At 37.8% G+C, this 288358-nt stretch overlaps 11 protein-coding genes across 20 annotated transcripts; 6 read left to right on the top strand and 5 right to left on the bottom strand.

The window, feature by feature from the left end:
* Window positions 1–3176: 3176 nt before the first annotated feature.
* Window positions 3177–35434, bottom strand: galnt11 (UDP-N-acetyl-alpha-D-galactosamine:polypeptide N-acetylgalactosaminyltransferase 11 (GalNAc-T11)). 3 transcript variants are annotated; one of them, XM_067377381.1, is made up of 13 exons: window positions 35362–35376; window positions 33485–33813; window positions 31500–31790; window positions 25221–25344; window positions 23437–23603; window positions 22599–22724; window positions 22175–22415; window positions 21231–21348; window positions 20143–20295; window positions 17063–17278; window positions 15134–15238; window positions 4418–4555; window positions 3177–4230 (listed from the first exon to the last, which is right to left on the bottom strand). In XM_067377381.1, exons 3-13 carry the CDS (start codon window positions 31750–31752, stop codon window positions 4099–4101), a joined length of 1773 nt encoding a protein of 590 aa, XP_067233482.1. In that variant the 5' UTR covers window positions 31753–31790; window positions 33485–33813; window positions 35362–35376; the 3' UTR covers window positions 3177–4098. The 3 variants fall into 3 exon arrangements, with proteins under 3 accessions (XP_067233482.1, XP_067233481.1, XP_067233483.1); XM_067377380.1 differs by lacking the exon at window positions 33485–33813 and having other exon boundaries at window positions 35362–35434; XM_067377382.1 differs by lacking the exon at window positions 33485–33813 and having other exon boundaries at window positions 31694–31790; window positions 35362–35387.
* LOC137014114 (E3 SUMO-protein ligase ZBED1-like) lies at window positions 6437–15006 on the top strand. The gene is made up of 2 exons (XM_067378261.1): window positions 6437–7516; window positions 13042–15006. The coding sequence occupies exons 1-2, from the start codon at window positions 6447–6449 to the stop codon at window positions 13712–13714; spliced, it is 1743 nt and encodes a 580-aa protein (XP_067234362.1). The 5' UTR covers window positions 6437–6446; the 3' UTR covers window positions 13715–15006.
* A 9025-nt stretch (window positions 35435–44459) lies between the features above and the next one.
* Window positions 44460–77391, bottom strand: atp6v0a1b (ATPase H+ transporting V0 subunit a1b). Its single transcript, XM_067377237.1, has 22 exons — window positions 77345–77391; window positions 76009–76188; window positions 75825–75903; window positions 73318–73415; window positions 71786–71914; window positions 71526–71608; window positions 70610–70736; window positions 70440–70522; window positions 70263–70356; window positions 69887–70099; window positions 69552–69702; window positions 69269–69408; window positions 68724–68884; window positions 68508–68598; window positions 67657–67775; window positions 67350–67566; window positions 66094–66201; window positions 60871–61065; window positions 55000–55017; window positions 51505–51622; window positions 51247–51418; window positions 44460–45599 (listed from the first exon to the last, which is right to left on the bottom strand). The coding sequence occupies exons 2-22, from the start codon at window positions 76123–76125 to the stop codon at window positions 45506–45508; spliced, it is 2607 nt and encodes an 868-aa protein (XP_067233338.1). The 5' UTR covers window positions 76126–76188; window positions 77345–77391; the 3' UTR covers window positions 44460–45505.
* Window positions 77392–82931: 5540 nt separating this feature from the next.
* Window positions 82932–105480, top strand: cavin1b (caveolae associated protein 1b). Its single transcript, XM_067377461.1, has 2 exons — window positions 82932–83752; window positions 102988–105480. The coding sequence occupies exons 1-2, from the start codon at window positions 83243–83245 to the stop codon at window positions 103843–103845; spliced, it is 1368 nt and encodes a 455-aa protein (XP_067233562.1). The 5' UTR covers window positions 82932–83242; the 3' UTR covers window positions 103846–105480.
* On the bottom strand, window positions 103956–122089 carry syt5b (synaptotagmin Vb). 2 transcript variants are annotated; one of them, XM_067377462.1, is made up of 8 exons: window positions 121915–122089; window positions 119443–119624; window positions 113725–113820; window positions 113461–113628; window positions 112430–112597; window positions 112174–112288; window positions 106541–106674; window positions 103956–106411 (listed from the first exon to the last, which is right to left on the bottom strand). In XM_067377462.1, the coding sequence occupies exons 1-8, from the start codon at window positions 122087–122089 to the stop codon at window positions 106202–106204; spliced, it is 1248 nt and encodes a 415-aa protein (XP_067233563.1). In that variant the 3' UTR covers window positions 103956–106201. The 2 variants fall into 2 exon arrangements, with proteins under 2 accessions (XP_067233563.1, XP_067233564.1); XM_067377463.1 differs by having other exon boundaries at window positions 113725–113823; window positions 121915–122084.
* Window positions 122090–126539: 4450 nt separating this feature from the next.
* On the top strand, window positions 126540–144320 carry btr33 (bloodthirsty-related gene family, member 33). Its single transcript, XM_067378557.1, has 7 exons — window positions 126540–126668; window positions 131718–132292; window positions 134775–134870; window positions 141046–141279; window positions 141490–141637; window positions 141768–141794; window positions 143621–144320. The coding sequence occupies exons 2-7, from the start codon at window positions 131720–131722 to the stop codon at window positions 144184–144186; spliced, it is 1644 nt and encodes a 547-aa protein (XP_067234658.1). The 5' UTR covers window positions 126540–126668; window positions 131718–131719; the 3' UTR covers window positions 144187–144320.
* A 4280-nt stretch (window positions 144321–148600) lies between these two features.
* On the top strand, window positions 148601–170189 carry rpgrip1 (RPGR interacting protein 1). Of its 3 annotated transcripts, XM_067378555.1 has the most exons (26): window positions 148601–148705; window positions 148821–148877; window positions 149357–149474; window positions 150534–150733; window positions 150960–151065; window positions 152643–152789; window positions 152916–153021; window positions 154096–154119; window positions 154329–154475; window positions 154553–154626; window positions 156528–156739; window positions 156971–157077; window positions 157180–157230; window positions 157360–157539; window positions 157670–157787; window positions 159099–159599; window positions 159730–159878; window positions 163309–163657; window positions 164414–164589; window positions 164674–165030; window positions 165130–165193; window positions 165280–165377; window positions 167620–167809; window positions 168809–168893; window positions 169015–169142; window positions 169234–170189. In XM_067378555.1, the coding sequence occupies exons 1-26, from the start codon at window positions 148621–148623 to the stop codon at window positions 169464–169466; spliced, it is 4062 nt and encodes a 1353-aa protein (XP_067234656.1). In that variant the 5' UTR covers window positions 148601–148620; the 3' UTR covers window positions 169467–170189. The 3 variants fall into 3 exon arrangements, with proteins under 3 accessions (XP_067234656.1, XP_067234655.1, XP_067234657.1); XM_067378554.1 differs by having other exon boundaries at window positions 156971–157230; XM_067378556.1 differs by lacking the exons at window positions 168809–168893; window positions 169015–169142; window positions 169234–170189 and adding an exon at window positions 167446–167535 and having other exon boundaries at window positions 156971–157230; window positions 167620–167658.
* Window positions 170190–173216: 3027 nt separating this feature from the next.
* zgc:56095 (Ferritin, lower subunit-like) lies at window positions 173217–179531 on the bottom strand. Of its 2 annotated transcripts, none has more exons than XM_067377949.1 (5): window positions 179403–179531; window positions 177365–177465; window positions 175900–176046; window positions 175525–175650; window positions 173217–173785 (listed from the first exon to the last, which is right to left on the bottom strand). In XM_067377949.1, exons 2-5 carry the CDS (start codon window positions 177461–177463, stop codon window positions 173636–173638), a joined length of 522 nt encoding a protein of 173 aa, XP_067234050.1. In that variant the 5' UTR covers window positions 177464–177465; window positions 179403–179531; the 3' UTR covers window positions 173217–173635. The 2 variants fall into 2 exon arrangements, with proteins under 2 accessions (XP_067234050.1, XP_067234051.1); XM_067377950.1 differs by lacking the exon at window positions 179403–179531 and adding an exon at window positions 177689–177875.
* Window positions 179532–195638: 16107 nt separating this feature from the next.
* Window positions 195639–244995, top strand: ptprh (protein tyrosine phosphatase receptor type H). The gene is made up of 18 exons (XM_067377161.1): window positions 195639–195902; window positions 213936–214212; window positions 214432–214686; window positions 216948–217208; window positions 222568–222822; window positions 223291–223554; window positions 228435–228668; window positions 228767–229030; window positions 236291–236387; window positions 236490–236534; window positions 236893–236974; window positions 237328–237418; window positions 238071–238144; window positions 238221–238358; window positions 238679–238801; window positions 241758–241918; window positions 242073–242208; window positions 244827–244995. Exons 1-18 carry the CDS (start codon window positions 195855–195857, stop codon window positions 244971–244973), a joined length of 2952 nt encoding a protein of 983 aa, XP_067233262.1. The 5' UTR covers window positions 195639–195854; the 3' UTR covers window positions 244974–244995.
* Window positions 244996–245144: 149 nt separating this feature from the next.
* Window positions 245145–253637, bottom strand: si:dkey-197c15.6 (putative nuclease HARBI1). Its single transcript, XM_067377162.1, has 2 exons — window positions 252884–253637; window positions 245145–248475 (listed from the first exon to the last, which is right to left on the bottom strand). Exons 1-2 carry the CDS (start codon window positions 253635–253637, stop codon window positions 248099–248101), a joined length of 1131 nt encoding a protein of 376 aa, XP_067233263.1. The 3' UTR covers window positions 245145–248098.
* Window positions 253630–283523, top strand: zgc:101569 (uncharacterized protein LOC449822 homolog). Of its 4 annotated transcripts, none has more exons than XM_067377167.1 (6): window positions 253630–253861; window positions 259625–259795; window positions 264002–264096; window positions 265935–266079; window positions 278234–278383; window positions 282935–283523. In XM_067377167.1, exons 1-6 carry the CDS (start codon window positions 253774–253776, stop codon window positions 283168–283170), a joined length of 885 nt encoding a protein of 294 aa, XP_067233268.1. In that variant the 5' UTR covers window positions 253630–253773; the 3' UTR covers window positions 283171–283523. The 4 variants fall into 4 exon arrangements, with proteins under 4 accessions (XP_067233268.1, XP_067233265.1, XP_067233266.1 ...); XM_067377164.1 differs by lacking the exon at window positions 253630–253861 and adding an exon at window positions 256373–256605; XM_067377165.1 differs by lacking the exon at window positions 253630–253861 and adding an exon at window positions 256373–256554.
* Window positions 283524–288358: the final 4835 nt, after the last annotated feature.

Consider the following 288358-nt stretch of genomic DNA (forward strand, 5'->3'; position numbering starts at 1 on the left):
AAAAGGCCACTAATATGTCATAAATATAACCATTACAGAATAACTCAAAATACCTTGCTGTGTGTATAATTTCAGGCCTCCCAAGACACAATGTTGTCTTTCAAAGACAGTCTAAGCAGTGGATTGCCAGACCCATCTATACGAAGACAACACAAACATTCAAATATGATCTCATGGAAGGAGTGATTGAAAGACGATTGGATCCCACAGTCAAATTCAAAGATTCGTCATCCCATGTCAGAAGACCTCATCTGGCAGCTAACATCACCTTACAGCCAAAACCCAACAAGGAAGATGTCCTTACAGCCTACACATCAAGGTTCAAAGGTCCATCAGAGCAGCTGTGATTGTCATCTGTATCTTAGAATGAACACAAACACGCTAATTCCCCCAAGACCTTGTATCTTTTAGAATATACTGGGACTTCCCATCACGTGTGTGTTTATTTATATGTATATATAGTTTAGTTTTATTGTACAGTTAAATAATTTCATTCTCAATTTGTGATTGACCTTATTTTTGTAAACATCAGCAAGGTTTATGTATTTTACAAGTAAAAACTGTTTGATCTCATGTTGTACATATATCACAACAAAACTAACCAAACCCAATATACATAGTTCCCTACTGTATTTCTATAAGTTGATAGATCATGTAAATAAAACAAGGCTCTACAGATTTTCTAGGTACATGAAGTCAAAGCTTTATTTAGACAAATTAAATGACACCTCACATGTAATTACTGATAACGTTACTCTCACAAGCACAAGAAGACAAATGTTTTACACTCACAGCTTGTGCAATATAGAACAGAATATAATCTTTATAGTCCACCACAATGCAAAATGTCTTTGGACAGTAAGAAGCCATAAAACCGGAGCACTTGGAATGCAGGCCTTCAAAACGCTCACAGTACCTACAGTATATTTATTGCGTCTTCTGCTTCTTGAAATCCTATATAAACTCCTGACTCTGATGGATATCTTCGGCGAATGGCACCAACCACACACGATGGCAATGGTTTTCGGTTGCCTCTTCCCAAAGTCTCTCCCTTCAGGGCCCACTCCATAATAATGCGGTACGACACCAACCTGTAATGACTAAGAAGATAGCATGCATTTTCATGCTAATATTTATGATGTGCTGACAGTATGCATTCTAAATCTTTGAGTCATGCATTGTAATAATTGCAGAAATCAGTTTCTAGCGATAGCTGGCCGTCAGGTCCACTCGGCATGGGACGTTTTTTCCAGTTTATTTTGTCAAACCGAAAAAAAAATTCGACCACTGCAGGATGCAGCATTACTAAGAAGTCCTCGGATGTTGTGACACATGTCACTTCCTCATCAGGTAGATCGACCCTTGCCATCGATGGCAAGACCTGGTCCCACTCGCTACAACACAGGCTTTCACTTTCGGTCGGCATGGGTTGGCAAGTCCCACACTTGCACCACCAGTTCGATTCTGCTCTCATCCTCCCTTCTGCCCCAGTCTGTTCAGCCACACTTTCTTGCCTTTCACGTTCCAAAAGTTCATCTTCAGTGTATTCCGGTTCAAACAGATACGGTTCAGGATCTGCACCAAAGTAAATAGCTTCTGAATCGTCTCCCACAAATGTCTCCATGGTTGCAAGGCACACTCCCTGTGCAAGCAGGTTGTCACGTTGGTTATGTTGACGGAAGTTAGCCTATTTTCAGGCGCTGCGTCATATCATTGCGCCTGCTGCACCCATGGTACGGCAGCAAAGTTCCTTGATTATTACGCGGGAATGAGAGTATAGTTCCTAGCCATATCGGCCTAGAAAATCACAGCTTTTCATTTTCTGTCGGTCTTAGTACACGATGTAACTATAGAAGAGTCAAGTTTTAAATAGGAAAAATATAGAAAATCTTTGGTCATTTTTGAGCCTGATGCTAATGGTCTAATCAGAATCAATGAACTATGCTAAGCTATGCTAAAAGTGGTACCGCCAGAACCGGAGATCGGCTGAATGGATTCGAAAACGGTAAAACTCAACTGATTAACTCTAGGGGAGCTGGAAAATGAGCATATTTTCAAAAAAAGTGGAGTGTTCCTTTAAATCGGCCTCCGATGGCTTAGACCTTTTGCCTTACCATAATTTAGCGTTGATTTAGAACCCGCTGTTCCTACAGACGTCACCTCATCCCTTCTTCTCGTATACTTTCGAGTGAGTTGTCTTCTCCGGGCACACACTCCGAGTCCCTCCCGACCAAGTTACCCACCGAGTGGTGACGTTGCGTGCAAATGTAAAAACCCGATCGCGCATTTGTTTGTTTTTTCTTGCGCGGATGCCCCGTGCCGCCCTGGGCCATCCAGGCCTAAATCCGTCACTGAATGGATTTTAGGAAAAAGTTAGGCTACCCAGCTTAGTACATTTGGCCACGTCCACAGTTTCTAGAGCATCCATATTTCAACCCAGTGCCATGACAACACCTGCCCTCGCTGCCAATTAAACAGACCGGCCCACCGGGAATTCTCCTGGTGCTCCCGTCTCGATTAGCCATTATCCAACTCTGAAACCATCACTTACCAAATTCAGTCAGGTAAATCGCCGAGGCCAGGCATGCTTTCAACTTCTGATGGTGGTCTGCACTGGTGATGCAAGGCCCTTCGCGTTAATATTTCCATGCACTCGCGCTCCCTTCTGCCACGCGCACCTGTTCGCAGTTCACTGAATATGAATACCCCCCACCCCAATTTCTCATCGAATCTACACGATTCACGTAGGTCACCTATTTTGGTTTCAAAACGGCGAATTTCGCCGAAAGGTGAGGGATTTTGATGCCTGATTTGTTTATTGTTTATCTTTTAACCTCATTTATTCAAAATATGTTTCATTTATATTGTTAACTACATTCTGAATAAACTACCAAAAAAAAAAAAAAAACTTTGTAATTTGATTCTTCAGTTGTCTGCTGGTAACGCGACGATAATTGCGTTTTGTCTAATTTTTGCAGTTGAAATCAGAAAACAGCAATATGACGATAGTGCATCTACGGAGCCTGCAGTCAAAGAGCGGGAAGATTCTCTGCGACGTTTAGAGAAAGACCGTGGGTCACGTGATTTTTAAACATACAGGTAATTAAAAAAGTTTGTTATAGAAAACTTATGTTCAGTCTTCATCTCATATGAGTGTAAACCATTCAGATGACGCTTCACAAAAACACATTTTATTTTCTAATGTGTAATCAAATGAACTATTGAATGCATCGTTTCATGTCTTTGTATTTACAATTCTGTGTACAAAATGACAGGAAGAGCAGTTTACATTCACATTGGACTTTCAAATATTAGTACCATGAAATGACAGTTCACATGAAAAAGTACTACATTTGAAGCTCCAGTCCAAAATAATTGAGATTAAGAATACTGTCCATATAATTTTCCAAACCACTTGTCCTAATACTAACTGTAGTAAAGTAGCTTACCAATACTAATGGATTACTATTAAGCCGTTTTACTGAACTTTTCTATATCTGAATGCCAGCAATCATAAATACTAACCCATAACAGAATGACTCAATTAATTTACAGTTTAAGGTCAAGGTAAATCCAGTGATCATAAAATCAAATAAAATTACAAAAAGGAAATCAATATGACAGGCTTATGTTAATTAGACCGGGGGAAAAACAGACAAATACAAGTTTATTTCTAAGAAATGCTGCATTCATAGGTAAAAATGATGATTACAGACTGGTTATATTTAACACATCTAACATCTTTAATAAAATGAAAATAGAATTTCTCTGTGCAAATTGTTTACATTTTAAAGAGCAAATTAAAATTATTAAAACATACAAATACTTGAATAAACACAATTTTTTAAAATACTCTCTAAAAATAGTTTGTTTCTGAGAAAAGTATACGGGTTGAGAAAGCTTCAGACCAAGGCTGAAACTCAAAGTTGAGCTTAAATTGTCGTCCTCACTGCAGGCCCTCACAATTTTGTGTTACAGCGGCCTGGACCAGCAAGGGTCTGTTGACCATTTCTGAGCTGATGGCACTGTGGCGGTGCAGTTCAATGCCCAGCCAGAGGGGGCGCTCTATACTAGCTGTTCCTCACGCTACCAGCCTCTTCAACCCTCCAACTGCCACTGCTGGGACCTGGAATCTTCACAGATTGCCATGGCAACATATCCTTTGATGCTGAGAGGGTCGGCAACAGCCAAACACTGGCCCACTGACACCTGGTACAGCCAGTTATTCTTCTGAAAAGACAAAACAACAACAAAAACTTATTTTAAACATTATAATAATTATTACTTCATGCACGGCATATATGAAACAAAGCATGACGGGGCAGCTAGATAGGTCTGAACAATAAAGGCATATACAAACTTGGTGTACAGAAATCAACTGAGTGTAATCAAAGAGTGTAATGGTATGATTTCTCACCCCCAGTGTCCACTGTTGAGATCCACCTGAGCCGTGACACTTCATGAGGCGTGGCGGGTCCGAGGAACGAATTTCAGACATGTCCAAACACAGCAGCCCAGCTAAAATTAACTCATGTTCCTCATCATAAGCCCATTCCTGCAAAACATCACACACACACAAAAAAAAAAAAAAAACACAGGTTAATATTACAAAACATCTACACAACAAAAACGACACCAATCATAAAACTTAAAATATGTTCTTCATATATGAAACAGCCCATTTCTTTTCAGAACTTGTTGGGCAGGTTTGGGGCAGACAGTAATCTAACTGTGGCAAAAAACGATAGTAAACAGTTTGTTACCCAAGAAAAAAAACTTTTAAACTACAGCAACCAAAAAAAAAAAAAAAATCTGCACCATTTACACTACCATTCAAAAGTGTAGGGTCAGTAAAAATAAATATTGGTGATAATTTAAAATAACTGATTTCTATTTGAATACAATTTAAAGATACACATTTAAAATATATTTTCTGTAATTTAATTCTGTGATGGCAAAGCTGAATTTTCAACATATTACTTGAGTCTTCAGTGTCACATGATCCTTCATAAATAATTTAAATATGATTTTGTGCTTAAACATTTATTGTCATCATTGTGGAAAACAGTTGTGTTGCTTAATTCTGTGGACAAGGGGGGAAAAAAGTATACTTTAAAGCTGCAGTCTGCAAGTTGCCTCTTTGTCACTATCTCTATTTGAAACCTGCAATTGCAGTTATTTGCGGAATTATCATTTACAATGCCCAGTGTAAATGAGTACACCCCCTTTGAAAAGCAACACAAAAATTTCCAAAAATGTTGACAAGACTAAGTTTAATATAACATCTGTTTATCTTATAACATGAAAGGTTAATAATATAACTTAGATTACACATTTTTCAGTTTTACTCAAATTAGGGTGATGCAAAATTGAGTACACCCCACAACAAAAACTACTACATCAGTACTTTGTATGGCCTCCATGATTTTTAATGACAGCACCAAGTCTTCTAGGCATGGAATGAACAAGTTGGCGACATTTTTGTCAATCTTTTTCCATTCTTCAAGAATGACCTCTTTTAGAGACTGGATGCTGAAACACTTTCACCCTGTTCTTCAGAAATCCAACAGTGCCTTAGATATGTGTTAGGATCATTGTCATGTTTGGAAAGTGCACAACGACCAAGGGCACAGAGTGATGGTAGCATCTTCTCTTTCAGTATAGAGCAGTACATCTGTGAATTCATGATGCCATCAATGAAATGCAGCTCCCTGACACCAGCAGCACTCATGCAGTCACCCCAGTTTGGCTTTCTACTTCTTTAGATAACTGCAGTGAACTTGCATGCCAATTTTCTTCAACCCTTCTCATCAGAAGATGCTCCTGTCGAAGTGTTAACTTCCGTGGATGACCTGGACGTCTCTGTGAGATGGTTGCAGTTCCATCTTTTTTACATTTTTGTACCACTTTTGCTACAGTATTCTGACTGATAAGTAAAACTTTGCTGATCTTCTTGTAGCCTTCACCTTTCTGTGTAAAGAAATTATTTTTCTTTCAAGAAGTCATTTCTCTTCCATGTGGTGCCATTGCTGACAGCATGAAATGGGAAGGTGTTTTAACACCTTTTTATAGTCAACTGTCTGCTGGACACCTGTGTAATGAATAATTAGACTCACCTGTGGTTGAATTGTTGTTAAATTAGACATTTGTAGTCTAAAATTTAGTTTAGTTTTGCTCCAGAGACTTTCAGTGGGGTGTACTCATTTTTGCATCACCCTAATTTGAGTAAAACTGAAAAAACTTCTCTAAGTTATATTAACTTTCATGTTATAAGTTAAACAGATGTTATCTTAAACTTAGTCTTGTCAACATTTTGGAAATTGTTTTTGTGTTCATTGTAGTGCTGTCAAAATTAGCGCGTTAACGCATGCGATTAATTTGACTGCGGTTGCAGTTTTTTTTTTATTTCCGGTTGTGGCCCATGTGTGTTCAACGTGCAAAGAAATATGGATAAGACCAAGGAAGGACTTTTAGACGGAAAGTTTCAGTATAAAACTCTGCCGGATGGTTCTGTGGATAAAACAAAAGTAATCTGTGCATTTTGCAAAGCCGAATTTAATTACCACAGAAGTAATTCATCTTTGGCATATCACTTAAAAGCAAAACACCCCACCGAAACCATCTCTACGGGGCCTCGCCAATGTAAATTGCAGGAGTGCGTTCGTGGTAAAATGACAAGATCTGTAAGTGATAAGGTAATGAATGCTTTGGTTATTTGGATAGCTAAAAACTGCCGACCCATTAACATAGTAGATGACGATGGACTGCGGGACATCATTAGAACTGCATCCGGAGACGCCTCATACAATATGCCCTCAAGAGGAACCATCATGTCAAAAATACACACTTTGTATGACGATGAGAAGGCACGGAGGATGAACACGTTACAGCAAGCGACACACATCGCACTGACAGGGGACCACTGGACTTCTGTGAGCAATGACAACTACTTAGGCATCACAGTGCACTTCGTTGATAAAGAATGGAAATTGCATTCATTCGCACTAACCGTGTCTAAAACTGAGGAACGACAGTACGCTGAGGCATGTGCGGATCATTTTCTCGATGTGGCAAGAGAATGGAAAATCGAGGACAAGTTAAGCACACTTGGCACTGACAGTGCTCGTAATATGGTTGCTGCCGCGAGACTACTTCCATTTGAACACCTGCCCTGCACGGCCCACATTTTGCAACGAACTGTCACAGTTTCCATTCACGGCAGTGGATTTGAAAGTGTCCTAGCTAAATGTCGCAAGATTGTTGGGCACTTTAAGCATAGTCCATCCAACGCTCACGAACTAATGGAACAGCAAGTTGCATGTGGACAGAAACAAGAATCTCTCGTTCAGGACGTTACGACTAGATGGAATTCTACCCTAGAGATGGTCAAGCGAATTCAGCGAAACAAATCTCCACTGACCACTACCCTGGCTCAGCAAAAGAGCAATGTTGCCATGTTGACTACACAGGAGCTCGCCAAACTGCAAAAGCTGGAGGAACTACTTGAACCTTGCAGGTAACGTTAGATTAATATTATTTTCTCCGTCTCTTGTCTGTTTTCACTATCCCCCAATCTGTGTGTGCGTGTGTGCCCGCTGCCAAGGCATGCTGCGTAAAACAAAAATAAAAATAAGTTAAGATTAGTGTAAAACATTATTAAAAAGGTGAAAAAGAAATAAATATGGTGTTGAACAATGTAATGTAAATAAAATACAATTGTGTGTGTGTGTGTTTGTGTGAGAGAGAGAGAGAGGCTTAACCCATATTTATTTGATCATTCATCATATTTCATTCCAATATTCCATTAAAAAAAAAAAAATCTACAAAACTGTAAATAATTTAAAAATAAAATAAAAATGTAATCAATACAGAATACAGCCCTTTCATTACATCTTTAAAACCAACATTTCATCCACCCCGACCTCACACAAAAAACTCCCCACTGACCACATTGCAGAAAAATCTATAATATTATTAACTAATTTGAAATAAGCAAACTCAATTTTAATTCGAGCAGCCACCATCCCGTTCAGAACTCTCTCTGCATCAATTGAACCAGTTCCCAAGATTTTATTTTTCCGTGTCCTCCAAATTGCCATCTTGGCTGTTTCCAAAAAGTAATTTAACAAAACCACTTTTCTTCGATCACTGACTTTATACTTTGGACCACTAATAAAAACTTTATAGGAAAATTCCTCACCCATACACCCATAAAGTAAATTCATTATCCGGACTTTCCTGTGCAGCAGAGACCCGAATTGCTGGAAAACTATAGCTCCATCCCTGCGAAAGCATTCCCAGTGCTTCTCTCCAGGCTCCAGGCAGTGCTGAGCGTACTTCCTCCAACATCTGATCCAAGAGACGTAAAGAACGTATTCCTGTCTTGTGCTGAATTGAATCTACCGTCCTCCACCCACTGTCATCCCTTAGATGTTCAATCTTTGTACATCCTGCTTTAACCAAACAGTTCCTCACACTGCTTAAAGACAAAATGTTCGTTTGTATCAAAGAATTATGAAACAGTGGTTCTCCCATAATCCAGTCCTGTGGTCGCAAAATCTCTCTACTCACAGAAAAAGTCATACTCAACACTTTAAGCATGGATTGGTAGAAAGAAGTCAAATGATTCAAATCCAGCTCATTAACTTTCAGTAAAAATAGCTGCTTGTCATATCCCAGATTCGATGTTCTTCTCAACAGAGCGCATGCCACATTTATCCACCCCACGTCCTCCTCATACAACAGTCTCTTCACTGCCCGTAATCGAAAGGTGTGGATCCTGCTCCTTATGTCAATCAGACTTTGTCCCCCCTCATGAGTTGGAAGATACAGAGCTGGCGCAGGAATCCAATGCTGTCCTGACCAAAAGAACTCCACCAATTTTCTCTGGATTTCTCTGAACAATATCATCTGGTGGCTCTAAAACGTTGAATCTGTGCCATAACATGGAGGCGGCCAGGTTATTCGTAACCAAAACTCTACCCCTGTAGGATAGCTCTGGCAATAGCCATTTCCATTTAGACAACTTAGCAGACACCTTCTCCAGCAAACCCTCCCAGTTCTTCTTTCTATAGTTTTCTACTCCTAAAAACACTCCAAGAATTTTTATACCTTCCCTGCCCCAATGCAATCCCCCAGGAAGTAACGGTAACCCACCATTTTCCCACTGGCCCACAATAAAACCATAACTTTTTTCCCAATTAACTTTGGCCGAAGATGCTTTTTTCATAAATATCCAAACTCCCACGTAATGTTTGCATATCCCCTTGCCCAGTAACAAAAATAGTTACAACATATCTCAGCTCCCTTGGATCACCTGGAACCATGAAACCCTTTAATCCAGTTCTTAATTTGCATAACAGGGGCTCAATTGCTAGGCTGTAAAGTTGCCCTGAGAGAGGGCACCCCTGTCGAATACCTCTTTTCACCGGCAAAGGATAAGTCAAACCATTCCCCATTTTAAGCATAATTGAAGCCCCTTTGTACAACAATTGGATCCATGAAATAAATCAATTCCCAAACCCAAATGATTCCAAGACTCTAAAAATATACTCATGGCCCACCCGGTCAAAAGCTTTCTCCTGATCAATAGACAAAAATCCAACGTCACAATTTTCATTACAAGACACATCAATAACATCTCTTATTAAAAACAGATTGTCCATAATTGAGCGACCCGGAATACAATATGTTTGCTCTCCTTTGACCACAATATGTAAATATTTTTTTAACCTATTGGCTAAAACTTTATCCAATATTTTATAGTCCGAGCACATCAAAGAAATAGGGCGCCATTTTTTTAAAAAACCTAAGTCTCCATTTTTGGGTAAAAGGGAGATCACCGCCCTTTGACAGCTAGTTGGCAACATTCCCTTTTCAAAACATTCGCAACACACTTCATAAAAATCTTCACCTAAAACAGCCCAAAAAGTCTTATAAAATTCAGCAGGTAAACCATCTATTCCTGGCGCACGCCCTGTGGAGAGTTGCTGAACTGCTTCTGAAAGTTCATTAAAGTTGATCATGGTGTCAAGCATTTTCTTATCCCCAGGTTGCAACTTTGGAAGTCCTTGTAATAATTTTGTCATATTCTCAGAGTCACAGTCAGTATTACCATACAAATCAGCATAAAAGTCCATTGCTATTTTCCTCATTTCTGTTGGGTTCGAAGTTAATGTTCCATTTTCCTTACGCAGATGAAGAATACGCTTTTGTTGTGCAGCTTTCCGCTCCAGGTTAAAAAAGTAAGAAGTGGGAGAGTCCATGTCTTTAATAGAAGAAATTCTTGCTCTAATCAAAGCGCCCTTTGCTCTTTCCTCTAAAATAGATCTTAATTCAAATTTTTCTTATTCCTTAAATCATTGGATACACCCAAAACATTTACATCCATCACATTTTCCATACCAATAATTTCTTTCTCCAACTGCTCAATTTTCTTTTTAACACACACAGTAGTATTGTAGGAAAAATTTTGACAAAAGACCTTTATCTGTGTTTTCCCCACCTCCCACCATTGTGTCATTTTTTCAAAATTACCTTTATTCAACTTCCACAATTTCCAAAAATCACCAAATTTTTCACAAAAAGACCTATCCTGCAGCAATTTTATATTAAAATGCCAATAAAACCTGGGGCGGTCTAAAGCAGTAATGTTAAAATCAATGGTTGCAGTATGATGATCCGAAAAACCATTAGGGAAAATATTAGCATTAGAAACTCTATTCATACTTGTTTTACTTATATATATTCTATCTAATCTTGCTCCAGTTACATTAGAGTCTAGTATTTTAACCCATGTATACTGTCTAATTCTCTTATTCATATTCCTCCACACATCCATTAACTTGAACTCTTTAATAATATTCTGAAGAGCATTACTAGACAGTAGATGTGGCTCTTCTCTGTTCCTGTCTAAAAGAAAATTTGTGGTGCAATTCCAATCCCCACCCATAATTATGCAAGAATTATTATCACATTTTCTTAATGCACTCTGCAACTTCCTAAACAATTCCACACGATCTGATCCATTGTTCGGAGCATAAACATTTATGAAACAACATTTTAAATAAACCCTTTTCTATTTCTTCAGTTAACAAAATTTTAAAGTTCAAATTCTTTGAAAAAAGAATGGCTACTCCAGCACTCAAATTTGACCCGTGACTGAAGACGCTCTCCCCCTCCCACCATCTACACCACTCTACTTCATTTTTACAATCTGTATGTGTTTCTTGCAAAAAAGAAACATTTACATTCTTAATATTTATTAATTCAGCTACCAAAGCTCTCTTGCTCTTGTCTCTCCCTCCGTTAATATTTAAAGTGACTACCCTTATCATCTCCATAGAAAATATAAAGAGATAGAAAAGAGAAACAGAAAGAAATAAAGAGTGTAGTAAAGTCATCCAGTGTGATGTATAAACCATTGATTCAATTATTTAAATTTACGTTTTATAGGTGTTTTATCCCTTCGCAATTTTGCAAGAAACTTTTTTAAACGAAATCTCTTTCTCTGACTGAGTTAGTCTTCTCCAACCTTCCTCTGCCAATGACGAACAGAAGTCTCAAACCTCTTCAGATCAGAAAAGTAATTCCGCACATCAACAGATTTTCCAAAGGTTTCATCCAAGAATTTATTTATTTCATCTAGTGAGTAAACCTGCTCACAACTTTTTTGCGAAACATCTGACATGTCTGAAAAATCAGACAACCCACCACCATTATCATCATCATCGTCATCATCATCATCCACTTCCTCATCAACCATTACTGATTGCACCTTCTTAATCAAAGACACTATCCTTCCTCTTTCCAAAACTTCACCTTTCAAACCGATTGGGTCATCATCCGTCTGGCCTGTATTCACTGAGTCTGAACTCTCCACAGTATCACTCTGCTCAGACCCCTGTACCACACTACTTCTCTCAACAGTCGCATCAGTTACAACATTAACTTTCTTCATTTTTCCCCGTTTTGTCTTACTACCAGAAGCTTCCTCTGTATCTTTTCCATTATTAGGGAACGAATCTTTTATTATCATTCCTTCCTTCAAATTTGAATCCACATTCTGATCATCATTATTCACTGCTACTACTTCAGTTGGTACATTACTCTTTTGCACTTCATTTTCCTTCGTTTTGTCTAAAGTATTACTAGGGCCTGCTTCGTTCTCAGATTCAACTCTATGAGGACAAGACAGCCGTACATGTCCAATACTCCCGCAATCATAACACCTCATCTCTCCCGTGCCTGCGTACATCATGTACGACTTGCCCTCAAAAACACAACGAAAGGAAATATTCAGCGTTGGTTCATTTAAAAACATGTAAACCTGTCGCCTAAACGACAACACATGTTTTAAAGCGGCATTTTTACAACCAAGTGAAATCGTTCTAATTCCACTGGCAAGTTTTCCAAATCGAGAAAGCTCTCGCTCAATGTCGGCGTCCGGAATAAAAGTCGGAATGTTAGAAACAGTCACCTTCGTCGTGACTGAAACTAAAGGTTGAACAGGAACAAATGAGCCACTTACCGAAATCCCACTCTCGATCAAACCATGGACCAGATTTTCTTCTTTCAAAAATATCACTACTGCCTTGTTCATCCTAGACGCCGAGACGATATTCTCATGGCCCACACGTTCTGCCACGTCCAGTAACACATCTTCTACAGGCACACCTGCCTGAGTCACACACCTAATCCCATGCCGGAGCGACAGGCCTGACGCCTGCACACTCATGTGAGTGTGAGACGCCATCCCTACCTCTGACACGCCACAACTCTCATGGAAAACAAACTCAGTTTTTTTTTTTTTTTTTTTTTTCTCCGTTTAAATAATTGAATAAATTAAAACAAAAAGCAAGAAACGGTGAAAGTTTAAGAAAAATTCCTCTCACCTAGATCACCCTCCCATGCATTCCCTTCCCAATTCCCAGCATGCACCAGAGAGAGAGAGAGAGAGAGAGTGTAAGTGTACATGTTACATACTGGCACAAAATTATTTTGTTTGCATTTAATAGCAACATCTTGTGCTTTCCATTGCAGATATGTAACTGAACTGCTGGGAGGAGAGCATTACATCTCCTGCTCAGTGGTATTGCCAGCCTTGTGCCACTTGTTCAAAATTATGGAGTCCACAGAGGATGATCCAGCCTATGTAGTTAAATTCAAAAATGATTTTGCTTCAGACCTATCTAAAAGGAAGGACAGCACTAATCTCACATGGCTGAAGATCGCTACTGCAATTGACCCAAGGTTTAAAGACCTAAAGTGTCTTCCCAAAGATGGAAGGAATGAGGTGTGGGCTTCACTAAGCAAGCTGTTAATGGCACAGAGTCCTGGAAAACAAGAGTCTAAAGAGACAACAGACCAACAGCCACCAAAGAAGAGAAGGATCACCGTCTTGCTGGTTTCTTCTGATTCAGAGTCAGATGAAGAGGAAGAGTCCATAGAACAGTGTCTTAACCGCTACAAAGCAGAGCCCAAATTGCACATGGAGGGTTGTCCACTACAGTGGTGGAAAAAGAGAGAAGCAACACATGCAAGGCTGGCACCAATAGCATGCAAGTATCTGTCAACCCCTGCTACAACGGTGCCTTGTGAGAGACTGTTCTCACTCTCAGGTCACATCATTCAAAAGAAAAGGGCCACATTGTCCCCTGATAATGTCAACAGACTGGTCTGTCTCAGCAACTGGCTGAATGTAAAGGAGGACTAAGCAAAATAGTTTCTACTTTATAATTAATGTTCTCAACTCTCAGCAATACAACGTTACAATGAGTACAATTGTTTGTATTCATTCCTTTATTATTATTATTTTTCAATTTCCATATTTGCAATGATTATACTTTGGAATTTTTTTGCATTCCACTTAGAATTCAACATGGAAATCATTTTTGTGTTTTTATTGGCATTGATTGTTTTGAAATTCAAATGGCACTTACATGCCTGTGTTTTTATTTCTGTAATAAATATGGCTTTCAAGCCAACAGTTAATTTGGAGGATATTGATGGTTTATTGCAGGTATGTTGTTTACATGAGAAAATCTGTGTTACAAGTTAAACAAAAATTCCAATAAACAATCATATTTTGAATTTAAATAGTTTCTTTGTCTTGAGTTTACATTAATTATTTACATTTTACATTTACATATCCAAAAAGTTTCAGTCTTTTAATTGCGATTAATCGCGATTAATTTAAAAAAATTGTGCGATTAATTTAGTTAATTTTTTTAATCGATTGACAGCACTAGTTCATTGAGATATTGTTTAAAATGTTAGGGTGAGTACTCATTCACGCTGAGCACTGTATCATTCGTCATCGCCGATGTAATTTTTTGAGGAGAATGTGTGGCTGACCAAAATAAGAATTTTCACCAGAAAATGTCATCTGAACAAGCAAGTAACTATCTGCCACTTTTGTTCTGACCAACTGAGGGGAAAAAAAGCATTACAATAAATCGCGCTAGCATTGTGATTAGTTCTAATGATCGCTTAGCTAATGTCACATCAAACTGTGCAAATTATTATCGTTATACTTTGTTCTCAAATTGTTAACAACATCAGCATTGCGTGACTATTAGTGTGTATTAGCATTATCTGTAGATTTCAATTTCTGTACAGTCTAATCTAATCTATAAAGTTAATCTGTCATACCATACAATCCGCAATCAAAATTATAAGTTTAATTATTCCAGCTGCTGTGAGAAAAGGCAATAAATGATCCGCCACATGCAGCATCCTCACATGCCATATAGCCTACTCACAGGGACTCGTTCTTTGTGTAAACAGACGTGACGTAACAACGCGAAGACAAACAGCAACATGCTTAGAAAACATTATTACAAGCTTACCTTTGTGAATCAGGCTAAGGTAAGGAGATAGTTTTAAACACTGGCTGGTTATGTACTTGAATAATTTTTCAACAAAAAAAAAAGTGGACTGCAGCTAAAAAAAAAATAAAAAATCTACATTTTTGAACAGCAGTGTAAGTATGAGTCAAAAATGAATACTGATATAGGACATAAATGAGCAGCCCAAAGAGCTCAAAAAAAAAAAAAAAAAAAAAGCAGCAAGCAAAATTTACTTCATAGCTGCTAATAATTATCACAGAATGACAGCAGTTTGATGACCTGACCTGCTCCGGGTCCTGTGGATCACAGTCTCTCACCACCACAGCGCCCCCCTTCTGACTGGGACGTCCCTGTGCCACCAGACACTTGTCAGCCAGCAGATTACGCAGCTGAGGCAGAACATGAAAAAAAAAATTTATCTTTAAAGAAATACATTAAAAACCATTCATGGTGATAACTAAGCAACCTTAAGCTTAGAAAAATACAAAAATCAGATCATATTCTATAACATAATACTAACGTACTGCAAAATTAATGTAAAACATCAGTGTCAAGAGCTGCTCTGCTGCCCTCTGCTGTTTATACAGAGAGCTGTCATTTCATATGGCTCTTCATTCACTTAAAATACAGTAGGTAATGTAATGAACAGATTAAAATGACAATAGAAAAATAATGTAGAGATTGTGAGAACCAAACCTAAAAACAGACACATATTCATGCAGTCATTTATTGACCGAGATACAAGATACAGTAAATAATTTGTGAAATAATATTACATTTTAAAATAACTTTTCTATTTGAATATAATTCAAAGATATACACCAATGATCCAAAACATTATGACCACTGCTGAAAGATGTCACTGCCATCAGGGAATACCATACTGCAATGAAGGGGTGTAGCTGGTTTACAACAACATTTAGATAGTTTGCACATTTCAAATGGTACACATGAATGGCCGGACCCAGATTTCCAGCAGAACATTGCCCAGAGCATCACACTCCCTCCACCAGCTGATGCTGTCCCACAGTGCATCCCGGTGCCATACTACTCTAGGTAAATGGAGCACATGTACGCAGCTGTCCACATGAGGTAAAGGAAAACAGGACTAATTGGACCAGATGACCTTCTTCCACTGTTCCAAGGTCTAGTTTTGATGCTTGCGTTCCCATTGTAGGTGCATTCGACGGTGGACAGAGATCAGGCATCATGGGCACTCTGGCCAGTCTGTGGCTACACAGCCCCATATGCAGCAGGATGCAATGTGGTTACACTTTCTTCCCATAAATTTCATTAAAATTTCCATGTGACTTGTGCCATAATAGACTTTCTAGTGATCAGACCCAAGTGTGACACAAGTCCTGATAAGTGAAGCCAAACCGTTTCAAATTAAACTATCAAATTACACTTCAAATACATTTGAAGTGTACGTTTGGTTTTAGTTAGTTATTTGATGCCATAAAAATGGGGGTGTGACATCATGATTGACAGCTTCTCTGAGGCACAAACAGACTTTTTTTCCCCGAGATCTTCAGGAGGAGATTGGAGCTTTAACATTAATTTCCATAACTGTTTATTTCACAACGACATAAGTTGATCTGCAGTAAACTGTACTGTGAGTTGGGTATACCTTGGCTCCACCAAGGCTCGGATTCCGAGATGTCAGTGCCATATTAGGACGTTGGCTGCTTCACTTTTCTACAATGAAAGAGAGTGAAGGTGCGCTGTCCATCTTTTTTTATAGTCAAAGTGCGGACCAGACGGGATAGCCTTTGTTGCCCTTGTGCATCAATGAGCCTTAGATGCACAAACCCCTGTCACCAATTGGTTTGTCTTTCCTCAGACCACTGTCCATTGGTTCTCACCAGTGCTGACCAGAAGCATCCCACAAGGCTTGCCCTTTTAGAGATGATCTGACCCAGTCACCTTGTCATAACAATTTGGCCCTTGCCAAAGTGTCTCAGGTCTTTACTCTTGCCCATTTCAGCTGCATCCAACACACTGACTAAATGAACTGACTGTTCACTAATCAACTGGTCAGAATGTTTTGGCTCATCAGTGTACATTTAAATAATTTATTTCATGTAATAAAATTACACAAAAAATAGAGTGTGTTATGTGAGTCAAACCTAAAAACAACAGACACATTTATGCAGTCATTTATTGACCATCAGCGATACAAGATAAGCATAAGGGTCAACATGAGGTCTTACCCGACCCCGCTGCAGGACTTTGGGTCTCTTCAAACCCTTGTTGATGAAGACAGGCTGCTGGGGCTTGTGTGGGGAGGAAACCTGCATTTCAGGGTAGATATTGTCTAGGTACCATTTAAAGGATTGACACTGTAGCCGCTTCCGAATAGCGACCCGCTCGCTGATGTCCCCATAGTTACGGTTCCTCAGCTCAGGGCGCAAGGCAAAGTACTGCTCCTGATGAACACACATATGCAATACAAATATTCAATTATCAAATTTACTGAAAAAGCATATGCAAGGCAAAACATTCCTGAAAAGGAGAATTACTACCTTTACCTACTACCTCCTTACTACCCCTATAATAGGTCCCCTTTAATATTTCAGTAATTTAATAACATTGTCACAAGTTCATGGTTCATGCAGGTTAACAAATAATATTTTATCTTTTTTTTTAATTATTTAGTAATAAAATTTAATTGTGCATTTTTGTGATTAAATTATTGTTTTTCCATTTGTGAAACCCTGTTCTAAATCACTGTTGTCTTTCTCTCCATCACCTGAATACAAATTCACGGGCAAATTCGAAGTCATCACAAATCCTAAGTACAGTAATCCTAGAATATAATGCGATGATCTAAGTGAAAAACCGACACAGTCTAACTGTTAAAAAAAAAGTTTTTACAATGTATTACTCTTGAGAACTTAATCGTTAAATAATGCATTTGTTTCCTGATGTTATAATCAAGTACCCATCAACCACCTATGAAAAGGACATCAAAACATCATAAAATAAAAAAAATCCCACATTAGCTGGAAAATAATTCAACACTTTTTTACACATCACTGAAGCAATAAATAAAAATAGCAAAAAGACTAAACAAATATTGCTGAGAATGTATCTGACATTGTTAAGCAGGATCTTGAGAATAACTGGTTGAAGCAGAGCTTTAATGTGTCTGACACAGGTAATTACATTCTCCTCTAACTGGGTCAATTATCTCTTAGACGAGGAGCCAATTATGATGAGCCTTTGAAGTTCTGCGCAACGAACACAGCTGTACAATTCAAACACACATGAAGAATTTCACACATCTACAACATGTACTGCAGGGCAAAAAAAAAAAAACAGCTAAGCCCAAAATGGCTAAACACAAAGCTTTTAATTGTCTTAACCACAAATTACCGGTCAGAAAATTAGCAAAATTAAAACATATGCACTACTCTCTCAGAAAAACAAGTTTTTGGCAGAATATGGGAAGTTGTGTGGAATGATGTATCATAACGAAACACGAGTTGCATTGTGATGTTCCAGAGCGTTGTTGAAAATCTGCTGAGAAATATAATAATAAATGCATCTCTACCACAGTGAATCATGGAGGAAGAGGAGTCATTGTGTGGGGAGCCTTTTTAGCTGCTCATGTGTGACCGGTCATAAATCACATGGGTATATTTGTAGCAACAGCCAACAATACATTATATGGGTCAAAATTATTGATTTTTCTTTAAGCCAAAAATCATTAGGATATTAAGTAAAGATCATGTTCCATGAAGATATTTTGTAAATTTCCTACCGTAAATATATCAAAAAATTATTTTGTGAGTGGATATGCATTGCTAAGGACTTATTTGGACAACTTTAAATGCGATTTTCTCAATATTTTTATTTTTTTTTTTGCACCCTCAGCTTCCAGATTTTCACATAGTTTTATCTCGAACAAATATTGTCCTATCCTAACAAACCATACATCAATGGAAAGCTTATTTTTTTAGCTTTCAAATTATGTATAAATCTCAATTAAAAAAAAAAAAAAATGAAACTTATGACTGGTTTTGTGGTCCAGGGTCACATATTGGTAAGCTACTTCACTGTGAAAAGTCATTTAATGTTTTGTAGTACAGGAGTATATTGGAGAATGGCTTGCTTCCCACAAATGAAAAGTTGTTATCTAAAGAGGAATAAATGGATGTTATTTTTCAGCAAGACAATGCTCATGCCCAAATTGCAAAGACAACCAAGAAGTGGCTTTAGGAACAAGACCATCAGGCTCATGTTTTGGTCAGATTCCAGATTTGAACCCTATTGAACCCTATTTGGTCTCAGCTTAAACTCAATTGAAATGGGAGACATTTTTCAACTTCTCATGAACTCTTTGAAGCTAGCAACATAGAGTGGAACAACACTGACTCTTCTTCCTGTAAAAAGCTGTCTGCAAGTTTACCTAAATGGCATAAACATTTAAAGAAAGCAACGGGGAAGGCTATTCTTTGCTAAATTACATGATCTACAGTAATTTTTGCAATTCTTGCTAATTTCCAGACAAGTGATTTGTGATTAAAATGGTTAAGACCATTAAAAGACCACTAAGTATTTTGCTATTTTTGGCTTGGCCCATTTTTTTGGGTTGGCCCAGGAGTGTAATGAAGCACACTGCACGTGTGGTATGGGTTGCCAACAGCGATGTCAATGTCCAACCCGACAAAAAACAGTCAATTTATTGAGTGACCTTAAAGAATCAGGGTCAGGGTGGACATACTGATTTTTTTTTTTTTTTTTTTTGTGAAGCAAAAAGCTATGTAATATCTGGCTCAAAATATCCAAAGTGTTTGATTTTCTCTATGTAAAATGTTATAGGTTATATAATACATATATTATTTCATGCTTTGAAACTCTCTCTAGAAAAGAGACCTGGAATGCCTAAAAAAATAAAAAAATAAAAACTACAGTATTGACAAGAAAAGAGATTGAATAATTTTTGTTGAAGGGTCTTAATAAACCCTCTGCAAATACACAAACATTACAAAAAACAACAACACTTTACTACTAACTTTATCACATGGTTCTCTGAAACACTGGATTCTGATTAGTTAATCACAGCATTCAGTGGTCATATATTTCTGAATAATGACCACTTATTCAGGCAATGCTGCTCATCAAGGAAACTAATATCCTACATACTGGTGCTACTTTCATGTTTGTCATATCACAACACAATCTCTCTATATAAATGCTTGAGTAGCGAAAAGATAGAATAGTTTAAAGTATTATTCACAGAGCATCAGACAGAGCATTATTAGAGTGTTATGCTATTGATCTCCACCTTATAGTCATCCATCCAAACATGGGCCAGACGCAGGGAATTGTGGGCCATTGTATCCTGACCTCCAGGTGACCCATAGGGCCGGCGCTTGCGGAAGATATGCCCCACCCTGGAGCAGGGAACAATTAGTAACTGGCCTCCACACATCCAAATCTGATGAGGAAAAATAATTTAAACCAAGTTAGTATGTTTTTGTTCCCCAAGATTAAATAAAAATGTCTGAACCAAAGGGTCCGAACCTTTTTACAAACAAAACGCACATTCAAAGTGGATGCGTAAGCGGATGTCGTGGTAACAAACAATACCTGCTTGTAAAAGCGAATGAACATATCCTGTATGTGAGGCCAAATCTCTAAATACTGAGAATGCAAGCCCCTTAAAAACACAATAAATAGACATGGCAAAAACTGTACCAGGGGAACAAATTTAAAAACAATATAACTAGTATTACCAATATCCTAAAAAAAATTAAAAGGCAGGAAATGTCATTTATTATGAATAAAATAGTTCAATATAAAATATTTAGATATTATAAAGTTGATTGATGAAGTAAAACTATAACATGTGATTGAAAAATAATAATTCAACAAAACCTATAAGTTGTATTTAATATCAATCCATTTGGGGGCACAGGGATTCACGGAAAATAAATTAAAATTCCAAAGTAAGTTTAGAATCAAATCTAAAATCAAATCTATGCATATATCGAATTGAAATTAAATTCAAAATCGAGAATTGTTTTTTAATCGAATCGTGACCCCAAGAATCGATTTTAATTGAATCGTGAGATTCCAAAAGATTCCTACCCCTACTATATACAGTACTTCCTTAATTAAATTGCAGCCTTTGATTTGATAAATCACACTTTTATAAAATACAGTATATATCGCTATTTCAGTTTTCTTTTCAGTTAATTGTGCAGTCTAATTTGTTTGTTACATTACATTGAATTTTTAGCTACTTATCAACTCTTGCTGTTCCGTCATGAACCCCCACAGGTTTGTAAACCACAGTTTGGAAAACACTGGTCTAAACTAAAAATACAAAAAAATTCTTTAAAAAAATTAAAGCATACACAAACCATTTACCCGAAAAGAGATTTCCAAGTTCTCTCCACCCCATATGTCCATGCCACGGTCATACTGGCCAAGCTCATAAAAATAATTCCTGTCCATGGCGAACAGTCCACCTGCCATCGTGGGAGACCTGCAGAGAAACATGACTGGAGTCATATTGTACCACAGTAGGCTTGTGTGCACTACCAGCAAATGTGTGGACAGGATTTGTTTCACATGACTCTAGAACCCCTTTTGATCTAAAGACATATGCTAGACAAATATAAATTGTGCTTATGCACAAGTTTCTTTTACAAAACTAAACTTTTTTTGTAAAATTAAAGAGTTGGAGTTTTAATTTATACTTTGGTCACTACATAATTCCCATACTTTCATTCGACTTCTCTATTATTCTAAAATTCACAAAAAAAGTAATAAAATAAAAGAATGAATAGATGTTTCCAAACATTTGACTTGTAATGTGAATGTGGCAAAAGGGTTTAGTTGTAACACAGACAACACGATGGTTCAAATTCTGTGCCAAGAACCCATCTGGAGAGATGGATTTTAAACAGGACAGTCTATGACCCCAGGGTTAAAAGTGTTGGCCCTCATCCCCATCAATGACTGCAGCTTCAGGGACAGGATATGCAGTATTACACAAGGATACTCAGTGCGACCACAATAACATCACATTTTGAAGTATTTTATGTCTCAAAAGGTGACCACAATAACATCCCGTTTTAAAGTATTTTACGTCACAAAACGTTATCACAATATTACAAATAATACTAATAAATCTACTAATACAATTCATACAAATAAAACTATTTTATTATTACTTCATCTCATTCGGCTATGTTCTCTTTTTATTTGGTACTCAATGAAAACAAACCAAAATATTATAACATATGCTTTCGAAATGGTAAGTTGTGGCAGTTTGCATCCCAGCATAATGGAACACACACTGGTAATACCTGATGGCTCCATCGGGGCTGTTGAGTTCAGACATGGGCACTGGGTCCCATTTAAAGTGCAAGCCCCAGTTGAATCCCCCCCGCACGATAGGAGAGGGGCTGTATACTAGTGTGTCTGCGCTGATGATGTCGATGACAGGACACACCACGGTTTTTCTGTTCTCTTTAATGGGTGTGAGCAGAGGCTGGAGCCATGCCTCATTCACCTCACAGTGACTGTCCAGAAACACCAACACCTCACCTGAAAGAGACAGATGAAGACAGCCTTAAAAGAGGATTGAAAAGATAACTACAGCTCTGAGTTAAACTGAACCTCCGAGCAGGATTGGCCACCCCTGTTGTAGTGTGTGAACAGCCTACAATGCAAAAAAAAATAGTTTAAGGACTAAAGCAAGGGTGAAAGAGTAGGGATTTAGAGTCAAACCTGTAGCGTGAGATGCCCCAATCATCCTCCCACGGATCAGGCCCTCCCTCCGCTCATTACGAACCAGCTTCACTTTCTTCTGCAGGTGCTGCTGAATGTAAGAATCCAAGTCTTCCTTCAGATCATCTGTCAGACATACAGAGTGACATTTGATAGGTAAGGCAGCCAGCTCATCAGAGTTACTCCATTTCTTACCCTTCGCTCATACACGTTCTTCTATAGAATATTTTAATGGCTAAACCAAGAGATCTGAAAGCTTGTCTCATAGACTTCAACTTGTCTTCAGACTAATTATAGAAATATGACAGGAATTTTAGACATAGTATAACATGTTTAGAAGATGATTTGTTGACCAAATGATTCAGTTCACATGCACACAGACCTATTATCTGTGTCATCATATGACAATATTGTGATTTGTTATGTTTAGCGCATTCAAACAGTGATATATTTAAGTCATTTCACGTCAGTGCTATATTTTTTTCTTAGACAGTTGAGTACTGGGCTGGCCCACTGCTAAAGTACATTTTGTCTCTTCCCACACTTCCTCCGAATAGTAGCTAATCTATTTTTTTTTTTCTGAAAAATATATATTCATATGAAAAATCTAACTATAATATTGATTCTAAGAACGAGAATATCAATCTATTTCCCCCCACTTCTAATGTTGTGTTATTCATACCTATTAGCAAATCAAGTCTTTAGCTTTGCAACATTTAAACGTCAACGTGTCAAAGTCTTGTGTGAGGAGATCTCGAGTGCTAGTTGAGTCTCTTGACAGCAGGGTAGCTCACTATGGTTTAGGACAGAATACATTTAGAGAAGTAAAGCAGCTTGCCCAGTTCACTGTGGTCATCTACCAGTATGATCTCATGGAGAAGGTAGTTTGGTGTGCGATCCAGCACACTGTGAACAGTCCTCAGGAGGGCAGAGAATGCCTCATTGAAGAAACAGATCACTATGCTGGCCGTGGGCAAAGCCACAGGATAGGTCCTGTCTCTGCACCTGTTGGGAACAGTGATCATGTGATGATTTACAGCAATATTATGCCAAACATCAGATTCCTTAACCTCCATTTAAACATGACATGTTTTTACAAACCATATGTGCACCTTGACCACATAAAATGTTCTCTAGGTCATAAACAATGGTTAACCCAAAAATTTAAATTTTGTAATTATTTACTCACTATCGTTCCAGACCTGTGTTTTTTTTTTTCTTTTCTATGAAACACAAATGGATTATTTCTGAAGTATCTTTACACAACTTTTTCATACAATGACAGATCAAAGTGACTGCATCTGACTGAAGTAATTTACTGAAAACTGTGCTCTCTGCTACAGAACTGAAATCTCATTCTCCATTCTGTGTATTTAAACAGCTGTGAATAGCAATGCCCATTGGCATTTCATAGATAAATATTTTCAGTGAATAACTTACATTTTGGTCTGTTTCTCTCACAAAGCAATCATATGATTTGGATAATAATTTGTTGGTGTTTTTTGTTGGTGGTGGTGTTCACATGGTCAATACATATGTTGTATAAAAAGTTGAATGAATATTCTTTTAAAAATATCCATTTTTGTTAACAGGGTTCCCACTCTAAGCCAAATGTCAAAGTCCCTGACTTATCTCTGACTAAAAAGCTGAATTTCCATGACCTATAATGAACGGAAAAACAGGCCGCTGTTGTGCTGAGCACTGACCAGACAAAAATCAGCCACACAGTATTTTAAATCCATCAATTTGCAAGCTTTATTATTATTTTTAGTACAAAACTAAGTTAAACACTCATACACACTACTTTTTTTGCGCTTTTACCCATTAAATGCACTTTTTTCTGTACTATTTTTACAGAAATTAATTTATAGTTCTTATGCTTTCAGGGGTTAAACGCTTTAAAAGGATTTTCTGTTTCTCATCAAGTTCATCATTCAGTCTTTTGATTTCTTCACATTTAGTTTTTGCAGACCGTCTTAGACTGTTTGACACTAGGCTATTTCTGTAAATGGTTATGATTAAAATAAATAAATTAATAATTATTAAATAATTAAGTCTCATAATATTTTTCCTTCAGAATTAATGTTGGTAGTTTATCCAATGTGCATTTATTAATTTATTCATTATTAATTAGTTTGAAAAGAAATAAAAGGGAACATGAATGTTCAAACTGTAAGTAATAAATACTTTTCTTTGCGCATTTATGTCCTTGTTCCGTCTCTATGACCTGAACCATTAGCTGCAAAATCCCATAAATATAGAAACCATTTCAAAAATAGAATCCTTTGTCGTATCGCGGCTGGTTAGGACAGTCTTTGAATTGGTCATTTTGTAGCCAAAGCTCTTGAAATTTACATTTTCCTGGCATGTTTGCCTTAGTTAACAGGTATAGGTGACTGCATTTGACTTAAGTTGACGAGTGGGAAAGGAATAAAATGCCGCTGAAAAATAGCCTAATCATAAAAATACACAAAACACGCAAGATAAATAATTTATAATAAACACTACAATATGCTATACAAATAAGAAAGGTCAGTTCTGATTTAATGGTGATTTCTAGCAAATGATTCAAAAGAGATATTGATTTCAGCAAGTGGTGAGTACACAGATAGATCCTCGTACTTGTCATTCCTGGTGTCGGGGACGTTTCTGTGGTAGCCGAGACGGTTACTGATGAGTACGTTGAAGGCGTGCTTATGATAGCCCATATCTCGTACCTCTTGATCCTGCTTGTTAAAAATCATTCCTGAAATCAGAGATCAGAACACATGTAGATTGGACATTTTGATTGGATGGTGAACTAGCACAAACAATTGTACAACAACCATCAGATAAAGATGCTATGACAACTGGCAAGACACCTCTTAGAGGAGCAAGATGATGACCTCTAGTACCAAGCCCAGCAAGAACAGGACTTCTCATTGGTCTACAAGCACTTTTCTGACTTTCACCCATTTTGAGACTAAATCCTAAAGGCTTAATCCTGAAGCGGCATAAAAAAATTCCAATTTGGATGCAGAAGTGGCTGAAACAAAGAGAGGCGACAAGAATCCATCCAAATCCATTCATAACTATGTTTGGAAACCTTAAAATTGGTGTAAACTACAACACAACAATTTTATACTTATTCAGAGGAATAAGTATTCTCAGTGATAGCTATTTTTAGTACAACATCTTAGCTGTTACAATACAAATGATGCATGCATGACAGTTCAATATTTTTAATCATGTTTGAACTCTATGGCATGGTTTCACAGACGAGCAATAATTAGGTCTTAGTTCAATTAAGACATTTAACCATCTTTTATAAACATGCCTTAGAAGTTAGAGATACGACCACAGTCTGTGAGGAAAGAGACATTAATAACAGGCACACTACGTTCAGAATCTTCGTCCTGCGAGACAATAATCGACTCATCCTGAGTCTCCATGCCAGAGAGATAAAAGCGGACTGACCAAGTTCTGAGTTTCTGGCACTTAGGCAAAAGATATACAGGCACTTTGCAACACGGTTAAGCTCTGGCGAGCAAATCTTTACTTCAAGGTACCTTCGTCTGCATGTTCCAGATTGTTAAAGGGTTAGTTTACCCAAAAAGGAAAATTCGATCATCATTTACTCACCCTCATGTCATTCCAAATTGTTCGATGAACAAATCTTGAAGATTTCTGTCCCACCATTGACAGCTACGCAACTACCACAGTTCAAAAAGTTAATAAAAAGATCGTATAATTCATCCATAAAAATCAAGCAGTTTAGTCCAAATTTTCTGAAGAGACACGATCGCTTTATATGATGAACAGATCTAATTTAGTCTTTTATTCACATTCCTCAATGCACACATCAGTTATGATAAAAGGAATGTTTGCTTGACGTGCGAGAACCAATGTGGTTCATTCTCATGTGTTATGCAGCACATTTGAGCTTTCGCAAAAACAACCAATGAGGTTCTTGTGCATCAAGCATGTTCGTTTGAGCTTCTGTTTGTTCAATGATCAATGTTTATATGTGAAAAAAAGCCTAAATTCAATCTGTTCATCATATAAAGCAATCGAGTCTCTTCAGAAAATATTTACTAAACCGCTCAATTCATATGGATTAGTTTTACGATTTCTATATGAACGTTTTGAAGTGTCAAAGTGGTAGTTGCGTAGCTGTCAATGAAGAGTACAGAACTGGCTCAGATTTTATCAAAAATATCTTCATTTGTCATCCGAAGATGAATGAAAGTTTCACGGGTTTGGAACAACAAGAGGGTGAGTAAATAATGACAGAATTTTCATTTTTGGGTGAACTAACCCTTTAAGGACCTTCTGCACCTACTTCAGGGCCTCATCTGCATGTTTCGGATTTTAGGACCCTTTTGGTGCCCCAGCTCCTTTCCCCACTGCATTGTTACCCAGCACAACCAGTGGAAGAAGTCACCGCGACCAGACTGTTCACTCGACCACTTACGACTTGTACGAACGTAAATACCATTTAACCAACCTTCTTTCCAGAGAACTTGGCATTGTTGTACATTATCAGTACACGATTTTCTAATTCACATTAGATGTTATGTAGCTAATGACAATTAATAAACAGGTAACCTTTCATTTATATGTTTGATGTATAATGAGGTTCTTCACCTTCAGCGAATTTCAGCGAAACAATTCATCTTTCCATAAGATAACGTAACTCTGCCATAGCAACACCCAACTTAATCACTTATATTTTATGCATCTTATGCACTTTATTCCTTTATCATTTATTATTTTATCATTTATCAATCCTTCAGATTGGTCAGATGACAAACTCCCTTCAATTTACATAATTTTATATTTGTTCAACAATGTTTGATTGCGCTTTACTGTCAAGTGCTGCGTCCCAATTCCCCTACTTATGCTATGTCCTAAAAGTATGTACTGTTTTTGTAAAGAAAAAGTACATGCTTTTGAGTGTGTAGCAGAAGAGTATACAAGCTTTGGGACATACTACCTCGTCATAATTGTGTCTTTAACAGACATTCTGTCATTTAGTTACACAATCTGTAACTGTTTAAACTACCATGTCAATCATCTTGTCACAGTTAAAATTCTCCACATTCAATTAAATTTAATTGTAGTTTATAGTTTCATCGTAGTAGAAATGTAGTCGCACATTTATCTGCCAGTCATGGGTCTTTCATGCAGAGAACTCTCCTCATTTTTGCATAATGATGCATTTAAAAAGTTAATGTTATAAAAGTTCACAATGCTGTTGCAGATTAAATATAATGTGGATAACATTTAATAAATATCTTTTCGTCAGGTTAGATACTGATTATTAATCACTCAAGCCCCTTTATGTATACCACCTGCTTAACCGTCAGTCTTGCACATCCGTTATGTTTGTAGTTTTTTGACACTTTTTATTCATATTTGTAGTTCTAATCGAATCCTCATCCACAGCGCATGGGCAATATTAGCTGTTAGAAGTGTGCACGGATCTGCACTTTGAATTCTAACCGGAAAAAGTAGACCATCTGGGTATTTTTGGAATACTCATTTCAACATACTACGATTTGGGACATACTAATTCTTATTTCAAATACTATTTAGGACGGATAGTATCCGAATTGGGACGCAGTTAAGGTGAAATTCCTGGCTGGTGCCCCGTAATAAGAAAAGAAATGAGTAATCTGAGCAAAACGCAAAACATATTTTGGTCCCACGTGTTTGAACCCCTACACACTAATAAAAAACATTAACTTAATACTCAGAGGCTGCTCATTAAGAGAAAACTGTTTTCTCAGAGGATTTAATGAAGTCCAGAGTGGTGGATCAAATCAATTTCATAACAGTAGAAAATTGGTTGTCATGGCAACAAAAGCAGTTCCAAAACCTCCCTCACTGGCTAATAGCTACATAGGTTAACCATTTATCTGGCAGTAAAATTTCACCCAGTGACTTCTGCAGAGAATAGCCAGTTGTATTCAATTCACTAAAAACAAAAGTAATAAGTGTCAAATTTTCATTCCTGTGATTAAAGAAACCTTTTCCAAGCCATTCAATCTTTTATGATTAGGCTTTTCTAATTAACTGAGATAAACTGTCAAAACACAATATATTCTAGAAAGTACATGTTAAGACGTCAGCTTAACACTCTGGTAGAGCTCATTACTGTAAATGAGCAGTACTGGCTCTCTTTCTCACTCACTGACAGTAATGCTGGCAGCTTTAGACCAGTGCGTCTTAACTGCTGGGTCGCAACTAGTGACTTAACTTTGTCAGCATTTTTTTAATTTAGTCAGTCTTAGACCTGTGTCAAATGTACTTTTTAGTTATCATCATATTTAGTCAGCCTTGTCCTGTTTTTGTTTTGTAAAGTTTTAGTCAACTAAATGATTGACTGAATGACACTTTCATTTAAGCAGAATATCTCAAATGGAGATTGCTAAACTCTATCTTACTTGTTTGTGTTTTCAGATTATCTGTGCTTCTTCTGCAGAGTAGAGGGAGAGCATGCTTGCCAGATTAAGGAAAACTGGGTAGAAAATGTATTATTTTATCAGAAAAGCTCTGATTGGGGGGTTTAAACTCTTGACATCTAGCAACCACAAAACATAATCGCTCATAGTAGAGGCTTGTACAGCAGTGTGTAATATTTTGTCTCCTCTTTTTTTCCAACAAGAAGAGAGATTTTGGTAAAGTTTTTATTTTTTAATTACATTTAGTCTTGTTTTTTTTGTTTTTTTTGTCAACGATACTGCATGTTGATATAGTCACAGTTATCCTTTAATGACATTGGTCTCATCTTATCTTCGTCTCTTCTTAGTCATGGAAAAAAAGCTTGTTGACGAACATTTTTCACCATAGTTTGAGATAACAAAATTAACACTAGTTGTACCCTAAAAAACGTGTAAGAATAATATAAAACTTAAATAACCATAAAAATAACTTAAAAATAACCATATTTATCTAGGATAGCTACAAACAGCTCATAAAGAAGAAGAAAACTCTTTCCACATCTATTGTTGTTGACGTTAAAACTATGCAGCCGATCAAACTCTATTATACTTGTCGATTAATTAGTTATTGTCAATTAAGCGTTATTGCTGCTGCTAGTCGACTTGGAAATACTTGTCGTTTACATTTTATTTTTGCACATTTATTGGTTTGCTTTATATTTTTACTAGGGCTGCCCCCTAATAGTAAACTAAACGTTAGCCAACTAGAAGAGGCTTAGTCAACCACTAATTTATTAGTCAATTAGTTGCAGAAAGAAAAAGAAAAAAACTCCACAAGAAGTGGCAAAGTCACGTAGGAACAGATCGTTAACAGTGGGTCCTTGTAGTAATTACAAATTGTTAGGCAGGAAATCCAAACGTCCGCCTATCATCCATCGACCTCAAATATGGCTTACAATTTGAAATACAAGTAGTAGCAACTTTACATGGCCACTCACTCTAACGTTAACCTAGATAAATGCGCGCCATTATATATCCAAGTGTTTGTGTGGAGTGTGGAAGGCAGCTAAAGAATAATGCGCTTTACTGCACAACATGGAGGCACCAGCGTGATCACTTGCATTTTTCAACTTAAAATACTCTATTTGTTCACACTCACAATAACAATAAAACATTGTGCTTTTGTAAAATAAAGATGGATGCACTTTCTGCCATCTCGGTCTCCCTGAACTGCAGCGTGTCACATAAATTAATCGAAACTCAGCGTATAGGCTACTTTCCTCACAGACAATGGGATATCAAGCGTATAGCGTTAGTTCTGGCAGGTCACGTTAATCAAACTCGCATCAGCTGACACAGCTGATTCACATTGACCTATAGGAATACGACGCCTATCACCACATTTGTATATATATGGCACATTCAGCATTATCAGTAGCTTTATCGCATTGCTCAGGAGCTAATTACCCTTCTCCGTCCCCAGCTCCTCCTTCATCCAGTCAGGACTTGACCTTCTGATTTTTCTTTTGATCAAACTCATTTCTTCAATTATGTTACATTAATTATTGTCATTAAGAAAATTAATGATATTGCAGTATTTGGTTCTGTTCCGTTTACCCTAAAGGGAGTTCTCGCTGCTCTCCCTGATCTTATCCATGCTAGGCTGCATGGATGGGCAGAGAGTTTTTGACCAGAACAGAACCATACTGCCAATCCAAACTGTATACTAACTGCCAGTCATCTTTGACAATAGTGATCCTGACAGAAATATATCTATAGAAAGCTTGAAATATCTACTTTTAAACAAACCAATTTGAATGGAAAAAACAAATACTCTGATTACGTAATCCATATAAAATGTGCATTTCTCTCTTCATCTTTGCAGCTGACACTGACTCAGATAACACTAGTTTATTAATAAACAATTAGAATGTTATGTTATAAAAAATAAACGTATATAAACTTGCTATTTTTCCCCGACATTCATAATCATTACTTATATATATATATATATATATATATATATAAGTAAATATGTATAAGTAATTTTAATTTAATTTAATTTAATTATTATTTTGAAAAGTGTATATCTAGAGCGGAAAACAAAATCATTTAATTTTACCTCAGATTTTGCATGTGGCACTCGCAATGGATTCAGAGAAATGTCCACTCATTATGAGCAAGGTGATCTCATGATTTGAAAGCCTACACAAAATGTTTCCATCTTCTTCCATGTTATTTGAAACTAGTATAACAATTAAGCTTGCTTAAAGGCTTGTTATACTACCGGTTATGAGGGACAATACAGTATGAAATTTTATATTGGATTAAAGGAGAAACATTATGCCTTCATCCTTGACCAGGCGGAAAACCGTGACCAAAACTACAGGTAAAATAAAATATTACCCAGACTTCAATAAATCCATGTTCGCAGTGGCTATTGTAGATTGTATTTATACTTGAAACATCCACTAACCCAGCTCCGGAGAGAGGTCTGGTTTGAAAGCCTCCACTGCATGGCCTTTGTGCACATGACTGCCATCTCTATGCTGGACCACTGGGCCACGGGTGAAACGAGGCTGAAAACGGCGCTGCCCCTGGATGGGCACATTTCTGAAGGACAAACGGCTTTCCTGGCTAAGGTTGAAATACAGGAAGAGAAGTACCGACCAGGTCACGGAGGTGAAGAGGCAACCATAGCAAAAGTAGCGCAGTGTGACGCTGCCCATGGTAACGCTAGCCTCCTCGGTTGGCCATTATCAGGCCCCTGAAAGACAAACATTAGTAGTTAAGAATTCAGTAAGGGTTAAAGATATGAAATCCTGTTTGAACATTAGATGGTTTGGACAGATGTGGTGTCAAAATGTCCTGTGCTGTACACTGTGCAGCTAACTGGCAGGACTGATTTAGCCATGTTATTTACACTACCGTAAAAAGATTGGGGTCAATAAGATTTTTTTTTTTTTAATGTTTTTGAAAGAATGCTCACCAAGGCTGCATTTTTTTTTTTAATCAACAATAAAGTAATATTGTAAAAAAAAAAAAATATTTCTACAAAAAAATATTAATTTAAATATCAACTTAACATTAAAATGCAAGTAAAACTTAAAATGTAAGTTCCAGTGTTATTATCAGAGTTGAAAGCAGGGTTTTGTCAGGATTCTTTGTTGATTATAAAGTTTGACAGAACAGCACTTATTTAAAAAACAGAAATCTTTTGAAACACTATAAATGTCTTCACATTTGATCAATATAATGTGTCCTTGATGAATTGTTTGAATGAAAAGTATGAAATGGAGAGAAAAAAAAACCCTTTTGACCCCAAACTGTAATGTATATGTGAGAGTAATGTTGAAACATGCAGTAATGCGAACAAGCCGCCGGACATTTCCTACATTTTCCAAGCCAGACATTTCCTAAAACTGGTGTGTGGTGGGCATTTTGGCGCACTATGGCAGCTGTCGCATCATCCAGGTGGATGCAGCACATTAGTGGTGATTGAGGAGATTCCCCCATCCATGTAAAGCGTTTTGAATGCCAAGAAAAGTGCTATATATTGTTAATATTAGTATTATTAGTATTATTATAAACATCAAGTAAAGCTTAAGCTATAAGCCATTTTGCAATGACTTTAAGTCTTTAGTCTTTAGACATGTTTTAGACTCAGTTTTGCCGTCTTGAGTCTTTGTAATTGAAGCTGTTTTTTGCAGTAATGGAAGATTCATCATTGATTTATAAATAATCTGGTTATGAACATTTGGTTTTCAACTACCATGGTTAAAGGTGCAATATATAAGAATTTTGCAGGAAAATATCCAAAAACCACTAGGCCAGTGTTATATATTTTGTTCACTTGAGTACTTACAACATCCCAAATGTTTCCAACTATTTGTAAATCGTAAGAAAACTGCCATTTTAACCAAGGCTCCGGGACGTATGAGTCGCCGCCTGTCAATTGCGTCATACCCGCGTTACCCTCGGTTTCCAGTTTTATTTTGTAGAAACCATGGAAACACCAAAGATGCTTTAATATTTACATGTTTTAATAGACAAGGGAACAACTGTTTTGATATATTTATAGACAGAAATCTAATTGTTGTTATATAGCTCAACATATTAAGTCATTGTTTAAATTTAATTTTCTGGATTTTTTTTGCGAGAACCATGCTTCACCATGCCTCAGAGAAAAACACTATTTTGTGAAGTAGCTAACATAGCATAATCAGATGCAGCTTTATTTTTAGTAACAGAAATCCAGAATTTTCTCCATTATACAATACGTTTTAAAATGAATTGCATGCCATTTATCAACACAAGCCATCCAGCATTTAATATATTCTAAAATCGATCTATCTTACAGTGTGTCTCACAGCAGCCACCGAGCGAACGCACAGAGTAACGTTATAGCATAATTTTCAACACACTTAATTGTATCAAATATGATAAACAGAGCTGTGTTACCTCATACTCATGACCGGAAGCGGCGCCGGCGACTGCGGCATAATAAAAGTTCCGCTGCTCATGAGGCGTGTGTTGCTCAATCGCTCCAGCGGCCTCGTTCAGCTCCCACAACACTCGGTCCTGCTCTGCTTCATACTACAGTAATGTTAATAATCGCATCCATGAACATGATTTCTTCCCGAGTCCTATCCCGATTATTTCCACCGGCTGTGATGTGAAGACCACATGTCCCAAGATTCCGCGTTCAAACTTGGCGTCATCAAACTACGCCTTTGTTTTGAATAGGCCTCTAGCGACCTCTAGCAGACAGAAAATATTACATATTGCACCTTTAAGTAAAATGAGAAAGTAATGAAATGAGATTAAGTAACTTTCTTTTGTAAAACAAAACATTTAATTCACTGCCTAGATTATCCGATATTACCTCATGGTTATTTAATATAGTTATTTAAAATCATTTTTAGAGATCCCACTAGCAAGCAACACAAATCAGAATCCCAGAATAGTAACACTGATATCCTTAGTAACTAAGAAAAAAAAGAAGAAGAAAAAAAGCTGAGATAATGCTAATGAAAACTCAAAACTGTTATATGGCATACATAAGCCTGCATGGAAAACAGGGTACTAACCTTGGTATTTCAAAAGAATTTAGTCAATCATTAACATGCACTTTGTACAACATTTTAAAACGTAATATGGACAAAACATCTGAATAAAAATAAATCAATTTATAGTTTTGTTTAGTCTCATTGTATTGCATCACAGGAAAGCAATGACACGTCATTCTTTAAACCCATCCAGCAGCCAAAGTAACATGAGAACCCATCCAAAATGTAAAACCAGTTGATGCAATCATATGGAATTACAGCAGGTCTCTTGTGAATGTTTAATTCATGTTTGAGTCCTGAAGGCCAATGCACTATATTAAATAATAATCTTGCTGTGTCATACACCTGTCAATAAAAGGGCTGCAGTATTTTTCTTTAGCTAGTTTAATTTAGGCTAACTAATGATCAGAGTGATTTGCTGGCCAGGCCAATTAATCAGACAATATCTAGCCATTTTCAGAATTATCTGAAAAAAAGTGCAGTTGACCAAATAAGATTACCATAGAGCCCTGAAAGTTGAAGATGACCCTTATGTCAGTTCCAAATCTAATTGTATAATGCACTTGTTTTCCTATTCACAATTAAAGTTAATATTTGTGTAAAATAAAGTGTAATATTTGACAACCAGATGCAGTTTAATAATCTTCCCAAAAGAGGACTAAGTCAGGACTGAAAACTAATCAGCAACAGCTCGGAGGTGATTAATAAAGCTCCAGTAAAGGACTATTTTAGGTAATTTAGCTGGTGTATATACTAAAGACATGTAACGTCAGTTTATATTCAAGAAAACACATCAAGTCAGTTCTGTAAGCAGTTATGACAGAGAAATGAAATGAAAGAATTTACCCACAAGCTTATCTTTAAACATCACACACGCAAGAGTGAATAGTTTTTGAGGCTTTGACTCAAAAAAAAAAGTGAGCTACCTATAAAGACAACATATCTCTGTAAGAAATTACCTTTAATTATCACACAACATGCGAGATTGTGTCGAGTTCTCTAAATAGCACCTATAATGCCCCAAAATACTGCGGATTCGGAACACACCAAAATGCCTGCGGATTTGTACAGCTCCTCTGACGCCCAAACATGCTGTCTGTGTAGGCAGCTCACTGGGTTTTCAGACACAGGCATTATGAGCTACGAGCTAACTCGCTAGCTGCACCGAATAAACAATTAAAATTTCTGTATTGCAACCTGGCACTCATCTAAACCTATCTAAAACGTTTAATGTTTTGGTAATAATGTCAGTGAGGTGCAGTGACTCACTCGCTGATGAAGTGGTCTTTCACAGATCCATTCCTCTCCTGCGATGAGCGATACTGTTACTCGCTGGTCATGAGATACACAGCGCAGCTGCGCCTGACTGAGTCTGTTGCCTCCTGCTGGCCGAGATTTAATATGGCACCACCTGCACAACGTAGACTGCTCTCTCCACATTGACGGTATGCTGCATAAGATAGATTTGAGTTTCAATATTAAGTCCTGGAGCTTAAATTAATAATATGATAATACAAAAATACAAATTTATTATAAAAGGAGGATAAGTATTTATATATATATATATATATATATATATATATATATATATATATATATATATATATATATATATATATATATATATATATATATATATTATGCATTTATTCACAATGTCCTTGAATAAATGTAAATGAACAGTTGTAAAAAAAGAACATTAAATTAAATTAACTAGCAATATAACAAAGCAAAACTTGCATCATACTTTCTTTTAAGGGTTGGGGGGGGGGGGTGTTCACAAAATATAAGCATAATTTCTGTGTTTACCACATTATTACTATGATTGCAATAGAATACTCTGATTGAAATACATGGATTATACATTTTTGCAGATGCTTTTATCCATAGCGACTTACCGTGCGTTCACACCGCCGCCGGCGAGAGCGTCAACATTCGCCTTGGCTGCCCTGCCAACAACGCTGTACTGTTTGTTCAAACGGCGGGAGGGTCAAAGTAAATGACAAGTTGTGGCAACCAATCGGAATCCTCTGAAGCGAGGACCTGTAAATTCCGACTGGTTGCCGCCGAACTGCGTCATAGCTCATTACCATAAAGTTGACCTGACTTCAACTCTCCTCGACGCTCTTACCGTTCAAGAGCCGCTCTTGCCAGAGCTTGCCGCCGGCTCTCATGAGCTGCGTTTCCACTGCCGGGCCAAAGGCGGGCATACTAGTGCGTGCCAGGGCCGGTCGCGTTTCCACTGTCACTTCCGGGGCTTGATCGTGCCTCTTTGGTGCTTCCTCGGTGCCAAAGGCACGGGTTTTTCAGCCCGCTGAAAACCTTGTTCCAAAACGGGCCAGCTGGGGCTTGAGGCGCGGTTAGAGGTGAAAGGTGGAGCTAATCGTAGTCAGGTGATGGTCTACACGCTGAAATGGGTTGGGTTGTGTGACGTTTGATCAATGGAGGTGTGTTTAAGGGCGGTTTTTAGATCAGCGCTGCGGAGCTAACAGACTGACAGTGGAAACGCAACTTGATTTTGGCCTCTGTGGCTAAGGTCTTTGGCCATAGGCCCAGCCCGGCATGCTGTTAGCCCTGGCTCGCACTGGCTCGACAGTGGAAAGGCGGCTATTGAAAAGGAATGACTTCCTGTCACTTTGATGCTCTCTCCGCTGGCGGTGTGAAGTGAGGAATACAGCAAATCATCGTGAATAGGAAATAGAAACAAGAAGCGCTCACAATACAAGTTTCAGACATTGCTTAGATAAGCATAAACTAGAATAATAGAGGAAGTGAAAGCTTTTTTTCTTTTCTTTTCTTTTTTTTTAAGTTGAGGTTAAGTGCTCATGAAAGAGATGAGTTTTCAGCTGTTCTTTTTTAATATTACCAGGAATTCTGCATTCCAGATGAAGGCGGGGAGATCATTCCACCAGCAAGGAACAGTGAATGAAAATGTTCTGGAGAGTGAACTTGTGCCTCTCTGTGATGGTGCCATGAGCTTTCTCTCATTTAGTGATCACAGGTTTCTGGTAGTGATGTAGATTTGTAAGAGTGAGTGGAAGCAGGAGGGTTAGTTAGGAAGGTTAGTTGGTCATTACAAAGATTTCTGGCCGACCTTGATGCGATAATTGATTACGTACCTAGCTGGATGGTGAAATCATGCTGTGGAGTCGGACTGGCAAGAGCCAGAGAAGTCAAGAAGCCCAGTCTTTGCAGGTTAAGCTGCAGGTGATGTTCTTTCATCCATTCCAAGATGGCCGCCAGACAGCTTGAGATTCGTGCAGCTACTGTGGGATCATCTGGATGGAATGAAAGGAAGAGCTGCATGTCATCAGCAAAGCAATGGTATGAGATGAATAATAGAGGATTATTATTCAGGATGTGCCTGTATGATGGAACCCAGTTATATAGTGTATATGGAGAAGAGGAGGAGTCCAAGCACTGAACCCTGAGGAACCCCCATGATCAGTTTGATGTAGTTTGGATACCTCCCCTGTCCAGGCACCCCTGAAAGACCTACCTTGGAATCAGCCTTCACAATCCGCAAGGATTCAGTGACCGACAGTATTGATTGATGCTCTTGAGCTGGGCTGGTTATTCTGTGAGATGAAAGATGATACCTGATTGAAAATAACCCATTCAAGTGTTTTTGCTATGAATGGTAGGAGAGAGCCAGGTCTGGAATTGTCTACAAGTGATGTGTTTAATGTGGGTTTTTTAAGCAGAGACCAAGATCGAATGAGGCAAGAAGAGAGAGTAAGTCTAAAGCATAAGGCTTGTTAATTGTGGTAAAAAATAATGTTATGATCATAAATCCTGGACAGAGCACCAAGATGAACTTCATCATCTACCCTGGTCAGTGTCATGGTGTGGCTGTAATGAGCGCTCGACGATGGAGTAGCAAACAAAATATTTGTGGTTACTCATGTAACCCTGGTTCCCGGGAACGCACATTGTGTCAATTTTGCTGACGTTTCTGGGAAAACTCATGTTTTTTCCAAATCCTGAAGCCTGATTAGTTCACGTCTGTGCAACTGCACAGACAAATGGTAATTCAATCAGCCAGAAGGTTTGACTGCCTATATAATCATGGAGAAATGCCATCTAGTCAGAATCTTTCAACTGACGAGTGGCTAGCATGACTCACTGTGCAGCATAGTAGCATGACAAGCTACTCAATGCTTGTTCTTGTTATCTCAGGGAACCAGGGTTACGTGAGTAACCATAATCGTTCCCTTTCGTTACGGTTCACTTGCATTGCGCCAGTTTTGCTGACTCTTATGGGGACCTAATCCAATAGCACCATTCTACAAACACAGAATGGAAGCCACTCTGCAATCCGACAGCTTGGGGGCCCCTTGATCAGCTGTATAAAGAGAGGATCAGAATGCGGTTGGAGCCTACTACATAGCACATAAGTATTTCAGACTGACAACACCCATGCTTGAAGAACAGGGATGTCCGGGTTGTAAAATGTGATGAAAGGGGATGGTGAGGACCAGTTGGCCACCGCACAGATATCTGTGATAGAGACTCCACTGGACCACGCCCAAGAGGAAGCCATACCTCATACCTGCTTAGGATCACAAAAAGCCACAATCCATCTGGAAAGTCTTCGCTTCTAAACCGGAAGAGTGCATGGAGGATTCAACCTTCTAGCCCCTTAGAGAATCTATGGTGGTATATGAAGGCAACCACCATTCTGTTGTCTGAGCGGACCAGGACATGATGAGATCTGAGTTCCATCTGGAACTCCTTGAAGGCCAGAATTACCGCCATCATGTCTAGATGGTTGATGTGCCACTTCATCAAAGGTGTCACCCAGGAGCCAAAGGCTATTCTGCCATCACACAGTGTGCCTCAGACTTGGATGTGTCTATCAGGACCACTTTCCTCCTGGAAACAGAGCCCAGCATTATCCCGTTCCGATAAGAGTGGGATGATTGCCAAGGGACCAAGGCTCTGACACAGCCATGGGTCACCCTGTTGGCCCGTGCACCACACATGAGGTGGGACAAGGCCTTTTAACCAAAGCTGGAGTGGTTACATATTGAGCAGGCCCTAGGAAACTACTAGGAAAGCTGCTGCTATTAGGCCCAGTAGCTTTTGAAACCTCTTAAGGGGGAAAAAAGGCAGCACCTTGAATGAGGCCACCATGCTCGTGATTTTCAGGGCACGCTCTAGTGAGAGCCAAGCTTGCATTTTAGCTGAGTTGAAGACTGCGCCCAGGAACGAAAGTGACTCTAAACTCCAGGTTCTCCAGATGACTGAGGAGCAGGGATCTGTGGGCACATAGCTTTAGCTAGTTTTAACTGGGCTAAAAGCAGCCAATCGTCAAGGTAGTTGAGCATGCAGATTCCCGTATGTCTCAGAGGGGAAAGAGCCATGTCTACGCACTTTGTACAAGTAGGTGGAGCTAGAGAGTGTCCAAATGGAAGGACTGTATATTGGTATGCCACCCCCTCGAATTTCAAGAACGGTCAGTGATGGGGGGCTATCTGGATATGAAAGTAAGTGTCTTTCAGATCCACTGATATAAACCAAAACCCTGGGACAAAGTTGCGCAAGGATTTATTTCAAAGTTAACATTCTGAACGGCCATGTCATGAGGGCACGATTCAGACTTCTCAGATTGAGAATGGGCCTGAGGCCACCATCTTTCTTGGGGATGAGGAAGTAGCAGCTGTAAAAGCCTGACTCGCTGTGTTTCCAGATCGTCTCCAGTGCCCTTAACTGAAGAGATGGCTGGAAGACGGGTACATTTTGAGAGTGATACGGCCTCGGCAGGACCTAACCCTTTTCTCCTCCATCCTGAGGCATCAGGACTACTTCTCTGAGGCAGTTGGGTCAACTGGGCTGTCTTACAGCAACTGGGGGCAGTGAAGGAGCTGGCTCTGCCTGTCAGCATCCTTAATCTCGGTGAGATTGAGCCATAAATGGAGCTCCAGCACCACTAGGCTGGCCGTAGCCTATGGCTTGAGCAGTGACTTTGGTTGCATGCAGGGCCAAGTCCGTGGTGCTGCGCAGCTCTTTGAACATCACAGGGTCAGGTCCAGACTCGTTGAGCAGACTTGTCATGGAGATGCTTGGCCTGATAAACTTAAAGCATTGCCATTGTATGTAGCGTTGGGGCGGCTTCAGAGAAAGCAGCCAGCAAGCACAGTAAGGTGAAACTCTTATCTGTGAGAGCATCTGTCTTTGATGAACATGGCTTGGCTTGGGCACGGCCCCAGCAAGCGACACGCTCAGAGGCGCAGCATTTTAAAACAGGGGAGAAGTGTCATTCTCAGCTGCTGAGCTGTCAGTGCTGTTCTCTGCTGCAGTGTTGTCAGTGCAGTACTTGCTCTTGCAGTGCGAGCAGCACTGGGGAATCCCCTTCCTGCAGGGAGAGTGAGACACGTGGGATATGGACCAGTGTGAGCTTACTTAATCCTGTCTGCTCAGTCCTGTTGTTTCTTTGTCTCATCTGAGAGAAAGAGAATGGTGGAGAGTAGAGAGGCTTCTGTGTTGCTCTCGGAGTAAGCAAAATGATCATCACTCTAAAGGAGCAACAAAACTGATGCAATGCGAGTGAATCGTATTAAAAAGGGAAATAACTAACAACCATAGAAACAAACCAGTGGTGGGAAAATGAGAAGAAAGGAAACAGGAACTAGAATAAAACCAAAACAGAACATACATGTGACAGTCAGCTTAATCACCTGACTTTACCTCAATATTATTGAACTACTGTGGGCAGTTATGGAGAGAAGAGAAGCAGATTCCCTCCTTCAACATCTCTGGAGCAACTGGCAGATGTTCTGATAAACTTGATATATTCTAATAAGATAAGAAGCTGTATTAAAGGCAAAATCTGGTAACACTCCTTAAAAAAGAAATATTGCATATTTCCCAGGTGTTTACATTATTTTGTCGAACCCCTGTAACAGGCTGAAATTAAATGCCTGAATGAAAAATTGAAACACCATGTTCTCTCAGAACTTTCAGTAGGCTATTAAAACTGGATTAGATTAAAAAAATAAATAATAACATAGCCATATACATGATGGAAAAAGTGTAAAAGCAAGATTCATTTTTAAAGCATGCTTTCTTTGGCTAACAATATGTTTAATATTAAATAAGGTAAAGGAGAAGCAATGCACTACCCTGACTATCCAGCAGTGAGCGCCAGATGAATGGCAAATTGTAACTTAATGGTAGTTTTAATGGTAGTGGGTGAAAATTACAATCAAATAGGGTCACATGTTTCATGTGTTTGGGCAATAGAAGCATAGATTTCTAAAAAAAATAGATAAAAATCATGAGCTCTGAGATTTACCTGCCAAATTTTTACCAGCAGAATTTTCTGCAGGGACTGCCAACTTCTATTAACTCTTAAACTATTTAAACACTTTGTTATACCTTAATTTTAATTGAGCAATCTTACTTTAAATCTGTTGTTTTCAGTTATACCATTGTTCAACAGAGAATGTGTCTTTCATTTATTCAAAGAATTTAGGTAAAGTTTTGTGCATTTGTTTTAAATCAAAGTTTGTGATGTTCTGCTTCATCTGATATGGTTGATAAGTAACAATTCTTTATTAAGCTTTTAAAAAATGCTTTGATTAAATAAATAGGAAAAATACAGGTGCAGGTGGTTGCTATTGATTTCTATTCTTAGATCAGGCAAATTATGAAGTGGCAAACTTTATAAAGACTTGAGATGAGAACAGCTTTTGTGCCTATATATATATATATATATATATATATATATATATATATATATATATATATATATATATATATATATATATATATATATATATATATATTTTTTTTTTTAGTCATTTGAAAATTTAACATATGTCCTTTGTTGTCAACTGATCATTTGCATCTACTTCGGGTATTTGTATATATTGAAGTCTGAATTCAAAGTGTAAGAATTTCTTCTTTGAAAGAAAACAGTTAAAAGCTAAATTGGAACAGTATTGAAAATATTTACTTATTTGTAGACAGATATAATCTGCAGACTTTTGTGCAGTTTCTGTGCTGATTTTGAAGGAACATCTGTGGAATGGATTTAATCATGGTAAATGTGCTAAACAGAGCTGAGTACTATTATACACCCTTACTGACAACCAAATGCATAATCTGATCAGACAATATATGTAATGAATACATAGATGCTTAATTTCTGCTGAAATCACTTTCTGTGGAGTTTGGCATGCAGATTAAGCATGTACCTGCTTATTTAGTATAACTCACCTGATTTGTTTTAGTAGTGTTGGGTATTTCTGCTACATGTAAAACTTGCTAAAAAAATTGCACAGTAGCAGAATGCAGTGTAGGGAATTTCACAATTAAGTAGTAGGAAAGTGTTCATAGAGCAAAGTTTTCATTTTTCCATCCATGCTTGCCTCTCTTCCACCATCTGCACGAACAGGAAGCTGGACACAAACATGGAGGAAATCTGGAGCCACTAGAGTTGTAAAGCCTGGTGCATTCATTAAGTTATTCATTGTCTTATGAGGCGTTTCTATCTATACCTTCCATGGCCACAGGTCAAGAAACAAGAGAACTTTCTGTTATTTTTAATGCTAAATTAATTAAAACTATTAATTATTAATTAAATTAGATCCATATATGCTATCTGATTTTATAACAAATATAATAAATATGCCACTCTTACAACACCAAATGACCCTAAATGGTTAGTTTACCCAAAAATGTAAATTCTGTCATTTACTCACCCTCATTTCGTTCAAACCAATAAGACTTTCATTCAAATAAAGATATTTTCAATAAAATATGATTTCTGTCCCTCCACTGACAGTCCACACAACTATCACTTCTATGCTTCAAAAAGTTCATCAAGAGATTGTAAAACTAACCATATGAATCGAGTGTTTTTTATTCAAATTTTCTGAAGAGACACGATCGCTTTATATGAAGAACAGATTGAATTTAGGCTTTTCTAAATTCATCAACGCACACATCAGATTTGGTAAATCGTGTGCAAAAACCAATGAGGTTTGTTCTTGCGCATCAAGAAGGTTGAGCTTCTGTTTATGTTCGCTGATCAATGATTTTATGTACATAAAAGCCTAAATTCAATATGTTCGTCATATAAAGTGACCGAGTCTAGGAGAGCCAGGAACCTTGGAGTGGTGATGGATGATTGTTTAAGCTTCACAGATCATATCGCTACAATGGCCCGGTCCTGAAGATTTGCCCTGTACAACATTAGGAGGATTAGACCCTTCCTATCGGAGCATTCCACACAAATTTTTGTCCGAGCTCTTGTTCTATCCAGATTGGACTATTGTAATGCTCTCTTGGCAGGCCTTCCAGCATGCACTTTCAAGCCTCTACAACTGATCCAGAATGCTGCAGACGGGTCTTTAATGAACCGAAGAAAGCGCATGTCACACCTCTCTTCATCAGTTTGCATTGGCTGCATGCCAATCGCTGCTCGCATCCAATTCAAGGCTCTAATGTTTGCCTACAGAACAACCACTGGCTCTGCACCACTATACCTAAACTCACTACTTCAGACTTATGCGCCCTCTAGAAGCTTGCATTCTGCAAGTGAACGGCACCTTGTGGTGCCATCCCAAAGGGGCAAAAAATCACTCTCACGAACCTTCTCCTGGTCTGTTCCTGGCTGGTTGAATGACCTACCATGCTCTATCCGAGCAGCTGAGTCCTTAGCCATTTTCAAAAAACTATTTAAGACATATCTTTTTCATCAACACTTGACCCAGGAATATTAGCACTTACTTTTTATTCATATTTTATTTTTCTTTTTTTTTTTTCTATTCTCTTTCTCCATCTATTTACTGTTGTACTCATGTTGATTTGATTGCTTCTACTATGCTCGTTTGTAAGTCGCTTTGGAGAAAAGTGTCTGCTAAATGACTAAATTAGTCTCTTCAGAAAATGTGGACTTAACTGCTCGATATGAATTAGGTTTACTATCTCTTTATGAACTTTTTGAAGCAATAAGTGGTAGTTGTGTGGACAGTGGAGAGACAGAAATCTCAGATTTCATTTAAAACGAGGCAGTTGTGGCCTGGTGGTTAGAGAGTCAGACTTGTAACCCAAAGGTTCGAGTCTCAGTACCTGCAGGAAATGTAGGTGGGGGGAGTGAATGAACAGTGCTGTCTTGCACAACACTCTTTTACCCACAACAGAGGTGCCCTTGAGCAAGACACCCCAATTGCTCCCCAGGCACCACTGCAATAAGGGCTACCCAGTGCTGTGTGTGTATGTGTGCACTTCGATGGGTGAACCAACCGATGATCAAATGTGTTTTTGAAGAGAACAAAGAGTCTTAGATCTAAAATAAACACTGACATGAGTTTATTGTCCCCAGATTTTTAATTGTCGAATTTGGAGGAACAGGGTTTCACAATGAACAACAAACATCTTTGATTGTATAAGTCTTACTGAAATGTTCGTTCATGCACAAACACTCTTTTCTGCACGTAAAGGACTTACCACATCACCACAGTAAAACAATAAAACATTGCAACAAATAAATAGATAATTGAATCTTTTACATTTAATTTCCACATTGATATGATTCACTTTTGAGCAAGACAAAGCTGTCCATCAAACATTGACACCTTTTACTAGCTGCCTCGTGATATGTATATCCATTGCTGTTAATTCAGTGACAGGATGTTAACCTTTACTCTGTTAAATGTTGCTTTTTTATGTGGGATCAACTGAGAACTAGTTTGACTCAAGGTTGAGATATCCCTGAAACCATTTATTTCATCTGCCTCTTCAAAACAACACGAATACAGTAGAATGGTTTGTGGAGAGACACAACAGGTGCAGAATAACATCAGCATTGAAACCACAACATTCATTAATGTTTATCTATTGATCCATCATGCCATTTAACCATAAAGGCTAGGCTTACTGATGGTTTAAGATGTAAATACAGGTTTTCATGGTTGGCTGTGATATATCTAAACATGTAAAAGTCATAAAAATTTCTATAGTGAACATATGTTTTATTCCAGCTCTGCTCTACAATATATCATAATCTAGACGTGGCTCTTTCTCAGTGCAGTCTATAAAATGATTCAAAATAATTCATTAAGCTGTTCAATCTAGATTTCCAAACAGGACTTGATACAGTTTTTCAATTAGGTCACTGTGTGAGCATAAGACTTTTTACATGTAGGTTGATTTATATCTATCTATAATACATCCATTATAGTTGATACACTATTTTGAGGGACCGTTTACAGAAAGTTGGGCAAAAATTCTGGGAGAAAGGCTTACAGAACACCACATCTCACAAACACCTCGGAAAATGTGCATTTAGAGTTCAGGGGTCACATCTTACAAACACTTCACCAGACAGCACTGCTCCTGAAGAGGACAGGGTGAGACAGGATCCATGCAGAAGTGGGAATTGATGAAATTTGATAGAGTTAGCTCATTCATCAAATCGACCCTCCAGGATACTCTCGAAGGAAAACGGGACAAACTTGAAGCCCTGTCCTGTGTAGAATTTGTTCTGGAACTCCACCCTAAATGACAGGAAAGACAGGACAAAAGAAGACAATGTCAGAGCAGGACATTTAATGTAAAAAACACCTGTGGATTCCTGTTGACAGCATTGCACTTGCGTCTTTATTTATTTAAAGTTTGTTGTGGTTATTTCCTTAAAAGCAAAATCGTGCTGAAGTAAAAGAGGGAGAATCAGTGTTGGGCTTTAGGACCATATGAGGAATGTGTCAGTCGGTGGGGAGTCTGCTATACTGTGGCAGCTATCAGTGGCCAAAATGCCTCTCATGCCCTCTCATTCATATAATCACTGGCAGCACTAAAACACACATAGACATGCAAAGCATAAAAAGTCTCTTATGCTAATTTAGGCAGCATTTATTTATTTAAAAATAGAGTAAAAACAGTAATATTGTGAAATATTTTTCTAATTTAAAATAAGTTTTCTATTGCAATATACACCGATCAGGCATAACAATATGGCGATGTGAATAACACTGATTATAATCTCTTCATCACTGCAACTATTACTGGGTGGGACGTATTAGGCAGCAAGTGAACATTTTATGCTCAAAGTTGATGTGTTAGAAGCAGGAAAAATGGGCAAGCATAAGTGTAACACAGTTCGTATACACAGGAAGAAGGAGGCGGGAACCGGCAAACATTCAACAAAACTTTAATACCAAAATAAACAAATACAAAACGAAAGTAATGCCGGCAGACCCTCGCGGACGTCTGCCGGCCACACAAACATAATAAAACATAAAATAAAGTCCAGGCCTGGTCCTCTCTCGTCCTTCACGGTCGTCGCTCCTCCTTTTATGCTCCCGGAGCTCCTCCGTGAGAGACTCAAGGCCGGTGCGGCTCCCAGGTGAAGCTCATTAACACTCGCGCCACCGGCTTCACGCCGTTCCCTCACGGCTCTCGCCCGCCCTGGTCGCCACATACCCCCATCGCCCCTTGCAGGCCGGGGGGTACTCCCACGACTGCGCTTATTCCCCCCCTGGGGCCTGTCTCGGCGGCCGCAGCACCTGGGGGTAAGGACAGACGAGACGAGAGAAAGGAGACGGAAGCAAGGGGAGCGACAGGACGAGAGAGAGGAGAGAGGAAAAAGAGAAAAAAAGAATTCTGGGTCCGGCTCCCAGACACACTGCCGCTTGGTACTCAGCCTGCCGAGAGGCTCTTCCTCGTGGTGCAATGTGGTGGCACTGGACGCTCAGTGGACGGCCCGTTCCTCGACCGCCTCCTGGCAGCCGGCGATGGCCCCTCCGGTTGAGGGCAACTGGCAGCGAGTCGGCCACCCCCTACTCCTCCCCTTCATGGCGGACGGTAGCATGCTCCGGCCCACGGCGGACGGCAGCGCTCCTTCGCTCCCTCCTGAATGGCAGCCACCCCACCTTGTCCCAGGATCACGGCATCCGGGTCTCCGTCCCATCTTTCACAAGGCTCCAGTGCCACCGCCTCGGGCAGCCTTTCGCGGTCTTCACTCCCGCGCTGCCTGAACTCCGCAGCACCGCGATCCCCCTCAGCAACGAGGGCTCTCTGACAGCATGTCCCTCCTTCCTCCCAGGTTTCTGCACCAATGTAACACAGTTCGTATATACGGGAAGAAGGAGGCGGGAACCGGCAAACATTCAACAAAACTTTAATACCAAAATAAACAAATACAAAACGACGTCTGCCGGCCACACAAACATAATAAAACATAAAATAAAGTACAGGCCTGGTCCTCTCTCGTCCTTCACGGTCGTTGCTCCTCCTTTTAAGCTCCCGGAGCTCCTCCGTGAGAGACTCAAGGCCGGTGCGCCTCTCAAGTGAAGCTCATTAACACTCGCGCCCCCGGCCTCGCGCCATTCCCTCACGGCTCCCGCCCGCCCTGGTCGCCACAATAAGGATTTGAGAAAGTTTGACAAGGGCCATATTGTGATGGCTAGACAACTGGGTCAGAGCATCTCCAAAATTGCTGCTCTTGTGGGGTGTTCCCAGTCTGCAGTGGTCATGGCGACATGGAAGGCCAAGAGACTCATTGATGCACGTGGGGAGCGAAGGTTAGCCCATGTGGTCTGATCCAACAGACGAGCTACTGTAGCTCAAATTGCTTAAGAAGTTAATGCTGGTTCTGATAGAAAGGTGTCAGAATACACAGTGCATCACAGTTTGTTGCGTATGAGGCTGCATAGCCGCAGACCAGTCAGGGTGCCCATGCTGACCCCTGTCCACTGCCAAAAGCGTCAACAGTGGGCAAGTGAGCATCAGAACTGGACCAGAGAGCAATGGAAGAAGGTGGCCTGATCGGATGAATCACGTTTTCTTTTACATGTGCGTTGCTTACCTGGGGAACACATGGTACCAGGATGCACTATGGTAAGAAGGCAAGCCAGTGGAGGCAGTGTGATTCTTTGGGCAATGATCTGCTGGGAAATCTTGGGTCCTGCCATCTAGATGGTACTTTGACACGTACCACTTACCTAAGCATTGTTGCAGACCATGTACACCCTTTAATGGAAACGGTTTTCCCTGGTGGCTGTGGCCTCTTTCAGCTGCCACAAAACTAAAATGGTTCAGGAATGGTTTGAGGAGCACAACAATGAGTATGAGGTGTTGACTTGGCCTCCAAATTCCCCAGATCTGTGGGATGTGCTGAACAACCAAGTCCGATCCATGAAGGCCTCACCTCACAACTCACAGGACGTAAAGGATCTGTTGCTAACATCTTGGTGCAGATACCACAGCACACCTTCAGGGGTCTAGTGGAGTCCATGCCTTGATGGGTCAGGGCTGTTTTGGCAGCAAAAGGAGGACCAACACAATATAAGGAAGGTGATAAAGTTATGCCTGATCTGTGTATTTTAAAATGTAATTTATTCCTTGTGATGGCAAAGCTGAGTTTTCAGCATCATTACTCCACTCTCCAGTGTGTCACATGATCCTTCATCCATCCATCCATCATTCTAACATGCTGATTTGGTGCTTAAAAAACATTTGTTTCTTAATATTTTTCTGAAAAGCAAGTTTACATTTTTTTTTTTCAAAATTCTTTGATGAATAGAAAGTTCTGTTTTTTAAAGTTCGGGAGGAACACATTCAAATTAATTATCCAACCCTGATTTTCACTCGACGACAATTTTGTGGAAATCACGGACAATTGCCGAAATCAGAGGCAAATCGATGCTTGCTCACGTGAGTGACAATTGCGTAGTGTGTATTATCAAAGATGCAATGAAACAAAAGAAAAAATCCAGTCTGTATTGTAAAAAGTAAAAATTTCTTGCGCGAGACTGGAAAAAAATCCAGACAGTACCCCAGACAGTTGTGTAGTGCAAGAAGAACAGCGATCCGACGACTTTGAAAAACATGCAGTGTGTACTTGGCATAAATAACTGATTATTATGTTTGTCTCTATAATAAACTATATTATAATCAGACTGAAGAACAGCTCTATTAACATCATCAGACTGTTCTGTGCAAATATCATATTGACTCATTTTTTTCATATAAGCATTTTTGCCTTTTTAAAACTTTCATTCCATTAAGCTTTGTGGGTAAATTGTTTTTTGGGCTATTTCTCTTACTTATAGTGGGCACATTTTTCAATTTCTCCAGGTTCATCCGAAGTTAAGGAGTGAAAAAAAGCTGTAATCACACATTCCGTCACTATCAGCAGCTCATAGATAAGAGTGTTTAGATTTGCCGTTGAGAGAACATATTTTTGAACTGAAGGTAATGTCCAGACACAAACTTTTGAAATCAAACAGAAAGCTGTGAGTGAGTGATTCTGTGCATGACAAGGGCATTTTCTGAGGAGCCAAGGGAGGAAGTTCCTCATGGAAAAAAAGAAAAAATGATGTTCCATATTAAGCTTTTAATTAGAAAAATTATTTTGCATTGGGTTAAATTCAGGTGTTGATCCTGTTTGTGTGAGTTAGAAAATACATAAAAGAAGGAAACATTTAAGTGTGGAGGAATGTCTCACAGCTGTGGTAAATATTTAAGTCAAGAGAGAAAAGATTCTTCCATCTTTCCGCGCATAGAAATAAAAGCACCAAGAGTGCAGAACCTCATTTACCTCCAACAAGTCTGTGTAAGCATTGAATGTGGAAAACATTGCAAATGGGTCAGGCCAGGAATGACATTGAAACGCCACAATTAGAGCCTCTCACTAAAAGTCGTTCTTGCTGTGACTATAGCATACAGCAAGCTGTGTGTATCAATATATGACGTAGCCAGGAAATGAATGAATATACAAATAAAATATGAGATTTCACAAGTTCACGATTTCACTTACAAATAATCAGAGTAAAAGAATATGTGTATTTGGCATGCTGTCCGTGGGGTGGGCTCTGAGCTCGGAATTTGGCCCGAACCCAGAGTACTCTCCTGTATCCCTGGCTGGGATAGTAGCCAGCTGAGAGTGAGGAGTTGGGGTGGTGGAGGGATGCAGAAAACTCAAAGAACATAGGTGAGTCGCAAATGTATATAAAGGCCTCCTCTCGTCTTGATAATTGATAATGGATAATTAATTTGAACGTGTTCCTCCCGAACTTTAATAAAATAACAAGCAGATGTCATAATTAAATACAGCAGAATTCTGCACTTTCGACCATTTCACATTTTATATTTTAGCTGCAGACACAGTTTGCTGATAATGATCAATGTACTATATTTATATACATTGCACTACGTGAAACAATGCCATCAGACTATGTGTTGTTCCTGTAATTAAATCTGTGAAATAATATCTGCAGCAGACAGATCTACCCCAATCACTGTGTGAATGAACTGCTTTTATTCACAGCAGTCTGGATTTTTTCTTTATTACAATCCCTTTAAGCAGCTTTAGTGGAAGTAATTGCAAGAGTTTAATGCCTAGAGTCAATGTTTGGGCAATGTAAAGACAGTTTTGCCTTGCAATAATAAAATATAATCAGTTATCATTATTTTAAAAAAATGTTCTAAAAGAGACTAATTCTCTCAGCAGTACAGCTCCATTCACTCATAAACATCATTTAAATTATGACAACTCTCGAAATAGATTTGGCATATTAATGGATATGACAATGTTAATGTATTAGGTCTTGGTGGACTAGATCTGCTATGCATTCTTTAAATGAATAAAGGTTTAAAGGAATTCTAACCTCTGCAGGACCATCTTACAGTGAACACTAAACTAGAATATTTAAATGTTGAGAAAGCAATGTCATTGGCTGCAGAAGCAGCAGAGGCCAATAAGCTTGAGCCATGTAGTAAATGATGTGATTGCTAACAGATTATATGTAAAGTCTGCATCATCTAGAGTTTCATAACTGAAATAGATAGTCAAACTAAAATTTATTCAGACACCTTGAACATTTCATTTATTATTACAGTTTATTCACTATAGTTTCATAAAATGGTAATAAAATAAAATGAGATCTCAAAGTTAAATTGTGTCAGAAAAAAGAATAATCTTAAATATGTCAGATAACACTTAAGCAAAACATGGTCAGGACAATGTGTCTGAATAATTTTTGGTTTGACTGTATATAGTTCAGGTGGTATTTTAGCGGCTTCTTAAAATCAACAAAAATGTTAAAGATCAATTGCTTAAATTTTAAAATAAATTCATTATTTCATTTGTGTGTGGTTACGCTGCCAAAATCACGGTCCTGTGAGTTGGTGTGTGTATCTCACCAATGCAAGCGCAGAGCATGCAGGAATGCAGACAGTCCCTCCATGATGAGTAAGATGCACACTGTTAGTGTGGCAAAGGCAGAGAAAATAATCGACAGGCCAAAGAATCCACCGCCACTCCGAGAGGACAGCCCAAGACGCATCACCATTCCCCAAAGAACCTCAGACAACTCTGATATACAGAGAAAGAGAAAGTTATATTTCAACAAACCAGTGGATATGCTGTGGATATTTATGTATGTGTGTGTGTGCACTTACGAGCATGAGCCAAACTAAGGGCCCAGAGTCGCAGGTACGAGGCTGTGTTGGAGATGCAGCCCAGGCAGTACTCTATAGTGTGAATAGCCTGATGAACGGCCACATCTCCAAAGTTAAACTGCAGACAAAAAGAGAAAACCAGAATAGGGTCAATAATGATCTTTGAATGCAGGAGCCAAAAAAAAAAAAAAAAAGAAAGAAAATTCTGTTATTGAGCTGTACTTGTTTGACACGAAAGAACAAACATCATTGGTTCTTGTGTGTCAAACAAGCACATTTGTGTTCCATTTAGCATATTTGACATGCTCTATGTACAACCCAAATTCCAGAAATGTTGGGACATTTTTTAAATTTGAATAAAATGAAAACTAAAAGACTTTCAAATCACATGAGACAATATTTCATTCACAATAGGACATAGATAACGTAACAAATGTTTAAACTGAGAAATTTTACACTTTTATCCACTAAATGAGCACATTTTAAATTTGATGCCTGCTACAGGTCTTGGTACGGTTGGTACGGGCGCAACAAATGGCTGAAAAAGCAAGAAAGCTATAAAAGGGATGTCCTAGAGAGGCAGAGTCTCTCAGAAGTAAAGATAGGCAGAGCTGTGAAAGAGTGTGTAAAAAGATTGTGGAATACTTTAAAAACAATGTTCCTCAACGTCAAATTGCAAAGGCTTTGCAAATCTCATCATCTACAGTGCATAACATCATCAAAAGATTCAGAGAAAATGGAGAAATCTCTGTGCGTAAGGGACAAGGCTGAAGACCATTATTGGATGTCCGTGGTCTTCAGGCCTGCATCACTCATGATTGTCAATGACATTATTAAATGGGCCCAGGAATACTTCCAGAAACCACTGTCGGTAAACGCAATCTGCCGTGCCATCTGCAGATGCCAACTAAAGCTCTATCATGCAAAAAGAAAGCCATATGTGAACATGGTTCAGAAGCGCCATCATGTCCTGTGGGCCAAGGCTCATTTAAAATTGACTGTTTCAAAGTGGAAAAGTGTTCTATGGTCAGACGAGTCCAAATTTGATATTCTTGTTGGAAATCATGAATGCCGTGTCCTCCGAGCTAAAGAGTAGGGAGACCTTCCAGCGTGTTATCAGCGTTCAGTTCAAAAGCCAGCATCTCGGATGGTATAGGGGTGCATACAGTATGGGCAGCTTGCGTGTTTTGGAAGGCACCATGAATGCTGAAAGGTATATAAAGGTTTTAGAGCAACATATGCTCCCCTCCAGATGTCATATTTTTCAGGGAAGGCCTTGTGTATTTCAGCAGGACAATGCAAAACCACATACTGCAGCTATTACAACAGCATGGCTTCGTCATAGAAGAGTCTGGGTGCTGAATAGACCTTTCACCCATAGAGAACATTTGGCGCATCATTAAACGAAAAATACATCAAAGATGACCACAAACTCTTCAACACCTGGAAACCTTTATCAGGCAAGAATGGGACCAAATTCCAACACCAAAACTCCAGAAACTCATAACGCCCAGACGTCTTCAAACTGTTTTGAAAAGAAGAGGAGATGCTACACCACGGTAAACATGCCCCCCTCCCAACTATTTTGAGACCTGTAGCAGGCATCAAATTTGAAATGAGCTCATTTTGTGCATAAAATTTAAAATTTCTCAGTTTAAATATTTGTTATGTTATATAAGTTCTATTGTGAATAAAATATTGGCTCATGTGATTTGAAAGTCTTTTAGTTTCCTTTTTTTTTTTGTTTAATTCAAATTAAAAAAAAACGTCCCAACATTTCAGGAATTCGGGCTGTATGTTTGTTGAATACAATTCAAAATTAAATCTGTTCATTTTGTAAAGCCATTATATCTCTTCAAATGACTTAAACTAAACAGTAGCACTTTACAATAAGGTATCATTTGTTAATATTAGTTAATGAATTAACTAACATGAACTAACAATGAGCAATACATTTGATACAGTATTTATTAATCTTTGTTAATGTTAGTTAATAAAAATACTGTCGCTCGAATGATGACAGAACTTTCTTTTTTGGGTAAACTACTTGGCATTTAAACTGCCAATTTCTGGTGAATAAACCTAAAACACTTACAGGTGAATCATTATTTGATCAGACTGTCATTTTTTATATATAATGTAATTATAACTAGTGTGCTTTTTCAAGTACTCGAGTACTCGAGTACTCAAGTACTCGTCATTTTTTTTTTACAACTGTGAGCATGCTTGGCCAGTGATGTCTTATCGAATTTTGAAATGATAAATGAGCATTAGAAAAGAGAATTCTTCTTTTAAGGAACACTGGCTCTGTAATTCATCTTCAATTTCCAATTTCCATCATAATATTTTCATATTGTTTAAGCTGCATGGAGTCATTAGTGTTGAGAACAATAGAGCTGTGATGACTGAGATGTCAGTGATCTGTTTCCTGTCTTTAAACATTCCAGAGAGATTACAATGATAAAAGGCCCAATGGAATCCGAACGTAGCCTAAATGTATAGACAGCACTTCAGCTGGTGTCCACCAATATGTATAGGGTGTTCCTGCTCAGGTGGTCAAAAGTTCTGTCCAATAGAAATAGGTTTTACTCTGCAAAACAATTGGGGGAACATTGATGTCAGGTGTATTTATCAAGAAGGAAAACACAGGAGTCATTCTTCCCACTTGTAAAGTCTTGTAAAGTTTGGCTTGGCAGGGGCCAGTTTCCCTTTTCCACTTGATTCTTTTGTCAAGCATGCCGAATGGCTCAAAAGCCATCATGGAAAACCTGACGTAACACTCCCATTGTTCTACAGCAGAGGTGTGTTATCAGGATATCATAGGAACCTGAAGTCCAAGGCTATGGTGACTAAAAGTGCATAGTTTACACTAGTGTGTATTAACTCGATATCAAGTATATTACACTATAACAATTGCATGGCAAAATAACTGCCTCATTAAAAAAAAACAGCAGATAAGTGTGTTTAAGAATGATCTTTTCATCCATCTACCATTTTTTCTCTTCACTATCACCATACAGTGACCACTATCACCACTCATTTTGTTTGTTTTCCCCAATTTTTTTAAGTACTTAAATTATGAAACTCTAGAGTACATTTTATTGAGGCTAGGTTTAAGGTTAAGGGTAGGTTTCATGACATCAACATCCATTACATAATTTCTTCTTTGCAGGAAGCGTAACTTGTAGGGGTGTTTATTGTAGTACTGCAGAATGCAGACAGATCCTTTTCAGTTTTTTGTCCATTTGATTTAACTTAAACAGAAACAATGTTTTCACTGTTTGATTGGACAAGTTTTGAAAGATATTTATATTTTGAGAAAATGACTTAAATTCTTTGAGTATATTTTATATTTAAAGGGTATCTATCATTATGAGAAGCTGTTAATTTTTAATAAAAATTTAAATTTAGTTTGAATAAATCCTTTTTATGAGTAAATGATATATGAGAAAGATTATATGTAGGTATATGTAACAATACAGAAAATGTTCTTACCGGTTCTTCCTCCGAATGCTTGAAAAGAGAAACAGAGTTTTAGATAAACAAATCAAGAGAGAATAGTATATCAGCGTTTCTAATTCAACTACTGTGAAATTAATGGCAAGAAATTACAATGCACACCAATGAGAATAATAAGTAAGGCAGATCAAAGGTTACAGATTAGAGAAATAAAGACTGCAATCTGTTAGGAAACTTTAGCAGGTGTATGTGTAGCATTCTCTTTAACTCTGGCACACATGCACTAAGCCCTTATACTGATAGACTGCTATATACAATAATCTGATATGTGCATGCTGGATCATGTTATTGTTTTTGCACTCATTTTTCCATCTCAGTAGATGAAGATCTACGCAATCCTCTTACACCACAAACAATTAATACCATGTGTGGATAATACCACAGACCTTCAATTCAGTCATAACTCATCATGTTCATCATAATCGTAAATTACAGAAAGATTCAATTATGATGGCCATAAGTTATTACTGTTTCAAAACAGTTTCAAAACTACAGAGCATTCCAAGATTATTAAATCATCATATGGCTAACTTTATTTTTCCACCGTCTTAAATATACCACACATCAATAATAGTGATGATACAAACATTTAATTATAAAAAGGCAGCAACTATTTGCACAAAGTGCAAATTACAATAGATGCCATTTACACTAAGTGTACATAGCAACAAAAGTGCAAATAGCGTTAAATGCTATTTTAGACTAAGTTTAAATAGCAATAAATGTAGTTAGATGCTATTTATACTTAGTGTAAATAGTGGCAGATACTGTTTGTGCCAGTGTATTAACAACCTTAGTGTATTAACAACAGCATGTTCAGTTTATATGATTATATTTACTAAAGTCATATAAGAATGCTGCCTTATTGGGACATTACTTGTCCCTGTCCCTAAAGACCTCACCTAGACCAACCCCTAACCATATTGAATCTGCTGATCAGTAAAGGTGTTCTCGATGGTCCAGGAAGGGAGCCATGATTTTGAGCATGGTAATATGAGCTGCACGTCACGGCTGATGTGCCAGCCTGTCCGATCAACACGAAAACACCACATTCCAATTTCAAATATCCATTAAACCCTTTATTTCCCACTATTAAATAACAGTTTTTTTTTTTTTCCATATTTTAAATATTTTCTTCATTTTTATTTCAAATAAAGTCCTCTCCAAACTGATATGCCACTTCTCTTATATGGATTTATTTTGTAATTTTGTCTGGCTCAATTAGACAGTGGTGGGCAGAGTTAGTGTAAATAGTCTCTACCAATAAGAATAGGCTTTTTGCACTTATATAAATTATATATTTTACACCATAAAATTGATACACCATAAAAAAACTATATGAACGTGTTACTTGTTCAAATTGTCAAGATATTGCCCTTTATCTTACCCACAAAATCTTTGCATACAGACAACAACGGTGTCAAAATGATCCCCATTCAAACAGATTTATGAAAATGACTAAAACGCTGTATATGCATTCCAAGCCAGTAGTTAGCGATGTCACTTTGTAAAGAAACACTATCCACCTATAGACTGAACACGTAATATGCATGAGCATGATGTCAACTGTTTCACAAATGTTTCCTTAGTTAACACAGAGATGATAACGCTATCATTTTCAAAAAATTGCACTTTGAAACACGTTTTCAAAAGTTTGTGTTTTGAGGCCCCAAATGTTGTGGTCAGAATTATTGGCACCCTTGGTAAATATGATCAAAGATGACTATAAAAATAAATCTGCATTGTTTATCCGTTTGATCTTTAATTCATAAAATTAGCAAAAATCTAACCTTTCATTGAAAGAAAATAATTGAAAGCGGGAGAAAAAAAAATCACATTATGAAATAAATGTTTTTCTCCATAACATGTTGGCCACAATTATTGGCACCCCTAGAATTTTTTATGAGAAAAATATCTCTGAAGTATATTCCCATTCATATTTACATTCATTTAGCACACCAGGGTGATCATGAACATGAAATTGTCCAGCCATGACTTCTTGTTCCACAGGAGTATAAACATGAGGAAACACAAAGGCCAACTTTACTTAATGATTCATCACAATGAGTAAAACCAAAGAATATAGTTCTGATGTGCAGCAAAATATTGTTGAGCTTCACAAAATAGAAAGTGGCTGTAAAAAAATAACTGAAGCATTGAAAATCCCCATTTCCACTATCAGGGCAATAATTAACCCTCAGGGATCTGAGGCTGATTTGGGGCCTGGAGAAGTTTTGACATGCTCTGACATTTGTGCTTTTTTCAGTTGTTCATAAACATATTATTGGAAAAAGTGTCATTACACTGTATTCAGCACAAACTAGGCTACAATAATATGTAAGGAACATGTATGTACATGTTTGTATTTTTGAAGGAATAACGTTTATGCGTGGTTATTGAAAAAACAAAAAACCTAAGTCACTGAAATAAAGCCAAAAAATATATATTAAATCTGTGTTCACAAGACTTCTGGGTATTGGAGGTTGTAGACTAGAGTTTTTGCTTCAAAATTATGTAAAAATTATCATTCCTACTCCTTCATATAAAACAATAGAGAGATATAAAATTTCTAAAACATCTTTGGTCAAGAAACACAGTATGCGTGGAGGTCTGAATAATCATGTATAATGGGTGATTCTCACCTGAGAACACAAAAGAATCACATAATAATAATCTGAAATGACTTGCATATTAATGAGGCCTTTCAGTCAGATAGGCTGTGAAAAAGCCCTCTGTTGATCATGTCTCAAGCTCATCATAATGTAAATCAAACATACAGAAAAAAACAGCAATACTGTGAAATATTATTACAATTTAAAATAATGGTATTCTATTATTAAAATATAATGCATTTCTATGAAACAAAGTGTTTGAACAGTTATGTTACCTCTATGGCATTTCATATAGGCTTTTAGCTTAAAAGCATGCACATTTGGAGAAATATTGATGGATTCTCATGTTTATGTCAATTTTCTATACAGAGGAGTATTTATTCATTATTTATTGTCGTCACTGCGAATGCTGGATACTGTGTTTACAATTCAAACTTGCAGCCGGAGGGCGCACTGTGCACTTTTAGTCCACAAATGCCAATGCTAAAGAAGAATAGGCAATCCAGGAAATAACTGAACTAACAGAGGCCAGAGATCGCTAACTATGGCTATTCAAAACACTTTTCAAGACAATAAATACACGATTGAGACGATGAATGCATTGACTCAGAATTTGCATCTGAATAGTGCTCCCTCAGTGGACGTGGCCGCATTAGAGGATAATGAGCTGAATCAAGGACTTCTGACATGGCTCTCTTTTCATACAGATTACATAAACAGAGAAGGTTTGTTTTCGATTTGACTTACATGATATAAAACCTGACATTTCAACGTTTTTTTTTAGACAAAAGTCTAATTTTTTTGTGATTAGTGTTCACTAAGTTACAGTTCATTTTCTGAGAACTATCAGATTGGACTTCGTTCAGAGGGAGACGAGAGATCACGCATCATGTTAGTTTTCTTTATTTTACAAAAAGCACAACATTCTGTTTTTACTCTGAGTGTACACAAATAAAAGAAGATATTCCACAGATTAAAATGGTGTATAGCTCTTAATTGTATATGCAACATTGACAGAGTATTTTGAGTCTCTTTCACACTGGTTAGAAAAAAACCGCGTGATCATGCCGGCGTGACCGCCGACCCGAGGGAGTTAAGAAGTGAGAAGTAAGTGAGAAGGAAAGTTTGAGTGGACAAAGACTCTCCAAGGATCACAGCTGGAGAATTGCAGAGAGCACCTACATCCCCACAAATTGTTTGGGAAGGTTTCAAGAAAAATCCTCTGCTCTCATCCAGAAACAATCTCCAGCATATTCAGTTGTCAGACAAGACTGGAAGTTCAAATGGGACTGGCTTCTATGGACAGATGAAACTAAAAAAAAGAGCTTTTGGCAGCAAACCCACCAGATGGGTTTGGTGCACACATGGATAAAAAGTACCCCATGACCACTGTTAAATATACTGCTGGATCTTTAATGTTGTGAGCCTATTTTTCTGCTGGAGGTCCTAGACATATTGTTCAGATACATGGTATTATGGATTCTATCAAATACCAACGGATAAAAAAAATCAAAACCTGACCACTTCTGCTAGAAATCCAATAATGGGCTGTGATTGGATCTTCCATCAGGACAATGATCCAAAACAAACATCAAAACCAACACAAAAATGTGTCACTGAGCACAGAATGAAGCTTCTGCCATGGCCATCCCAGTCCCCTGACCTGAACCCTAAAGAAAATGAGTGGAGTGAACTGAAGAGAAGAAGCACCAACATGGAGCTGGGAATCTGAAGGATCTGGAGAGATTCTGCGTGAAGGAATGGTCTCTGATCTCTTGTCAGGTGTTCTTCAAACTCATCAGGCATTGTAGGTGAAGACTCAGAACTATCATATTGACAAAAGGAGGTTGCAAAAAGTATTGAATAAAAGGGTGCCAATAATTGTGGCCAATGTGTTTTGGAGAAAAACATTTATTTCATGTGATTTCCCCTCCACTTTTTTAATTCTTTTCCTTCAATGAAAGGTTAGATTTTTGCTAATTTTACGATTTAAAGATCAAAAGGATAAACAATGGTATATATATATGTGTATATACTGGTATATATATATATATATATATATATATATATATATATATATATATATATATATATATATACACTATACAACAAGGTATGTATGTGCTAATGTATTAACTAATATGAACTAACCATGAGCAATACATACAGTATTTACTAATCTTCGTTAACGTTAGTTAATGAAAATACAGTTGTTCATTGTTTGTTTATGTTAGTTCACAGTGCATTTACTAATGTTAACAAGATTTTTATAATGTATTAGTAAATGTTGAAATTAACATTAACAAAGATTAATAAATGCTGTAGAAGTGCAGTTCATTATTAGTTCATGTTAACTAATGTAGTTAACTAATGTACCTTATATGACATATTTGTGAATGCTTTCATTCACAGTATCAAAAACATCATGGCACCAAGAAAGCAGCTTTAATTCATTCAAGTGTATTTTCATTATTATATTTAATAGTATAATAGTTTAATAGTATTTTCATATTTAATCTGCTCATCACATGATGGAACAGACAGTTCAGGGTAATGTCAAAAGTTAAGACAGGGGATGAAAATATTTTGCACATTCCAGTGGTGGGTATGTTTGGAATGGTTGAGTCAGGCTGCTAACAGGGTCTCTGTGAGAAGTTACTCCACTGTTTACATTTCCCTAATCACTGTGGGATGACAAATTGCTTAACTATTTATCATTTATAAAGTAGTACGTTTAAGTGGTGGTTTATAAACTAATGATCTCACTGCACTCAACCTACAATATCTCACAAGAAAACATCACTCTAGCAATGTTTTTCTGTGTGCTATCAAAACATCTCTCAGCTGTGACAAGGTTGTGATTAAAGGGACAGTTCACCCAAAAATGAAAATTCTGTCATCATTTACTCATCCTCTAGTTGTTCCAAACCTGTATACATTTCTTTGTTCTGCTGTTTTGTAACCAAGCAGATCTTGCCCCCCATTGACTACCATAATAGAAAAAAAAAAAAATACTATGGTAGTCATGGGGGGTGAGATCTGCTTGGTTACAAACATTCTTACAAATATCTTCCTCCCAAAGAAATGTATACAGGTTTGGAACAACTTGAGGGTGAGTAAATGATGACAGAATTTTCATTTTTGGGTGAACTACCCCTTTAAGTTGTATTTTTATGTATATGCAATAAGAAATATACACCATGTACAACTGGCTGACATCACAGACTCCACCTACCTCATCTCCTTCCTCTGAGTGCTGTGAGAGCTGGTCGTGGTCAATGATCTCTGCCTCGTCCTCCGTAGGCCCGTTTCCAACCCGGACGCCACCGAACTTCTGTGTGCCCTGTTGGGTGAGTCCGGTGGGTGAGCTGGTGCCTGTCTGCTCTAAAGTTTCTAGATTCTCTGCAGGTCTTGCCTCCCTCATCTGGGACTAAATACAAACAAGGTCTGTGTGGCTATCAGCATGCCATGGGCCGCCCGAGTGTATGCTGTGTCTGGTACGGCTGCTTGGGGCACCTACCAAACACGGTGGAGCTATACCTGTCAATCACACAGCAGCTGGGCCACTCAAGAAGGTAAAAAACACTCTAAAGTTCAGCTAACTGCATGTAACATAAATTTTTTACTATAATAATTTTTTTCCCATTTAATTCAAATTAACATGCATTTTAGTGTACTGAAAACATTATATTCAGTTCACACCTTAGCACATTCTTGCATAATTATTAGGCTTGTCGATATTCTGATCATATTTCTTTTCCAAACACACTTTACCATTTCCAAACCACATCAATGTTAGTTACTACTGTTAATTAACGCCCATAAGAAGGATGCAATACTATAGAAATTGCAGACTTAAGGTGTGACAATTAGACAAAAAATGCTCAAAGGAGCAGCAGGGAGGAAATAAAAGGTTAAGAAGAAAAGATATTAACTGCAAAAGACTTTTAAAAATTAAGGTGAAGAATTAGGTGTGAAACTATCAGGAACCCATTAGTCTCCAGTGCCACCATTTTCCAGAGCTGCAATGTACCTGAAGTCTCCAGAAGTACAAGGTGTCAGGTTTTCAATCACAACCCCCACTTCAAAAGAATCAGAAGCTGAAGTGCTGTGAAATACATCAAGACTGATTTTTATATAGATAGGTTGAGAGGGACAACTGAGGGACCAGCATCACTTTCTCTTGTACCTGTCACACGTATTCAGTTTTTATTTTTTATAGATCTATTTTCATGAACTTTTAGTTTGTATTCATCAGTCACGTGTGTTTTTTGTCTTTGTTTCCTGACACTCATGTGTTTCTATGGACACTGATTATCATCACAGCTGCTTATCATTCAGTTCATCACCATCATGTTTTTAAGTTCCTCCCTCTGGACTTGTCAGTCAATGTTTGTGTATACGTGGACACACTGTTACACCTTCTGTCAGTTCCTGAGTTTAATGTGTAATTAGTCTTTTCGTATTGGATCCTGTGTACAAATCGGATCAACCGACCAAGTATGGATTATGCAGCCAAATTCACTGCGATTGCTCGTGAGAGCCTGAATTTTCTTTTGTTTACCGAAAACTTCTGTCACCAGCCCCTTTGATGACAAGACCCTGAAGTCATTGTTCTGGATCAGGGGAATTATCATCACCCTGTAGACCTCCCAAAAAACCTCTGGACTTAACTGGAGGATTACGATCATGCAGTGTCTGGAGAGTGTCTACCCCTGGTCCATAACACAGCCGGACCCCGAGCCTGTTTCGCCACCTGCGAACACAGAGGAATTGTGTGAGCCCCCCGCAGATGGAGAGCTATCACCCGCCGCAACGCGTCAGTCAGAGCCCAAGGATAAGTGGACAGCGCTGACAGCCCTCCAATGAGTCTGACCAGGGGTGTGAGCCTGTGACATCTGTGGCTGAAGGTATACTGGTAGAAATAGAGACTGAGGACTGGCTGATGGACTTCAGTACAGAGGTATAGTTTCCCACCCCTTATCACCCCATTTCTTGTTCCTTCATCGCTGTTAGACATCACTATGAAGTGTGATTTGTCCGTTTGCTCAGAACCTTCATTGCTGTTTCTAGACAGCACAAGGAACTGCTTGGACGATAAATCATTACCTTTGATCTTGTCAAGCCTCCATCTGCCTCCATTACTGCCCTGCTCAGCCAGTCCTCCAGCCCCGCCTCTGCTGGAGGTTTGCAGCCCTTCACCATCTCCTGGAATGCCATGCTTTGACATCGAGCCTCAGGTCAAGCAACCACCATCAGTGGATCTTGTGGCTCCGCATCCGGTCTCTGATCATCTTGCTACATCTCGGCCCGTTGACCTGTTGGCTTCGCCTTTGTTCCTCCCACCTTTGGCTCCACCAGACACCCTTCACCTTTTGACTCGACTGGATTCCCTCGTCCTATCAACTCCCCCTTGGTCAGTCGTCACTTCACCTCCACCATGGACTTGCGACTCCATCACACCGGCATCACCTCAGACCCTGGGCACTCTGGCTCCACCTCAGATGCTCGTCACCGCGGCATCGCCTAGGCCTTTTGAGCCAGCGATGTCTCTCTGCTCCATCGGCTCTCCGTCTGCACCCTGGTATCCATTGGCTCTACCTCTGTTGGACATCCCCCAGTTGACATCAGCCTCTACTCCACCTTGGCTCCTCTCTCCCTCGACTCCGCCGTGGGCTGACCTCAGTTTTGTCATTCAGTTTTGTTTATTCATAGATCTGTTTTCATGGACATTTAGTTTGTATTCATCAGACACATGTGCTATTTGTCTTTGTTTCCTGCCAGTCATGTGTTTCTATGGACACTAATCGTCACAGCTGCTTATTTTAAGTTCATCACCATCATGTATTTAAGTTCCTCCCTGTGCACTCTCAGTTGTCGGTCGATGTTTGTGTATATGTGGACACACTGTTACACCTTCTGTCAGTTCCTGAATTTAATTTTCAAAGTCTATTTGTATTAGATTGTCTTCATCCATCTTCATCTTTGTGACAGTACCAATGTTTGAAGAATTTATTAGTTTTGGGAGTTCATTTTAAGTCCATCTCCTACCCTGAAAGATCTGTCTTGCACATTGCTAGTACCATGACTCCGTACCATACCATGACTCCCTCGCCACTGCCGCTGTTGTCTGACTTGAACTGGTGCTGGTACCTCAAGAGTCACTCTCAACCTGTCTGTCCATAAATCTTTTAAAAAATCAGTCTTCATCCTATTTTATGATACTTCAGCTTATTAAGTGGGGGACAGGACTTCTTGCCTTAGCAAAGTCTCTTGAGAACCTGTCACCTTGTACTTCTGGAGACTCCAGGTAGTTTAGAAAACAGTGCCATTGAAGACTAAGAATTAAGGTGAAAAATTAAGTGTGAAACCACCAGAAATTCTTTGAAGACTTTTGCAGTTAACATGCATCTTTTTCCTCAAACTTTTTTGTTGTGATGCTGCTGAATCAACGAGCATTTTGCTGTCCAATGGTCACACCTTAATTTTAAAATTTCTATATTGTTGCATCATTCTCATTTCATAAGTGACTTTTTAGAGTAAGTTATTTTTTTGTTGTTGTTGCCCATTTTACCTGTAAAAAAAAAATTGTCTAATAATTATAATTATTATAATAATAATAATTATGCATATCTACATATAAGGCATTTTCACTTTAAGCCCTCAACTATCGCATATTAATTATTATATACAATCTTAATAGTAATTATAAGATTGAAGTGGTTTTCAATTGGTAAAATATGCTTCGAAAATATAACAAAAAAATTATCAATATACTTAATATCAACTTATCAAATATATGTGTCAACTTGCCTAAAAATTATGCACGCTCTATATTATTACCATAAGTATTAAATATGTACTTCTTTTTCACAAGGGTAGACAGGCCTAAAATAGAATATCATGAAATATATCAAAAGATAAAAGGTAAAATAAGAAATTCACACTTTTGGCCTCCACATTTGAAATCCCTGGGGCATTTTTGTTACTTTCAGGATGGATTTACAATATTTGGATGAAATACAATATATAACTCTTGCTGAATGCTATTTTTCCCATAAGAACAAGAACTGATTCTAGTTAAACATTATGATGGATAAATTTAAGCCTAATTCAATTTTACTAAAAAATTTTATCAATGCCCATGTGCATTATATTAAAGAGTAAAATAACTTTGTTCCAGAGGGCATCTTCCCACATTAATCCTACAAATATAAATATTTTGGTAAAACAAATAATAATATCATCATCAATAATCAAGTATTTTATCATTCATCAATAATCAAGTATTTTATCATTTTGAGAACATCAGTACTCTCAGTGCTAGAACTATCCTTTGAACAGAAGTTATTCATGGCCTGTTATCTTTTTCTTAACTATACTAAACAATATTCCACCTGCTGTAAATTCTTAATGCATGGTAGGTGCCCCATTTGGGCCAAAACCAGAGTTGCCTCCTCCTTCACAATCTCATGTGATCCTATTTACTCTGATGAAAAACCATGCACAATTCTACTCTATCAAACAGACATGTATGCACACAGACATACATTTATGAAAGAAATTCAGGAAAGTTGTTGTACTTGGCTTTGTCCCATGGCATGCTGTTAAAAAACATCTGAGGAAACACAATGCTCATAGTCTATAAAACTTCAAACCCCAATACCAGAGGACAGTTTGTTTGTCATATCTACTAATATTTGTAGCATTTCAAATTTTGTTTTTGTCATGGACAATGAAACAAAATAAGCATTCCTTTCATCATTCCACTTAACCCTCTACATTGCGAATAAATCACTTGCATATGTGAGGCTAGGGCGACTAAGGCAACTAACTGAATCATCAGGAGCCATGTGTATTCATATTGTTTTGCCTGTATATATATATATATATATATATATATATATATATATCTGTATATATATATATATATATATATATATATATATATGTATATATATATATATATATATATATATATATATACTTTTATTTGATTTTTTTTTTTTTTTTGACTCCCAAAGTGACGGTAGCTATTGACTTGCATTGTATGAATCACCAAGGACCACAGTTTCAGCTAAAAATCTACTTTACTACTGAAGAAAAAAGTCACCTACATCTTGGAGGGTGAATAAATTAACAGCAAATTTTCATGTTTAGGTGAACTACCCCTTAAGCTTTCAAATAATATCACATATGAATGTATCTTTATAAAAAGCTGTGTCATTTTGTGAAGAGAAACATATTTCAAGTCATTTATACATGAATAATTCATTCCAAATCATTCATATGTATACAGTCTGGCAAGTAAAAATGTAATAGCCAATGGCGATTCTATTGCCAAGGTATGCATTGAGGGTTGATTCCCCTTTAACATCATGTCCTCCAATATAATGACAGAAAATAAAAGAGAAAGAGGAATTTTGGCTGGTTTTGTAAATAAAGTAAATAAACATACCAGGTGCTTCTTCCACAGGTACTGACGGCGCAGAACCATAGTCTTCACCACCAGCATACATGGCACACACGCCAAAGCTATCAACACCAACAGACACTGAATTCCCACCTATGCACACATAGAAAGAGATCCTCCAGTCATTCAACCAGAACTCTTTAATGTTCTAGGATTGTCAAAAGTACCGGTACTTTGGTACCAAGTCGGTACTGAAATGTTAAAAATGTCACAATATCAGCAATTCCCCCTTCTGAACAACTTAAACACCTCTGATTGGCCATTGTGGTCACGCACTCAACAGATATGTCTGTGACTGGCTATGATGCACAAACTTTGCATTTATTACTCAGCCCACTTTAACTACTCGACACTACTACGATACCACAGCAGAAACTACAAGCTTAACTACTACATTATTATAGGCATGTGAACAGACTGTAAAAAGATCAAATACCTACACCAATTACAAGCACAGATAAATACAACATAAAGTTACAAATAAAATTTTTGTGTACAGAAATGTAATCATGAAATGTAAAATGACACTGTTCACTGACATAAATTTAATATAGATTAATCTTTGTTAAAGCTGAGTTTTGTTGTTTGATTTACATAAGACAACGGCAGGTTGCTGTCACTTTAAGAGTAAGACCATGCACACACACATCCCATAGATGCACATCCGAATTCTCACCTCGTTCAGACATAACCGAATGTGTTTATGAGAATACTTGCCGAGAAGGGTATTTTGACTGACATAATGCGTGTATGCGTCCATCCAAGTGCACCGAAGAAGCGAAAAAGAAATCAATTTGGAGGTTGCGAGCTATCTGAAACGCGCCGCTTTCTCTGTGTGTGCGTGCGAGCCTTGTATGTATGCGCGTCTGTGCGCACCGATTATAGTGTGGGGTGCAATACCGAATTAAATCCTCTTTTGCCTCTTCTAGCACTGGAATGCTTTTATATCTATTTATTGTGTAAACTAGCAAGACAAAACACACGCAACAACGATCCGTATAACCACTAGTAGCCACTAGCCACACATCTGTTGAGCACATGAACACAATAGCCAATCAGGTGTTAGTGAGAATATACTCGACAGCACTGAAAATGCTAGGGGAAATGCTGGTTTTGTCACATTTTTAACATTTCAGTGCAGACTTGGTACCGAAGTATTGGTCCTTTTGACAACCCTATCCTGTTCAAACCAGAATTCTATAAATCTACTACCATTATTTTTGTGTAAATGTGTGCGTTACCTGTCCTCTGTACAGGGGTTTGTTGGAGGGGTCATTGTAGTTGAAAAGACACATATTGATGAAAGCTATCAGTAGACTGGGAGCATCTTTAGAGGTTGCTGCATCATAAGCCAACCATTTGTAGAAGATGAGCAGGACCAGATAACCGAACAGACTGCTCATGAACACAATCTCAGGGATGAAACCCAGGAAAATGTTCAGAGGTTTCTTAAAGTACCTGTGAGACACATGGAAAAAAAGCTGCAGTTAGTGTAGTACATGAAACTCTAGCTGCTCCACACAAACACACATTTGGACACACACTTACAGGTGATTGAAGAGAGACAGCGTGACTCCAAACAACATGTGAATGACACCCAGGATTACAGACATCTTCATCTTAAACGAGTTCAGGAACGTCAACTTATTTGAGGCAATATTCCAGATCTAACAGAAGAACATTAGTAGAACAGCATTATACCAGCATCTTTGTAGTTCACACACGATCTGTTGAAGATAAATGCTTTATTTTACAACTGAGTTTAAAGATGGCTATTAGGGAACTGCATTTTGGTCATTTTTAGTACTAGAAATAAACCATAGGCTAAAAGCACACAAGAAGAGAAGGTCTCGTTTGTGCCGATCTGTTTTGCACGCGTGCATGCATGAAAAATGTTACGTTTGTTAGCCATGATACAGTGCTTCACCACACCACAAGCTGCCCGCATGCAAATTGCCAAGTTTTATTCTGAAACTGGCAGGGCATTCATCTATTTGCCAGCAACCTATCAAAATAAAAGCTTGATAGTTTAATGTTTAAAAATTAAGAAAAATAAGACATAAATATTAATATTGGAGCAAAAAAACAAAAACCCCATCCCAAATCATTCAGCCCTAAAAGGATTGTTTGCATCCTTTTTTAAGTAAGTAAATAAATACATTTCCAGTGTAAGTTATTTTTATTTTGCACTACCCAACAAAATTACCCACTGATTGATTTGTTATTTCCAAATATGGCTTTTCATGTGGTCTAGTGAACTCTCCTGCATTTCTTCATATCACAATGCTGCATATGTTGCAGAAAAAGTAAATATTGCAGTGTCAGATTTTTCCAATATTGTGCAGCCCTAATGTCTGTGTGTACTGCATGCTAGTGATTTTGTGTAATACAGTACATACGGGGTCAATGCCCAGAGGATAGGGGCCACCAAACACGCCAGGAACAGAAGGGTTTAACTGAAGAACTGAGTTAACTTCCAGAGTCTCAGGTCTACAAACAAACACATACAGTACAAAGACAGAAACAAAAAAAAATTAATTTTAAATTCTTTTGACAAGTAAAATTTTACGGCTGATGTTGTTTGATTATATTCAGACTTAATGTTGTGAACTTACGTCCAGTTTCCCTTAGGGATAAACATGGGCCGCACACTCCAACCAGAGCCGAACATGTTGAGGGACTTGGAAAAGCAGTCATTATAAATCAAGCCGGTGTACACTGAGAATATCCCCATCAGAAGAATGATGTAACGACCCGCAAATATCATGCTAAACATCTACACACACACAAAAGAAGGGAGATGAAAGAAATAGATATATAATATTAGTATATGACTAAGGTTAGACCTGTTATTTTATAAAAAAAACTCAATACCTCTGAATTTGACTTTATGATTACACTATGACATCTTGTATATAAACGTATGTTACATACATTGAAATAGGAAGTTAGTTCTGGATATATTGAAAGGATTTTTTAAATGTTTTTGCCTGTATACTAAATGTATAATATTTTTGTCCATTTCCCAAAATAAAAATACTGTACATTTTAAATTTAAATTTTAAATCCATTAAAGTTTCATTATTAACATACACTAACAACTTCACATTTGATTTCAAGTCCAAATTTGATTTTGTAAGAATTATTGATAAGCTGAAACCTCATTGTCACTCTTTTGAGCAAGCAGACGGGTCTCTCTGATGACAAGGTAAAGTGCTGCACATGTCATCAGCACGCCATGACCCATGTCCCCAAACATGACAGCAAACAGGAACGGGAATGTAATGATTGTGTATGGTGCTGCAAGAAACAAAACAGAAACAATCATAAAAGAGTTAAAAAACAAACCTTTAATATATTGCCTGAGAAAAAGTGGACTACACATCGTTAAACTAAATGGTAAAGGTATGGTTAAAATGTGTACTTGAATGCATAAGAAATACCTGGGTTGATCTCTCTGTAGGTTCCGATGCCGTAAGCATCCACAATGTTTTGAAACCCCGAGGTGAACTTGTTGGTTTTGTTGTAAGTAGGTGGAGTCTGTTTGGTCTGCATTCGGTTTAAGATGGAAGGAACAGTGGACCCACTCCGTTCCTACACGAATAAAATTGGGATTAAATTATATATAAGCTTTGAGTCCGAGCTTTTGACTTATATTCAATATATGCAATATGAATATATGCAAATCATATTGTTGTATAGCTTTCATTTGTGGATTGAATAAATCATATCTCAGTGGATTAAATTATGAATGAATATACAAATGAATATAACTCACCGTTCCCCTCCGCAGAGCAAACTGAATGGAATCGAGGTCAGAAACGGGGCACCAGACCTCAGCGATCAAACATTTCTGTGTAACGTCGATGTTACAGAGGTTCAAAGTGTGATAAATGGCCTTCATCTTCCTCACTTTGATGAACCATACACGTATGGTTTTCGCAGCAGCCTGCAAAACCCTCTGCCGGTGGTCTTCAGTTTGATTCAGTACCTATATGATTAAACACAGCAGATGTGTATAATCAACACTTGAAGTAAGTAGGGCATTTTATGCTATTTTTGCATGAATTTAATGGTAACAAAATTAAGATGAGAAAAAGAGAACCACAGTTGGACTGTAATTATGACTTTATTTAGACAGCATTAATGCATACCATCTGGAGGTCATCAATGCGGGTGTTGACACCCGCTGCCATTTCTTTCCTCTCCTGAGGGGTCTCAGGGCACGGGTACAAAGATGCACGGAACCTGGAGAGCAATTTAAAGTGTTTGATTACAATTACATAAAATCATAATAATAATCAAGGATCAGAAAACACCCTGCTACATACCCCTCACAGATCTTCTTCACTCTGTTCTTCAGCTGGTCTCCTTGGAAGAAGATGATAAACACAGATTTGTGCACCTGATCTCCCTGTGACAAACAAAGACCCATGACTTGATCAATATTTTATTATGCTGATAAATAAAATATCAAATGCAGACATCCTATCTGACTGACTGTTGTGGGGTCCTCAAGAGGGTCTTCAATCTCTGCCTGACGTAAAAAGACATTCCCACGGCAGACTCTCCACAGCATCCTTTCAAACGTGGGGATTCTCTCACGGCTTATAACCCCAGCCACAAACCTACAGGGTACACAAACCAGTATTGTCAGCAGAGTACGCAGAGTGCACTAGCTATAGTCAATGCAGACCTGTTATTTACTCTAATCCTGAATTCGCTTCTAATAATATATTACGAAAGACATATTGTGTACATACAGTATTGTGATCTCTGCATACAGACAAAAGTTTGATAAACAAAAAGTCTTGGCCACAACTGTACAAGAGTACTAACATGAGTATGTATGCACCAATCCCATTTTTTTAATCCTAAACACACAATTTAGTGATTAAAAAAACTGCTAAATATGTTCTAAAATATGAACTTATAATTCCTAAATAAAACTAAATTCTTATAAAGACTTATAAAATATGAATACTAAAATAAATAGTAAAACACTAAATATTATTAATCAATATTAAAATAAAAAATATCAGTCATTCTACAGAACTGATAGTATCAAATTCTGTACTTCAGTGCTTTCACTGTGGTCAGCTCTGATCAAACTAATAACTTCTCCTATTATGAAAATTACAGTCATTTAAAAACAAAGTCTAAATAAGACACATTTTTCAGTGTGTTGACCAGCAAGTCTTGTCGGCTAGTCTATGAATGAAGTGTTTCCATTTGCCTTTACCACATGTATTGTTTATTATTAGCATGTGAAATGAATGATATTGGCTTTTCAATGGCCATGAATGTAGACTTTCAATAATAAAATACCTGTAAGCATTTTTTAGTTGTTAAAATATTAGATTTTGCAATGGTATCAAAACTAGTATCAAGAATTGTGAAATTTCACTAGAACTCACCCCAGGCGCAGTGGGGCACCTCGGCCAGCCTCACTGGGGTCCAGCAGGGATGACGATTCTTCCAACAAGTTAGGATCCTCCATCTAAAAAGAGTCCGGTAGAATTATAGTATAGGTAAGGGTCAAAGGTGGTTTGAATGTAACATTTCAAAGTGGCTTTGAAAGACATTTCCACTTTGTAACTTCCACAGCTCTTTAGTTTTTTTTTTAGTTTAAACTTTCAGTGGTTTGCTTTCACATTGCCAGAGAGGGGAGTCAGACCTCATCAAAGAACTGCTGGGTACGTCTGAGGATATGCTTGAGTTCCGTCAGCTCTAGAAAGTTTTTCTTCAGGGCCTCTTGATTAGTGTTGATCTCCTTCAGCTCATTCTCCAGTTTCTCAAAGGTTGCCTGGCGATCAAAGGTATAAATATAAATTAAAATTATACATATATATATATATATATATATATATATATATATATATAAATATCAAAATATACCCAAAGCCTAACATAACCAAGTCACTTTTCCATTGAGTAAAGATATTAGATGGAACTGCACTTTTACAAAGCCTTGATCTGTTTTTTTGGGGTCTACTAGAATAGGTTTTCATGCCTGAATTTTCAAAAAAAACAACATTTCACATTGTTGCAGCACCTCTCTTCCCAGTCTGTCAGTAACACTCTGGGCTGCGATGGCACCAATAGTCTCTACGATTAACGTAGCTCACAATGCTTTTAAGAAATGGAGCTCTGTTTAGTTCCTGTCTCTGTAAAGCCCCTACTTTTGAAAAGTGAAATGAGCTCTGATTGGTCTGCTGAACCAGTTTGCTGTGATTGGTCAATTGCTTCGAGCATGTTTCGAAAGTGCCACGCCCCTTACCATAACTGAGAATTTCAACACACTACTAAAGCAACTCAACCAGGCCTCGTCCCTTTTTTTTCTCTTTCGTTATGCCTTGGATGGGAATTATTTAAATGATGAATGTTGTGATGTTCACATTCCCGGAAGAAAACTTAGGACTACAGGGAGTTCAGAAACAGTGCTTACTGATATAGAGGAAAACTCCCTTTGGAGTGACTTCGTGCTTTGCAACTTTGTAACTTTTTCATGCTCAAACATCAACATTACACAGATGTAATTTAAAGATGTCCTCTTTAAAATGTGCTTTTATGTTTTGTTTTGTTTTCAAATATTGCTAAAAAGTGAGTTACATTTGTCAAACTGATGAAAACAGACCACTTTTTTGGAACTTGACAGACATGAGCTGCGTCCGAAATTGCGTACTGTCTGATAAGGTACTACATTTGAATATAAATTTACATCACAACTGTTGAAAAGTAGTATGTAGTATGAATGAAATCTGGACGTATTACATCCGCCATATTGTTACTGTCACATGACCTACCAGTGTCAGTTACGTCCCTTCAAATCCATTCACAAATCCTCTCCCATGGCCACATGGCATAGTAAAGTGTCCATCATATGCGCAATTCAGAATCTCACCGGAAGTAGTGAGTCATCCGGGTACTTTTCACCTATTGTTTTTCGAATACTATGAATACTGCATACCGTTTTTCACACACTATATAGTAGAAAAGTATTCGATTTCGGACGCAGCGATGGTCATTATGAACAGTGATATGGACAAAAGCTGCATAAACATTCTTCAAAATTTCACCTTTTATGTTCCACCAAAAAATAAACCACATTAATTACTATTTTTTATAAAAATGACAGCATTTTTATTTTGACACAATTGTTCAATTTAGCTCAAATGTGATTTAAGCAGCATGACAGAGTAAAATTACCTCAAGGTCAATCATGTCTCGTGGGAATGGGACTTCAGGATTCTCACCAGTGTCCATAGTTGGAATGTTGGCTTTCTTAATCTCCTTCTCTACAAACCCTGCAGAACATGACACCAGCAGCAATTTATTATTAATATGCAATAATTTAGTAATATGTAATAATTTGTAAAAAATTATTACATATTACTAAACTTTTACAGTTGACCAGCTATGACCAGCTTACTATGTATTACTATGTAAAAATATAAAATAATATGTAATAATATGTAATTTAGTACTATAATATGTAATATAGCTGACCCCTTCACCACTGCAAATTATACATGTAACAAAGTAGAGTAAAAGAGGTTTAAATGTGTGCTGAGTAAAAAGGCACATTTGATTTTATTTACGTCAAAAATTCATTGCACCAATTTCCTACACATCCACAATGCACTATGTGGATATTTTGGACATGATCACAGGCAGCAGTGCAAAGACAATTCTGCACAAAGTTGAACTAATATTTTGTGTTTTTAAAAAAAACAAAAAAACAAAAAAAAAAAAAATTCTAGATTTATGTAGCAAGTCATAACCACATACACCAGTATATTTTGATTTTCATTTCATTTTGTTTGTAATTAAATCAACAGTTTTTCAATAGCTGAAGAATATGTAAAAGTATGTTATTTGGGGTAAAAAGTGCCCCTGCTGCTGGGGCAAAAGACACAATCTTTAACATGATAATAAATAGCTGGCTGACTTTTTCATTTGTTGATATGACTACAGATGGTTAATATAATTTATTATACCATATAGATAATTTATACCGTAGAGATAATGACCATATTTATAATGAAACAATCATATTTAAAAAATATATTAATCTTATCATATAATAGCATATTTATTGTTACTACTGTAAAGCCATAATAAATCTCTTTCAAGCAGTGTAAGAACCTTTATGAATATTAGTTTTTTATAAAATTTTTCACAATTTTTTACACAAAAAAATTTACTTTAGCTAAGTATTTGTATCAATACTGGGGTCCTTTTGCCCAGTTGCAACATAAATGTGGCGAGGAGGGTAAGAACCCCTTGCCACTTCATATATTTATATGATTTTTAAACAAAACAAACCACTTTTAAGATTTCTTTCCCCTCAAAATGCTCAATCAATGTTCAATAAAAATATATAATTTTGGAGTCTTTCTGCAGTCGTACACTATGAGAGTAGTGAAAAGCACAGTGTGTGCATTTTAGCCCCAATGTTCCCTATATAAAAAAATCATGAATCACAACGTATAATGTCAGTGCTTCCCACATATAGACTTTACTTGGGTGGGCCGCCCAGGTATATTAACGGCCGCCCAAGTATATTTGGAGATGCATTTATGGTTTTATTATTTTTATTCTCTTATAATTTTCTATCCGTTCAAGATAATGAAACCATCCGCGATCGATTAACTAGTGGAAAATCTCCCCTCACCCTATGTGTTTCGTTGCAAAGTCACGAGACGGCGCTGTTGCACATTCTACATGCTCACGCATCAGCGCTGAAGTGCTGCTTCAAAGTGATTCTCAATCAATGAAAAGCGCAGATTTATGCCAAGGGATTGCTAACGAACTCAAGTTGATGAATTATTACAATGTCTATTTTATTTATTAAATATAACACATATCTACTTTATGGCCTTTATATAATATGTTTTAGACGGTTGTAAGAGTACACGTTTTATCTCTTTCATCTCAAGGATCAGCCCGCAACTGTATAGACATTTCAAAATAAGAGTCCCTGTGTATTTCGGGCTTGTTTATAATTAAAAGTCACACTATAAGTTTTTTTTTTTCCTTCTGGGCATTATTAGTATTTTGGTTACACAATAAATTGTATTTAATTTGATTTCCATTTAATTCATAGAAATTTATTGTAGTCTCCCCCACAGGAAGAAAAGACTAAGAACATTATTTGACATGTATATTATTCATTATATAAATTTTACTGGTAAAATCTGTCCCATTTACTGAGACACTATATGAAAAAGCAAGGAGAACTCCATTTAAATACTGTAATTTTGCCCAATTTGCAGTGCATAAAAATGCATAATATTAGTATGTAATTAAATGTAATAGTAGGCTATGTAGTTAAAATTAATTTAAATAAATACTGTTAAAAATCACATATTATTTGTTGTTTTTCGCATGTAGTAGACCATTTTTGTGCCGTGGATAATAGGAGGATTTTCCACCTGGCTAGAACCACAAGTATATTTCAAACTTGTGGGAAGCACTGAATGTAGTCATTTATCATTTATCTTTTTATAATTTTTTGGTATTTAACTTCTGTAAGTGATGATTTAGAGTAGTAAACATAAAGGAATATGTATCCTTTCTATCACACCTGATTTTGTCCATCATTTTAGCCAATCAGAAAACAAGACAATCAGAAACGTTCTGCAGCTGTAAGTCATTCTCAGGATCGTCACTGGTCCTGGTATGTAAGTGTGTCCGTGTGTTAATCCACTCACTGAGCTTCCTATCCATCTCTTCACAACGTCTCACTTCATTGACAAACTTCCTCTGAAACACGTTCACATCAGGGTTGAGCTGAAAGAAAGAGGTTTGCAACTCATTTTCAACAGATATGATAAGGACATAATATGACAGAGGAGAGAGCAGTAGAGAGAGAGAAAGCAAACTATCTTCACTCACATCTCTGAACTGGACCATTCCCAGCTCTCCCAGTTCACTGACGCAGCAATAGGCCGCTTCAGACTGGAGGAAGAGCTGGGCCAGAGTCATCTCCTCACTGCGGAACAACTCCCCCATGATGCTGCAGGCCACGGGAAGTCACACACGGCTCAGAATTAAATCCCACTGGATACTACAGGTCTGTCAGGAGAACAGAAGGAAATTGTATGAATCAGAGAGACAGAAAGTGTGACATTTTTTGTGAAAAGCGTGATACAACATTCAACATTCATGAATATAAAGTTCAACAGCATTTATTTGAAATCTTTCATAATATTATAATTGTCTTTACTATAAATGTCTTTACTATCACTTTTGATCAATTTAATGCTGAATAAATGTATTCATTTCTTAATTTTTGGTCAAATAAACACAGCCTTGGTGAGCAATAGAAACTTCTTTCAAAAACAATAAAAAATCTTAATTATTCCAAACTGTTGACCAGTCATTGGCAGTTATTTGACATTCTTTGAATGTCATAATATTAGATCAAATGCAAACTTTCACAGAATTAACTGAACATTTGACACATTTATTTCTATGATATCCACAAATAGTTTTGCTGGCTGACATAAAACAATGAAAGCAATTGCCATTATAATGTCTCAACTGATAAAGAAACAGAGGCTGCATCTATTCTAATAAAATAATCTGTGGGCCTGGGCACAGCATCCCTCGCATCTCAAAGAGCCGATTGGCTGAAAGCTCAGCATCCCTTCTAAATGGCTGATGAACTCAACATCCTTCGCATCTCTGCGAGTTGATTGGCTAAGAATCTCAACGACTTTCGCATCTCTGTGAGTTGATTGGCTGATGCCTCAACATCCCTCATCTCTGCCGCACCGTCTGTCCTTCAGCTCTGAAGGACGCCATTACGCGCTTCTCTCTCTATCTACCCCGTGCTAACAATCATTTTAGCAGAGTTTAATCACATTATATAAAATACTAACAAATTCCGGCGCTAAACAGTAGCCTTAGTTAATATGCTCGACTGATTAACGCAGATTACCAATTCACTAATCACTGAAATTCTGTCAACTGTTCAGTTTTCAACACGAATATAACATAACATTGAAGTCATATTCAGAGCAAATATTAATATATTTATCAACGCTATAGCAGACAGATTAGACAAACCATAGCCTATTCAAGCATCACCACCTCATTTCAACGGCCACAAAAAAAATATTCATACACTCATTTATAACGTCATATATAAGTTATACATTTATAGTGCGTGTTAAAAGTGTGGAGAGAGGGAAAAAATTACAAATATGTAAAAGATAAATGCTCTCACCGTCCTCGATGTCTTCAGAGATCACTTCACCTCTGCGATGATGATCAGACGTGCTCTGCGTGACGTCACGCCTGCTGCTGCTGCAGGGTCACGTGATTATTTTCCTTTTTTTCTTTAAAACAAGACTGATGCTCCCAAAACACGTTAAATGTCATAAGACATTGTATGTTTTGTGTACATTCATGTCTTTTTTGGTCATAAAAAATGTTTTTGTATTCATCGGTTTATTTTATTTTTATGTTGGTTGGTCTTATTAACGTGTGTCATTAAAACCGACAATTGGGAACATTGTAGTAGGCTTAAGCATTGGAAAAGTAAGCGGTTAAGGGGATAAGATGAATCAGCCTACCATTAGTTCCCCAGATAGCAGCAATCATTGAAACAATGTTGAGTCGATGTTGATGTGTCAATGCTAATTGCATTGAAGTTGCAAAGTGATGTTGGTTCACTTTTGCAAAAGCAATTAATGTTGAAACAATGTTAAGATTTCAACAACAACAAAAAAAATTCAATGGTAATGTGATTGATTGATTCTACATTACTGTTTTTGGATAAACATTGAAATGAACAAAAATAATCAATTGTAATGCCACTGAATCAGCATTACACAATAACTGATTCTGCATCACAGGAACGAATTCCTGCCCATTTCAAGCCCTTTTAAAATATAAATGACACCTTTCCAGCAGTTGAGTCAATTTATTTTATTTAACAGTTTAACACAATTAAAGGGTTAGTTCACCTAAAAATAATTTTTTTATTAAATAATGTCATTTATTACCCTCATGTCGTTCCACACCTGTAAGACCTTCGTTCATCTTCCAAACACAAATTAAGATATTGCTGATGAAATCCGATGGCTCAGTGAAACCTCTATAGAGAGCAAATAGAGATTCAAACTCTCAAGGTCCATAAAGGTACTAAAAACATATTTGAAACAGTTCATGTGAGTTTAGTAGTTCTATCTTAATAATTATAAAGCGATAAGAATACTTTTTGTGCACCAAAAAAAACAAAATAAAGACTTTTCAACAATTTTTCAAAACACTGCTTCTGAGCTTTACGAAAAGAATCAGTAAATCGGAGCGCCAAAGTCACATGATTTCAGCAGTTTAGCCGTTTGATAGGAGATCCGAATCACTAATTCAAAACAAAAGATTCATAAAGCTCAGAAGCTTCATGAAGCAGTGTTTTGAAATCGGCCCGTATAGAATTTGTTTATGGACCCTGAGAGTTTGAATGGCTTTGCTCTCAAGAGAGGCCTCACTGAGCCATCGGATTTCATCAACAATATCTTAATTTGTGTTCCGAAGATGTACGAAGGTCTTACGGGTGTAGAACAACGTGATAGTTCAGTATCACTGCCTCCACTCATGTGGGCTGTCGACTTTCATCAAAATTTCAATGCTGATCCAACACACTTTAAATATTGAAATGTCATTCTCTACCAAAATTATGGTTTGGATCAAAACTCAACATTGTATCAATGTCACCTTGCTATGTAGCTCTTCAAAACAGGGGTTTTGCAGTGATGCCAAGAACCATTTTTGGTTCCCCAAAGAACCTTTCAGTGAACAGTTCTTAAAAGAACCCTTTTTTTCTTTTTAAAAATCTAAAGAACCTTTTTTAAGAGTGTTTATGGGAATATAGCCTACAGAACTTTACTCGGTGTGGTCAGTGTTATCTGATATAGACTGAATGATGCAAGTTTGTGTACCGGTGTAACAGCAAGAGCTAAGAGGGCAGACCTCAGAAGAATGTAGCACAGACTCTGTAATGAACTTCTATATATTTAGAGTCAGGAACTACTGAAGAACCAGAGGTGAGAAACATACATACGCCTGACCAATTCACACTGACCAGCTGAAACAAGCTGCAAGTCTTTCCTTTGCGTTGCTGCATTTTGCGTTAAATTCATGTTTCGCTGAGATAATTTTTGGAGTCATTCCAAATCCACAAAACCATTTTTCCATTCCACTGGAAAAGAAATACAGTAATGTCAAACTCCACTGAATTTAAGTCACATTCTATCAGTGAGAGATCAGCTGAATAATACATCCACTCGCACATGTGTACACACACAAGGCCCACACGCATAAGAGCTCAAGTTATTTTTGTGAACTCTTCCTTTAGATAGCTTCATTTATGTGCTGTGTGGGAAAATGGGCCTTTAGGGAACTGAAAAACCCTGCAGGTCTGGATGACATTCCAGCTCTCGCTGTGTCTGTGCCTGTCTAATTCTGTTACACTCTCCAGAACCTCATGTTATCTTCACACATATACAGCACTGTCCCAGGGGCAATCTTATTACTCAGAGTTTGCTTAAAAGATATAATGAAGTTTGGAATTGTGTTTCATATAAGTATTACCTTCAGGAGGTATAAAAATAGACACAAATGAGACAATGTTGATATACCTTATAATTTACAGCTACTCAGTATAAAATGATTGTGATTAGATAATTTGACTTTGGCAGAATTTGATAAGAAATATTTGAGTTCACTCTTCTGAAAAAGAAGTACATTTTAGAATATTTATTACAGAAATAATACACTTTAAATCAATTATTGCAAAATTATGTTTTTTTTTTCAGACACTTAATTGAGTGTTAATTACAATTAAATGAAAATGTATTGTAGTTTAAATTTATATTGAATGAAATTCTGAATGAAATTGACCCTATATTGTTATATGTAATTTCAGAATTTTTCCAATGCCTTCGAAATATGGTTAAAGGATTAGTTCACTTTCAAATGAAAATTAGCCCAAGCTTTACACACCCTAAGCTATCCTAGGTGTATATGACTTTCTTCTTTCTGATGAACACAATCGTAGAAATATCCTGATGCATCCAAGTGTTAGTGAACAGGAACAACGAGTATGAGCTGAAGACATCTACATCCATCCATCATAAACATATTCCACACGGCTCCGGGGGGTTAATAAAGGCCTTCTGAAGCGTAGTGATGTGTTTGTGTAAAAAAAAATATAAAAAAGTAAAATATCTAGCTTCTGCCAGACCGTCTTTCGTATTTAAATTACGGAAAAAAAGGAACTGCCGTCGCGTCGTGTTTTCCGTAAGTTGAATAGGGAAGGCGTAGGACATACACTGTAAAAAATGACCGCGATTTTAACAGTAAAAGACTGTAAAAATGCGGTGAAAAACTGTCAATTGGTTTACAGAAAGTTTCCATACTATATACGGCGAATAACTGTAATAGATCTAACGGTACATTTAATGTAATTTTACGGTAAAATACTATTAAATTCACAGTTTTTGGAAGTGAAAAATAACAATTCATTGTAAAATTTACAGTGAAAAAACGTAAATTGACATTCCCACAATTCCCTGCGTGACACTTCACATTTGATATATTTTTGTTGAAATAACTCTCTTCTTAGTTTTTCTCATTCTTTTCTAATCAGTTATGTACATTAGGGTTTTATGTTACAGCTAATGTTGTTAAATTAATGTTTATTGCATTTTTAAAATTTCATGTGTGTTACCATGATGGTGTTTAGTGTGTGTGTGAATGACACTGTGTGCACCTTATATGTTAGTGTTGTCCTTCTCAGCTTGTGGAAAAGCTGCTTGTGATGAACTTTGATTCATCATGTGACTCTTATCATCACTGTGTTTGGTGACTGTCAGTGCATTATAAAGGTACAAAACAGATATTAGTACTTCATTAGGTTGGTAAGTTAACATTATATCAGTTATTTTACCGTAAATTTAACAGATTTTTTTTCTTACGTTGCTACTGTATTTTTTACGGTAAAGTTCTGGCAACCACAGCTGCCGTTTTTTTACCGTAAATTTTAATGGGATTTTTTTTTACAGTGTAGTGTAAGTTTTATGAACAGCAAGAGTTTTACACTTTTTTTTGTAAGTTGAACACAGAAGGCAGTCTGGCGGAAGCTAGATATTTTATTTCATTTACACAAATGCATTGCTTCACTTCAGAAGGCTTTTATTAACCCCCCGGAGCTGAGTGGAGTACGATTATGATGGATGGATGTAGATGTAGGCACTTTCTTCTCATACTCATTGGCCCTGTTCACTGCCATTAAAAAGCTTGGATGCGTCAGGATATTTATTAATATTTCTACGATTGTGTTCATCAGAAAGACGAAAGTCATATACACCTAGGATGGCTTGAGGTTGAGTAAAGCTTGGGGTAATTTTCATTTGAAAGTGAACTAATCCTTTAAAGTGTGCTGCCAATCTTGATGCTGTATTTAATGTAATTTCTGTTGAAACTTAATTGTATACTTCAAATATAAAAACAAGTATATATATATATTTGTAATTATATATATATATATATATATATATATATATATATATATATATATATAGATATATATATACACTCTAAAAAATGCTGAGTTAAAAACAACCCAAGTTGGGTTGAAAATGGACAAACCCAGCGATTGGGTTGTTTTAACCCAACTGTTGGGTTAAATGTTTGCCCAACCTGCTGGGTAGTTTTATTAAACCCAACTATTGTTTGAAAATGACTATGTGGCTGACATAAAATGAATCTAAAATTAAATTAAAATTTTCATTTATTAAACATATTAATAAATGTTAATTTTCAAGATATTTTGGGTTCATTTTAAGTAAGCAATACTGTAATTTTTAAACAATAGTTGAGTTAAGTAAAACAACCCAGCAGGTTGGGCAAACATCTAACCCTAACTGCTGGGTTAAAACAACCCAATCGCTGGGTTTGTCCATTTTCAACCCAACTTGGGTTGTTTTTAACTCAGCATTTTTTAGAGTGTATATATATATATATATATATATATATATATATATATATATATATATATATATATATATATATATATATATATATATATATATATATATATATATAATTAAAAAATGGACTTGCAGGTAATTTAATATTAATGAAATAAGGCCACTTATTAAATAATGTTTTAATAGCCCTTTGTGGTTCTGTGTAAGGTTAACTCCCATTACTTCAGGGGTGTAGTATTTGTCATGGTCATGTGATCATGGCAGTCATAATGAGGAGGACCATCCTTATGTAGAATAAAGGTGAATGTTATTTCACCAAGTACAACATGTTCCTGGATCCACATCTTTGTTGATCCTGGAACAACATTCCAATCAGATTTGAGTGGCAAGTTTACAGTTTATATCAAGTTTAGGCTTACAACCAGGGTTAGATGCTGCTACATCTGTGTTTTTCACCCACCAGTATTTCCCACTGGTTTTAGGGATAACTTATGGGTAGGGTCAAGTTTAGTGGTAGGGGTTAGGACAAAATTTTCAGATAAGAATATCAACAAAATATGTTGGACATATCTTACTTGGCAAAATCAATAAAACAACTTTTTCTAGACCGCAGGACTCTTCATTTTTAAATGTAATTTTTACATTGGAAAAAGGTAAGATCTTATTTTTATTATTTATTTATTTTTTTCCTATGGGGTCCCATTGCAGGCCACTGGGTGGAGCACTGCTCTCCAACACACACATGCACACAGATAGACTTAAACACCGTGCAGGGGGAGTGTCAGTGGGTAAGAGGAAGGCAGCTGGCACGCAGCTGATTTGTCTGGAGGGTTTCACAGGAAAGTGTGGCATTCACGACCCAGAGCTCATGCAGTACAGACCGTCCACAGCCTGCTTGCCAGCCTCTGCTGCTCTGGCCAGATCCCAAACACACTCAGAGAGAGAGAGAGAGAGAGAGAGAGAGAGAGGAGAGAGCAGATGTGGTTAGTGTGACAGAGGAGGGAACAGTTAGGTGAACTCTAGAGGGGAATCCTGAGAGCAGAAAGAAAGGCGAGTAAGGACACAGAACTTTCCACTCCTTTTATCCTTTAACATTCCTTTTATTTTACTACATACATAAGCTTTTAAACATGGAACTGATTGAAGACAGCCATCTGCACCTGGAGGTGCCTGATCCACACAAATCCCTTACTGAGATCTCAGAAGATGAAATCAACCTCCAAGCCTCTGATGATGAAGATGAAGCCATCACTGAGAACAAATCAAAAGATTCTGCTGAGAAAGAAGAGGCAGGTGAGGGAGACAAAGGTGAGATGAATGGAGTCATGGTCCTGGCGCTGCTGGACAAAATCATCGGAGCCGTGGACCAGATCCAGCAGACGCAGGCCGGGCTGGAAGCCCGTCAACGGGAGATGGAGAGAGCAGTGACGGGCATCCAGGGGGAACTCACCAAACTGTCCAAGAGCCACACCACCACGGCAAACACTGTCAATAAGATGCTGGAGAAGGTGCGTAAGGTGAGCGTGAACGTGAAGTCGGTGCGGGGGAACATGGAGAAACAGGCCGGGCAGATCAAACGCCTGGAGAGCAACGAGAATGAACTTCTGAAGAGAAGAAACTTCAAAGTCATGATCTACCAGGTGAGGGGTGTGCACACATACATCAGTTAGGATTGAGGTTGCTCCTTTTTCAAAGATCAGTTACGTTTCAATGAACTATCAAAATGTGTTTCTCTTGAAATTCTCTAGGATAAATAAAAGTGGAGACAAATGAGACAATTGCAATAAAGTATAGACCTATAAAATGATTGCACAACATTGCTGATAGCTCAGATCTTGGAGGAAATTGATAAGAAATGTTCATGTTGAAATCACTTACTTCAAAATGACTTCACTTCTGACTGCAAATTTCGATTTTTTTTTGCAAATCTGAGAACAGCTTGAGACACTGTTGAGATCTCTTCTCAAACTCTATTATATACTGGATTTCGGTTGTCTTTTTCTCAGAAGAAACAAAGTAAAAGTCTCCGTTTGCTCTCTATTCAATGTTATTAGTGTGTAGGAGAAACGATTGGGATATCGAAGAGATCTCGTTTGTGTTTTTTATTTCCATAATTTACAAAGATAATATTTACAAAACATCACAACTGTGTTTTGTAAAAGTGATTTGCATTATACATTTGTAAACCATAAGAGTGTAATGTAAAAAGCAGGGTACACCACATGTCACAGTCAGGTAGGGTGTGGCTTTGAGTACAAATGAGCACATCTTACAATCTTACTATTTTTAAATATAACCATTTGTACAGTGGCCCTAAAAAGTTGCCATTGCAATTGCATTACATAACAAAATATCAAACCAAATGTCACTTGTTTTACAAAATAAAAGCATAAGCACATTTTTCAAGCACAACATTTAACAAAGAGATACTTAAGTTTAAAGTATCACATATGCTATTACTCTAATCTGTGGAAAAATGGTTAATGTCCTGGCAAGAAATTACCAATACCTTTTCTGTTAAATTTACAGATATTTTCTCCAAACCTAAACACAACACAATGCATGCATGATTCAAAATATGAGTAAAACACTTGTGAAAAATCAGTATGGAAAATTTCTTCATATTAGCGCAGTACCCTATTTTTTACAGACATTTCATAGAGTGTAAAATTAAGACTACAAAGATATTTATAGTGGAATGTTCATAGTTAATGCATAAAACTACACCTGTGGTTACTCTGCTAGGACAACTATGTGAACTGTCCTCATACATCTACTAAAAATCACTAGATGATTAAAAGCCATTGGGCAAAAGTTATAAAGAAAAGACGGTAACACTTTATTTTAAGGTGACGTAGTTACATGTTACTACATGTACTACTTACTGTAAAAATAACAGTAAATTATGCATAATTACAAGTAACTAACCCTAAACAAAACCCTGATCCCAACTGTAACTCTATAGTAAGTAGCTACATATAGTTAATCAATATTATTCAATGTAACAATGTCACCTTAAAATAAAGTGTAACCGAAAAGATTTCTGAGAAGAAACAACATATTTTACACGTGACATTTTAAGGTGTGACTTAAGTGAACAAATGGTTTTTTTTTAATCAACCATGTATTATTATTTCTCAATGAAAAAACTGCACTAGTGTGTACTGATGTACATACATCCACACACACTGTGTGATAGTAGCTGGGCTACCTGCTGCCTTATAAAAGCAGGATTCTGTTTGATGGCCGCAGAATAAACGAACACTGACATGTTTTTACATGCATTCTCTCTCCAACACGGCAGTCATGCTGGATTAATGTAGAGAAGGTCTCTTTTTTTTTTTCTCAGAGATGGAAAATACCACAAACAAAATCCAGAGACTATTTTAAAAGGGTGGGAGTGGTTTGTTAGGGAAAGAGGGAATGGAAGAACATGAACAGAGGGTAAGGGTAGAGTAAAGGGGAGTGGGAAAAGCAAGAAAAAGGGTAGCCTCATACAAAAATAGTCAGAGAGATTTACTCAGACAGTCTGTCTGTAGTTAGAGGTTTTTCGGCTCTGTAATGCAATGTGTAATAGCTTGCAGCTTTGCACAGTGGCGCAAGAACATTCAGAGTTTCCACACAGTGAGTCAGAAGAGGCTGGAGCTGCCCGCCCCACGCACACACAGTTCACTAATTACTCTTCCCAATATCCTTCCTTCGCTCATCAGAGAGGGAGGGTCGGTCACAATTCCACCCTGTTATTTTGCAAGTGTAGAAAGATCAAATTCCACTATTTTCATCAACTTGTTCCTTCATTCACTTACTCAATCCCTCTTCTTTATCTTCTATAGAGAAACATAGTCTAATATGCAACTACAGATGTGAATGGTTGATGCATTCTGAGCATGACATTATACAACGTGCATTTTTGCTTTATTGTCTTGAGTTGTCAGACTTTTGACTTCAATATCACTTGTCGACAATATATTGCAGTTTATTTCAAGTGGTACTCACTGCAGAGTCTATGACGGCAAGCTCCGCCTCTCTGGACGTCCAGTGGGGTGGAGGGATAGAACTCTCCACCTCTATAGATGTTGAATGGGGTGGAGAGATAGAGTTGTGGGTAGGGTTAGGGTAGGATTAGGGTGTGGTTGTACATTCGCTCCTCCTGTGTAGCGTTTGTGATGAACATTCTCTGTACAACCAAATTTCTGCTAGTAGATATCTCATTTACTTTAATCAAAACCAATAACTCAAATATTTAAAATCTTTCAGAGATCTGATGGCACAAAACTGCAAATCAAGTGACTAGTTCTTCCATCATAACAGTTGTTGATCTAAATACTGTGGTGGTCAGCAGTTGGCCAAAGCATCTGTTGGCTTAGTTTTTGTGGTGTATTGTGGTGGCAATAGTCTGACCCTTGTTGGTGACTTTTTGGTTGATTGACCATGTTGAATTTGCACCAGAGCCCATCAGTGAGAGATTACTCTGATTGGCTGTTAAGCTTAGCAAAACAGTGCACAAGAAGAAAAACAGAATTGACTAAAGCAAGCGTAACTCAAGAGGACACATACAGATAGGCTGCATTTAAGTCATTTTTTTGTGCCCTTCACTTGCTAACTTCACCTTGTTGACTTGCATGTACGTCATTGCTTAAGTTGCATGAGTGCCCACTACTGGCGGAACCTTTGAAATGTGTTTAAATGGAACGCCCTAAGCCAGTGGTGTCCAATCCTGCTTGTGGAGGACCACCTTTGTGCAGAGTTTAGCTCCAACCCCAATTAAACACACCTGAACCAGCTAATCAAGCTTATATTAGGCATATTAGAAACTTCCAGGCAGGTGTGTTGAGGCAAGTTGGAGCCAAACTCTGCAGGACAGTGGCCATCCAGGACCAACAACTCTGATATCATATACTAGATTTGTGTGGGGTGGGGAAAAATTGAAGGGTTAGTTCACCCAAAAATGAAAATTATGTCATTAATTACTCACCCTCATGTCTTTCCACACCCTTAAGACCTTCGTTCATCTTCGGAATACAAATTAAGATATTTTTTGATAAAGTCCGATGGCTCAGTGAGGCCTGCATCGCCAGCATTAACACTCCCTTTTTCAATGCCCATAAATCTACTAAAAACATATTTAAAACAGTTCATGTGACTATAGTTGTTCAACCTTAATATTATAAAGTGACGGGAATACTTTTTGTGTGCCAAAAATAACAAAATAGCTACTTTATTCCACAATATCTAGTGATGGGCGATTTCAAAACACTGTTTCATGAAGCTTCGAAGCTTTACAAATCATTTGTTTCGAATCCCATGATTTAGTAAACGAGGCTTCGTTAAGTCATAAGTGTTTTGAAACTTCAATAGTTCACGTGACTCTGGCAGTTTGATACGCACTCCGAACCACTGATTTGAAACAAATGATTCGTAAAGCTTCAAAGCTTCATGAAGCAGTGTTTTGAAATCGCCCATCACTAGATATTATTGAATAAATTAGCTATTTTGTTATTTTTGCCGCACAAAAAGTATTCTAGTCACTTTATAATATTAAGGTTGAACCACTGTAGTCACATGAACTGTTTTAAATATGTTTTTTAGTAGCTTTATGTGCATTGAAAAGGGAGTGTTATTGCTGACGATGCAGGCCTAACTGAGCAGTCGGGTTTTATCAAAAATATCTTAATTTGTGTTCCGAAGATGAACAAAGGTCTTACGGGTGTGGAACGACATGAGGGCGAGCTGAAGTGTACATACTGAGGGGTCGAGGGTCTGTCCAAATACACTTCCCTCACCCACTTGACGAAGTTCAACGCACTTTAAAATGGTGACAAGATTCCCCCGAGTGGAAGTGCTTTGGGAAGTTTGTGAGTGTATGTCTAAAAGTGGAGTTAAACGTAGACCTCATTCGTCTCATTGTATATCCGCAGTCCTTGATCTTCCGGTTTACCTATTTGAAAGACAAATACAAACTACTGCCACCTGCTGGTATGGAGAGTTATTTCCTCTCACACAGGTGCAGAATGTACATTGTAGTTGGCCTTTGGCTGTAGTCTTTGTGGTGTGCAACATTTTGGCCCAGATGCAGACAACGTGAGGCGGAAAAACACTAGTCGTTGGCTCTAGTTCATTAATGTCGTTTTGGAAAGCTTACAGTAGAAGATAGTTATGCTAATGCCTGCTATAGCACACTTTGTAGCAATGCTGAGAATGTGTTGTGTTATGAATTGCATTCTGATGCATTTTAGAGTGCAACGTTGCTTGAAATCAAGCTTCAGTTGGTAGAAGCATTAACATTCAAACACTTGCATATAGCATATATTTCAGGCCTAATGCATGTCATATGCAGAGTGTTGAACTCCTCTGAGCCTTTTCAGCAATGGCATGCAAATCTCACCATTAGATAATTACATGCACATCTGATTTGCATGTTTCGTTGGTATGTTGAAATGGTTTATAGGACAAAGAGCAATCTAATCATTTGTCTCCTTCAGCACAGTAGGCCAACTTTCCATATTTCATAATTTGTGAAATGTGTCTGACAGACACTCCAGGGTCATGAGTTAGAGGTTGTTTAGAGGAGTTTTTGTGTGTCTTTGCCCAAAGGAGACGCCTCTCTCTTCACCCAATTGAGCTCTTCTGTTCCAAGTGAAAAGAATAACAGTTTTCTTTCAGCAAGGACTGTCAAGAAGTGTTGTGGAAGCTACTGGAAGCTTGTCATAAGTTAGACTACAGAAGAGACGGGCCACTTGTAGAAAAAGCAGTAGTATAAATCAAAACGGTCAACTTTGGTCTTTTCCCTTTCAAGCATATAGAAGCTGTATTCGTAGTCCTAGAAAATAGATGCCTGGGGGTGTCACTGGTTAGTACTGCTGAGTCTTTGCCTTTCTGACCCCTCTATATCATCACAAACATTCATCCTGTCATCTGCTGCTACTACAACTGACTGTCTCTCTGCTAAATCTTGTGCTAACATGCTTTTGACATAATTCATTCTATCTTCTTTATGTGTTTGATATTCAATTGAGTGGGACAAAAGTTTTTTTGTTTTTTTTTTTCAGATCAGTTAGCACCAGCTGAACATTATAGTTATGTGTGATGTGTTTCAGTTAATAGTAAAAGTACAAATGTCTTGCATCACATTGTCATAATGTTTTTTTTTTTTTTTGGAATTTTTCAATTTTTGCGTTCTCTTTATTTATGGAATCTCTTTATATAATGTCAACATTAAAGGATTAGTTCACTTTAAAAGGAAAATTACCCCAAGCTTTACTCACCCTCAAGCTATCCTATGTGTATTTGACATACTTAGTTATGTTAATAAATATCTTGATGCGTTCAGGCTTTATAATGGCAGTGAACGGGACCAATGAGTATGAAGCTCAAGAAAGTGCATCCATCCATTATAAAAGTACTCCACACGGCTCCAGGGGTTAATAAAGGCCTTCTGAAGCAAAACGATACGTTTGTGTAAGAAGAATATCCATATTTAAGTTATAAAGTAAAATATCTAACTAAAGTATCTTCTGTATTCAACTTACAAAGAAAGTGTAATGCCTCTCGTAGTTCAAAACGCTTACGTCCTATGCTTTCCTTATTCAACTTATGAAAAAAGCAAAGTTCATACTTGTTGGTCCCATTCACTGCCGTCATAAAGCTTGGACACGTCGGGATATTTATTAATATAACTCTGATTGTGTTCATCAGAAAGAAGAAAATGTCAAATACACCTAGGATGGCTTGAGGGTGGATAAATCTTGGGGTAATTTTCATTTTAAAGTGAACTAATCCTTTGAGTCATGTGTGCAACCCATTTTACTTAATAAGACAGATTTATGAGTGAAAAATTATATTTAGTTGGGAATTAAAAGTGAATTTTTCTCTGTATTTTTTTTTTTTTTATGTGGCACTGGCCAATATGGCAGTTGTCTTGGACTTATACTGACACCTAGTGGTGTGGATGAAGCATTATGCAAATATTTTCAGTCACTGATCCCATTGTACAAATTGTCTATTGCAGTCAGTCATAAAAAAAAAATTCTGTTAGCAAAAGAGTCCAAAGATATTAGAGGTTACTAAGAAATAGCATGTAATATTTGTATCTCAACATGTCAGCCCCCATGTGGTGAACTGCTTAACATAGAAAAATGTTGCTTTTTTTATTAGACTGCTGACTTTTTTTGAATATACTATTTTGGTCTTTATGTGTGAAACCTTTCTAATGCAGAAAATGAGTGCACCTTTTTCAGAGGTGGAGCAATTGGAGAAAAAATGACAAAGACAAGCAATTTTTTTGTTGTTGGAATAACAATCATGCAAAAATAGGAATCTAGGAAGATGTATAATATAATAATAAAGTATGCAAGCTAATTAATTTCACATTAAATGTAAAAATAAACAAATCAAACAAACTACAGTAGGAACATGTATTAAGAAAGTAGGTAGGCTAAATAACCTTATTTTTTAAAACGAAAAATACAGATTAAATAAATAAATGCTTGATTACAGTATACCTTTTAAGCACTTTTATTGTTGCTTCTTGGGCCCTCTGGGCATGGATATAGAGTGTATTCCAGTTATTCTTCTTCTTCTATTCAGTGAAAGCAGGAAAGGGAATGAGAGAGGAGGGTTGTGTGGTAGGGTGTGGTGTCTTAACAAAGTGGAGCTCATATTTACCGTGCTGATTCATACTTCAGGCATCCTGACTCCTTTAACTCCCCTGTCTCCATCCAACTCTTTTGCTTCTCATCCCATTTTGCAGCCATTCCGTTCCACCCTCCTAGTATATCACTCATTTATAAACCTGCCAGTACCTTTCACACCCTGATACTCCCTACCTCCGAAATCCTGACGGCTCACTGGCCTGAACTTTACCTCAAAATGTTGAATACATTTGCTATGAATGTTACTGATAGCTGTTGCAGTTTAATAATAGTAATACATTTCGCAAGCAAATTCATTTCACATAAACATAAAAATGAAACAAATAGCCTAATATACATAAATATAAAAAATAAATGAAAAAAATCTAAAAAAGATTTCAAGCAATAATAATTTTATTACAGATTATTCTTCAGCTCAGATGGCCCACGCATGCATGCACACAGACAAAGATATGGGTTTCCATGTAGAATTTTAATAGACATAATGATGACATAATGACTGAACAATTTTTTTTTATTATTATTATTATCAATGTTTAAAACAGTGCTTGATATTTTTGTTGAAATTTTAATACATTTCTGCCACAGAATTCTTTTTTGAATAAAAAGTTCTAAAACATATTAAATGTCTTTGCTGTCACTTTTGATCAATTTATTGCATCCTTGCTAAATAAAAGTATTATTTAAAAAAAAAAACAAAAAAAAAACGTACTTTTGATATATGTAGGCATATGCATTATACATGATTTATTAAATCATGCACATTATACAGTTACTATAATGCCCAAAATGTTAACACTCAAGACAGTTCACTGTATAATGCATATTGTACAAAACAAGAGAGACTCCAGCCATTTTTGCTGAGACTTTGAATGTTCAGTTTGAAACACTGAACTGTGCTTGGTTAGTTTCGATCTCTTCCTGTCTAATAAGTGGATCTCCTTTAGAATAGGCTGCAGTGGACCAGCTTTTATGTCAAAAGTCAATACAATAGTCAAAAGTCCATGAGCTAAAATCTAAAATATTTTGATTATGTTCATAAATTCTCAACATGGATGTGTAGCAATAGTGTGACATGGAAACATTTTGGTATCACGGAGTGATGAGAAATTACAAGGACAAACTTGGATGTTGTCCACCTTACAGAGACTGGAATGCTTAAACGTATCATGTAACTTAAATAATCAACACTGGTCAAATAGTGGAGTAAGTTCATAACTGATGTATTTTATCTGCCCGTTACACTGGTAGACCATATATGGCAAAGTCACAGAAATACTCTTGTTGTCTACGTCATGTAGAAAAGCCCATTTGCCTTATGTCACTTTGGAAGCAATTTCAGCAAGGCAGGGGCTTTCTTCACTGACTGGAGAGAAAGAGAGAGACCAGGAAAACAAGAGAATTAGAGGAAAAGTGTGTGAAACAGACAGTAAGAAGCATGCAAGTTATGAGAACAGAAAGACATCTGGGCTTTTGAAACATTGCTAGCACACACACACTCACACACACACACTCATCTGTGAGAAGGGAAGGAAAGGCACTAGTGGTTGCTATAAATAGGATCCGCTGCATAGTTGTTTGATTATGAGAGGGAGAGGGCTCATCATGGACGAGGTTGGGTTATTCTTTGTAATTGATCTGGAGCAGACGCTCAGAAAGCATCATGTCCAGCTGAAGGGAACAGCAGAATGGATGACTATATCCACTGCTGGCTTGGCCCAGTGCTGTGTGTCTTTTTGATTTCTTTCTGTGCAGTTAATCTTCAGGCGGGCATGAGGCGAAGCAGCATGAGTCTGGCTTTTGGCCCATGTTTGTCAGTTTGGCATAAGCTTTATCTTGTTTGCTCTTGATCTCATACCAGCCATCTTCTCCTTCTTTTCAGGATTTTTTGAAACTGTATGAGCGAAAAGCTACTTGTAATTTAAAGTAGTTCAACTGGAGTTTAGATAAAGTTAACTTAATTACAAAAAACAAGCAACAAAAAACCCTTGTAAAAAGTACACTTCAGCATACTTTAACTTATTAAAAGTACTTATTTCAGAAATAATGTACTTTAAAAGAATGTACTTTGAGACACTTAATTGCATGTTAATTAAGTGTGTTAAGAGGGGTCATGACATGGATTTTTTATTTTATTTTGCTATGTTCATTGAGGTTCACTTGTAATGCACACACACAAAAACACATATATATGTAGAAAAACGACCCTCAGTCTGAAACAAATGCTCATCTGTATAGAGTACCTCAGAGATGACATGTTTTTGTATTCAAAACCCGGAAGCGAGTTAGCATTTTAGGACTTGCCGTTTCCATCGCCCTAAAGTCTATGGGTTTTCTGAATGGGTTTTTGCTAAATCACCTGAAATAAGGTCTGTGGTTAACAAAGCCTCTGAATATTTTCACATTTTGATCTATGACATAAAACACACCAGTTATTTTTTAAACCTTTACTGTGTCTTAAAAACGGCGGTTGCTAACAAGTTGATAAAACGGACTACTTCCTTTGGCGGAGACTTTAGACGTCATCATGATTTGGACAGCATTTCTCATGAAAAAATGGATAAGTATTCATACACAGATCATAATCAGCGAGCATGTTTTTAAATAAAGTTGTTTTTTAAAGCTTGGTGGTGGTGACGTTGATCCACGACCATGGCTTTTTATATATATTTAGGCTTCAAAATGTATAAATGTTGTGTTAACTTGTAAAGATTATCTTGATAGACAAAATGTGTAAGTGTCATAACCCTCTGTTAAACACAGAGTTTATTTTCTGCGATTTTCCAAAAGTCTATGGGGAAAATGCATAGGCATTTGATCGAGGGAACCCGTGCGCTGCTAACTTCCAGGTTGACAAAAACACGTCATATCACGTCATACTCTATACTGCATCCAGTGTAGACAGCATCAGTAATTATAATGGGTTCTATTTGATTTTGATGCGACGTGAGGCTCGCATCTAGTGCAGGCAAATGTCAGCCATTAAGCAACTGAACGTCAGTGGGCGGGGCCTATAATAGCAACTTTTTTTTATCACAAGTGCGAGTTTACATCTTGCAATTCTGATTTTTTCTCAGAATTGCGAGATATAAAGTCAGAATTGCGAAATATAAACACACAATTGCAAGAAATAAAGGCAGAATTGTGAAAAATAAACCCAATTCTGACGTTTTTTATCTCGCAATTGCAAGTTTACATCTCGCAATTCTGACTTCTTTTCTCAGAATTGTGATATGAACTCGCAATCGCGTGTTATAAAGTCAGAATTACGTCAGAATTGCGAGATATAAACTGAGCTGCTTTCACTGTACTGAAAAATAAGTAATTTAATAGTATTGCCACTTTTAGGCAGCTATTACCTTGCGGCGGTTCTTGTCTAAAAATGATGGTCATAGTGGGCCTACACAGAGGCATTCATCTTTATTATACAAAACACTACCCCGTTGTATAAACAGTAATGATAAAGGAGAAAGAGAATGATGCCTGGCCATTTGTGGATTACCCAGTATTCCCAGTTTTGGGAGTCAAAAAATGCGCTTAAATCCCGTTTTCACAATGGTTGCTAGCTATATCTCACTTTGCTTCTCACAAGCGTAAACCATGTGCTATTTTCTATTTTGGACCAAAGAAATAATAACAATTGTATGTATTATTATTTTCCAATAGTATGGTACTCATTTTCTAAAAGAAATTAAAAATTCTATACATTTTAACTATAAATGCTCATCTTGAACTAGCTCTATTCTTCTTCTCTATTAGAATTCTGGCAGTGTAGACACTGCTAAGTGTATTACTGCCCTCCACAGGTCAAAGTTTGAACTAATTGTTATATACTTGCACTAGCATATTGTATATGACAATTTAGTTCAAACTTTGACCTGAAGAGGGCAGTAATACACTGTCTACACTGCCGGAATTCAAATAGAGAAGAAGAAGAGAGCTAGTTCAAGATGAGTATTTATGGTTAAAATGTATACAATTTAAAAAAAAATTGTAGAAAATGAGTGATGGTTTCTCTAGATAAGACCCTTATTTCTCTTATGGGATCGCGTAGAACGCTTTGAAGCTACACTGAAACTGTAATTTTGACCTTCAACCATTTGGAGGCCATTGAAGTCCACTATATAGAGAAAAATCCTGGAATGTTTTCATCAAAAACTTTAATTTCTTTTCGACTGAAGAAAGAAAGACATGAACATCTTGGATGACATGGGGATGAGTAAATTATCAGGAAATTTTCATTTGAAAGTGAACTAATCCTTTAATGAAAAGATGCATAAGGGAAACTGCTGAGATGCTTTTTTTCTTTCTTTCTGCTTAAGAATTTGATTCCAAAAATGCAACTTTTTTGCCAAAGGTAATCCTTTTGTGTTTTGAATTTTTAAAGCCAATGTATTCATTGTCAAAGTTTAGCATTTGGTGCGGAGCAAAAAAAGTTTGTGAAAATAAGCAACAGAAGTCAGAATCAGTATTTTGCTGTGTGGAGAATTTGGTACATTACTACGGCTGTACAGAGAGGATGTGCTGATGTTCCACACAGTCATAAATCTCTGTGTAAACACAAACCTCTCTCCTCCATTGTTATTGGAAAGAGTAACTCAGCAGCACCATGGCAACCATGATCATGGTGCCAGACAGTGCTCTTAATCAGCGGGCAGAACGAACCAACAGCGATTGCATGTTCTGAATAACAAGCTTTTTTTTTTTTTTTTTTTTACTGTACTGCATATGGGAAAATGTCAGTTTAAGAAATGGGATACAGCGCACCACTGACTGGAAACCGCCTGCTTTGTTTATAAAACTCAACATGGCAACAAACGCATGAGTTGCTCCATGCGGCATGCCTTAAACCTGTAGGAAACATTTTTGAACAGTCTGTTGCTGATGAATTTGAAAATAAAGAATTGCTTTGTGAGCTCCAGATGCTCTATGCCAATGTTAACTTGAGCAGCGTGTTCCAATGGACTCCGGCCAGATCTGCCATTTTATAGCATGAGTGATTTCCTAAAGTTTACACAGAACTCCTCATGGATGTGAATCTTCAAGGACAGCCGCAATTGCTAAGCACACAGTTGCCACAGTTGTCTCGATGGTCACCATGAGGATATTGTTGTGCGGTTGCCATGGAAATGCCCAGTGTTTATGACATCAAACAGTTTAATTTGGTGTTGTAACAGTTGAACAGCCTTGCAGCTCTCTCTATCTCAACAACAGCCTCTGAATCATCAAACAATATTCCCTGCAGGGAAAGCCAGCATACCATCACTTTATATAGTCAAATCTCTCCCCCTCTCTCTCTCTCTTTGAAACATTAAATAACTCAACAAAAGAACAGCTGAAAGGAATATACTCTTCTCTTCCTAATCTGTCCACACAAATAGTTTCCAGTTTCTCTCTCCTTCTGTTCCTCCATTAACACGATAAGGGAGGATCATCATGATAAAAGAACATATAGTTCAGACTTTGAATTCAGTCAATGTTCTGTTTGTTAAATGCTGAAGCTTTTTCAAGAAGCGTGATACTGCAACAGTGGAGGTTACAGGGCTGCAGTCCTACTGCATTTTTAAGACACGTTTTTTCGTTTTGGTCCAGCAGATCACAAGTGGACGATGCTAAATACAGGTGTAAACGTGGTCTAAAATGTTTTGACCTTGTCCATTTTTTGAAAATGCATTCGATTGCTTTCGTATAAATGCTCATGTGGTCAAATGCATTTGAACAGCCACAAAAAGATCTACTCTCCACCTAAACCAGAATTTAAGTCATTTTTCTTCCATTTTGATTTAATCTTGTATTAGAATGGAAGGGTGATTAAAAATCCTGATCCTGGAAGGCCGCTTTCCTACAGAGTTTAGCTCCAACCCTTGTTAAAACCCCAGAACCAGCTTTAGGATTACTAGAAACTTCCAGGCTTGTGTGTTAAAGCAGGATGGAGACAAACTCTGCAGGAAGCAGTAGTTGGAAGCTTGAATTATATTTATGAGCTCATATGAAGGGGAATATTAAAGGATTAGTTCACTTTCAAATGAGAATTTCCTGATAATTTACTCACCCCCATGTCATCCAAGATGTCCTTCTCTCTTCAGTCGAAAAGAAATTAAGGTTTTTGATGAAAACATTCCAGGATTTTTGTCCATAGTGGACTTCAATGGCCTCCAAACAGTTGAAGGTCAAAATGACAGTTTCAGTGCAGCTTCAAAACGTTCTACATGATCCCAGACGAGGAATAAAGGTCTTATCTAGAGAAAGCATCGCTCATTTTCTAAAAGAAATTAAAAATTCTATACATTTTAACTATAAAAGCTCATCTTGAACTAGCTCTATTCTTCTTCTCTATTAGAATTCTGGCAGTGTAGACACTGCGAAGTGTATTACTGCCCTCCACAGGTCAAAGTTTGAACTAATTGTTATATACTTGCACTAGCATATTGTATATGACAATTTAGTTCAAACTTTGACCTGAAGAGGGCAGTAATACACTGTCTACACTGCCGGAATTCAAATAGAGAAGAAGAAGAGAGCTTGTTCAAGATGAGTATTTATGGTTAAAATGTATACAATTTTAAAAAAAAAATTGTAGAAAATGAGTGATGGTTTCTCTAGATAAGACCCTTATTTCTCTTATGGGATCGCGTAGAACGCTTTGAAGCTACACTGAAACTGTAATTTTGACCTTCAACCATTTGGAGGCCATTGAAGTCCACTATATAGAGAAAAATCCTGGAATGTTTTCATCAAAAACTTTAATTTCTTTTCGACTGAAGAAAGAAAGACATGAACATCTTGGATGACATGGGGGTGAGTAAATTATCAGGAAATTTTCATTTGAAAGTGAACTAATCCTTTAATGAAAAGATGCATAAGGGAAACTGCTGAGATGCTTTTTTTCTTTCTTTCTGCTTAAGAATTTGATTCCAAAAATGCCACTTTTGTGTTTTCTTATGTTTTTTATGTGTGAAACTAAATCTTACCAAAGCCATTTGTGCTCCACAAACACATTCACATACACATTCCACAGCAACTCCCTATCCTGGTGTTCCATGTTTCCATTTCCTGCCATGACGAAGTTATGCAACATGTCCGGAGGATTCCCTTCCACACATCCAGTGCTATATTCTTGGGAAAACCCCACACCCACTGATTTTCCCTCTGCTCTGACCCTGTGCTGGAGTTTGTGGGTGTGGTGGCTGGCTTTGAATGGAAAGGTGGGGCGGAGGGTGTTTTGGGAGGGAATCCCTCATCGCCATAGAGACACGGCAGCCTGGAGGCAGGCAGATGTGAAAGAGCTCTTCACATGTGACTGAAAAGAGACGCTTCTGTGAGGCAGTGGAAATATTCCACCATCCACACACAGTGTTTTTCATTTATCAGTCTGCTGACATGTGCAAACATTTTCAGCTCAGTTTCTTGTTCTAATAAGGATTAGCTTACTCAAAAATGAGAATTCTGTCATTAGACTCAACCATTATGTTCTTTCAAATCCGTATGGCATTCTTTCTTCTGTGGAACAAAAATTAAATATTTTGAAGAAAAATTCATGCAGGTCTTTAACAATCTCCAAAAGAATGCAAGCAGCATAAATGCAGTCAAGACTATATTCTATATCTTCTGAATCCTTGTGGTGGCATCTGTGTGAGAAATAGACTGAAATTTATACAAGATATTCAATGAGTCATTGAGCTGAACTTGAGAATCAATCTTGATTTTTGAAAAAAATTGTTCAGTCCGAACCACTTCAAAAGAATGATTGGTTCACTAATCTGGTTTTAAAGTTAAACGTTGAGAATTAGGGTCTTAAAAATTCTACTTTTGTTTCCCAGCATATGGGTTTGGAAAGACATGAAGAAGAATAAATAATGACAAAAAATTTTTTTGGTGATTTACTCTGTGGTGAACCATAATGAAAAACTTTTATGACATTTTCATTTTTTCATCTCATTTGTGGAGATATAAAGTTGTGGTATGTGAGGAAAGAAATTTTCATTGAAAATAAAATGACAGATCCAGTCTGAAAAGTGAAGGACATTTCCGCTGACCAGGTGGGATTGAAGCCAGCTGATATCAGCATGACAAAACTACCTAAAAACACATGAGAGAGAGAGAGAGAGAGAGACAGATAGATAGACAGCAGATAGAGAGATAGTTACCCAAACCGCACACCATGTGACGTGCACACAAACACACACTATCAAAAGAGCTCTTGTTGTTTCAGTTTGTGTTTGTACACACTGTGACAAACACACACGCACATTGACTGTCTCAGAGACACACAAACAACTCTTCTGTTCATGTGCTCATATATTATGTCAGTCTCTGTAGCCCACGGCCCTCCATGCTTCTGTGGTTGGCTCATGGAAAAGTCAAGCAGTCTCTGAAAGCGACTCATTTGTACTTATGTGTGTACGTGCAGACCACCTTGTGTTTAAAAGGAAAAATAGGGAGAAAGCCATTGCATGACTCCATTTTTATTCACCAGACCACGATGAGGCAGAGACAGAATGAGAAAGAAAGAAAGGAGGAATTCATTTCTCATTCCTTAAAACGTGTTGCTGCTTCAGATATACTGTGTTACTGTGTTACTTGTTTCTAAGGCAACTGTGTTGTGTGTGGGTGAGATGGTGGAATTACACTTTAATCATATTTCAAAAACAATGGAATTATGAAATTACATATAAAGATGTACCAAAAAAAGTGGTCAAAAAAGCACTCTAAAGTAAAACTTACCACACTTAATACAAATTTAAACTATAATATACATTTTGCAGTTAAGTGTCCAAAAACATTACATTCAGTTAAGTATATTCTTTTTATTAAGTATATTCTTATTATTTCCATATTAAATACTCTTTTTTTTAAAAAAAAGCATGCTAAAGAGTACACTATTATACTATAAAAATGAATGTCCTTCACATTCTGTGGTTAGATTTAGATCTCTGTACAGACCATGTCAGGCACAAATGAAGTCAAAGTTGGTTTATTGTTACTTCTCTTCTACAAAGTAGAAGAAACTATCCTCTTTCAAATACACTTGCAGTGCAAGCAGCAAATGTGTTATGCATTTTACACAGATTACACTAAATATGGACCATATAAGTGCATAATAATAATCATATAAAGTGATTTCTGTCTCATGGTTTGAGAGGATCGCCTTTCAAAAGGGAACAAGTTCAAAGGGAATTTTCTTGGGAATGTGAAATGTAACTCCCCAGCTCTTATCGTTCCACTCATACACACATTTGTTCACATTTTCCAATCGTTTCTAGTGGCGGAGTGCGTGTTTCCCTTCCTTTCTGTTCGGCAGAACAATGCAACATTAACTTGAGAGAGGCACTTTGGGATGTGGGCTCACCAAGGTGACTGCCTGACTTCCTCTAACATGTTTCCATCTTACTGTTCTTCCATTACAGCTGCTTTTAGAGAATGTTGTTTACTCAAGATCAGTGACCTTCTGACCTTTGGGTCTTTAGTGCTTAGATTACATGCCCTTTCTAATATTCTGAACTTCATAAGGGTCTGACTGCATATTTTACCCTTTTGAAATAACGCTGTACACCATAAGAAGCTATTTTGCTTGCAGGGACTTGGATTTAAATCTGGCCTGACGACCTCTCTCCCTCATTTTCCTGTCAGATCTCCATTTTATCATGATACATGCAAAAAGACCATTAATAAACTTGACAGGCTTTACTTTGACCCCAATAAATACTTTGGCAAGCACAGTATTCTAACCATTGTTGATGCATTTACTATAGAACAGAAAGTTTATTAAACTTGACATGGTTCTAGGTGTGGTTTTCCATTTCTGCAGGCGAAATCTAGTAATTTCTATAGAAGTTTTGCAAGTGGGCTGTTGGATTTTGCTTATGTTCAAGTTAGTCAGATTTGTGAAAGCTTGCTGCTTGGTTTAAAAGTGACTTCTCTGTGCTTCATACATCACTAAACTATTGACAATGGACAGTGGACCTTCGTTTGCCTGTGAAATTTCATTAATATTTTGCTAAAATGGCACGGAGGGAGCGGAGCGGGCGTTTTCAATTGAAAGTTGAGCTTCATGCTCACGTGGAGTATTTTGGGCCAAAATGAGATGTATGATATTCATGTTTAAGCAAAGTCAACAGTGATTATAAGGTTTGGTTTCATTTCTTTGACATGTTATATGTGTAGCCAGTGCATAGCCATGGTTTTGCTCCTAGTCAGACTGGCTATTTGTAGTCTATTCTTGGGCTATGGTTAGACGTATATTTCATTTTCACTTACAGCCCAAATTTTGCCTTGTTTTAGACATCAGGGCTGTGTTTGGATGGTTATTAGATGTCTTTTAAACACAAAATTGCTTGCTGGCAACTGGCTGAGTTTACAAAAGTTATAAAAATTGACAGGATATCTTTACTTAGGGCATTTGGAACGCTTGCCTATTTTACAAATAGCGTGAATATCTGATGATTATATTGTACGTGTGTTGAAAACAACATATATTAAACACATTCGCTACAGACATACCCAACGGAGGCGTTATAGCGTTGTCTGCCAGGTCTGTGCAACAAAAGTAGCCCAATGGCCAGTCAAAAGTAGCCCCAAAATAACCCAATGCGACTTTCTCCATCGGGCGGCCGAATTCTCCATTGAATTTGTACGCCTGGGGGTGTTTTGGGGGTGAAATCGTACATACGGGGGTGGAAATTAACCCGTGGAAAACATTTTTACCCGTTGCAACAACTTAAAAGTAGCTCAATTCCGCGGAAAACAGCGGATTTGGCAACACTGTTGCCAGCGGCACTGAGCGTGCACCATTAGGAGAAGGAGCCACAAAAGTCCGTTAGGGTGAACATTTTCCAGTTTTGACTTTGACAGAGCTCTTATTGCTCTTAATAAATAGTTAACTCTAATATTTCTCTCTCCATTTGACACAAAATAAACTCTTGAGCTTAGATAAATCAGACTACATCCTCATGGTACAACCCAAATATTATGACATTAATATACTATTAATTTGAAATACATCCATCCCCATGTGCAGTACAATTAGGATGAATGAAGATACGTTGTTTCAGTATGTTTGGGGGTATTAGATTTCTCCAAATGCAAACACCTCCAGCAAAGGCCCTTACAGCGCCATAAGCTTACCAACATTTTTTTGTTTGCTTTTTTTTTGTTGTTTTCTGTGTAGATAATTTGTCCCAGCTTAAAGCAGAGGAAAGAATAAATCAAACAATAAGAAAAGACATCTTTAAATTTGTTAGTTAGTCCTGGGAATGCTGGCAAAGACATTAACAGAGCAAAACGGGATGACTCAATGTATCACACTAACGGAAAATATGTCTCCTTTACAAACAAGTCAGAGCATTGTGCTGTAGAAAAAGAGTGCACTTGGGAACGAGGGGCTTCGCGGGATGGAATGCTGGGAATTAGGGTCGGGCAGGAGGGTGGGAGACAGGTCGGAAGGGAAGGGAAGGGAAGGGCGATGAAAGAATGGAAGAACAACAAAATAAAGAAAACAAAAACTCTGTTGAGGAACATTAGAGGAACGGCAGTGAGTCATTCTCCCTGTGTCTTGACAGAAGACTAGCTTTTATTTGCATATTTAATCATTTTATGAACACATTTACTAATACAGAGAGAAGTAGGGAAGAAATAAATAAAAAATGATAATGAAGGTAACTCTTATAAATAACCTTTAAAATGACACCTACCCTACAAGTGCATGATAAAGTGTTTGTAGTGACTTTACAAACATAAAATAACAGTGACCCCAGTGAAATCAAATGCTCTCTCTAATAATGGTCTTGTGAATTCAGAATATGGGTGGGTGTGGTTTTGTGAGTAAGGTCACCATCAATGTTAGTACGGATGCTGAACAATAGGGCCATTATGGGTTAAATAAAGACAGGACATTGATTGTTTTTGACGCTACTTAGTTTGGGGATCTGTTACACACTTTTGGCAAAGAAGGCTTATTAAATTCTCATTTCCTTAAGGAGAGAGATACAACTGTGGGCAAAGTAGATTAAATGTGCTGCAGAAAGAGTTATGGTGCTTGAATAATGGTAGCATGTTTGTAGGTGGTAGTGGCTGTGTATTAGGTTATGGCTTGAGTAAAAGGGGCCCACCACAAATTCTCTTTGCTTGAATACCTTGATGAAGAAAAACAAATGTTTTGAGAATTATGTATGTGTTCTTGCCCTCATGGCAGTAAATGATATGACTATTTTGGTGTCTCTCTGCAGGACGAGGTGAAAATACCTTCAAAAGTCAATGTGGCCAAGTCTATGAAGTTTCCAGAGCCTGTTGAAGGAGAAGCTGAAGGTGAACTCAAAGCAGCCGCAGAGGAAGGAGGAGAGGACAAAGAGAAAGTCCATCTGGACCTGTCCTCTGATGAAGAGGAGGTGGAGATCGAGGACACCATTGAGGAGTCTCGAGCAGAGCGCATCAAACGGAGCAGCCTGCAACGCGTCCAGAACATCAAAACCGCTTTCTCCAAAGGAAGTATGGAGAAAACCAAGCAAAAGACCAAGGAGAACTTGGAGAAGACCAAACAGAAGACCAAAGAGAACTTGGAGAAAACTCGCATGAAGACCAAAGAGAACTTAGAAAAAACCAGGCAGAAGACCAAGGAGAACCTTGAGAAGACCAAACAGAAGACCAAGGAGAACCTGGAGAAAACACGTCACAACATAGAGAAAAAGATGGGCAAACTCAGCAATCGCATGTCTGTGAACCCCGAGCGCAAGGAGAAGCTCAAGTCCTCGCAGAAGAAGGTGTTGAAGTCTTTCACTCCTGACCACACCATCTATGCCCGCTCCAAAACGGCCGTCTACAAGGTTCCACCGTTCACCTTCCACGTGAAGAAGATCCGTGAGGGAGAAGTGGAGATCCAGGGAACCGAGATGGTGGAAGTCGTCGGGGACATAGAGGAGGTGGAGAACGCAGGGATGGAGGGAGGAGAAGATGTGGAGATGGAGATGGAAGGTGGAGAGATGGTGGATGAAGATGACGAGACAGAAGACAGTCCTGAGATGAGGGCGCTGCTGGAGAGGGGAGACGAGCTGGTGTTGGTGGAGGACCATGACAGAGACAGCGATTAGTGTGTGTGTATGCATGTGTATGTGTGTGTTCGGCGCTTACACATTAGAGAAGCTCTAACAGAACATTTGATCTGTGGGAATGCATCAAACATGTTGATGAGCCGGCTCAGTTTGATATCAAGTGTCAATGCAGCAAATATGATTTTTTGAAAGCACAACTTGTTACCAAAAAAAAAAAAAAAATAAAGCTTTTGGTTGCTAGAACTTCTGATTCACCAAACCCTGATTTTTGTCCGCCCAGCCTTTGCGGCCATTAAAGTGTTGCAGCATTCTCTGACATAGTATAACCTCTAGTGTGTAGGCGCCCTGAACATCATGTGTGCTGTACTGCTGATCCAGATGTTGGATGTTGCAGGAGAATGTGAATGTGTCCGTTTGCATGTCTGTATTTGCGTCTTTTCTAGCAGCAAAATGTTTCAAATTTAAGGTGACTCCATTCACCTAATGTATGTGTGACTGGGAGATTTACTGTACTAGTCCAAGTTTCTTGAGTTCACCTTGTTTGGTAAGGGGCAGGGACTAGGAGTATTGACTAATAACATGAAATATGGTATCTGGGAACATTTTTATGCTAGTTGGACAAAATGAACTGAAAATTACTTTTGATTATATGAAATAGATAACAGACAGATGGCTTGATCAAATGAACAACAGACTTCTTGGACAGGTAGTTCTGTTGTGCTAAGATTGTTTGGTCACACTTTATATTAGGTGGCCTTAACTACTACGTACTAACATTAAATACCTAAAAAAGACTATGGATTTGCTGTATAGCCACATGTTGTTTTGGAAAATTCACACATTTTGAGGTATGGCTAGGTTTAGGAGTTAAGGCCACCGAATATAAAGTGTGACTGATTTTTTTGTTCTTTTTTTTTTTTTTGTTCTAGTCTTATATGTAGAGCTACAGACAGTTCTTCAATTTTAATATAAGGTGGAAGAACAAACCAAGATAAGAAAACCTGAAGTATTGCTTCTAAGTGCTCATTTTTACATATCTTTTATATCTTAGAGTTTAATGAATAATTTTACATTTCCTTAAAACTGTCATAGTCAAACTGTTACATTGATTTTTTTCCGTCCCATTGTGAGAAATTACACATATTATAAATAGTTTAAACTGCATTGAAAACCAAAATAGAAGTATAAAGATCTATAAAATGATCTTGGTTTCAGAATGGCACTGCAGGCGTGCTCTATACCCATTTAAAAATATTGTTTGTGTAACATTTGCACGCCCCCTGGTGGACATGTGTGGTAATGTCATAATGAGTCAATGAGCAGTGAACACTTCCTCATTTGTAGACCTAAGAGCACAAACATTATAATAAGCAAAATAGGTATGAACTGCAAAAGCTACAGCTAATGTCATCAGCACCTTCTGATCTTGAATCAAATGCATATGATTATGAATCACTGCTATTACTTAGAGCACAATAATTTCTCAGAGGTTCATTCTCCTCTTTGCTCAGATTGTATCATTTCAGTAATCGCATAATTCTACAAAACTTCTACTTTAAGCATCTTAGCTTTTTTGTTTTATTTTTGCTTGTGTAGTTCATGATGCATATGAATACTCTCTTGTAATGTCACACGTCTTAACCACTAATGTGTTAATAAAGCATTCATGCTTCACACTCCATGAGTGCTGCTTGACTGATCAAAATGAATGTGTTATTTTTGTATTTATTGTTGCATTGTTTCTCCACATTAAAAGTGTGGTTAAACAGAACACACACAAGAAACAAGTGATGCATCTGTTTAATCTGATTTGCATTTTCAAACACAAACTGACTTTAGCATTGGGATACAAAAGTGGACCAAAATAAATTTGTGAGTTATACGACAATAGCAATCTATTTATATAAATATAACTATTCGAACTGTTGTCATTTGCATAGCTATTAATTAACTGCAGAAGAGAAGATTTTAATTCTTATCTCATTTTATATTTGCCAAAAATCATAGACATACTCCAAAATTAGCAACAAGTCATCATCACATCTTTAACACAAAAATAACTTACGAAAGCATGCAGAGTGACAGTTACCATAAAGAAAACATATCTACTCCAAACATAAAAACATGCATTTAGAAATACAACTCATAACAAATCATGACGATCTTCACGTAACACAAAAGTACCTTGGGAGAGAAAACATTAAGTGTGAAGCTATAACTCTGCAATGCTTCCATGAAACATAAATAGTAAAGATCACTGGTCATGCTAGTAAAGCTGATGCATGCAGTGCCTATCAGTGCCATTCACTAAGTTGCTCAGTAGATGGATGATTCACTGTTACCCTGGATGTGAGCGTACTCTGGGTATATTACCCACTTGTTACCATGACGATGGTTAGCGATGTGGCGCCTTCAGTGCAGCATCCACCTCTTCCTCTGGTTGAAGTACGTGCCACTGGGCCACTGGACGCCGGGGATTGGCCAGCATGTCTGACCAATGGCGTAGGCCGACACCTGTGGCGCCATAACCAATTAAGGTTTTGCCGATAGGGTCGTTGCTGCCCAGCTTGTCGTAGTCAAATACAGTGATGAGGAGTTGGACTTTCTGCATTTGAATAGATTTGACTTTAGTATATGAATTTATTCCATTTTGGTCATCAATAAATGACCTACTCAAATTTGTACTTGTATAGTAATAGACATAATATCAGATGCAAGAATGATCACACATCACCTGAATCTGTTCAAATGGGACCTCAAAGCTGAAGCTCTCATTGAAGTATGGGTTCAATGTGTTCTTTTTTACTGTAGTTTTCTTCTTCTTCAGACGCTTTCCGTTATGCTGTAACACAATCTTCACATACGGATCTGACACAGGAAGTAAGGTCATTATCAAAGTGGTTTAAATGCAAGTGTAAAGAATATTTTTCACAAGAACTTAAAATAAAATTTACATAAAATGTACTATTTGAGTAGTTTTGGACAAATCTACGGAAGAGGATTAGGGCCAAACAATAATAAAAAACAAAACCATCTCGAGATTAAAGTTGTTTAATTTCGAGAAAAAAGTTGAAATAAAATGTTGAGAATAAACTCGTTAAATTACGAGAAAAAAACTCGTTAAATTTCGAGAAAAAGTCGAGATAAAATGTTGAGAATAAACTCATTAAATTACGAGAAAAAACTCGTTAAATTTCGCGAAAAAAGTTGAGATAAAATGTTGAGAATAAACTCGTTAAATTACGAGAAAAAAGTTGAGATAAACTGTTGACAATAAACTTGTTAAATTACGAGAAAAAAACTCATAAAATTTCAAGAAAAAATTTGAGATAAAATGTTGAGAATAAACTCGTTAAATTACGAGAAAAAAATCGTTAAATTTCAAGAAAAAAGTCGAGATAAAATGTTGACAATAAACTCGTTAAATTACGAGAAACAACTCGTTCAATTTCAAGTAAAAAATGTCGAGATAAAATGTTGAGAATAAAGTCATTAAATTATGAGGGAAAAAGTCGTTAAATTACGAGGACATTTTTCTTTTTCGACTTTTTTCTCATAATTTAAAGACTTTATTCTCAACATTTTATCTCAATGTTTTTCTCGAAATTTAACGTCATTTTTCTCATAATTTAACAAATTTGTTCTCATAATTTAACGACTTTTTTCTCGAAATTTAACAAGTTTTTTCTCATAATTTAACAAGTTTTTTCTTGTAATTTAACAAGTTTATTCTCAACATTTTATTTTGACTTTTTTCTTGAAATTTAAAGATTTTTTTTCTTGAAATTAATGACTTTATTCTCAACATTTTATCTCGACTTTTTTTCTCTAAATTTAACAAGTTTTTTCTTGTAATTTAATGAGTTTATTCTCAACATTTTATTTTGACTTTTTTCTTGAAATTTAACGATTTGTTTTTCTTGAAATTAATGACTTTATTCTCAACATTTTATCTCGACATTTTTTCTTAAAATTTTACGACTTTTTTTCTCATAATTTAACAAATTTGTTCTCATAATCTAATGACGTTTTTCTCGTAATTTAATGACTTTATTCTCGTAATTTAACGAGTTTATTGTCAACATTTTATCTCAACTTTTTTCTTGAAATTTACGAGTTTTTTCTTGTAATTTAATGAGTTTATTCTCAACATTTTATTTCGACTTTTTTCTCGAAATTTAATGATCTTTTTCTCGAAATTTAACAACTTTAATCTCGAGATGGTTTTATTTTTTTATTATTGCTTGGCCCTAATCCTCTTCTGTACAAATCTACTCAATCTAAAATTAGCAGAATTTTCCACATTTTAGAAAAATACTATAAAAATCAAATATATGGAATAGTTTAAAATATAGTTTTAAATTTTTATAGTTTTAAATTTAATTTAATATTTATTTAATTTAATATTTAATTAAATTTAATAAATTTCATATTTAAAGGTACTCTATAACTTTTTTTCAAAATTAACAAAATTTGAATAATAATTATGAATACACCATCAATCCTTCTTCCATAACTTGTTTTTGTCTTACCCTGATTCACTATGGTAAGCCTATTATAAGTGTTTGTATTTGTCACGCCTGCCAGCTGGAGTGTCTATGATGGAGTGTCCACCAGAGGGCACTCCTTCTGTCTTTGTTATCTCATCATGGACTGCATTTCCAATAACCAATAGAGTACCTCAGGGATGACGTGTTTTTGTAGGCCAACCCGGAAGTTAGCGGCGCATGGGTTCCCTCGGTTGAACGCATTTTCCCCATAGACTTTTGGAAAATCGCAGAAAATAAGCTCTGTGTTTAACAAAAGGTTATGACACTTACACGTTTTGTCTATCAAGATAATCTTTACAAGTTAAAAAAACATTTATGAATGAATGAATGAATGAATGAATGAATGAGGCATTTATATAGCGCTTTCATATGTACAACTGTACACCCAAAGCGCTTTCCAATCATATCAGGGGTCTCTCCTCATCAGGGACGTGCACAGAAATTTTGAGGGGCAGTTGCTCTGACCTAAAAAAAGGGCACTCCCCTACCAAACATCTTAAATAGTGTTTTGACATCGACAACCCAAGTGCATTTTACCTCAAACTTGCGTCTAGTTAACTTTCTAAAGTAGCAATCGCTTGTCGGGTCGACAACACACTGACAAAATTATATTCAGAATTAAAAATATTTTTATGCCACTTTTTAATGTGTGAGATTGTGTAAAGGTTTTCACGAGATACCAACCTTTCACGAACTTGCTTCCAACACTTGTTCTCATGGAGACGCGGTGTGCACGGAGGGGAGGGGCTATGCGCGCGCGAGTATGTGAGAGAGACGCGTGAGTGAGAGATGCAGGGAAATGAAATGCAGCTGAACGTTTGCTCTATGAAAGACATTGACAAAGACGAAAACTAAGGACATTTAATCTATAATTTTATTTTATTTTAGTTAGTTTTGCCAAACACACATTACAGTTTTGGTTAGTTATCGTTTTTTTGTAATGCCTCGTTTTTATTTTTATTTCAGTTAACGACGATGTTTTTTCCCACCTAGTTTTCGTTTTTTCGTTAACGATTATAACCTTACTCACCTTTCCGACAACGTTAAGTCGTCCCACCCGACAACCGCGACAATCTCCTTCTAGTGCCGCTCATGCAGGCTCAGCTCAGGTGCCGGTCGCGTGCAGCGCTGCAGCCACGCAAACAGAGTTTGCCCTTCCCCTACTGACTTTCACTTTCGGACGGGTGCCCGAATATGGAAGTGAATGAGGCTTTGCGATTTTTTTTTTTTTTTTTTTTTTTTAATCTACTCCTACGTGAAATTCTGCATCCATTGTACGATTTTTTTATTTATTTTTTTCCACCTCGGAAGGGCAACGTGAGTCAAGAAGGGCATATGGGCAGTTGCCCGGGCAACCTGAGCAACCCCCCTGTGCACGTCCCTGCTCCTCATCCACCACCAGTGTGCAGCATCCACTTGGATGATGCGACGGCAGCCACAGTACAACGGCGCCAGTGCGCTCACCACACACCAGCTGAAGGTGGAGAGGAGAGAGAGTGAAAGAGCCAATTCAATGGATGGGGATTATTAGGAGGCCATGATTGGTATGGGCCTATGGAGGGAATTTGGCCAGGACACCGGGGTTATTAATTTATACATTTTGAAGCCTAAATAAAGTCATCATATATAAAAAGCTAACAGTAGGCTATAAACGGACTACAGCACACCATGGTCGCGGATCAACGTCGTCACCACCAAGCTTCCTCAAACTGTATTTAAAAAAACAACGTTATTTAAAAACATGCTCGCTGATTATGATCTGCGCTGTGTATGAATACTTATTCACTTTTTCATGAGAAATGCTGTCCAATTTGTCATGATGACGTCTAAAGTCCCCGCCAAAGGAAGTAGTCCCTTTTAGCACTTGGTTAGCAACTGCTGTTTTTAAGACACAGTAAAGGTTTAAAAAATCATAAGCGGGTTATAACCAGTGTGTTTTATGTCATAGATCAAAACGTGAAAATATTTAGAGGCTTTGTTAACCACAGACCTTATTTCAGGCGAATTAGCAAAAACCCATTCAAAATACCCATTGACTTTACGGTGTTGGAACCGGAAGTCCTAAAATGCTAACTCGCTTCCGGGTTTTGCCTACAAAAATGCGTCATCCCTGAGGTACTCTATTACCCAGACTCAGTATTCCTGATTACTTTTAGCTATTTCTCATTACCCTTGATAGGAAAAAAAATTAATTTCCTGATAATTTATCCATCTAGCGAAACGATCAGTCATTTTCTAAAAAATAAAATAAAAATGTATATGCTTTATAAACACAAACGATCACCTTGCAAGTGCTTCCGCCACACCGCCTTCCGTATTCTTCAAAAAGCTTAAGCTGTATGTCATACACCTTCCCTATTCAACTTATGGAAAAAATGGAACTGGCGTCGTGTTAGTTCCGTAAGTGACATGTTTTTATTACTTTATTAACAGGTGAGTAAAGTATTTTATTGAAAAGATCAATTGCCATATGCAGCTCTCTAACAGACTTCATTGTAAAGCATTATATATTGTGAATGGTCATTTCATTATGGTTGTTGTAGCACTGTGCTGGAATTTATTTTCAAGGAAGTACCTTGTCTTTTAATGGTTAAAGCTACAATAACATATTCAGCTAGTCAGATTGAGTTCATTTCCATCTAAACTGGTTATATATCTTAAAGGTGCAATATGTAATATTTTCTGTCTGCTAGAGGTCGCTAAAGGCCTAGTCAAAACAAAGGTGTAGCTTGATGATGCCAAGTTTGAGCACTGAATCTTAGGACATGTGGTCTTCACATCACAGCCGGTGGAAATAATCAAGATAGGATTCGGGAAGAAATCATGGTCATGGATGCGGTTATTAACATTACTGTAGTATGAAGTGTTGTGGGAGCTGAACGAGGCTGCTGAAGCAATTGCTCAAAACACGCCTCACGAGCAGCGGAACTTTTATTATGACACAGTCACCAGCGCCGCTTCCGCTGTTCCGGTCATGAGTATGAGGTAACGCAGCTCTGTTGATCATATTAGATACATTTCGATTTTTGCTAGATCGATTTTAGAATATCATATTAATAAATGATGGATGGCTTGTGCTGATGCATGGCATGCAATTCATTTTAAAATGAATTGTATGATGGAGAAAATTCCGTATTACTGTTACTAAACATAAAGCTGCATCTGATTATGCTATCTTAGCTACTTCACAAAATAGTGTTTTTCTCTGAGGCATGGTAAAGCATGGTACTCACAAAAAAATTTGATTAAAACAATTAGACAAAACATGTTGAGCTATATAACAATAATTAGTTTTCTAACCAAACAGTTGTTCCCTTGTCTATTAAAACATGTAATATATTAAAGCGTCTTCGGTGTTTCCATGGTTTTTACAAAATAAAACCTGAAAACCGAGGGTAACGCGGGTATGACGCAATTGACAGGCGACTCCTCACACATCCCAGAGCCTTGGTTAAAATTGCAATTTTCCCACGATTTACAAATTACATTGTAAGTACTTACTTGTAAGTAAGTGAACAAAATATATAACACTGGCCAAGTGGTTTTTGGATATTTTACTGCAAAATTCTTACATATTTCACCTTTAAGTCTAGTAGTGAATGTTTTGTGAGCAGTAGAATAACTATATTCATCTGCACAGTCAAACAGAGCCAAAGCACAACCAAAACAATGTTCTTTCGCAAAATGCATGCAGTTTTGTTTAACCACTAGAGGGCCAAAAGTTAAAAAGTGAAGGCTACTTTTTAATTTATGCTATTTCATAGATTTAATTTAATTCAGATCTATTTAAATATTTAAAATGATATTTGAATTGTACCTGATAAACCACCAACATCCATCTTCTTCAGATTTTTGGCCTCCATTATGTTGACGGTGAGTTTACCAGCAGTGGGCACGTAACGTAGAGAAATACAAACATCTCCAAGTTTCTCCTGTTGAAGAGGAAAAAAACAGAAAGTGAATGGGTACAAATTTAGAATATACAGTTTATAAAGCCAGGGATGAATGATGGCATACCTGAGAACTCAAGCCAGAATATATAAAATAGATACAAATATTGACAGGAAATCTACCTCCTCCTTTTCTCCATTTTCGAGATCCCTCCATTCATGCAGTGGCTGTGCGAGATCCACACAGTTCATAGGAATCTTTATCTGGCCAATCACATCATGTTTACCAAACCGATCAAAATCAAACACCTGAAGCACCAAAGTTTTACCACCCAATTCAGCATAGGGAATCTATAATGCATGATGAGAAGCAGAAACAAAGAACATGTGAAACACAAACATTAGCACAAATTAGTCTATCAGGATTTTGTATAAAGCAATTTTCTGGTGTTAATATGTCATAAAACATTGAGATGTCTTTACTAAGCTGACAATCCCAAAAAGAAATTCAGCAACATCAGAAACCATTTCAAATAAATGCTTCCTGGTGCAGGTAATTAAAGGAATAATTCATCCCAAAAATGCACATTTGCTAGTATTTATTCACCTTTATGTTGGAACAGAAAAAAAGTAGAATGTTTATGCAGCTCTTTTCCAATGTAAGTCTATGGTGACCATGTGACAGATGTGGTCACTACATGAACTGTTGCTGTATAGAAAAGGACAGTGTGAACATTCTTCAAAATCTTTCCTTTTTTGAAAGAACAGTCGTATGGTTTGGAACAACATGAGCGTGAATAAATTACGATTATTATAATAATAAAAAAAATATATATATATTAGTTCATTTTTACGTGAACTATTCCTTCAAAAACGTATATAACATCAGTGATACCTGGACAGCTGTCAATCAAAACATGAATGACAAAACCAGAGTAGGGAAGCAGGGATTTCTGGGAACTTAGGATGCCACACAAGGAGACAAAACCTTGACACAAAACCTGAGAGAGAGAGAGAAATGGACAAACAAACTACAGGTGGAACTAAACGAATGCTAAAACACTCAAAAAGACAAAACTACATACAATAAAATGTTACGAGTCATACCAGACGACCACATGTTCACGCTAACACATATATAAATCATCATGTACAGAATCTGGCTACATACTACAGTATGTAAACACACAACAACAATTAAAAAAAAAAAAAACCTTGAAGATAAAGGTCTCGTTGAACACAGGACAGAGGTTTTTGCGCTGGACTTTTGTTTCAAACTTCTTCTTCTTGTCTGGAAGCAGGTAAACTTTTACATATGGGTCAGATGTGCCGCCAATATCCATAGCAGGAAGATCTTGAGCCTGAAGAACTCCAACTATCAGCTGTTGACACAAAATTAGACATGTTTATTCAATTTTCTTGATACAGTGAATTTGTTACAACTTTTTAATAAGTACTTTCATGCGTCAGGAATGTACCTGAGCATCAGTGAAGTTGTAATCCAAAGAGAATTCCAGTTTTCCCAGATTTTCATGCTCCTCTTTTTGCTCTTCTCCCTCCTTCTTTTCTCCTTCCTCCTGCAAGATTGATAGTCATATTTTATACATTGTGTCTATGTAATATGTAAATTAATTTAAAATATCTATAATATAAGGAAATTGTACTGTGTTTTAGCTCAAATCTTAAATCTAGCTACAGGTATTTTTCTCTCACAAATGTGTATATATATATATATATATATATATATATATACACACAGTTTTGGTCAGAATTATTGGCACCTTTGGTAAATATGATCAAAGATGACAATAAAAATAAATCTTTCCAGATCCTTCAGATTCCCAACTCCATGTTGGTGCTTCTTCTCTTCAGTTCACTCCAATTATTTTCTTTAGGGTTCAGGTCAGGGGACTCGGATGGCCATGGCAGAAGCTTCATTTTGTGCTCAGTGACACATTTTTATGTTGGTTTTGATGTTTGTTTTGGATCACTGTCCCGATGGAAGATCCAATCACGGCCCATTATTGGATTTCTAGCAGAAGCGTTCAGGTTTTGATTTTTTTATCTGTTAGTATTTGATAGAATCCATGATACCATGTATCTGAACAAGATGCCCAGGACCTCCAGCAGCCCAAAACATTAAAGATCCAGCAGTATATTTAACCGTGGGAATGGGGTACTTTTTATCCATGTGTACACCAAACCCATCTGGTGGGTTTGCTGCCAAAAAGCTCCTTTTTTAGTTTCATCTAACCATAGAAGCTGGTCCTGTTTGAAGTTCCATTCATGTCTGACAAATTAATATGCTGGAGATTGTTTCTGGATGAGAGCAGAGGATTTTTTTTAAACCTTCCCAAACAACTTATGGGGATTTAGGTACTCAACTCAAGACTCAACTCAAGACTCAACTAATCTCTGCAGTTCTCCAGCTGTGATCCTTGAATAGTCTTTGTCTACTCAAACTTTCCTCCTCACCACGCATTAGGACGATTTAGACACACGTCCTCTTCCCGGCAGATTTGTAACATCTTTAGTTGATTGGAAATTCTTAATTATTGCCCATATAGTGGAAATGGGGATTTTAATGCTTTTGTGGTGCCCACAAGTTGAACTTATAGAGACATTCACCCAGAGACTGCCCCTTTAAGGGAGCGGGTTGGGGGATATAGCGTTTCCGGGTTAACGTTGTGAGATTGTTGTTTACATCTCTCGCTCTACCGCTGTACCACTGTACCGCTGTTGTGTTGTATTGAAGTGGAGAGTAAAACTGACTCGACGTACATCTGTCTCCTGTCTCCTCACTTATTACACTCCACATTTGGTGACCTCGACGTGATTGGAGTTGGATAAGGCTGAAATATGTCACACAACGGCGGTGGTGAAAATGATGCAGCCGCGGCGCCCGCTGCCGCTAGCGGTGCGGCTAATCTCGGCGAGATCTACGCTGCCACCATCAAGTTGCCGGACTTTTGGCAGCACAATCCACGGCCGTGGTTTCAACATATCGAGGCCCAGTTCCAGCTGAGAGGGATAACGCAGGATGTTACAAAGTATTTTCATGTAGTAGCGGCTTTGGATGCCTCGACGACAGCCAGAGCTATGGCGCTATTAGAGGCTCCTCTGGCAGACGGCAAATACGACGCACTTAAAACATTCCTGTTAAGCCTCTTTGAACTGTCGGAGCTAGAGAAGGCAGAACGCCTGCTGTCCCTAAATGGCCTTGGCGATAACAAGCCATCTGAGTTAATGAAGAAGATGCTGGCTGTGTTCGGCACGGCGGATCCATCATTCCTTTTCGCCCACATATTCCTGCGGCAGCTTCCAGCACCTGTGCGCACCGCACTGGCCAGTTCCCCCCTCCCTTCCTCCAGAGACTACCGGGCATTGGCTGTGGAGGCAGACAGGATTTTTGGCTGAGATTTCGTCATGGCTGCTATGTCTACATCTCTCCTGGGGGCGGATTTTCTCTGCGCTTACAGATTGTTAGTGGATGTTACGAACTGCCGCCTGATAGACGCCCTTTCTTTTGCTTCGTACCCCTGTACACTGGGAGGGGCGGGGGCGCTTTGTCTGTCGAACACGCTTGCCACAGGAGACCTGTATCAACGCCTACTGGCTGAGTTCCCTGACATCACCACGCCCACATTCTCATCAGCGGTGGCTAAGCATGGCGTGGAACACTACATCACCACAGTGGGCCCCCCAGTCTATGCACGGGCCTGGCGCCTCGACTCTGCTAAGCTCGCGATCGCCAGGGAGGAGTTCGCCACTATGGAGCACCTTGGCATCATGCGACGCTCCAACAGCCCGTGGGCTTCCCCCCTGCATATGGTGACCAAAGCTGATTGCAGTTGGCGTCCCTGTGGTGATTTCCGTCATCTAAACAATGCTACCACCCCCGATCGGTACCCTGTACCGCACATACAGGACTTTTCCGCTCACCTAGCCGGTGCCACCATCTTTTCGAAAGTGGACCTGGTTCGCGGTTACCACCAGGTGCCGGTCCACCCGCAGGATGACCCCAAGACAGCAGTCATCACACCCTTTGGCCTTTTCAAATTCCTACGGATGCCCTTCGGCCTCAAGGGGGCAGCACAGACATTTCAGCGCCTTATGGACTCTGTCTTGCGGGACATGCCTTTCCTGTTCGTTTATCTGGACGACATTCTTGTGGCCAGCGCGTCCGCAGAAGACCAACTGACACACCACCGGCAGTTGTTCGGCCGGCTCAGTGAGCATGGTCTCATCGTCATCTATCACCTTCCTGGGCCACCACGTCACCCCGCAGGGAGCCGTCCCCCTCCCTTCCAAGGTGGACGCCATAGTCAGTTTTCCATATCCACGCACTGTGCAGTCCCTTCAGGAGTTTCTGGGCATGGTGAACTTTTACAGCCGTTTCCTCCCCCATGCGGCCCAACTCATGCGTCCCTTGTACAATGCTTTGCGGGGTGGGAAACCGGCAGATGAGTTGGATTGGTCCCCGGAGATGACCGATGCCTTTGATGCTGCCAAAACCGCGCTAGCCAATGCTGCTCTGCTGGCGCACCCGTCTCCGACCGCCCCAGTTGCTCTTACCACAGACACCTCTGATTACGCCGTGGGCGCTGTGTGTGAACAGTGGGTGGGCGGAGCCTGGCAGCCGCTGGCCTTTTTCAGCAGAAAGCTCCGTGACAACGAGAGGAGATATAGCACCTTCGACAGAGAGCTCCTTGGTCTTTTCCTTGCTACCCGCCATTTTCGTTTTCTGTTGGAGGGCCGGCAGTTCACGGCTTTTGTTGACCAAAAGCCACTGACGTTCACCATGGCCAAGTCTTCGGAGCCATGGTCTGGTCGACAGCAGCGTCAGCTCTCTGCCACCTCTGAGTACACCAATGACATTCAGCACGTGGCTGGAAAAGACAATTTCGTTGCCGACTGCCTCTCCCGGGCGGTCACGGGGTCTGTCCACTTGGGACTCGACTACGCAGCAATGGCCAAGGATCAGGCCATGGACGCTGAGGTACAAGCCTACAGAACAGCCCTCACGGCGCTGCTCATGTAGGATGTGACGTTTGACACGGCCAACGCTACACTCCTCTGTGACGTCTCCACGGGCCAACTGCGCCCCATGGTACCTGCTGGCTGGAGGCAAAAGGTTTTTGACACCATCCATAGCCTTTCCCACCCCGGGGTGAAGGCCTCCACCAAGCTGGTGGGAGCCAAGTTTGTCTGGCCAGGCCTGCGGAGGGATGTTAAGGCCTGGGCTGCTGCCTGTGTGGCGTGTCAGCATGCAAAGGTGACTCGTCATACCAAAGCTCCTTTAGCGCCCTTCAAAGTGCCAGAGAGGCGTTTTGATCATGTGAATGTGGACTTGGTGGGCCCATTGCCCCCCTCCCGTGGTTATACTTACCTCCTCACCATGGTGGACAGGACCACTAGGTGGCCAGAGGTGGTTCCCCTGTCTTCCATTACATCAGTGGAAGTAGCCCGGGCGTTCATTATGGCTTGGGTGGCCCGTTTTGGCACACCATCGGATCTCTCTTCGGACCGGGGTCCGCAGATCACGTCAGAGCTTTGGACAGCAGTCGCCGAGGTCCTGTGGGTAAAGGTCCACCGTACCACAGCCTACAACCCACAGAGCAATGGGCTTTGTGAGCGGTTTCATCGGGACATGAAAGCTGCGCTCAGGGCCAGCCTCACGGACAACAATTGGGCTGACTGCCTCTCATGGGTTATGCTGGGCCTTCGCTCCGCCCCCAAGGAAGATCTGCAAGCCTCATCAGCCGAGCTGGTGTACGGCCAGCCTCTGCACATTCCGGGGGAGTTTCTTCCAGACGCCACAGCCCCGTGGTCGGTTGCTTCCCATCCTCAGTCCTACGTGCCCAAGGATTTACTTTCAGCCAAGTATGTTTTCATACGCCATGACGGCCATCGTACCCCACTGCAGCCCCCCTATGATGGGCCCTTCCGTGTCCTGGCCGGAGGGTCTAAGAACTTTGTTGTGGATATGGGGGGCAGGCCTGAGCGGATGGCTATAGACCGTCTCAAACCTGCTCACGTGGATATTGGTGAACCGCCTCAGCTGGCCCAGCCCCCACGGAGAGGGCGCCCTCCTGCGGCAGCCTTGGCCCCTGCCCTTGTCCTTGACACTGTCCCTGCTCCGCCTTTTGCCCCTTTCCCCTCTCCTGTTAAGCGCAGCCGGTATGGCAGCCTCATCCGCCCCCCTATACGTTGAATCTTAGGGACTGTTTTGAATTGGGCTGTTCGGTTTTGCACTAGTGAATAGTGTCCCTGTTCGGTTTGGGGACTGTTATTATGGGTGAATTCTGGGGGGGCCTGTGTGGTGCCCACAAGTTGAACTTATAGAGACATTCACCCAGAGATTGTTGTTTACATCTCTCGCTCTACTGCTGTTCCACTGTACCGCTGTTGTGTTGTATTGAAGTGGAGAGTAAAACTGACTCGACGTACATCTGTCTCCTGTCTCCTCACTTATTACACTCCACACTTAAGCTATTTTATATTCTTTGGTTTTACTCATTGTGATGAATGATTAAGGGAATTTGGCCTTTGTGTTGTCATGGCTGGACAATTTCATGTTCATGATCACCCTGGTGTGCTAAAAAAAATGGAAATATGAATGGAAATATACTTTATAATATATGATATTTTACTCATAAAAAAAAAAAAAAAATTCTAGGGGTGCCAATAATTGTGGCCAATGTGATTTGGAGAAAAACATTTATTTCATAATGTGATTTTCCCCCCACTTTCAATTATTTTCCATCAATGAAAGGTTAGATTTTTGCTGATTTTATTAATTAAAGATCAAAGGGATAAACAATGCAGATTAATTTTTATAGTCATCTTTGATCATATTTACCAAGGGTGCCAATAAGTTTGACCACCACTGTATATGATGAACCATAATGAAAATTAAAAAAAAAAAAAAAACTTTGAAATTGAAGTTTTGTTTGTGTATTTCGGTAGGCTAACAATTTATTTTTAAGGTGACATAGTTACACATGTTATATGTACTTACTATAGTAATAACAGTTATGCATAATTAGAAGTAACTTACCCTAAACCAAACCCTAAACTTAGAGTAAGTACAGGTAATTATTAAGGTAATTATTATTACTCAGTACTTATTTATGTAATTACACTGTAACAATGTCACCTTAAAAATAAAGTGTAACCTGTATTTTTTCTTGCACCTTATGCTCTCCTTCACCCTCTCCTTCAGTCCCTTCTATTTTTCTCCGTGCTGCTCTTTTCCTCTCTCGAGCTTTCTTGGATTTCTTCTTCTTTCCGAAGCATTTCTTGAACATGCAATATGTAAAACAAGCCACAAGGGCGAGAACCACCACCACAATGGCTCCTACAGCCCACATCGGCACTACAGGGAAAAGACAGCAGGTCAGTCTCCATGGAAACAGGTACAGGAGTGCACACAAGACAATACTCAATAGTGTCTTATCACATCAACTCAGTGTGCTTTTAATTTGAAATTATCATTGTCTATAAAGCTGAACAAAAACATTTAAATCAAAGTGCTCCATTTATGTAATTTGACTTTTTATCAAATGCAGGTAATGACTCTGAGAATAGATGAAATTGAAGAATGATTTTGTGTCCTGTCAGGTTACACAATCACAACAAGATCAGTGTATTTTGTATTTTAATGACATTAAGCACAGTGAGTTGAGGAACTGAACAGAATTATTTATAAATGTAATAAATGAACTGGCTGATCCCCCCCTTCCCACACACACATTAATTAATTATTGGATAGATAGATAGATAGATAGATAGATAGATAGATAGATAGATAGATAGATAGATAGATAGATAGATAGATAGATAGATAGATAGATAGATAGATAGATAGATAGATAGATAGATTGTCACAGTTCGGTGCTTATGACGAATACAGTCAGTCACAGCCGATCAACACTCCAATCCAGAAGGGGGCGCATGCGGTAATGCAACGCTGTTTGCTAACTGCCACAACAGTAAAAAGCACAGAAGAAGAAGAAGAAGAAGAGACATGTAATCTCTCAACCAGTGTTTCAACTGTGGAAAGATGTCAATAAATCAGCTTGAGAATATATCACGTAGCATTACATTTACCTCAGGTATTTAGTGTTGACAACAAGTTAGTTCACTAGAGAAATTAACTCTAGAGAGGAGCATTTCATATAAGTGTAACAGAAGTGCTGTGTGTGTAAACCTCACTCCCCTGACTCCCATGCGAATGGGCTGGGGTTCATGTCCTACTTGGAGCGGGCGGGTGCGAACTGGAGGGGCTACATAAGCACCTTATTAGCCTATTCATTATATTTACTTACTTTTACTTAGCAATCTCATGTTATGACAGCCACTGTGTAAATTATTATATTTCAAAAATGAATTGGAATAGAAAATTAACTTTATATTTAGATTTAGAAGTTCATTAAAAACCTGGTCCTGGAACAACTTTCCATTCAACCAATCAGATTTGAGGGACACATTTACAGTTTATGTCAAGTTAAGGCTTACAACCAGTGTCAGGTGCTTCCACATCAGTGTTATTCACATTTCGTTTCCCTCTGATTGTCGGGATAATTTATGTGTAGAGAAAGGTTTAGGGGTTGAGATAGGATTTAAGATTACATTTCTGGACAGGAATGTTCCAGGATCAACAAAATATGTTGTTTACTTTACTTTACTTTACTTTACTTTACTTTACTTTACTTTACTTTAATATTATTGTAATGTGCAAGAAAGGGCTCCCTATATAGTTATACAGCATTAGCTAAGATAGATTTCTTATCCTTAAGAACATTTTAATTATAGTGTATTTAAACACAGAGAGACACATTTGTTTAAAAAAAAAAAAAACATAGTTTAATAATAAAAGGCAATAATTTTTTCCCCCCTGCTGTGCCGAACCCATACTGAACCCTGACTTCCGAACCGAGGTATGTACCGAACCGTCATGTTTTTGTACCGTTAAACCCCTAACAGATTGATAGAAAGATATGGAACTACAAAGAAATGCAATTCAATGAATCAAATACATGTGAAGTGATACAAAAATTCCAGGGCTTTTGTACTAAATATCAACATGAAATGCACAGTTTAATGCTATATTTATAATTATGATGCAAGAAAGTAAACTGGTCCTACTCTTTGCTGGCTTACACTTTTATGCTAATTGGCCCTTCACCAGGAGTTTGATTGACAGGCGATCTAACCAATCAAAACGCCGAATCCGCCATTGTGTCTGACAAAGCAGTCAGGAGTTAGAAGCTTAACCTCGGTGGACTTGAACTTGAAAAATGGTGTGTACTGACGTATTTCCTCGTTTGAAACAACATTTCTTCTCATGTTCATTCATGTTTATTTGATGCTATAAACGAACTAGTAGAAAGAGATGATCGGTTCACGAGCCGCTTGAGCTGAGGCGCTACAGCAATCTGTTACGACACATTAAAGACCCACAAAATGTTTTTTATTTATTGCTTGAATTTCTTAAACAATTTGAAAGCTGAGACTTTGTTTCATATCAAAAGTAACATGCTCTGTCTTGTCTGTCGACATTTTGTTTCACTCTGTGTGGCGTGACAGCGCCATGGCTTGTCGAACAAAGCAACAGTAAGGGGCGGGTCTTTGCAAAGGGTCAATTGGAAAATGTAGATACTTACATGGAAGATGTTCCAGCTCATTCATGAACTTGCTCTTCATGTTTTCATAGTCATGATGAGTTGGGGGAGCAGGATGTGGCTCATGTTCTGGTTTTGGATGTGGTTCAGGTTCTGGTTCTGGTTCTGCCGGTTCAGCAGTTCGCCGAACACGGACACCCATATTCACAAACCTCATGCCAAGTGTGTTTCAAGAATCAAATACACAGCCTAAAAATAACACAACACAAAATGGATGCATAGAAAACACTGTTCAATAAATCTCACAAAACCTGTAAAGAAATGAAAAATGCCATTCTTGACTTTCTGAAGAGGTTTTTTCCTGTTCTTTTCTTTTACCAAGAAAAGAATCTTGGCTCAAAATATGATCGTGATTACAATGATTTTTTTTTTTTTTTTTTTTTTAATTTCCAAAGAGAATCTGAGTTTCCTTGGAAACATGACAGCACAGGAGTCAGTGCTAAAACCAGCTCAAACAATTAGTCTTATACAGTTATGACTAATTCTGTACTGTACACTGAATATACAGTCTGTTCACACATTCAAAAGTTGATCTGATACCTCCTGACATAATATTTTTTCTACATATATGTTCCCTAAAGCTAGATAACAAACATGGCTGATTCTAATCCATGATGTATTTACCCTCCTCTGCCATACCATCCATCCACCCCCATCTCTACTGGTCTCTCTCTCGTTCTCTCTCTCTCCCATGCTTAACGAGATTATGGGGGGGAAACAATATTCCAAAGCTCAGATAACTCAGATAAACAAGATACCTGTTTGAGAATTTATAGCTTTCTTCCCTTCATTGATTGACTGATTCATTCATTAACACTTCATTCAGATTGTTCCTGTTTCAAAACACTAAATGACAAGAAATAGCACCACTAAATATCTGTTAATCATTAAAATGTTCCAGTTCTTTTGTGCAATGTCTAATTTTGTTTTCAGATTCACGAGAATTCCTGAATGCTTATGATTTTATTTCAATATGATTAAATCAACATTTCTGAAGGTAACAAGACCTATTCTTGGTGCTAAAGCCACTTGTAAAAATGCCAACTGTGGCTAAACATTACAAAACAAAAATATTTGGAGGAATATGAAAAGTGGAAACATTGGACCTTGAGTGAAACTAATTGTTTTTTATAATCATGAGGGAATGGATGTGTAGTGAAGTATAAAACGGGTTGACTGTTTCAATCACGATTCATTTGTCAACTAACATTGCTTTATTTACTTAACTAACTTAAAATATGTTCAGATATAAACTACTTTGGTGACACAATTGCTGTAACCCCTTCATCTACGCTATCATAACAGCCTGGGTCATTTTACACCAAGATTATTTTTGCTAGTTCGTAACATAAATTGTTACGTCTTGATTTTCAATAAAAAATACCTCCATTGTAGTATTTATACATCATATACATACATCAGAATACTTTGTGAGCTTCCGCATTTCCCATAGCAGCATGAAATACACAAGTTATTATTTTTTAAAAGCTGTAGTAAGCGTGGACGCGCCCTGCGCTCTTTACACGCGCTGCACCATTCGCAGGAATGCAAACGTCATTCGCGCGGATCCTCAGCAACAGGTTACGATGGTAATACACAAATTTATGCATTAAAATCGCCTTTCATTACATATTTGACAAAACTGAAATAATTTGTTCTGATAATGTCTCCATTGCTGGTGTGTGTCCTGTCAGGTCTGCTAAAGTGTGACATGAAAATGAAAGAATGCCTCTGTATAAATAATTAAAAAAAAAAAAAAGAAAGAAAAAAGAAGAAGAAGAAAAAAAAAGAAGATCGCATCCTACCTGATAAATTAATTCCTCTGGATATGTTGGGTGGGAAATACCTTCCCAAGTTAACATTAAGAAGATGCCAAGGCTTGTTTGTCCAGCAGTCCTCAGGCAGACATGCTGAATTGTGTATATTGTGATAAGTGTGTGCTGGTGGTTTAACCCCCTCCCCATCAGCATTAAGCTCAAGTGCTTTCAAATCATTAAAGCACCACTAATCTCTCTCCCCCTCCCCATCACATCTGTTATGCAGTTATAGAACGGTTCTCCATAAATTCACCAGTCATATAAACCACACTCCTATTTTTGTTTTAGGTATGTTACTGAAAAAAAAGAGGGGGAAAAAAAAATTCTCCCCCAGGATGAATATATGTTAATCTTGTGCTCATTTCCGTTGAGAGCTCTTATTTATGTGGCTGCAGAGCATCAACTGCCCATCTAATCCACATAAACATCATGCTCCACATCATTGTTCCCATCTGGGACACGTTGTGGATGAAAATAGCCTTTCTGCCCTGATAATCTGTTTGATCACGGATTACACATGCAGTTTTTTTCAATCAATAAACCAAAAAGTATTGTTACCAAGCATGTTCAGTGTTACATACAGTCATTTTTGATAATCTGAATATACTGCTATTGATCTAAATTTACTGCTTTTATATGACAGTTTTCTACAAACCCGATTTCAAAAACTGTACAAATTGTGAATAAAAACAGAATGCAATGATGTGGAACTTTCAAATGTCAATATTTTATTCAGAATACAATATAGATGACATCAAATGTTTAAACTTAGAAAATGTATAATTTAAAGGGAAAAGTTAAATATATAAGTAAAATAAGAAAAACAAGTAATATTGATTTTAAATTTCATGGCATCAACACATCTCAACAAAGTTGGGACAAGGCCATGTTTACCACTGTGTGGCATCCCCTCTTCTTTTTATAACAGAGGAGACAAGTTGCTCAAGTTTAGGAATAGGAATGTTGTCCCATTCTTGTCTACTACAGGCTTCTAGTTGCTCAACTGTCTTAGGTCTTCTTTGTCGCATCTTCCTCTTTATGATGCGCCAAATGTTTTCTATGGATGAAAGATCTGGACTGCAGGCTGGCCATTTCAGTACCCGGATCCTTCTTCTACACAGCCATGATGTTGTGATTGATACAGTATGTGGTCTGGCATTGTCATGTTGGAAATGCAAAGTCTTCCCTGAAAGAGACAACGTCTGGATGGGAGCATATGTTGTTCTAGAACTTGGATATACCTTTCAGCATTGATGGTGCCTTTTTAGATGTGTAAGCTGCCCATGCCACACGCACTCATGCAACCCCATACCATCAGAGATGCAGGCTTCTGAACTGAGTGCTGATAACAACTTGGGTTGTCCTTGTCCTCTTTAGTCTGGATGATATGGTGTCCCAGTTTTCCAAAAAGAACTTCAAATTTTGATTTGTCTGACCACAGAACAATTTTCCACTTTGCCACAGTCCATTTTAAATGCCTGTGCTTCTGGATCATGTTTAGATATGGCTTCTTTTTTGACCTATAGAGTTTTAGCCGGCAATGGCGAATGGCACGGTGGATTGTGTTCACCGACAATGTTTTCTGGAAGTATTCCTGAGCCCATGTTGTGATTTCTATTACAGTAGCATTCCTGTATGTGCTGCAGTGCCGTCTAAGGGCCTGAAGATCACGGGCATCCAGTATGGTTTTCCAGCCTTGACCCTTACACACAGAGATTGTTCCAGATTCTCTGAATCTTTGGATGATATTATGCACTGTAGATGATAACTTCAAACTCTTTGCAATTTTTCTCTGAGAAACTCCTTTCTGATATTGCTCCATTATTTTTCGCCGCAGCATTGGGGGGATTGGTGATCCTCTGCCCATCTTGACTTCTGAGAGTCACTGCCACTCTGAGAGACTCTTTTTATATCCAATCATGTTGCCAATTGACCTAATAAGTTGCAAATTGGTCCTCCAGCTGTTCCTTATGTGTACATTTAACTTTTCCAGCGTGTTATTGCTGCCTGTCCCAACTTTTTTGGAATGTGTAGCTCTCATGAAATCCAAAATGAGCCAATATTTGGCATGACATTTCAAAATGTCTCATTTTCAACATTTGATATGTTATCTATATTCTATTGTGAATAAAATATAAGTTTATGAGATTTGTAAATTATTGCATTCCTTTTTTATTCACAATTTGTACAGTGTCCCAACTTTTTTGGAATCAGGTTTGTATAAGTTTAATGAACAATAATTAAACAATAAACATTTAATAAATTGCTTATTAATAAATGTTCACCTTTTGATCATTATTGTTGCCTCTAGTAATTATGTGTCTGATTTTTAATTTCCAACCTATTTTGGGTTAATTTTAAGCCAGCCATATAGTAATTTTTAAACAATAGTTGGGTTAAATAAAACTTCCCAGCACGTTGGGCAAACATAGAACCCAATGCTGTGTTTGTCCATTTTCTACCCAACTTGGGTTGTTTTTAACCCAGCATTTTTTAGAGTGTATGATACACATCACAATGCCATGATTCAGTACTTTCCAATACATCAAAATGTCTCCTGGTGTATTTCTGTTGTCTGTCAGTGAAAGGATGGCTTTCCATTCACAAACTCAACACAATTAGACTGAAACAGATTTCTCAGAAAAACTTATTTTAACTTTATTTTTTATTTTATTTTTTTCATTATTTGCTAGAAGTAAGTGCTAGCATGATGTAGGGCTCATGCAACGCATCAAACACGTCTTTCTGCATTTACAGATTCATTGTTATCGAAAGGGTTAACTCAGCAGTTGAATGGAGCAGGAGCCCATCCCTGCCAAAAGAGGTGGAGCTTAACTTCACAATCACTTACAATTGTCGTTCAGCTGCTGGTGACAACATTGCTTTTCTGCTTCCTGACTGAAAGTCCTTTTCTTACAGGTAAGAGTTGTGTTGCAAATTCTCATTACAGTGAGGTATGGGTGTTTGAGAAATCTAATTTTGCTCATGATTTACCTATAGATACATAATGAAATTAACATGTGTAAATTATTTCTTGGGTACTACACTGGCAGAGTGTAGTGTTCACTTGACGTTACTGGACTTTAACCTTCTGGTGAATGTTTAGTGATAAGGCATCGTTATAGCCATTAGAAAATACTTTTTTTTCTCTATTTCTAACAAGTACATAAACGAACAAAAGACAGAACACACACCCACACCACATCATGAGCCAGTCTCAAAGGCTTTTTGATGAGGTTTGTGTAATGTATTCATATAATGCTTTGTGAACATATTATCCTTTGTTAATTTATATTTATATATATATAGTATGTTAGTCAGCACATCAAAAGAAATGTACATCTTTAAAGCATGAGAAGACATTATTAAAACAAATTGATTTAAAATGTACTGTATGTCATGTAAAGTAAAACGTTTAATTTGACGTTAAATTGTGTTAGGACAACTTAAGTGTAGTCTATTCTAGTCATATAATAGTCATTAAAGTACTCTATTTAACCCTCATGTTGTGTTCGGGTCAATTTGACCCGAACACCAATTTTCTTTTTCCCGAAAATACTAGTTAATGTTATCGCTTTGGACTGAAACTTAGTGACTTTGTTCCCAAAGGGTATAACTAAATCTCAATATTTTTTTGGACATTTTCTTAATTTTTTGTGGGGGTTTTGTTACCTTGTTACACTCGTGGTGTTCCCGGTCAAAAATGACCGGCCCATAAAAAATAGCTTATAAATCACTCATTATACCATATTTTCACCCAATCTTGGATTCAATCTTTTTGTCAACTTGTTCTCTTTCAATTAGGACTGGTTTTATATTTCTGTTTGCATCTGATTAATCGTGGGCCTCATTTATCTGAGAGTAGGCATCTCATTTTTTGAGTAAATTTTTTAAAATTTTTGAATAATTTTGGAAATATTAAATAAAATCTGAAGAAAATTGGTATTGTTGATCACACTAGTCTACTCTAATGTTTCACCAGGAATTTTGTTTTGAAACTTTTGTTTTGTAAAAAATATGGCACATAGTCACACTTGTGGTGTTCCCGGTCAAAAATGACCGGCCTATAAAAAATAGCTTATAAATCACTCATTATACCATATTTTCACCCAATCTTGGATTCAATCTTTTTGTCAACTTGTTCTCTTTCAATTAGGACTGGTTTTATATTTCTGTTTGCATCTGATTAATCATGGGCCTCATTTATCTGAGAGTAGGCATCTCATTTTTTGAGTAAAAAACAAATAATTTGTGGGTAAATTTGGAAATATTTAAAAAATATATAAGAAAAATATGGCTACTGTTGATCACACTAGTCTACTCTAATGTTTCACCAGGAATTTTGTTTTGAAACTTTTGTTTTGTAAAAAATATGGCACATAGTCACACTTGTGGTGTTCCCGGTCAAAAATGACCGGCCTATAAAAAATAGCTTATAAATCACTCATTATACCATATTTTCACCCAATCTTGGATTCAATCTTTTTATCAGCTTGTTCTCTTTCAATTAGGACTGGTTTTATATTTCTGTTTGCATCTGATTAATCATGGGCCTCATTTATCTGAGAGTAGGCATGGTCAAAAATGGTCACAATGGCCGACCATTGAAAGTGAATGGGAGAGACTGAAAATAACAGAACAATTTAGTTTTCAGGAGCATGTTCATTATTTTCATGTACATATATGAGCATATGTGCTTGCAAACATCGAGCCCTTGGACCTGTGCATGTATCGATACATTTATACACACGCTACCCAGACACACACACGTTAAAACATACAAACTTTTTTGAGTATTACACACATTCTTTTCCACAGAGAGAAATTTGATCCTACCCTAACCTGCATCTAATATACATTTATCCATCTGACATTACCACACACACACACACACACACACACACACACACACAAACACAAACTGGCCGTGACTGCAGTGACCCGGCTTCAAAAGAAGAAGGATTTGCTTTATAATTAAAATTTCCTGATAATTCACTCACCCCATGTCTTTCTTTCTTCAGTTGAAAGGAAAATAAGGTTGAGGAAAACTTTGCAGGATTTTTCTCCATATTGTGGACTTCACTGGAGTACAACGGGTAACTTCTTCATGAGTTTGACAACACATGTGCTGCAAAAGTTCACAACGCAACCAAATACAAAAACACGCTGCAAAAGTTCACAACGCAACCAAATACAGAAATGCGCTGCAAAAATTCACAACGCAACCAAATACAAAAACATGCTGCATAAGTTCACAACGCAACCAAACACAGAAACGCGCTGCAAAAGTTCACAACGCAACCAAATACAAAAACATGCTGCAAAAGTTCACAACGCAACCAAACACAGAAATGCGCTGCAAAAATTCACAACGCAACCAAATACAAAAACACGCTGCAAAAGTTCACAACGCAACCAAATACAGAAATGCGCTGCAAAAATTCACAACGCAACCAAATACAAAAACATGCTGCATAAGTTCACAACGCAACCAAACACAGAAACGCGCTGCAAAAGTTCACAACGCAACCAAATACAAAAACATGCTGCAAAAGTTCACAACGCAACCAAATACAAAAACATGCTGCAAAAGTTCACAACGCAACCAAACACAGAAATGCGCTGCAAAAATTCACAACGCAACCAAATACAAAAACATGCTGCATAAGTTCACAACGCAACCAAATACAGAAACGCGCTGCAAAAGTTCACAACGCAACCAAATACAAAAACGCGCTGCAAAAGTTCACAACGCAACCAAATACAGAAACGCGCTGCAAAAGTTCACAACGCAACCAAATGCAGAAACGCGCTGCAAAAGTTCACAACGCAACCAAACACAGAAACGCGCTGCAAAAGTTCACAACGCAACCAAATACAAAAACGCGCTGCAAAAGTTCACAACGCAACCAAATACAGAAACGCGCTGAAAAAGTTCACAACGCAACCAAACACAGAAACGTGCTGCAAAAGTTCACAACGCAACCAAATACAAAAACGCGCTGCAAAAATTCACAACGCAACCAAATACAAAAACGCGCTGCAAAAGTTTACATGCACAGGTCCAAGGGCTCGATGTTTGCAAGCACATATGCTCATATATGTACATGAAAATAATGAACATGCTCCTGAAAACTAAATTGTTCTGTTATTTTCAATCTCTCCCATTCACTTTCAATGGTCGGCCATTGTGACCATTTTTGACCATGCCTACTCTCAGATAAATGAGGCCCACGATTAATCAGATGCAAACAGGATATAAAACCAGTCCTAATTGAAAGAGAACAAGTTGACAAAAAGATTGAATCCAAGATTGGGTAAAAATATGTTATAATGAGTGATTTATAAGCTATTTTTTATAGGCCGGTCATTTTTGACCGGGAACACCACAAGTGTGACTATGTGCCATATTTTTTACAAAACAAAAGTTTCAAAACAAAATTCCTGGTGAAACATTAGAGTAGACTAGTGTGATCAACAGTAGCCATTTTTTTCATATTTTTTTTTTAATATTTCCAAATTTACTCATAAATTATTTGTTTTTTACTCAAAAAATGAGATGCCTACTCTCAGATAAATGAGGCCCATGATTAATCAGATGCAAACAGAAATATAAAACCAGTCCTAATTGAAAGAGAACAAGTTGACAAAAAGATTGAATCCAAGATTGGGTGAAAATATGGTATAATGAGTGATTTATAAGCTATTTTTTATAGGCCGGTCATTTTTGACCGGGAACACCACAAGTGTGACTATGTGCCATATTTTTTTACAAAACAAAAGTTTCAAAACAAAATTCCTGGTGAAACATTAGAGTAGACTAGTGTGATCAACAATACCAATTTTCTTCAGATTTTATTTAATATTTCCAAAATTATTCAAAAATTTAAAAAAAATTACTAAAAAAATGAAATGCCTACTCTCAAATAAATGAGGCCTATGATTATTCAGATCCAAATCAAAATATAAAACCAGTCCTAATTGAAAGAGAACTTGTTGACAAAAAGATTGAATCCAAGATTGGGTGAAAATATGGTATAATGAGTGATTTATATGCTTTTTTTTATGGGCCGGTCATTTTTGACCGGGAACATCACATGTGTTATAGGGTTTTGAACACAACCTGAGGGTTAAGTACACTTAAGTGGCCTTTTATTTTATTAATGATATATTACTGCAAGTATTTGTTCAAAATCTGAAGTATTACAGGTGCATATTCAGTACAGTTGAGCACACTTCTTTTTCACAAGAGTATAGTAGTAATATATATTTTTTCTTTGAGTGAGGAGAGCAGATTGATGACCTTTTAGAACCTTTTAGTTTAAAAAAAAAAAAAAAAAAATTGCAGATGTACATCAGCAGATGTTTATCAACAGTTTTTTTTTAATTGCATATAATTTTCCAGAAATGGAAAGCAAACCGCAACAGCTGCGTCATAAAGTGGCTGGACAAATTCGGAAAAAAAGGTGGAGACGATGTCCTATCTGTCCCAAATGTAACTGACGCCTATATGCTATGCTATGCTATATGCTTATTTTGTCGTCATATATGGGCCAAGTTTCTGAACACCACAAAAATATTGTTGATGCGTAAATGTGTACAGCCATGTACTCTTTTCAGATGTACAGAGTCTTTCCCGCAAGATATTCTTTTTGGACTGGTTAAGAAGTTCGATTTGGGTTTTGAGTCCAGTATTTGTTCATAGTATAATTCCTCACAATGTAACTTAAAGGAGATCATAGATTTGGGTAGTTTCTGGGCAGAATTTTAAAGAGTCTTAACTGAAGTGAATGCAGTCACTGTTACTTAGTCACTTTTGGCACTACTTGTATCTTATGGCACCAGGCCCATGTAAAATCTGCCACCTCGTTCATGTTCATATTCCTTCTTGCTGTTCTCTGTGTGGGTTTCTGATTCAGTCCATTTATTCATGATGTCACAGTGTTTTTCTTCCCTTTTCTACCTTAGTGATGTCATCATCCACCCCCTTCTTGTCTGAGGAGTTGTTCCAGTGCTCTCTGTGTCTGGATGTTTTCACCCATCCCGTGTCCCTTCCATGTGGTCATACGTTTTGCCAGTCATGTATCCTTGCACAGTGGATGGCATCTGGCTCCTCCCATTGCCCCAAATGCTCCGCAGTTTTCCAGGAAACACCAGAGCTCTGTGAAAATTCTTTTGCTCGTGAGATGGCCGAACAAATCCGTAAGCAGAAGGGTCAGAGGTCATCAGTATATCGTCCTGTCACAACAGACAATGTTTTATGTGACATGTGCCCATTGGAGAAAGCATCCTGTGCTGTAAAATCTTGTCTGGTGTGTGTGGCGTCATACTGTGAGGTGCATGTGATGTCCCACACCTCCAGGTTCACTAAGCACAAGCTCATGCAGCCGCAGCGGATGGAAAAGCGAATTTGCAGGATACATGAAAGACCCTTGGAGCTTTATTGCAGATACGACCAATCTGCAATTTGTGTGTTGTGCATGAATACAGAACACAACACACACCACACAATACCAGTGGAGACAGAATGGGCAGAGAGAAAGGTTTGGGCACATTTGGATGTCTAATCAATGATTATGACTTTAATCATATCAAAAGAAATGGTACAATATAATATTTGGTCCCACTTTTAAGTGTCTAAGGCCTGGTTTCACAGACGAGGCAAGCCAGGATTAGGCCTTAGTACGATTAGGACATTTAAGTAACTTTTATAAACATGCCCAAAAAAAAAAAAAAAAAATGCTATTTACACTAAGTGAAAATAGCATATTTTCTTAGTTATAAATGTTATTTACACTAAGTGAAAATAGCATATTTTCTTAGCTATAAATGTTATTTACACTAAGTGAAAATAGCAATATATTCTATTTACACTAAGTGACAATAGCAACATTTTCTTAGCGATATGCTATTTACACTAGGTGAAAATAGTGATAAATTCTATTTACACCATGTCAAAGTATCAGTTCTTTCCAATAAGAGTAAATAGTAATTAGATGATATATATATACTTTATATTGGCAGATACTATTTGCACCTCAGTATTTTTGTACATAAACAGGATGCAATAGTCTAACCCTAACCCTAACCGTAATCATAGTGTAAATTATTATATTTATTAAAATTATTAAATGGATGCTGCCTTATTGGGAGAATAAAAACTCTCCCTACACCTTCCCCTAACCCTACCCAATAAACACTTTTAATTTATTAAAAGTTTATTTCCACTTTTAGAACATTATTTTCATTTTTTAAAGGCGGATTCGAACCCAATTTTATTGTGTTAAAAGTTAGATCTGTGAGCCTTACTCACTACTGCTACACCACTGAAGACACTGATTTCTGTGTCTTTTTTAAAACCAACCAGACATAGGTGGGCGGAGCTAGTGTATATAGGGTTTGTCAACAAGGGACACTATTTGCACTTAGTTTAAATAGAGACTCTGTTTTAACATTCTAATATGTTATCATTAAAAAAAAAAAAAAATCTCTATGTAAAAAATGAATAGGAATTTTACTTCAATACTTACTTCAATACAGGAAAACAAATGTTGTGCTATTTTATTATTTATAATATAAAAATCTATAAATGTAAAATTTTCAATTATTGTAGAGTTAATAAAAGTTGAGCATTGTAATGTAACTGAATTTAAAGGTGCCGTAGAACGTCTTTTTAAAAGATGTAATATAAGTGTAAGGTGTCCCCTGAATGTCTGTGAAGTTTCAGCTCAAAATACCCCATAGATTTTTTTTTATTCATTTTTTTAATTGCCTATTTTGGGGCATCATTAAATATTCGCTGATTCAGACTGCGGCCCCTTTAAATCTCATGCTCCCTGCCCACGGAGCTCGCGCTTGCCTTAACCGGCATAAACAAAGTTCACACAGCTAATATAACCCTCAAAATTGTTCTTTACAAAGTGTTCATCATGCAGCATGTCTAATCGTGTAAGTATGGTATTTATTTGGATGTTTACATTTGATTCTGAATGAGTTTGATAGTATACTATGTGGCTAAAGCTAACATTACACACTATTGGAGAGATTTATAAAGAATGAAGTTGTGTTTATGAATTATACAGACTGCAAGTTTTTAAAAAATGAAAATAACGACAGTCTTTTCTCCGTGAATATAGTAATAAACGATGGCAACATGCTAACGAAACATTTAGAAAGGCAATTTACAAATATCACTAAAAATATCATAATATCATGGATCATGTCAGTTATTATTGCTCCATCTGCCATTTTTCGCTATTTTTCTTGCTTGCTTACCTAGTCTGATGATTCAGCTGTGCACATCCAGACGTCCTGCCCTTGTGTAATTCCTTGAACATGAGCTGGCTTATGCAAATATTTGGGGCGAACAAATTAATGATCCCGACTGTTATGTAACAGTCGGTGTTATGTTGAGATTCGACTGTTCTTCGGAGGTCTTTTAAACAAATGAGATTTATATAAGAAGGAGGAAACAATGGTGTTTGAGACTCACTCTATTTTATTTCCATGTACTGAACTCTTGTTATTTAACTATACCAAGATAAATTCAATTTTTAATTCTAGGGCACCTTTAAAAATGAGCAGTTCATCAATAAATCCGTAAGATCTTACCTTCATACAGTGGAACTATAAACTGGAAGACAGAACATAACGAGCGCAGCGCTAAAAAGCAGCGGGGCTAGATAGGGTCTATAGAAACTGAACTGCAAAGAAACACAGGAACATGAACTAAAACATAATGAAACATAACATAAAACTGACATACAAAGCATTTTCAGAGACATTATTTTCATGAAAATTATCATATATCATCTCTAATTCTCATTACTGTAATGAATTCTGATTTTTACATTAGAATTTGCATCATTATTCTTGATTATCATTAGAACCTTACTATTGTCTGGACACATCAATTTTGTTCTGGACACATCGCATATGTTTTGTTTTACAGCTGCTCTTGTGTAATTTATTTATTTTCATGAGACAGAAATGTGATCACATCTGTGTTCTTTCTTTTTGTCATAGACTCAGTTATTAAAGACACAGTCTGACCTGAAGAAGATGATTATGGAGAGATGGAGTAAAGTTGAGGAACTCAAACACTCTATAAAACTGAACAATGTAAGAACCTGCAAACTACATTTTATATTTACTTTTTGTTTTAAAGGGGACCTATTATGCCCCTTTTCACAAGATGTCTTTTGAGCTAAATCTAAAGTGATTCAGATTTAGCTAAATCACAAGATAAATCACAAGATACGTTTCAGCTAAAAATACTCCACAGATCATTTATTATAGCTTGTCAAATTTGCCCCTATTTGGGAGTGAGCAAAAACACGCCGTTTATGTGTGTCCCTTTAAATGCAAATGAGCTGCAGCTCCCTGCCCCCTTTCCAGAAGAGAGCGGAGCTTTAACAGCTAGTGCTTCGCTTGCTCAACAACAACAAAGCTGGAGAATCTCACACATTCAAAATGAGGATTGTCAGTAACAGTGTTCAGCCTTACATAGTTCAAACTAGAGTCGGACACTGATGGAGAGACTCGGGAAGAAGTTACAACTTTTAGAATGCAACTGGACATTTCTGAATGGTTAGTGGATAAATTCATGTAATTGCTGTGGATTTGATTCAACTCATCAACTAGCATGTGCCATCATGTTAATCTTTTGTGCAAAACCCGTATAGATGCCCAATATACACATAGCGAACCTGTTTGCCAAACAGAGCCATACACATTAGGCTAATATCGCTTGAACAGAAACGCTCCTTTTTTAGAACTCGAGCTTGCCAGGGTCAACTTGCAGGCTATCCAAGCTAACAAGACTCTAAATAGTGTTCTGTGCTCATCTGTGCAGCCAACGACAGAACAGTTAGCATGCTTTGCTTAAACCTTTGCCATGGACTTAGAACTTGTACACCGTTTTCGCTTGCAAAAACAAAATGACTAGTCTGGGTAAAACCAGTCTGATCTGCCGGCGATTTGATTTCGCCAAGCAACTCAGTCTGGAAACCCGTGCATTCATTTCTGCTGCGCTGTTACACTTTTGTGGGAACCAATCACAGACTGGGTTATCCACCTTGCTATTGACGGGTATAACATGATGACGATAGAGAAGCGACGGTAAGCAGTTTTCAAACTCTATCTGATCTACCAGTCTCTCGCATGACCGTCACTCCAAAACAACAATGCATAATCACAGTGACACCGATTGTGTTAAACATTTACCTTAAGAGAAATGTAGCAGAGCGTTGATCCGACAGTCTCTTCATAGGAAGATTACAAACAGCGACACACTGATTCTCTGCTGTTATTTTGGTGGTTTGCTTCACGATGTGAGTACAGGACTCTTTTACTTCAATGCCCCTTGATGGTAGACAATATTTTTATTATTTGCTCTATATGCTTTGTCTCCCTGCTACTTGAATCTTGCGCCGCCTGAGCTGACTGCAATTCTTTTTGGTTGTCATGACAATAGTTGAGGGCGGCTATATTCCGCATTCATTTACACTGTGTCACGACCGTCAGTGAGAGTGCCCGAATTAGCCACTTGAGGGCACTCCATCCTGGACTGTTTTCACCCCATTGACTACACTACCCATAACGCACTGCCGGACTCATTATCCCTTTATCACATCATTACACCCAGCTGTCATGTATTTTGTAATCAGTGTCTGTCTATTTAATCTCAGTTGTTTCTGTCCTCAGTGGTGGTTTGTTGTATTGTCTTGCACATTTTGTATTGCTGGCTTTTTGTTTTGTGGACTGATATTCTGGATTTTGACTCTTGCCTGTTCTCTGGACTACGATTTGGATTGCCCAATAAACCCATATGCTGCACTTGGATCTATCATCTTGTTCTTGTGTGCACCCGTGACAGAACAAACCACCGCTATGCAAGGATCAAGCAGCAGGAGACTCCGGTCATCAGTGGGGGCTGAGGAGGCTCAGGCCCTGTTGTCAACTTTTCGTCAGAGGAGAATGGGAGTGCGGGCATTCGTCCAGAAGTTCTGGTCGCGGGCGGAGGGGTATGGTCTCCCTGATGTGGTCCTTAAGGACATATTCAATGGATGTCTGGATAAACCTCTGCCGCAGTGGGAGATGGAGCTGGTAAAAGGGTTAAACTTTTGGAATTTCTCCAATTACCTGCATCTGCGTGGGAATGGGCCGATTCGACTACCTCCAGCACCCGCTCCAGCCCGTGAGGCCACTCCAGCCCAGGTGTCCACTCCAGAGCCCGCTCCAGCCCGTGACTCCACTCCAGTCCGTAAGTCCGCTCCAGCCCGTGTGTCCTTTTCAAGGCCTGCTCCAGCCCATGAGTGCGTCCCAGCCCGTGAATCGGCTCCAGAGGCCTCAGAGGAGGTTGGCACTGAGTCTCCGCTTCACACTCGTAAAAGGAGGAGGAGGAGGAGGAAGGCTATAGTCATCCCTCAAGGCCTGGAGGCTTTCCCAGGGCCCGCTCCAGCCAGTGAGTCCGCTCCAGCCAGTGAGTCCACTCCAGAGCCCGCTCCAGTCAGTGAGTCCACTCCAGAGCCCGCTCCAGTCAGTGAGTCCACTCCAGAGCCCGTTCCAGTCAGTGAGTCCACTCCAGAGCCCGCCTCAGTCAGTGAGTCCACTCCAGAGCCCGTTCCAGTCAGTGAGTCCACTCCAGAGCCCGTTCCAGTCAGTGAGTCCACTCCAGAGCCCGTTCCAGTCAGTGAGTCCACTCCAGAGCCCGTTCCAGTCAGTGAGTCCACTCCAGAGCCCGTTCCAGTCAGTGAGTCCACTCCAGAGCCCGTTCCAGTCAGTGAGTCCACTCCAGAGCCCGTTCCAGTCAGTGAGTCCACTCCAGAGCCCGTTCCAGTCAGTGAGTCCACTCCAGAGCCTGCTCCAGTCAGTGAGTCCATTCCAGAGCCCGCTCCAGTCAGTGAGTCCACTCCAGAGCCCGTTCCAGTCAGTGAGTCCACTCCAGTCAGTGAATCCTCTCCAGAGCCCGCTCCAGTCAGTGAATCCACTCCAGAGCCCGCTCCAGTCAGTGAGTCCGCTCCAGTACGGCATGCTCTCCCTATCAGTCCGGTGATGGCCAAGAGGGCTGTCCTCACGTTCTATGTTTTGGCGGTCTTGCGTGCCTGGAGGATGCTCCCAGAGCAGCCCCAGCCTGAGCACGCTGCCGTCCCAGAGCAGCCCCAGCCTGAGCACGCTGCCGTCCCAGAGCAGCCCCAGCCTGAGCACGCTGCCGTCCCAGAGCAGCCCCAGCCTGAGCACGCTGCCGTCCCAGAGCAGCCCCAGCCTGAGCACGCTGCCGTCCCAGAGCAGCCCCAGCCTGAGCACGCTGCCGTCCCAGAGCAGCCCCAGCCTGAGCACGCTGCCGTCCCAGAGCAGCCCCAGCCTGAGCACGCTGCCGTCCCAGAGCAGCCCCAGCCTGAGCACGCTGCCGTCCCAGAGCAGCCCCAGCCTGAGCACGCTGCCGTCCCAGAGCAGCCCCAGCCTGAGCACGCTGCCGTCCCAGAGCAGCCCCAGCCTGAGCACGCTGCCGTCCCAGAGCAGCCCCAGCCTGAGCACGCTGCCGTCCCAGAGCAGCCCCAGCCTGAGCACGCTGCCGTCCCAGAGCAGCCCCAGCCTGAGCACGCTGCCGTCCCAGAGCAGCCCCAGCCTGAGCACGCTGCCGTCCCAGAGCAGCCCCAGCCTGAGCACGCTGCCGTCCCAGAGCAGCCCCAGCCTGAGCACGCTGCCGTCCCAGAGCAGCCCCAGCCTGAGCACGCTGCCGTCCCAGAGCAGCCCCAGCCTGAGCACGCTGCCGTCCCAGAGCAGCCCCAGCCTGAGCACGCTGCCGTCCCAGAGCAGCCCCAGCCTGAGCACGCTGCCGTCCCAGAGCAGCCCCAGCCTGAGCACGCTGCCGTCCCAGAGCAGCCCCAGCCTGAGCACGCTGCCGTCCCAGAGCAGCCCCAGCCTGAGCACGCTGCCGTCCCAGAGCAGCCCCAGCCTGAGCACGCTGCCGTCCCAGAGCAGCCCCAGCCTGAGCACGCTGCCGTCCCAGAGCAGCCCCAGCCTGAGCACGCTGCCGTCCCAGAGCAGCCCCAGCCTGAGCACGCTGCCGTCCCAGAGCAGCCCCAGCCTGAGCACGCTGCCGTCCCAGAGCAGCCCCAGCCTGAGCACGCTGCCGTCCCAGAGCAGCCCCAGCCTGAGCACGCTGCCGTCCCAGAGCAGCCCCAGCCTGAGCACGCTGCCGTCCCAGAGCAGCCCCAGCCTGAGCACGCTGCCGTCCCAGAGCAGCCCCAGCCTGAGCACGCTGCCGTCCCAGAGCAGCCCCAGCCTGAGCACGCTGCCGTCCCAGAGCAGCCCCAGCCTGAGCACGCTGCCGTCCCAGAGCAGCTCCAGTCTGAGCACGCTGCCGTCCCTGAGTCCTCCGCTCTCCCTGATACGGCCACGGAGGCCGTCACCGAGCTGGCCGCTCTCCCTGATACGGCCACGGAGGCCGTCACCGAGCTGCTCGTTCTCCCTGATACGGCCACGAAGCACCCTTGGCCAGCCCTATCGCCGTCGTCCAAGCCTACTGCCCTGCCGCCGCCGTCCAAGCCTACTGCACTGCCGCCGCCGTCCAAGCCCTCTGCCCTGCCGCCACCACCCAGATCTTCAGTCCTGCCGCCGTCACCCAAGCCTTCTGCCCTGCCGCCGCTGCCCAGGCTTTCTGCCCTGCCGCCACTACCCAGGCCGTCTGAACCGTTGGAACCAGCCTGGTCAGTTCCTCCGGCACCACCCTGGCAATCAGCCAGGATTCCAGACCCGCTGGAACCAGCATGTTCAGTTCCTCCAGCGCCACCCTGGCACTCAGCCAGGACTCCAGAACCACTGGAACCAGCCTGGTCAGTTCCTCCAGCACCGCCCTGGCTATCAGTTGGGCACCCTGGATCTGGCCCACCATCCCTCCCCCTGATCCTCCTCCTGTCCACCTCCCTCCTGAGTTTTGGTGTTTTTGTTTTGTCTGGTGGAGCGTCTGGTAGCCGCTCCTTTGAGGGGGGGTAATGTCATGACCGTCAGTGAGAGTGCCCGAATTATCCACTTGAGGGCACTCCATCCTGGACTGTTTTCACCCCATTGACTACACTACCCATAACGCACTGCCGGACTCATTATCCCTTTATCACATCATTACACCCAGCTGTCATGTATTTTGTAATCAGTGTCTGTCTATTTAATCTCAGTTGTTTCTGTCCTCAGTGGTGGTTTGTTGTATTGTCTTGCACATTTTGTATTGCTGGCTTTTTGTTTTGTGGACTGATATTCTGGATTTTGACTCTTGCCTGTTCTCTGGACTACGATTTGGATTGCCCAATAAACCCATATGCTGCACTTGGATCTATCATCTTGTTCTTGTGTGCACCCGTGACACACTGAACCAGCTGAATAGTATCAGAGTCACCTTTTAAACTCTCGACAAATTGACTTCTTTAGTTAGCAAACAAATCGCTCGAGTGGGTGTAAATACCGATCACTTTCATGTTTTTTTGCACAACCTGTCGATGCCAATGCTGCTTCTGCAAACCGCGGATCAATGCTACAAACCAATACAAACTAAACCTGCATCTCAAACAGCTCCCTAGTTCGTGAATCATTATATAATGAAAGTGAATGTGGCTGATTCCCTGATCAGTGCCCTGACTACTGAACAAGGGAGCTGATTGAGACACACATTAAACCTGTCTGGAGTTTTCGCATCGCTCTGCAAAGTACGTCACCCGGATCGTTGATCTGATTGGTTGAAGGACTATCCAATTGCGTGAATAATGCTCGTTGATCACGCCTCTTGTGCAGTAGGAAATACATATCAAACTCCCCAGACCAATGTTCAATTTTAAATTGAGTCTTGGTCTGGTGATAGCATAGACAGTAAAAGAAAGGTGATAGCCAGACAACAAAATGACGGCACTGTGGGTGGAAACGTGCAGATTAAGGGGTGTTAATATTATAATAAGATCCCCTTCCTACGTCACAAGGAGAGCAAAGCCTGAGTGGCTCATTTTTTTACATGCTTGCAGAGAAAGGCTTGCCAAAACAAAGTTGCTGGGTTGTCCTTTTTCACGTTTTCTGGGTTGGTAGATGCACCAGGGACCAGATTATAGTTCTTAAACAAGGAAAGATATGTCCCCTTTAAATTGTCAGATGGTTTATCAGAAGCAGATTACAAATGAACTAATTACTAAAATCTAAATGTAATTATTGTAAACAAGACACAAGAGTGATGTCAACCATATAGGCTTACTGAAATTAAATATTATGTTAAAATGGATTCTTGATTTGTTGCCTGTTATTTCTCTTTTAGGAGAACACCGAAAGAGAGATGGCATACAGTGTTGAGGTCTTCACTGCACTGCAGCAGTTTATTGAAAGGAGCCAGTCTGAGCTGCTCAGAAAGATGAAACACGAGCAGAAAACTGCAGAGAAACATGTAGAGGGCCTCATTAAAGAGCTGAAGGTAGAAATCGCTAAACTGAATGCTAGAAACTCTGAGCTGGAAAAGCTGTCATCTTCTGAAGACCACCTTTACCTGATACAGGTGACTCTTCTGTGCTTTAGCATCTTTTCAGCCAGAGGTGCAGGTTGATCATACTTGTTCTTCTTGTTAATTTACCATAATAGCGTATATATTTCAATATGAATTTAACAAATTGTTCAGTGTGTTTAGTGAAATATAATAAAATACGGAAGGCTGTTGTGATAGAGGATGATGACTTTAATTAAAGTACTTGTATTTTGACCCTTCCAGGCTTTCCGTAGCCCAAGTGAGTTACCTCAGTGTAAAAGCTGGTCTCAGATCAGTGTGCACACCTGTCAGGGTCTGGAGGTTCTGAGAGAAACCCTGAATGCTGCAGAAGAACTGCTGAAAACACAAATATACACCGTCACAAAGAGAGGTTATTATGTCTTTGTTATTTGACAGCTAAAATAACATAATATTGATATTCACAATAAAAAATTGTGATGTTATTGTGATGGAAAATTTAATTTTCTTTAAACTTAATGGGAATTTTTCTTTTTCAACAGAACTTGAGGCCATATCCCAGTATGCAGGTATTATAACATAATTAAGATATGGAGTTATGAATCTTTGATATAACTTTGACTATAACACATGAAGACTTTGAGTGGATTATTCCACTCAAAGGACTAAAAAAAAAAAAACTGGAAAAAAACCTAAAACTGAGGTGTGTAATTTTTTTAACCTTGCCTCTATACCCTAGTTTAATATACAGAGATAACTATATGTAAGTAATCTGTAGATTAACTTCTCTGAAAAGTCTAAATATTGTGTTTTGGTGGTGCTATCGAAATCAGTAGTCTTAGCTTGGGGAAGTACTGCCTTTTTTTACTGTAACTTTGCAATTCCATTTGGTGATGCGAGTGCAGAAATTACACACAACAGCTTTAATTTTATTGTTATTCTGTGAAAATCTGAAAAAAAATTGAATCTTTCTTGTGAATGTTTTAACAATCTTGAATTTTTCATTGATTCTCTGAACCATATTGATTGCTTACTTAAATATTTGAACCATCTTGAATTTTTTAACCATTTTGATTTTTTCATTGAATCTTTGTACCATTTTGAATCTTTAGTTGAAACTTTCTTGAATTTTTACTTGTACATCTGAAACATATTGAATGTTTACTTAAATGTTTAAAGGGTTAGTTCACCCAAAAATGAAAATTCTGTCATTTATTACTCACCCTCATGCCGTTCCACATCCGTAAGACCTTCGTTAATCTTGGGAACACAAATTAAGATATTTTTGTTGAAATCCGATGGCTCAGTGAGGCCTGCATAGCCAGCAGTGACATTTTCTCTCTCAAGATCCATTAATGTACTAAAAACATATTTAAATCGGTTCATGTGAGTACAGTGGTTCAATATTAATATGATAAAGTGACTAGAATATTTTTGGTGCACCAAATGACGACTTATTTAGTGATGGCCAATTTCAAAACACTGCTTCATGAAGTTTCGGAAGCATTATGAATCAGTGTGTCGAATCATGATTCGGATCGCGTGTCAAACGGCCAAACTGCTGAAATCACGTGACTTTGGCACTCCGAACAGCTGATTCGATACACTGATTCATTTATGCTCCAACGCTTCCTGAAGCAGTGTTTTGAAATCGGCCATCACTATACAAGTCGTTATTTGTTTTTTTTTGGTGCACATTCAATATGTTTCAGATGTACAAGTAAAAATTCAATAAAGTTTCAACTAAAGATTCAAAATGGTACAAAGATTCAATGAAAAAATCAAGATGGTTAAAAAATTCAAGATGGTTTAAATATTTAAGTAAGCAATCAATATGCACCAAAAAATAGTCTCGTCGCATGAGGCAGAGTAATAAATGACAGAATTTTCATTTTTGGGTGAACTAACCCTTTAAACTACTGTATACTGAACTCTTACTTGAATCCTTACTTAAATATTTCAACCATCTTGAATCATTTTTAATGTCTACTTAAATCTTTGAGCAATCTTTTATTTTTTCTTGAATGTTTAAACCTTCTTGAATCTTTACTTGAATCTTTGAACAACCTTTACTTTTTTCTTGAATCTTTAAACAATCTTTACTTGAATCCTTGACAAGTCTTGAATCTTTACTTGAGTCTTTGAACCATCTTGAACCTTTACTTGAAATTTTAAATTTGAATCTTTAACAGCCTTGAATCCTTGAACAATCTTGAATTCTTATTTGAATCTTTTAATGTATCTACACTTTTTCAGCATATTCTGTAGCATACATTGTAAGAACAAATGAATTTAGACCTGTCCTGGTTTGGGGATAAAGCATGAAAAATGACATACACCACTATTTAATAATAAAAAAAACTTACTTTGACTTTGCCTGATGTAATTCTTGCAGTGGATATGACCCTTGACCCTGACACAGCAAACCCCTGGTTGGCGGTGTCTGCAGACAGGAAGCGTGTGACCGACAGCAATGTAGAACACAATGTTCCAAACAATGCTCAGCGTTTTGACAGTGCACCGTGTGTCCTGTCAAAAGAGCTCATCTCAAGGGGAAGGAGTTATTGGGAAGTAGGGGTCTCAGGTAAAACAGCATGGGATTTGGGAGTGGCCAAGAAATCAGTCAACAGAAAGGGTTTGGTGACACTGTGCCCAGAGGATGGTTACTGGGCAGTTTGTCTGAGAGGAGGCAGCGAGTACAGGGCCTGTGACAGTGAATCAGTGCTTCTGTCACTAAAGACTCTTCCGCAGAGAATTGGCATATACGTGGATTTTGAAAAAGGACAGGTATCATTTTATGATTCGAGAGCATGTGCACATATCTTCACATTCAATGGACAGTGCTTTAATGAGAGCTTACTGGCCTACTTCAATCCAGACATGAATGACACTGGAAATAACAATGCACCACTGGTTATACAACCTGTCAATGATGACAATAGGGATACTGTGACAATATGAAGACTGAAAGTCAACAAAAACAGAAATGTAACAAATTAAATTTTGTGAGATTGAAGAAAGTAATGATAATTAAGCTGTTCATATGCTTTTGATATGTGCTGAATAAACTATATATCTAATCAGTTAAATAATGCAATGAGAACACAAATCATTGTTTATTCCAGATTTGATTAAATATGACATTTGTGATTCAGAGATAAATAAAATTTCCAAAATCACTTGTAATTAAAAGTGTATCATTTATCCAGTCACACAAATTTGCACTTTATAGTGACTTTCCATAGATATAATGATTTTGTACTGTACAAACTGTATGTTCTATCCCCCTAACCCAAGGTGTACATGGCAATCAGGGAAAAGAAGATATCATGGCCTTGAAGTAAGATTCTGTTTTTTTCGACTTAAAGGTGCTCTAAGTGATCCTGGGTGGAGTAACTTCCTGTAGACGTTCGAAGTGTTGTCAAACAAAACAGAGGCTAGCTAGACCCCTCCCTCCCTCCGTGCTTCCTCAAAAGCACATTTAAAATCATTCTTGTCGGTTATTGGCTGGAGCATGTTTATTATGTTTCGTGGTCCATGTTTCAGTGTTTTTATTGCCATTTCGGAGCTTGTGGCGACTACAGAGACGTTGTTTTTTACAGTGTGTTCAGGGGACAGGCAGCTAGCGGATAGTGAGATGTTTGCTGTATGTGACAAAAAATGTTTTGGCCTAAAAATGTGAGACATCACTTAGAGCACCTTTAATAATGACTTAACTATGACTTTATTGATACCATTTTTATAAATTAAGACATCCCCAAATGGAGGTTTTTAGACATTTTTCCAGGTATAGCTTGCTTCTAGGTTAAATAGGAACACAAGCACACACACACACACACACACACACACACACACACACACACACACACACACACACACACACACACACACACACACACACACACACACACACACACACACTACTAAAGCTTCCTTTCATCCTTGTCTTGTAATCTGATTTTCTCCATTGACCTCCTGTTCTTGTCTTTACTACAAACACAACAGCCAATCAGATTATTAGACAGTTACTAACTACAGCCAATCACATTAGACAAGCATTTGCAAGCCATATGCTGCTCATCTTAATAATAATAAAAATCTTTTAGCATTTATTAGTTCATCAGAAAGTCAATGATCCATGTTCTTTGTTTCTGGAAAATATGAAATATTTCCATTTATACACAGTGTATTTGTAATTGAGAAATGCTGTGAGACTGACAGGAACACATTTGAGAGGAGGAGGTGCAGAGAGAGATTAAGAAGATTAAAGCTGGACTGATGAGACAGCGTCTTTACAAGAAAAAGAGAAACTAACAAACAGTTCTAAAACAAGAGTTTTTTACGCTGCTGATGATGAGTTGACTACGAGGAAGATAGCAGTGCAGGAGAAAAATGACCTGTTGAGGTAATATGAATGACACAGAACGGTGCTGAGAGGAGGATTAACAAACACTCACTAAAGCTCTATGCAAAGCGCAAGGAGACGCACAGACACTCCTACAGGTATGTGACTGAGAAAACTTTATGCAGGTTATTGTTGTCATCTCTGTCTTCCTTTCCATCTGCATCAGCATCATTGTAATTTCCAGATTAAGATGTTTTCCTTTATTAAAGGAAGTTGCAATAATATTGTCAAGCTAAAGCTTGCGTCCATGCATCTGTTTGCCTTCACTAGTAATGGTTCTGCTGTGTGACAAATTCATTTTTATAAGTACTTGACTGTAGAAATGTTCATGCAGTCTCTCAATGAACATGAAGTCATGAAAGCTGCATGAATAAGAATAATTAAAGACATAGAAAAAAATGTTGTTTATAATAGTTTTAGATGGGAAAAAATGGGGTTTGATATTACGCATTTTTTTGTCATGTTGCTTTAAAGCTGCAGTCTGTAACTTTTTTGGTTAAAAATTATCCAAAATAAATTTTTGAGCAAGTACATAACCAGCCAGTGTTCAAAACTATCTCTTTACCTTAGCCCGATTCACAACGGTATGCTTGTAATAATGTTTTCTAATTCAGGTGGTACTGGTGGGTTTCCGCTGGAAATTCGAGCATGCAGCCATTTGTCTTTGCGTTATTACGTCACGTCTGTTTACATAAAGAATGAGTCCAAGCTAGTAGGCTATATGGCATGTGAAGGATGCTTGCAGAATTTATAGCCTTTTATTTATAAATACAGCTATGGAAAAAATTAAGAGACCACTCCAAGTTCAGAAATCAATGTTAAGTGGTCTCTTCATTTTTTCCATAGCTGTATATAGGCTATTTATTTATAGCCTTACAGCAGCTACAATAATCAAACGTATCATTTTGATGGTGGATCATTTGGACCTCCAGGAAGGTCCAAATGATAAACTGGAGATTTACCTGTAATCAAAAGGAAAAGACTTTGCGGAATGTTGATGTTGTTAATATTAAAAATTTTAGAACAAAGTATAACAATATTAATTTTCACGGTTTGATGTGATTTGAGCTAAGCGAGCTTAGATTTAATCACTATTGGCAGCGCAATTAATTGTAATGCTTTATTTCCTCAGTTGGGGAGAACAAAAATGGCAGACATGTTACTTACTCAGATGACATTCTCAGGTGAAAATTCTTATTTTGATCATACTTCCAAGACATAGATTCTGTGATTCTGAAGTACAGTATCCACACTGATGTGGTGACTGACACCAAACATTAGATTCATCCGTGCAGAGGAGGTATGATAATTCCACAAATAACTGCAATTGCAGGTCTCAAACAGAGATGGCAACAAAGAGGCAAAACTTACTTTGTTAAATATAATTATATAAAATTGCTATATTATTGTTTGAATATCTTTTAAAATGTTATTTATTTCTGTGATGCAAAGCTGATTTTTTTTTTATCAGTAATTATTGCATAATATGCTGATTTGGAGCTCAACCTGCTTGCAATCACATCATTCTCTATGGCACAGCTGATTAGTTCCTGCTGTATCAGTAGGCAATGAGTTCGCTTCTCAATCTTCAAATACTTGTTTAGCATTTGCCTTAGCAGTGCAGCATGCAGCACCCTCCACCTTACCCAGCTCCACCTGTATAGATCTGCTACGGATAATTAATGTAGGCTATATTGTACAGCAACATATTTTACTTGCTCACAGCAGTGTGTCGTGTATGTATTGGTAGTAGCAAGTCCCGTAATTGCTCAGCAGCATCAATAACCAACAGCAGCAGCAGCAGCAATAATAGCAGCAATAACAGCATAACAATACCCATACTGATGTTTACCCATACAATGTTTGCTGTAGCAGTTTGTAGCTTGCTTTCAAAGTTCCCCTGAAACCCTACACCTTCCCCAGCTCCACCTGTATAGATCTGCTACAGGTAATTTAATGCATGCTATTTGTGCAACAGCAGTATGTCTGTGTATGTATTGACAGTAACAACCCTCTCTACTTGCTCTGCAGCAGCAGCAGTGTAGAAGATCTATTCTACCAAGACCAAATACATTTACATTGTCATATTCATAACCATGCTAATCTCATCATGATAAAAATACATACTGTATATACAGCACATACATCAATTCTTACTGAGCCCAGTCTTTTGAATGTTAGTACTGTATAACACAGAAAGTTTTAGGATTTATAAACTGTAAAGCAAAGATAATTGTTAAAGGATTTTAAAGAAATCTAAATAAATATTTACAGTTTTGTAGTTCATATTTAAAGACGTTTTGTTTTAGTTCTAGTTCCTGTACCGGTTTCCTTTGTTCCCATTTTTCCCGCCACTAGTTAGTTTCCTTGCTTACTTGTTGTTATGCGCCTGTTTCAGTTTCTGTTGATTAACCTCCCTTGGGTATTTAAGCCTTCAGTTCTCACAGTTCTTTGTTCGGTGTTGATTGTCATCTATGTTATATTGCTAAGCTTTCCTCTGTGATCTCCCACGTGTTCTTTTCGGATTTGTCATTTAAGTACACTTTGGAACATTCTAAAATTATACTGAATAACATTTCAGAACAGATGTTTTTATGTTGGAGGTCCATGGCTGTAATTATGAAAATCCCTTCTCAATAATTAATTGCATATTGCATTTCATATGTTCATAAGTTTAAATAATAGGTTTTAAAATGTTAATATTAGCTTCATATTAGTTTATTAGTTTAATCTCATTTTTAACCTCTTCCACTCTGAGGCATATTTTAGATTTCCACCTGAATTTGACATAGCAAAGTTTAAATGTTCAATGTAATGTAAATGTAAAATATTGGTGTCAATGTAAAGAAAAAAATTGAAATGTTTCCTCATTTTCTTTGTGATGCAGGATAAGAAAAAATATGTCCCATTGCCTTCTACTGTGGTGACATCACTTCCTGAATGCCTCGGCTCATAAAGGCAGTGATTGTTTGGAGCTGTTAGTTCTCATAATGTCATTGACAGTAGATGAGACAGCAGGTGACCTCCCCGTGAGGGACGTGGGCTTGAGAGCAGGACTGATAACTGTTCTCACAGGTGTGTATAGAGCTGGCATGGTGTGTGTATTTAGGTTAAAAGATCAAATGCATTTTTACTTCTCATGTGTTTAAATGAGTGTATCTGTTCAAGATCAATGTATGCTTTATTTCAGACACCGATCAAGACACCAGAAGCTGGAGAAGACCACCACACGTGCTCAAGATAAAGGGTAAGACGTGTGTCAACACAGGCCAATAAACAAGCACTATTATTTCTTAGTAGGTTTAATTATCTTTTCTTATAGAAATATATTACTTTTATTACTATTGGAAAGAAAATGTATTCTTTACAGTATCATTTGTTTTTTCTTAACAGAAATTAGATTCAAAACAAAGAAATTTGCTGAACTGAGAAAAATGCCTCTGTATCTCACGTTTCCTTGAGAATTTCAAGGAGAATTTACTTGCTTCATTATAAGCTACTTGTCCAACCATGCTATTTACATTTTATAACTCCATACTCTTACTGTATATCATGAATTATCTAATTTGTGCTTATTTTTATTTTTAGACAAAGTCAATACTCAAAGTCAATGAAATGTGAACTTGTTTCTCCAGTATCCTGGGCTATAAAAGAGCAACTTCTGAACAAACACTGTAAATAGTAGCAACTCAGGGTTGTTTTCTAAGCCTCTATGTCTTTATACAGATCGTCAGCGGTTGTTCAGGATACCACGCGAGCAGCTGGAAGACCAGTGTCTCCGTCTACTGGAGGAGAACACACTTCTCAAACAACACAGCCACACACAAGACCAAAAACTACGCAGGTACCGAAACGCACACTAACAACTTTTCCGTTATCATTTCCATTCATCTCAATGGCAGTTACCTGCTGAAAAAATATGCTGGTAGGTAGGCTAGGTTTTGAAGCTGGTATGCTGAGCTGTTTATGCTGGTCTAAAAATGAAGACACTTTAAACGTGAAATTAAACCCGCCAGTAGGTGGCAGTGAATCACTGTTAATGAGCGAATCATTGAGATTCAACCGATTCATTCAAACGGCTGATTCACTCATAAGCGTTGCTCAGAGACGCAAAACAATTCTGTGGACTTTGGAACTACTTTCGTTGGCGAAATAGAGTGAAACATGCGATTTGGTTTCTTAAATGTAAGTCACTTGATATTAAGTTCTTGTTCATTAAATTATTTGTAAATTATTGTAAATTAAATGTTCATTAAACATTTGTAATCATGCTAATATTTGGAGAAAAACTTCACTCTTTGTGTAATGTTTGTTAACTATATTAAATTATATAAATATGAAATATATACAGTGGCATTTTTGCCACTTATTTTGAATTGTGGGGCATTCTAAAGGCATTTTAAGACTAAATCACGCAGTGAAATCGTGCACTCTCACGCGCACTAGTCTGACCTACTAGACTACGTCACGTAGTGAATGCGTGCACTCAATGGGTGTTTTTTTGTTTGGTTTTTGTAAAGTGAGAGACATACTCGATAATATCAGATAGTTAAATAAAAATTACTATATCATAGACGATATATATATCGCACACCCTAAAGCACTGGCCCGATCGGGCAAGTGACCGTTCCGTCTACTGTCCCGAGCGCCGTTCTCACTGGCCCCGGGCCATCGGGCAGTCCTTATTGTCGAACGCTGTTATGACCAGCATAGGACGAGTATAAACCAGCTCAAACCAGCATACCAGCTTCAAAACCTACCTTACCAGCATATGCTGGTTTTTGCAGTCAACGCTGGCAACTTTGCTTTATGGACACTTTTATATAGTTTTATGCCACCAAATACACCACATCAAGAGGAGTATTGCTTTAATATAAGACAATCTGTTGTCTTGGCTCTTCAGGTTGTCAACTAAACTGCTGCGATTAAAGCACGGACCTTCGTCTGCAGGGAGGGACGGAGAGCTGGAGGACACTATTGAAGAGCTAGAGGCTCGTGTAGCGACTCTAGAGAGCCAGAAGGGGGCGCTGCAGAGTAAACTACATTTAGCCAAGCAACACATCTTAGACCTGAGTGTCAGAACACATAATAGGCCACGAACAGGTGAGGAGTCACAAAATTCATAGTAAGATTGTATGTGTTTTTGGATATGGTAAAATGGTAATATTACTGAAGCCTATTTTTGGACATGCAATATGTTAATATGATGGTGGCATGTAAATGCAAGGTATGTGGTACTTTGATATATGGTACTTTTTCATAAGGAGTGTTTATTTGGTGTTGCAGTCCAGATTTTATTCACTATCTACTCTATCATTCTCTGTCTCAGGGCGAGGTGTGGATGGGGATGGAGGTGTCAGACGAGCTGCTCAAACCGCTCCTGCCCGTTGTGGCATCAGTTCACTGGACGACACTAGAGTAGAGATAGACAGATTGTAAGTTGACCTGTGGGTGTGTTCTTTTGTATGTTTTTACTTTCAAGTTATTGTGGAGAATAGACAGAAAAAATTGAACTAATATGTCCAAAGACATACAAAAATAACTGCTTTTTAAAGGTACAATTTGTAAAATTTTTGCAGTAAAATATCCAAAAACCACTAGGCTAGTGTTATATATTTTGTCCAGCTGATTACTAACAATATCTCTAATGTTTTCAACTACTTGTAAATCATGAGAAAATTCCCATTCTAAACCGTGACACGGGGCAGTGCAGTCGCCTGTCAATGACGCAGTTACCTTTGTTACCGCCTTTACTGACGTAGAAACCACATGACAACAGTGCCGTGGACAAATGCGGAAGTAGAGTCTAGCGTCCAGCAAACCACTAGCTTGCTTCAAGCAGTTCCTTATTTACTTCTTGCACGTTTTATGGTGGATTGTGTTAATTATTTATGGAACATAATTACTGTTTACCATCTGCCGCTGGTTCTGTCGACAAGGACAGCTCCCGTAAAATCATGACCGGAAAAGCGGAAGCGGCGCCGGCGACTGTGTCATAATAAAAGTCCCGCTGCTCGTGAGGCGTGTGTTGATCAATCGCTCCAGCTCCTCGTTCAGCTCCCACAACACTCGGTCCTGCTCTGCTTCATACTACAGTAACGTTAATAATCGCATCCACAAACATGAGTTCTTCCAGACTCCAATTCCTATTCTGTTGCACCGTCCGTTGAGATGGAGACCACATGTCCCAAGTTTCCACTCTAAAACTTTACGTCATCAAACTACGCCTTTGTTTTGAATAGGCTTCTAGCGACCTCTAGCGGAAAAAAATATCACAAATTGTACCTTTAAATACCTAATGGAATGTTCACAATATGATATGAATGTGATGATACTATTCACATCATCACAGCGCCTAAAAATGTCTTTGTGTGTAATATGTTCTTTATATGTGAGTTATTAACGGCAAACTGCAAAAAAGTAATCAAGGGATGCTTATCATATCATCATTATTCATTCATGCTTAAATAATTTGTGCATGTCTAAACAGTTCATATAGCCTTGGTCAATACAAAACAAAATTGTTGTCAATCATTCTGTCTCTTTCTCCTCTATATACTGTAAGCAGAATTGCATTACTCAGGTTTGTTGGATGTTTTTATGTTTACATAACTTGCAATTCTGCAAAACAGTATAGTGCTGTGCTTCATACCTTAATCTCAGCTGAAAAAGAAAGAAAGAAAGAAAGAAAGAAAGAAAGAAAGAAAGAAAGAAAGAAAGAAAGAAAGACTTTAATGTGGTTGAAAATGTAGGTCTGCACTGAAAAGCATTTGCTTTCTTATGACAATCTGCTCATAGAATCTTCAGCTATGTAGTTCTGCTTTCACCCTTAAAGATTTTGCCAGTATATTTTGCATGATATATGCTTAATTTTAATGCATCTTGATGACCCATGTATATATGATAGGACATTGCTTCCATGCTATTAATTAGCTATTTAAATTTTATGTTTATCAGCAATTTTAGCTTTTACCTCCTTGTTTCTAATTTTCTGGCTTGTTTTCTCTATCAGCAGATCTGCCATCATAGAAACCCAGCAAGGGAGGGTGGCAGAGCAAGAGTTGACAGCTCAGTCCCTTAGAGAAATGCTCAGAGACAAAGAGAAAGAAATAGAGGGTATTGTGAAAGACCTGCGCAAACAACAAGCCGACGGACACAGGTAGGAAAAGTATTCACAGTATATTCACAGTCATTCAATCATTCAGTCATTCAATAAATACACACTTGCACCAAAACAATGTGCATGTTTTTGTGACATGACAAAAATTTTTATTCTTTTTTACAGACTTACTATAAAAGATAATGTAGATGTGATCAGATTGCAGAAGCAGCTCTCTGAAAAGAGCTCCGCCCTTCTGGTTGTTCAGCAAAAGTTTGCTGCTCTTCAGGAGGTGAGCCGTAAGACCAAACCAGAGCAAAAACATTGAAAACTAGTATCCATTTAAATCCGTTTGGGTTCATTTGGGATAGTTCATCTGGTTTACTATTGCTTGGCTTTGATTTGGGCTTCACTGAACTATTAACGCTCCTGTATATCGATGAGAGGAGTGAGTAACCAGAGTTAGTTTGGTGGCAATCAGATTACTTTTTTCAAATAATGAATAAAGTAAGGCATTACTTTCACATTAACAACTAAGTTACTTTTTCAAATAATCTGAGTTACTTTTTCAAATAAGTAATGCAAGTTTTCCCATTTATTGACTGACACTCTGTCAAACTATGGTCTGCAGCATACATGACGGTAGAGTATAATTTAAAATAATAAACACTCATACATGTTACACACCCCTCCTGTCCCCATGTGTTGTGTGGTGATAGTTCTAGACTAAATGTAAACATGCATTTACTCATCTAACTACCACAAAAACACATCCAGTATTCTTCAAAATGAATAAAAACAGTAAAATTCAAACTTGGATTACGCAAACCTGCAATATTTAAACGTTAAATAACAAATATACTTTATGTATTTAATGTCACTTTATTAACCAATAAGTATTTGCTGCTGACCTTTGATGATCAAATTCAACCATAAGAATAAGCAAAAATGACTTTAGATGAACAGCACATTTGTGTTTCTTTGTTTTTGTCTAAAAGTTTCTTTTTTTAGTACATAACAGATTTAATTTTTTTTTTTAAATCACATCATAATAAACATTGAGGTCTTTCAAAGTGGTCTTTATTTATAGGAAGTAAACTAAATAAAAACATTGACTAACAATGTGTTTAGTTTTATATTAAGTGAAATTTCAATTTCAATCATATAATAGATAATTTAGCTTTTGTTATAGGTGAAATTAAGTAGTGAAAAAATATTGACCTACATTAAGTAATATTTTGTTTTATGTCTAAAGAAAATATATTAGATGGGGACTTGCACTTTGAAAGAATCGGTATAATGCCTTCCAAATTATATTTCGGCATTAAATCATCCTTATTACATCCTCTTTGTGCTCTTTTTTAAGGCTTACGAAAACCAGCTGGAGGAGGTGAGCTTAACCTGATTTTTTTTTTTTTTTTTTCATTTTCATCATTATGAGTTCTTTCTTTATAATCAAAAGTATAATTACATTTACATGATAAAAAAATTAAATTAAAATTAAAATTCTAAACTGGATAGAACATTGACAAGTAAATTTTGATAAATGCCATTAAAAAAATGGGGTTCTATGTCTTTTTTACATTATATATTATGTAGGGCCAAAGGTCTTTAAAAGAGAGCCAAGTAGCACTGCTGGAGAAGGTGGAGGAACTGAGTGAGCAGCTGAAACAAGAGAAGCAGAGAGTGCTAACACTTGAGGGCCAGCTCAACGCTGCCACACTTTCACTGCAAGCTTTGGGGGAGGTACTGCTTGAGTTATTATTGTTAAAGTTTTTGCACTTTTATTCCAAGTCCATATATTACAAACATCTGTTCCTCAGCTTCAGGAGAGGGTTTCAGACCTGGAGGGTGAGAGGAACCTCTTGAAGAAGAGCTATGATTCACTTCTGGAGAGGTCAGTATGGGTAGAGGGCAGGACGTGGGTGGGTAATGTGATTCAAGGGGATTACCTAGGGTATATCCTAATTGTCGGCCCGAATTGACCTTATGGCAGCTGTTACTTTTCAAGGGCGGATACTCTATGTCTGTTAAACAAATGACAATGCGAGTCGCTCACCCACTGATGTACCTGATGATTTTGGAATAAATTACTTGCAGTTTGGAATTATTTAATGCAGTTTATCATAGTTTATCATTGTGCAAAAATCAGCTTTTGTATGAGGTTGCTATGTAACACTAAATATGATGGTAGAATAAATTACAAGGGGAAATCTTCCCAAATGTCAAGACAGTTGACATCACACAGGAAAAATGTGTATCAGACGCTTGGAAGATTCAAACAAATAATGTGTGTGTGTGTTTCTTAAAATAAAGTACATTTTGGCTGCAAGTCACATTACTTATTCAAACCAGGGATTCCAGTGACACCGGAGTCCATTGGATGCTTCCGTTTTCAAATAAACCCAAATAATCCACAAATAAGCTGAAGTCAACAGATGTTTACTCTAACTGTGTAGAGATTTACAGAGGAAAAAATCCAAATATCCTTCTCAATTTTTTTTGAAGATGAAAAATACTGCTATATAAAATCTTATGTAATCACCTAAACTGGATAGTGTTAATGAAATCTGCCCACACAAGCTTTTTTCATAGTCTTTTTTATTTAATGGAGAAAATATTGTGATCATGGAAGCGTAACATGAATGATGATCAATATTATAAGAACAAGAAGTCTGATTCAGCACTTGAATTTCTCAAGATCACTGGCTGGTTTCAAGAAAGGACAAACGAAACTCCATTAACTAGCCACTCTGGGTACTGAGTATCTGAAGTACAAGTGCCATAACAACACCTCTTTACCATAGTTAAAGAAATTTGACAAAAAGGAGGTCTGTGTCCTACAGTTCAGCTTAAAAGCTTGACAGACAACATAGCAGATCGCAACAAGGTTTCTCAGTGCAGTGATTTGATTGGCTATTTGGGCTGTCAGTCATTTATCTGTTACAAGGTCCATTGGGCCCATCCATACATCTTTGTTTCAGGCTATTATGGAACTGGTTGTAGGTTTGTGTCTTTTTGACCCCAAAACAATCCTGTAAATAAGCGGGGGGGGGGGGGAAATTATATATATAAAAAAGCCTTAAAGGATTAGTTCTCTTTAAAATGAAAATTACCCCAAGCTTAACTCACCCTCAAGCCATTCTAAGTGTATATGACTTTCTTCTTTCTGATGAACACAATCGGAATTATATTAATAAATATTCTGACGCATCCAAGCTTTATAATGGCAGTGAACGGGACCAACGAGTATGAAGCTCAAGAAACTGCATCCATCCATATCCATCCATCATAAACGTACTCCACACGGCTCCGGGGGGTTAATAAAGGCCTTCTCAAATGAAGCTATGCGTTTGTGTAAGAAAAATATCCATATTTAACAAGTTATGAAAAAAAGCTTCCACCACACCGTCTTCTGTATTCAACTTACGGAAACAGCGGAACTGACGTTGCGTCAGTTAAGCTTTTTTTCGTAAGTTGAATACGGAAGGCTTAGAATGTAGCATAAGTGTTTTGAACTGCGAGAGGCATTACACTTTCTTCGTTACTTGAATACAGAAGCCTTTATTAAACAGCCGTGTGGAGTACGCTTATGATGCACTTTCTTCAGCTTCATACTCGTTGGTCCCACTCACTGCCATTATAAAGCTTGGATGCATTAGGATATATACTAATATATATTTCCCATTGAGTTCATCAGAAAGAAGAAATACACCTAGGATGGCTTGAGGGTGAATAAAGCTTGGGGTAATTTTCATTTGAAAGTGAACTAATCTAATTTACCGATTTCCACCATAGCACTATGTCTACCAAGAGCCATCAAGAAGGACAACATGAGGAACATGAGAAAACAAGGGAACAGTTTAGAGAAGATAGGTGGAGAGAGGAGGTACAGAAACTTGAAGAAAGACTGGAGGAACAAAGGAGAGAAAAGAAAATGCTGGAGCAGGAGAAGGAACAGATGAGATATGAGAATGATCGAGTTCAGAAGGAGAAGGAGCGAGATATAGGTAAGACTCTTGCAATTTTCGACTTTTGTCTAGCACCATCAATTCTGGACCACATCTCATCTTATTCTGGAAGTGCTCATTATAGCAGCCCAAAACTTGAAACTGTGCACCCAGACTGCTGGAAATTGTGTAGTCATCAAATCAGAGCCTATAATTTCAATATGCAAAATGTTTTCAGTGTTAATGCATGTACATCTCCTCAGCAAATTGAATGTATTTTTCTGTCTTCAGGTATGGTTATGTTCCTGAGAGAAAAACATGACAGCTTGGAGCGAGAAGTCCTGCAGCACAGACAGGAAGTCACATCTTTGCAAGAGAAACTGGACTCTGTTACAAAAGTAAAGTATTGCACTAAAATTTCCTTCACAAAGAGAAGCTGGGGCCAGACATTCAGTTCATTAGAATTTGTTTTCCATATTCTGTTTTTCATTCTCTATCAGGAGTTTGATATGAGTGTGGAAGATCTGAGTGAGACTCTGCTGCAGATTAAGGTCAGATGTTTAGTTTAAAAAGTTCTGGATTTTTAGATGTTTCAAAACATTTAGGTAGCTATACAACAATAGCTTTGCTATTGTTGGTTTCATTAAACCTTTCTGTTTCTCTCCTGATTCGTCTCTTAGGCCTTCAGAGTGCAGCAGGAGACTCAAGGGGTGATGTCCTTCTTGAAAACGGATGGAAAGTTTGAAGACACATCAAGGGATTTGACTGCAGTACAAGCATCATATGTAGAAACTGTTTTAGAACTCCAGAAAACCAGGGACTTATTATTAATGCAGCATCGCCTAAATGCTGACCTCCAGGTACACACACTCGCAGTGAAAATATAAATGCGGTATATTAAAACTCTGGCATATATTGCTCAGAATGTCTCCTTTCACTCAACATAAGCCAAAACATCAACCATTACACCTACAGTATTTTCTTTTATAGAACGAGATGAAGACAGTTATGGAGAAATCTGAAAGAGAGAGGGAGGAGAATAGGAAGAGAACAGGTGAAAAAGACAAATTGTTGAAAAGCAGAAGCCTTCAAATCAGCAATTTACAAGGTTAGAGTAACTGCTGTTGCAGCATGTACAATATACAAAAGATTGGGGCTAGTTGTCACAAGGTTTAAAGGATTAGTTCACTTTCACATTAAATTTTCCTGATAATTTACTCACCCCCATGTCATCCAAGATGTTTTTGTATTTCTTTCTTCAGTCGAAAAGAAATTAAGGTTTTTGATGAAAACATTCCGGGATTTTTCTCCATATAGTGGACTTCAATGGAGCCCAAACGGTTGAAGGTCAAAATTACAGTTTCCTTGCAGCTTCTAAAAGCGTTCTACACGATCCCAGACGAGAAATAAGGGTCCTATCTAGAGAAAGCATCACTCATTTTCTAAAATAAATAAATAAATAAATAATATACGTTTTAACAATAAATGCTCATCTTGAACTAGCACTCTTCTTCTCTATTAGAATTCTGGCAGTGTAGACATTGCTAAGTGTATTACTTATTGTTAACTAATTGTTATATACTTGCACTAGTACATTGTATATGACAATTTAGTTCAAACTTTGACCTGAGGAGGGCAGTAATACACTTAGCAGTGTCTACACTGCCGGAATTCAAGTAGAGAAGAAGAAGAAGAGAGCTAGTTCAAGATGAGCATTTATGGTTAAAATGTATAAATTTTTTTATTTATTTTTTTTTTTTTTTTTTTTTGAAAATGAGCGATTTCTCTAGATAAGACCCTTATTTCTTGTCTGAGATCGCTGTAAACTGTAATTTTGACCTTTAACTGTTTGGGCTCCATTGAAGTCCACTATATGGAGAAAAATCCTGGTATTTTTTCATCAAAAACCTTAATTTCTTTTCGACTGAAGAAAGAAAAGTCATGAACATCTTGGATGCCATGGGGGTGAGCAAATTATCAGGAAAATTTTATTTGAAAGTGAACTAATCCTTTAAGTTTAAAAATCTGATTGTACCAATGTTTTTTTTTTAAATATCTAGTTTAAAATTATTTTCAGTTATATTTTGTTTAAATAAACCATTATGTATTATTTAATATTTAAAAAAAAAAAAAATTACAAATTAAAATGTTAATTATTTTAAATCAATAATAATAATTCTGAATTTTATCCTAAAAAATTCTAATACATCATAATTTTTGTAATTTTGTTGCACTACATTTGTATGCAGGGTCAACTATGTATGCATATATCTATATAGAAACTAACTTTAAAAAATAAATTTACACTGAGAAACACTGAATAGATGAGAGTAAAAAAGTCTGACAACTAGCCCTATTGTCCCCTATTTTCAATTAATATATGCTAGTATGATGACATATTTTTCCTCCATTGTTTTAGCCCAACTCAAAGAGTTAGCATACAGCCCTAGAAACAATAAGCGGACCATACCCATGCAGTACACCTGGACAGAGCTGGCACAAGAGTCAGTCCAGCCTACAGCAGAGGGCACCATAATCACACATCTGCGTGGAGGAGAATCTCTTCTGGAGATCCATCTCACAGGAGCCACCTTTACACCGCTGGGACTGAGACTCATGGGACAAGGCACAGGAGATCATCAAGGGGTTGCGACATTTTGCACCTTTGGCTTTCTTGACTTTGAAACCCTCTCAACTTCATTAATGTCAGGTGGTCAGCCAAATTATGGTTTCACGTCGCATTACGCCCTCTCTGCCTTCGACCTGGAGAAGCTCAGTGTTCATGGTGGGTCCATCACTGTTGAACTGCACCAAGCTCTTGGAGGGTTACAATTTATAACCCGTGGGAGAGCGAGGATCACTCTGATGGGAGTGATACAGTGCAGAGGTGAACGAATGAAAAACAGAACCAACATCACAGGTAAGAAAAATGAGGTTGCATATAAATGCTGATGTAAGAGGGTTTAATTTCACATTCTTTTCATTGTGGCAGCTCTTTATTGCCATAATGTTTGCCACTGCATTTTGTAAGTTGTACCTTTGTTCTGCAGGAGCTGAAGGAGAAGTTATAGGAATCCTTGAGTTTTGGGTGTGTTTACACCCTCAGGTGGAACTCACAGAACCTCAAATGGAAAGAGCCACAAGCAGAACAGCTTTAAGACAGACCAGAGGTTTGGAATGGGCTCATGGGGAAACAGAGGTAAATGCCATCATATGAAGAGTTTGGTTTCAAAACGCGATGCCATTTAAAAAAAATCAAATTGAGTTCCCACCAAAATCGGTATTGTATCTGGTCGTTATTGAAAAGTCATTTATTAAATTTGCGCAAAATGTGATATCCATCGTATTATTGTCATGTCTTCTCCCTTTCTTTTCAAAACGTGACAAACGCCAGTCTCCCTTCTCTGCAGAACGCAATATATCCGCTCAACCAATAACAGTGCACCATTCCAGGCACTGTAAACAGTAATGGCGGTGCTCTGAATACACCCGGCATCCTAGTTTTCCTTATCTGCTTTGTATTTTGTGATCAACAAAAACAGAAAAATGAATAATTTTGATTAACCTGTGGTGGTTTCTGCGGTGGGGAAGAAAATAGTTGTTTTTATCTTGCCGCTTTCTTGGTAAAACACCTTTTTACTCAAAATTGGATTTATAGCATTTGGGAACCAAACTCTATCTAATATATATTACCACATACTGAGAAGGACAGCACTTTTTAGGAAAGCCTTGAGAGCATAGTTCACTCAAAAATGAAAATTCTCTTATGTATTTACATTTAGGCTATTTAGTTTCAAACCTGCCCTTGTGGAAAAGAAGTACACTTTAGCGTACTTACTATGGAAAAATATAATTTAAAAAGAATATACTTACAGTAAATGTAAACTGAATGTAATGGCTCAACTCAGAGCAGCACACCATGGGAATTCTCTTAGTCCCTCTCCTTCCCCAGCACCACCTGCCTAGATCTGCTAGGGGGTTCTTCCTAATTTCCTTGCAGCAGCTCATATTCTATTCCCTGTATTTATGTGCATGTTTTGGCAGTAGCCTTCACTCACAGCAGCTGCAGCGTAGCTGATCTAGTTCGCCAAGACAAAGCCTATGCACATTACATTCTCAAAAATAAAATTATGTTTAAATCTATTCCAAGCATTGTGGGATGCTGTTAGCTGAACTTTAGAGTTTTTTGACCCACTAAAGTAGGACTTTAGTACATCTTTATATGTAATTACATATTTGATCAATAATACATATATGTATTATTGTAATTGCATATATTATATATGTAATTACAATTCTATTGTCTTTGAAATATGGTTAAAGTGTATTGGGATTTATGACAAACAAAAATATACTTTAATGTCAGTTCTATTTGATTGTAGTTCATGTATTTAAATATATTTGTAAATTGTAATTGAAGGTGCCCTAGAATCAGTTTTTACAAGATGTAATATAAGTCAGGTCCCCTGAATGCGTCTGTGAAGTTTCAGCTCAAAATACCCCATAGATTTTTTTAAATTTTTTTAACTGCCTATTTTGGGGCATCATTAACTATGCACCGATTCAGGCTGCGGCCCCTTTAAATCGTGCGCTCCCTGCCCCCCGAGCTCTCGACTATAATACAGTGCATTTACAAAGTTCACACAGCTAATATAACCCTTAAATGGATCTTTACAAGATGTTCGTCATGCATACTTCATGCTTGCGTTGGATCATGTGAGTATAGTATTTATTTGGATGTTTACATTTGATTCTGAATGAGTTTGATAGTGCTCCGTGGCTAAAGCTAACATTACACACTGTTGGAGAGATTTATAAAGAATGAAGTTGTGTTTATGAATTATACAGACTGCAAGTGTTTAAAAATTAAAATAGCGACGGCTCTTGTCTCCGTGAATACAGTAATAAATTATGGTAACTTTAACCACATTTAACAGTACATTAGCAACATGCTAAAGAAACATTTAGAAAGACAATTCACAAATATCACTAAAAATATCATGTAATCATGGATCATGTCAGTTATTATCGCTCCATCTGTCATTTTTTGCTATTGTCCTGGCTTGCTTACCTAGTCTGATGATCCTGCTGTGCACAGTTACAGATGTTAATACTGGCTGCCCTTGTGTAATGCATTGAACATGGGCTGGCATATGCAAATATTCGGGGCGTACACCCCGACTGTTACGTAACAGTCGGTGTTATGTTGAGATTCACCTGTTTTTCTGAGGTCTTTTAAACAAATGAGATTTACACAAGAAGGAGGAAACAATGGTGTTTGAGACTCACTGTATGTCATTTCCATGTACTGAACTCTTGTTATTCAACTATGCCAAGGTAAATTAAATTTTTGATTCTAAGGCACCTTTAAACATTTGTACTGATGAAGTTGCAATTTAACACATTTTAACATATATTAATATCAAATAACACACTACAGTTAAAATTATAATCAAGTGCTTTAGTACATTAGTCAGCACATCAATATAAGTGTACAAGAAAAAAAAAAAGATTATTAAAACAATTTAAAATGAACTTTTACTTTGACATTATTACAAAATGCGCTTTTTAAGAGTGTACAAAGTGTGTTGAGAAACAGTCATTATATCATACAGTATATCTGTAAGTAGTGGCCTTTCAATTTATTTACTTTTAATTTCATTAATATTACAGTATATCTGCATGTGACAGTGTATCAGTATGTGACAAGAATAGTATGTCTGAATTCACTCGTAAATGAATAGGCAAATAGGCAAAAAGTATCCAGATGACTTACTGTGATTTTCCTCCCCAAACCAGTTCAGTGGAAACTTCGCCCCATAGCTGAGTCTATGGTGTAGGCAATCAACAGTGCTAATTGTCTACACCAAACACTAATCCCTAACCCTTCACTCTAACTTTAACCAATGAAATTAGCTGCAGGGAGGGATTTCCGCTGAACAGGTTTGGGGGCAAAATCACGTGAATAAGTGATTTTGGATGCAGCCATTACTATTTTCTGCCTGTAACACAAATGGAGATATTTAAAATATGGAATATTAAGATATAGTATCTCTAAAACTGCCCTTTTCCATACAGTGAACGTATACAATAATGAAGAGCTCCAAAAAAGACAAAATAAATTAATTTGACAAAATAAATAAAATTGCTCTTAATTTTATATAGGTCATGTAATAGTTTTGTGCAAGGAATAGACTAAAATATATTATTTAAATTATGCCCTCCATTGTAGCTATAAACTGTTATTCACACATGCACATACTTTTAAAAATTATCAAATGGCTACAGACTACTTGGAATATTGTCATATTTTTATTATGTTTTTCGCTTTTTGTGTTTTTTGTCATTTTTGAAACTCAACAGTCCCTTTTACTGAATGGAAAGAGCAGCCTAGGGGTTCTAAAAATTTCCAGTTATATTCCAGCTAGAACAATAGTCATGGTTCAAGTAAATGTCGGGAATTTTAGTTTAGTAGACTGATTAGTTAAATGTCCATATTATGTAGCTGACATGCACATGTTGTATCAAGCTAATTTCAGTTATGTGTATTATGAATTAATTGTGTGTTGTTCTCTTGCAAAACTACTTATTTGACTGAATTTATTACCTCAAACTTTTTTGTGTTTTAGGAGATGTATGATTACGGCGTAGGGATACCCAATGAGCTTGAGGTGGTATTGGAGCGCTGTGTGGGCCTCAGTACCCGCTGGCCAGGAATACTCCCTGATGCATACTTAACGTATCGCCTTTATGACCTACCACCTCATTCTACACCCATAATTCAATGCTGTGTGGATCCTGTCTTTGAGGACTCAGCAAGCTATCCGTTAGCTGTTACCACAGATGTATTAGAATACCTGAATGTGGGCAGTCTGTGGGTGTATGTGTTTGATGACAGCGAAAGTCAGACTCCTCCCACTTATTTGGCAAAGACACCAATTCCACTACGAGCCCTTGCAGTAGGCAGACCAATCAGAGGTAATCATTACGATCAAGATGCAATTAAACAGAACCTTAATTAAACAATATAAGTGGGAATTTAATTCTGTGCATACAGCTAGCAGGCAAAAGTTTGTAATAATTAAGATCTTTTTAATGTTTTTAGAAGAAGTCTCTTATGCTTACAAAGGTTGGATTTATTTAATCAAAAATACAATAAAACAGTAATATTGTGAAAAATTATTACGATATAGAATGGTTTTCTCTTTTAATATACTGTATTTTAAAATGTAATTTATTCCTGTGACGGCAAAGCTGAATCTTCACCATTACTCTGGTCATCAGTGTCACATGATCTTTCAGAAATAATTCTAAAATTCTAAATTGGTTCCTGACAAATGATGAAAATTCAGTTTTGCCATCACAGGAGTAAGTCATTTTTTAAAATATATTAAAAAAAGAAAACTTGTCTTTTAAATTGTAATAATATTCCACAATATTACTGTTTTACTGTTTTATTGATCAAATAAGTGCTGCCTCTGTGACTTAAGAGACATAAGAGACTTCTTTCAAAAACTTTAAAACAAAATCTTAATTATTTTAAACTTTTGACCAGTTGTGTATATTTAGGAAGGTTTTATTTTTGGAACTAAATATCCAAGATTCAACCAAGAGAAACAAATAAAAGTAAGAAAACCATATATTTCCCTGGGAATCAAATGTAAAACCATAACCAATATTCACGAAGGCAAAGGTTAACTGGTGAGTAATGTTTACTCTGTTCCCTGCTGTCAGGTGATTATGTGCTTAGAGACCCTGCTGGCAGTCCAAGAGGAATGGTAAGGGTCACTCTCAGGTGGAAATACCCCTTCCAGTCACCTGAGACACCATCAAGGCAAAGAGAAGGAACAAAGAAAGAGAGGATGGTGCTGAGCACTGAGGTGTCACAGAGACCAATTGCAAAGCCCAGGGTGAGTGTCTGTGAATGACAATAACTGCCCAAAGTAATTCAACAATATCAACAATTTAAATTAAATTTTTCAACTTAATTTCAGTCCCAGCTTCGGCTTCCACCAGACCATGGAGCCAAGACCAATGACGTTCACCCATCCACACCCATTAGAAACCTTAAAAGAGGTTCAATCTTACCCCTTCAGTCTCCAACCATTCAGGTGTCTGAACCCTCTTCGAATCATCGGAAACCTCTGTCTAGTGCAGGTCAACCATCAAGGTCAGTTAGAAGGAAGCAACAACGCGCTGCAGCATTACCTGTTCAGGAAAAAGTGAAACCCACAACACCCACTATGTCTATTAAGTCAACTGAGTCCAAACAATTTATGGACTTCAGACAATCTTCCTCAGAGCTGAGCACCCCTCGCAGCCAAAGGAGCTTTCGAAGCAACTCAGCACAGGTAAGGAACTGTGAAGGTGTAACAGAAAATGTAACAGGAAGATTTATGAGTATTGAAATCAGTCAGTTCAAACGTATTTTCAATACATTTCTTTTAAAGCAAATAACAATGGAGGAGCAGGAACAGGAAGATGGAGAACAAGAGGATGAAACAGAAGATAGAAGTGAGATTTTCAAAAGTCACTCTTTCATTACACAAGTTATTAAATATTGGGTTTAAGCTTCTTTTTACCTCTTTTATCCAAAATAGCTCAAAGTGATGTAGATGCCCTTCAGTCTGATGAATCAAGAGATTCAAATGGAAGTGATGTCATCATAATCCCTCACCCTCCAAAGCCACATAAAAAGGTGATGGTCACACAGTTGACTAATAGACATAAACTGGAATCTTGAAAAATTTTGAAAAGGCAAAAATATTCTTTATAGACAGATTAGAACTGGCTCCCTGGGTTAGCCTGGGTTTTCCCACTTTTTTCTCTTGCTACCACTGTCACCTCTGGCTTGTTTACTGGGGGATTGAAGCATTATGTGTTGACTTTCTAGGTGCCTAATTAAATTACTTAGAGGTGGGCAATATGAATGAAATCTTTATCACAATATAAGCAGTTTTCACCCAAAAGTCTTTACCAAGATTTAAGTAACTTTCAACCAAAATCTTTCCCAAGATAAGTCATTTTTGAACCAAAAACTTTCCCAAGACACAAGTCATTTTCATTTAAATTCATTACCAAGATAAAAGTAATTTTCAACCAAAATCTTTCTCAAGATACAGGTCAGTTTCAACCAAAATCTTTACCTCTATTTTAAGTCATTTTCATTTAAAATCTTTACCAAGATACAAGTCATTTTCAACCAAAATTTTTACTGAGACTTGCCATTTTCAACCAAAATCTTTCTCAAGATACAGTTCAGTTTCAACAAAAATCTTTACCACTATTTTAAGTAATTTTCAACCAAAATATTTCCCAAGATAAGTCATTTTTCAACCAAAATCTTTCCCAAGACTTGCCATTTTGAACCAAAATCTTTCTCAAGATACAGGTCAGTTTCAACCAAAATCTTTCCCAAGATAAGTCATTTTTCAACCAAAATTTTCATTTTCAAAAAGTCATTTTCATTTAAAATCGTTACCAAAATAAAAGTAATTTTCAACCAAAATCTTTACCAAGATACAAGAAATTTTCAACCAAAATCTTTACCAAGACTTGTCATTTTCAACCAAAATCTTTCTAAAGATACAAGTCATTTTCATTTAAAATATTTACCAAGATACAAGTCATTTTCAGCCAAAATCTTTACCAAGATACAAGTCATTTTCAGCCAAAATCTTTACCGAGACTTGCCATTTTCAACCAAAATCTTTCTCAAGATACAGTTCAGTTTCAACAAAAATCTTTACCACTATTTTAAGTAATTTTCAACCAAAATATTTCCCAAGATAAGTCATTTTTCAACCAAAATCTTTCCCAAGATGTCATTTTTCAACCAAATTTTTTTCTCAAGACACAAGTCATTTTCATTTAAAATCGTTACCAAGATAAAAGTAATTTTTAACCAAAAACTTAACCAAGATACAAACCATTTTCTACCAAAATCTTTACCACTATTTTAAGTAATTGGTAACACTTTACAATAAGGTTCATTAGTTAAAAATTAGTTAATGTATTAACTAACATGAACTAACCTTGAGCAATACATTTGTTACTGTATTTGCTAATCTTCGTTAACGTTAGTTGATGAAAATACAGTTGTTCATAGTTTGTTCATGTTTGTTCACAGTGCATTAACTAATGTTAACAAGATTTTAATGTATTAGTAAATGTTGAAATTAACATTAACAAAGATTAATAAATGCTGTAGAAGTGCAGTTCCTTATTAGTTCATGTTAACTTATATAGTTAACTACATAAGTTAACCATAGTGTTACCAAGTAATTTTTTCAACCAAACTCGTTACCAAGACTTATTTTCAACCAAAATCTTTCCCAAGATACAAGTCATTTTCAACTAAAATCTTTACCAAGATTTAAGTCATTTTCAACCTTTTGGTTATCTTTCCCAAGATACAAGCCATTTTCAACCAAAATCTTTACCACTATTTTAAGTTTTTTCAACCAGAATCTTTACCAAGATATACAGAATTTTCAACCACAGTAAAGAACGACATCACAATATAGTAATCCTGCCTGAAACCAGGGATGCTACTAACTGAAATTAAACCCATACACTATATTTTTCAAAATTCTTGCTTAAATGACTGCTAATAAATGTTGTAAAATGTTAAACTCACATCATACATCATACATATTTCAGACAGCCAATCATATCTTCATTGATGCTTTTTGAGTATTGTACACGGTCACTTAGAAGAAAACTGACCATTATATGAAATACCTTAATTACTTTTGAATGCTTAGGAATTTGCCAGAGCATCAGAGCACATTTGGAACGTTTCGTGAAGTCAAGCTGGCATAGCTAAAACACTTGTTTTCATGTACTTGCATAGGGTATGTACTTGCATGGCCTTAAATGGGAAAAGTCAGCTCTTTGTTAATGATGTTAAATCAAACATTTGTCTTTGTGTCTCACAGGGAGATAGACTCAGAGTGGAAATCCTGTCACTCTCTTTTAACCCTTCTTCCAGTGTTGCACTTGACCATTCAGTGCACCAGGTGTATGTAGAATATCGTCTTCTAGGTATTCCAATGGAGACAACAGAAACACCCACGTCTCTGCGTAAACCAACAGACGGGGAGGAAATACATTATAACTTTACACGAGGTAAGGTCACTGAAGTCAAATTGATCACATTTATGTAGTCCAGATTCTCTTCGATGGTAGAAGTCTTTGTCCTAACCAGCTGCGACGTTTAACATGACTCTGTGTAGCCCCATCCATATTGACGTCTCATGGTCCAAACTTCCATTCAACATACAGTAGCTGTATATTAAACATCAAATATGTTTTTATTGACTGTGATTTGCACCAACTTTCAGCATGGAATAACTACCCCATGGAAACTTGCAGCACACTTGATTATAATAAACGGTTAGCAGGTTTAGTTTTCAAGTTCTTACTCAACTTCCTACTGAGTAGTAGGAATAAAAATGGAACTTACAAAGAAAAATGCTATTGACCCACCCTTGTAAAAAATTAAGTTTCACACTTTTAAAAAGAGTACTTATTACAGATACAATACACTTTAAAAGAATATTCTTACAAACTGACTACATTCAGTTTGTAAGAATATTTGTGGACACTTAATTGCATGTTAAAGGTGCAATATGTAAGAATTTTGCAGTAAAATATAAAAAAAAACCACTAGGCCAGTGTTACATATTTTGTTCACTTGTCTACTTACAATATCCCAAATGTTTGCAACTATTTGCAAATCGTGAGAAAATTGCAATTGCAATAACCAAGGCTCTGGGATGTGTGAGGAGTTGCCTGTCAATTGCGTCATACCCACGTTACCCTCGGTTTCTGTTTTTTTATTTGGTAGAAACCATGGAAACACCAAAAACGCTTTATAGCACATCAGAATAAATGTAATTTTTTTAAAGCATGAAAAAAGATTATTACGACGTAATTATTAAAAAAGGATTAAAAGGATTACATTTTTAGTGTATTTAAGTGTGTTGAGAAACTTAGTCATGAAAGTGTACTCTCTTTAAGAACACTTAAGTGGCCCTTTATATCATTTATATTATCTGTAAATACATTTTACAATATGTATATTTTTGTAGGGCTGTCAATGTAAAATGTATTTATTTGTTATAGTTATTCATGTGAATTCATTGGAAGCAGCTCCTCTGAGACATTACCTCTACACCATGCTGGAAGGCACTGACCCCAACCAGGGCAGGTAAACAGAGAGAACATGAAATAATGATAGATGTAACACTAATATTAATTTCCCATGGAAATAAAATATAAGATTTGTAAAGAAGATCTTTAATCTCTAGGTTTTTTTTCCATTCATCTAGGTTAAAGTTCACAGTAGTCAGTGAGCCCATGAATGAGCAAGAAGAATGTGAAGATGTCGGCTATGCCTTCTTGGATTTACGAGAACTTCTTCTGACTGGAAATGATGTTATTGAAGAACAGATTGATGGTAATATTCAGTCATTTTAAAGGAGACACAAATATACTTGAAATACATGCATAAGAAATATATGTATTAAGTGTCTGTTTTCACTTCTCAGTTGTCAGTGCAGATGAAGAGCAGGATGTGGTTGGAAAGCTGAAAGTATCTGTAGAGGCCGCACAGGCTCTGACTGGAATCTATCAGGAATATCATCAGATTGTGAAGAGGGATAGAAGAGAAACCAAAAACAGCACAGAGGAGGAGGAGGAGGAGGCGGCAAGAGTGATACAGAAAAACAATGAGTTGCATGTGCTTGATTTTGAAGTTGATGAAGACAGTGATTTTTACTGAAACTCTACAGTCTGAAGATATGCTCAAACCAAGCCGTGGTCTTATAAAGAACATCACTGGATTTGTTTTTTTTGTTTGTTTTTTTTTACCCTACAGCAAAAATGTTGCTCTTGTGACATTCTGACCTCAGTTTCAACTTATCAAATCCTTTGATATTGTCATGTTTCAATGATTCTAAATGTGGAAGTGGTTTTAGCCACAAAATGATTTTATATTATATTATGGTGCAGTTGTGCAAGATAAAAATCTCTAGAGATGAACATGTGGCTGGGACAAATAAGGAAGTGAAATATTTCCTTTCAACTCATTAGCTGATGTTTTGTTTTCCATTCTACTGTACTTTAAGCAGAAGAATGGTTGGGTAAACTGGGTTACAACTGTTTCACTCATGAATCATCTTGAATGATAAACAACTCAGGTGAGCAGGCTTGTGTTTGCCTGATTTACACGACATCAGTCAGCAGCTCCTAGTGTTGCTTTTCTAAGAAGAATGAAAATATTTAGCTGCAAGCTCTACAATAGCCTGAAATATGGCAAGAGCTGTAGCAGATTCGAGGTACCAGTCCTTGTGTTCAGTATTAAATCCACAAATCTATCTTGGTCATCTAAGGCATAATAAAAAAAAATAAAATAAAAAAAATAAAAACACACATACAATGTATTTATTTGTTATAGTTATTCATGTGAATTCACTGGAAGCAGCTCCTCTAAGACATTACCTCCCAGGGCAGGTAAACAGAGAGAACATGAGATAATGAAAAAAATCTAAAAAAAAAAAAAAAAAAAAAAAAAAAAAAAAATAAAAAAAAAAAAAAAAAACTCACTTTCTCTATATATATATATTATGGAAGAGGATTAGGGCCAAGCAATAATAAAAATAATAAAACCATCTCGAGATTAAAATTGTTAAATTTCGAGAAAAAACTCGTTAAATTTCGAGAAAAAAGTCAAGATAAAATGTTGAGAATAAATTTGTTAAATTACGAGAAAAAAGTCCAGATAAAATGTTGAGAATAAACTTGTTAAATTACAAGAAAAAACTAGTTAAATTTCGAGAAAAAAGTCAAGATAAAATGTTGAGAATAAATTTGTTGAATTACAAGAAAAAACTAGTTAAATTTCGAGAAAAAAGTCAAGATAAAATGTTGAGAATAAACTTGTTAAATTACAAGAAAAAATGTTGTTAAATTGCGAGAACAAATTCTTTAAATTATGAGAAAAATGTTAAATTTCGAGAAAAGTTACATATTGCGCCTTTAAAATGGAACAGTTTATTAAACCTTTAGACAAAATCTAAAAAAAAAAAAAAAACTCTCTCTCTTTCTCTCTCTCTCTCTCTCTCTATATATATATATATATATATATATATATATATATATATATATATATATATATATATATATATATATATATATATATATATATATATATATATATTACGGAAGAGGATTAGGGCCAAGCAATAATAAAAAAATAAAACCATCTCGAGATTAAAGTTGTTAAATTACGAGAAAAAACTCGTTCAATTTTGAGAAAAAAGTCAAGATAAAATGTTGAGAATAAACTCGTTAAATTACGATAAAAAAACTTGTTAAATTTCGAGAAAAAAGTCGAGATAAAATGTTGAGACTAAAGTCATTAAATTACGAGAAAAAAGTTGTTAAATTACGAGAACAAATTCGTTAAATTATGAGAAAAATGTTAAATTTCGAGAAAAAAGTCGAGATAAAATGTTGAGAATAAAGTCATTAAATTATGAGAAAAAAAGTTGTTAAATTACGAGAACAAATTCGTTAAATTACGAATTTGTTCTCATAATTTAACGTTTTTTTTCTCATAATTTAATGACTTTATTCTCATAATTTAATGAGTTTATTCTCAACATTTTGACTTTTTTCTCAAAATTTAACAACTTTAATCTCGAGATGGTTTTATTTTTTTATTATTGCTTGGCCCTAATCCTCTTCCATAAGATTTAGCATGCTCCGTGTGCTCAAAGTTTCTCACTCGTTGTGACAACCAGTGCTCTCGCTTGAGGGACCTATAGCAATATCTTGCTTAGCAACGTCCTAGCTATGGCCCTGGTGACAACTAACCTGGAGCAACTTTTCTCTATTTACGGATATGACGAGACACGGGCAAGTGATGTATGAACACAATTTCCCGCGAAAACCATCCCGATAGGTCTAAAATATACACACTTAAAATTGGCTTACCACAGTGAATCAGTGTAAGAAAAACACATTTTGGAGAATTATTGATGATGAATTGACTCCATAATAATAAAAAAAAGTTACATAATGTACCTAGATTTTTGGACGATTCTTTCATATATCAGCCTTATCAGGTTTTAATCTTCAAGAGTAAATAAGTTGTATTTTCCACTTTGTTTTGGGTCTCATTCTATATACTTTGACAAAGCAATTCTATTACAAACCCTTCTTGCTTTATTTAACTGGTTATTTAACAGTTTGATGTAACTGAATTTTATATAGATTTATATATTATATATATTTATATAGATTTTTTATATAATTTCACTCTTTCAGTTAGACCTACATATTTAATAGTCATACAATAAGTTGTTTGTAAGGCATCAAGGGCAGTTCAATGGTTGAGACCTTAAAGAGAAGTTCTCAAAACCATGCAAGCACAAGAACACCAATGAATGCCTTTCATATCCAAACAACACAATGAGTCAGCAGTTTCAAAGTCCTTATCTTTGTGGCTGACACATTATAGCTGCCTAATTCATAACTGCTTTTAGTGTCTGTTTAAACAGCTGATGTGTTCAGTTGTCATCTGTGTGTATGGAGGATGTGTGCAGTGTCAAATAATCAAGAAGAGCATTTTATTTGCAGTCATGACAAACATCAGCACTTTCATTATCACAGACATCACACTCAAGAGCAGGTTCATCTTGTTGGGAATTCTATACTATATTACTGTAATACTATATTTTGTGTAAAGTGGTAAGTTAATGATCATACAGTTTTTTTGCAATTGGTTACACATTTTTTTTGCTGAATTTGTGTCCCAGTTTTCCAAAGCTCTAAACACAAAACTCTCTAGCAAAAGCAAAAACTGCTTTTGTTTTATTCCTTTCCAAAATGTTTTTTGCACCAAAATGACACACTCTTCATAATGAAGATATATCGGTCTACAAACCAACACACTGATGTGATCAACACAAAACACTACTATGCCTACAATTTTGGTTTTAGTTTTGAGTTTCAGGTTCTGGCGATTGTATTTCAAGTTCCAACATTAGAGTGTAAACAATTGGAAAAATTGTTAAATCAATGCCAGCCTAACTGGAACCACACTTTAGAGAACATTTCAGTTCCTGCACTGTCTCAACCCAGCCGTTTATTGGTTTTACTGATCCAGTTGTTAATTTTTTTTATGGCCATCCTGAAATAAACATGTTTTTTTCATTTTCTCAAATGCTTATTTTGTCCCTGGATTTGATTTACAAATAAATGATCCATTAATCCCCTTACAACCCCCCCCCCAGTTTTGGCAAGATCAGCATTTTACAATGAGTTTATGAGAAGAACAGCAAGTTCCAATGTGTCAAGTTACTCTGGGATCTGTTAATGATTTGCTCAATTCTGATTGTCACACTGACAACTGAACTACATGCTAAAAAACTATTGTACAAGTTTGATTTGATGCCATTAGTTTTCTAACAGTTATACTATTTTAAAAGAGGGTACATTAAATGTACAGGGGGAAAAAAAAATGCTGAAAAACAATCTTTTTTGGAATGCTTGATTTATTATCATTGCTATATTGACATTCAGCATCATGTTTGAGGTATTCTGATTCACAGTGACAAAGTTTTTGAGGTCCAAAACATGTACACATGATCACTCCTTATCATTGGTGCGCTGTGCTAAACCTCTCCTGAAGGACATACAGGGCACTATAAGCTGGTTTTTGATAAGATATAGTTTTACACTAGCACCTATAAATTTTGTAAACAGACATGAGATAGTTAAGGCTTGAACACCAAAGTACCATCTTTGAACACTGTGTGATTCTTACAGAATTGTCTCTTGAAAAGGCAAAAATACTGAAATAAAAAATGTATGCAGAAATCCTTAAACTAATTCACTTGTACATGTACCGTTTGGTGGCAGGCAAACTCATCAGATCTGAGTGGATCAGAGAGTGTGCTTGTCAAACAGGTACTCTCCCATTTTGCCGTGTGGGTCAGAAGAGATGAGGCGACTCAGACTGCCAACATAGTCACCCAGGGTCTTAATAGTGTCATGACTGTCAGTAAAGAAGTTGCTCTCTAGGAAATCACACAGCTAGAATGATGGGGAAAAGGACATTATTTACTCAAAAATAATATGCAGTTATAACTGGATACAGTGAGAAAGTGAGAAAGATAAAGGGTTGATAATGCTTTAAGTGTGTAAAATACATTTATATTATATTTAAAAGCTAAAAATGATATAATGAACATACATGCTTCATGTTCTTTTTGTGAGAAGAAAGCACCCCAACAACTGCTGAAAATTAACAGCAGTATTTTATTGTAGCATTAATAAAAAGTAAGTGTAATTTTAACGCCTATGTAAACCATGGGTTTTAGGGTTCAATGGTTGAGACCTTAAAGAGAAGTTCTCAAAACCATGCAAGCACAAGAACACCAATGAATGCCTTTCATATCCAAACAACACAATGAGTCAGCAGTTTCAAAGTCCTTATCTTTGTGGCTGACACATTATAGCTGCCTAATTCATAACTGCTTTTAGTGTCTGTTTAAACAGCTGATGTGTTCAGTTGTCATCTGTGTGTATGGAGGATGTGTGCAGTGTCAAATAATCAAGAAGAGCATTTTATTTGCAGTCATGACAAACATCAGCACTTTCATTATCACAGACATCACACTCAAGAGCAGGTTCATCTTGTTGGGAATTCTATACTATATTACTGTAATACTATATTTTGTGTAAAGTGGTAAGTTAATGATCATACAGTTTTTTTGCAATTGGTTACACATTTTTTATGTAAACCATGGGTTTTAGGGTTTCAGGTAGGCCTACATTACACAGAAATTAAATAATCAAATGTAAAAATAAAACACTGCTTAGTCTTCACTGTATGAATTAAATATAGGCCTATACTGATTCTTATTAAAGTTATAAAAGATTATTCAGTCAAGAGCAGTGAGTGATTTTCTCTTTGTCTATTGTTGTTGGATTAATATTAAAGGATTAGTCCACTTTCAAACTGTTTTCAAAAACAATTTTCCTGATAATTTACTTACCCTCATGTCATCCAAGATGTCCATGTCCTTGGACATCGCTAGATAAGACCCATATTTCTCATCTGGTATCGTTTAAAGCCCTTTGAAGCTGCACTAAAATTGTAATTTTGACCTTCAACCGTTTGGAGGTCATTGAAGTCCACTATAAGGAGAATAATCCTGGAATGTTTTCATCAAAAACCTTAATTTCTTTTCGATTGAAGAAAGAAATACATAAACATCTTGGATGACATGGGGGTGAGTAAATTATCAGGAAATTTTCATTCAGAAGTGAACTAATCCTTTAAGCACACAGATGGAAGCAGGTTTATTAGGCTGCTGTCACTTTAAGAGCTGCACAGATCCAAAATATTTTTACACGTGCACTTTCTTTATCAACCGTTAAGTCTACTTAAGACATAACTGATTGTGTTTACGTGACTTTTGTTTGTATTTGACAATATAAGCTGCGGAAGAGAACTGAATTCAGGGTCACGTGCTGTCCTAGAGGGGGCTTTCTGTGCGTGTCAGTACTTTGCTTATTGCATTTAATAACATTAAGCATGTCACACATTTGTAACAGTCATGTGTCCAAGTCTACTCTCTGTGTTGACCTAAATCTTGGACTTTTTATAATCTTTTGGAGTAATTAAAAACATGTATATATCACCACGTAGTCATGCTATTGCGATAAATACATTTGCGATATTTAAATCATTTTGATATATCGTGCAGCCCTAATAAAGGGATTATCAATTCTTATTTTAATACTAAAAAAAACCTTTGGCTACTCACATGAGGGTCAGAGTTTTCTCCAGCTGCTTGATGGATCTCCACCAGGGATTGATTGAGAGATTTCTGATGATCCAAAGAAAAAGTAATAGCATCCAGACCTCCTCTCCAATCATCACGACTGGGCTTCTGATAAGTGACAGGGAGAAAGAGAAAAATGGACATTAGTATTATAAACACGCATATATATTGCTTATGCTCACATAGATATAACATGATAGATTATTCCAGATACATATAACACACAATCAGATTATACACAAATTTTTGAATATACTAACATACTAAAGCACATGTAAAATACTTGATTATAATTTTAACTGTAGTGTCAGCTGGCTAAAAATGCTTTGGTGGACACACGGCCTAAAACTCACTGACCGAGATGGTCTGGAGAAGGATTCGTCCTCCTCTTGTGTTCTGATACTCCAGCAGGTTCTCCGCCTGATCCCTCTCCTTCAGTGAACGCTCCAGAAAAAACTTTGAGAAGTTGGGCAGAGCCACATCATCCCTGTCAAAATACATTCCCTATGAGAAAGAGAAAAACACTATTAGTGATACTAAACAGACATGCAGAGGTCAGTCATTAATATAATATGAAAACATCAGTGCTACAACAAAAAAACAACAAAAAAAAAACAACAGTATATTTAATTCTAAACACTCTGATATTTAGATTCATCCCATATTCTAAAAATGATTCTAGAGCCTGTCAAGTGCAAAATGAACATTTGGCATAAAGTAATTGCTGAAAATGAAATATTTTATGTTAGTCTATTTTTGCGAGCTTCGAAAAAAAAAGTAAAATACATTGTTAAATATAGAAGATTAATAAAATATAAAATAGACCAAGTTAAAAGTTAAAAAGGAACAGGGAAGTTACAATGTGAAAATTATGTAAATGTACAGTCCAAAAGTTTGGAACCACTAAGATTTTTTATGTTTTTAAAAGAAGTTTCATCTGTTACAGTTAAAAAAACAGTAATATTGTGAAATATTATTACAATTTAAAATAACTGTGTACTATTTAAATATATTTGACAAAGTAATTTATTCCTGTGATGCAAAGCTGAATTTTCAGCATCATTACTTCAGTCTTCAGTGTCACATAATCCTTCAGAAATCATTCTAATATACTGATTTGCTGCTATTTTCAATGTTGAAAACAGTTGCGTACTTTTTTTTTTCCAGGATTCCTTGATGAATAGAAAGTTCAAAAGAACAGAATTTATCTGTAATACAAAGCTTCTGTAGCATTTTACACTACCGTTCAAAAGTTTGGGGTTAGTAAGAATTTTTATTTTTATTTTTCTGAAAAGAAATTAAAGAAATGAATACTTTTATTCAGCAAGGATGCATTAAATCAATCAAAAGTGGCAGTAAAGACATTTATAATGTTACAAAAGATTAGATTTCAGATAAACACTGTTCTTTTGAACTTTCTATTCATCAAATAATCCTGAAAAAAAATATTGTACACAAATATTTTGTACAATTGTACACATTAAATGTTTCTTGAGCAGCAGATCAGCATATTAGAATGATTTCTGAAGGATCATGTGACACTGAAGACTGGAGTAATGATGCTGAAAATTCAGCTTTGCATCACAGGAATAAATTACTTTGTCAAATATATTCAAATAGAAAACAGTTATTTTAAATTGTAATAATATTTCACAATATTACTGTTTTTACTGTATTTTTTAATTAAATAAATGTAGCCTTAGTGAGCAGACGAAACTTCTTTTAAAAACATTAAAAATCTTAGTGGTTCCATACTTTTGGACTGTAAAAAATGTAATAATACAGTTTATAAAAGTGAAAGATACACATATGATACACATACCAGGGAAAGATACACATATGAGGCCGTCAGTTTGAGGTTGATCAGTTTGTTGATGTTTGCCTCATTATTTGGGTGAAGATTCTGCTTGACAAGAGACATTTCTGAAAAGAAAAACACACACAAAATTTATAACTATAACTATAACTATAATATATATATATATGTTTAACTATATTACACAATTCAATAAAAAAATAAAAGAGGATAGTAAAACTGCTTGACAAACTGAAGCAGAGGTGGATTCAAGACAAAACCTTACATGTTCTAACAAAATGCAAAGAAAACATACAATGTATGCATATTGCACAACTATCTGTCTCTTACCTTGTAAAGTTTGTGTTCACCGTTCAGTGCTGATAATAAGCGAGTATGTACTAAACTGAATTCTGTTTGACTGGTTTTAAAGATTGGCCAGCTGTGACGTAAGACTGGGGGAAGTGCTAACGACATGACACTCAAAATGGGTCTCTTGCTTCAAAACAGGGATATCCCATCTCAAAAATCATGCCAAGAAAAAGATTGTGTGTGTGTGTTTATATAAACCCTGTAACTTTATGTATGTGTGTCTATAGATATGTTGCTGTAAACTGAACTTAGCCTTTAATGGCATGCACATGTTGTATTACATTAAAGGGTTAGTTCAACCAAAAATGAATATTCTGTCATTTATTACTCACCCTCATGCCATTTCACACCTGTAAGACCTTCATTAATCTTCAGAACATCGAAAAATCCGATGGCTTAGTGAGACCTCCATAGCCAGCAATGACATTTCCAAAACACTACTTCATGAAGCTTTGGAGCGTTATGAATCTTGTGTTGAATCATAATTCGGGTCGCGTGTCAATTGGCCAAACTGCTGAAATCATGTGACTTTGGCGCTCCGAATCGACACGCTTCATGAAAGTGTTTTGAAATCGGCCATCACTATACAAGTCATTTTTTTTTTTTTTTTTGCCGCACCAAAAATATTATCGTCGCTTCATAATATTAATATTGAACCACTGTACTCACATGAACTGATTTAAATATGTTTTTACTACATTAATGGATCTTGAGAGAGGAAATGTCATTTCTGGCTATGCAGGCCTCACTGAGCCATCAGATTTCAACAAAAATATCTTAATTTGTGTTCCAAACATTAACGAGTCTTACACGTGTGGAACGGCATGAGGGTGAGTAATAAATTACATTATTTTCATTTTTGAGTGAACTAACCCTTTAAGCAAATTCTCTTGCCTTACTATTCATAAAGTTTATAAAACTGCTGTATTTTGGCACTGCTAATTTAAAGCACCATTATTATTAATTTCATTAAAACATTCCTAATTTAATTAGATTTTTGAACTAGAGTTATCTTTACCTATTTGTTGTAAATTAAATAAAAGCATGAAACCTTCCTTCTTATTGCACTAACGCAGTCTGTGTAAATCTTTGAACAAATATACAAATAAATTAATAAAACCAAATTATTGTAATATTTATTTATAAAAAAAAAAAAAACCAATATAATATAAAATTAAATTGATAGAATTTGACATTGCATTTTATTCTGTTTTCTTAAGAACGGTCTGTACTGAAACCATGAGATTAATGACAGTTACTTTGTTATATTTTATGTTTCTCTTCAGGTTTTCAGTACAGTAATGGTGAGTATAAAAAAGATACTGGTTGGTAAAAAAGTATACAGATATATGTAATTATTTCAAGATATCAAGAAGTTTAAAAGAACCCTAGAGGATTACACGAGACCTTCAACAAACGAGAACAAATGAGAACAAATACACGGAGGACCTACACAAACTATTTGCGCTGCAAGTATATGTTTGCATTGATTTCCTCGATTCCATTCCTCTAGATACTGATGCCAAAGACAACCACTGTATCACAAATGAAACTCGTCTAATAATTAATGCCTACAATTTTACCAAACGCAATGGATAAACAAAGACAGGCAGATGAAAGAGACTGTTTTAACGCCTTTCTGCATACATGTTAACGGATTCTTTTTTACCAGGATTATATATCATCAGCTCACCTGTTCAGCAACGATACGCGTCAGATTACTGCTGGAAACAGATTAAATACTTTAATGGATTGAATAATAATCTTGTTTATATCCCCGTGTTGTTATGTTCCTCGGCATGTGCGTCTCCCTATCGCTTTTCTACAGCGACATCTGCAGTTGAGGAGTTAAACGCATCTAGTCAGCATGGATCGGCGTAAAATCTGTGCGTTAGTGACATGACTTTAAAAAGGAGTACTGTTCATTTAATGTGTTTATATATACAATAACTTTATTGGTACAGAACCAATAGATGTAAAGTGAGTAAATAATAATTAGTAATAAAATACTGTTTCCTAACTGAGACAAAACTATGCTTCCTCTAGGGGGCGGATATTGTTAAAGGATTAGTTCACTTTAAAATTAAAATGTCCTGATGATTTACTCAGCCCCATGCCATCCAAGATGTTCATGTCTTTCTTTCTTCAGTCGAAAAGAAATTAAGGTTTTTGATGAAAACATTCCAGGATTTTTCTCCATATAGTGGACTTCAATGGAGCCCAAACGGTTGGAGGTCAAAATTACAGTTTCAGTGCAGCTTCAAAACGTTCTACACGATCCCAGTTTTAACAATAAATGCTCATCTTGAACTAGATCTCTTCTTCTCTATTTGAATTCCGGCAGTGTAGACACTGCTAAGTGTATTCTCAGCAAACAAAATTATGTTCTGAGAACATTTTCCAAACGTTCTCTTTTGGTTGTGGGAACATTATTTGAAATGTTCTAAAAAAGTGGAAATGTCCAGTTTGCTCAACGTTGCTGGAATGTTATCTTAAGGTTAGCATAACATTCCTGCAACGTTCTTTCCACCCAAATTTTACCATCAATACAACGTTCAAAGAACGTTGATTTGTAACGTTCCAAGAACCTTAAAATGTCCAGTTTTTTTACCGTTAGCAAAACGTTATTTTAAGGTTAGCAAAACATTCCAGCAACGTTCTTACCACCTAAATTTTATCAATACAACGATCAAAGAACGATGATTTGTAACATTCCAAAAACGTTAAAATGTACACTTTCAACGTTATTATTATTATTATTATTATTTTTTCACAAGGTACAACCATTCCAAGAACACAATGTGAATTACAAAAGGTAATTATATTATATTCCAGCAGTTTAGACACTGCTAAGTGTATTACTGCCCTCCACAGGTTAAAGTTTGAACTAATTGTTATATACTTGCACTAGCATATTGTATATGACAATTTAGATCTAACTTTGACCTTAATACACTTAGCAGTGTCTACACTGCCGGAATTCAAATCGAGAAGAAGAGGAGAGCTAGTTCAAGATGAGCATTTATGGATAAAATGTATAAAATTTTAAAACTTTTTTTAGAAAATGAAATGGTTTCTCTAGATAAGACCCTTATTTCTCATCTGAGATTGCTGTAAACTGTAATTTTGACCTTCAACTGGTTTGGGCTCCATTGAAGTCCACTATATGGAAAAAAATCCTGGAATGTTTTCATCAATACCTTAATTTTGTTTTCGACTGAAGAAAGTAAGACATGGATATCTTGAATGGGGGTGAGTAAACTATCAGGAAATTTTAATTTGGAAGTGGACTAATCCTTTAAGTCTGACGTCACGCGGCAGCACTTCCGGGTCCAAACGCTCCACAAGAAAACAAGAAACTGTGCTAATAATATACACACATGATGTGGTGTAATACTAACAAAAAATAATAATCATAACCTTTGTCTCCATACCAAAATCCCAGATGGCCAAACAGTGATTCATCTTTTAAAATATTAATGTCTGTGACGCTGTCAGCACGGAGACTGTTGTGTAGACTAAGTATTTTAAATGTTTAACTTTTTAAAATGTTAAACGTTTAATATGAATAAATAGCGCTCATAAACGGCCATCGCGATGGCATTCTCAAGTGAAAGGAGTTAAGGCCTGGACCCAGAAACGGCGTTCCTTATGTCACGACTTAACAAGCAGATAGCAAACACACTTTACTTGTTGCCACAGCTTCCTGTTGATCCAGAAGGATCTTGTGCTCTGCTTTTTGGGTGAATTTGATGGCTGATCCAGCCGGGACAGATAAAGGGTTAGTTCACTAAAAAATGAAAATTCTGTCATTTATTACTCACCCTCATGTCGTTCCAAACCCGTAAGACCTTCATTCATCTTCAGAACACAAATTAAGATATTTATGACGAAATCCGAGAGCTCAATAGACAGCAAGACAACCACCACTTTTAAGTTCCAGAAAGGTACTAAAGATGTAGTCGTTCAACCTTCATTTTATGAAGTGACGAGTATACTTTTTGTGCGCAAAAACAAAACAGAAATAACTTTATTTAACAAGATCTTCTCTTCTGTGTCATTCTCATACGCTGTTTAATTTCAGCGCTTCCAGTGCAGTGACGCAATGACTTTAGTCGGCGACTGGCTCTTATTCCGCCATATTGCGTGTTGCACTTTCTCCCATTCATAATAATACGAGTGACGCGTGTTGTGTTATTCTACAGTCTTTGATGTAAAAAGTGTAGGAGAATCTACTACTACTACTACTACTACTTTTTTGTTAGTGGTGGCATATGCAAGTTGTATTAACTTAATTAACTTAGTTGTATTACACAACGTGGTCACTGCACACGAGGATTATCCGACTCCTCCCGACCGCAGACGCAGGATTACAAGCCACTTTTTCAGTGTTTTTCAGTCATTTTCTTTCATTTTCCACCCTGATGAACAACAACTTTTGGTACACGATAAAAGCTCCTTGTGGTTTCTCGGTTTGATCGATTAGAGCAACCATAAACGATGCAAAACATGGGCATTTCATAATGCTTCCCTATGTAGAAAATCACTTCCTGCCTCCATCTGAGGCTGCGTCCGGAAAGTGCTGCCTTCGGAGGACACATTTCAAGATAGGAAGGCTTCAAAGCACGTCCAATCCTGTGCATTCCATTCTGTGACAGAAAAATAGAAAAATAAAGATGGCATCCAAAAGTTGCGTTTGCTGGTCGGTTTGTGTAAATGTATGTTTTTGACCATCATTTTCCACTTTTGATGTCTTTTCTAGCAAGAAATTACTACTGTAGTAATTCAATATTTGTTTATTTCGTCAGGTGCCTTCATGCTCAAAAGCTTGCTTACAAGTCCTTGCCTGATAAGGCAGTGAGGCAACATGTCAGCTATCTAGGTTTTCGGATGCAGCCTGAATTTCACGCCACCCAGTGACGTCATGTGCAAACAACCTATTGCAGTGTCATTTATCATACAACTGCATGACCAACAACACCTTCTGTAACTATTATAAGTGTGTCTCTACTGATAACAATACTGAAACATCCTTTTCATTTCCTTCCTCATACTATGGTGATATGAAATAATCATAAAACATTAAATTCATAATCCATTCATCTAACTGAAGACCTTACCCTCCTGCTGTGGATAATCAACCAATTCATTTTTTTAAATGTTGTGGGGTCATTCGTGCGTTAGCCTAAAGACCAGCTTAATTCAGCAAAACAGTCAATTTAGGGACATGCGAGTTACAGGCTAATGTTTTTTCCCTACTGTGCATTATAATGCAGGCTTTGTGAAACTGCACAGCAGTTTTTTTTTTAAAACGGCATACTACTTCCTATACCAACTACAAGCAAATTTTCTATCATGTATGCCTATGAAAGACGATTAAACCAATCAGAATAGAGACAGAGTGCATTTAGGCCACGCCCATACAGTAGGGGAAAACAATCCAGCCATCTCCATTGACTTTGTATAGTGTGAGGCTGCCTCCTCGTCATTTCTGGCAGAACAATGTCTCAAAGTCAAAGCAATGTCAAAGCTGTTATGCGTCATGGTGTGCAGCAAACAAGAAAAACCCAGAACCAAGTCTTTATAAGCTGTCAACACCAAAAAATGAATGTTTAAGGACACAAAAGTGGATACAGGCAGTGAGACAGGCATTGGAAGGGAATGTGAATGGCGACAGATTATGCTAAAAAAAACAAAGAAAAAAAAAAAACATTCATTATTTTTAACCATGTCAAAGAATTATCGGAATATGTTCCCCTTCAATGTAGTTCTTATAGTAATATGACCTGTTGCGCTCTGTCTCACTGCCTGTATCCACTTTTGTGTCCTTAAGGAGAGACACTACAGGCAAAAACACTGTTTTTTCAGGCATCTGTCAATTTTGAGATTTTGCACTTTTTGGCTTTTCATAAAGTGTTTTTTCAGACTGGTGGAAAGAAAACATCCAAAATACACTTTTAAGTGTATATTTTATAGCACTTTATTTATTTGCATCTATAGATTTCAATTACAGTAAAAATCTTTAAAGGCCGTTTTCTCAAAATGTCAGAAATCTCCACTTCAGCAGAACTTATATACAGCAAACTTTACAGTTTTATTCCTATCTATACTCTGAAGGTTTTTACATAGGGATTTGTTGATATATAATTTGTCTGATTTTATACAACATTTTATTCCTAAAACAATGGTGAAAATATATATATATTTTTTTTCTGGCTGTTCTTAGTATTTTCTGATTTATGGAGTGATAAAAAGAGATATCCAAAATTCCCTCTGTAAAAACCTTTGAATTTAATATGTCCAAAAAATTAAACAAGAACTGTGAACATAACGTCATCCAATATTCAGATTTTTGTTCTAGAAATGTATGCAAATTAGCGCATATTTAATTAGATAACGACTCATTTGCATATTTAAACATTACATTTTAGAAAACTTGTAATACAAAAAATGTTTGCAATTTTTAATGTAATCAATCACCTGGGGTAGTATGGTGATATCTATTAGTTATTTTTTTTACCCTATTAACCTGGGGTGTCTCGCCTTACATTGTTTTTTTGGGGTCGACAGGGTTTTTTAGCTTGTTTGCTGTACACCATGTCACATAGCAGCTTTTAGACATTGTTCTATTTTTTGTTATAAGCCAGAAATGACAAAGAGGCAGCCTCACGCTATGTAAAGTCAATGGAGACTGTTGGATTGTCTCCAACCCCCGGTGGGCGTGGTTTTCAGATTATGACACGTGTTGCTCTGTCTCTATAGAGTACCTCAGAGATGACGTGTTTTTGTAGGCCAACCCGGAAGTTAGCGGCGCACGGGTTCCCTCGATCGAAAATCTATGCATTTTTCCCATAGACTTTTGAAAATCACAAAAAATAAGCTCTGTGTTTAACAAAGGGTTATGACACTTACACATTTTGTCTATCAAGATAATCTTTACAAGTTAACACAACATTTATACATTTTGAAGCCTAAATAAAGTCATCAGATATAAAAAGCTAACAGTAGACTATAAACGGACTACAACACACCATGGTTGCGGATCAATGTCACCACCACCAAGCTTCCTCAAACTTTATGTAAAAAACAACTTCATTTAAAAACATGCTCACTGATTATGATCTGTGCTGTGTACAAATACTGTCAGAAATGCTGTCCAAATGTCCTGTTTGTCATGATGACATCTAAAGTTCCTGCCAAAGGAAGTAGTCCCTTTTAGCAATTTGTTAGCAACTGCTGTTTTTAAGACACAATAATGGTTTGAAAAATCACAAGAGGGTTATATCTGGTGTGTTTTATGTCATAGATCAAAACGTGAAAATATTTAGAGGCTTTGTTAACCACAGACCCTTATTTCAGGCAATTTAGCAAAAACTCATTCAAAAAACCTATAGACTTTGGGGCAGCCGTTACCCTGGTAACCCCATATACAAAGCAGCTGCTGTACTTTCTGTTAACAGCATTTAAATCTTTCAAACAGCCATTCAGATTTTTGTATTAGCTTATGTTGTTCATCACAGCACAAAATACTTAACAGGCTACTTAAAGACTTAATAGCCGATTTATTTTTAAACATTTGTTTACACTATTTTTCAGCAGGGGCCAGTGCAGGGGCAGCAGCATTTGTTAATCATAGTTGCTGTTTACTAATGTCATTAAAAGTTAAAAGTTGTATCTGTTAATATTATTTAATGGACCTGAGCTGACATGAAATAACAATGAACAGTATTTTTACAATATCATTAACAAACATTACCTAATGGGACCTTATTGTAAAGTGTTACCAATTTGCAGAGGTGGACAAAGTACACAATTTTATTACTTGAGTGAAAGTACAGATACTACTGGTCAAATATTATTCCGTTAGAAGTGAAAGTTGTAAAGACACATTTTTTACTTAAAGGTACAATATGTAAAATCTTTGCAGTAAATATAAAAAAAACACTAGGCTAGTGTTATATATTTTGTCCAGCTGATTACAAACAATATCTCTAATGTTTTCAACTACTTGTAAATCATGAGAAAATTCCCATTCTAAACAGTGACACGGGGCAGTGCAGTCGCCTGTCAATGACGTCAGTTACCTTTGTTACCGCCTTTACTGACGTAGAAACCACATGACAACAGTGCCGTGGACAAATGCGGAAGTAGTGTCTAGCGTCCAGCAAACCAGCTTGCTTCAAGCAGTTCCTTATTTACTTCTTGCACGTTTTATGGTGGATTGTGTTACTTATTTATGGAACATAATTACTGTTTACCATCTGCCGCTGGTTCTGTCGACAAGGACAGCTCCCGTAAACTCATGACCGGAAAAGCGGAAGCGGCGCCGGCGACTGTGTCATAATAAAAGTCCCGCTGCTCGTGAGGCGTGTGTTGATCAATCGCTCCAGCTCCTCGTTCAGCTCCCGCAACACTCGGTCCTGCTCTGCTTCATACTACAGTAATGTTAATAATCGCATCCACAAACATGAGTTCTTCCAGACTCCAATCCCTATTCTTTTGCACCGTCCGTTGAGATGGAGACCACATGTCCCAAATTTCCGCTCTAAAACTTGGCGTCATCAAACTACGCCTTTGTTTTGAATAGGCTTCTAGCGACCTCTAGCGGAAAAAAAATATCACAAATTGTACCTTTAAGTAAAAGTACAGAAGTACTTTAAGTATCGAAAGTAAGTTTCCTTTTTATATCAAGGCAATGTTTTATTATTCTTGTATTGTTGCATGTAGTTACCATCATCTCGGTTGACGGATCACGTCAGAAGGACTACGAGCAGATGCCGCCACTGGACGAGGCCGTGGCCGCTCACCTCTGCCCGCCCGTGGCCGTGGGCTGGAAAAGCAAGAGGGCCCTTCCCTCCAAGCCCTGCCGTACGACCTCCGCCATTGCCGGCCGAGCGTACTCCTCAGCAGGGCAAGCTGCATCTGCACTACACACGATGGCCATCCTTCAGGTATTCAAGGCCAAACTCCTCCGTACCCTGGACGAGTCTGGAATCGACGCGCCGGCCTTCCGTGACCTACGCAGCGCCACCGACCTGGCCCTGCGCACCACGAAGACCACGGCCCAGGCCATAGGGAGGTCCATGGCCAATTTGGTTGTGTTGGAGTGCCATCTCTGGCTCAACCTCACAGAGATTAAGGATGCAGACAAGATGGCCTTCCTGGACGCCCCTGTCTCACCCTCAGGTCTCTTCGGGCCAGCTGTGGAGGGGTTCACAGAGCGTTTCTTCGCTGCGCAGAAATCAGCCCAGGCAATGCGACATTTCTTGCCGAAGCGCTCCAGCTCTTCATCCGCTGCAAGTCAGTCCAAACCTGCGCCGACCCAGCTCCAGAGCAAACGTGCCCCTTCCGCATCCCAAGCAGCGCCACCTAAGGAGCAGCGCCAGCGAGCCCGCCCTGCGAAGCGCTCCACGCTCCCGAGACGCCAGGGTCCCCGGCCTAGGATAGTGCTGGACCCGACGCCTCCGGCGTCTTCCTGATCAACAAGGAAGAAAGAGGATGGGGTTAAGTCTCGCCATGGCCGGACCACCCCAAAAGCTCTCTCGCATGCATTCCCCGCCACCTCGCTTAGTTCCGGGTGTTGGGAATCATTGGGTCACATGCCCTGGGCCCAAAGATGTTGTGCCCACACAAACCGCCGTTGTAATGGCGAACCTAATATTTTTTAATTCTCAAAAAGAGAGCAAATTTCCTCATATTGTAACTACGGTGAAAAGACCCCTGCACAGCGGTCTGTCACCGGACGCTATTCAGCCACTGGTCACACTGGTCGAGGCCTGGCAAGCCATCCCAGGAGTGTCACAGTGGGTCATAGGGACCATATCTCGCGGTTACTCCCTACAGTTCGTCCGAAGGCCCCCGTGCTTCAGCAGTGTGGTCACCACTGCAGTCAAAGCGGACGACGCGCATGTCCTCTGCGCAGAAGTGGCGTCTCTGCTGCAGAAGGGAGCCATAGAAATTGTTCCCCCAGCAGAAAGCGAGTCGGACTTCTACAGCCGCTACTTTGTTGTCCCAAAGAAAGATGGCGGTCTCAGACCCATCTTAGACCTCAGGCTTCTGAACCTCTCCCTCATGAAACAGAAGTTCAGAATGCTAACGTTGAAACAGATCCTCGCGCAGATCTACCCCGAGGACTGGTTCTTCTCACTGGACCTGAAAGACGCATACTTTCACATCCAGATAGCCCCCCACCACAGGCGATTCTTGAGATTCGCCTTCGAGGGTGTGGCCTATCAATACAAGCCCTGCCCTTCGGGCTGTCTCTAGCTCCCTGCACGTTTACCAAGTGCATGGACTCGGCGCTTCTCCCTCTGAGAGAGATGGGGATCCGAGTTTTGAATTACCTCGACGACTGGCTCATACTGGCGAGTTAGAGCATCACAGATCCGTGCTCCTCAGCCACCTTCAATGCCTGGGACTCAGGGTCAATTTTGCCAAGAGCTCACTGCTCCCCAGCCAACGTATCACGTTCCTGAGTCTTAGACTCGGTCCATATGAGGGCTATAGTCTCTCCAGAGTGCGCTCTGACGATTCAGAAGCTCTCGGCATCGATCAGGAACAATGTCCGTTACACTCTGAAGTTCTTCCTAGAGGATGCTGGGACTGATGGCTTCCGCCTCCCCGGTACTGCAGCTCGGCCTCCTCCGAATGCGGCCTCTGCAATACTGGCTGAAACTCAGGGTTCCACTGCATGCTTGGCCGCTTCTTAGTCAGGGTCAATCAGGCCTGTGTCACAGCTCTGAGACCTTGGACAGACCCCAGCTGGTTCAAGCGTGGAGTTCCCCTTCAGGCAGTGTCAAGAAGGAAGGTGCTCTCGACGGACGCCTCCAACACGGGTTGGGGAGACGTTTTCGAGGGCAGACCGGCTTTCGGCTCGTGGACCCACGAGCAGAGCCATCTGCACATCAACTGCCTCGAGATGCTGGCAGTAGAATGCGCCCTGACCGCGTTCCAGAAGTTCCTGAAAGGACACCACATCCTGGTCCAATCGGACAGCATGACGGTCTGTCGTATATAAATCACCAGGGAGGCCTATCGTCCAGCCGCCTTTGTGCCCTGACAAAGCGCCTCCTCGAATGGGCAGCGCCCAGGCTACGGTCGCTCAGAGCAACCCACATACCTGGAAAATCGAACTTGGGGGCAGACATGCTGTCAAGGAGCAATGTTCCCTCGGACAAGTGGATGCTCCATCCCCAGACGGTTCAGAAAATATGTGAAATCTTCGGGAAGGCAGAGGTAGACCTGTTCGCATCAGAAGACACTTCTCACTGCCCAATCTTCTTTTCAAAGGAAAAGGATGCGCTGGCCCACGACTGGCCCAGGCTCTTCCTATATGCCTTCCCCCCGATCGCGATGATTCCTTGCGTCATCAGACGGATCAGGGAAGACAAACACAGAGTCCTCCTGGTGGCTCCTCTCTGGAGGACCCAAATCTGGTCCTCAGAGCTGTTCAGGCTCTCCACGAGAGCCCCATGGCCAATTCCCCTGAGACGAGACCTTCTCTCTCAGGCAAAGAGGACGATCTGGCAACCCCAGCCCGAGCTATGGGCTCTGCACCTGTGGTCCCTCGATGGGAGCCGTTAGACCTCCCTGGGAACATTCTGCACACCATTTCTCAAGCTAGAGCTCCGTCTACCAGACGTCTCTATGCTCAAAAATGGTCTGTCTTTGTTGACTGGTGCTCAACGCGCAGCGTCGACCCTGTGGAGAGTGACATATCCCAGATATTGTCTTTCCTCCAAGAGCGGCTGGACAGAGGTCTCACCCCCTCCACGCTCAAGGTCTACGTTGCAGCCATTGGAGCGTTTCACGCCCCTATCGCTGGCCAGACGGTGGAAAGAAACGGCCTCATTGTCCGTTTCCTAAGAGGTGCTAGGCGTCTAAACCCCCCTAGACCACTTACCGTTCCCTCTTGGGACCTCTCCACTGTCCTCACAGCCCTTAAGGGTGCGCCCTTTGAAACGCTGCGGTCAGCTGATCTTCGGCCCTTAACGCTCAAAACCGCTCTGCTACTCACACTGGCATCGGTTAAGCGTGTTGGCGACTTGCAGGCCCTCTCTGTGAGCCCTGCATGCCTTGAATTCGGGCCCAACGACTCTAAAGTCGTTCTGAAACCCAGAAATGGCTATGTCCCCAAGGTGCTCTCGACCCCGTTCAGAGCACAGATCATTTCCCTCTCAGCGCTACCTCCTTCTCTGGATGAGCGAGAGGTGCAATTGCTCTGCCCCGTTAGGGCATTGAGGGTCTATGTTGAGCGTTCCGAACCGTTCAGGCAATCGGACCAGCTATTCGTCTGCTTTGTAGGCCGCACCAAGGGGTCTCCAGTCTCGAAGCAACGCCTCTAGCGTTGGATAGTCGACGCGATTGCTCTTTGCTACTCCTCTATGGGCCTGGACTTTCCCATAAGAGTAAGAGCCCATTCCACTAGAGGCATGGCCTCATCTTGGGCATGGTCTAGTGGCGTTTCTCTCAAAGACATCTGTGACGCGGCCGGCTGGTCCTCACCGTCCACTTTTGTCAGGTTTTACAACTTGGACATCCCGACCTTGCATGCTCGGGTCCTCTCGGTGTGATACGACGGCCCCTTTGAGCCCCGTCGTCATGCCTCCTCAGGAGTCTCCCTGCTCCTGTATACCTAGGGTTCGACGGCCTTGGCCCCTCACGTATCCTCTGGGCCCTCTTGTCTGTCGTTCCCTGTCGTGGCACGGCGTGATTGTATTCGTTCCCCATATGCAGTATGAGTGAGAGTATCGAAAGGGAACGTACCTCGGTTCCCTGAGATACGGGAACGAGTACTGCGTTTTATGCCATGCCTCGACACTGCGGCTCAGTGTCGTTGCTTCAGTCAAGTTTTAACTGAATCCCATGGCGAAACGCTGGCTTATATAGCCATAAGCCACGGCCGTTTTGGCGGGCTTGTTGGCGCGTTGTTTCGCCATAGACTTGCGTGACTACACCGTGCCGTCATTGGTTTAAAGAATTTCATTCCTTTGAGCCAATAGACATGCAGTTACACTGCGCTATTGAAAAAGGCTTCAGCAAGGAGGAAAAAGGAGCTTTTCCCCATACGCAGTACTTGTTCCCGTATCTCAGGGAACCGAGGTTACGTACGTAACCGATTACATTTTTGGTTGTTGTTGTTTCTCGTTTGACTTCCTCCTGCTCTTGTTTCTCAGCTGATTAATCTTAAGAAGGAATCTCATTGCTCTTCTGTATTATAAGAAAATACAGTACACCCCGAAATTTTCTCATGGTTTAGGCTATTCATCTTTTCGCTTCTGACCAACTGTCACCAGCGCCTGCATGAGACTCGACTTTGCGTTCGACGAAGCATATTGTAATGAGCAACGTGAAGCTTTCATGACGTTCTCGCGGGAGATTCGTGTGAAACTTGCGCGAGAACTGCCGTCTCTGTTATTTTGTCTTGTTTGTTTCTCATTCTCATTATCTGTTATTCTGTTATCTGTTATTCTGTTTTAAAAAAAAAAAAAAAAAAAAAAAAAAAACCTGATGGCATCCAACATCTGCGTGAGTTTCTCGGCACGCTTACGTCACGCTTCAAGTTACGTCAAGCATGAACTCTCAACCCTCGCATGCACGCGCAGGAGACAGTTGGTCGAAAGTTTTAAAAATATTCAAATATTTGGTGTTTTTTTTACAAATACGTATCGTTTCACTTCAGAAGACATCGATTCATCCAGGGTCGTATGGATTACTGTAGTTATTGCTGTATGTGCTGTTTGATGCTTCGACTTTTAGGAACATGTGAGCTTGCATTATAAAGCATTCCCAGATGATTTATTTTTTGTCCTAAAATCCTCTTTGTGTTCATCTTAAGAAGTAAAGTCGTATATCTCAGATGGCATGAGGGTAAAAGACGAGTAAACGGTGAGCACATTTCCAGGTGTACTGTATTTTCTTATAATACAGAATAGCAAATGGGATTCCCTCTTAAGATTCATCAGTGGAAAGAAAGAAAAAGAGGAACAAGAGGAGGAGGAAGCCAAGCAAAAGAAACAAATAAGAAGTGTTGCAACTTTAAATCTGTTTTGAAATAAGTTGTTTTTCAAAAAAAGTTTTCCAAGTGATATTACTGTTTGTGTTTTGTTTATTTATTTATTTATTTATTTATTTATTTATTATTAATTACTTACCCTGTAACTACATGAAATAAAAGGGTAACAAGCTCCACTTTAATTTACGGCCCGTAATGTCATATTTACCCCTTAGTTATATGTCATACGTACCCCTTAGTTATAAAATATTTACAGTATAAATAATTTGTTATTTTCCTGGTTGTTACCCCTTTATTCCCAATACTTTACATATTGTTCCCCTATACTTACACACACTTACTGTATAGTTACACTATAATTATTGAAAGTTACGCTGTAAATTTGTTGTAGTTACACAGTACTTTCCAGGCTGTAATCTATGGAAGCCCGTTTCCGCCACTAAAAAAAAAAAAAAACGCCACTTAAAAAAAAAAAAAAGCCACTAAAAAAAAAAAAAAAAAAGATTAATTGCGACTTTTTATCTCAGAATTGCGTGATAAAAAGTCAGAATTCTGAGATATAAAGTCGCAAATGCGTGATAAAAAGTCAGAATTCTGAGATATAAAGTTGCAATTGCGAGTTATAAAGTCAGAATTCTGAGATATAAAGTCGCAATTGCGAGTTATAAAGTCAGAATTCTGAGATATAAAGTCGCAATTGCGTGATAAAAAGTCAGAATTCTGAGATATAAAGTCGCAATTGCGTGATAAAAAGTCAGAATTCTGAGATATAAAGTCGCAATTGCGTGATAAAAAGTCAGAATTCTGAGATATAAAGTCGCAATTGCGTGATAAAAAGTCAGAATTCTGAGATATAAAGTCGCAATTGCGTGATAAAAAGTCAGAATTCTGACTTTTTTTCTCGCAATTAACTGATGGTCAGTATCTCTGTCTGTAACAGCGCATCCAACGATAGACGTGCTGCAGTGAAGTCTGAAGCTGTTGGATGTATTAAAATGTGCCACTTCAGCTTTGTCTGATTTATTGCGCCTCCGCCACAGCTGATTCTTCTTCTTCTTCTTATGATTATTATGATATTGTTATTATCGTGTAAAATTCATTAGTGTATCCATTCTGTTAAAAACAACTTTTATTGTCCAAATACCTCGACTGTAATTTGCAGAATTGCATGATTCTATTTCTACCCTTGAGTTGCAAAGTTAATGAAACATGATAGGTATTGGTTGTTTTAGTATTAAGCCCACTAGATGGCAGTAAAAGCTGTTTTTTCTCCTTGAAACGCTGTGTACAAGGTTACCGTGGAAACATTCTATATGCATATTCCTGCGTAATGCATATGTCCGGAGACTAATCTATATGTGTCTCCTCCAGTAAATTCAATATTTCTTTATTGGTAAATCGGCGCTAGAAATAATCCTTTATGATGTCCTCTATTTAATGTATAATAATAACAAAGCAGTAATCCTGATGGTCAGTCGCAATGAAAGGAAACGCAAGCAAAGTAAGAACTGTGAGAAATAACGTTTCACAGTAGTGAGAAAAAGTCAGAATTCTGAGATATAAAGTCGCAATTGCGAGAAATAAAGTCAGAATTCTGACTTTATATCACGCAATTGCGACTTTATATCTCAGAATTCTGACTTTATAACTCGCAATTGCGACTTTATATCTCAGAATTCTGACTTTATAACTCGCAATTGCGACTTTATATCTCAGAATTCTGACTTTATAACTCGCAATTGCGACTTTTTATCTCAGAATTCTGACTTTATATCACGCAATTGCGACTTTATATCTCAGAATTCTGACTTTATAACTCGCAATTGCGACTTTATATCTCAGAATTCTGACTTTATAACTCGCAATTGCGACTTTATATCTCAGAATTCTGACTTTATAACTCGCAATTGCGACTTTATATCTCAGAATTCTGACTTTATATCACGCAATTGCGACTTTATATCTCAGAATTCTGACTTTATAACTCGCAATTGCGACTTTATATCTCAGAATTCTGACTTTTTATCACGCAATTGCGACTTTATATCTCAGAATTCTGACTTTATATCACGCAATTGCGACTTTATATCTCAGAATTCTGACTTTATATCACGCAATTGCGACTTTATATCTCAGAATTCTGACTTTATAACTCGCAATTCTGAGATAAAAAGTCGCAATTAATCTTTTTTTTTTTTTTTTAGTGGCTTTTTTTTTTTTTTTAAGTGGCGTTTTTTTTTTTTTTTTTTTTAGTGGCGGAAACGGGCTTCCATAGTAATCTAAAGCGTTACCAAATAATAATTACAATTATTATTATTATTATTATTACTACAGATTATATTTTAAAACAAGACATTTGTCATGTTATTTTTATGTTAGATAATACTTTTTTTTTTTTTTTTACTAATATCTTTCTAAAGAACAAGGGTTTGTGTGCACCTGCCTAGCTTTAAAATGAAACGGAACACCAATTACTCTATACTTGGAAAGTGGCAGTTGACAAAACAAGCGTTGTGTTGATCATATATATATATATATATATTTTTTTTTTGAGAGGAAGAACCTGTTGCACTGCTTTTTACAAATATACGTCATGTCTGCAATACAAAAAGCAAAACGATTGTCTCTCCAATTAAGCTACTTTGATAAATAGCAGACACATACATCCTGTCTTGAAATTTTGTGTAAACAAGTAATCTTGGTTACATTTTTCATGTTCACTGCTTGTTGTTTTTTTTTATTTGTTTATAATTTCAGAGATAATAATAAAACCCATATTCAGCTATGTAATTCAGCATCACATTTTCCACATATACTGTTTGACAAAAAAGGTAACTTTATTTTGATGGTCCACTTTAGACATTCTACTAACTTTTTGTAAGTAACTTTGCATCTATGTCAACTATTACAGTATTAGTAGACTGTCTGCTTAATATCTGTTAACACTTTATTTTGATGGTCCCTCAACAGATATTCTACTGATTTTTCAATTCTACTAACTCTAACCTAACATATTAATATTCTAATGAGAGTTAGTTGACATGTAGTTGCAAATGTACTTAAAATTAGTAGAATTTCTAAAGTGGATTATCAAAGTAAAGCGAAAAAACTAAACAAAGCAAAAGCAATTCTGAAACATGACAAGTGAAGAACAGAGAGGGAAACAATTACAGTAGTGCTGACAGTGCTCCTCCTGTGTCAGCTTATAATTAAAAGTAAACTAAACCCTACACAGTTCATTTCCTTCACATCTTATTAGACCTACAAACAGTTTACTATAAAGAGGAATTGTTTGTTAATATACATTTACATGTATGCATTATCAGAAGAAAAAATATGACTCAGCTATATAGGTCAGATATAAATTCTTCCTTTACACAAAACCTCTATAACATGATGTGCACATTATCAGATATCAAGACACATCCAACTCAACTATGGAACTAAAGCGTTAACATTTATCTATTGTTATTTTAATAAAGGCAAGAATAATGGGGTGTTTGTCAGAGTTTGATCATTTGAGAAGATTCTAGATTCTTTTGATAACTTGCCAGCCCACAGGGTGAATCACATTCATCCACATTCATCCAAAGGAAAAACTATGAACACTAAATGATCACAACTCAATTTTACTCATTTTTTGCATTACTTTTGGTTCATTTCGTTATACAAGCATATCCCAAAGTAAAGAAAATAAAAAATAATAATACAATTTTAAAGCTAAATAAGTGAAAGAGGAAGATAATCTAATAATAAACCATGTGTGTGTGAGGGGCAATACAAAAGAGAGAAGAAGTGAGTTATAAATAGTTGAGAAAGAATAAAAGGGAGGAGTTTTAAAATAAGGAAGAACTTGGTTAAAGGCAGGACAAAGGTTGATGTACATTGTTTTCCCGTCATGAGAAAAAGGAGAAGTGGCAATAAAACAGTTCATTATCTGTCAGCAGAGAGGGAACAGAGGCTAAGAGAAGTGTCAGAAACCAGGAGTTCATAGATTAACTACTTACTAAAGCTGTCATGCCAACAGGCTTGACTAGTTATCTCGATAAAAGATTTTTGAATGCAGTGGTTAAATAGGAAAAGCTAGTGTGACAATAGTGCTGTTTACTCTGACCACACACCAGGTTCATCATGGAACGAGTTTTGACTTTAGTATTGCTGTGTGCGCTTTCTACTTTGGTAAGTCACTCTTACTCTATATACATACAACTGTTATATTTACTGTAAGTCCCTGAGATTCTTGATTTTGGGCTTAGATTGTAAACCCGTAGCCTTACATGACAAAGAGGTTTCATTTTCAAGACAAAAACACCTGTGGCCGATATCAGCAAAATATGGTGTATAAAGTATGACGTATGAAGTATGGCAAAGTCAAAGATTAGCTCTGTTTATAAAGACTTAGACAGAATACAAAGGGAAACTCACGATAGCTTTGGCAAAAGGGTTTTTATATATATATATATATATATATATATATATATATATATATATATATATATATATATATATATATATATATATATATATATATATATATATATATATATAGCCCCTAAAGGGACATGGTGAAGAAAAAAAATATGAGATGGGAGGAAATTATTTGGCAATGCTGTTTTGTTCTCTCCCTCCAATATTTTGCGTTCCCCCAAGAAACACAAGAACACAACATTTTTGCACCCGAACGATTTTGCAAATGAGCGCAAAGTTTCTTGGGGGAACAAAGTTTGGAGTCAATTCCATCCCAAAGAATTGAGTCTTCAGAAGGGTCTCATTCAATTCAACAGCAGTGCAAATAATCAACTAATTCGCTATCCAGACATCAACTGTTCACGCATTGTTAGTAACTTGACTGTTATTTGATAAATTAGGGTTATATATTTGTATTGTCTTGCTAAAAATTATATTCTTTACCTGACAGATGCTATTTGGTCACTTTTTATAATTTATACTATCAACTAAGTTGAAATGTGTTCATCTTTTTGTATTACATTTAGCACTATGGAATTAAATTATGACTTCATGATCAATGAATATTCATCCATTCCATCCATTTTCCAAACTGCTTGTCCTTTGTAGCGTCTCAGTCTGAGAACTTCTTGTTAAGAGGCAACAGTACTACCCATTGAGGCACCACAATGAATCACATTTTTCACAATTTGACGTGTTATTTTCACAATTCAACTTTTCATTATCAGTTCAAGTTTCAGTATTTGTAATGATTGCTACTGGCCCACACTGGTTTAAACAGTCCCTTATAATCACGTGTGATCTGTCACACACAACTCAGTAATCAGTTAGAATAGGAGATATTAGTTTGGAATAAATTCTTGGAATTAAACCTGGAACCGAATCGAGTCCAGAATTTCTGTGAGTAAGGTGAGGCAAGGATGTGATGGCTGATTATACTTATACTTAACAATACAATACTATGTATACTTATACAATACAATACAATGTTTATTTAAATAGCACATTTAAAAACAACCAAAGTGCTGCACAGATAACACAAGAACACAACAATTAAAACATATAAACGGTAAACAGTAATCAGTAATGTAAAAATGGGTAAGGTGCTAGATATAAGAACTCTAAAAACAGCGAATCACGGAATATTATACAGCAATGAAAATAAATATGTTTTAAAGGGGTAGTTCACCCAAAAATAAAAATAATGTCATTTATTACTCACCCCATGCCGTTCCACACTCGTAAGACCTTTGTTAATCTTTGGAACACAAATTAAGATATATTTGTTGAAATCTGATGGCTCAGTGAGGCCTCCATAGCCAGCAATGACATTTCCTCTCTCAAGATCCATTAATGTACTAAAAACATATTTAAATCAGTTCATGTGAGTACAGTTCAATATTAATATTATAAAGCGACAAGAATATTTCGTGTGCCAAAAAAAACTAAATAACGACTTATTTAATGATAGCCGATTTCAAAACATTGTGTTATGATTCCTCTGTGTCAAATCATGATTCGGATCGCATGTCAAACCACTAAACTGCTGAAATCATGTGACTTTGGCGCTCCAAACCGCTGATTCGACACGCTGATTCATAACACTCCAAAGCTTCCTGAAGCAGTGTTTTGAAATCGGCCGTCACTAAATAAGTCGTTATTTTTTGGCACACCAAAAAGATTCTCGTCGCTTTATAATATTAATATTGAACCACTTATACTCACATGAACTGATTTAAATATATTTTTAGTACCTTTATGGATCTTGAGAGAGGAAATGTCTTTGCTCTCTATGCAGGCCTCACGGAGCCATCGGATTTCAACAAAAATATCTTAATTTTTGTTCCGAAGATTAACGAAGGTCTTACGGGTGTGGAACGGCATGAGGGTGAGTAATAAATGACAGAATTTTCATTTTTGGGTGAACTAACCCTTTAAGAGAAGATTTAAAAATTGATATAGTTGGGGCAGTTCTTACTGTATGTAGGCTGGAAGACTATTCCATAATTTAGGTCCAACAACAGCAAAAGCATACATGTACATAATTAGAAAGCGCGCTTAGGGCGTGTCCGAATCCACTTTTGCTAGTTTAATGATGGGAAAAATGGTCTGAGGGCCCGGCGCATGCTCTAAAAGGGTTGTCCCTATTCTCTTAACGAGTAATGGGTATGTTTTGGGGCGTAACATTTAATAAACCAATCAGAGTCTCATCTTCCAGGTTTCAATTGGTCAATGGAGCAGTCTATTTCAGTTGCCTCAAAATAGCAATGCGCCAACAATGCACCTGAACACACCTCGTTTTCAGACCAGCACGCCCATGGGCGCACAAATGGGCGCAAATGCATTTGCTATTTAAACAACATTGCGCAGGACGTGAAAATGATAACTGCTTCAGGCTGAAACTAGCAAAAAACATGCGTTGCGCCTAGCACCGCGTTGCACCAGGTGTATGATAGGGCCCTAAATGTTACTAATTCATCCAAGGTCAAAAAACACTTGAATTTTCTCGTATACATTGCACATCACCTCATTTCTCAAAGAGTTTAAAATTATTTGTTTTCAAGATTCAGTTTTCCGGAGCTTTATTTGCATTTGACTAACATCAATTCAAGTCCTTTTGAATTACATGCTTGTCGACAACACAAACCAAACTTTTCCAGGATTCAGCTATAACTACAGTATTTGAGGGCAGGGCAAAGTAGACGTTGTTTGCGGGCAAATTAATTTCATTTTTACATTGGTATGTAACAGGAGGTGAGATTGGAATTGCTGACAACTTGTTTAATCAGTTCAGAATTGATTCTTGTGTGAGATTGTCGTGCACTTTGATCTTTAAAACTTTGCAGAGCTTTTACACGCAGCTATATTACACACTGCATGAAATGAAACATTTGAAAAAGCACAATAGGGGCACTATAACTGTTATTTAATTTTCATTAAAATATTTATGTAACTATGATACATCTCAGCAGTCAGTGCAATGCGTGTTAACAGTGAAGAAATAACTAGTAAGCAGCCAGCAACAAACTAGTCTAAATATCATTAGAAAGTTCATTAGCAATCGTTCAGAAAACCTTTGTGTGTGTGTGATTTCTTATTTTATACCTGGCAGCAGAAGGAAAGCAGTAGGTGAAATATAGGCCTGGTTTCACAGACAGGGCTTAGATTAGATCAGGCCTTAGTTCAGTTAGGGCATTTAAGTAGGTTTTATTAATATGTTTTAGAAAAAAAAAACATTACTTGTTTACATTATCTTGAGACAAGATATGTCAGTGCAAGTTGCTTTCAGTTAAAACAGCTCAAACATGCATTTTAGTCTAGGACTAGGCTTAAGCCTTGTTTGTGAAACTGGGGGATAAAGAAACGTTTCTAAGCAGTTGCAAAAATGTTCTTTGCAGTAAGAATAGGTCCAGATACATTGCAGCCTAATAGTAATACTTCTCTGAATGGCCAATTTTACATAAATTGTATGTATTTTCAAGATACAAAAGACTGTATTTGTATTTTGATACATTTTATCCACACAGTATTTTTTATTTTATTGTAAATACATTTTTTTTTTTTTTTGATGTTTTTACTCATCTAACAGCCGTGTGTTGAGATGAAAATTTTATATTGATGGGTCTAATGTTTCACTCCTGTAATACCATCCCAGTCCAAAGTCCTGAAGATAAATGATAGCCAGGAATTCAGAATCTGTTATCATTCAGTTATAATAAGATCTTACTGTAATGGTCATGACTGTATTGTCGGCCATTTTGCTCTTCGGAGCAGAGGGCATTTAAAAGAGAATACAAACATTTTATGACTGTGTTACATGACTATACTAGATGTTCTGTAACTTTCAATCAGGCCATTCATTCTAATGATCTTCTAAAGGTTACACTTTATTTTAAGGTAATGTTATATTACTAACGCAAGTAAGTACTGAGTATTAACTACATGTACTTACTATATAGTTACAGTTAAAGATAGGGTTTGGTTTAAATTAGTTACTTGTAATCATGCATTACTGTTATTTTTTATAGGAAGTACATGTAACGTGTAACTACGACACTTTAAAATAAAGTGTTGTTACCTTTTTAAATACTAAGATTTTATCAGAAAAGAACTGAAAAAAAAAATCTTATGTCGCTATAATATATTTTCTTTTTTTGGCTCTTCTGTAACGGGTTCTCAGATAGTGAAGTCCAGCATATGGGATTCTTTCACTACTTAAAATAAAGCATCTCAGGATGCTGGATGAAAGAATAAACTGAGTTTGTAAAGGGTGGCTGCTTTGAAGATGCAAAAATACATATTAATTTGAGTGTGTACCTAATTCTACACAGTGTTCTAAATAATTCATATACCTTCACTTTTTATTATCCTGTAGCATGTAGAGAAGACGTGACAACCTTTTATTATGTTGTGTTTTAGACAAGCTGTCAGATTTGAGTCATGCCCTGTTTCCTTGTTTGTTGTGTCAACAGCTTTCCTATCAAACCATGTCCAGTTTTGAAAAATACTTCCATGTGTAGCAAATTAGCTCAAAATAAATATGAATAATTAATCATAACTAGTTATAATTAATTATTAATATTTTAATCAGTCAATAAAATTAACTTAATGTAATAAAATTAATATTACAATCAATTAACCTGTTGTTCAATGAACACACAGTGTTAATTGTTTATTAACTAAGAAATGTTCATTTCCAGGTTATAGGAAATAACAATCTTATTCTACTAAAAGCCTGTAGTCAGGACCGACATGAATAGGGACTCCCGTACATGAGCGCAAAACACGGACAACCTTACGTGTGACATGAACAAGACTTTATTAACTAGACTAAACACTTAAACTACTCTAACATTCACACACATACATGCATACAGTTTACCAAGAGAGAGAGAGAAAGCAGAGTACAGGAAGCAAGAAGTTACAGCATTGTTGGACATTCAGCAGATCAACAGCCTTGAGCAAACCATCAGTTTAGTTTTAACAGGCCCTTCTTTAAAAGGGGTAAGGATACTCAATGTATCCGATAATGAGACTAAGTTTGATACTTGCATGTCTCTCCAAGTTGAATTAAAACTGTCCTGATGCAATTTGTGGAGGCTCCTGTTGAATCTTTGCTGATATTTTTCTTGACGAAAGAGAACCGGCTGGATTCAGAGGATCTTTGGTGAATGGAAGGTCTAGGCCAGGAGCCTGGCACAAGCTTGGGGTTCCTTAGAAGCTTCTAGCTTCTTAAAGCATCATCTTGACGTCAGCATTCATCAGTAAAAGAGAAGAAGAGGAGGAAGAGCAGGAAGAGAGGGGGTTCCTTGTGATCAGTGAATATAAGGGGTGAAGATGTCACACCCTCTTGAGGTGTCTGAGCCAATAAGGAGTTCCCCTTTCAGAGGGAAGTTTTACGAGTCTTTGTTCTGTAGCAAGATATTAGCATAAGACACTGGATTGGATGAATGAGAGAATAACCTTCTAGATTCTTATAATACTAATGTGTCACAGAGTTAGTAACATGTGACATAAATTACCAAATAGGAAATGAAAGTTGGAGTCCGTAGATACCAAGCATGCTGCCAATGTGATCTCAGTTAACTATACATTTGCAACTATGGAACATTAATACCAAAATAGTTCAAAAGAGAGAATTAATACATAGAATAAAGCCTATAAAAGGAAAGTCATGAGATGGGAAACTTGGATACATGTTTATACATTTATACATACAAGTGGTTATATAGAGAATACATAGGATTAAGAGAGTTTATTTGTCCTTCTCAGGAAGAATGAGTCACTAGTCTCTCCAGAATTCTTCTGGATCATAAAAGTACCATATAACTGTAACAGGACACCTAGGTTGGCCTGTGTGCTAGCAACATTGGGATGCTGGTTACAGTTTTAGGGGGATGAGTTCAGAGAACTTTGATAGGGAGAGTGAGTTTATGGGTAATTCATTAAATACAATGAATAATTGTGTGGCTGATTGGTCCAGACGTTACATCCCCCCTTTCGGTCGTTGTTGTTCTTTCTATGGACACCAGCGAGCGACGTTGAAGGTGTAGAAAGATCAGACACACCACTGGCACACAAGGCTGGAAGGCTGTGATGGGCTCTGGTTGTATGTGTCTCCTGGAGTGGTGGTCGTTCCATTGCGGTTGATGTAGACAGTAGACAAGCTCAGGTCTCTGAGCTGGTGTTGTGTGAGTGGTCAGAAGCTTGTACTGCTGAGTACTCCTCAGGTAAGAACTGTTCAAGGAGCTATCTTACTAGCGTTAGAAGCTCCTGCAGGTCCGATGCAGGCGTGTCCAGTCGTCCTTGGGCTGCCTGCTGTTGGAGATCCTGCTGTGTCTGCAGGGAGAGGATGCTCCCATCCCTGGCTTCTCCCTGTGGTAGGTCTGGTACCTGGGTCTGTCTGAATTAATCCTTCTCCTTCTGCAGCTGCAGAGGATTTCAGGAAAATGGCTGATAAGGTGTCAAGCAGAAGGCTTTGGCCTCCCCCTCTGTACCTCTGTGCTTGGCTGGGGGAGGTTCTTCTGCTGACTCCATGCGGTGAAGTGAGACGTTTCTCCTGCAGTGGTTCTGTTTGCTGCAGGTAAGAGAGTCTCAGTTCTCTTTTCTTCTGTGTCTCTATTCTGTCAGGTCCTTGTGTCTGTCCCGAGCCTCCATCTCTAGCTGGTCTATGTGGCTTTTAGCATGCATCAGCTCCTTGTGAGTCTCTGTGATCTGGAGTTTGAGGTTGTCCACCTCCTGTTTCAAAACAGCGAGGATGTGGGCCAAGAAAAAGTTGACTTCAGTCAGATCATTGTGATCACACCTCTGGTTTGAGTCATCTGCCTTTACTTCTCTTCCATCTTTGTCCAGTTGCTTTTGGCTCTGGTGCCATAATTGCTCAGCAGCACTGGTTAGGAGGGTGTTCCTCACGACACATAGCCAGTCCTTTTGGTCTGCCATCTGGGCAGTTAGGCTGAGCATCTGCAACATTTAGGCACGCTTGTGGTGAGAGTAAGGGCAGAGACTACTTCAAGATCAAACAGAATTTAGGGCTAAAGGCACAGTGAGCAGCCAGGTGTATAAAATACAGCTAGCTTTAATAAATGACTTAAGATGGTTCTTGTGGTCAGATTATTTCTTAGTATTTCTTACTGATGGCTCACAACAGGCTTGACCTCCGAACAAATGGAAAAGAAAGAGAGAGGAAGAGGAGAGCTTTCCTATTAGATTGTGCTTATTAGTGGTGCTCAAAATTATGCCATAGCAATCATTCGGATTCCTTTGTAACTGGCTCATAAAATTGAAGCAACTGTTGTAAATAAACAAAATCAAGAAGGAGAGTATGTCTAGTTGCTTGTGGTTATATTGGGAAATTAAACCACACAAGACTAAACAGGAAAATGTAAATAAATCACATAGATGAAAGAAATACTAGTAAAAACAAATAGCTGACTGCTATTATAATTAAAATCAATAAAATATTTAAAGAAGTGATTAAAACAGCAGAATGACCTGGTATTGGGAATAGTCAATAGCACTAGTGATTAACAATTAGATTAGCTTTGGAAATCACTCTATAGTTGGTCACAGCTGCAGCGTGTTCAGGACCACACCATGTGTGTGTCCCTCCCAGAAGTTTAGTCAACGTGTTATTGAAATATCTCAATAAATCCTAGAATTATTCTTTAGTTAAACAGTTTACATGTAATTTAATTTAGATTTAATCACCATTGTAACTGCAGATTTAGCTGAACAGTGTTCAGGGAGAAATGCACCTAAGTGCAGGTGAAATTAGCTGAGAAGAATTAAAGGTAAGGAAAGAAAGAAATCAGAAAACCAGGAATGTGGTTAAGGGAAATTGGTTTAGATCAGTTCACACTGCATACACACAAGCTATAGTTAAAGGCTTCACGTAAATGATGCTAACCACTAACTGTAGAAGCTATTAGTTAGCTTAGCCTGAGGTGCAGGGCTGCTAGGTGAGGTTAGCTTAGCCACCTAGCCTGGTTTGTTTACAATATGGCATCACAGGGTGATGAGTTAGCACTTCCTGTGACAAGTCGTTGTCATGGGAACCAATGCACATTTGGGCAATTCAAACAGTTTATTGAGACTGTCTGCTCATTTCAAACAAGTTACGTATAGAGTTAAAATGTGACGCTTATACTTTCAGATTTTCAAAAACTTGATATTACATTCAGTAAAATGCAAATATGTTTTGGCATTTGCAAATTTTACTCATGTAAACTCTTCTCTCTACTTTAAACAACGTCTTGTACTTGTTTAAAGGGTAATTACACAGTTTGCTGTAAGTCAAAGCTTGTTTAAGCATATATAGTTAAGTCCGTCTTGTGCATGAATACTGATATTCCTTTCAGCGAGTGAAACACAGTTTTGGTCAAAAGATAGCTATGCTTGTAGGTGCAGGCAAAGTTTAGATGAATGACATCAATCTTAACTATAACAGGGGAGCATTACCCAAATCTACATTTATATAACACTGTACTGAGATTCATTCATCAGAAACAGGTTAAGCAATACTGCAATTGGTATTTCTCCAACCAAAGCAGAATAATCAATTCTGGTACAGTTTACATGCCGCTGAGCTGAGATTCCTTCGTCAACACAGGCTTACGCTCTAATACTGAGATTAGGATTTCTTCGCTAAAATCAGATTAACTTTACACTGATACCATTTGAACATATGCTAAAATGTGTCAAGAGTAGACTCTTTCAGTTACAGTAGAGATGTCAATTCAAGCCATCACTTTATCAGCATCTAACAAGCCAGCAATTAGTGACCAAAATGCGCATCGTCTGACATATTCTGACTGGAATTATCAAATGCACACTTTTAAATTGACAGTGGTTTAAGCTCATAATCTTTGTTTATTCATGCCCGCATTCTCCACCATTTGTAGCAAATTAGCTCAAAATAAATATGAATAATTAATCATAACTAGTTATAATTAATTATTAATATTTTAATCAGTCAATAAAATTAACTTAATGTAATAAAATTAATATTACAATCAATTAACCTGTTGTTCAATGAACACACAGTGTTAATTGTTTATTAACTAAGAAATGTTCATTTCCAGGTTATAGGAAATAACAATCTTATTCTACTAAAAGCCTGTAGTCAGGACCGACATGAATAGGGACTCCCGTACATGAGCGCAAAACACGGACAACCTTACGTGTGACATGAACAAGACTTTATTAACTAGACTAAACACTTAAACTACTCTAACATTCACACACATACATGCATACAGTTTACCAAAAGAGAGAGAGAGAAAGCAGAGTACAGGAAGCAAGAAGTTACAGCATTGTTGGACATTCAGCAGATCAACAGCCTTGAGCAAACCATCAGTTTAGTTTTAACAGGCCCTTCTTTAAAAGGGGTAAGGATACTCAATGTATCCGATAATGAGACTAAGTTTGATACTTGCATGTCTCTCCAAGTTGAATTAAAACTGTCCTGATGCAATTTGTGGAGGCTCCTGTTGAATCTTTGCTGATATTTTTCTTGACGAAAGAGAACCGGCTGGATTCAGAGGATCTTTGGTGAATGGAAGGTCTAGAAACCGAGCCTGGCACAAGCTTGGGGTTCCTTAGAAGCTTCTAGCTTCTTAAAGCATCATCTTGACGTCAGCATTCATCAGTAAAAGAGAAGAAGAGGAGGAAGAGCAGGAAGAGGGGGGTTCTGTGATCAGTGAATATAAGGGGTGAAGATGTCACACCCTCTTGAGGTGTCTGAGCCAATAAGGAGTTCCCCTTTCAGAGGGAAGTTTTACGAGTCTTTGTTCTGTAGCAAGATATTAGCATAAGACACTGGATTGGATGAATGAGAGAATAACCTTCTAGATTCTTATAATACTAATGTGTCACAGAGTTAGTAACATGTGACATAAATTACCAAATAGGAAATGAAAGTTGGAGTCCGTAGATACCAAGCATGCTGCCAATGTGATCTCAGTTAACTATACATTTGCAACTATGGAACATTAATACCAAAATAGTTCAAAAGAGAGAATTAATACATAGAATAAAGCCTATAAAAGGAAAGTCATGAGATGGGAAACTTGGATACATGTTTATACATTTATACATACAAGTGGTTATATAGAGAATACATAGGATTAAGAGAGTTTATTTGTCCTTCTCAGGAAGAATGAGTCACTAGTCTCTCCAGAATTCTTCTGGATCATAAAAGTACCATATAACTGTAACAGGACACCTAGGTTGGCCTGTGTGCTAGCAACATTGGGATGCTGGTTACAGTTTTAGGGGGATGAGTTCAGAGAACTTTGATAGGGAGAGTGAGTTTATGGGTAATTCATTAAATACAATGAATAATTGTGTGGCTGATTGGTCCAGACGTTACACATGTTACGGTAGCTTGCAAAAGAGAATTTCACTATAATTATATTGTTTTAGTGGACACATATCTAGAAAGGTGGTTGACATTTACTTTTTACACAGAACAAATTCTTAAAATGTCAAATGGAAAAAGATGTTTAATAAGCTAATATATCATGCAAATATATTTTACTGTAGTTTGTCATGACACTGTGCATTTGTTTCACTCATGAAACATTATACGTCATTCACTCAATGGTTTTGTGTTTGAGTTTGTATGACCTGCAATATTACAATTTAATTTTCATTACATTTGCATCTGCCCCAAGTAAACATTTAAGTCATCCATCTGGATCAGTTTCATTGTGAACATCGTGTTTGTAAAAAATATCATAGTAAATGACCTAAATGAGCTATGGTAAAGAGTTAATTTTGAAGATTTGAGTAATTCTAGTGATATTTAGGTAACACTTTACAATAAGCTTTTTATTTGTTAGGGTTAGTAAACTACATTACCTAACAATGATAAATACTTATAAATCATTTATTAATCTTAGTTAATGATCCTTTTAAAATATATTCTTATATTTTTAAAATCAATATTATTTGATTGAGCTAACATGAACTAACAATGAACAGTAGTATTTTTGTATGAACAAAAATGGCTTGTTAGATAATTTTATTTTAGGCATTGACTAATGTTATCTAATTGAAAACTTATTGAAAGTGATATTTTACAGATAGTTATTATATTACCAATATTTCTTAATCATGAAAATAAGATTATATAAAGGATTGAGTGCATTACAGTTGTTAGCCAAATGCTAATGGAAAAGATGTGTCTTCAGCTGTTCTTTTGGAGTTGGAAAGATAATTCCACCATCATAGTACACTGAATATGACAGTTAGGAAGAGTGATTATGCGCCTTTTTGCTGTTCACTCACTGGCCACATACAGGTGCTGGTCATATAATTAGAATATCGTGAAAAAGTATTTTTTTTTATTGTAAATAATTTTAAAAAATGAAACTTTAATTTATACTAGATTCCCTACATGTAAAGTAAAACATATCAAAAGTTTTTTTATTTTTTTTATTTGTTGATTAGAGCGTACAGCTCCAAAATCCAGTATCTCAAAATATTAGAATATTTACATTTAAGTTTCATTAAATGACCATCCCTACAGTATAAATTCCAGGTATCTCTTGTTCTTTGAAACCACACTAATGGGGAAGACTGCTGACTTGGCAATGGTCCAGGAGACAATCATTGACTGCCTCCACAAAGAGAGTAAGTCACAGATGGTCATTACTGAATGTGGTGGCTGTTTACAGAGTGATGTATCAAAGCATATTAAATGCAAAGTTGACTAGAAGGAAGAAATTGGGTAGGCAAAGGTGCACAAGCAACAGGGATGACCGCAAGCTTGAGAATACTGTCAAGTAAAGCCAATTCAAACACTTGGGAGAGCTTCACAATGAGTAGAATGAAGCCGGAGTCAGCGCATCAAGAGTCACCACACTCGGACATCTTCAGGAAAAGGACTACCAAGCCACTTCTGAAACAGAAAAAACGTCAGAAGCATCTTACCTGGGCTAAGGAGAAAAAGAGCTGGACAGTGAATGGTGGTCAAAAGTCCTCTTTTCAGATGAAAGTAAATTTTGCATTTCATGTTGAAATCATGGTCCCAGAGTCTGAAGGAAGACTGGAGAGGCACAGAATCCAAGCTGCTTGAAGTCTAGTGGGAAGTTTCTGAAGTTAGTAATGATTTGGTGGTGCCATGACGTCTGCTGGTGTTGGTCCATTGTCTTTTATCGAGTGCAAAGTCAATGCAGCCATCTTACAGGAGATTTTGGAGCACTTTATGCTTCCATCTGCTGACAAGCTTTATGGAGATGCTGATTTCCTTTTCCAGCAGGACTTTAGCACCTGCCCACAGTGCAAAAACCACTTCCAAGTGGTTTGCTGACCATGAAATTACTGTGCTTTATTGGCCAGCCAACATGCCTGACCCATGAATCTATGGGATATTTTCAAGAGAAAGATGAGAAACAGTCGATCCAACAGTATACAGATGATCTGAAGGCTCAATAGTGCCTCAGCAGTGCCACAGGCTAATCACTTCCATGCCACACTTCACTGATGCTGTAATTTGTGTTAGGAGCAAGTAATTTGCTGTAATATGTGCTGCTGACCAAGTATTGAGTGGACAAATGAACATACTTTAAAGAACTTGAACTTTTCTGTTTTGAAAATGCATTTTTTGATTGATCATTAGAAATATTCTAATATTTTGAGATACTGGATTTTGGACTTTCATGAGCTGGATGCTCTAATCATCAAGATTAAAAAAAAAAAAACTTTTGAAATGTTTTACTTTACATGTAGGGAATCTAGAATATATGAAAGTTTCATTTTTTTTTATTTATTTATTTTTTTACATTTTTTTTTATTTTTACAATAACAAAATGAACTTTTTCACAATATTCTAATTATATGACCAGCACCTGTACTTCTGGAATTTCTAAATTATTAGGGTGCAACAATTCCATATACAAGCCACAGTATTTTTGCAATTTTTAGAGCAATTTTGTACTTCCAGTTTGAAAAGCAAAGTCAAAGCTACGTCACAAAATCTGATGTAGATTTGGGCCCTGGAGTGTGTAGATAGGCTTGAGGAGGCAAATCTATGTCACCAGGTTCTCTGCATTTATTCATGAGAAAGAGCTTGTTCAGTTCAATCCCTGTGCATAAGATTGTGGTATTTTGCATGAGGTAGAATCAGTTCTGTTGCTGTCATTGCATATTGTTGTCATTTAGAGACATGGATCGTAGGTGCCCGCTTCCTCAGTGCTCAGTGCTGTTCATTGACCTCTGTCTGCTCTGAGTTCGGACACGTGAGCCTTGTGAATGTTTCCCTTAGCACAGCAGAACATGAGTGTTGTTTGTATTTTGCCCATGATGCGGTCTGAACTGGAGTTTGAATACAAACACATGAAAAATACGGTTGTTGTGATATACACGTGCGCATATGATCGGTTTCAGCGTGAGCTCCGAAATTAGTTTAACAACTCTCGCCACGTGAATAATAGATCATCATACAGAATAAATTATGCATGTTTAAAGTTTTTATAGACGTATTTCACACACTCTCCTGCACCAAATATGAACCAGCACGGTGTATGCACACATATTTCATCATGAATGTCTCGTGACGAAGTGTCATCATGAATGTCTCGTCATAAATGTCTTGTGATGGGGCTTCATGACACTTTTAAACTCAAGTCCCTTTTAAAGGTGATAGAGAGGATTTTTTCGTCGACTGAGAATCCAAAGACTGTTCGTGAGTTTTTGAAATGAGCGCATGCTTAAGAACAGCCCCCCTCCTTCACAGCTCATTTCAAAGGAACGCATCCCAAAAATCGTGCACGAATATTGGAACATGAGTGTTTACCACCGGCATTCGCTGTGTAGTGTTTTTTGGATTCATTATGTCGGACTTACCTCAGGTAACTCATAATCTGCACTTGTTATTCCTGTCTCCTGACAAAAACATTGCATGTGGCGCCTGTGGAGTGTGGAAAGTTACTGGAGCGCGCAACCGCGCTCGTCTCTCACAAGGAATGTCACGGCAGTGATTGACAAGCCAGAGGGCCAATCGTTTACACAATGATCGCATAAACGATTGGCTGATGTTTTTAAGGCCCTACCTCGTGCACAGATAATGTATATTAATATTATTCCTTTCAGTGCACCTAATTAATAGTCTTTTATCAGTTAGTAAAGAAAGTTTCAAGTAATATTGCAAAAATGTATAAAACAAAAAATCCACTTTAGCACCTTTAAGGAAAGTCAATTCACCAGATAGCCATATTTCAGGAATACTTGAATAGGGAAATAACAAAATGTCAAAAACTTCTTGCCAAACTCAAATTTCAATAACTTAAATAAATCAGCAATAAAGTCTGACATGAATCTTAAAGGGATAGGCCATGCAAGATGTAGGTGAATTTTAGTTCAGTAAAACAGTAAAGAAGATTTTTAGCTGAAACCGTGGTCCTCTGTGATTCATATAATGGAAGTCAATAGGCTTTGAGATTAAAAAAAAAAGAACATATGCAGACAAAACAAAATAATTAACCGCTGATCCTGACAATACATTGCAAGAAAAAAGTATTGTGACAGGAAGCTCAGACTTCATACTGTCGTGAACTCACTCAGGACCATTTGTCGAGGCTGTGGATTACAGGTAATAATGCTGTAAATAATGTTCAGTTTCTTGCACAGACTGATAGTTTTGTTTCTAACATTATTTACTGCATTATTACCTGTAATCCATAGCCTCGGCAAATGGTCTTGAGCGAGTCTGTATCTTAGAATTCTTGAAGAAAAATCTGAATTGCGAGATTTAAACTTGTTATTCTGTCTTTTTTCCTCAGAATTGTGAGTTCATATCCTGCAATTCTGACCTTTTTTTTTTTTAACAATTGTGATATAAACTTGCAGTTGCTAGAAAAAAAGCCTGAATTGTGAGATGGGTTTAAATGTTACCTATGTAAAATGCAATAGGTTTAAATATTATTTTATACTGTAACTGTAGGGCTAATACATTATGTCTGCTATGAACTGCATATGTGAATATTATGTAGACCTGTTGTTTACAAATTTATGCTTTAATAGTAAACTAATCATTGCAGGTTTTTTCAATCCAGTCTGTCAGTTTAATGGCTTGCACTCATAAACATTTGCGTTTAGCTTCAAAGGTGTGTCCTTGACCACGGTACTCTATAAAAATGAAGACCATCTTCTTTTGCATTCCAATTCTGGCATTTTTCTTTTTGTTTTTTTTGTTGTTGTTTTTTTTTTTGCCACCACAATGCACGTGTAGCTGCAAGTGATGTGATGTCTGTTCAAAAATGGTCTATTGGTGATTGGCTATTTTATTTAAACGAGACTATAGAGCCAACCATATTGTTGCTCCCATTTATAGGGAGCTTCTCAATCAGAAGACTGCATCCTAGAGAGGCTTAACGATCATTCTTTCTGAGGCTTCTAGGTGTCCTCCTCAGCATTAAACAATAAGAAGTGAACATGTTCAACTTTGAACATTGAACTAATAAGATGGTCTAAGTGTGCATGGCTACACCATAAAGGTTTCCTAAATCTTTATTTGGAGGGAAAAAATACAATATAATAAAGATCTTTGTTTTAACTGACTTTCTGATTAATTAAAACTATACTTTAAAAATGATATGATCAATATGTCATGACAACATATGATTTTCCATTAATTTAACTCATCAAAATAATTTAACCAATTTCAACTTCTTTTTTAAAGTTATACAAGATTAAACTAGGCAAGATTTAAAAAAAAAAAGAGTTGAAATGACTTGTACAGCCAGTTTAAATATAGCAACTGAAATTAAGTTTAATTAGGGATTGATTTTTTTTACAGTAATTAATTTACAGCAAAACCAAAGAAATCATAATTCTTTAATCTCTGAACATTTTTGTCCTTTATTAAATAATGAAATTTGAGCTCAGTGATGACTAATTTTTAGCTTTTTTGTGTGAATTGGAATGTGTGCAAAGGATTGTGGGTAATTGACCCTTCGCCGGGAGTTTGATTGACAAGCGATCTAACCAATCAGAACGACGAATCCGCCATTTTGTCCGACAAAGCAGTCAGGAGTTCAAAGATTAATCTTGGTGGAGTTAAACTTAAAAAATTGTATATATTGACGTCTTTCTGCGTTTGAAACAACATTCATTCTCATGTTCATTCATGTTTATTTGATACTATAAATAGTAGGAAGAGATGATCGGTTCATGAGCCTCTTGAGCTGAGGCACTACAGCAATCATGGTCACGGCACATTAAAGAGCCACAAAACTGTTTTTATTATTTGAATTTCTTAAAAAAAACTACACAGTTGCTGGGACTCTGTTTAATATCATAAGTAACCTGCTTTGTCTTGTCTGCCGACGTGTTGTCAGTGTCCTCTTTGCTCCGCGATGTATTTTCCACTGTGTGTGGCGTGACAGCACCATGGCTTGTCGGACAAAGCAACAGTAACTAAGGGGGGGGCGGGTCTTTGCGAAGGGTCAATTAGAGGACATAAAGGCTACACTTAATGCATCCTTCAAATATTGATGAATGAAAGACAAAAACAAAGGCTGCATAATAAGGAACCTTCAAATTAACATAGCCCTCGATGACACTTGATGACAGCGATTGATGATATATATATATATATATATATATATATATTCTAATTTCATTTATTACTTGTATTTAATCAACCCAAACCCTTTGACCCAAAATCAACCCCTAATTCTAACCCTAACCTCCTAAACCCAACCATACCACAAACTCATTAGCAATAAATGTGGGAATTTTAACATGTTGTTACACAGTAAACGTACAGTCTTGTGGGTATTTTATGTTAGTATTGTAAAACCATCTAAAATAAAGTGTGACAAACATTTCTGACATTTCACACTTACTAGACTGTCTCATTCTAGTGTTCGATGCTGAGCAGGACTCTAGCCTAAAAGTCTCAGAAGCACATGGTTTAGGAAGGTCACAGTCTTACTAGGACACAGTCTTCCAAATGAGAAGCAACCACAGTCTTTGAATAAACTTTGCAGCTGCATGGTGAAGAGATTCAATGCAGCGTAATGTAGGTTCATTGAAGACTTGAGGTGTAATGTGGGTTCATACCAGAATGGCTAAAAAGCATTGTATTACTGACAAAAGCCAGGACAAAGACTTGTGCAGCATTCTAAAATAAGATAGTGTTGTCAAACATCCAAGTTTCCTGGCTGACCTTGAATCATGAAGAGTGATGTTGTGATGAATTCACTCAAAAAAATATTTCAGCCTGTTTTTAAAATTTTGAATTTCAGTTGTATAGTAAAATTCCATCAGACTAAATCGAATAATCCTTACATATTATTCATATTATGGATTAAGAATTTTAAGTAAATAATAAAAAAAAATAGAGCTTAAGAAAACATGTTGTATAAATCTTAATGGAACAAGGGAACGGACCATTTCAGTTTATGTGATTCATATTCATAATTTGAAACATATTTTCACTTTTTTTTTTTTTTTTTATGAATACGAACAACATAAACTAAGTGGCCCATTCCCTTGATTTTAATTAATACAACATGTTTTATTAAGTTCTATTTTTAATTTTTGTTGTTGTTGTTTGTTTTTGTTTTACTCATTTAAAATTCTTAATTCATATCATTCTCATTTTATATATATATATATATATAAAAGTAAGTAGGCTGAGATGTCTAGAATTTATTAACAAAATGATTGTTTTGGAATTAAGCTTCTTCACTGAATATTCAATTATTTAATCAATGTCATTTCTTCCCCATGCAGGGACAAACAGTTCTCCCTAATGTTGACAAAGTTTCAATATTGGCTCGAACAGAAACTGTATTAACATTAAACTGGACTATAGCTGGGGGCAACAGAAATTACAGTTATACACTGGTGAGAGAGGGTGTCTTAGATGAACAGATCAATGTAACAGAATCGGGTGATGTAGTAACTCATGAAGTCCCATCTCTGTCTCCTGGAACTAAATACTCCTTTACACTCTACACTGTGTTTGGGGAGGATCGGAGCACTGGACATCATTTCTTTGCTGTAACTGGTAAGTGAGTCATTGAGGTTTTGCAAAATATAAAATGTTTTCTCTATAGATCAACTTAAGAATTGTGGTAATACAAAATTCAAATTCCTCTTATATTAAAATTAAAATAGACTGTAAATAGACTGTGAACCTTATATCGCAAGAACTTGTAGATGTGATTTCCAACTACTTGCTACAGGCGTTAAGAAAATGTAAAATTTCATTCTCTTTCTTCTTCAGTTCCATCCAATGTTGAGAATGTTAACGTCATCGATCGCAAAGAGTTTGAGATGACATTAGAATGGGAAAAAGTTAACAACAGGAGTGATTACGAGCTGGAATACAATGATAAAATTGAGAGTGTACCTACACCAGGTGGCTCTTCGGTGGTATATAGGGTCACGCCTCTCTCTTCAGGGACTGAAGTCTTCTTTACAATCTACACTGTGTTTGAAGGAGTGAAGAGCAGAGGATACAACTTCTCCAGAGTAACCAGTGAGTCTCAGTACATCTGTCGCACTTACTGATTAAGAAAGGAAGCGGTGTGACAGACAAAACAACTGCCTCTGACATTTCTCTCAGATTCTGAATTAGGATGCTATTCTGTATAAAATGTGTAACCTTGCTGAATTTTTACTTGCCCTGTCAATAACTGAACAGTTCCCACCACAAAACAATGATCACTTTTTTAGTTTTAGCAATATAGATTTAAATTAGCTTGAAGTATTTTCTTTCAGTTAAGTTTTCCTAGCAAAAAATATTTTCTTTGAATTAAAAAATAATTTGTTCATTTGCAACAAAACTATAATGTAATCCTATAAATTCAATCAAAATCAACACATTCTTAATGCTTCCAAGACTACATCAATTTTGCAATTTTAGCATTAGATAACATTATCTTTGTGACAAATCAGCTGAATTTGCATTACCATTGTAAAATGCATAACAGAAAACAGTGTTTAATTTGCAGTGCAGCACTGTGCCGAAAAGGCAACTGGCACAAAAATAATGCATTCATCATTAATTAAACAGCACAAGATGTAAAATAAATAATCCTGATGTACATAAGTGATAACAACAATACGAAACACAACGGGAAGGGCGATATTGTTACCGATATTTTTTGTTGCAATTATAACAATACAATACCGATACTGATTGTTTCTGGGTATGTGATTTTTTTTTTTTTAATAATGTTAATTTTTAGAAAATAAGGATAATTACAGTAAACGGCAAATCTACACGACACATACTGACCATTATTAAAAAATTTATTACAGGAGCAAATATGAGAACAATTAAATATTTGTACCAATAGGTGTAAAAAATAATGTGGAAAAATATTGTGATTAAATAAAAATAATTTAGTACAGAATATATTTTAATAAAATAAAATACTAACAACATAAAACATGTGCACTTACTTAAAGATTTCTTAAACAAGCCATAATTTTTCGCTGCGTGCTTGTTTCTCATAGTCATGTGACATACATACAGGCCAGCTAAATATGTCTGGGGTGTTTTGTATTAATATAAATTTAATATGTTTTTTAAATCAATCAATACCAAATAAACAGCTTGTGAGTATCGATATATCGACACTGCAGTATAGATGTGCCTATCCCTAAACACAGTTATTTGAATTAAATGCCTTTTTATGTCAAACAGGGAAATTCTGGAAATGTCAATTTACAGTTTTTAACTGCAAATCCTAAGGTGATTTGTATTTTAAAAAATTATATGGTCAATTAATATATTTTACTTCCAGTAACTGTACTTTACAGTATCTTCTGTTAGATCTAAATGTATTTTTTTGCAAGTTTTTTTTTTTTTTTTACTGTATATTTGTTTACATTTACCATATTCCATATTTTCTTTACAGTGTAAAGTATCCTAAAATAAATGTAATGATTTTTTTTTTCACTTTTTGAAAGCAAACTCAAAGAATTTATAGTTACATAAGGAATATATTTATTACAAACACTTATAGTATTGCTTATTTGTGAGCATTGAACTTCATTGTTCACTTACTGACAATGTGACTGACAAAAACTTGCTGTCTCTTCTTCCCTGCATGGAATCACATTTAGCTTAAAAATCTAATATTAAACACATTTCATACCTATGAAACTTATTTAAACTTCAAATGAAATGTATGACAAAATGTTTGTAATATATCCCAAACAAAACAAACGAACTTAAATGATTCTGTTTATGTTTACTCAAACTATAAAATTTACACTATTTACCCTTCACTAAAAAAATTTGTGGAAGGGCCCTACCTGAATAGATTGTGTTCACTTTCATTTGGAATGCCCTTACTAATGGCGTCCTCTTCCTTCATGAAGTGCTCTTCAAGGATGCAAAAATGCCATTTGGAATTCATCCAAATGCTGCTAGAGCTTTTTTCAGCACTGCCCTCACATATGTGCCCTACGAGAGTAAGCAGATTTAGCTATCACATTAACTATCAACATGATCACAAACACAGTGGTTCTATGGTCAACTGTAATATCTGATATAAAAAAAATGAGCTTGTTCAGTATTTCTTTAAAATAAAATATAATGCTGATTTCTTGGTATTTTTATGTAATGCAAAGACATTTAGACATTTGTAGATGTGGTTTCTAACTACTTTCTGGAGTCACTGTATATTAACTGGTCAGTCAGGAACTCAATGGTAGATGAATTGATGGACAGGTGGATAGTAACAGGTGTTAAAGACAATATAAAAATTCTTTCTCTTTCCTCTTCAGTTCCATCTAATGTTGGGAGTGTTTCGGTCATCGATCGGAAAGAGACTGAGATGACATTGCAATGGGAAAGAGTCAACAACAGGAACGATTACACTTATGAGCTGGTATACGGGGAAAAAAAAGAGCCTATAGCTACACAACCTGATTCTTTAGTGGTATATAAGGTTGAGTCTTTGTCTTCAGGGACTGAATACTCCTTTACACTCTCCACTGTGTTTAAAGATTTGAAGAGCAGTGGATATAAATTTGCCAGAGTAACCGGTAAGTCTCAGTACAAAATTTCAGTCAACATACAGTGACGTGTGCTTTGTTGGTTTAGAGTGGTTGAGAGTGTCACATCTGCTTTTTTGATGAAATCTTGCCCTCTTCTGTCAGAGGTTCCCAATTGTCATGCAGCAATAATTTCAAAGGTAACACTTTAGTTTAGGGTCCAATTCTCACTATTATCTTTGCTTATTAGCACACATAATACTAGGGTATTGGCTGTATATTAGTACTTATAAAGCACATATTAAAGGTGCCCTCGAATGAAAAAATGAATTTATCTTGGTATAGTCAAATAACAAGAGTTCAGTACATGGAAATGACATACACTGAGTCTCAAACTCCATTGTTTCCTCCTTCTTATATAAATCTCATTTGTTTAAAAGACCTCCGAAGAACAGGCGAATCTCAACATAACATCGACTGTTACGTAACAGTCGGGGTGTACGCCCCAATATTTGCATATGCCAGCCCATGTTCCCAACATTATGAAAGGCATTAGACAAGGGCAGCTAGTATTAACATCTGGATCTGCACAGGTGAATCAACAGACTAGGTAAGCAAGCAAGAACAATAGCGAAAAATGGCAGATGGAGCGATAATAACTGACATGATCCATGATATCATGATATTTTTTGTGATATTTGTAAACAGTCTTTCTAAATGTTTCGTTAGCATGTTGCTAATGTACTGTTAAATGTGGTTACCATCGTTTCTTACTGTCACGGTTGCACACAGAAACAAGATGGTAAGATCCAAGTGCAGCAGTTTAATAAAAGGGAAATCCAAAATCATACATCCAGAACAGGCATGGGTCAAAATCCAGAGTTACAGTCCACAGGAAACAAAAGCCAGCGGTACAAAATGTGCACATAACAGGATATAACGAACCACAACAAAGGCAAAAAACACAGAGACTAAATAGAACGGAACTGAAAAGCAAACACAAACACCTGACGAAGTGATACAGGACAGCTGGTGCAAGACATGTGGTAATGAGTCCAGAGTACATTATGGGTAGTGTAGTCAATGGGTGAAAGTCCAGGATGGAGTGCCCTCAAGTGGCAGATAGGGCACTCACACTATAGATCGTGACATTACCCCCCCTCAAAGGAGCGGCTACCAGACGCTCCACCAGACAAAACAAAAACACAACTCAGGAGGGAGGTGGACAGGAGGAGGATCAGGGGGAGGGATGGCGGGTCAGATCCAGGGTGCCCAACAGATAGCCAGGGCGGTGCTGGAGGAACTGACCAGGCTGGTTCCAGCGGTTCTGGAGTCCTGGCTGAGAGCCAGGGTGGCGCTGGAGGAACTGACCAGGCTGGTTCCAGCGGTTCTGGAGTCCTGGCTGAGAGCCAGGGTGGCGCTGGAGGAACTGACCAGGCAGGCACTGGCAGGTCTGGATTCCTGGCTGAGTGCCAGGGCGGTGCTGGAGGAACAGACCAGGCGGGTCTCAACGGTTCTGGTAGTCTGGGCAGCGGCGGCAGGGCAGAAGGCTTGGATGGCGGGAGCAGGGCAGAAGGCTTGGACGGCGGCGACAGGGCTGGCCAAGGGTGCTTCGTGGCCGTATCAGGGAGAACGAGCAGCTCGGTGACAGCCTCCGTGGCCGTATCAGGGAGAGCGGCCAGCTCGGTGACGGCCTCCGTGGCCGTATCAGGGAGAGCGGACAGCTCGGTGACGGCCTCCGTGGCCCAATCAGGGAGAGCGGAGGACTGGAACTGCTCTGGGACGGCAACGTGTTCGGACTGGAGCTGCTCAGGGACGGCAACGTGCTCAGGCTGGAGCTGCTCTGGGACGGCCGCGTGCTCAGGCTGGGGCTGCTCTGGAACGGCAGCGTGCTCAGGCTGGGGCTGCTCTGGGACGGCAGCGTGCTCAGGCTGGGGCTGCTCTGGGACGGCAGCGTGCTCAGGCTGGGGCTGCTCTGGGACGGCAGCGTGCTCAGGCTGGGGCTGCTCTGGGACGGCAGCGTGCTCAGGCTGGGGCTGCTCTTGGACGGCAGCGGGCTCAGGCTGAGGCCGTTCTGAGAGCATCCTCCAGGCACGCAAGACCGCCAAAACATAGAACGTGAGGACAGCCCTCTTGGCCATCACCGGACTGATAGGGAGAGCATGCCGTACTGGAGAGGACTCACTGGCTGGAGCGGACTCACTGGCTGGAGCGGACTCTGTAGTAGACCCACTGGCTGGAGCGGACTCACTGGCTGGAGCGGACTCACTGGCTGGAGCGGGCTCTGGAGTGGACTCACTGGCTGGAGCGGGCTCTGGAGTGGACTCACTGGCTGGAGCGGGCTCACTGACTGGAGCGGACTCTGGAGTGGACTCACTGACTGAAGCGGGCTCTGGAGTGGACTCACTGACTGGAGCGGGCTCTGGAGTGGACTCACTGACTGGAACGGGCTCTGGAGTGGACTCACTAACTGGAGCGGACTTTGGAGTGGACTCACTAACTGGAGCGGGCTCTGGAGTGGACTCACTGACTGGAGCGGGCTCTGGAGTGGACTCACTGACTGGAGCGGGCTCTGGAGTGGACTCAGGAGTGGACTCACTGACTGGAACGGGCTCTGGAGTGGACTCACTAACTGGAGTGGACTCTGGAGTGGACTCACTAACTGGAGCGGACTCTGGAGTGGACTCACTAACTGGAGCGGACTCTGGAGTGGACTCACTAACTGGAGCGGACTCTGGAGTGGACTCACTAACTGGAGCGGACTCTGGAGTGGACTCACTGACTAGAGTGGACTCACTGACTGGAACGGGCTCTGGAGTGGACTCACTAACTGGAGCGGAATCTGGAGTGGACTCACTAACTGGAGCGGACTCACTGACTGAAGCGGGCTCTGGAGTGGACTCACTGGCTGGAGCGGACTCTGGAGTGGACTCACTGGCTGGAGCGGGCTCTGTAGTGGGCTCACTGGCTGGAGCGGACTCACTGACTAGAGCGGGCTCTGTAGTAGACTCACTGGCTGGAGCGGGCTCTGTAGTAGACTCACTGGCTGGAGCGGGCTCACTGACTGGAGCAGACTCACTGGCTGGAGCGGGCTCTGTAGTGGACTCACTGGCTGGAGCCTTCCTCCTCCGCTTCCTTTTCTTCCGTGTGGGAAGCGAAGATTCAGCGCCCACCTCCTCAGCGATCTCAGGAACGGACTCACGAGCTGGAACGGACTTACTGACTGGAACAGACTCTGAAGCGGATTCACTGGCTGGAGCGGACTCACTGGCTGGAGCGGACTCGCTGGCTGGTTGTCTAGGTGAGGCCCACTCTATCCGATGGCAGAGATATGCGGCAAACTTCCAAAAGTTTAAGCTCTGTAGCCCTTCCATCTCACAATGAGACAACAGCTCGTCAAGGCAACTATTAAACAGGTCTTTCAAAGCCGCGTCATTGTAATCCAGCCCCACCGCCATCGCCCAAAAGACCTTTGCAAAGCACCCTACCTCCCATCCTTCTTGCCGTAGGGCTCTCAATGTCCGAACTTGAGCCATCCGTTCTTTAATGCAGGCCGGGAAAGGGATCCGGAAATCCATGCTGCTGGATCAATATAGTGGTGGTTCGTTCTGTCACGGTTGCACACAGAAACAAGATGGTAAGATCCAAGTGCAGCAGTTTAATAAAAGGGAAATCCAAAATCATACATCCAGAACAGGCATGGGTCAAAATCCAAAGTTACAGTCCACAGGAAACAAAAGCCAGCGGTACAAAATGTGCACATAACAGGATATAGCGAACCACAACAAAGGCAAAAAACACAGAGACTAAATAGAACGGAACTGAAAAGCAAACACAAACACCTGACGAAGTGATACAGGACAGCTGGTGCAAGACATGTGGTAATGAGTCCAGAGTGCATTATGGGTAGTGTAGTAAATGGGTGAAAGTCCAGGATGGAGTGCCCTCAAGTGGCAGATAGGGCACTCACACTATAGATCGTGACACTTACTGTATTCACGGAGACAGGAGCCGTCGCTATTTTCATTATTAAACACTTGCAGTCTGTATAATTCATAAACACAACTTCATTCTTTATAAATCTCTCCAACAGTGTAGCATTAGCCGTTAGCCACGGACCACGGCCTCAAATTCATTCAGAATCAATGTAAACAATATAACAGTATACAATACTCACATAATCCGACGCATGCATGACGAACACTTTGTAAAGATCCATTTGAGGGTTATATTAGCTGTGTGAACTTTGTTTATGCACTGTTCAAGGCAAGCGCAAGCTCCGTGTGCGTGGAGCATGAGAATTAAAGGGCCAGTAGCCCTGAATCGGCTCATTTATAATGATGCCCCAAAATAGGCAGTTAAAATTGGACACCTTAGACTTATATTACATCTTTTTTTTAAAAAGTTCTAGGGTACCTTTAATGCCTTATTTTGCATGACCTTATTCTACATTCCTTAATCCTACCCAATACTTAACAACTACCTTACTATCTATTATGGTAATAAGCAGTAAACATAAATGTATTGAGGCAAAATTCTTATTTAACAGTTAGTTAATAGTGAGAACTGGACCCTAATCTAAGGTGTGACCAATTCAAAATATTTTGGTTGTTGCCGTATGCGTTAAGAGGTCCATTAATGCGTTAATCCCTCTGATTATTTATAAATAATGGGCTCGTTGTATAACATACATTTTTTAGGATTATGTTTTTGTCTGTTTAGTTTCATTGTGTTTTGGTTTAATTTTCCCTGCTCCTGTTTTGTCTGTGTTCCTTGGTCATTCGTTTTTGATTAATCCCGCACCTGTTTCCGTTCTGATTAATTAACACTTCCTGTGTATTTAAGCAATTAGGGTATGTTTACATGACACCATTTCAATTTCAAACAAAACTTTTTATGCATTTTTGCCATTTACATGGCAATGGCATTTTGGTGGTCTGAAAATGCAAAATTTTGAAAATGTGTTTTAAAGTGCAAGTTTTTGAGAACGATACTCTTATTGTCTCAGTGTAAACTACAAAAATGCAAATCTGTGAAAACGGTGACACCATGCACACGCGTATTATGTGTTTAGTCTATAGGCATGCGTGTTTGGTGCAAGTACTCTGTAAAAGAATGTGTTTTTGCATAAGAATGTAGTCTTTCTTTATGCCTGTAAGGCATAATACAGCATTTGTCGTCCTTTTCGTGGATCCGTGTGAACGAATATCATTTTGATAACGTTGTCATCTGTACAGAGAAGAAACTTTTCCATTTTTTAGTACACCATTGTTGTTAAACGTATACTTAGTTTCCTCATTTCTTTGTTCGGTCTTGTTGTGTTATTGCACTTTTTATTAAAATATTCTTTTCTATTTAGATTTGTGCATTTAACTTACCTGACATATTTCACTATCTGCTTTTGTTTCAGTGCCGTCTAATGTTGAAAAGGTGGATTTGGCTGAGCAAAATGATACAGACGTGATCTTAAAATGGGACAAAAAAACATACAACTATGCTCTTGAATGCAGCAAAAATCCATGTGAAAACATTAGTATCACTGCAGAAGGGAATACGATTATGTGTCATATATCAGGTTTGATTCCTGCAGCAAACTACATCTTCACTGTCTACACAGAGTTTTTTGATGCGAGAAGTAGTGGATTCAACTACAATCACACCACAAGTAAGTAGCCCTCATTTCTGAATCCATATTCTCCTATTCTTTGGATCATACTAATAATGGGCCACATAGCAGGGTGAGAATGAAAGAATCAGCTTGCTTTCAATGAATGAATGAATTTGAATTAGCTATGACTCATGATTTTAAATTGAAATAACAGATAGAGGAATTTAATGAATTGCAGTTTAAAGACATTTAACACATAATTAGTCCAATACAAGATTTCCAAATAATTACATACATATCGATTTTACAACAGTTTTATGAATTTCTTTCAATTTCATTCAGTTTTAATGATTAAATATTGCAATCCTTCATCCAGTTCAAATTCAGATTCTCAGCTCAGTTCTGAATGGTGCACAACCCTGCCACATACCAAATTATCAATGATGAATTTGAGAGGAATTTACTATATGTTCTATAGTATTTATAATAATTATCAATTATTGTGGAAAATGTATCTCTTTACAGCTCTATCTAATGTGACTGAAGTTGGAGTCGATCGATCACTGACACAGTTGACAATCAAATGGAATAAGTTAAACAAAAACGACATCTACAACTACACCTTGCGTGATAATCATGGAACTGAGAACAATTTCACTGGATCTGTTATGGATGATGAGATTATACATATTTACTCACATCTTACACCAGGGACAATACACAGTTTTACTCTCTTCACTGTGGTGAATGATGTCAGAAGTGAAGGGTACAAATTCAAGAGCATCACCAGTAAGTTTTGATAGCATTGCTCTGATTTAGCTACTTATTTGAAAAGCAAATATATGAGTTCTAAATGAGTGAAGCTTGCCAGTCATGGAAAGAAATGACCTGTGTGGTTTTGAATGCTTGATCTCTTCATATAATACTTTGGTAACACTTTACAATAAGGTTTAATAATACATTTATTGTTAATTTAAACTTTTACTTATACAATATTAAAGGGATAGTTCACCAAAAAAATAAAAATTCTGTCAGTAATTACTCACCTTCATGTCGTTCCAAACCCATAAGACTTTCAGTTATCTTCTTCACAGTTATCTTCTGTCCCTCCATAGAGAGCTATGCAGCTAGAACTTCAAAAAGTTAATCATAAATCATAAAACAAAAGATGATAAAGTTAAAGATCATAAAACTAATCCATATGAATTGAGCAGTTTAGTCCAAATTTCCTGAAGAGACATGATCACTTTATATAATATTACACACACACACACACACACACACACACACACACACACACACACACATATATATATATAAGACTCTAAAACCCCTCTAAAACCATCCCACAAATTCCAATTAAAAGGGATAACCGCTTTATAAGAATCACATGGTCTATTGTGTCAAAAGCTGCACTTAAGTCTAATAAAATCAGAGCAGCTGCATTACCTGCATTATATTTCTGTGCAATGACACTCGAGAAATAATTTTGCCTTGCAGTTCTCGCAGCAGCCTGGTAGTCTGAAAAAAGAAAAAAAAAACTGTCTCATAAACAAGTAAAAGCTTATCCTTTCTCCATTTCCGTTCAACCTTCCTGCATTCCTGCCTCAGAGAACGAGTATAGTTGTTAAGCCATGGAGTTTAGGTTTCCTAACTTTATATGGGGCCACTACATCTAAGATATCAGAGCAAACATAATTGAACAATATCAACAGCTCATCTGGGCCCACAGAAGGTGAAGGAGACTCTATCACATTCACAAATGAAGAGGAGTTATATACCTCATACAATTCTATAGCCATGGATGAAGTACCTGACTGTGGCAAAACTGGTTTGCATGGCATAATAACATTAAAAATTATAGGCATGTGATCAGACAGACCATAATTTAAAACATCAACATTTCAAATAGGAAGGCCCAGAGACAAGACCAAGTCCAAAATATGGCCTTGCTCATGGATTGGATTTGAAATGAACTGCGTGAAATTAAAAGAGTCAACCAGCTGTAAAAACTCAGAGACCATAGGCTTATTTAGACAACACACATGAATATTAAAGTCACCAAGAATTAATATGTTATCACAACTTGGCACAATATGTGATAAAAACTCTGAAAACTGCTGAATGTCTGTTGTGTTGACCAACATACACAGAACAGATTTCCTGCCATCATACATCATAACTTGAGCCTCAAAGCTCTGATAATTCACCTTTGACAAAAGACGCCATTTAAATCCCTTCTTAAAAACACATGCAAGTCCGCCACCCCAGACAGTAGTTCTAGGGGTGCTAAAAAATGTACAGCCATATGAAGAAAGTTCAATCAGGGCATGTGTCTTGCCAACATTAAGCCATGTTTTAAAAATAAATAGAAAATCCAAATCATGTTGTATAAAAAAGTGATCTTGCATTAACCAGTACCATATTTACTGTACCAGACTCCAGCGAAGACAGTTATGCTCCAACCGAAACCACATCCGACTCGATATAATGCAAATTGTTAATATTTACTCCTCTCAAAACTTTGTGTCGCTGAGTCACAGCCTGCAAAGTAGGGCTGGGCGATATATCGCATGCGATTGTCACGCGCATTTCGTCAGTAAAGCCGGTTCCCTGATTACCGCTAAATCGCCATCACCTGCTTTCAAATGGAGCGGCATTTAATAGATAGAGCCATAGTTCACTGATAAGCTACGCAATATCGCGTTCATTATCGCAGATGAATCGCCTTCGATAATGAACGCGATATTGCGTAGCTTATCAGTGAACTATGGCTCTGTTTATTAAATGGCGCTCCATTTGAAAGCAGGTGATGGCGATTTAGTGGCAATCAGGGAACCGGCTTTACTGACGAAATGCGCGTGACAATCACATGCGATATATCGCCCAGCCCTACTGCAAAGATGGTATCCAAATGTCCGGGAAAACTGGACGCAGACAGGATAGTCTCTCACTCGAAATGTTTCCCGAAGTCAACAGGTGTCTCTCCTACATCCATGATGCTCTAACTTTCACAGCGAAACCCGCCCGTCTGCCACTATTCCAACGGCGATTGCTCCGAATCCGACGATTTCGCCGGTACTCACACTGTAGGCCCGAACCAAGGTTCCACTGGCATAGACTACATGAATCGCGGGTGAAAACAACACTTTCCACTCTGAGTGAGATCATCCATCACTGCATGAATGTGAAGCAAAGTTTTGCATTCATAAGTCCAGAGAGAGTAGTTAGGGCTAATAAGACATAGGCCTACAAATAAAACAAAAACATTAAAATAGACAACACGGAACGACGGCCATGGCACCATCTTACCGTGTACTGTGGTCATATGTTATATGATGAACAGATTGACTTTAGGCTTTTATTCACATATAAACATTGATCAGCGAACATAAACAAGAAGCTCAACTGAACCTGCTTGACGCGTAAGAACAAACCTCCTGTGGAAGCTCAAACGTGTTGCGGAACACACAAGAATGAACCTCATTGGTTCTCACACGTCAAGCGAACATGCTTGAGCTGATGTGTGAGTTGATGGGTAACACTTTAGAATACTGTTTCATCGTTAATGAATAACTACACATTATTAACACTAGTAACTACTATTAACTAACAACAAACTCTGATTAACGAATTAGTAAGTAATAGTCCTCAGTTGAAGGTGGTAGTTCACTATTAACTAATCCGTAACTACTATTTCTTTTTCAGATCTCCCAGAGACTTACTAAGAACTACTATATACAGATTCAAAATTAACATGAATGATGCATAATGTATAAATAATTCTAAAGTGAAGGTCATGGTAACCCACTAGTATTACCAAATCCTTCAGAAGGAATTATTAATGATTTGGAACAGTATTCTAAAGTGAGAAACATGATAACTCTCTAGTAACTAAAGTAATTTTAAACTTTAAGGTTTTTATAAGGTTTTGGATAGTAATTACTCAAATGTTACTAAATCATTCTAAAGGAACTACTAATTATTTGGATCAGTATTCTAAAGTGAAGAACATGGTAACCCACTAGTAATTACTTAAGTGTTACCAAATCCATCAAAACGAATTACTATACCAAAAACCTGTATATTGTAGTTCTCTCTGTCAGGGAGGTATGAAAAAAAAAGTAGTTACTGATTAGATAATAGAGAACTACCACCTTCAACTGAGCACTATTACTTAATAATTCACTAATCAGAGTTTCTTGTTAGTTAATAGTAGTTACTAGAGTGTTAATAATGCATTACTCATTTGTTCCTGTGAAGTTATTCCTTAATGAAGGATCAGTATTCTAAAGTTTTACCAGTTGATGAATGTTTATGTGTGAATAAGAGCCTAAATGAAATCTGTTCATCATATAAAGGATCTCTTCAGAAGATTTGAACCAAACCGCTCAGTTCATATGGATTAGTTAGTTTTAAGATCTCTTTGGGCCCTATCTTGCACCCAGCGCAATTGACTTTGTACATCGACGCATGTGTCATTCCTATTTTGCACCCGCGCAAAGCGCGCTTTTCCCTCCACAGAAGCACGTCGCTAAACTAGTGAATGAACTTGCGCTCCCTGGGCGGTTCAGCGCAAAAAAGGAGGCGTGTTCCGGCGCAAACAATCCCTGGTGCTATTTTGCTGTTCCATTAAACAATTGCGCCACTGACCAGAAAAAACCTAGTCTAAAGTCAGTGGCGCGTTGCGCGTTGTTCATTATGCTATTTTAAGGGCGCATGCTTGACCATAATGTATAGCGTGAACAACGCGCATACACTTTGCTCATGTAATCTACACAGATGCAACAGTTATTTTTGCAAATCATATGTTACACTAAAAAAATATTAACACATGAGATGACGGAAATCATTGTGGTGTGCCACGAAGATGTGAAAAAACCTGTTTAACCGACGCTATTTTGGGTGGGTTTCTCCCATCCCCATACAACACAACTTCTCTGTCTTTCACTGCTCTTACAAGAACATCAGTCTCCTCGGCTGTGAACCGCTCCTGGCGTGCGCCTGGTAAATACGCCATAATAATAGCAATCCATAATGGAACTTGCGCACCTGCTTTTAAAGGGAATGTTGGATGACGCTCTGATTGGTTTATTTCACGTTACGCCCAAACCACACCTATGAATAATGAAGCTACTTCAGACCAACCCATTTTAGATTTGCGCCGGGCGCAAGAGCCATTTATCCCGCCAGGAAAATAGCAACAGCGCCGAGACCCGCCCACAAAGTTACTTGCGCTTTGCGCTTTGACACTTGCGTTTCAGATCATTAAAATAGGGCCCTTTATGAACTTTTTGAAGCGTCAAATTGGTTGTTATGTAGCTGTCCATGGTGGACAGAAATCACTCAGAAATCATTCAAAATTACTTCATTTGTGTTCTGAAGATGAACAAAAGTCTTATGGGTTTGGAACAACAAGAAGGTGAGTAAATGACAGAATTTAAATATTCGTGTGAACTAACCCTTTAAAATTAAAGGTTATCTGTTATTATTTATTATGGGCCCTGAGCTAACATGAACTAGCAATTAATTTTGACTAACATTAATAAAGAATGATCAATATATTGATCATTGTTAATGTTAATGCATTTTTTACAAAACCATTTAAGACCCCAAGATTAAGAATTGAAAGTTTGAAGTAGCATTCATATGTTCTTGTGTTTCTGCAGCCATTCCCTGCGAGTCCTTTAACTGGACAGTCACCAACTCTTCGATAGTTGCTCAAGTGAACAGTAGCACACGTGTAATAGCTGAAAACAGCACTGGCAATAGTAAAAATGACCCTGTAGTGGATAACAGGGTGAATCTGCAAGAGCTTTATCCTGGAGCAATCTACAATGTTTCACTGTGGTATGATTTGGACTCAGAGGAACTACTACAGTGCTCACATCTCCTGACGTTAGGTGAGTTAACATGCTCTGTTTTGGACTGTGCTGCTGAAAAGATGATATTCATTATAATACCTTTGTTTTTCTATCCTTCTGTTTTTCTTTCAAACTAGATCCAAATAGTGTGCTTAATCTTCAGTGTAAATATTTTTCTGGAGGATATGGTCTGGCTGTAATTTGGGATCATCCATATGGAGTTATGGATGTGGTGCAGGTGGACATTGGTAGTCAAAGTTTCAACCGTAGTTCAAATGAATCATCAAGACAAGAGTTTAAAAACCTGCAAGTTGCCCATTGGTACAAAGTGACTGCAACATCATTCTCTGGAGCCAAGAAGAGTAAAATGGAATCATTAAACTGTCAAACTGATCCAGCAGGTAAATTAAGGTCTATATATGTTTAATAAAAGATAGTCTTAAATCTTCAGGCATATTACAGGTTAAATAAAACTTTAGGGAATAGTTAATCCAAAAATGAAAGTTCTGTCACTATTACTCACCCTCATGTTCCAATCCCTTATGAAATCATTTTGACTCTCATGAGCTCTCATGAAAAATGAATTGAATTCTTCATGTTGTTACGGGTGGCTGGTAGAGAGATGAGGCAGATACGGATTTCCACGATAATAGAGACTTTACTTCAAACAATGGCAATGAACAACAGACAGACACCTTAACAAAACAGAGAACGGACGAGGAGTGAAGGGAGTGAGTGCAATATATGGGGAGTGCTGACAATAGAGTCCAGGTGCAGGTGATGAGTGACGATGAGGAGCAGACGAGGGAAGTGAGTGCAGGTGTGGAGAACAGGAGGATTCTGGGAAATGGAGTCCAGGGAAACAAGGGATCTGTAACAGTACCTCCCCCTCCCGGTAGGCGCGTCCTCGCGCCGTAGATGTAACAACCGGGAGGGGGGCGGGCGCCCTGGAGACCTCAAACCGGAGCAGGGGAAGGAGTAAACTGGAGTGGAGGTCTCCAGGGCAGGTCCAAAAACCATGGCGGGTCAGGAGCCGTGGGCAGCCATGGGGGTCAGGAGCCGTGGGCAGCCATGGCGGGTCAGGAGCCGTGGGCAGCCATGGGGGGTCAGGAGCCGTGGGCAGCCATGGCGGGTCAGGTGCAGCGGGCAGCCATGGCGGGTCAGGTGCAGCGGGCAGACATGCAGCGGGCATACATGGCGGGTCAGGTGCAGCGGGCAGCCATGGCGGGTCAGGTGCAGCGGGCAGCCATGGCGGGTCAGGAGCCGAAGCCTTCGAGGCGTTGAGCCCAGGCGTCGCTGAAGGACTGGCGGGTGATGGCGGAACCGAAGGCTCTGCCGACCGAAGCGCAGCCGGGGCTCCAGAAGGCCGCAGTGAAAGCAGAAGGACAGCCAACAAAACGAACAACGGGGGGGAGTGAGGAGGCCAACTGAATCCGAGGGACGGAGTGACGGAGCGGAGACGGAGGAGTGAAGTCCAGAGGGGAGGGCAGGCTGATGAATGACCAAGGTGTGAGTGGAGGCAGGATGGAGACTGGTGAAGCTGGAGGACTGATGGGCAACGGTGGAGCAGAGGGAGGTTGGAGCCGGGGTGAAGGTAATCGCCCAGAGGTCCGAGGTGGAGATCTGGGCGAGGGGGCTTGAGGTGGAGGTGCAGTATAGACATGACTTGGAGGAGGCGGGAGAGGGAGGCAGGGAGGGAAAACAGTCTTTGGGCTGGAGAGTTCAATCACAGAGACCATACTAGGAGCGGCTGGCTCGGCGGCGGCGGCTGGAGCGGCAGGCTCGGCGGCGGCGGCTGGAGCGGTTGGCTCGGCGGCGGCGGCTGGAGCGGCAGGCTCGGCGGCGGCGGCTGGAGCGGCTGGCTCGGCGGCGGCGGCTGGAGCTGAGGGCTCGTAGGCGGCGGAGACTGGAGAACTTTGCTCGGCGGCGGAGACTGGAGAACTTTGCTCGGCGGCGGAGACTGGAGAACTTTGCTCGGCGGCGGAGACTGGAGAACTTGGCTCGGCGGCGGAGACTGGAGAACTTTGCTCGGCGGCGGAGACTGGAGAACTTTGCTCGGCGGCGGAGACTGGAGAACTTTGCTCGGCGGCGGAGACTGGAGAACTTGGCTCGGCGGCGGAGACTGGAGAACTTGGCTCGGCGGCGGAGACTGGAGAACTTGGCTCGGCGGCGGAGACTGGAGAACTTGGCTCGGCGGCGGAGACTGGAGAACTTGGCTCGGAGGCGGAGACTGGAGAACTTGGCTCGGAGGAGACTGGAGAACTTGGCTCGGAGGAGACTGGAGAACTTGGCTCGGAGGAGACTGGAGAACTTGGCTCGGAGGAGACTGGAGAACTTGGCTCGGCGGAGACTGGGGTTGAGGGCCATTTCATCCCCTCAAATACAATTAAAATCCCCACAGGCACTGGAGCTGGCTCTGTGGGGACTGGAGCTGGCTCTGGAGATACTGGAGCTGGCTCTGGAGATCCTGGAGCTGGCTCTGGAGATACTGGAGCTGGCTCTGGAGATACTGGAGCTGGCTCTGGAGATACTGGAGCGGGCTCTGGAGATACTGGAGCGGGCTCTGGAGATACTGGAGCGGGCTCTGGAGATACTGGAGCGGGCTCTGGAGATACTGGAGCGGGCTCTGGAGATACTGGAGCGGGCTCTGGAGATACTGGAGCGGGCTCTGGAGATACTGGAGCGGGCTCTGGAGATACTGGAGCGGGCTCTGGAGATACTGGAGCGGGCTCTGGAGATACTGGAGCGGGCTCTGGAGACATTGGTGCCGCTTTCTTCCTCCTCCTCCGCTTACTGGGCCCAGTAGCGGAATATGGGTCCAGCCTGGGGCAGGCAGGGAGTTCGCTGGAGCGGTATGCGGAGGAAGCCGGAGGTTGACTGACTGGCCCGGCCAACCGTGTTTCTGGATGGACCGGACGACAACACTGATCCTGAACCTCTTCTACTAAGAAATTGGAGCCATTCAACCACAAAATTAAATTGATAGTGTCGCTTAAGGAGAAACAAAAAACAGGTTCATCAAAACGGATAGTGTCGTCATCCAATCCATCCAAAAACAAGGAGATCAACTGAGCATCAGGCCAGTCAGACAAGAAAGCAAGCTCAACGAACTCCTCCACATACCTCTCCAGCGAACGTCCTACCTGCAGGAGCCCGATAATGCGTTCGCTGGCTGTTAGGGTGAGAGGCGATGGAGGAGCTGGATCCAGGGAGCTGGGGAAAGTCTCCATTTTTTTTTCGTGGAAAATCCGGTCGGTTTAGGTCCGTTCTTCTGTTACGGGTGGCTGGTAGAGAGATGAGGCAGATACGGATTTCCACGATAATAGAGACTTTACTTCAAACAATGGCAATGAACAACAGACAGACACCTTAACAAAACAGAGAACGGACGAGGAGTGAAGGGAGTGAGTGCAATATATGGGGAGTGCTGACAATAGAGTCCAGGTGCAGGTGATGAGTGACGATGAGGAGCAGACGAGGGAAGTGAGTGCAGGTGTGGAGAACAGGAGGATTCTGGGAAATGGAGTCCAGGGAAACAAGGGATCTGTAACACATGTGAGTTTGGAGTCCCACTTTATATTAGGTGTCCTTAACTACTATGTACTAACATTTAAATTAGTCATTTGATACAATGCACTTATTGTGTATACACAGTTATTGTGTATTTTTACCCTGTGCCTATATTTAAAAAAAAAAAATACATGCATGCATTTACAGCTATAATTAATTTCTGTAATTCCATCTAATTAAACTGTTGCCTTTCCTTACACCTTAACCCACCCTTAAACATACCCATACATCCAAATTAATCCTAACCTTACCCACCATATCCCACCTCAATAGCAGCAAAAGTGTTTTGCAATTCAATATGAACACAATAAGTACATTGTACTTTTTTTATGCAAGTACATAGTTAAAGATCCCTAATATAAAGTGTGACAGACTTAAAATATAGCATGTTGTTTGGTTGATAGCAATTAATATGAACCACATTTATGATGTCTTGTTACAGTCTTCATTTACTTTCTTTTTCATAGAAATGTGGCCAGGAGAGGAAAATTATGTGTTTGGAACATTCATTTTAATTTTCAAGTGAACTATTCCTTTAAAGGTGCTCATTTCAATTTGTTAACACAAATTACTGCGTTAAGAATCATAAACTTTAATTATGTGAGTTCTCAACAATCTAATGATATGTGGATATCAGCAGAATTGAGATGAGCAGGTTTATCTCCAAATCTGCCAAACTAAAAGAGCAATAGCCTAATATTAACATTAACCAAGAAGTCAGTATGAGTTCACAGTATGAGACCAAGAAGTCAAACCACTTCTTGACATTTGTGATTGCAGTGCTGAAGAAGACTTTAAACTCCTCTTTGGCAGTTTATTTATATAAAAAAAGGAAATAAACTGCTTTATCTCTCTTCTGACTAAACTTGACCATAAAGTCTTTATGATGGTATATAAATAAGTAAAGGTCTTTCTCTAGGTTCTAGGTTCTTTATCTTTCAAGATAAGTTGTGCATGTGGACAGATTATAAGTCATTCTTTTCCTTATTGTTTATATTGTTTTATATCATAGGCCTAATCAGCCATCTATAGTCTCTTTGATACAATATTTAACAGTGACTCAATAAAATGCATGGAGCCTTATGATAAACCACCATGTACAAAAGCCCATTTCCACCCCATAAGAAAAAAAAGTGATTTTACTTTCGCCCATTCAAGGACGTTAAGTAAATTTGTACTTCGTGATTTTGAATTGCACATCTCTTAAGTTGGTTATGAGTACATCAGATGACAACTTCCCCCTTCTCCTAGATCAGGGCACGTGTTCAGGTCTTTTACCTTGGCAGTATGAGTATGAGAACACCAACAGGAGGCTGTTCAATCAATTAGAATTAATGTAAAGTAGAGGGAGTTGGTCAGCTGATTTATCTGAAAGATTGGTGAGATTCCTAGCTTGTAGAGCCTTTTCTGTATTATCAGCACAAGGAAGACATAAGTGTAATAAAGTAAATTTTATTAACAAAAAGATAAACAAGAATAACTAACACAACTACTAAATGAATACCATGAATGATAATTGAATAACGTGTATAACACTGTTAGACATTTCAAAGGGTTTTTACAGTAACTTACAACACAACAGTGTTGCCAGTAAGTTACTGTAATTAAGATTTACAGTACTATAACTGTATTTCAGTTTTACAGTAACTACATGGTACTGTCATTATGTAATACGGTGCAATTACTGTAAAAAACCCAGGTAATCAGTACACTTCTGTAATTATTTGTCCTAAATATAGATTTCATAATATTATATAGAATTAATTACATAAGTACTACTAAGATACAATTCAAACAGACAAAATTATTGCAAAATAATTTTTGCAATAATTCCGTCTCTACCCCAGACGCGAATGACGCAATCCAACAAAAGACAGAACGCATTACAATCACTGTTTGCACTGAATGCTCCGGCGCGACACGACAAATCCCAGACAGTATAACGTTACTGATGGCCCGTTATATGTACGGTACTCCGAGTCCAAATGTACAAAAAAGAGGAAAATAAAAAAACACGACGGAATGGTGCCAGAGAGGCTGTTACAGCAAAGTAAATCGGTATTTTAAATCGCTGTATGTGGTGTTTGACGTCACAGAAAATTCCCATGATGCAAAGGGAATCACAGTTATATACTGTAAAGAGAATTAGCAGTGTTATACTGGGTGATTTAACCTCCTGGGACCCAACATTTTTTTTTTTTGAATTTAGCATTTTTTTCACGTCATTATATTGTTTAGAGCATAAGAAACAAATGAAAAAATAATTTTTTTTAAAAATTATATTTTATTCATATGTTATGATATGTCCTCTGTAGTGGACACCAGGACTAAGTTGTTTAAAAAATAAAATGACATGAAATGACATTTATAGGCAAAAACAATGGAATTTTTTTTTAATCACCAATCAATTTTTAGGCTTCAATATTGTTTTTAACCAAACTATGTATAAAGATGATTCTCAACTATGTTATGAAACATATAATGGAATTAATTGATATACCATTTTACTTTATGCAATATGAGGGTAAAATGGCCATACATCGGTTTTCCCATTCAATACAATGTATCTATACACTGTATCTAATTTGCATATTAATGTATTCTTGGAGCAACATGCAATGAAAAAAGAAGTGTAATAAAAGTCCCTATTCACTTGTTGTGTCTCCTAAAATGCCTGATAAACATGATTTAAGTCCTGGTGTCCTCTACAGTGGACATGTATGAAATCAATGTTCTGTTTCATAACAGAAAGTCATATTTTGATTTGAAACCCCATAACATTTTCCTGAGATGTTGATTTATAATAAACAATTTGAAAATTAATCCGATTTAAATAAATTTTAAATTTAATCACAAAATATTATCATATTTCCATAAGAGTGCTAATTTTCATTTTCAGTCATAATTAAAGACCAAGAAGTTGTTGTTGTCATGGGGAAACCTCTAAAAATCTGGTATCTCTGCAAAGCCCTGAATGTGCTCTTTACAGGACATCCAGACTTAAAACTGTGACATGTATGATGTCAGAGAAAATCACTCAAATATAATGTCCACTACAGAGGACAGAAGTCTATTCCTGGGTCCCAGGAGGATATGGTAAATAACTGTAGAAATTACAGAAATGTCTAACAGTGAAGATACATAAAATACAAGCGATTAAGTTGGGTGTGGCTAAGGGAGAGTTACTTGATCTTATGGACAGATAAACTGTTGTTTCTGTTGTTTTTCCAGGGGAAAAAGTTGAAATTATAACATAGTTATATGTTTATGTCTTAATTATGATTTAAGTCTCAAAAAGTTAATTATGACAATCAAAATTATGAGATTAAAAAGCCATAATTAAGACATAAAGTCTAAAGAAAGTCAAAATTCTAACATAAAAAACAACATAATTATGAGATAAAAAGTCAAAATGATATAAAGTACAAATGGACAAAATCAAAATTATGATCATAATCAAAATAATGACATACAAAATTGAAATTATGATTTAAAACATTTAAATTGACTTAAAAGCTATAATTATGACAAAATGTCAAAATTATGACAAGAATATGTGATAAATTGCAATTACATCAATCAGAATAAGATTAAAAGTTGAATTGACATTCAGATCCACTTCTTATTGACCTATGTCATAATTTCAATTTATGTCATAATTTTGTTTTTTTTACATCATAACTTTTGAGATCATAACTTTTACCAGAGCACGATTTTTTATTATTTTTTTTAATTACGGTGGAAATGTGTTTCCATAACCATGAGTCAAACAGCCTCACAAAGTTATACTTGGGTTAGAAGCAAGATCAAACATTCCTGTACAAGTTGACAGTATGATAAATAAATTGTATTACAAAAGGAAATTGTTCCTTGGCCATCTGCATTTGGTCATTCCGATGATGGGTCTCCATATTAACAAACTGTAGTAGATAAATAATTTCTGCCTTTAAACCCCCTCAAGCTTCAGTTGCATAGAGCTTAACCTTGTATTTAACCTGCAATATTCCTTTAAATCTTTGAGGTATTAAGCTTTCACATAACTGACCAATGTATTGAGATGCTCACTGTTTGTTTCTTTCTTTGTTCTGCAGGCGTTATAGCAGGTGTTCTTGTGTTTTTCCTGTTGGTCATCCTTATTTGTGCTGCAGTCTATTGGTGGCTTCGCTATGGTTCTGCAAAGCAAAATAAGTATGATTTTTATTTATCTATTTATCTATTATGGGTTTCTTTTATAAAAAATGCAACAGAAGCTGTATTAGTTGTGTCTCTAATGTCTTTTCTCATCTCTAGAAGCCCCAAACCAGTGGACTCAAAAGTGACTAAAAAAAGCTACAAGTATGTGTGACACTATTATATTGAAAATTAAAGAGACACTCATTTGGACACTCAATTCACACTTAAAGGGATAGTTCTCGCTAAAATGTAAATTCTGCCATTATTCTGTTATCATTTACCCTCATGTTATTCTAAACCTGTATAGTGGAACATATACAGTAAGAAGATATTTTAAGATTTTTTTTTTTTTTTTTTTCTAAATACAATGGACATAAATAGTCTCTAAAACTGTATGTATTGAATATTTTATCTAATGCAATTTCATTCAAACATTTTTTAAGTGTCCACATGTGTTTTGGGGCCACTGTATATGATGTAATTTTAGTATAACAACAAACAATTGTGAAATGTTTTCCAGACTGATTCCTGAGGATAAATTTCCTGAACATTTTCGAAACATGAGTCGTGATGAGAATAGAGGTTTCAGTCAAGAATATGAGGTAGGATTGAGCAAACATGAAATATATCACCGTGTCTACATCAGATACAAGCGGTGATGTGCGCAATACAACAAATCCCCGACAACAAACTGATGTCTCATTCTATTTATGTCATACTAAGCACTTGCAATATATACTTCTCAGGACAAATGGATTTGCAACGGTCACTTTGTCGCATCTGATGTAGACACGGTGTAAGGGTTAAATTTTTTGTCATTTTTATCTCTGGCTAGTTTGAACAAAGTATTCAAACACTGAAAACATCTCACTGCTTATATGTCAGAATCATTAAGTTAATTTTCAATGTTTACAGTGTTTGTTGAGTATGTTTTTATTGATTGTGTTTTTAACAGGACTTGAGTTCAGTGGGTATCGAACAGTCTAGTGTTGCGGCTCTTCTGCCTGAAAACAAGGACAAAAACCGATTTACAAATGTTTTACCTTGTGAGTGTTTACACCACACACACACACACGTTGGTGCACCTACCAATCATTATGAGGACATTCTATAGCCGTAATGGTTTTTATACTGTACAAACTGTATATTCTATCCCCCTACACTAATCCTACCCCTAAACCTACCCATCACAGAAAACTTTCTGCATTTTTAATAAAACATTGTTTAATATGTTTTTTAAAGCCGTTTTAATTACGAGGAATCAGAAAATGCCCTCATAAACCAGTTACATTGTAATAACAGTGTAATACCCATGACATTATACAAATTTATGTCCTCATAGATCATATAAAGAAGCACACGACGTTTTATGGGGACTTTCCATAGACATAATGATTTTTATACTGTACAAATAGTATATTCTATTCCCTAACCCTACCCTAACCCTAAACACAACAGAAAACTTTCTGCATTTTTATATTTGCAAAAGAACATAATTTAATATGATTTATGAGCTGTTTTTCTCATGGGACCAAAAAAAAAAAATCCCTTCAAGGTAAAAAAAATTACTGGTATTACTATCTTTGTGGGGACATTTGGTCCCCATAACGTACCAGGACCACACACACACACACACTATATTCCCACATCGTTTTCCTGTCTTGGAAAAAGTCATTTTATCCTTCTCTCTCTCTTTAGATGACTCCTCTAGAGTGCAGCTCACAGTAAATGATGAGGACAATTCTGATTATATCAATGCCAACTACATGCCTGTAAGTTGTACAATATATTCTAGTTGACATCAGCTGTAAAATGCCCCTGGTGGATTGATGTTTATGTGCATATCAGGGATACGACAATGCCAGCAAACAGTACATCGCTGCTCAAGGTCCACTGCCATCCACAGTCAATGACTTCTGGAGAATGGTCTGGGAGAAAAGGTCAAAGACCATCATCATGGTAACCAACTGCACTGAGAGTGGAAGGGTAACGCAAATGTTCAGAATACTGCTTACTGCAGTATACAGTGTTCAATGTTTTCTATTTTTTAGACAGTTTGTGAAACTGTACCTTATGTAGTGAACGGTATTATGCTGCATTCTTGTTGCATTATGTTTAATGCAATGTTCGTTTAGCATTTTTAATCGAATTTTGTGTAATAATACAATGTTTTACACAGATTGGTCTAGTTCTAAACTTTCTATAATACAACTTTTAACACTACAGCAGATTTGCCATCTGTACCTGGTGCAGTTAGTTTTTTTTTTTTTAACTCTGATTTAATTTTTCTGATTGAACTCCTCCAGATCAAGTGTGAGCAGTACTGGCCACTGGACTACTCACCGTGTCTCTATGGAAACCTGGTTGTGACAGTGAAATCAGAGAATAAAGCTTCAAGTTGGACTCTGCGAGAATTTAATGTTAAAGATGTAAGCTATTTCTTTCACTCTTTTTTGTTTGCAATGATTATAATTATTAGTGTTTTCTGAAGGGCCAAAAAAATTTGTAATTTACATTTTTTTTTATCCAAATTCACCTTGAGAATTCTGCTATTTTTAATTAACCCCATTCTTCATCAGTGGTGGGGAAAATTACCTTTAAAAGTAATGCATTATAATATTGTGTTACTCCCTAAAAAGGTAACTAATTGTGTTAGTTACTTTTTTATGTTATGTTACACTACAATGTGTCTACAAGGCATGTGAGTGGTGCGACAAAAGACAATAGAGCCCATTATAATCAATGATGTTGTCTACACTGGATGTGGCACGACACATCCTGGACAGTAAACTGATGCCTTGTTCTATTTATGACATAACCTACTCCAAACACTCGCGATACTTCTCATAGGAAGGACAAATGGATTTGCAGTGGATGCTTTGTCATGTCCTGTGTAGACAGCTTCTACTGTTGTAGCGCGATGCGACGAGTCAACGGTCGCGTCTGGTGTAGACACGCTGTTGCTTTTACATAATTTTTTGTCAATAAGGTCTCATTTGTTAACATTAGTTAATGTATTAACTAAAATGAACTAACAGTGAGCAATACATTTGTTACAGTATTTATTAATCTTTGTTAATAAAAATGTTCATATTAGTTCACAGTGCATTGAAATTAACATTAACTAAGATTAATAAATGCTGTAGAAGTATTGTTCTTTCTTAATTCATGTTAACGTCTCAGCTTATGACTGTAACCCTGGTTTCCTGAGAACAGGGAACAAGACACTGCGGCCTAGAACACAACTGGTGAACGCCTTCATGTGACCAGTGTCTGAAACAATCTGTCCAATCTCAACAATCCTATTGGCCGGTGACAGCCTATGACGTAATGCAGGTGTAACCAGGAAGTATAAAAGGGGCACCTGAAGAACATGTCATCTGCTTATCGTCTGAAGGGACTGACAGCAGGTAAAATACAGGCATGGTAAAGAGATGCAGTGTCTTGTAACCGTTCCCTTTTGAAAGGGGAACTGGGGAACGAAATACCCATGCCACCATGCCGAGAGGAGTGCATGCCATATGGCCGAGAAAAAGAGGCTAAGAAAACCAAGCACTCAACTCTTTCTGGTCACACCAGGCTGTCAGTTTCAAACTCCCTACGGCCAAAGCCAAGCCACAGCCTCAAAAGAGAGAGCCCTCTGAGAAGAGGGCATGACTCACCAAGGCAGTTCAAGGCATGGAACCAGCATCTAGCAGAAGTGGTTCCTTAAAGGGAGTTAGGCAAGAAAGCTCGAGTGGAGCTCTGGCCTGTCACTTTCAGGGTGACAAACGTCAACCCCTGGAGCCACCAGGGAGGCCGACCCAGCCCAACAGAGAGGCCTAGTCTGCCAGCAACATGTCTATTCATAGAACAGAGTCCTTTACTTTAAACCCAAGAGGGCAGCCAAATGAGAGGGACTGCAGAAAGGCAGAAACCACTTCTCAACGGAAAGAGACGGACATCCCATCCAACCCTCAGGTCGAGGGGAGTAAACTGCTCGACCTTGGATCTACAGAATGCTAACAGAACATTCTGGAGGCTGGTTATTCTACATAAGGCCAAAAAGGCGCTACAGCTTCATCAGAAGCTGGTCTAAGGGAAGTAAACATCAAATTCCAAAATGACCCTAGAGCATGCTCAGGGAGCAAGGTAGTTAAACTATAGAACTATAGAAACTATAGCCTAGTAATAACTGATCCTCCCGGGAAGCTGAGAAGCCTTCTTCCAGTGATAACGCTCAGGAGTGCAGAACTCTGAACAAAACACCCTACCAGAGGGGAGTAACAAACTCAACCGAGACAAGTAAGACCAAGCTAGACCCAGATGGCTGGGAGGCTCAGAAAGGAGCCTACAACCAAACACAGACCAGAGAACCAGCTCCAATTAGCCTGTACTTTACAGAGCTAAGAGCCTGGCTCATACAACACAGCAGGAAGTCTGTATGAGGACCAACACAGAAAAAAGGGGTCCCAGCCTGGGGCAAAGAACCAACCAGAACCTACCACAGAGGCAGCCTGAAAAGGCAGACGAAAGTAGCAGATAGAAACTGGAGTCAACATCAAGGATGCTGTTAAAAATAAAATGCTCATGAGAGAAAAATGAGACACTCATTCTTTTTTCTCATTATTACTTAGTGTGACTGGGTAGGACAAGTTTCTGTTCACCAAACAGGCATCATTGATGTGTAAATGTGGATGTATGCGATTTTCACAAACTTGTCAAGGTTTCACAAGCTCTTGCAGCCTTAAAATGGTGATTTATGAGGAAGTTTTAAGTTTCAAAGGTTATATGTTTTTAAATTATATTAAACTATTTTATTTCAAAATATAAAGAAAAATCTCATTCTTTGTGATATGGATCACTGTAATTTTGCCAGACATGTTCCTGGATTAACATAATTTGTTGATCCTAGAACCACATTCTAGCCCAAAAATTTAGTCCAGCCTAACCATACTCATAACTTATACCTAAAATCAGAGGGAAATGAGAGGTGAATAACACTGATGTAGAAGCAACTAACCCTGGGTGTAAGACTAAACTTGACATAAACTGTAAAATTTTCCCTCAAATCTGATTGGTTGATTGGAATGTTGTTCCAGGATCAACAAAGATGGTGATTTAGGAACATGTTGTGCTTGGTGGAATCTTATGATATGAGCCCTTTAACATTTCTGTAGCTCAGTGGTTAGAGCATGGCACTAGCAATGCCAAGGTCATGGGTTTGATCCCAGGGATTGCACATACTCAAATACAAATGTATAGTATAATGCAATGTAAGTCGCTTTGGATAAAAGTGTCTGCCAAATGCATAAATGTAAATGTAACTTATGAATATAACACAAATCATCCATGGGCAGGTAACCATAAGACACAATCTGTTTCTTTCTATTTTGTACATAATAGAAAAGCACCTCTGAGACACGAACAGTGAAGCACTTCCACTTCACAGCGTGGCCGGATCATGGTGTTCCCTCTGGCACAGAGGAGCTAATCCAATTCAGAGGACTTGTCCGTCAACACATAGAGAGTTCCTTCTCTGCAGGGCCAACAGTCGTACACTGCAGGTGAACACTGCACACTTTAAAACCCAACTCAAACATTAACTTGACACCAATAATGAGTCACACTGATTCAGAGAGCTGACAGCACAACATTATTAAACAAACTACTTGATTAAAGCAAATGTTTGTACTCATCTTCATTCTCTCCGTAATCTAGTGCTGGAGTGGGCCGGACAGGTACGCTGATCGCACTGGACGTTCTGCTGCAGCAGCTGGACAGAGAAAAGGCAGTGGGCATTGCAGCGTTTGTCCAGCAAATGAGATTCTGCCGGCCACTTATGGTGCAAACTGAGGTAACACTGTTTTAGTCCATGATGCTAACATTCCTTGCAGTAGGAGGGGTTTATTGGCAATCTGGCATAAATTGGGTCTGGATGTTATTACTATTTCGGTGATTATTATGATAATGTTGAATATATTTCCATTAAGGCTAACATTCTCCTAGAGGATTCAAACACCTATAAAAAAAAAAAAAAAAAAAAAAAAAAAAAAAAATATATACAAATCAAAGTGATTTATAGAGTCTGAAAAACAACTGTCAAAAATGGCAGCTGTGGTCACCAGAATTTTACCTTAAAAAAAAAAAATCTAATTTTGATGATTGCATATTTTTAACTGAATATATCATGAAATAATGCTACAATTATTTAAACTACTTAACTAACTACTTGAACTTTAAAAATGTGGTAACACTTTAGGGAACACATATAAACTACTAACTACGCATTTTCCCTTAATAAACTCCTAATTTACAGCTTAGTTAGTAATTTAGATGTTAAGTTTAGGTATTGGGTAGGATTAAGAATGTAGAATACGGTCATGTAGAATAAGGTATTAAAATGTGCTTAATAAGTACTAATAAGCAGCCAAAATTCTAGTAATATCCATGCTAATAAGCAATTAGTTAAAAGACCCTAAAAAAAAAAAGTTACCAAAAATGTTACTAATATTTAGTGTGTTTTGGGATAGCAAATTTTGCCTTTTCTTTTTAAGTTTATCAAAAGTGGCCTTTGCAGCACTCATGCCAATAAGTTCATCTATAACACAATTTAGAAAAAAACTAAGCAACATGAAATGAAAACACTTTAAAGGGGTCATGAACTGTGTTGTTTTATAATGTTTACTGGGGTGCACTTATGATGTGAGTATGCTTTTTACATCAAAAATTGTCAATTTAGAAAAAAAAGTATTTTTTCCTACCCTGATTTTAGCCCTCTTATTTGAATGTTCTGTTTTAAGGGGCGTGTCTGCTGTGAGACTTCAGTGTAAACGCCCACTGCTGTGATTGGCTAACGTCTTTGCATATGGAAATATCGAAATATTTCTTTTTTGTTTATGTTTTTTTTTTTAACTAATCATGAAAAGTGTTTATCATAACATTACATTTAGATCTGTGGCTTTATATTTAGATCGTGGCATGAAAGGTTGCAGTGATGAACATCGTAACTAACATCGAACAACGTTTTTTGTCCAGAACTGATAAACTCGCGCTGTTTGATTGACAGCTCCAGCGATTGTTAAGGGTGCGTTCTTTTATCGCTTTCTTTATATAATTTAATCACCGTATTAAGAGAAACAACGTGAAGTTGACAGTTTATTCACAGGTTTGATTTACTGACACATAGACAAAGAACATCTGACTGTACATGAAACATTACATATCAGATCAGGCATTAGAATTTACACGTTGTTGCATTTTTGTCGAGTCCATATAGAATTCTGTTTGCAAAGCCTGCACCAAAATGCGATTGATTTACCAAAGAATCCATAGTGAAATGTACCGAATACAAATAAATAAGACATACACGTTGAAAATAAATGACCATATTCCTAGCATTAGGATCCTTTGAAAGGTAGTATTATTTTTAGACCTGTATCACTCTTCTCTCCTCGTCATCTCACCAACCCGCCAGTGGGCAGGTCTAATGTTGAAATGATAAAGTAGGTGTTGATTTCTTCTGTAGAGGCAGTTTCATCTATCTAGGTCATACTGTAGATAGGCACATTCCGGGACGAGTCGTTCGCTCGGTCTGGTGTCAATAAAAGCTTTTTATTAGACTAACAAGGAAGTTTTCAGTTCTGAAACTTACAGGATATTTCTTATAGTACATTGACTTCTTATATATCAAAAGCTCAAGGAAAAGTTGATTTGTCCAATAATGACCCCTTTAAATAGCAATAAAACAAATATAACTATATGAAAAATACAGAAACAAAAGAACCCTACAATTAAAGTGCAACTTTGCCGATTAGCAACTCGCTTTGAATGGTTAAAATATCGATAGTATATGTAAATGAAAAATGTTTACTTGTTCTTCATGTTACATGGACTGAGAAATTCACTATTATTCATCAGTAAAAGTCCACTTCCAGCACACACAGCAAACTTCCACATTTTTGCCCACAGACCATCAGATTCATAGAGGTTTATTAACAAAACAGTTATTGTAAGGGTAAATTTATCACTGAAAATTGTATTGTACTATGTCTACTTTTGAAACAGCAAAATGGAACACTATGGCAACAACTTTCTTACCTGTACATGATGTTTGGCATAAAACTGTGTTGTGTTCATGGTCATCCATTTTGAAATGTTAACAACAACACAGAGGTTTTCAGATTTCCTTGCAGGAACAATACAAATTGTAACTATTATGACTAAAAGCTTTGCTAAGTATTTCCTACTAAAGCAAGGTCGTTTTGACTCTGGTAAGGGTATCCATAGCAGACTAGTGGAAGTGGCCTGGACAGCAACATGCCCAGTGCATTATGGGAAGTTTTCCTACCTATTTGGCAAAAGGGAAGACCACAGCTTTCAGGTTTTTTTCTAGTCAGGTAGCATGTGTATCCCTGTATTGCAGACTTTCAGCATCTTCAAGTGTCTTATGCTTCTCCTCTCTGTCTCTTACAGTCTCAGTACGTGTTCCTGCACCAGTGCATCATGGATTCTCTGCAATCCAAAGGCGTGGCTAAGTCAGAGCCTCTCTATGAAAACTCAGACATGATCTATGTCAATGCAATAGCGTTAAGACAATATGAAAACGGAAGTAAAATATGACCAAAAAAAAAAAAAAAAAAAACATCTTAAACTGTAACATTATTCACATCTGGTTAGCAAAATAGTGTTCTTATATATAACAATGTACGATCAAAAACAATCATGGAATTTGTTAGCACAATCTTGAAAACCACAGTGGTATATTTTCAGAATGACATTCAAAACATTAAATGGAATATTTCACACCATATGTACATTTGTTATTATAATTAATTTATTTAAAATAATAATAATATTATTATTAATAATACTCCTCTGCTAACAGGACTGAAAAATACTAGTATTTTGTGCTTAAGCTATAAAGCACTAACCCCCGGTTTCACAGACAAGGCTGAGAAGGTGTATTTGAAAATATGTCAGTGCCATTGTTTTGTCTTAAGATACACACCAGTACTGTTTTTTTTTTTTCTTTTTTTTTCTAAGGCACATTTATAAAAGCTACTTAAATATCCTAAATAAACTAAGTCCTAATCCTGGCTTAATCTAAGCTTTGTTTGTGAAACCAGGCCTAAGAGTTTACCATTTAAACTTTACTGCCAGTCTTTATTCATCTAAATATCTGTGTATATATTCTTGTTTTTTATGTTCAATTTTTGCTTTAGCTGTACTTAGCGCTGCTTTTTTTGCACATTACTTTTTAAACAATTAGATATTTGCTATTCTAAAATTGATATACAAGAGGGTCTATTTAATTTAACTGACTATATCAGTTTAATTTTATTTGTTTTAAGATGGATGCTAAAAACCTATATTTTTCCATTATGCCAGAGACATGTAGCTGTCTGTTGTTTAACAAGCTTTAAAGGAATAGTTCATCTAAAGACAAAAAAAAATGTGTCATATATTTATATCAGGGTTGCCCATTCCTGTTCCTAGCCCTATCTAACACCCATATGTAATTATCAAGCGTTCCTGAAGATTATGGCTGCATCCGAAATCACACACTTCCCTGCTAGGAGATAAACAGTTATGTGACAAAAGAACTATGTCCAAATTTACAGTACTCATAAAATAGTACCCAGATGAACTACACACATTTATACTTTATATAACATACTTTTTATATCATTTGTGAAGTAATTATTTATTCAAAATAAGTACATACTCAAAGTATGAGATTTAAAATGTTAACTACAAACAAAGAGGTTTTTCAGATTTTCTGTCACAGCATTCTCTCCATATTTATGAATCTTTACAGTCTTTAGCCACTGCTTACAATGTGCTGGATCCTTCACTGGCAACTGAAAGTATCTAACTTCTGCTAAATGTTTAATCTTTGAAATCTTGCACCCAGTAACAATACAAATCGACACCATTATGACTAAAAGTTTGCTAAGAAGTATTTCCTACTAAAGCAAGGTGGTTTTGACTCTGGTAAACGTATCCATAGCAGATTGGACCAACATTGTACCTCTGGCTTGTCAATCACTGCCGTGACGTTCCTTGTGAGAGATTTTGGACACAGACCAGGTGTGTTTAATCAGAGTTGGAGCTGAACTTTGCAGGAAGATAGATCTCCAGGAACAAGATTGGGCACCCCTGATTTAAATCATAAATGATATTTGAGAGCTGCAGGGGAAGGAAAGATTTGTTTGTTTGTCATGATTACTGTGAGCCGTTGTACAGAAAAAAATTATTCATTCTTCAATCTCTAAATACATTTGTATAAAGATTATTATACAGAGGTATCAAGAAAAAAAACACCAGATTTAAGGGTTAAGGAGCGGTCAGACACCATTTCAGTCACTTTCAAATTAGGCATAAAATGTATGTTAATTTACGCTGCAAATTAATGTGACCAACTTGAACCCATTGCAAAATGTGCATGGAAAATTCCAGATCATGTGCTGAAATGACTGTATTTTGCCCATGAAAGTTTAGAGCGATGGAGTTGTTTGATGGGAACATTGTTTTGGAACCACCAAAGGATGTTTGTCTGGGAACATGTTGTGCTTTGGTAAATCATGCGAGTTATGGGTTTTGGTGTTTGCCAGTAATGTGATTTTTTTTTTTTTTTTTTTTTGCACTGCAAGTCACTTTAGTAAGAAGTGAAATTTAAGCACTTAACATTTAAATTAATCTGCTGTAAATATTGTACAAATACTGAGCTGTCCTAATTAAGAATACTATATTCATAAATATGCTCAAAGCAAAAGTCATGGACTAAGGGTACGTTTACACGACAACGATGTACTACAAACAAATGATTTTTTCTTCTGGGTTTTGAAAAGTTTTGCGTACAGACAACAGCATTGTCAAAACGATCCCTGTTCACACAGATCTATAGAAATGATTAAAAATAATTTATTTTGCATGCCAGGCCAGTAGTTGGTGATGTCCCTTTGTAAACAAACAGTACAGGCCTACAGAATGAACACATAACACACATGCGCATGACGTCACCAAGTTCACATTTCTGTAGTTTACACAGAAACTATAATGGTATAGTTTGAAACACATTTTAAAGTTTTCAGGCCACTAAAATGTGTTGTCGTGCAAATGAAAGGCCCAAATGCATAAAAAAAGTTTTCCTTTTTTTTTTTTTGTTGAAAGTGGTGTCGTGTAAACGTGTCCTAACCAGGCACAATGTGATATGATTCCAGACATAATTACCTCACAAATTATAAATTACCAGGTATTATTAATCTTTCTTTGGACATGGTACTATAATTATTTTTTTGGACATGACCATGGTAATTCCATGACACTTTTCTGGTATACATAAATAAGGTAATCAATTAGTAGGATGCTCCATGTCAAAGAACCATGATATTACAGATAACATCACTGAATTATGGTACCACTGCAATATTATTATTATTTTTTGTAACAGACTTGTATTATTGTGCCAGCTTGGTTTATGGCCTTCCATAAACATTTAGTTTTTATTCATATCACATGTTAACAAATATTAGTGTATTAGCATTAACTTGTCAATTATTGATTAACTGAATAAAGCTTATGTATATGAAGAATCAACTAGTATTACAGCATGCGTTTGTCTGTGTTCACTTCATTCATAGAATTCAGTACATGGTTTAAACTAAGGGTTTCTGGCTTCTTGCTATCATAACTGTTCTTTCACACATCTGGTTACATCTTATTCATTTCCATCTTCTGCAGTATTAAAAAAACATTTCTATCATCTCCTCTTTAGTGTCTTCCATGTAGTCAAATGGCTGCTCTGCCAGGATGTTCACCACCTCTGATGGTGGATGGAGCGGTTCTGTGCTAAAATCCAAGGGTAACGGCACAGAGAACTTCTTGCAGATGTTGTGCAGGACACAGCAGGCTTTGATGGTGCATGCCACCAACTCAGGTGACTGAATGGGGCCGATGTCACGGAGGCACTGGAAACGGCTTTTCAAACTGCCAAAGACCTGTTGTGCACGGCCATGTAGCTGAGCGTGTGCTTTGTTGAATCGTAGGGCTGCGTTGCTTTTGATGCGAAAGGCTTCAACAGGGGTCAAAACGTGCCCACAACCTAGAAGACTTCTGCTACCTGTGGGGAACAAAGACAAAAATACAAAGGGGTGATGGGGTAACTGTATTTGAGTCTGACTTGAGTTATTTCTACAGACTGTGGAAAGACAACGCATGACCACAGTATTGTAGTTAAGTTAGGTTTGTCATTATTCAGAAATATTTGAAAAGAATCAAGTATTTCTGGAAGCTGTTAAAACAGCTGGTTTTTGTGATGTAAAAAATGAAACTATGATAAATCATATCAGGACTTTTGCATCCTTAAAGGGTTAGTTCACTAAAAAATGAAAATTCTGTCATTTATTACTCACCCTCATGCAGTTCCAAACCCGTAAGACCTTCATTCATCTTCGGAACAGAAATTAAGATTTTTTGTTAAAATCCGATGGCTCAGTGAGGCCTGCATAGCCAGCAGTGACATTTCCTCTTTCAAGATCCATTAATGTACTAAAAACATATTTAAATCAGTTCATGTGAGTACAGTGGTTCAATATTAATATTATAAAGCGACGAGAATATTTTTGGTGCGCCAAAAAAAAAAAATAACGACTTATATAGTGATGGCTGATTTCAAGACTGCTTCAGGAAGCTTCGGAGCGTAATGAATCAGCGTGTCGAATCATGATTCAGATTGCGTGTCAAACCGCCAAACTGCAGAAATCACATGACTTTGGCGCTCCGAACAGCAGATTCGACACGCTGATTCATAATGCTCCGAAGCAGTGTTTTGAAATCAGCCATCACTATAAAAGTCGTTATTTTGGTTTTTTTTGTGCACGCTAAAAATATTCTCGTAACTTTATAATATTAATATTGAACCACTTATACTCATATGAACTGATTTAAATATGTTTTTAGTACCTTTATGGATCTTGAGAGAGGAAATGTCATTGCTCCCCGTGCAGGCCTCACGGAGCCATCGGACTTCAACAAAAAATATCTTAATTTGTGTTCCAAAGATTGCAAAAACATATATTCAGTCTACCAAAACCATGTGGAAAAATGTGTTATGGTCTGATGAGACAAAGTTTGAGTCTTTTGGCCAAAACTGTAAAAGGTATGTTTGGCACAAAATAACAATGAACATCAGCAAAAGAACACCATACCCATGGAGAAACATGGTGGTGGCACCAAGCTGAGGGAATCATGAATAGTTCAGAGTACCGGTTGACTATGGAACAGAATTAAAATGTTTTTGAAAAGTCTCTTATGCTCACAGAGGCTGCATTTATTTGATTAAAACTCCAGTAAAACCACTATTGTCAAATAGTATTACAAATTAAAATAACCTTTCTATTTTCATATACTTTAAAATGCAATTTATTCCCGTGATGCAAATCTGAATTTTCAGCAGCCATTACTTCAGTCTTCAGCATCACATGATCATTCAGAAATTATTCTAATATGCTTATTTGCTGCTCATGAAACATTTCTTATTTTCACAGTTAAAAATGGTTGTGCTGATTAGTATTTTGTAGGAACTATGATGCATCTTTTCTGGGTTCTTTCATTATATAAAGTTCAAAAGAACAGCATGTATTTGAAAAAGAAATCTGGATCTGGATAATCTGGAAGTACGTAATCAATTTCCAAAAATTAAGTAATTGTAATTAGATTATATTACATTTTAAAATACTTGTAATCAGATTACAGTTAATTTTGCATTGATTACATGCAATGATTACATTGCATATATAATCAGCTCCAGACAAACACATTACTACTTAAATTAACCATTTTACCACGTATTAATGTGTTTGGAATGCTTTTGTCTTTCAAACATACATGTACAAATTCACATCAGTTTGTATTTACATGCAATGCAGGAATTCACAAATTTTTCCCCAACAGGTAAACAAATATTTAATCTTAATTATAAAATAAAAACAATCTAAACACTTATTTTAAATTTACATTTTCATGATTTAATAAATAGCTTTTCATTAAACTCAAACTTAATCACAAACCCCAGGCTGGGAAAACCTGATGTAATGCAATATTTAATTCACTTCATGTTCTTGATAACAAAGATTGGAACTATATGTATGTATTTTGCAGCTGAGAACAAAATTGTATAAAAAAACAATTCAAAGGCATCAGTAAATTATACAATGTTTATTAATACACGTGCATGATTTTGAGAATGTAAAGTTGATGAAAAATGAAACAAAAAAACAAACAAAAAACAAAACAAACAAAAACAAAATCAAACTGGCTCTATACATACGTGTACAAAATTATTCAGACTCCAAAAGTCAAATTTTGCAAAATCTTTTATTCTTTATAACCTTCAATAAACTTTGCCTGCAAGTACATTCCTTACTTGAAAAAGCTTCCAGATCACTGATAGTCTTTGGCTTCCCTGTTTTCTACAAATTCCAACAAATATTTTCAATGAGATTTCAATATGAACACCGTACAGGCCAATCAAGAACATTCTTCAACTGATCCCTGAACCAAGCTTAAGTAGATTTGGATGTATACTTTGGGAAAGCTGTCCTGCAGGAAAGTTATTAAGATGATGTTCTTCTGCTCATAAGCTTTGCCTTTTTTGCACCAGATGTAAATTTGATCCATGGGTCCAAAAAGTTCCCGTTTGGTCAAATCCCTCCATAAAACATTCTTCCACAACTCCACAGCTATATCCAAATGAATATTCAAGTCAGCCTTTTATAACACCATTTGAGAACCCCTGGGTTAAGGGATATGTAAAGTGGGAGGAGTTGAATAATTTTGTACACGTATGTTTAGAACCCCCCAGATTAATTTTTCATCAACTTTACATTTTCGGAATCACTAAAATGTGTATTAATAAACTTTGTATAATAGTTTAATGATGCTCTTGATGAATTGTTTTCATAAAACTTTGTTCTCAATGGCAAAATGTCTTGCAGGTTAAGGGAGTTAATAATAATTTTGATTGAAACTGTGTGTGTGTGTGTGTGTGTGTGTGTGTGTGTGTGTGTGTGTGTGTGTGTGTGTGTGTGTGTACAGAACACAATGCATTAAGAGCTGGGGGGTGAAAACTTTTGAACAAGAAGATGATGTGATGAAGTTTTTTCTTATTTTGTTTAAAGATCATACTTTTTTCATTTAGCACTGCCCTTTGGAAGCAACAGAAGATTCTTGCATGTTTACCAGAAGAGAAAAAAGTATAATTTATCCTGTTCATCCAATTCAATAAGTTTACATCCCCGGCTCTTAATGCATTGTGTTTCCTTCTGGAGTATCCGTGAATGTTTGAACCTTTTTTAATAGTTGTGTTTGAGTCCCTCAGTTGTCCTCATTGTGAAAAGATGGATCTCAAAATCATAGTCACTGCTGGAAAGGGTTCAAATATGCAGAAGATGCTGGAAAATCAAAGATTATGCAGGACCTGATGGATTTTTCTGAAGAACAGAGCTCAGTTTAACTGCTCAGGACAAACAAGGGACTCATGAACAACCATCACAAAACAAAAACAAAAAACAGTTGTGGATCATCCAGGTATCCACACACAGAATTAAGAATCAAGGATACTTAACTGGGTTACCTTTTGAACTGGGTCATTTTTATAAATTCAGCTATTTATCATCTTGTGGACTTTATGTAAACAACCGTTATGTGAAATACTTTATTCAGGACAGTACTAAATAAAAAATAATAAGCCATTTTCATGATCCTTCTTATTTTGTTAAAATGATTATCATTTTTGCATATTCTGCAAGGGGTATGTGAACTTTTGAGCTCAACTGTAATAATAATAATAATAATAATATTATATATATATATATATATATAAGAATGTTAAAATTATGTTAGGTTCCTGTGATGGGTTAGGGGTATACTACAGTGACTTTTAGATTTTTTCAAACATTCTTATATATGACTTTTAAGATATTGACTTTGTGGGGTCCGAGTAAAGGACCCCACAATGTAGTATAAACAAGGATGAGTGTGTGTTTTTGCGATTTATGAGGACATAAATTTGTATAATGACATGGGTTTTACACTGGTATTACGATGTAAACATAAAATATGAGGACATTTCATGAGTCCTCATATTTAAAATAGCTTTAAAAATATATTAAACAATGTTTTATTAAAAAATGCAGAAGGTTTTCTGTGATAGGTAGGGGTAGTGTAGGGGGATAGAATGTACAGTTTCATTATAAAAACCATTATGCCTATGGAATGTCCCCACGTTGATAGCAAAAACCTGTGTGTGTGATTATCCTATTAAAATCAATATGATAAACAAGTTAGTTCAAAAGTTATCTAAAAGCAGTCAGATTATATTAGCTTAAATGTGTAATGTAATGCATTACTAACTTTTTCTTTTTACTTCAACTACAATTTTTGTCATGTAATTTGGGAACAGACAATCTGTAAGTGATCTACATAGCACTGCATACAAATTATATTTAAAAGTTCTCAATGGTTCTTACCAACAACCCATGTATGACCGTGTTGAAAAATGCTGAACTGTCTGCCAATATCCGAGTTTTCCCAAACAGTCTGTTCAGGAGTTCCTCCAGGACAGCACTGCTCCAGACTCAAGAGATTCCCGTCCACGTCGAATATGACCTGCATCATGACTGAATGATAGCCCAAAGTGTTCATATACATGTGCTCCTCCCCGGCCGGAGGGCTCACCTTCACGTGCAGATAGCCCAGCACGCCCACCACATGCGGGATGCCGCTCAGGTTCTTAAAGGCTTGTGCGGCACCCATGCGGTCATTATAACTGTTCGGGAATGTGATGAAATCAGGGCTCAGGTCTGATAAGAGTTTGATGATGCTGTTCACCGCCTCGCCTGCGGCTCTCTGATCTACTCCCAGCCGTTCTGTGATTTTACTGGGCAAAGAACCGTGTGCTAAGAAGGCAAGCGCGGCCAGAATGTTGGCTTCTGCGGAGGTCGAACTGTGGCCGGGCGCAAACACGTCTTTCTTTAAACGGGCCTGAATGAAATCGACGATGAACCGCAGACACTGACGAGTGAGATGTAAACACCGAGACAGAAAGCGATCATCCAGTCCGTCCAGGACAGTGCGTGTCTCGGACGCAGATATGGGCTCACTGATGCTGGACTGTTTGTCTTGTTTTGTGCTGCTGATGCTGGATGGTATGGTGTTGTTACACAAACCGTTTGCCAATAAATCATCCTGAATAGCAAACCACAGAGCTCCAGCTAAAGACATTATTAGCAGTAGAAAATAAAGAATAACCTGAAGAAGTCTTATATTTTTGTACTCATTTGTTGCTCTGGATTACAGTGGTACGCCAGCAAACAACTAGTGAACTGCAGGACAAACCATATGAATCTTCAGATAGTCCATGAAAAATCCAGTATTACTGAGTGGAATAACAGCCTGGCATTGCTTAGCCCAGCTCTGCTGCATAATACATCTGACCTCCTGCCAATGTAATGTAAAAACCTACATTGTAGTTCCACAAATACGCGATAACAACAAATGAATGCAAAACATGCTGCTGCTGCTGCTGCTGCTTCTTCTTTGGTGTTTATTGGCGGTTGGCAACCTGACTTATTGGTGCATTACCGCCGCCGACTGAACTGGAGTGGATGAAATATAAAACATAAAAACCAAGCTAAACAAATTAGGAAATAAAAAAGTCTATATTCTTTTAGTTAATTTACTTTCTCTTATAAATTTAATAATAGAATCATATACGCGAAACATGATTTGAGTCATTTGTGTTTTAACATCCTGGTCATGTAAAAAAAATGTTTTCCTTTCATAATAAAAGCCATGCCGTGAGCGAAATCGTTATGACGAAACTACAGCACAATAAATAAATAAATAAAAATACATTCATAACTGACATTAAGACATTTATGGACATTTCATGAATAAACAATTCAATTCATTTAAGTTTTATTTGGATGATAGGCTGCAAAGTACTTTGTACTTTGCCAACACATTAGCTTAAAGGGTTAGTTCACCCAAAAATGAAAATTATGTCATTAATGACTCACCCTCATGTCGTTCCAAACCCGTAAGACAGTTTAAGATATTTTAGATTTAGTCCGAGAGCTTTCTGTCCCTCCATTGAAAATGTATACTGTCCATGTCCAGAAAGGTAATAAAAACATCATCAAATTAGTCCATGTGACATCAGTGGGTTAGTTAGAATTTTTTGAAGCATCGAAAATACATTTTGGTCCAAAAATAACAAAGACTACGACTTTATTCAGCATTGTATTTTCTTACGGAATCCTTTCCATTGATTTGATTCCATTGAATCCTTTCATCTGTTGGCGTTGGTAATGCACTTTTACATGGTTGTTTTTGGCGATTAGGACATCCTCGACATGCACACTTACGCACCATTTAAAAAAATATAGCAATACCAAAATACAAACAATGTAGAATAGCTTGAATACAGCGTGCATCTCCCTCAGACTGTAAACGAAGCTCTGGCGCACCGGATAACACGTCAGCAGCGTCACTGCAGAGCTGTGAACCACACTCCGGAGCATAAGGGGGCAGTAATGCACCAATAAGCTGGATGCCAACCGCCGTAAAACAGGAAAGAAGAAGAAGAAGCGGAGTTGTGAACGCGGATTGACAACAGACCCGGAAGACAATACAATGCTAAATAAAGTCGTAGTTTTTGTTATTTTTGGACCAAAATGTATTTTCGATTCTTCAAAATGTCACGGATGTCCTAATCGCCAAAAACAACCACGGCGACGTAAAAGTGCATTACCAACGCAGACAGATGAAAGGATTCAATGGAATCAAATCAATGGAAAGGATTCCGGAAGAGAAGACAATGCTGAATAAAGTTGTAGTTTTTGTTATTTTTGGACCAAAATGTATTTTCGATGCTTCAAAAACTTCTAACTAACCCACTGATGTCACATGGACTAATTTGATGATGTTTTTATTACCTTTCTGGACATGGACAGTATACCGTACATACACTTTCAATGGAGGGACAGAAAGCTCTCAGACTAAATCTAAAATATCTTAAACTGTGTTCCGAAGATGAACGGAGGTCTTACGGGTTTGGAACAACATGAGGGTGAGTCATTAATGACATCATTTTCATTTTTGGGTGAACTAACCCTTTAAGTGGCATATTCTCATACACAATACACAGGATTTTTTTAATATATTTTTTTAAACTTTTGTTATATTAAAATTAATTTTCAAAGCTTTTTTGGAAACTGCGTTTATTCAGGTGTTTCTCTGTTGAAACATGAATCGCAGAAACTCGTGATAATGTTTAATAGTTTATTTAAATATCAAAAGAAGGTTTTTTTTGCTTAAAGAAAGCTGTAGACTGAAGCACATAATGGTAATATTTTTTGTACTGCTTTTATTATTTTTTTTTTTCCAGAAAAGTCATAGTATCATCTTCAGATTGGTGTTTTTCTTATGGTTTCAATCTAAGTGAGCAGATTTGTGAGTTTTTAATATACCATATACTCATTTTCTTTGTAAGCATAGAAAGAATATTTCATTTGTAGATATTAATTTTGGTTATCGTGGTAAGAAGTTAAATTTTATTTAGATGCACTGGAAGGTCTGGTTTCACAGACTAGGCCTTTGTTCAATTAGGATATTTAAGTAGCTTTTATAAATGTACACTAGGAAAAAAGAAGAAAAAAAAAACATTACTTGTGTGCATCTTGAGACAAAACAGTGGAGTGGCACTGACATATTTTAAGATATGTCAGTACAAGTTGCTTTCAGTTAAAACAGTTCAAACATGCATTTTAGTCTGAGACTAGCTCAAGCCTTGTCTGTGAAACCTTTGGTGTCATTTCTGGGTTATTATGGCAGTGAAATAGAGGATGTGAGTGTTGCTATACAGTTTGTAAAATGACTTTTACTTTGTTATAAGAACTGATTCTTCTTACGTCAACATAACACAATGAAGTTTGACACAGTGTACCACTTTAAACTTTGCAAAACACAGATTAAAAGTACATTCAGCCATTCTCCTAAATTATGGCTTTAACTTTAGGCAGAAGGTCGGTTGGTAATGGCTTTCGGAGGGCAATCCACCACATGCGTTTAAACTCAGTGAAAGGACAGAGATTTTATAACACCACCGTTTCAAAAGAAGAAAGAAGCGGTAACTCAGGTAACGTTAAAGTTATGGTTATAACCGAGTTTCCGTTTCTTGTCAGTAGAGGTCAGTATAAACTTGCTCAACTTGAGTTGATGTTTTACAAAACTCATTCTGTCGTCACTGCCAGAGATTCTCTTGAGAAGAATCCAGGACAAGTCAAGTCAGTTTCATGTATAGCGCTTTTCTCAGTGTACGTTATTTCAAAGCAGCTTTAAAGAGAGAGAGAAAAAAATGCAATAACAATGTGTAAATTTCCACAAGGTCTTAATTTAGTAGGACAATTGAAAGAAAATATTGCACTGACGGAGAGACGAGGTCGGAATGGAACTCAATGAATGGAGGTGATGAATGAACTTTTGTGGACACTGCTTGTCACATAATATAATGACTTAAAATAATTAAACAAACAAATAATAATACAGTGACTTCATGTCTGCTAATCTTCAACATGTTTGGCGTGACATATAGCCTACTTACTTTAAAGTGAGCTATATTTTGGGTCCACAAGACAAGAGTAGAGCAGTCACAGGCAATTTTGACCACCTGTCCGCGGCACATTAATTTAGACGTTGATGGTATGGACGCGAACAGCTTCAAATAGAACATCGCGTGTTGTATCTTGAAATCAACATGGCGTGAACGCAGCATAAGATTAGTGTCCCCCTGTAGGAGGGGGCTCTGATGTTCCCTATCTGCTGGCCAATCAGCGGTGACTGTGTACACTGTCACTGACTGTGCGTTTCCATTGAACTTCAGCTACAATGGGTGAATAACTTTGTACAGGCCTAGTAGTTTATTTTCAACAGAAATCCAGTTTTACACATAATGTCAGTGATGTTACTGAACGTGCTGTTCATGTGGTTAGAAACGAAATATTATGAGTGGCTGGCCAGAAACATTACGACCTTATAGTTTGATATAACTTAATGATATATTTATAAAATAGGCTATGTATTCAATATTTAGCGAGTAGAATTCACATAGGATATAGTTTCATAGGATGTTGGTATTTATACTAAAATAATATTACTACACCATAACATGTTTAGTATTCCTAAATGTACTTTGACTTTGATCTGTTTGGTGTTCTGTATTGTAATCGTCAGTGTTGCCAGGTCCGCGGTATTCCCGGACCTGGCAACACTGATTTTTCAAGTATTTGTACTTTATCAGTGTTTTTCTTTGGAAAACTTTTACTTCACTGAATTCCAAACACATGTAGTCTAACTACTTTTTACTGTACTACGTTTCATAAATAAAAGGAGTTTTTTTTTTGTTTTGTTTTGTTTTTCCTTTAGTAGTAGGCTACTTCAGTACATTAAATATTTTGTAACTTACTTTTTTATTTGTACTCAAGTAAAACTGTTACTTTTACTTTAGTAAAATTAAGAAAGTACTAGATTTCTGAATTGAAATTCAATATGAAATATAGTGTAGTTAAAAGTATAATATTGTGCTTTGGAATGTTGTGAAGTAAAAGTTTTCCAAAGAAAAACACTCCGATAAAGTACAGACACTTGAAAAATGTACTTAAGCTGCAGCACCCCCTAGTTTCACGGAATTGTAAATGCAATGCAAATTTTTGTTCATTTACTTTTATTCATTTTCAGCATGTAGTAAATTATTTATAATAAACACTTTAAGTGGGCTATTAAAACGTGTAATTTATATGTTAAATTATGTTTTTTAAAACATATGCGCAGAGTGTGACGTCATTTTGTGACCGTTGCAGTTTGCATAGAAAGAATTCTACTCAGCGCAAGTCCACTTTCGGTGTTGTGTAAGTTAGGCAGGTATTTTGTGCTCATTTTTATTTCTTATCGCTGTGCAGGATCTTTTATTGTATATGATAGAAACAGCTCAATAACCCTTTTATTTAAAGGCTTAATGTCCCATAGACCGGCCATTGCATTACGATTGCAAGCAATGTCAAAAATGTGATTAAAGCCAAATGCCCCGTTGTGTATGCTGTTCAAACTAGTGCTCTCATTGATATGTTTGTTGTACTTCGTGGAGTTTTGACGTGTTTTACGAGCCATTGAAATGTCGCACAGCCGCGCTGCTTGCTCCTACTTTTCATAAGCGCTTGCGCTCCCATGGCATCTGTCGTTTCTATGCAACCATGAACTGCACTCTCCACGTTGACGAGGAAGTATCAGCAAAGGATTAATTGATTTCTAGCCCTTGCATTAGCTTTACTACTACATTTATTTATGGAGATGAGAAATAAAACCCTGCTCTGAATAGCTATGATTAGCAGTTCGGTTGAGCTTTCGATGTTGTTAAGGAAAGGCTGAAGCTGATCGGTTGGTTCTCGTCACATGACCTGTGGTGCCCTTACGGTGTTCTGAAAAGTTGAGATGTTTTCATCTCGCCGCTCAAATGTTGTGAACACCTCCCCATCCCACCCCCTCCAAAAAAACAGCAACAACAAAAACACAGCACCCCCTACCTCAAACGTCTTCCGCTCCCCTGCTTTTATTTTGGGATAGTTTTGAGTAGCATTTGGGTGGGTTTTGTTGTGAAAACCTGGCAACCCTGAATGCCTGTTCTGTTGCCCACTTTCAGTGTAGACCTTGTGAACGGCATGAGATTGTTTGATTATTTATTTATTTAACAATAAGACAGATTAATTAATAAATTAAATCATCATCTATGAGAGATAGGTTGTGTATAATCATGAAAAAATATATATTTTCTTGTTTTGCAGAACCTATACGTTGTCCTTGAAAGGCATTTGTACACATCAACAATGAGAATGTCATTGCATTGCATACATACAAATATTAAAGTAAATATGACTTATTTTAGAGAAAGTTAACACATGCACACTTTCACAAAAGAAAGTTTTTTTTTTAAAGTTTTTAAATAATAAAATTGTAGACGTTTAAAATAAATGAACCTTGTTTTAATATTTTATCTAATGTCTTAATTGTCCAAATGCATGTCATGCATTTTTAAAAAAAAATATATATATTATTATTTAGCATCTTTTATTGTTTTAAAGACTCTATCTACTGTATGTACCTGCAAACAGATTCAGCCTGCTCAAGTGATGTGTTTCCTCTCATAATTGTGGCAGGTACAGGTGGGACGGTGGTTTCTGAAAGGAGGGGTGTGGTGATGGTTATTGGGATTAACCGTCCTGAAGCGCGTAATGCAGTAAATCAAGAGACTGCTCAGAGACTGACTGAGGAGCTCACAGCCTTTGACAAGGACAACAGCCTTCATGCGGCAGTGCTTTATGGAGTCGGTAAGTTCAGTTACACACTACTGTGAAACACTATGAAGAAGTGGACTGACTTTAGTGCAGTTTGATGGTTGGTGGAAAGAATAAGAATGTCGTCTGATTGATCAGTAAAACAAAGAATAGTTTATAAATGCAATTTCCCCTCCTTTTTTTTCCAACTTCTGCTTAGGAATTGGTATTGTAGATATTAAAGGTGCCATCAAACGTTTTTTTACAAGATGTAATATAAGTCTAAGGTGTCCCCTGAATGTGTCTGTGAAGTTTTAGCTCAAAATACCCCATAGATTTTTTTTTTTAAATAATTTTTTTGGGGCATCATTAACTATGCACAGATTCAGGGGCTGCTGGCCCTTTAAATCTCATGCTCCCTGCACATCGAGCTCGTGACTCTATAATACAGTGCATTTACAAAGTCCACACAGCTAATATAACCCTCAAATGGATCTTTACAAGATGTTCATCATGTATGCTGCATGCATGCTTCGGTTCATGCGAGTATAGTATTTATTTTGGTGTTTATATTTGATTCTGTATTCGAGTTTGATAGTACTCCGTGGCTAAAGCTAACATTACACACTGTTGGAGAGATTTATAAAGAATGAAGTTGTGTTTATGCATTATACAGACTGCAAGTGTTTAAAAATTAAAATAGGGACGGCTCTTGTCTCCGTGAATACAGTAATAAACGATGGTAACTTCAACCAACAGTAGCCTACATTAGCAAAATGCTAACCAAACATTTAGAAAGACAATTTACAAATATCACTAAAAATATCATGATATCATGGATCATGTCAGTTATTATTGCTCCATCTGCCATTTTTCGCTGTTGTTATTGCTTGCTTACCTAGTCTGATGATTCAGCTGTGCACAGATCCAGACGTTAAATACTGACCGCCCTTGTGTAATGCCTTTCATAATGTTGGGAACATGGGCTGGCATATGCAAATATTGGGGGCGTACACCCCGACTGTTACGTAACACTCGGTGTTATGTTGAGATTCGCCTGTTCTTCGGAGGTCTTTTAAACAAATGAGATTTATATAAGAAGGAGGAAACAATGGAGTTTGAAACTCAGTGTATGTCTTTTCCATGTACTGAACTCTTGTTATTCAACTATGCCAAGGTAAATTCAATTTTTAATTCTAGGGCACCTTTAAATGTTATTTGGTTATGTCTAAAGCGTACTGTTTCCTTGAAATGCGCAGCCTACATATACTAAAAAGTCTTGACTGAGTGGGCAGCACATGACTACAGGAGTGCTGTGTTATGTCAAAGCCTGTGATGACAATATTACCACGCTGAAAACAATTATCTCAGGCCTTCAGATTGGACACCCTCAATAGAAATAATTTGTTCAACCTGGATCAACCATCCCTACTCAAATTTCCTCAATCACCTTTATCATGAGTTAAATGAGAGGTTTTGCTTTCTCTCACACTCTAAACCTGGATCCCAGCCAGAGGACCATCTGCAGGTGAACTGAACACAGCAGATAACATTACATAGACAACAACATGTGTGATGAAAGTAATTGCTTGAGTTTGAAGAAGTGTCAGAGTTAATTATGGCCACACAAGAACTGCCTTATTTGTGTTAACATCTACTGTATCTCAGACATTTAAATGGACATTAAAATGCAATTGAGCACATTACACAAGCTGACTTACTGGTCTAGTCCATTAGGGAGCCATTAAGAAAATTGTGTTCATGGCATGTTCGCATTTCAGCTAAATTATGAATAATTGCTCGTTCTTGCAGATTTGTTGAAGTACACTGAAGGACTGTTTTAACTGGTAACTTTTCACTGAAGTTTAAAATGACTTGTAATTTGCATGCTTTTCCCTGTGAAAAAGTGCGCTTAATTATTTTGAATGTACTTAAAAAAAGTATATTAAAAAAAGTATATAAAAAAAATGTGCTTGTCTTGCAGATAATATAATAGTAATAAAATAAAAGGCTATACACTTTGCAGTGTAATTACGCAATAAAAACTGAATAATATTAACTAAAAACACACTTACTATAAGGTTAGGGTTTGGTTTGTTTTAGTGTTAGTTACTTGTAATTATGATTCATTTACCAAAGTAAATACATGTAATGTGTAACGATGCATTAAAATAAAGTGTTAATTAAAGTGAATACATTTTAAATGTGCTAAATTGCAACTTAATCAGTACAAATGTGTAATTAAAATACAGGGCATTTACACTGCTTTCCAAATTATTATGCAAGTGACATATCAATAAGATTTCAGTACAATAAACATTCAGATTTTAGTTTTTCTAAGAAAATGTTTGTTTGTTTATTTATCCATGTCTTTTTAGATAACTGGTATCAATCTCAGACAAATTAATTTGCCAGGTCTATGAAAACCCTACTTAGAGGTTGTTCCACATTATCAAGCAAGTCACAGTTCTCATGCAATATGGGGAGGAAGAAAGATCTTTCTGAAGATGAAAAGCATGAAATGGTGCAATGTTGTGCAAAAGAACTGAAAACAACTAATATTGTTTGAAAATGAATGGAGATTATCGAAATATCATACGATTTGTGAGTAATTTAGAGCACAGCAGAACTCAGTCAGATAAAGGCTTATTAATGAAAGTTCCTGTCAAAAAATGTATTGTATTAAAAGGGCAGCTATACAAAAAAGCCAGTGTTGAGCAACAAACAGGTATTTGAAGCTTCTGGTGTTTCTGGAGTCTCAAGAAGCTCTCCATGCAGGCTGGCAGTTGAGCCTAAAGATGCAGTTCGGCCACTCCAAACCAAACTTCACAAAGAGAAACATTTACAGTGGGTTTAGAAATACATGAAGACTCATTTTTGAATAGTTTTATTCACTGACTAATGCCGTACTAAAATGGATGGATGGATTTCTGGATGGTTGGTGAATGGCCACCACGTTCCAACAAGACTGTGACGTCAGCAGGGAGCTGTCGGGTGATGATTTGGGCTGGAATATTGGGAAGTGAGATGAAAGGTCCTTTTAGGGTCTCTGAGGGTATTAAAATTACTTTTGCAAGATATGTAGAGTTCATAACTGGCCATTTTCAGCTATGGTATAAAAAGGAGGATAGCGCCTTCTGAAATACAATGCACTATGCACTATCCCATGCTGCAAAAAAAACACCACATCAATAAAACTGTTTGAAAATGTATTTCTACACCCACTGTAAAAGTTTCTCTTTGTGAGGTTTGGTTAGTGGTGTCTAAAATGCATCTTTACGCACAACTGCCAGCCAGCATGGAGAGCTTCTCAAGACTCCAGAGACACCAGCAGCTTCAAATACCTGTTTGCTGCTCAACACTGGCTTTTTTATAGCTTTAATACAATTAATTTTTTTGACAGGAACTTTCATTTACAAGCCTTTATCTGACCGAGTTTTGCTGTGCTCTAAATCACTCACAAATCTTATGATAATTTGATAATCTCCATTCATTTTCACACAATATTAGTTGTTTTCATGCCTTTTGCACAACATTGCACCATTTCATGCTTTTCATCTTCAAAAAGATCTTTCTTCCTCCCCATATTGCATGAGAACTGTGACTTGCTTAATAATGTGGAACAACCTCTAAGTAGGGTTTCCATAGATCTGGCAAATTATTTTGTCTGAGATTGATACCAGTTATCTAAAAAGACATGGATAAATAAACAAACATACATTTTCTTAGAAAAACTAAAATCTTAATGTTTATTCTACTGAAATCTAACTGATATGTCACTTACATAATAATTTGGAACGCAGTGTAAATGCAAGTTTCAACAGAAATGTGATTAAAGTGTATTTTAGTTTACCATCAGTGCTTGTCAGAACATTCGGCAGTAGGCTACGCTTTAACCATATTTGAATTAATTATGAAATTAATATACTTAAGTCCTACTTTAGTGGGTCAGCTAATTGCAATTAACATAAATGTAAACTTTAATACATTTTCATTTAACTGAAAGTGTACTTGTGAAAAAGAAGTGTGCTTCTTTTTCACAAGGGTTGCTTTGTCTTTACCAATGTGTATGTTATCAGATTAGTCATGTACATTTCTTCAGTTTCTTTTCATACCTAATTTAGAACTTGAATTCATGTCAAAATACTAATATAAGGATAGAGCATGTAGAGCTGAACACATGAAAGTGATTCTCATGCTATGATGTCTGACTTTCATGGTTCAATCTGCTTTGTTCTATAATTGAGTTGTTTGTTTCAGGAGGGAATTTCTGTGCTGGATTTGATCTGAAGGAGTTGGCCCATGCTGGTTCCCTCAAACTGGAGCAAGATGTCCACTGTAGTCCTGGTCCCATGGTACGGAGTGGTCATTCTCAGATGCAGTATGCACATTAAAGGGATAGTTCACCCAAAAATGAAAATTATCGCATGATTTACTCACCCTCAAGCCATCCTAGATATATATGACCATCTTCTTTCAGATGAACACAGTCTTATATATTTAAAAATATCCCTGTTTCTCCAGGCTGTATAATTGTTGTGAATGGGGGGCCACATTTTGAAGCAAAAAAAAAAAAAAAAAAAATGCATCCATCCATTAAAGTAATCCATACTGCTCCAGGGGGTTAGTAAAGGACTTTTGAAGCGAAGCGATGCGTTTTTGTAAGAAAAATATCCATATTTAAAACTTTATAAATTCAAATAACTAGCTTCAGGCGGACGACTGTATGCAGAATGCTCAAGTTGACTTGCGCCAAATGAGTAACACGTGATGCAATGTATGATGCAGGATGTAGGAGTAGTGTAAACTTAGACGCCTCTCGCGGTTCAAACAAGTAGGGCTGGGCAACAAACTCAAGCTCCTCTTCTCTTATATCAATCCTCCGACAATTCTCATTTAGACTTCTAACTCATGACTGGTGTTTTGTTTTGCTCTATCCTGTGCACCTCCGCGTTCGTCATCGGGTCAAGGATGCTTTTCCACCACAAATCAATGCGTAGATGCTAGTTATTATAGTTAATAAAGTTTTAAATGTGGATATTTTTCTTACAAAAACACATCGCTTCACTTCAGAAGGCCTTTATTAACCCACTGGAGCTGTATGGATTACTTTTATTATGGATGGATGCATTTTCTTTCTTTTTTTTTTTTTTTTGCTTCAAAATGTGGTCCCCCATTCACAACCATTATAAAGCTTGGAGGAGCAAGGATATTTTTAAATATATCTCCCATTGTGTTTGTCTGAAAGAAGTTGGTCATATACACCTAGGATGGCTTGAGTGTGAGTTAATCATGGGATGATTTATTAGTTTTGGGTGAACTATTCCTTTTATATTAAAGGAGTTATATAATACATTCCCTTTAATTCAGCTTGTGATATTATAATTAATAAACATTTCTTGCACCAAAAACAGTTTTTCATGACCCTTTTCCACCCTCTCTGAGCCTTAAGACTTGTTCACACAGATTTTTGTATTTGCTATGCTATCGCTTAGCAAAGTAGTCTTTTCGTAAGCACCACCAAATTGTAGTTTTATGTAATATCAGCAGCTCTGTGTAAAAATCTTGGCTTGGCTTGGTTGGCCAGCTTGATTTTGCAATGAAAGGAGATTAGAACACCTCTCCGTAAAAAAAAAAAAAAAAAAAAAAAAAAATCCATTCACCGCAATATTTGTGTCATATGGTGTTAGGGTTCAGGTTAGTAGAACAAGTTGACATGTGGTTGCAAAGCTACTTATAGTCAGTAGAATGTCTGTTGGGGGACCATCAAAATAAAGTGTTAGCAGATATTAAGAAGACAGTCTAATACTCTAATGACTGGTTGTTCACATGTAGTTGCAAAGTTGCTTATAGTTAGTAGAATGTCTAAAGTGGACCATCAAAATAAAGTGTTACATAAAAATTAGATGTGTTGTGGCTGACCTTCTTCTTCACATGTGAAATGAGTAATGTGTCACGTGAGCGACAGAGACCATGGACAACTACCAACAGTAGTTTAGACTGTGAAGCTCGTGATACTGCTGGAAACACCTAGTAAAAGCGAGTTAGCTACTTCCAGTGATTCAATCACTGTCACTGTAAATGTCCTTCATAGTGGAGGGTTGAGTGTACTGTCACTAAAGTCTATAAACCTACAGCTTGGTTTGCAGGATATTTAGAACAGCAATAAACTGATGTGTGTTGTTTGCGGTAGGGTCCGTCTCGTATGAGGCTCTCAAAACCCTTGATCGCAGCAGTCAGTGGGTACGCTGTGGCTGGAGGTCTGGAGCTGGCACTGCTGGCTGACCTGAGGGTGGTGGAGGAGAGCTCCATCATGGGCATTTTCTCCCGCAGATTTGGTAGGTATTGTAATGTTATTTTACATTGAGGTGTTATTTTGTTTAAAGTCGAGGTGTGCAGGCATATCTAACTAAATTGCATTATTTATTAACTGCATTAAGCCTAAATTTTTTTACAATCTGCTGAAGAGTTGTTTCTTTTTTATTTTTATATATACAATGACAAGAAAGCATCATAGAAAAAACATCTTTTTTTTTTTTTGACCAGCACTATAGTGATATATACCATGGTACTAAATAGGAGTGTGCTATATGTATAGTTTAACAATGTGGAAGCTGATGCTATTGAATTTGTCACTCACTTTGCAAAAAACATACAAACAAAAACTCGCTTTGACAGTGCACACTTTCACTTTGTGTACAGTGTAGTTCGAGTGACCCCACAATTCAATGTGGAGCAAAATTGCCCATGTATGATTTTTTTTGTGCTTTCCAAATATAAGCACAATTCCAAATGTGATAATGATTTTATACAGCAGTTCAATAAACTAAGTTAGTATTGCGAGTTACATTTTTAACACAATATTGTCTGTTTTTGCTCAATTTCACCAATGAAAATAGAAAAATCATTTTATATTTCAATATTCAAATGAATCACTGCGCTCTACCGACACGACTGGGTGTGTAGATCCCTGAAAAATGAAAAATACACACTCCTTTTTCTTCTTCTTTTTTTTTTTTTTTTTTTTCCACACAGCACATACAAAGCAGACGTTTCAGGCAATATTTTAATACTCAATATATTATTTTTATAACAATCTATTAGCATTATTTATGCAATTGCAATGTGAATACATCTAAATGCTGCTTTGGATTCAGCTTCTGTGCCACTTATGCAGTGCAAAACCGGATTTTGTTACTTTTGATTTAATGTAAAAGGTAACACTATGGTGTCTTATTCTAATTGAATTTTTTGGTTAAATGTAAGAATATAACAAAATGATGATGCAGAAATCTAACAAGGTTAAAAAATAAAGCCCCTATAAAGTTAAAAAAATGCCCATTTGAGGTTGAAAACTTAATTTCTGTCACTGTTGTGAACTAACCACCACACAGAATAAGAAGAATATGAAAAGCTTGGAGAGTCAGCTGTCCATGACAGGCCTAAACCAGCCAGTGTACCAACACAATAACACACTCAGAAAAGTATTGTCTAAATATCATTATCAACAAAATCCCAGAAAATATTGAGATATCATTTTTTTGTCAATATTGCACACCCCTAGTATTAAATGATTACCATATTCATGAACCATTATATATCTGATACATTACACTACAGTGATACCAGCAGAGTACTGTTTTAATGTCTACTGAATACTGTAAATGGCTCTGTTATGATTGATAAAATGTCAATTTCAATCCAAACATAGTCAGTGAATTAAATCCTGGTCTACTAAAATATTGCAGACAGACTAGAAACTACCTAGAATGAGAAAGAGAAATTTGATGCAGTTTCATTCTGAGTGTACTAGTTTCTCTATGCTACAGATACAGTATGACCACAGTGTGTATAAATATGCCAGCAGTGCTATAATTTACTGCCAGGAACTGATTTTTCCAGCTGCTCGTTTAAAGCATAGAGCCATCATCATGACCCTCTCTCTTTCATTAAACCAAGCATCCGGGCATTGCCCGCATGTGCCTATGAACCCATTCCTCAGACTGTCTGCCTCTCTACTGCACTCGTGCCACCCAGGAAGACGTGACGACTGCTGTCTAGAAATCTTTAATGGCACTCTACAGTAATGATTAGTACAAATGTTTGTGTAATTTTTAGTGCTGCAGAGCATTTTGTGGTTTTTGCTGAGACATTCATCAGTATTAGTATTGTTCTTATTTAGGAAATTTTTCAAACCTTTAACCCACAGTCATCATGTTTTCAGGCCATTTCAATTTAGATGTGACATAAAGTGGTGATATCTAAGTGGGTGAGTTGTTTACTTGCTTTTTAATTACTCTTCCTATTAACGGCATTATTTTGTTCATTCAGACCGATTTGCGAACGCACACGGAAAAAACAGGCATAACCATATCATAACCAGTCATAGCGCGATGAAGGCATTGTCTCCTCTCACGTGAATTTCTCCCATTCATTCTCAATTAGCCCACACCAAACCCACGGCATGCGTTAGGGGGTCCGTTAAAACTCAATGGGCTCAGGGGAGGCAAGAGACGCAGACTCCCGCTGTAACTTTACTTGCTGATGTCAGTGTTGGACAGTGTTACTTTCGAAAAATTAGTGATTTATACACTTTTAATGTCACATTTTATCTTTTTTTTTTATATATATATATTATTTTCTCATCCAATTTTTTTGAGGAGGCACTGCATCCCTTGCCTCTTCGGAGGAAATGCCCTTGCCTACTCTGTAGTTGGGAAGAATGCGATTTCGGATGCAGCCGAAATGGTCCTTGAACACTTGGGTTTTATCCAAACCAAGGGCTCAATTGCTGAAATTGACAGCTCATATCCTTGTTGAACTTGTAATTACAACTCTGAGAGCGCCGACTTGTACCACCTGACCACTGCAACGTAATGTGAAAATACTCAGCTTCAGCATTTAAATATAGTTAAGTAGCTAATTATCTTGTATTATACTAGAAGGCTGTTGAATGCTTGATTCTGATCGGTTGACCAACATTTTAAAGGTGCCGTAGAACGTCATTTCAGTTTTAACGTTTTTAAAAGCTGAATATAAGTCTAAGGTGTCCCCTGAATGTGTCTGTGAAGTTTCAGCTCAAAATACCCCATAGATTTTTTTAAATAAATTTTTTTAACTGCATATTTTGGGGCATCATTAAATATGAGCCGATTTAGGCTGCAGCCCCTTTAAATCTCACGCTCCCCGCCCACTGAGCTCGCGCTTGCCTTAAACAGCATAAACAAAGTTCACACAGCTAATATAACCCTCAAAATTGTTCTTTACAAAGTGTTTGCCATGCAGCATGTCTAAGTAAGTATGGTATTTATTTGGATGTTTACATTTCATTCTGAATGAGTTTGATGGTGTTCCGTGGCTAAAGCTAACATTACACACTGTTGGAGAGATTTATAAAGAATTAAGTTGTGTTTATGAATTATACAGACTGCAAGTGTTTAAAAAATGAAAATAACGACAGTCTTGTCTCCGTGAATACAGTAAGAAACGAAGGTAACTTTAACCACATTTAACAGTACATTAGCAACATGCAAACGAAACATTTAGAAAGACAATTTACAAATATCACTAAAAAATATCATGATATCATGGATCATGTCAGTTATTATCGCTCCATCTGCCATTTTTCACTGTTGTTTTTGCTTGCTTACCTAGTCTGATGATTCAGCTGTGCACAGATCCAGACGTTAATACTGGCTGCCCTTGTGTAATGCCTTTCATAATGCTTGAACATGGGCTGGCATATGCAAATATTGGGGGCGTACATATTAATGATCCCGACTGTTACGTAACAGTCAGTGTTATGTTGAGATTCGCCTGTTCTTCTGAGGTCTTTTAAACAAATGAGATTTATATAAGAAGGAAGAAACAACGGTGTTTGAGACTCACTGTATGTCATTTCCATGTACTGAACTCTTGTTATTTAACTATGCCAAGATAAATTCAATTTTTAATTCTAGGGCACCTTTAAGGCATGCAGTTATTTTATAGTATGAAGCTGTGAAGTAGTTCCAGGTCTGTAGATCACATTCCAGTTCCATATTACTTTGCCAAATTATTTCAGTTAATTAAAATATCCTTACAGTCTACATAACAGTAAACAAAAGTAAACAAAAGGATACAAATGACAAACAATTTCCATGTTTCACCTACTAAATTTCCTTTTATTATCTATAGAAAGCATGCTTTGTCCTCTCTCTAGTCCTTTCTCTCTTTCTTTGCATGCACACATACTGTACACACTCTGAAACATACATGCACATAGAAATTAGGGATGCACTGATCTTATATTCAGATCGGTATCGGCTCCGATACTGCGATTTTTGCCGGATCGGGTATCGGCCGGACGGGACCGATCCAAATCCGATACTGATATATGGCGAAAGGCTTACGTATAGCTGCCCATAGAAACAGTCCCAAATGAGGCAGTTACGTATACATATCAATGCTCAGAACAACTAAGCCAGCACATAGCAACCCACACCCTAGCAACTGCACAGCAATATTCTAGCCTACATACCACTCAGAACATCTTAGTAACTGCATAGTAACTCTTTGGAAACCACCCAAAACACCCTATCAACCGCAAAGCAACTTGTTCTAACATACTCAGTACAGCTTAGCAACCAACAGCAACATCTTTAAATTATGGAGGTAACTTTTGCATGGACAGACACTACACAGTTTTTCCAGAAAATCTTATTTCTGAAATCATGAGTGAATTCAATAGATTACATATCTATAATCGCATTACACTTCTGATTGGAGCATGTAGCATGTAATTCACTTAACTTACCAAAATACTTTGTCAACAAATTTTTTTGTGTTGTTTTTGCCGCACATTGGTTCCTGTGGCCATTCTGCTATGATCAAGTTTAAATGAGAACTATCATTTGCAGAATATTTCTCCCAGAACAAGGCTAAGCACTCTGACACTACCCACTTATTTCCTCTGAATTTTCCTCACTCTCTCCTGTACTTACCCCACAGTGCACAGCAGGCCCTTAAACACCATTCATCTCACATAATAGACATCTTGGCCACCATCACTGGAAAAGGGTTTATTTTAACATCCTGCTTGTTGGTTTTATTTTACCTAATCTTGTTTTGGCAAGTTTTAGGGCTTTATTTTAGGGCTGTGTTTGGGAGACCAAGATGGGAACAGCCTAGGGGAATCCCTCATGGTGAGAGACGAAGAGAAATATATGAGAAAGAGACGCGGGTGGGGAAGGCAACCCTGTAAAAGGAAAATATGCTACCAAAACTTACTGAAATCTCTCTGATGTGGCCAAATACTTCCTGTTGTGTCTTCATTGAGCCACTAAACTGAAAGAAACAGCCCTGAATGTGGACAAGCCATTTAAGTGAAGTTATACACATTAAATTCTAAGGGAAATATTGTTTGACAGAGTACGAAGTCACATAGTCTTTAGAATATTGACTCTATTTACTTTTTTAATACACATTCCTGGTCTTATTGTGCACAATTCATCAATGTTATACCAAAGAAAAACAAAATGTTTTTTTTGTAATAACTTTTCATTTAAATGTAATAACTTTCTCTGCCTTTAAATCAACCTTCTTTTTTTGTTGACATCCACTTTAGCTTATTAGGCATTGTAGGTAATTTGACAAAAAGTATTACTACTGGGATGTATCAAAATGTCATGACCTGAATTTCAGTCTTCACATCCCCAGTCAAATAGTGTGTTCAGGCAGAGTCTGGACGGGACTTTTACAGAAACTTCACATTCAGGTCCGATTCCATTATTGTAGAGGAGAACACCCACTTTTGCAAGATCCAGTTTTTTTTTTTTTCTCTCATTATATATTAATTTCTCTTGGATAGTTTGGTCCCAGCTCAAATGAAATGCAGTACATTTATCAGGGAACAGAAGATCTGTGAAATCTGAGTTTATCATTTTAAGAGGCCCTAACTGTGCATGTTGTATCTTATCCAACAGCCCAGGTGGTCAAAGCTGGTTGTTCTGAATGCAATTTCCATTCGTCCACCTCAGCAGCTGCCAACAACTGAAATGACTCGACCTTTCTCAGATTTTACAGACATTCTCTTTCAAGCTTCAGATCCTTCCTTGGCTTTATAATGCTTGGACTCAGAGATGCAGATTTCATCAAATATGTTGAAGGATATAACTAATCTCGAGAATGAAAGACGTGTACTCATTTCCTGAGCATCTTCATTCATATTTAGTTGAATAGCTTAAACTGAAATGAACTAAATCGCAGGTTTATTTAGAAATATAATTAAGGCTTTGTATTGTGGTCATGTTTCTGAATTCTCAGATATGTAGATAAGAGCTTAAAGCTTAGTGTCCTCATTTAGCTGTCTAAGTTTGTGTAATTGTATATTTGTGTGTACGTGTAAAGGTTGTTTCCTGAGCTCTAGTGTGGTAGTGTGGTGTAACACAGCATTACCCCAACACCATTGTGTGTGCAAGCTTGCATCATAGGCTTTGTTTGGACTTTGATGTTCTGTGAATACCAGTATCACCAGCATAAACTCACACAGGAAGACATAAAAGTTCAACCGCAGGCTCAGGCTTACACAGACAGATCCATTCATTCAGTCAAACACCTGAGGTGAACTGAAATCACCCAGGTGCTAATGCTGGACTACCGACATGGAGTCATTCAGTGATTTCTGTAAAGCCATTGTACCACTTCAGTGTCTCTTGTGCGTGTGTGCGTGAGCAAGAAGTCTTTGCGCAATAGACTCTATTCACAGCAGCACCATCTTTGATGGGAATTTAATGGGAATGAAGGTGAGGCTGTGAGGGATAGACATACACCTCTTCAGTGGGTTGTACTATTATTTTAATGTGTTTTTGGATTGTTTTGCTGATGAAACTCTGCAAAAATGTTTTTCCAAGAAATTTCAGTAGACAAAAAACTCCAGACAACATGAACTGTGAAAAAAAAAAAAAAAAAAAATGATATTGGAGCTTTTTAAAGCAGATGCCATTGAAAACACGGTAAGTCTATTCATCAGAGACTCTTTCATACCTGTCATGGCGCTGCTCTGAATAAGGTCTGTAGTGATGGTCTGAACAAGACAGACTGTCCTGCAAAAAAAAAAAAACCTTATAGGTTGTTTTTAAAGCACCTTCTTATGACCTATATTTACGTAAGTCATGCGCCCTCTAGCTTGCCTAAAAATAATGACAGTACACGTTACGTCTGTCATCATGAAATGACGTATGACTGCCGTTACCAATCAAAATGCATGTTCATTTAAAGGTGCCATTGAACGTTTTTTTTACAAGATGTAATATAAGTCTAAAGTGTCCCCTGAATGTCTGTGAAGTTTTAGCTCAAAATACCCCATAGATTTTTTTAAATACATTTTTTTAACTGCCTATTTTGGGGCATCATTAACTATGCACCGATTCAGGGGCTGCTGGCCCTTTAAATCTTGTGCTCCCTACCCATCGAGCTCGCGAATCTATAATACAGTGCATTTACAAAGTTTACACAGCTAATATAACCCTCAAATGAATCTTTACAAGATGTTCATCATGTATGCTGCATGCGTTATTTGGGTCATGTGAGTATAGTATTTATTTGGATGTTTAATTGTGATTCTGAACGAGTTTGATAGTACTCCGTGGCTAAAGCTAACATTACACAGTTGGAGAGATTTATAAAGAATGAAGTTGTGTTTATTAATTATACAGACTGCAAAAAAATGAAAATAGTGATGGCTCTTGTCTCCATGAATACAGTAAGAAACGATGGTAACTTCAACCAACAGTAGCCTACATTAGCAAAACATGCTAACGAAACATTTAGAAAGACAATTTACAAATATCACTAAAAATATCATGATATCATGGATCATGTCAGTTATTATTGCTCCATCTGCCATTTTTCGCTGTTGTTATTGCTTGCTTACCTAGTCTGATGATTCGGCTGTGCACAGATCCAGACGTTAATACTGGCTGCCCTTGTCTAATGCCTTTCATAATGTTGGGAACATGGGCTGGCATATGCAAATATTGGGGGTGTACACCCCGACTGTTACGTAACAGTCAGTGTTATGTTGAGATTCGCCTGTTCTTCTGAGGTCTTTTAAACAAATGAGATTTATATAAGAAGGAGGAATCAATGGGGTTTGAAACTCAGTGTACGTCTTTTCCATGTACTGAACTCTTGTTATTAAACTATGCCGAGGTAAATTCAATTTTTAATTCTAGGGCACCTTTAAATGCAATGTGTGGACCATTTGTCCTATTTCCATTTAGCAAAACTCTTTTTTTTTTTTTTTTTTTTAATCGACTACACCCACCCTACCCCTAAACCCTTAGTGATTTATAGTGCGTACACACTTTATGAGCACATGCGTTCCCTGGGATCGAACCCACGATCGCATGATCACATGATTGCATATATGAAGCAGATAAAAGGGAACTATGGAGCATGCGCATGATTTATAAATTGAGGTAACAAAATATGCGCATGATTTATAAATTGAGGTAACGGAATATGCGCATGATTTATAAATCAAGGGAATGAAATAGTAAATCGTGGGCACGTTTTAGTAAATCGAGGGAACAAATTAATAAATCATGTGCACGATTTTTCCTGCATGTCCGGGGCTCTGTAGGAAACAATGCATTAAAATGAAAGTGTCCTGTTGTCGATAGGGGCGCAACTTTAGCAAACACTCCTATGGTTCATATTTCAGGGAAGTGACAAACGAACTATATAGGTGTATTGGTTGGAGAACATGTTGGGCCGTGTTGGCCGAGAGTCACATCATGTTGACCAATCTATGTGCTTGCAGTACTATAGTGTCATAATGGTGTATGTACACTAGAGTTTACTCTAGCTACGTTTAAATGCAACCTAATAATTAACGTATTATCGGATTGATGGCTTAATCAGACTGATCACCTCCTTCAGTCTGAATGAGCTCAATCCATATAGTTAGAACAAGCAGTTTTATGTTTGGTGATGGGGATATGCCTATCCCAGGAACTGCCATGGATGAATGGCCGGACCATCACATGTCTAACACACACAGACATGGCTATCACAATCTCACCCATACCTGCAGGCAATTTACTGTCTCTAATTCACCTATCCTGTCTTTGGATTGTGAGGGAAACCAGAGCACCAGGAGGAAACCCATGGCAAAACATGGAGAACATCCTCTGCACAGAAAGACCTCCTGGCTCACCGTGCCACCCTCAAATTAATCAAATTAATTTTGATCTGATTGAAATGGATGGTGTAGATCTTAATCTGCTTAACAAGAATAATTTAAGCCTTGAAAGCCCTTGGATCTGACAACTTTCTCGATCAGATTTAAAAAATATCTTGCTCATATGCGCATTGCCATGATGTTTACATCTGTCGTAAGTTGCGTTCACACTGCCAGCTACTTTGTCACTGCGTGTCGACAGTGGCTGGTGGTTAGGTTGCTAGTGGACAAACGTCCACTAGTGATTGCCTATTAACATCTATGAATTACATTCATGGTGGATGTCATTCCATTGTTGGTGAAAGCGCAAGCATCTGGGTTCACAAAACCAGTCCAGATCCAGCAGTACTTCGGACTTGACAGCACCCAATTTTGTGGGTCTAAATATAAATCATAATGCGTTTACTGAACCTGGTTGATTTTAATATTTTGATCAATTTAGATGGCATTATACAGTATATCACATTTAATTCAGATAGATATTCTCTTGAAATGGCAAACGGATGTGCATAGGTCTAGGGTACATAGAACTGTCAGAAATCTGAAATCGGATTGGATGTATTTGTATTGACAAAAATTAGAGTATGTAAACATATCACTGGGGTATTACCCTCATAGGTGCATATTTGTACCTTAATTTCCCTTAAAGGCAGCATATATAACCGTTTTATACTTCTCAAGGTACTGTGCCTTTGAGGGTACTTCCCCACTGACCCATAAACATGCATTTTTTCTGACCTTGTATGTCAGAGAATCCCTTGCAGCATTTATTAAAATAGAGCAAGGACATAGAGGAACAATGCAGGGTTTGTGAAAGTGCACTGTATCTTATGACCAAAACTTTTGCTGCAACACACTCTGACATTGACATCCACTGACTAATGAGAATTTCAGATCCAATTATGCTTTCCAAAGTCCACTTTGCTGTATTTCCGCTTGATTTCAAATGGACCTGGCTCTTTCTACACCCTCAAAATCACGAGAAAGAAACCAGACTTCAACTGTTCTTTATGAATATTGGTGATTTGTGGCTAATCAAGCTAATTGAGTGACTGTGACTGCTGGTGATGAAACAAAGTTGAACAGAATTGCAGATGAGCAGTGAACTGACGAGTGTAGAAAGTGTCCAGTACAGCAACCTGGTGACTCTGTAATTAATAAAACACTGAATGTTCCTTGATTATTCTTTTGGGTTCTTTCATTTATGTATTCTACATCCTGCCTCTGCTTTTTAGATTTTATAGACACATCTTCTGAAACGGATGCACCTCATCATGTCTGCATGTTTGCAGATGTATTAGAGATGGAAGACTGACACTCTGAATGACAGACTTGAGTAATGAGGTAAAGGAGCAGAGGAAATATGGAAGGATGTGCTCACTGACAGAAACTCCCTCCTACCTCAGCTCAGGCTGCCAGATGTGTAGTGTTTTGGACTGGAGGACATGTGATTGGTAGCAGATGTATCCACTCATTATCTCTCACCCTCTCAAGCCACTAAGAATAAAGCTGCATTATTTCCATAACCTGTTACAATAGGGGTCTGATGGTTTTGGGAGAAAATATCCTTTCTAGAATGTGCTAGTAATGATGCTAGTTTGAATTGGCAGAGGTAGAGAGAGCTCTCTGTGCAAAGAGATTGCTGGTGATTATACATGTATTCAGGACCCCTTGTGTGTGCAAGTGTCTCAATAAGTGAAGGTAAAACAATGGCCTGCACGCATCATTCACATGACATTTTATTTGGGTTGCACTCAGTACTTAATTTGAGCTAGATCCTGCTGGTTCTTGTTCCAGAAAGTGTCAGATTTTTGCATTCCGACATTAATTTTTAAACAGTCTGGCAATATATGGTGACAACTTACCTTTTTACAAGATAATTATTTCCATATAATAGTATGAAGACAGCAAAACAATGGCTAATATTATTATACTTCCAAGCTATATTTACCAAAAATCTAAAATAATCGAAATCAAATTAACTCATACATCAAAGCTTAATTTTAAATCTTATTTTAGGGGCTTAATTAAAACATCTCATGAATATGAATTAATTATGTGACATCACATTTAATTTAATCAATATTTGTGATGTATATTAATATCTAAATTATATCTGCAGTATATTTGATATTATCAATAAAAGTGATTTAAATCAATTTAAAAATGTTTAGTAAAAATATTAATACATTTTAACTAATTGTAATGAACTGCTCTAAGACTTGAAGGTTGAGGATCCAAAAGCAGTATTTATATTCTGAGGGTAATCCACAATCGAAATCAAAAAGCCAGGCAAAGGTCAAAACACAGGTGGGCAGTCCTAACAAAGATAAAATCCAGGGTACAGGCAAAAACAAGGGAATCCAGGGATGATGCAATGAAACCAAAAACCAAGACACTGAAGAAAACAAGATACAAAGGCTCAGAAATGCAGTAAATACAGGCATACAGAAGATCTAGCCAACTCTCATCTGCCTACATCAAGGTAATCGTACCCTCGAGGACCACATTGAAAACTAACTAGACATTGCATATCTGAACCTTTGTATCTTGTTTCTCCTGTGTCTTGGTTTTTCGGTCTCATTATTTTATCTCTGGATTTCCCTGTTTTTGTCTGTGCCCTGGACTTTATCTTTGCCCACTCTGTGTTTGACCATTTGCCTGTCTTGGACTTAATTGTAGATTACCCTCTGAATAAATACTGCGTTTGGATCCTCAACCTTCAAGTCTCAGAGCAGTTCATTACACTAATACTGACTTAAATAACATTACTAATATTTCACTAAATTCAGTAATAATGTGGTCACCTATATATTGTACATACCTAATTTATACAGTACCTTTCAAGAGTTTTTTTTTTTTTGTTTGTTTTTTTCTATTTTAATTTATTTACAAAATTTACATTTTTGCTCATGACAAAGCTGAATTTTCAGAAACCATTACTCCAGTCTTCAGTGTCACATGATCCTTCAGAAATCATTTCACTTGCTAAATAAAAGTATTATCTTTCAGAAAAAAAAAAATAATAATAATATATTATATATATATATATATATATATATATATATATATATATATATATATATATATATATATATATATATATATATATATATATATATATATAATATATATATATATATATATATATATATATATATATATATATATATATATGACCTCAAAAGGTAGCGTATATCTGTGTGTGTTCAAAATTCTCCTTCTTCCAGTTAATCCTATGTCTATTATCCTCTTTCTGTCTCACACAGGTGTTCCATTGATTGATGGGGGTACTGTGAGATTGCCTCAGCTGATTGGTCTCTCTCGAGCTCTAGATCTCATTCTCACAGGCAGACCGGTGAAGGCACAAGAAGCTTTAACATTTGGTCTGGCAAACAGAGTGGTGCCCGATGGCCGAGGTACACATACAGTATGCCCTGAAACTTGCTTTAGCATGATGAGACAATTGAAAATCATACACCACTTGGAATACATTTTAACCATGTTGAAGAAATGTCATTGATGGTGTCTTGCTTACAAAAAAAATGTGTTTGATGGTGTTAATCCTGAGTCTGACTTGGGAAGTTTTAATATGCGAAAGAGCGAAATAGATTTGAGTGTAACGTTCAGGTTCACTGACGAAGAAGATGATAAGGGCATATGCACACAAGGTTTAATAAAATAATCCAAAAGCCAACATGCAAGACAGCATGTTGACATAAACCTGAACAGTACGGGACATCGAACTGAACACAAGCAAGAACTTAAATACACAGTGATGACGAACTAAATGATGATCAGCTGTAATGATGAGTTAGTGTCCATGGTGACTAATGACCAAAACAAACTGAACATGACTGTGACATAACACCCCCTGCCGTTAGGGAAGCTGTGAGGAGAATGAGAAGGTGGCAAACGGCTGGCATGGAAGGGATGGCACAAACTAGCAGAAGGCAGCTTTGGAGGTGGACTGACAACTGGGAGGAGGTCCAGCGGAAAAGTCCAAGGAGGTGACAAAGGTGAAAGGAGGAACCTACTGCAGCTGTAAGGGTGGAGGGATGGAGTGCAGCAGATGGCCCTAAAGTCCATGGCGGAAGTGGTGTGATGACTGACCAAGGGGGAGACGGTGGGAGGAGGGAACTCAGAGGAGCCACTAGACTGAGGGTCTCTGGTGGAGCCAAAGGTGGCAGGAGCCAAGATTGAGTCGACGGGCCAAGATGGAACGATGGAGCGAAGGGACCTGCGGCTTGAAGTCATATTAGGGACTCCCCGGAGACAACGCATGTATGCAAACACCTGGCAGCGACGGGACTGGAGGACTGGCTAAGCTCTGTGGTGGTGGCGATAAAAACGAGACTTGAGAGGGTGACACAGTCCACACAGGTTAAAGCAAAAAATTTATCCCAGTTCTCAAAGTTCTTTTTGGACAATGCAGATGATTTAGATACCAGGTGGGATAGCGTGGGAGTTGACAAGTCCACATAAAAGTCAGTCAGTCCTTCATCTCAGTTCCCTTGGTTGCTAGTGTCTCGGGCTCACACACCTGATCAGATCCACGCTGGGGCGATGGTAAGCACTGTCCTCCTGTCCACGGGCTCTGGCTCACTCATCGCGGTGGGTGGTGCCGCTCAGTCTGCGGGGGCTCACGTGACTGACTTCTCTGCAGTCGATGGTAGTGAAACGGGCTCTGGGTCTGGCTATGCTGTGAATTTGGGCACAACACTATCCAGACACCTGATGACGGTCTCCCTACAGTCCAACCCTGTGGTTTCTGAGAGGTCGATAGGGTGGTGGAATGTTGCCCCGATCCAGAACAAGGTCTTTAGGGTCTTGTTGTCAAGGGGGCTGGTGACGACAAGGCAAAAAAGTTTTTAACAAAAGAAAAAAAATCATGGCTCTCCTGAGCCATTACAATAAATTGCGCTCTTACATCCACCTTTTTTTGGCTCCGGTATTTTGTAACGCCCAGGTTCAATGACAAAGAAGAAGAAGATGAGGGAATATGCTCACAAGGTTTCATATAATAATCCAAAAATATCATGCGAGACAGCGTGTAAACATAAACACGAACAATACTGGACATCGAACTAAACACAAACAGGAATTTAAATACACCGTGATGACGAACTAAATGATGGTCAGCTGTAATGATGAGTTAGTGTCCATGGTGATGGATGAGTGGCGGGAAACTAGAACAAAGGAACACATGTGACGAGTGAAAACCAATACAAACTGAACATGAGAACACTGACATTAAGAACCATTGGGGAAAAATGTTTAATTAACCAATCGTTTTGTTTCAGAAGACTTGAAATATGGATTGTTGTTGTATGGATTATTATACAAGTCATAAGGACTATTGCAATGCTTTCAGAGTGCTCTTATGATATTGTTCTATACTATATGCTTTCACTGTATGAAAAAGAGCAGTGTAGACATTCTGCAGTATCTCTTTTTGTCAAGTCCCCTCTATTTATATAGGGCTTAATACAATACAGATTGTTTCAAAGCAGCTTCACAGTAATACATGGAAAATAACAGAATCAATGATGCAAACTTCAAACATGAGACAAATTCAAATTCTGCTGTAAAACATCTATAAAAAGACAATAGTTTCATTATTCAGCTCAAGTCATTATGTAACTGTGCAAAGTTCATTGATTATGAAACAATACAATAATGCTATTATTCAGCTCAATTCAGTTCAGTTACAGTGTTGATGGATATTGATATTATTCAAATATTTTGAATCCAGCACCTTCTGCTTAAAGATTGGGATATGTCACAACAGCATTAGATGGAAATGGAAGAGTTGTAGTCAGTCCAGCAGGTTTAAACCTGAAGGTAGAGCTGCTGTTGTTAATACTCGATGGTCCACTTTAGACATTCTACTAACTATAAAGCTCCTTGCACACAGCACTTTGATCCCATAAAATTGCCAGAGTGCCTTTTGTAAACGCAAACACGTCCCGGGATTGATTCCGGAATGGGGACCTAGTAAAATTGCCGGAATCACTCCTGGAATGCGCCCTGTGTGAACAAAATCCGTAATCAATGCCGTAAGGGTCTTGTCGTAGTGATGACGCTGACGCTGAGATCGTTCAGCAGCTCGCGAAATGGTATGCGATGCGCTACTTTATGATCGAATCAGAAAAAAAATGCACAAGCGTGGTTTCTCGTGAGAGAAATTACAGATTATAAGCGAACTTAAGGCGCTGTGGAGACTTTACACGTCACATCAGTTACACGTCTTTACGGGATTTGTGTGAACAGAACGCTCACACAGAATCCAGAAAATCACTTGCAGTATGAATGAACCAAAATCAAACAAACACATTATCAGGGTATTTTCCGGAATCTCTGCTTAAGTAACTTTGCGGCTGCATGCCAACTCTCATTAGAGTATTAGTAGACTGTCTGCTTAATATTTCCTAACACTTTATTTTGAGAACAGGCATATCCTGTTTACATCTGTTATTAAGATGCGTTTTGGTCGATCGGATCACAGGGGACAAAGGAGACACATTCCCGTCTACACCTGGTGTTTTAATCTGTCTCTTTTGTCCACTTTTAACCACTTCTGTCTGGATTTCTTTGAGGGAAGGGGCTATGGGTGGGTAAATGTATGGGCTTTTTCAGATCTAATGGACAAAATAAGATCACAAAATTAACATATGAACGCGACCGGAGATGATGGAAAAACACATAGAAGTAAAACAGCTGGTCAAGACCAAGTGCATGTTAGAAATCAGGAATGGTGAGAGAACATTGTGCTTGGTATGTTTTTTGTCTTTAAACCAAACTTGGGTCTTCAGCTGAAAAAGTTTAAATCCCATCTGGCTAGCCCACTTCCCATAATGTTTATGCATTAGGTCAGTAGGAGGAGAGTAGGCGGTCTTTTGTTGTTGTTTCACACGCATTCGACCACCAGCATCTACACTACAAAAGCAATCTGGTCAAATGCGTTTTCGACAACCTCTGGAAGTGGTCTAAAGTGGATAAGCTCAAAACATTTTAGACATTTACATCTGTATTTAACATCGTCCACTTGTGATCTTAATACCAGGTGTAAACAGGGCCTACATCAACTAAATCCTATTTCAGTCTACCAATGAGTGTTAGTTAACAGAATGTTTAAAGTGGACCATTGAAATAAAGTGTAACCCTGCCATTTAGCCAGTAGTAGACAATTGGCATATCAGTGGTTTTCAGTGCTTGTTAAAGACTTCAGTTCAATCTTAGATGCTCCTTTTAGTGATCAACAGACGAAAGTCAGTCATATATGTTTATAACAATGTGATTCCTTTAGACTGTATCTGTTTTTCAACAGCATGTCAGTGCATCTTTTGATTCTGCACTGTATATGTGTTGTTATCTGACCACTATGTGAGTGTTTGCATCTTTTATTCATCCACAGTAGAGTTCCCTTGAGGATGTTAGCAGATAAAACTAATGTAATGTGACCGCAATTCACACAGTCACAGTCAGGTTAGATGAGATGAGCTCAAAGCTATTTAGATACCGTTAAAGTAAGCACTTCAATTTCAAAGCGAGTCATTCAAGTGGACTTTCCATAAGAGATCTGGACAGAAGCCAAAGCTTTCATGTGCTACACAGAAGGACAAAATGAGTCCATATCAGAAGGAAATGAGTGATTATATGGAGGTCACTCGAGGTCACACATTAAAGTCATCATGAAATGGAAGTTGTGATAGTCTTGTGTTTATTGTGACCTGTTTGTGTTTATTGTGACGTATATCTGAGTGAAATGGCTTCTTGAACAAGAAAAAAATAAATGATTGCTTGGTGAATTTAAGGTCAGCAAAAAAATAAATAAATAAAAATTGGTCAGGGGTGTCACATCTACGGACTGTTTTTTTCTGTCAGAGGTCTGTTACATTCACCAATTAGGAATGTTCCCAATTTGGCATGTTCACTTCTAACAATCAATCTTTGTGTGTTTGTTTTAGCACTTGAAGTGGCTCTTGAACTTGCCGAACAGGTCAGCGCATTTCCGCAGCTCTGTCTCCGTGCCGACCGTAACTCCACCTACCACGCTGTCTTTGACTCCTCCTCCTTCACCCAGGCCATGCAATATGAGATCGACCATGGTCTGCCAGTCATTCCAGCTGAAGCAGTCACTGGAGCAACAAAATTCAGCTCAGGTGTTGGGAGAGGAGGGACGTTCTCTAAGAGTAAGCTGTAAATGGACAGATGAGAGGAAATGAGTCAGTATGTGTACTAAATAATACTGTTAATTTTACAGTGAATTACAGGTTAGAGTCTATGATGGACTGTTTCTTTGGTCCAGTCCAGGTCTGGCTTACTATGAAGTTTGCACATAGGGTCTCTACTAATAATGATTTTTTTTGTCCATAACTTGTAATTGTCTGTTTTCAAATCAGTATTCTGTGACAGCTAAACCTTTCATAAATTATGTGTTAGTTTTTCATTTTAAAGCTTGTAAATCATGAGAATGTGCATTTGTAAATTTACCTCAGATCAAGTTCTCATTATTAGTGTTTTTCTTGTATTACGAATCAAATGTATTAAAGATCATACTGAAAAAAATTGAGTGAAATGTGAGTGCTTTCCTGTGCAAAATATACTGCTATGAGTGGGTGTTTACTGGCTAAAAATCAAAAGAGCCCATCCCCAAGCTCTATAATATTCTGCCAGGTTAAACATCCAAATTTAGTTTGCTTAGACATGTAAAAGCTCACCTTTTCTCAACAAGCTGCACAGTTTGATGCACCATTCATTTCTGGAGCACAATTTGGACATGATATGTCTAAAAGTTAAATACTTAGGAGGATTAGGATTAGGAGTTTGTTCAAATATTCTAATACATTTTTGACGTTTCAAGTTATATAAATTAATATTAGTTATTATATAACATCAGTTTAACATTAGTTACATTAGTGATTAGAACATTATTACTATTAATAATGAGCAATCGTATATTATGGAGCAACATTAACCTAAATCAGTGGCTCTCAGACTTTTGGTAACACTTTACAATAAGGTTAATTAGTTAAACATTAGTTAATGTATTAACTAACATGAACTAACCATGAACATGTTATGTTCATGTTAGTTCACAGTGCATTAACTAATGTTATCAAGATTTTAATAATGTTAATTTCAATATTTACTAACAATGATCGATAAATGCTGTAAGAGCAGTTCATTATTAGTTCATGTTAACTAAAGTAGTTAACTAATGTTAACTAATGAACCTTATTGTAAAGTGTTACCAACTTTTTGATTCAAAGGTCCCCTATTGTTGTATTAAATGAATTAACCACTATTCTAGAAGTTTCCAAAAAATAGTTATTGATTTTTTAGTTATTAGTTCATGATTTTAGTTATTGATACCTTGTGTTTTTTTTAGCATTTTATTTTAGATTAGAGCTAGATTATTTTAAAATATATTGCGTTACTTATTTAAAAAAGTAACTTAGATATTTTGTTGTACATTTAAAAGTAATGGGTTACTTTACTAGTTATTTGAAAAAGTAATCTGATTACGTAACTCAGGTTACTTTTACTGCCTTACCCCCAACACTGCTTAAACAGTTATTCAAATTAGTTAAAACTGATTCACTTCATATTACATGTGTTTTAGTTTGCACTTTTTTATTTAGACAGGTTAAAGGTGAACAGGATATTTTATTTACAAAGGGTAAGGTGAAGGGGAGGAAGACCCGCATTAGGAGAAGCAGTAGTTGCGGTTGTGCTTGTTGATCCACAAGTGCTTCAGTTTCGGATCATTCATGTAGCGTTCAAGCAGCAACTCTTTTTCTCGTCGCTCCTTCTCCTTGATTATTTTCTTCTCCTCCTTTTTCTTGGTCTTCTCCTCTGCCCAGGTAAACAGAAAAAGTGGCACTTTTCTTTTTCTCTTGTCCTGGATGTTCACAGTGTGCTGGGTCTCATTCTTGGGACCATCAGAAGAGGTTACACAGAAGAGCTTCATCATGAGATCATCGATCTCTGTTTTCTGAGAGGCATGGCCTTGTATGGCACTGGAGTCTCCCATTTCACTGGGGTCCGCTTCCTCAAATCCCTGGACCTCCACCACTTCATTCTCCCATGCTTCCTCCTGCACCTCGCTGTCCTTCTCCAACCAAGCAACCATCTTTCTTGGTTTCGTTTGGGGGCGTTCAGACTTGAGTAAGTCACTGACCCGGTAGGTCTTCCCCGTGTACTCCACGTACTCGTTCTCCTCATCCTCTATATCAACCAGCATGAGTTCTGGAGGCAGCTCAAACAGGGAAGAAGTGAACGGCTGAGGCTTCCGGCTGGGAGGACGTCGCAGAGCAACGACTTCATCAGGTGCAGGAGTCGGGCTCGGAGGAAGTCGTTTGGGATGACGCCCTTGGGATGAAGAAAACAGTTCATCAGACACTGGAGTGGGGCGTGGAGGAACCGCCAATGGAAGCGTCTGTGGTTTGGAAGGACGCACTTGGGATGAAGAACGTTGGAGCGAAACAACTTTATCGGGACATGGAGGAACCGGCAAGAGTTTGGGAGGATCCACTTGAGGTGCTGGAGCCGGTTTCTGAGGACTCACTGGTGGTTTTGTCACCGGAGGCAGGGGTTGGAAGCGAGCAGCTGGTAGAGCGAGGTGTTCAGAGACACTTGGAAGCATTGGTAGTTCTCCCTCTATTGGCTTCAAGAAGGAAGATCTGTCCGGAGTATGCAGAGGTTTGACCTCCACAAGAAGTGGTGTTGGCTCTGTGATCTTCCGTTGCTTCCGTTCTCTCTTCTTCCTTTTCTTTTCTCCAGCTTCCCTAAGCTCACTTCCTCCCTCCATCAACTTTTCCAGACTGTGCATCTCTCTTTTTTTCAAATGCACACGTCCACTCTTCTTTATCTTTATCTTTTCAAGTCTGAGTGCCTCTCTATCCTCTTCAGCCTCATCTTTATGACTGACCTTTCCCTTATTCTTCACCTCTCTTTCCTCCTCTCTTTCTCCAAGCTGGCACTTCTCAGGTACCTTGCGGCGTCTCCTCCTGCACTTCCTGTCATTGTCAGTGAAGTTGAAGGCCTCACACTCCTCTGGAAGTTTCTCTATTGCCGCTTTATCTTGCGCTGCACATGCCTGTGTCTCCCTTCTGTGCAAGAAGTGAGCGAAACGCTCAAACAGTCGTCTAAAAACACTGCTAAACAGCGCCATCAATGGACACTGAATGCTGCAAGCAAATTCAATAATTCAAAGTTTGTCGTCGATATCTGCAGAAAGTCTCAAAAGGCTTTCGATCTGTTCACTCCTAACACACCAACAGCAGACCAGAGTCAGAGCTGCAGTTAGAGCTGCCAGAACGGAATCTCCACTATGATGTCACAATAGTGAGCTCAACCCTACTGAAGGAGAACTCTGAACAATGTGAATTGAATTGTCTTTATTATATAAAATAATATAAAATATATTTTAATGTTAATATATTAAAACTATATAAAATAATGATAAATATATTTTAATATTACATTAAAATGTAATTGGTTCTTCTAATGGCAAAGCTGAATTTTCAGCATCTGTCATTCAGTGTCACTTGATCATTCAGAAATCTTTCTAATATGCTGATTTGCTGCTAAAGAAAAACATATTTTTATCAATGTTGAAAAATATTTTGTATTATTATCACTGTTGTTCTGCTTAATATTTTTGTGATTCTGTTTGTGAAATGATCCTGGTTTCTGTTCCCTCTGTATGCCCCGCAAAAACTAAATTTCCCATCGAAGATGATTAGTTAAATTCTAAAGTTCAATTTACTCTGAACATTAGAAAAGACGCTGTATTGTGAATTCCACACTTTATAGGGTTACACAACTGTTTTCAATAAGATAATAAAACAGGATTTTCAAGTACCAATAATAACACTAAAGTGAATAAGGATGGGGTAACACTAATTTCTTAGTGAACTGGACTGAGGGCTGGTGTGAAACGGTAAAGGTTTTAGCATTTGCTATGTAAACGCACACAAAAAAATCATGGATGAAATTTAAAAAATGTTAAATGATCCTGAAAAAAATAGTCACACTTGTACGCCTTGCTAGTCAGAAATGTTAGCACTGGTAATGAATGTGAATTTCATCAAGTGGAAACATTTGGTATACTGCACCCAAACAAAATCTTACTGAAAGCTAATTTTTTGAGATATCAACTTCAGATTTGGAACACAACTTTGATTTTCTCACAGTTTTAGAGTAAAATGTGTTTTGAAAAATACTATTTTCAATTTTTATATGAAATATATATGTTTGTGCATTTTTCATAACAATACATGTAAAATTCCGTAAAAGTTTAAAAACTTTTTATAAAAAAGAAGTCTGTGCTCTTAAACAGTCAAGATTTATGACAGTTTATGTTGGAAATTTCAGGTCTATGCTCAAATATGATTTAGTACCAAGACATCACCTAAAATACAAAATATTAAATAAAAAAATAAAAAAACTATCTAATTTTTGACCACCACACAAAGAGCACCAGAGGGTTAAATAGTATGTTTTGGATGGTTTGTTCATTAAAGCCATAGAAATGTCTTTTGAATGGTAGTGTACTTGTTTTTAGCCAATGTGACTTACAGGACACATGGGAATGGGAATGAATGAAGGAATGTTTGCGATTAAAGTCACGATCCTTGTCAAATCAGTGTATAAATGGATATTATTTTTTATTTATTTGTTTTGAGGTACAGTGTTTTACCATCTGTCTTAAACAGTGTTTGGGAAAGTTACTTTTAAAGGTAATGTATTACAATATTGAGTTACTCCCTGAAAAAGTAACTAATTGTGTTACTTTTTCTCACATGGGCGGTGCTTGCTTGTTTGTTTTTTAATAACAAAAAGGTTACATTTTTGTCAAATGTAAAAAGCCCTTTCACACCTAAAGTGAAATAAAAAGCTACATGCTTATCACAAACGTGATGTTCATCTTAAGTCATTTTTGGTTATTAGTATCGTTGAATTGGATGAAGGACAGCAGCAAAGACATTGCTTAATAAAGTGAGATCAAATACAAAAAATTATATTTGTTTAAAGGTGCCCTAGATTGTTTTTTTACAAGATGTAATATATGTCTAAAGTGTCCCCTGAATGTGTCTGTTAAGTTTCAGTTCAAAATACCCCATAGATTTTTTTAAATAATTTTTTTTAACTGCCTATTTTGGGGCTTCATTAACTATGCACTGATTTTTTCAGCACGGCCCCTTTAAGAGATGCGCCCCCTCTGCCCCACGAGCTCTCGACTATATATACATGGCATAAACAAAGTTCACACAGCTAATATAACCCTCAAATGGATCTTTACAAGATGTTCGTCATGCATGCTGTATGCATGCTTCGAATTATGTGAGTAAAGTATTTATTTAGATGGTTACGTTTGATTCTGT

This window comes from Chanodichthys erythropterus, chromosome 23 (genome assembly GCF_024489055.1).
Source record: "Chanodichthys erythropterus isolate Z2021 chromosome 23, ASM2448905v1, whole genome shotgun sequence".
Taxonomy (NCBI): domain Eukaryota; kingdom Metazoa; phylum Chordata; class Actinopteri; order Cypriniformes; family Xenocyprididae; genus Chanodichthys; species Chanodichthys erythropterus.

Bases quoted from the DNA above. Each gene is read 5' to 3' on its own strand.
- LOC137014114 (XM_067378261.1), top strand. From the start codon at position 6,447: ATGGATAAGACCAAGGAAGGACTTTTAGACGGAAAGTTTCAGTATAAA. The intron at 7,517-13,041 runs GTAACGTTAGAT...TTTCCATTGCAG, and splicing joins GAACTACTTGAACCTTGCAG to ATATGTAACTGAACTGCTGG.
- galnt11 (XM_067377380.1), bottom strand. From the start codon at position 31,752: ATGGGCAGCGTCACACTGCGCTACTTTTGCTATGGTTGCCTCTTCACC. The intron at 22,725-23,436 runs GCAAGCTGCTTT...TATGTCTGACAG, and splicing joins AGATGACCACAGTGAACTGG to ATGATCTGAAGGAAGACTTG. The intron at 4,556-15,133 runs GTCAGGTCATCA...GATGTTTTGCAG, and splicing joins ATCCACAGGACCCGGAGCAG to GAATGGGCTTATGATGAGGA.
- atp6v0a1b (XM_067377237.1), bottom strand. From the start codon at position 76,125: ATGGGGGAGTTGTTCCGCAGTGAGGAGATGACTCTGGCCCAGCTCTTC. The intron at 70,737-71,525 runs GTGAGTTCTAGT...TGTACCCTGTAG, and splicing joins GGTGCCCCACTGCGCCTGGG to GTTTGTGGCTGGGGTTATAA. The intron at 67,567-67,656 runs GTAAGTGTGTGT...TGTGTCTCACAG, and splicing joins CTGTCTCTCTTCAATCACCT to GTACTTTAAGAAACCTCTGA.
- cavin1b (XM_067377461.1), top strand. From the start codon at position 83,243: ATGGAACTGATTGAAGACAGCCATCTGCACCTGGAGGTGCCTGATCCA. The intron at 83,753-102,987 runs GTGAGGGGTGTG...GTCTCTCTGCAG, and splicing joins TCAAAGTCATGATCTACCAG to GACGAGGTGAAAATACCTTC.
- syt5b (XM_067377462.1), bottom strand. From the start codon at position 122,089: ATGAGGTTTGTGAATATGGGTGTCCGTGTTCGGCGAACTGCTGAACCG. The intron at 113,629-113,724 runs GTACATTCCTGA...TTGTGTCAACAG, and splicing joins ACAACTTCACTGATGCTCAG to CTGATAGTTGGAGTTCTTCA. The intron at 112,598-113,460 runs GTTTTTTTTTTT...CATGCATTATAG, and splicing joins ACGAGACCTTTATCTTCAAG to ATTCCCTATGCTGAATTGGG.
- btr33 (XM_067378557.1), top strand. From the start codon at position 131,720: ATGTCATCATCCACCCCCTTCTTGTCTGAGGAGTTGTTCCAGTGCTCT. The intron at 134,871-141,045 runs GTAAGAACCTGC...TTTCTCTTTTAG, and splicing joins ACTCTATAAAACTGAACAAT to GAGAACACCGAAAGAGAGAT. The intron at 141,638-141,767 runs GTTATTATGTCT...CTTTTTCAACAG, and splicing joins ATACACCGTCACAAAGAGAG to AACTTGAGGCCATATCCCAG.
- rpgrip1 (XM_067378554.1), top strand. From the start codon at position 148,621: ATGTCATTGACAGTAGATGAGACAGCAGGTGACCTCCCCGTGAGGGAC. The intron at 151,066-152,642 runs GTAAGTTGACCT...TTTCTCTATCAG, and splicing joins AGAGTAGAGATAGACAGATT to CAGATCTGCCATCATAGAAA. The intron at 165,031-165,129 runs GTAAGGAACTGT...TTTCTTTTAAAG, and splicing joins TTCGAAGCAACTCAGCACAG to CAAATAACAATGGAGGAGCA.
- zgc:56095 (XM_067377949.1), bottom strand. From the start codon at position 177,463: ATGTCTCTTGTCAAGCAGAATCTTCACCCAAATAATGAGGCAAACATC. The intron at 176,047-177,364 runs GTATGTGTATCA...TCTTTCTCATAG, and splicing joins CATATGTGTATCTTTCCCTG to GGAATGTATTTTGACAGGGA. The intron at 173,786-175,524 runs GTGAGTAGCCAA...CCATCATTCTAG, and splicing joins GAGAAAACTCTGACCCTCAT to CTGTGTGATTTCCTAGAGAG.
- ptprh (XM_067377161.1), top strand. From the start codon at position 195,855: ATGGAACGAGTTTTGACTTTAGTATTGCTGTGTGCGCTTTCTACTTTG. The intron at 222,823-223,290 runs GTAAGTAGCCCT...ATCTCTTTACAG, and splicing joins CAACTACAATCACACCACAA to CTCTATCTAATGTGACTGAA. The intron at 228,669-228,766 runs GTGAGTTAACAT...CTTTCAAACTAG, and splicing joins CTCACATCTCCTGACGTTAG to ATCCAAATAGTGTGCTTAAT.
- si:dkey-197c15.6 (XM_067377162.1), bottom strand. From the start codon at position 253,637: ATGTCTTTAGCTGGAGCTCTGTGGTTTGCTATTCAGGATGATTTATTG. The intron at 248,476-252,883 runs GTAAGAACCATT...TGTTCCCCACAG, and splicing joins CGGTCATACATGGGTTGTTG to GTAGCAGAAGTCTTCTAGGT.
- zgc:101569 (XM_067377164.1), top strand. From the start codon at position 256,419: ATGGCTTTAACTTTAGGCAGAAGGTCGGTTGGTAATGGCTTTCGGAGG. The intron at 259,796-264,001 runs GTAAGTTCAGTT...TGTTTGTTTCAG, and splicing joins GGCAGTGCTTTATGGAGTCG to GAGGGAATTTCTGTGCTGGA. The intron at 266,080-278,233 runs GTAGGTATTGTA...TGTCTCACACAG, and splicing joins CATTTTCTCCCGCAGATTTG to GTGTTCCATTGATTGATGGG.